A 288,358-nucleotide genomic window follows, 5' to 3' on the forward strand; every position below is an offset into this window, starting at 1 on the left:
AGCTTTGTTTATGTTGTGATCCTATTTCCCTTCCTTTCATCATCATTGTACTTTCCAGAGCAACCAGAGTCTTGTCCACGTTTTTGAAGACTGGCTATAGCAAACTTGCCACTTGACTCAACTGGCGTAAATAATGTCCAGAAATACAGCCAAGCCAGAATCTTGCACACATTCCCCAGAATACATACATGTACAACCTGAAGTCGGCAGCACGGGTTTGAGGGCTCAGCTATCCTCTGGCCGAGAAGTTGCTTAGTCCTCTTGCTGGACAGCTAAGTTCTAGCTGTCTCTCTGGAAGGGAAACATTTTACCAGGTAATAGAATAAATTGGAAACTTTTCATATTCGACAGCTGGACCATCAGCTTTACCTTGCCCTATTTTAGCAATAAGAGTTGTGTTCACAAAAATAAGCACAAGTCACTTAATTGGGACATGATCTTTTTTTTTTTAACATAGATAATGGGAAACTAGCAATAAAGAAGTTGATAATACAGACCCAATACCAGAAGACCCTGGTACTATTGAGACCCTCTGAAATAGAGTTCGCAGTGAGGATTTTCTTGGTGTTTTTGTTTGTTTGTTTGTTTGTTCGTTGGTTGGTTGGTTGGTTGTTTTTGGTTGAGTCCAAAGTATTCTCTAATTCTTGATGTGAAAATAATTTGTAAATGTCAGTGACCCACAACAGCCCTGGGACAGTATTTTGACGGAAAGCAGAAAATAAATCAAATAGTTTCTGTACTATGATCTCTGGCTGATTGACTGATGACCTGTAATAAGTTACAGAATGTATTGTTTTGATAAATGCTTCTTGAACCTGGACGTAACTAACAAGCATGCAGGTCAGTGTATGGGGAAGTGCCAGGAAGTAGGATGGACCCAGTTAGTGGGTGCCTCTTTCAGAGCACAGCTGTGTTGGAAAAGCATGGAATAGACTTGAGTCCTGAACAGCTGGATCCAAATCCGCACATTCTTCCGGGTGCTGCCTTTCAAAGCAGCCCCTTTGGGACACCCACTCCCACGATGCAGCTTTAGAATATACTTGGAATTGCAGAGTGGGGACTCACCTTGCCAATAAACCTCACCAAAAAAGGTTAATAAGTCTCACCAAAAAAAAAAAAGGTCTTATTACCTTGCTTACGGTCAAAAGATTTTTTTTTTTAAGAAAACAAAGAATGGCGTTACCTACTGTGATTATTTCTACACCAAATCTGAGTGACTTAGAACTGTTTTCAAAATGAAGCCCACCCTCAAAGAACAAGGATTTGTCACTTATGAGGAAAATCAAAATCATGCTCCCCCAGCCCTGAGCCGTCCGGGTATGTTTTAGACAGGACTGGGTTGCTGGAGTAAAATGTGAGCCCACTCCTAATGGGACGTCAGTTGCTCCTTTGAGAGCAATGTTTTTTAAGCATGATCCCCATGACCTCAGCTGACACCTGGATGGTATGTGGTCCACAGTGTGAACAGCTTGTTTGCCTGGTGTGGGGTCTCTGCAACCTGATCAAGTGAAGGGCCAAGAGGCCTTCAAATCTGGGAAAGGTACATGGGGACACCACCTTGCCTTAGCAGAGTCACCCTTAGCTGTTATCCCAGGGTCATTTAGACCCATTGTCCCAAGGTCAGATAAAGTCAGTCACTTCAGAGGGTTCCATCTGCTGATCAAGACTTACCCCTGAAGGGCCCAGGTCACAGATGTCTCATTCTGGCCTCTCAGGGAGATTCTTTCAAGTCACTGGAGAGAGAGGCGTGCAGGCGACCCTGGGGAGGGGCCAGAAGGTAGCTGAGCCTGGGTTGCTGCTTGACCCCTCCAGGAGCAGAGACTCAGACACTCAGGCACCCTGGGACTGTGCCTTTCAGAAAGACAGCAGGGGGCGCATCAGAAATCATCTGACTGCTCTGCTTTTTGGCCCATAGTTAGTTCCCATTTGAGATCTGAATCAGAATAGCTATGTATTTACCTAAGAGAACTCTTTTGTAAAACAAACAAACACACGAACAACAACAACATAAACAGAAAATATACACCAACTTTATTAATGTAATAGTATTTTTTGTTTGTTTGTGTTGAGATGGAGTCTTGCTCTGTTGCCCAGGCTGGAGTGCAGTGGCGTGATCTTGGCTCAGTGCAACCTCTGCCTCCCGGGTTCAAGCGATTCTCGTGCCTCAGCCACCCGACTAGCTGGGACTACAGATGCACAAGACCACACCTGGTTAATTTCTGTATTTTTAGTAGAGACGGGGTTTCACCATGTTGGCCAGGCTGGTCTCGAACTCCTGACCTCAAGATCCACTTGATCAAGATCCTCTTGATCTATCTGCCTCAGCCTCCCCAAATGCTGGGATTACAGGCCTAAGCCACCGTGCGGAGCCCCCAATTTTTTTTAAAGGAAAATAATATGAAACCAGCACCACCAGGTAAGTGTTACAAGACTAAATGTCCACATTTCTTGCTTTGATAGCTTCCACACACCAAAGCTTCCTCAAGGACAACTGCCGCCAGAGTTGCCGCAAAAACACGTTTTTCACTGGGTGTAGCGTCACTGTCAACTCCTCAGGCAGAAGACTGAAATATTTCTTTTTAGAAGATCTTAGTTTAGGGAGAACATATCAATATGGAGAACAGAGCTTTGCTTTTTGAATTCAAGAAAAACCATGAACGAATCTATCAGTTTTTCTCCGATACAGTGTACCTGAGTGCTCTGTGAAGAATCCTTTTCCATTTCTCTCATGTGTCTGGGTGAAGGGAGAGGAGGTGTGGCAAGGTGCTGGTATATTAGCACGCACTCCTGGTGATGCCCTGGGCTCCGCTCCCTTTCTACTGGTGGTAGAAGGATTATTTTCTGGCAGCTGCAGCAGCTTAATGTTGAGGAGGAAGGGGCCACCCACCAATCATCTTTTCTTTTCTTTTCTTTTCTTTTCTTTTCTTTTTTTTTTTTTTTTGAGACAGAGTCTCGCTTTGCCACTTGGGCTGGAGTGCAGTGGCACAATCTCGACTCATTGAAGCCTCTGCCTCCCAGGTTCAAACGATTCTCGTGCCTCAGCCCCCTGAGTAGCTGAGATTACAGGCATGTGTCATCACACCCAGCTAATTTTTGTACTTTTAGTAGAGATGGGGTTTTGCCATGTTGGCCAGGCTGGTCTGGAACTCCTGATCTCAGGTGATTCACCCGCCTCAGCCTCCCAAAGTGCTGGGATTACAGGCATGAGCCACCACGCCCCACCCAATTACCTCCTCTTGAAGCCGAATTTTTTGCATTCATGGAAGAGGTCTGTCTTAGAGCTCCCCAAATCGACAATCTTTGGGGAGCCAATTCTATTTTTGACACGGTCTTCTGATGGCCACCACCAGCCTGCTTGCAGCAAAAGATCAAATCAGTATGATGTTTTGCTGTCGCTCCCGGCGTAACCGGCCACTGGGCTACCCATTAAGATAACTCTGAACCCAATGCATAAACACATCTTTTTCCATTTAGAAATCATTCCTTTTCCTTTCACAAATTCACCTCACTTAGAAATAGTTCCTTTGTTCTCGTCGTCTCCAAATCACTCCAGTTTCAGGAACTGACATTTCAGTTGCTTAGCCTTGCCTTCTGATATGGTTCAGACATGCAGGCATTTGGGATTTTAAACTTATTTCAAAACTGAAGAGAGACCTGGTCCCTGGGGACGAGCAGGACAGGGACACGTCAAGTCACTGCTGGTCCTGCTTCATGAGGGGACACCAATAGGAAGCTTCGTAGCAACCCATGTTTCATACCATCTGGTGCACATATCAATATGTTTTCCAAAAGATAATAAAGGGGGAAGAATAAACATCTTCAATCCCTCTCAGAGAAAGGCTATTCATCTTAAGAGTCCACACTCACCAGGCTCAGGATCTCCAATCCCACCTCTGCTCTACACAGGTGAATACCATCTTCTCATTGCACGGATGAGGAAACTGAGACTCAGGTCAAATAGCCACACAGCGGAGGAAGGTCTGTGCTGGATTGGGGCTGAGCTCCAGCTGACCCGAAGCTGCCCTATGTGCCACTTTGACATGTTCACTTCCAGTGAATCATGTATTGGAAAAACATGTTGACTTGTTTATAGTCAGAGACACAGCCTGACTTACTGTGCTCGTTTTTGTTTTTATGCCCCTTGTTGCTGGGTATCTTAAAAAAGGAATAACTCTTCTAATGCATGCCTTAAACAGCACAGAATTGTGAACCAAACCTAACACAAAGATAGTAATTTTTTAAATATTTTAAAGCAAAAAAGTATAAAGAACAACAAATAAAAACAATTGTACCCATAATTTCACTATTTCACCCTATTTTCATATACTCCCTGACATATACGTACATAATTATAATCACAATGTAGATATAATTTTGTTGTTTTGCCTTTCAAAAACGTCGTGTTGTGGCTATCTCCCCCATTTCTAGCATTTACATAATTACTAATTGCTGGATGTCATACTATGCATTTTGCCTATTGACACATACATGCTTTCCAGTTTTTCCGTTGTGTAATCCGCTATAATGAACACTTTCACACATACCGTATTTTTCTTCAGTTATCTTGGGATTAGTTCCCAAGGGGCCATATTAGTGACATAGTATGGAATATTTTTACACATATCACTAAGTTATTACTCTCCCAAACTGATAGAACCAATTTGCAGGGCCACCAGTGCCAGTTTTACCGCAACCTTGCCAGCCCAAGTGGGCAAATCTTCCAAACATCACTGATTTGCCTGATGATTAACTATTCAAAATGTTATGTATTTCCTTACGATTATTGTGGCAAACAATAAAACATCAGAAGAAATAGAAAACTGAATTTAGATGGGATTCTAGTTACAGAATTTTAGAGCTCATAAAGACCTAAGGAAGGGGAGGCTGGGCGTGGTGGCTCACATCTGTAATCCCAGCACGTTGAGAGGCCGAGGCGGGCAGATCCCCTGAGGTTGGGAGTTCGAGATCAGCCTGACCAACATGGAGAAATCCCGTCTCTACTAAAAATACAAAGTTAGCCGGGCATGGTGGCACATGCCTGTAATCCCAGCTACTCGGGAGGCTGAGGCAGGAGAATCGCTTGAACCTGGGAGGTAGAGGTTGCAGTGAGCTGAGATCGAGCCATTGCACTCCAGCCTGGGCAACAAGAATGAAGCTCTGTATCAAAAAATAATAATAATAAAATAAAAAAGTTAAAAAATAAGTTAAAAAAAAAAAAGACCTAAGGAGGGGGAAATGAAGGAACCACTTCAAGTTCAGCCTTTACTCAAACACATGAAGAATCAGAGGCTCATTTGTCTGAAGTCCCAAATCAGGTCATTAAGAAAACGGGATGGACAAATCAATGGGGAGGCGGCTCAACCTCTTTTCCTTCTCAGGCAGAAGCCCCTGAGAAAGCCCGCCACTACCACCCACTGCCCCTGAAAGGACATCTGAACACAGTGATTCTGGTGATGCCATGGCTCCAACCAGCAAGGAGCATTTCAAAAAGAGCTGCAGAGAGTCTGAGCATTCCAACGAGAGCCGTATCCCGAACACCATCCACTTAGCTCTCACTTTCCTCCTTCCTCCTTTCCCTACCCACTTTCTGGTTTTAATTAGGACCTTGGAACTTACTAGTACAGATCCAACTCATTTAAAGACTGACTTTCAAGTTGTTTAAGTCTTTTAAGGAAAATGACTCTTGGTTTCCATCCTCTATCTGTCATTACACCCTCATGCATCTCAGGGAAATTAGCAACCTGATTCTTGCCCCGACTGTCATTTAAAATAAAAAGCTTTCTTATTTGCCATCTAAGAAAAAGTATAGTAAACCGACAGCAGGCGGATAGGGGTAATGAAACATAATTAGCCGTATTCAGCAAGTTCCTGGGATCATATTTACCTGCATCGTCAGGTAACTGGGGGATGATGTGTATTTGCCGTTGTGATGCAGGTGTGTGTGTGGAGTCTGTGCGTGCTGGAGAGAGCAGTGTGTCCCCCTAAGGGCCTCAGGGTCCCAGAGCTGCTCACACTGCTGCCTCACTGGATACACAGAACCAGTAGGTGACATCCACTCAACACAAAGCCTCCAAACACCTCTGCCCCGCCCCCTGCCACGCCCTGGGAAGGTGTCTGGGTCTCCTCACAGGGGCTGTTTGAAAGTAGCCTACTTCTGATGATTAAGGTCCTCTGGCACTTTGCAGGTATTATGTAGTGAACCCTCTCACAACAGCTATGAGAGACTGCTGCACTCCCCAGATGAGCAAACCTAGTCTCCGAGAGCTCGGTAAACCACCCGCAGTCTGTGGGAGAGCTGGGGTCTGAAGCCAGGCCATCAGGCTGCCTCTTCCCAGGGACCCGGGAATGGAGGGCATTGTGGCTTAGCCTCTCAGCCTGCTCAGAATGTCCCTCCAAAGAGCGAGAGGATGCACAGCCTCACTCAGGAGGGAACCCTGCCAACAACATTGAATCTGAACCCAAGCCAATCTTAGACTGAACCTTCAAAGTACAATTAAATGCCATGAGGAAATGGAACATTCGACAAGGTATTAGGTAGCATCTCTTTTTATTTTTATTTATTTATTTATTTATTTATTTATTTATTTATTTATTTTGAGATGGAGTCTGGCTCTGTCGCCCAGGCTGGAGTGCAGTGGTGCAATCTCGGCTCACTGCAACCTCTGCCTCACAGGTTCAATCGATTCTTCTGCCTCAGCCTCTGGAGTAGCTGGGACTGCAGGAGCAAGCCACCAAGCCTGGCTAATTTTTAGTATTTTTAGTAGAGATGGGGTTTCACCGTGTTAGCCAGGATGGTCTCAATCTCCTGACTTCGTGATCCGCCCACTTTCAGCCTCCCAAAATGCTGGGATTACAGGCGTGAGCCATCACACCCGGCCGCATCTCTTTTAAAAAGCCAGTGTTATCTGGGAAAGTGCAAGGGGTGGGGAGTGGGGGGACTGTTTTAGATTAAAAGAAATGAAAGAGATGATGTGCGTCTTCTTAGATGATATTACAGTACCACAGACACTGCAGTTAGATGAGAGTCCAGTATTGTCTGTTTTCTCAAGTGTGATGACTGTGTTGTGTCATGCAGAAAAATATCCTTATTTCTAGGAATTGCATGCTGAGATCTCAGGGAGTAAAGGACCATGATGTCTGCGACTTAATTTAAAATGATTTGACAAGGACAGGTGTACACACAGAGATAAAGCAAATATGGCAGATGTCACCAATTGCTGAATCTATGTGGTGAGTACACAGGTATTTGTTGTATTGTCTTTTCACCATTCCTATATGTTTAAAATCTTTCATAATGTCATTTGGGAGAAGAAAAGCTTATCTGGCTCTACTTATTTGGGAATGTGCTGCCTAAAAGGGGACTAATAAATAAAACCTTAACTTAGAACATAACATTTTAGAGACTGAAGGAACTAGAGACCTTCTAGAGCTCAACTCTCATTTTAAAGATGTGGAAAGTGAACATATTGATTTTATCTTATTTTCTTTTTCTCATTACTTTTTAAATGTTTTTGATTTAACTTTATTTTAAGTTCAGGGGTCCACGTGTAGGTTTGGTACACGGGTAAACTTGTGTCATGGGAGTTTGTTATACACACTAGTTTGTCACCCAGGTATTAAGCCTAGTACCCAATAGTTGTTTTTCCTGATCCTCTCCCTCAACCTACCTTCACCCTCCAATAGACCCCAGTGTGTGTTGTTCCCCTTTGTGTCCATAAGTTCTCATCATTTAGCTCCCACTTATAAGTGAGAACATGTGGTATTTGGTTTTCTGTTCCTGTGTTAGTTTGCTAAGGATAATGGCCTCCAGCTCCATATTGAATAGTTAAAAACTATTTAGGCCAGGCGAGGTGGCTGACGCCTATAATCCCAGCACTTGTGAAGGCTGAGGCAGGTGGATCACCTGAGGTCAGGAGTTCGAGACCAGCCTGGTCAACATGGCAAAACACATCTGTAATAAAAATTCAAAACAATTAGCCAGGCATGGTGGCAGATACCTGTAATCCCAGCTACTTGAGAGGTTGAGCCAGGAGAATCACTTGAACCCAGGAGGTGGAGGTTGCAGTGAGCTGAGATCACACCACTGCACTCCAGCCTGGCAACCAAGCGATACTCCATTGCAAAAAAAAAAAAAAACAAAAAAATTTAAAACAAGTGTTACAAACTAACAGTTTATTTATCCCAGGCACAGAAAGACAAATACTGCATGATCTCACCCATAGGTTAAGAAACAGAGAACTCATGGAAACGTTGAACTCATAGAAACAGAGCAGAATGGAGGTTACCAGGGGCTGGAGTGTGGGGGGTTGGGGTGATGTTGGTCCGAGAGTACAAAAGTTCAGTTAGACAGGAGAAAGTTTATCTTTTAGTGATTTTCATAATTTAGACAAAGTTGAAACAATTGAAACAAATTATCTAAATATTTTAGTAATTATTTTTTAATTGAGCGATTTTAATGAGTCAAAAATATTTATAAGGCAATCATGCATAATACATGTAAATAATTTGAGTGTTCGACCCATATTACAATTCAAAGTAAAGAACAGGCAGATTCTGAGACTTGGGACAGGCAGCATTTGGCACCTGTGGAGACCTGGTTCCACACGTCTGTAGTGGCAGAAAGGCAATATATATTAAAACCTAGGAAAACAGGCCGGGCATGGTGGCTCACACCTGTAATCCTAGCACTTTAGGAGGCCAAGGTGGGCAGATCACCTGAGGTCAGGAGTTCCAGACCAGCCTGGCCAACATGGCGAAACCCCGCCTCTACTAAAAATACAAAAGTTAGCCGGGTGTGGTGGCACATGCCTGTAATCCCACCTACCCGGTAGGCTGAGGCAGGAGAATCGCTTGAACCCAGCAGGCAGAAGTTGCGGTGAGCTGAGATCACACCATTGCACTCCAGCCTGGGCGACAGAGGGAGACTACACACACACACACACACACACACACACACACACAACTTGGAAAACAGGTGAGAGAAGATGGTATCTGATGGTTTTATCAAGTACTTCTACTCTATTTATATGAACTACTCCAAGCTGTGGTAAACAGCTCTGGGAAGCCAGGTCCAATGCAAGTGGGCCAAAGCCCGTATTGGCAGTTATAAACCAGGCATCTCCAGATGACAGCTTTGTGACCTCGGCAATGTTCTCCTAGCTAGACCAGTGCAGTATGTATCAGAAACCAGCAGGGAGTGTGCCCACCTGGAGGACCAGGGTAAAGGTGGGAGGCCAGGACCAGGGATCTGGTAGCTAGCAATAACTCAAAGTACCCAGTTCATGGTTTTCACCCTCCTCCTGAGCCCCCACGTATGCTATCCCCAACCCTCTCCCCTATCCTTCAGGTCCATGACTGCCAGTCACCAGTGAGACCCAGCACTCAACAGCCCTGGTTCCCTAACAGATGGACTCACAAGAACAAGAAAAAATGACTTGGTCATTAGAACTCTCAGTTTCCCACAATTCCTGTCACCAGGATATTTTAAAGTTCTCAGATGTTGCCCCCATTGTTTGTCTGAGAAACTGGCCATGGGCACCTCCTGGAATTGGGAGCAAGAGTGACTCTGGGGGCTTGTTGTGCTCCTTGGAAGAGGTTCTCACTCCTTTAGCATGTTGCTGCCTGGCCCTGGATAGCAAAAACCAGCCCTTTGAGAGTACTTAAGTAAATACATCATCGGATCTGGGAGCTGATCAAAACCTTATTTCATTGCACTCACATGTATGTGTTTCTTAATGCACTTGATCTTGGATAAAATACATCCTAGTGCATTAGATTTTAAGCCATGGATACACATCATAAGTGGAATATCCAGTTATATTAATTTCATTCATGTTAATTGATATAAATATTAATTTATGGTGAACTATAGATTTATTTAACTGATAGAGTAGTGATAGATACATAAAAATTCCTGGAAAGATATGAATTCATATAAGCTGTGTAGGAAAACCTATATTCTTTCAAGCCATCACAGATACCTTATAAAATTATGTACTTCAGGTACGAAATACTACAGTGTCCCCAGCAAATCTGTAGCAATTGGCTTTTGACACTGAAATGTTGGATTCAGTCCTGTTGGGTAATGTTGCTTGTTCGGGCTTTAGAGTTGCCCTTTAGCAATCACTAGAAAGGTTAAACCGGGTGGACTATGTGGATCCTGGAAACTGTTTGGGGTGTTACACTTAGAGGAATGCACAGAGCTTCCATGGCTGACCTTGACCTCGGGAGGTGGCCAGGGACCTGGCAGTCTCTCATACAAGGTTCCACTCAGAGAGCTGAACACTGACCCCACTGAACGCTGTGTTGAAGAGCTAGGGTCCCCCCTCCCCACCCCCAGCTCCCTGCTATGAGCTTTCCCAGTTACTACATGAATCAAATTACGGGCACCTCTGCTGGGTTTCCTGTGAAATAACAGATCTTACTGTAACCAAATATTACCATCTCGGAAAATCCTTATGCAACTAGCGAGGACTCTTCATTCTCAGGCAACAGAGAAAGGCCTCTTTGTTTTGGGGCTGAACACCTGGAACATGTTATCCGGGGCGGCCTCCCCAGGCCCACAGTGGAGAGGGGGCTCATAGGACCCAGTCACGCCCCTGCCTGTGGAGGACCGGCTCGCCCAAAGCTGCCTCTCCCTGGCTCTGTTTAGCCTGGTTTCAGCAGACCCTGGCTCTTGCTGTCAGCCATAGGCAAATGGCAGAGGGTGCCCCGCATCGATAGAGAAGGACTACATTGGCAAGGACCACAAAACTCCCAGGCAACCTTTGACAAGATGAGAAGAGGAAGGGCTAAGGATGCAGAGAGATGGGAGGCCTAAAATCTACCCTCCCTGCCCCCAGACATTGGTGCCCTCCTGAAGCCATCACAGATAAGAATGCTGGCTGTGTGTGCAGTAAAGCAGGCGTTGTGGCATGGGCTCAATCAGGGGACATGTCTGTGGATGGTTGCCCTTGGAAACCAATGAAACCCTGTGATCCCACCTTTCCTTCAGATCACTGACTTTCCAGAAGAAAACCTAATGCTGCTCTTTCATCTTTACGCCATGGCTAATACAGCAGTCACAGAAAAGGACGGCTCTAAGAACCCGACACAGGCCAGGCTAGAGGCAGGAGTCAAGGCCGGCTGCCATAGGGCTCAGGATGTCCATCCGACCATGACCTCAGCTCTCATTGATGAAAGGAGAGCAGGACCACTCCCAGGTGTGGAGAGGCAGGGGGCATTTATGACAAATGGAGATGCAACACCAGTGTAACTTTTTGAAGATAACACACATTTTTACTCACGACTCTTAGTCTTAATGAAATACAAGGTCCTTGCTGGAAGGGAGCAGCTATTACTCATCTCTGGGTCCCTCCTTGTTGGACACCTGAATGTAATGTGTAGCCTTCAACCCTCCAACCCTCTCCACCAACACTCATGGGTATGGCTGTGCCCTGGGGCCTAGGAGAGGCAGATTCTAAGCTGGACATGAGATGAGGTCAAAGATAGCACTTTCCCAGGAGCTCCAGGGAGATGCTAGGGCTATAGCACCTAGGCTCAGTTGAAAAGGGATGGTCCAATGACAGTTATTTCTCTACAGAATAGGCAATTTTCAACATCTAATAAAACACCTTTTTCTTTTTTTTTTTTTTTGAGACAGAGTCTTGCTTTGTCACCCAGGCTGGAGTGCAGTGGCACGATCTCGGCTCACTGCAACCTCCACCTCCCAGGTTCAAGTGATTCTTCTGCCTCAGTCTCCTGAGTAACTGGGATTACAGGTATCTGCCACCACGCCCGGCTAATTGCTTTGTATTTTTAGTAGAGACAGGGTTTCACCATGTTGGCCAGGATGGTCTCCAACTCCTGACCTCAGGTGATCCACCCACCTCGGCCTCCCAAAGCGCTGAGATTACAGATGTGAGCCACCACACCTGGCCAAAATGCCCTTTTTTGACTCTGGTATCTAAGACAGTTATAAAAATATAGCCTCCCCCCAACCCACCAAATAACAACAAAATACAGTTGTATCTGTGTGATAATTCTTGTCCTCATTCCTTCTACCACTTACTTGCATGTGAATATTACCTGTAAATCTCAGCAACTAATCAGCCATGTAGCTCGTGTAGCATCTTAGATGATTATTTGGAAAAATAAAGCCAAGTACACACTTTTGACTCAAAGGAGGAAGCACATTCCTGTTGAGCTATTGCTATTTTAATAATTGGAAATAAATTTTAATAAAGCCATTAATTTTGCTAAATACACAGTTGTGCTTTGAGAGTGATGGAAAACCATTTAAAGCCATGCTTGAGGCTCTGTCCTTGGCACAAACATGATTGAAAGTCTGTGTCTGATTGACCCTTTTAAAATGCCTTCCTTTACTTCTGAACTGTTGATAAAGAGCTCTATTTGTTTGTAGAATTTTTCCTTAAAAATGGGCAACAGAAATTATTTCCTGCTCAGTGTCCTATTTCAAGGAACCTGGTGCGTTTTTACTCATCTAAGCTGATCTCTCTAGCAGGATGCAATCCGGCTGCTTCGTCCTGCTTTAAAGCAAGTTTAATTTACTTGATTAAAAGTATGCCTATGCTCAGCCTGGCTCACAAAGGCAGGGAGAGACATTAATGAAGAGTTTCCCTTTGAAATAAAATATACAGATTTTGTTTCCCAGTGTTTCCACGTCTATCTTCTTTGCTTTCTTAGTTTTCATGTGGTATCCGATGTCACAGAGGCTGGCAGCAGAACAACATGGACATGCTTCTCATGGGGGCCCATTCTCTGGGCTGGAAGGCGTAACATATATTTTACAAGAACAATGAGAAATCATTTAGGGATCCACTTTTCACCATTCTCTTAGAAGAAATGCTCTCTGGGATGGAAGAGGGGGTGGAGGGCAGATGACTGCTACATAAAGCGCTTGACAGGAAAAAAGGCACCCCCTATTTCTTGGGATTTTCTCCCACTACAATCTCTTTGACAAAGTTCCTTTCCCTAGAATGTTCCCAAAAACCGTAAATATTGGTGAAGAAAAAGAACTCCTATTGACCGGAACTCATTACACAATCAGAAAGATGGAGCGTTTTATATTTGTTTTTATATTTATATCTTTCAGGGGGGAAATATACTATGTACATTAATTTTACCACAATGTGCTGAAATTCCTTAAGCAAATATGTAATTAGGCATTTTAAAATATAAAATGTATTTATTTATAGCTTCCAACCACATATTTATTTTTATTTATCTGAAAGATTTAAACGACACTGTCTTGGATTCATTCTTTTTTTGGTTTCTTTGTAAAATATATAATTACGCAAAGTTTGAACATACTTAATAGCCCTGAGGAGACTGGGCAGTGATCTTTCTGAAGCTTTAAAAGTATTGGTAGGAAGCTGTTCTCTTCTTTTCCCCAAGTTCAATAGCTTAGCTATTCGTTTCCTGTTTCTAATAGCCAAGGTAATTAGACCATAATGAAAACTCTTTGCTTGGAAGATGACATCTGAAAGTTGAAACTATTTGCTGCTGCTCAAACCTCAACAGGGCGGGGAGGGGGCAGGGATCGCCTCCTCAGTGGGAGAAAGTTCTACAACTAGAGTGTCACTTTCCCCTAAAATTATTTCTTCCTGGAAAGACTCCAAAGTCCAGGAGGCAAAGTGACATGTACACTGTTTTTTTATGGAATGGTCAATTCTTCATTGTTAAGGAAACATCGCTTAAAATCTCCAAAAAGCCCAGAACATACAGAAAACCTGTTTGCTCCTTATTTTACCTTTCTTTTACTTTCTAAGTATCACACGTGTACAGTGAAGTGCATACATCTGAAAGGCATATCTTGATGAATTTTTCACCTATGTTGCATGTCTGTGTCACCACCACCAATATCAAGAAATAGAACATTTCCTGCCCCTGAAGGCTCTCAGACCCTCAGACCCCTCCCTGTCAAGACCCCCCTGAGGGAGCCACCGTCCTAATTTCTATCCCCCAGAAGGGTTTTGCCTGTCTTTGGATTTTCCGTAACTGGAGCTATGAATGTTATATACACTCTGGCTGGCAGGCTTCTTTCTCTCGAGGGTACGTGGCTGAGGTCCATCTGTGTTGCTCTGTAGAGCTGGGCTCTTACATTTTCACTGCAGTGAGTGTTCCTGTGCGTGAATATTTATTTATCTGTTCTACCTTTTGTGGATATTGGGGTGCTTCCCAGTTATCACTCCCAGGAATAAAGCTACTGTGAACATGCTCTGTAGAGCTGGGCTCTTACATTTTCACTGCAGTGAGTGTTCCTGTGCGTGAATATTTATTTATCTGTTCTACCTTTTGTGGATATTGGGGTGCTTCCCAGTTATCACTCCCAGGAATAAAGCTACTGTGAACATTCTCATCCACACCTCTGGGTGAAAGCACTTTCTTCCTTGGGTGTATAACTAAGAGTGAACTTCCCAGACCATAGAGGATGTGCAGCTTTGGTAGATTCTGCCAAACCATTTCCCATGAGTTGTAGCATTCATCACTCCCACCAGGAGTTCATTCACCACTTTTTGATGGGCAACAAGGGTTCGGTCTCATCATTGAAAGCAAAGTCTCAAGTGTTTGCAAAAGGGGGACATGAAGACTTAGTAGCAGGAAAGATAGGGAAAAAAAAGATGAAAAGGGAAAAAGCTACCCCCAAGAAAGGAACTGGCCCAGGCTGAACAAGCTCTGGTAGACCCTGGGGCATTGCTGGGGTAACTGTTTCCCACCCTTGCTGCCCAGGACAAGGGGCAGTGGCTCTGGTGGGGAAGCTCAGTCCCTCGGGGCTTCCCACCTCATGTGCATGGACAGACAAGGCTTTCCTGGGGTCAGGCCAACTCCAGTACCCTCCAGCCCAGTTCTCAGCCACATAGAGCATCACATGTAGGACAAGACTACTGGCTCCAGTAAGTCCCCCGAACTTTTCTTTAGGCCTCATTCCAGATATTCTCTCTTTCCAATACTTTTTCTAATTATTGACCAAAAAGTAAATAGTAAGGCTATGTCAGGAAATCTGCTGCCTCGTGGCCAGCAAACCTCCCCAGTCCACAGTGGCCCCACTGCACTCTGTGTGCCCGTCCTCTGGGACGGCACTGCCCCAGCCCTCCCCACTTACACGCAGCCCCCCGAGGGTCCCAGAAGGGAGCCTTCATTCACGGAGCTCTCACTAGGCCAGAATTCCAGGAAAGGTGAGAACCCAAAACACCTCCCCTACCCACTCCAGCCATTCTAGAAATACAGGAGATGGAGGTTAACAGAAGACCACCGGCCTTCCTGACAGCTTTTCTAAACAACCAGGGAGGGGTCATTTTCTACATTTGATATTCTCACGGCTCCCTCTCCAAATTAAGGATGCCCCACCGACGTCTGTGTGGGCCATCAAGGGGTGTGTGTGAAAATCTTCCTACCCATCTCAGGCTAGAGCCTCTGGGTCAGGCCTGTGGCCAGGCAAGCCTTGCCCATCTCCCGCCTGGCCTCCCTCACTCAATTCGCCGACTTCCTGCTGGGTTTTCTCTTAGGGCCTTTACTCTGTCCTCTCCATCTCTGGCTCTGATCGTTTCACATTGCTCCCGGGAGTCTCACATGTACCAGGGTGGATAGTAGAGCCTTAGTCCTGAAGTTTCACTCATAACTCAAAGGGATAGGTATATTTTGTTGTAGCACAAAATCGACTCCCATCCCCCGGGAAGCTTGTGTGTTTAGTGTGTACTTAGGTAATGAGGAACCCACCTGCTCACTCACCTTCTGCACAAAGGAGCATTTCTGTCTGCTCAGGCAGAGACCCCCGACTCCAATAGGCCACACCCACCAGTGGTGAAGTGTGTTCAGCCAGGGAGGAAGTTCCTATTGGTAGGAAGATTTTCAAATGCACCTCTTGACAGCCCACACAGATATCAGTGGGTATCCTCAGTTTGCAGAGGGAGCCACAGAATATGAAGGTTTAAAGACGCCAAAGGCTCATGTGCTTCCCTTCCTTCTCTCTCTTTGTCTCTGTTTACCATGAGACTGTTTTGAAAGGTGCTCACTCTCCTCCTCTTACCCTCCTGGGGCTTCTCCTCCTGTCTCAGTTGGAGAGGGACAGGGAAGGATACAGAGGCCCTGGATACAAATGAAGAGCCTGGGCTGAACCAGGACCAGATGGGCCTGTAGCCCTGCATATTGGTCCCAGTATCCGGATAGTCATCTGGGGAACTTGTATAGCTGTGGTGGTTTTAAGATATGACCCCAGATCCTTTGATGCTCGTTTCTTCAAGAGGTGGAGCTTAATTTCCCTCTGCTTAAAATGTAGGCTGGATTTAGTGTCTTGTTTCTCATGCATAAAATAAAGCAGAGGTGATGTGTGTGAGGTCATAAACAGCACTGCAGTTTCCTGCTTGTTCTCCTTCTCTCTCTCTCATATCATTAGCTCTGGGACAAACCAGCTTCTATGTCATGAGTACACTCAGGCAGCTCATTGGAGAGATCCGCATGGTAAAGCAATGAGGCCTCCTGCCAGTAGCCATGTGAGTGGCATCTTGGAGCCAGACCCTCCAGCCTCAGTCAAGCCTTCAGATGCCTGCAGCCCTGGCTGACATTTTAACCATAACTTCATGAGAAATTCTGAGCCAGAACCATCCAGATAAGCTGCTCCCAGATTGCCAGGTAAGAAAAATAAATGGTTATGATTTTAAACCACTTGGTTTTGGAGTAATTTGTTACACACAACAGATAACTAAAACAGGAGGTTATTAGTACTACTCACCAAATATTTATGTTCTAGCTTCCAGAATCACGGTAGGATAACCTCTCTCCCCAGCTTGGAAGTTACGTATATCCACACAACTTTGAAATTGAGCAAGACTGGGGTGTGTCATCCCCATGAGGGCACTTCAGGAGCCAGGGTGCCCTCACAACCTCTTTCTCTCCCTCTATCAAACCAATTGCCAGTGTTGTAAATAATGAGGCCAGGGGTTGGGGTGATGTAGAGCAGAGCTGTTAGCCGACCCACCATGGATATGTAGCAGCAGAAGAAACAAGCCGTGTGGTCTTTAAGCACCCACATTTTGGGTGTTACTGTGGCACAACCTGAACTATACTGACTGATGCAGGTGAGGATACACAGGGATCCTCTGTCCCTCCACCCCCAGTTCTTCATGCTCTTTAGGCCCAAGAAAGCCAGCATCTCCATCAAGGTCAGCAGGATCACACCCTTGATGTGGGCTCCCTGTCCCCTACCCAGGCACTCCACCATGCCCACACCTGGATAAAAAGTGTGGAGCCTGGTTCAGGAGTGGGCTGGGAGCTTGGCCAGGTCATCACAACCTCTCTGTTTAGAACCCAGTGGATGGGAAAGGCTTGCATGGCAGTAAGAGGAGTTTAAGGTGTTAAGTAACAGCCCATGTGATCCAGTTCTGAAGGCCACAAAGTCAACAGTGATTGATCCTTTGCTTTCTTTTCCAGAACCATAGAGAATTTGGGGAAATTACTGTCTGGCCACCCAGAAAACAAAGACCAGTTAGGATTTGTTTTATTTTCTCTTCTTCCCAGATCAATCCACAGTTCTCCAGGGACCCACTGTGGTTTTGTGCTTCCTCTGTGCCTGTTCTGCTCCTCTCCACGCACCCCCTCTTCCCCAGCCCCTCCCAGTCCCCTCAACGGTCTTTCTGGCCAGCCCCACAGCCCCCTCTCCGCCCCACAGTCCTCAGGCTCCAGCCTCCTCGTTAGGAAGTGTTAGAAAGTTGCTGGAGTGAGAAATGAGCCTGTGAAAGCTCGTTGTCCTAATTAAACTTCCACAAGGAGAGTGACAAGAGGCGACGGGGAGGAAACGTTGCCACCACCAAGGTCTCAGCCTGGGCCCAGGTCGAGGAAGGCCTTTGTCCTGCAGAACAAAAGCCACTGTTTGCACGTGTTAAACTTCATCAAACTTCAACAGACCCAGGTGCAAAACCCCACATCCCAAATGCCATCCGGGCTTATGCCACCTTCCCGAGCACGGACCATCCCTAGCCGTCAACCCTAATCAGGGCCATGCCCCACATCAAAGCTGCACTCCCTCCACAGAGAGCTTCTGCTCTAAGATGCATTGTTCTTATGACTTCCTACACTCGGCCTTGTCTGATGAATTAGGGCACGGAGCCCCCCATGGCACAGCTGGGCCCTGCTGGCATTGTTAATGAGGTAGGAAGGGCGCATTTGTCCGAGCCTGAGACTAACATAATCACATAAAGCTGTTGCTTTGGAATAGATGGAGCTGCCCCAGAGTCAATTTTCTTGGAAGCAATGCAAAGCAGAGCTTCCTGGGAGAAGACACAATGCCTCCTATTGTCTCTGTCACTTCCCCTCCAGCCTCCCAGCGTTTCTGCGTCTCCTCGGGAGCCACTGCCCTGTGCAAAAGCTGTTTGCTGATGCCCAGCCGCGGTTTCCAAAACCCCCATGAGAAGTCGTTTCTGTCCATAGTCATTGTTTCCAGAACAGCCAAGCCGACTGGGGAGGAGAGGCCAGGCCCAGGGAGAGCAGGAAGAGACCCAGCTTGCAACACAGGCCCCCGGCGGCTGGAGTCAGCTGGTGGATTGCTGGGGGGCAGCTGGTGCCAGCCCTGCTAGACGTGTCCAGGATCGGGTCAGAGGCCAGAGTGGCTCACATCCACGGGCTCCAGGAGGAGGCTCTCGAGGGCCCAGGTTCCTGGAGGAGGACACAGTGTGGATTATCCAGTGAGTCCTCAGAGTGCTCCCGGGAGATTCTATCCCTAGGCCCTCATCCTACCTAGGACTCAGGCAGCCATCTGGGTCTCTGCTTTCCTAACCACTTCCTCCTTCACCCGACCATCACCTAGTCTCAAGGGCGTAGGCAGCTTCTGGAGGTGGCTGAGACTGGAAGGATGTTGTCACACCTACCAGATATCCCTAGATGTATCTCTACCACCCCCACTACATATTCTGAAGAACCAAGGTGAGCTGGGGGAATCCCCAGGCCAGCAGGACAAGGCCTGGGCAGGAGTGGAGTCAGGAAGTAAGAAGTGGGGATCCTGGGGGTTGGGGGCTGTGGGGCTGGGCTGAGCACTGGGCAGGAGGCGGGAGGTGGCAATGGAAGCGACATCTCCCCATCTTCCCCAGCTCCATATGAGGGGTTCTGCTGCATTCACTGAGTCACCAAAGGACACTGGAAGGCCATCAAGATTTTTGGGTGACCAAGACATGGCTCCCTTCTTACTGTCTATGGGGAGACAGGCATTTGAACACCCAAGTCTAACCCAAGCAGAGTTGACTGAGGGCTAAAGGTTCCACAGAGGCTGAGTGCAGTGGCTCATGCCTGTAATTCCAGCACTTTGTGAGGCCAAGGCAGGTAGATCACTTGAGGTCAGGAGTTCAAGACTAGCCTGGCCAACATGGTGAAACCCCGTCTCTACTAAAAATACAAAAATTAGCCAGGCATGGTGGTGTGCACCTGTAGTCCCAGCTACTCAAGAGGCTGAGGCAGGAGAATCTCTGGAACCCGCGAGGCAGAGATTGCAGTGAGCTGAGATCACGCTACTGCACTCCAGCCTGGGCAACAGAGCAAGACTCCGTCTCAAAAACAAACAAATAAAGAAAGGTTCCAAGGATGGTCTGGAGGACAAACAAAAGAGAAGATTTGGTGCAGGAGTTAGGACAAAGACTCCCGGGAGAGCAGCCCTCACGTGGGGCCACAGTGAGGGAGTGGTCCCCTTTTGTGGAAGGGAAATGGAGGATGTGTGTGGTGAAGGCTTTGCTGAAGCATCTCTTATAAAAGGGGCAAAAGCACTTGCTCTCCTCCCAGCTCTGGCTTAGCCTCTCTCTCTTCAAGTCCCTGGCATCCCTAGAAAACCATGATTTTTCCATTCTGCACCTGGCCCAGGCACCTCCTCCCACCCCCACACACTGCAGTCTGGTGTGTGTGGTGGGCACACATAGAATACTCGCTGGTCTTGAAAATGAAGCCATCCTTTGGGGCCCCTACAAACCAAAGAGACCCACTGAGCCAAGAGATCACTCTTGGACACCAGCAAGGGTGAGATCACTTGATAGGTATTTTGTCGTGTGTTTCTTTTTAACCATATAAAAAACAAAAGGGTGGATGTGCAACCCAACCCAAGAATACCTTGGCTCAGGATCAACTAGATGAAACTTTTACAAATGATTTAATGTTATGTTAGACTGTTGCATATTAAAGCGATGTAGTGCCTTCTAAGAAACGAGAGTCAGATCCTGACTGGGCAAATTTAAGGAGTTATAACTCACTTTTCAAGAGAGCAACATTTTGTCCAATATGTACAGACCTCTAATGACAGTGTGCAAAGACTCTTTCGTTCCCAGATTATGAGGCTGCCACTTTCTCCTCCCCTTCCTGAGCCACACTTTTCTAAACAGCAATTGTGGGGGCAGGGGGAATGGGAAGTTCATGAGAGAAGGAAATATTTGGGACCATGTCGGCCAGTGGAATGGGGCTTGTGGTCACCGTGTTACAAAGTCAAATCACTTCCCAGTAAACACCAGTTTCCGATGGCTCTCTGGCCAGGGTTGGCCGGGGACAGGCAGGGAGTATATGTGTCGGGTACGTTGCGTCACAAGCTGTGCAGCTGTGTAGGCCTCTCTGTCCAGAGGCATTAATGGAAAACGACTGGGCACCCAGCCCACAGCAGATGCGCTAGGGAATCCAGCCAGGGGAAGCCGGGATGCAGCGGGAGAGGGGACACGCAGGGCCTGGCTGAGAAGCCTTGCAAGGTAACCACAGGCGGAAACCTGAAAAAATGAAGACGTTCCCACCAGTTCCAGAAAACAGGGCTAACTTAAAATGCAGCCCCTTTCCTTGAAGTGGGCTTGGCAAGCCCCAGGTGTTGAAAGGCAAAAGAAAAAAAGAAAGAAAGAGAAAGAAAAAGAGAAAGGAAACAACATGTATCTAGCCTGCATTTCTAATTGAGTTCCCTTCAGACCCCCTCACATGCTGAATTGATGTGTGAGATCAGAACAAAAGGAATTTCGAGGAGTCATTGCTATAGACCCCAGAGCTAAGGAGATTGTAATTTCAAAATACTGTTTCATGCACTTACTAGACTAAATCAGCAAACAGATAGCAGCATGCCGGGTCCTCCTGGAAGTTGCCAGAAGTCTCACGGCTGTAGCCTCCCTAGCTGCTGCTTCAGGGAGTCCCCTGGACCCCTCAACCCAGAAGAGGAAGGCAAGGATCCATCTCTCCTTGTTTCAAGAGTTCCCCTTTTCCCCGCTTTACGTCTCAGAGCCCCAGCTCCACCATGTCCCTCATCTGTCAAGTCTGCTCTCAGGGAAAAGTGGAAACTCACTCAGTCCCAAAGGTGAATGGTAACCTCAGCTTCTTCTCACGGTGGGAGGGGAGACTCATGTTTTCCCAGATCCTAAGCTAAAGTAAGCTCCTGCTAAACAGATGAGGGAATTACGTTGAGAGGGAAGAGGTTCACACTGGACTCCTGTGAATTCCTTGAAGGATTCATGAGATTTCTCACCTTTGGGTTTTCTGTGGGGGTTGAGTCTCTGCATCTTAATGCTCTTTATCTAATTGGTTCAAACTTTCTTTCTGTTGAAAAATGTCACTTCTGCGCTTCGGAGTGGTCCCTGGGGTGGAGGATGTCAGTTGTCAAGCAAAACCTTTTCCCCTTTCTTCCTGACTGACAGACCTTTATATTATTGGGGCAGCAATAGGTCCAGCTAAAGCACTACATTTCCCAAGTTTCCAGACATCTGTAGCCAAGTGGGTGTAAGCAGAAGACTTTGAGGGTAGAGGGATGCTTCAGAGAAAGTTATTTGAAAGGGGGATAATTAAACCAGGAGGGGAACTTTCTTCTTTGCCCTTCCCCCATGGAATGTGGCTATGATGGCTGGAGCTCCAGCATCCATCTTGGGACCAATGTGAGGATGGACATTGCAAGCTAAGAGGGCTGAGCAGAAAGAAAGAAGACATCAGACTCTGATGAGTGACTGTGGAGCTGCCTTGTCAGTCCTAGACTGCCCAAGGCTGTATTTCTCTTAGGTGAAAATATACCTGTATCCTCTTTAAGTGATGTTGTTTCTAGTCTTCGTCACTTGCAGCTGAACTAAACCGAAGTAAGCTCTCCCCTTTCTGCACTTCTCCATACCACTACTCACACTTACAGCTTCTCATTCCGTGTCTGTCTTCTCCCCGCCATGTACCAGCTATGAGATCAGTGGTTGGTCTGTAGTGCCGTCTGCAGGAGCCTCAGTGCCTGGCATGGCATCTGGCACATAAGAACAGGCCTGTAAATGTCTGCTGAATGAGATGCCCCTGAATGAGATGCAACATGGCTCTGCCAATGGGCTGGCACGCCTGAAGCCCCCTTCCATGGAGTTAACAAGATTTAAGGATATCGGGGGCTGGGTGCAGTAGCTCATTCCTGTAATCCAAGCCCTTTGGGAGGCCAAGGTGGGCGGATCACTTGAGGTCAGGAGTTCGAGACCAGCCTGGCCAACATGGTGAAACTTCATCTCTATAAAAATACAAAAATTAGCCAGGCGTGGTGGCACGTGCCTGTAATCCCAGCTACTCAGGAGGCTGAGGCAGGAGAATCTCTTGACCCCAGGAGGCAGAGGTTGCAGTGAGCCAAGATTGGGCCACTGTACTCCAGCCTGGGTGACAGAGTTAGACTCCATCTCAATAAAAAATAAAAAATAAAAAAAGATTTAAGGATATCAGGAGCCAGGGCCCATGAGAAGTCAGCGTTTAGACTAATTAGGGCACCACAGAGGGAAAACCACCTGTTTGCATTTATTTATAAGAAAACCAGCTATTTTTGAGCACCCTCCATGTGCCAGGAGCTGCGTTGAGACTTAACGGAAAATCTTTCGGACCTCACTGTGGGGGTGGAGCAGGCAGCTGGCATTCCTCACTTTAGGGTATGCCCATGTCTTGTGATCTATCCCTGCATAGCAAACTGCCCCCAAGCTCAGGGCTTAAAACAACAGGCATTTTTTGAATTTCTCATGATTCTAAGGGTTCATTGGGGCTCAATTAGAGGGTCCCTCTGCTGGTCTGGTTTAGGGTCTCACCCAGCTGCAGTCAGGTGGTGGCAGTGGCTGGACCTCCAATGCAGAGGGTGACTGCATTCACTTCCCTGGAGCTTTGGCAGGAGTGCCTGGGAGGCTGGGCTCAGTCAGGACATTGGGACACCTGGGCCTGTCTCTCCTTGGGGTGCTAGGGCCTCTCCCTCCGCACATGGATTTTCCATGTGGTCTCTCCTGAAGGCTACCTGGACTTCCTACATGGACGCTCAGGCCCCCACAAGTAGAGAGGCAGAAGCTGCCGAGCTTCCCAAGGATCAGGCCTGTAACTGGCCCGCCATGACTCAGCACTCTAGTTCAGGCAGCGGCAGGGCCAACCCAGAGTTAGCATAGCCGGGGACCACACAGAGACATGAACACCAGGAGGCTCCATTCGTGGAGCCCATCACCAGGGACTAGCTGCTGCCCCATGGGTAGGTGTGACTGAATTTTATAGGCGAGGAGGCCAAGAGAGAGGCAAAAGAGCTTGAAGGCCCCATACCATTGAGGGTGAGGATGGAACCCAGAGCAACCCACCTCCCTTGCCTGTCTTCTCTCCTCCTCCATACTCAGCCTCTTGAGCAAAGGAATGCTCCTGAAGGTGCATTTGAGGCCAGAACTCTGCCCAAAGAGCACACTGTCAAGGGCTGCATGCGTAGGGCTGAGGACGGTCTCTAATTCATGTGTTTCATAAGTCGTTTATAGCAGGAGAGGGCCCTGGGAAAATGTCACAAAGATGAAAGGTGACTTAACAGATGGGCTGACACACGGAGGATCAGGGACATCCACACTCCGTACCCACAACCGTGGGCTTCTCTCTGTTCACTCCATCTCATTCTTTGAAAGTCTGTGCATTATTATCTCAGATTAAAACAAGCTCACACCTGTACCTTACCTTCTCCAACCAGAGATTTCTCACCTGAATCTCTGCAGGTGCAACAGGAACCCAGGGTCTCAAGAGCCAAGGTGCTCAGGATAGGGGAGCATGACTCCAGGGCTCGGAAGGAGCCCCTCAGGTAAGGTCCCCTGAAAGTCTGAGAGTTCCCTTTGTCCACAACTCATCCATTTTGCCCAAATATGTTTTTGGACACGCAGTTCCCAGAGAAGAGCAGGCCCAGCCCCCTGGCCTCAGAGCTCAGCCTTCAGGGTAGGGCAGGAGAAAGAATGTAATCAGAGTTATGGCTTAATGAAGTGAACCGTAATAACCATAAACAGACAGTTTGGGATTTGATTTGTTATTTTGTACAAGGCAGTACCTTTCAATAGCAACTGGTGTTAGGGCCAAGCTTAAATATTTTCATCTCACCAACAAAAAAACAGTGATCCCATTGTTACACTACACTTTCCCACCTTAAAATGGGATTGGTTTTGTGGATTGGGAAAGTTACCAAAAATAAGTTTCTTCAATCACAAAGGTTAGCAGAAAGGAAGTTGCTAGATCATTGCTAGATTGCTAGGAAGTTGCTAGATGAGAGGGGCCTCTAGGTAAGTAGTATCTGTTACAGACAATGTGCGCCAGGCCACCTACCTCAAACATTTTTCCTATTTAATCCATGTAATAGATAACAAGTCCTACACCATTTAAGGATAAAAAGTAAGTTTGCTTATGAGTCCCTATATACAAGGTAAAATGGAGATAGTTCTATGGACTAGCTTATGGCTACAAACTACATTTTAAGAAAAGCATAACCAGGCTGGGTGTGGTGGGAGGCCTTTGGGAGGCCAAGGTGGGCAGATCACCTGAGGTCAGGAGTTCGAGACCAGTCTGACCAACACGGAGAAACCCCGTCTCTACTAAAAATACAAAAATTAGCTGGGTGTGGTGGCACATGCCTGTAGCTCCAGTTACTTGGGAGGCTGAGACAGGAGAATCACTTGAACCCAGGAGGCAGAGGTTGCAGTGAGCCAAGATTGTGTCACTGCACTCCAGCCTGGGCAACAGAGCAAGACTCTGTCTCAAAAAACAAAGAAAAAGAAAAAAAGAAAAAAGAAAAAGAAAAGAAAAGCATAACCAAACATGTCTTCCCTCTTGAGACCAACACTCCAAATACAACATGCCCACGTGGTTGTGCCACACAGCCTGACAGTGCAGCTTCCTGAGCACCAACATAAGATGGAGGGAGACAGGTGGGGGTGTGAATGCTCTCCCACCCGCCTCGGGAGGAATTCTACTACCTCAAAAAGATTGGTGGCCTTTATTTTGTGTCCCAACATAGAGGCAGGATACTACCTAGCAACAGCAAAGTCAAGCCTACTTTCAGCATTTTCAGAGTTTGAAGCCATTTGGTGACTCTCTGAGGAGTTGTCCATCTTTAAAGCACACCCTAAAAATACCTTCTGCTGGAGATGCGAGGACTGGGCAGAAATGGCAGAACCACAGGATGATGGGCCACGAGACTCCCAGCCCCAGGGCCCCAGCACAGTCAGCACAGTCTCACCCAGCTGAAAAGCTGGAACTCCCTGGAGTCTTCAGTATGGTGGCACCAATGCTGCCAGCTTTTATTTTGCCAAAATAGAGTGACAACACAGAGGCCCAACCACACGATCTTGGACATTTCCCTCTTTTGAAAAATCTTCCCTATACCCAAGAGGACCATCTCTTACCTCTACTCTTCCCTCTCCAGGATGTCATTAACATCTTGAATTCATTGCTCATTATTCTACCAGACATAGTTATTCTCCCAATTACATTACAGACTCTTTGAGGGATGTCTTATTATTCTGTAGTTATGGTGCCTAGCTCCTAGAATGCTTTGTAACTGAGCAAAAAACCCTTTGGCTTACCAGAAGTCCACCCTGTTCAGGATTAAACATTCTACCTCTTACAAGATACAAACCAAGAGGGTGCTTTGGCACAGGCCTGGTCATGGATTTCTGCATGGCATGAAAGAAGGCATCCCAGGCTGGGAGTCAGGTGGTCTGGGATCCTCCACCCTAGCTAACAGCTAACTCCATAGCCATGGACACACGCTCGTGCCATGGGTGCAGAGTTTCTAAAGATGTAGGTTTTGGAGATCTCTCTGGTCTCCACCAGGGATACAACACTATGCTAAGCACTGACAGGGTTACTTCATCTATAAACGTCCCAGGCATGGGTGGGAAAACAAGCAGAACTTGTTTTTTAATGACACCAACCTAAAGCCTCATTTTAATTTGTTCTGGAAACACTATTAGTCCTGATGCAGTCACTGCAGATCTACTAATAAACTATCCAACTCCCAGTTGGTGAGGGTGCCAATTTTGAGTATTTGGGGGCCCCTTGCAATAGTAGGTACCAAGCTGTCCTGGGTCAAGGACGCCACCTGGTGGCTGGTGTCGGGGTGGGGAGGGTCCCCCGCATTTTCGCTTACGTTCTAGAATCAGGAATCCATCAGCAAACAAAGAGGAAATGTATAATCAGGGCCATAGAGATGACAGAATGGGATGCGGGATGCGGGAGGGGTTTCAGACAGACTGGTCGGGGGAGGCCTCTCTGAGGAGGCAGCATTTAAGCTGAGACTTTCATGAGGAGAGATCAGTCATGCAAAGATCTCAGGAAAAGAGCACTCCAGGCAGGAGCAGTGGTGATCACAAAGGCCCTGAGTTGAAGTGATTCTGTTTTAGCAACAGCGGGCACCCTGGCCAGCCAGCACCGAGGCAGCGTAGGGGGAGACCATGGGAGGCCTTACTGGGTGGGGGCAGCTGATTCAGAGTGGAAGGGTATTGGGAGTGGGCAGAAGAGTGGTGTGGCACTCTTCCTATTCCTTCATTCTCCAGGTCATTCCTCATGCTTTAGTTAGTTCTGCTTCAGAAGGTATTCCTTTGTTCGGGTACCACAGAAAAGTTTATCTTCCCTTAGTCAGTTTTCCATTCCTTTCCATTGGGCCCAATCACAAGCCTAACCTTGGCCAATAAATGCACCGTAGCTGCTCAAACCTCCTTGAGCAGCTGAAGGGTGACCATACACCCAGCCAGCACCAGCACCAGCACCAGCACTCACACCTGGAGAGGTCCATTTCTTTAACATCCCAGCAGAGCGACATCATGCTGTCCCCATAGCTGTGCACTGCCAAGCCACCCACTTTTGCAGAGAAGGAAGCTGAGGATTAGAAACCTCCACCAGGTACCCCAGAGGTTAGAGATGCAAGTGATGGAGCCAGGGAGCCTGGAACTAGCTACTGAATCTCTCTCAGTTCATAACATAAATTGGAGCTTTGTCTAGTAAAGAAGACCGATGTCAAAGAAGAACTACAGAAATAAATACATCATTAAAATTCTGTGTCTACAAAATCATATGTATATAATAAAGTGGCCGTCTCCTGACTTCGAATATGCACAACTCCTGAAGTCAATGCTCTCACGGAAGAGCCTGGGCCACTACTGGGGCGGGGCTGAGTGCCTGAGACAGCCCGCCCGCAGCCTTCATCTCAAACAACTCAGCCTGAGTCAGGGCTGCTGCTCTGAGCCCACGTGGAAGGCCCCACCCTGCCCTTGCCTCACCTCTCCAACCTGAGGCTTGGGGCCGTCTCCCAGTTCTGCCTTCCCATTGCCTGCTTCAACTGTCCACTGTCCACACTCGTCCCTTTGATGTCCCCCTTCAGTCATTCTGGGGAAACACCTTGTCGTGCCCTGTTGCCCCTGGGGCCTCACATCCCAAAGTGGGGTTCTTCGCCTGGTAACATTCATTGCAGCCTCTCCGATGGGCACAGGGCCTAACTTACACTGTGCACAGAGGGTCCCTCCTTCCTCCCCAAAGTATATATCCCATCCCAGTAAGCCTGTCTTCCTCAAGCCCCAGAATTCAAGAGCAGTATAAACAGCAATTTGCACGCAATATAATGAAGGTACAACCTCTTGTTAATAGTGTTGCCCTGGTACTTCTAGACTCTCATCTTATAAAAGTGTGTTGATTAAAGTCCTTCAAAGCCATTTCCTTGGGTATAGCTGTAAGGAGCCTCTAAAGAGTGGGGGCAGTTGGGATCTTGGCTGGGATCAGTATTGGGCTATCCTTGGTCTCATAGTAGAAAGTGATGTCATCTCCACCCTGAAAATAAACAGAGAAAGAAAAAGAAGAGCTTGTTTCAGCCATTCTGACAAGGTGGGCTTTTGGTGGGGCAGGGATTGTTTTTCCTAAGAGGCCAGGTATTAGCCAGACCAGAGCCTGGTGGCCCTTCTCATACCGTGACGTGCATTTGAAGCTCCTGGGTGAGACTTTTGTTAACCTGCAGATTTCAGCTCAATAAGTCTATGGTAGGGCCTGGGAGTCTGCATTTCTATCAAGGTCCCAGTAAATGCTGATGCTGCCAGTCTAGGAAGGATGCTTGTTAGTAGCTTGTTAAATACTTGTTAGTAGCTTGTTAGATACTTGTTAATAGCTTGTTAGAAGGGCAGAACCCTGAGCCCCACATCAGACCTATGAATGCAACCTGCCTGTCAACAAGATCCCTGGTGACTCCTGTGCATGTCACCCTGTGAGAAGGCCAGTTTCTAGGGGTTGCCTGCATCCTGTGCTCACGGCAGACATCACTAATCAATCAGGACATTCTGATGAGAGTCAAGATCCTTGTCTACACAGTGCTGCCAGTGCCCCACCAATGCCTGAGAGGCAGCATGAGGAAGAAAGTAAAAAGACTGGGAAGAATCAGACCTGATACATGGCTAATGAAACAGGAGAGAGAGAAGCAAGTCGGGGCTGAGCTGGGTGTTCAGAAACCCAAAGCCAGATAGATTCCTAGGAGAAGCCCCAAAAGTATCTGCAATGTTGCGGTGAAGCATAAATACAAAAGAAGGGATGGGTGTTGGGGGAATGGAGCCTGGCATCAGCCAGAGAAGAGTCTGGAGCTGCTGAAAGCCACCTGTAGCATAGATCAGAGAGAAGATCAGGAAAAAGGTTCTAGAAGGGTTGAGAAGCTGCCCACCCAGCTGGAGGTTTCTTGGCCAGGGCTGAAAAAGGAGATTGAAGTCCATCCCATCCCCCTAGCAAGAGAGTCTCTCAAGTGACATAAACCAAGCATCCACCATACGCCAGGCAGGGCTGGCCCTGTCACATCAGCGATCTCAGTTGCATTTCTGATCCCATGAAGGAGGTACCATCTTCTACAGACAAGGAATCTGTGACCAAGGGAGATTACAAAATGAGGCTGGCAAATGCCCTGCAGGAATCCTTCCCAGTCTACCTGCCTGCAAGGCTAAACTCCTAGGATCATACACACTTATCCTTTGCCGTTATTTATCCTTTTGCAATTCCTTGACAAATTTCTATTGGAGGGTCCTGGGTTGTCTTGTCTGTGAGAGGGATAGGAAGGGATGGGGATGAAGTGGGCACCCAGGGCCCAAGAGAGCAGCCAGGTCAGGGGCGATGCCTCACAGCCAGCAGGACAAGGTTCTGGGTGGTGCTTTCTGTGAGCTTCATCAAGAGTCAGGCAGCAGTGAGGTCTTGTCTATCTCCTTGCAAATGTACTTGTCGCACCTCCACTCTCACCTACCCCCACAAATCCCTTGCTGAGCAAGAATTATTACTTCCATCTTCAGAAAAAGAAGTAGTGGCTCAAAAAGATTAGGCCCAAGTTCTCCCTGAGCTGAGAACAGCACTCACATCTGTTTGATCTCAAAGCTAGGAACCCATTTTAGGCTTATGGAGAAGCGAGTAGGCTTTTGTGGGCTAGCCTGGGCACTAATCACCAATTCTGGCATCATGTTTCTGTGGTGCAATTGAAGTTTTGGGCGCTGTGCTGTCAACAAGCTCTTGCACTGCCATTTACTGCTAAGTTAGGAAATACCTGCTTCTCGCATAGAACAAACTTCAGTGGCAACTTCCTACTCAACTTGGTCCTGTGACATCTAGTGGCCAACGGGAGAAGTGCAGTGAAATCGCTGGACATTGTAAGCAGGTGCAAAAGCTTAGTACTTCCTGGGATTGAAAAAAAAAATGCGCTGAAATTCATAATAGCTGAAATATCCATGGAATTTAGAAGATGCATATTTGCGTGCATCTTATAAAGTCTATAATCCCATGTTTTGTTCCTAATATTCATGTTTATTTGCTATCACTGGTGGAAAATACACCATATCCAATTCATTGTCTCTTAATTGATAAACTATCTTTGCAAATAATATAATATATAATACAATGTAATGTATAATACAGGGTAATGTAAAGCAATCTCAATGCTTGCAGACATGCTCAATAATAAAGAACATTATAAATATGAAAACACTATAGGTCACTAATTAATCCATTCCCTTGGGGGTGGAGTGTTTTAGAATCACCACAATGCCATATGAAACTAGATGAAAATATACATAAATAGGTTTCCTGTCTGCTACACACATAACAGGCTTCCTGTCTGCCTAAACATATTATAAGACATGATGTGCTTTATAGAAGCTTTCTGATTACAGGGGAACCTCAAGAGTGCTGCCTGAGTAACTCTCATTCCACAAAGACACAACTGCAAGAGGATCCCCAGGCATTCTCATGAGTGCACAGATTCTAACAACCCCTCTATTCCCCACTCTGATCTCCACCCCAAGACTCACATAATGGCAAAAATCCAAGGGAAGATTCTTGGGTAACTAATGCTCCTTTACAGGGGGTCCCGGATGAAGGGCAGGGGGAAAGTCTTGTCACTGTGGGACTAGGATAGAAGAACCCAAGAGTGATTCGCCAAACCTTAACATACTCAAATTATTTTTCAAACATTTTGGGCTTGGCAAAATGTATGTTGCTAAGCCCTCTTTCCTGACAGTGTTATACCCATGTGAATTTCAAGGGAAATTCAATATGTATGTTTCTGATTTTCTTAGGCTTATCTCAGTACAATTATTTAGCAAGAACCACTTTGTGTTCAAGAATCTTCCTGAACCCTTTCTTTTGTAAGCCCCCTGAAACAATTTTCCTTTTAACCAGGAAGTATGTTTTATCTGCAGTAAATTGAACTGAAACCCCAAAAATTGTGGTTCAAAATTCAGAATTCTTGAATTTTGAAGGAGATTGGAAAGTCTGCAAACAACTTCTCACGTCACTGAGAATGGCTGGTGGTGGTATTGAGAGGTGTGAAGTATTATGAGCAAAATTCAGTGATTATATGGAGTGACATTTTGTTTACTTTAAAACAAAGTCTGACTTCTTGCTGCCGGGGTTGAGTGCTGGCCTGACCAAGTATCTTCCAGGTCTGGGTTGCCCAGGGACTTGTACAGTCACTCAATCTCTCTGAGTATTGGTGCCTTCCTCAGTAGATGTGAGGACACAACTATCACCTATGGGCACCAGAGGATGGCAGCTCCACGGGGCTTTTGTACCAAAGAGATTCTCTTCCCTAGTAGGACCTCATCATCCAACCATCCAATTTAGGCAATTAAAGCTGTGAATGAATCAATGAGCTAGCTCCATTTATTCCATCCCAGAGCTCGTTTTTGTTTTTTAATATACTATAAGCCTGAGCACAGCACATCAAGGTTATTTGATTAAGGTCAAAAATAACAGAGATGGTGATAAAATTTTTATATCTGTGCTGCTCTGCTTATACAAAAATGAGATCATTATTCCACGTGAGTTTAAAAGTTTGCTTTTCTTGTCATAGCAATGGCCAACAGCCAGCTATGCTGGTTAGGATTAAGTCGGCCACATATAACAGAAAACCCAAATGGCGGGCTTTAATAATACAGGGATTTTCGTTTTGCTCACATGAAAAAAAAATCCAAGAAAAAATATCCAGGGATGAAAGGCTTGTTCCAGGGCCATCAGGGACCCAGGTTCTTTTTAAGTATTTCTTCCAACTTCCTTACCATGGAATTTGCATTTCAGAATTGCATTATGGTTACATGATGGCTGCTGGAGACCCAGCTCTCATGTCCATGTTCCAGGCAGCAGAAAGGAATAAGAGCTTTTCAGCTGACTCAGTCCCATGTAAAGAGCTTCTTTGGTCCTGAACTCCTGGCCTCAAATGATCCTCCCACTTCCACCTCCCAAAGCGCTGGGGTTACAGGCATGAGCCACCATGCCTAAGAGCTTCTTTGGAAGCCCAAACCAAAAACTTCAGCTTATACTTCTTTAACCACCCATCTGCAAGAGAGGCTGGGAAATAGGTTTTATCAAAGCCAATTGCCACCCTCGATAACATGGGATTCCACTGGCAAGAAAGGAGAGAACTATCGGGTACTCAACTAGCTCTTTCTACCTTACCCTCCATGCTCTCTCCTGGCTGGGCCACAACTCTCATCCACTGGAAGACAGACCAAGGGGAAAGCTCTGGAAGCTGTGAACTGGCGGGGTCTGTGTGTGTGTGTGTGCGTGCACGTGTGCATGCATGTGTATGTGTGTATACGTATATGGTGTGCATGTGTGTGTATGGCTGCACTGAGGCTGACCTGCAAATACCATGATGTGTCCTCTTTGCTTTTATGTAATGAGTTCTCCGTTTGCTTCTGCCTGGTCTAAGACTGATTTGCCTCAGCCTAATATTGTGTGGGGAAGGCTTTCCCCAGGACCAGAAAGGACTGGCAGAGCTGGAGAGAAAGCAGCTGGAGGAGCTGTGTGGTGGGCTGGCAGCTCCTTTCTCTTCACTGTGTTTGGGTGTTATCAGCTCCTCTTTCTCCAACCTGGGGTGCTCCTGCCTCCATATAATCAGTCACTGATGGAAACTCGCAGGGAAAAAGATTTGTTTGTGTGTCCCTTGAGGACAGAACAATATTGTAGTATTTGATGGGTCTTAATTTATAGTAAGCTTGAAAGGTAAGTAGTTGCCTATTCTAGTCAGCTTAAGGCAACACCGAATGACTCACATGAAACATGGAATTGACTTCACTGATACCAGCAGGGAGGTGCTCACAGTGAAGTCAACCTTCCCTCACCACAGGGGCACACGCCACCCTCATTTTATAGCCAAAAAACCTGAAGTTAGGTCACCTCCCTGAGTCACCCAAGAGCTGGCCTGAGAGCTACACAGTGGGGTGACTGGGCTTCCCTACATCAAAAAACTACCCTCAGCCCAGGGGCCTGGCTCTCTAGGAAGGGGTTCAGAATGCACACCCAAGTCCCAGGCCCCTGCCTCAACTCCACGACACTGAGGGAGGTGAGCAGACTGGGTGGGAGAGGCAGTTTTGCAGCTGACCAGAGGCTGTGGGGACACAAGGGATGCTCAGCAGACCTGGGCATCTCTCCACAAGGCTCAGGTACCAGATCTGAAATAACATGAAACACAGCAGGGGGTCCATCAATATCATCATCATTATTCATTACATTTGCTTCAGACCCCAACATCACCCACAAATGATTATGGGTTTAAAAATGAAATGAGGTTGAACTTAGGGGGTGACCACCTGACTTCTGTTTTATCTTAGTCTTTTATTCATGCTTCTTTTTACTAAGTGTTCATCCACAAACAAGCCTGCAACGTGACATGTCCGGGACTCAGCTCATTTGATGCACCAATAAGACAAGCAGCAGACAACAGCAGCACCACGGAGCTGAAAACAAAATGAATAAATACTTTTTCACAATGAAATGAGCAGAGGGACTGTTGACTTGGGGAGCTCCCGCAAGCCAGAGACAAGTGGGGGGAACTTGCTGACTTCTAAGAAGAAAAGCCAGCAAAAAGGAACCAGTCTCCAGGAAGAATACGAAAATGAAGAGCTGGTATGTGATAGCCCTTTAAAGTTTATAAAGCACTTCCTGAGAGCCTTATCTTGCTTGAGCCTCCCCAAACACTGTAAAGTGGGAAGGAGATTATGGAAAAGAAAACTGAAGTTCAGAGAGATCAATATCCAACCCAAGGGTGCATAGCTGCAACTCAGGTCAGGGATGTGATCAGAAGGGGCTCGGCCTCTGCCACCTCCGATGCTCAGGCAACTCACCACCAAACCGAACACCCAGCAACACACTGTGAGCAAAAATAAATCCTCCTTTCCAGCCCCTATGGCCCCTGCCTCTGAGGCCACAGCTAGGAGGTACGATTCCTAGGAAAGGCACAAGGAAGAGGGATACTCCCACCATTTTTGACCTTCAAAGCACTTGGTGTCTTCACTATGTCCTATGCAGCCCCAATGACGTGGGACCGCCCTGGGTCATAGGTGCTCACCTGCCTGAAAGAATAGGACAGAGGAATGTCAGAAAAGCCCCTCCTCCCTGCCGTGCACCACTCACTCTCACACAGTCTGGCTTTAGTTTCTCCCCCGATGGTGATGTCTGGGACAAGTATCTGCACGCCTCTGTTTACTCACCTGTAAAATGGGGAGAAGCACATTTGCCTCCACCCCTCCCGCCGATGGGAGCAAAGGTAGAGCCTGCTTGTCTGGACAAGCCCAGAGCTAAGCCCATCCTCCTGATCTGCTCTCTGTGACAAAATCTATGGCTAAGTGCTCCACTCTGATCTCAGGCTCCCAGGATCACGTGGGTATCAAACGGAGGAGCTGCAGGTGAGCCAGTCGGCATCATTGCAACTGGCTCCTGAGATCACGCCTCGGGTCACAAGGACGTCTGAGTGTGAGGTGAGGTGGCTTTCATTCCTGACTTCATAGCCAACAAAGTGGTGGCTGTCTGTCTTTGACCAAACAGGCTCGACTATCTTCCCTAAAGGAGCAGAGTTCTAAGCTCAATGCCATTTGCCTCCCCCATTAATCCAAAATTATTTAATTAACACAATTTCCTCTATAAATTTTATTTCAGATTTCTTTAAAAAATCCTGGCAGCGACATAATTTCAACCATCCAGGATCCCAGATAAAGTCTCAGAATGGGAGTTCAATTTGTAAAGCATCCCTAGTTGCAGCTTCCTGGGGCCTGGTGCACCCACTGGCCTTGGGCTCCTGGCCTCTATCTATGCAGGAAGGGTTTGTCGATACACCCTGACGGTCCTCTTGGGTTCAGGCACCCAAATGCTAGGGCTCAGCACCCAGCCAGAGGCCCTGGCATGGCACATCTACCCAGATGCTTTCAGGAGACCTAAGTGGGAGCCGTGGGGCCAGTCAAGATGGCAGGGAGGCCAGGATTTGGCAGAAGCAGCTGAGGAAAGAGCTGGCATTGCTCAGACTCACCAGTGTTAGCCAGCCGATATTGGTCAAGGCTGCCCCGTTCGAGGGTCCATTATCCCCTTTTCCCGGCCTCAGCTGTGCACTCCAGGCCATAGCAGCACAAGAACTTTCCACCACCACAGGGTAAGGGACAGATGCGGGGTTTCCAAAAGCTTCAAAACTTACCCCTCTATCCAGAAGGACACCAGGGGACAGAGATGGACACGGAGGCCTCAAAACAGGAGGAGCCTCAGGAAAATAAGAAGACCCCTCTCCATTCTTGATTACTTGGGGTTACTCATACAAAGAGATGGACTGAAGGGCCTGAGCCTATCTGAGGATTAAAGCACAGCTTTTGCCAGGAATTCGTGCCTCCCGTCTTTGTTCCAGCAACCTGAGGAATGGCATGCATCAGAAGCCGCTTCCGTGTCTCAGATGGGGGCTGTGTCAAGTCCTGGGGGTCGATGGAGCATTTCCCAAATGGCAAAAGGAGAGGAGCTAGACTTACCTCCCACTCCTGGGAAGTTATGCCCGACAAGAGTTTCAACTCTTAAAACGATTAGCAGCAAAGATCTCATGTGCTTTCTTTTTAATTATCATTTTTTAATCGAGGTATAACTTATGCATTTAAAAAACCAAATTAATTGCACTCCAGGGCTCTGGGATGGAGGGCGGTGTGCGCCTGTGAAGGTCAGAGTCCCAGCGGCGCCAGGGCTCCACAGCGTAGAGCTGGAATGGTCCAGCGTTTTGCTTTCGCCTTCTGCCCCACTGCGTGTGAAGCCCCAGGGCCGCAGGGAAATTCCAGGCCAGCTGGGCCAGGGTGCGCCAGCCGGCGGTCCCCGCTAGGGCAGGGTGGGGCGCAGCGGGTGTCTGTCCTGCGAGCGGGGATCGGGCCGCTGGACCCAAGACCAGGGCACGTGCGCAGCTACGCGGGGCAGCCCCGCCAGGAGCCCCGACTCCGGCGCGGCGCAGGGCCCAGCGGAGAGCGGGCATTCCGGAGAGCTGCAAGCCGGCCGAAGTTGGGCGAGCGCTCTGTGCGGCGACTGGGAGGGGGCTGCAGGTGCCGCGGGAAGAGCTCGCCCGGCTTCGGGGAGGCAGCTGGGCGCTGGGGCCCCTGCGGCTTAGCTCCCTGCCGGGTCGGGTGTCCCAGCCCTGCGACTTCCGGGGCCCGGCAGCGCTTCGGGGAGCTAGTCCAAAGCCAACCTCCAGGGCGAGAAAGCGCACGGCGCGGTAGCCGGGACGGTCCGCAGCACGCGGGCAGAGCTGCCGGCACTCGGGCTCCTGCAGGGGCGGCGGACGGGGTGGGGTGAAGCGGACCGGCCCCCCTCCCCTTCCCTCTCCTCCCTCCAGCAGCCCGCCCGCCCTTCCTCCAGTCCTGCAGCCAATTAGACGGCCCCCTCGGGAGGGAGGCGTGGGGCGCTGCATAAAGCGGCGGGGAGCTGTCACCCCGGGAGCAGGCTGCGCAGTGCCCAGGCCGAGCCGGTGCGCCGCAGACTAGGGCGCCTCGGGCCAGGGAGCGCGGAGGAGCCATGGCCACCACTAACGGGGCCGTGGAAAACGGGCAGCCGGACAGGAAGCCGCCTGCCCTGCCGCGCCCTATCCGCAACCTGGAGGTCAAGTTCACCAAGGTGAGGTGGGCGCCCCTCCCACCCGACGGCCGCCAGCCTCTGCGCTGGGCAGCCAGCTTCGGGGAGACGTGGGCGAGGGACCAGTAGGCCGAGGGTCCGCCGGGCGCTCCCGAGACCCGAGCCTCCCTGCCGGGGCTCGGCCCTCTCGAAACCGCACCCTTCGCGGGGCATCTTGGGCGGGATCGCCGGCGGCGGGGCTCGGCGCTGTGAGCCTCGAAGGCGGGAAACCGAGGCCGTCTAGCGCCCGCGCGGTGCCAGGCTGCACGCATCCCTGCGAGGCCCCGACGTGTGCCTTCACTGCTTTGATCACGAGTGGAGGTGCGCGCCGCTTTGACTAGGAGCGCGGTGGTCTCCCTCCCCAAAAACCCCTGGGATGATTTCCCGGGTGGACGCGTCTGGCTTTGAGAGGGTCAGAGGTGCCCGAGAACGCCAAGAGAGAGTCCGGGAGCCAGATCGCGGAGCTGCAGTTAGATGACTGGGGAAACAGGTCCTCTGAGCAAAGCGCATCGGGCACCTTCCGTGCTTAGTTTATACCCAGCTCACCAGCAGAATAGAGGGAGTAGGAAGGTGCTCACTTACTGATGAAACCTCCCCGGAGCCCAGAGGTCCCGGTGTTTACAGGCAAGGAGAGCGATTCGGAAGGTCGCAGATCTGGGCCTTTGGGAAGCGGTGGGTAGCAAGGCCGAGCGGCCAGGCTCCGTCGCGCCGCAGAAGGGCACGGTTCTCTGCCTCCTTGCGCTGTGGGCTGGGAGGCTAGAGCGTTGGCAGAACGGTGAGATTACCTGCCTGGGGCAGAAAGGAATAAAAGAAGATGGTAAGGCCTCCGAGGCCTCTGAGCTGGGGCTGAGGAGGGCCAAGAGACCCGGGTGCGGAAGCGCGACCCAATGGAGGACACCCCCAGGCTGTCTGGGGTGCGCTTCTGTCCGTGGGCCGGTGCTGGGGCACTTTAGAGGCACAGGCCAGGCCGAGAGCCATTGCCTTCACTTTCCCCACCTTTGGCTTCTCTTGATTTTTGCTTTTATCCATAGCCCCCAACTCCAGCTGACACCGCACTTAGAGAATTTCCTCATCCGTTTTACTTTAAGAAGTAGCAATTATCTTTCTCAAAGAGTTTTAATCAAGCGGAGAAAGTTACAGGGCACTACGTGTGGCCTTCGGATTTAGGTCTCTTGGCACTTAATTCCCAATGTCGGCTGAGCCTCTGATCACATGACATTTAAATTAAGTGTTTTCAGAAGGCTCTGTAATCAACAAAGACACGTCGCTGTAAACTAAACGCTGAAAATTATTCTTAATGTAGTTTTCTTTGTAATATCAGCTTCAGAGTGAAAATTCCAACACGAATTCTGGGAAGAGTGAAAATGATACCTTAATTTTGTAAGACCCTAGCCCTAGGTGCTTGGCTGCTGCTGCTGCGGGTGGTGAAGTGGGGAGGTTGTTTGTTTTCTTTTGGTTGTACAGGATTTCAAAATACTATATATAGAAACAAGAAAGTAAATGTATTATGGTCCTTTTACTTTTTATGTTTTTGAGTCCTATCAGCAATCTGACCACATACAAAAAGTTTACCTCTTTCTCTATGATTTTTAGGACACTTTTAAAGTGTAAATGTAGCCCTTATGGCGATCTTAGACAATTCACAGAGCAGTAATTGCCTGTCGTCTTGGTGGGTGCGCAACCTTTGCCAGTTAAAGGGAACCAGTGAAGGAGTGAGGTTGAGGGAAGGTGGTCGATGGGCCTGGAGTGCTGGGATCTTGAGGGGTCTCCCAGGCGATGAAGGCCCCAACTGCCTCACACTGGTTGCTCCCTCCCCACCCGTTGGGGGACAGTGCTGCTGCCTGCTCTGTCCTGGCTCCTGGCCCATCTCTGCAGAGACCTCACCATAGCAGTTGTGGACCCAGGCAGCTTACGTGGCTGAGGGTGGCCAGCCAGTGCCCTGGCACAGGCCTCAGGGAGCCTGGACAGGAGAGGCCGCCGAGAGTGAGGCCACCAACAGTGCCTGCCGAGGGAAGGAGCGGGATAAACTGAAATTCAGGACTGAGGCCCAGGGTGGGTGAGTGGCCCGGCAGGTGAGTGGCCTGGCAGGAGAGCAGACGGTGGAGCATGGTAGCCAGCAGTGGTCTGCTATTTTCCAAACCTGACTCACGGTGCTTCTCGATAATGGGGCACACACCAGCGTTGGCCCATCTGAGCCCCAGCCCCAGCAGTGCCATTTCCAGGGTGGTCTAACTTTCAGAAGGATGACTTTGTCAAAGCCCCTTCATTCGTCCTCACATGTTAACATTGCGTTCTCTAGGGTCATGCTGTATGATTCTGGAGAGCTGAGAGCCCCTCCAGGGTCCCCACACAGATCTCAGAGGATGGAAGTCCCTTCTAATTTAGGGGACCTCTTTCCTTCCTTATAAAATTTCTTCCAGTAGCAGAGATTCTTTTCAAAGTTTTCTGATTTTAAAACACCAGTTTTTATTATCTCTCTTATGAAAAATAAAATTCCCCCAAATCTCCTTTTCTGCAAGCATATTCTTTTTGAGTTTAGCTGAGTGGCCTGTTGTCAGATGGAAGTTACTGGAAATTGGCATCAATAGGATTCACTTGCATGACTGCCATCTCACCTCAACCTGAGACACCTTACAGCTCAGTCCTGATTCCATGTCATTCTGTTCCTTTTGTAAAATGTGAACCATGTCTACAGCTCAATGTAGCTTAATGCTATACTTCTATAAGGTTTGTCGTATGCTAATCCACAAATCAAAGACAATGATTCCTTCTAGACCCTTTACTCTGATTTGGAGTTCAGAACAATACAGCCAGCATAATCAGTAGGCCGTATTTATATACCCTTTCCTTATATTTGTGCTTTTGTTTTGTTTTTGTGGAGAGAAAAATCAACAGTAGAAACCACTTACAAGATTACTTACTACTGTAGTGTGGTATAAAGAAAAAGATTTTACAAAATTAAAAACATAGCGATGGGAAAATACGGTTAGAGTCAAATAGTCTGATTTTGTTTTAAGGTTGCTGGTTACAGATCAATGTCATGAACAAACAGTAATTTTTTTTGGAGGAGCGTGCTTGGAGATGAAATACAGCAGACATCCGATCATTGTAATCTGTTTTCAGTCCCCTTATTTATATTCTCTTCTGCCACCTTCTCATTTTCCCTCCCCCTTGGAATTGATACCAGGAAGGACCTAGAATCAGCAATTTTCACTGACAGTCTCTATTATCTAACCCACGAAATTTCATCTTTCTACAAATGGGCCCCTCTTCCTGGCTGCACTTTCCTCCCCGCACTAACTTAACTCTTCTTCCCCAGTTATTAATTTCTCGCTGTTACCAAGTGATGACTTGCTGCATGGCAAAAGTGAACTCTCGGATTTAGTTTCAGCTGGAAGAATAAACCTGTAATTGTAGCCTGACCTTTTCCTGGTGCACTTCCCTGGGGGCCTGGCCTCACGTTGGAGATGCTAAGCTTCCAGAAGCCAGACAGGCACATCCCACTGGTGACAGATGCTCTCAGTCCTGGATTCCAAACTGGGGGGCAGCTGGTCTCTGCTCACCTGCCCAGCCAGAGTCTGCCTCTTGTGCTTGGTCCCCAGAGGACTCAGACCAGGCTTCCTCACGCATGAGCTTCAGAGGTTTTTGTGGTTTTTTTTTTTTTTTTTTTTTTGACATTCTATCAACTTTTAAGTTCTGGGGTACACGCGCAGGTTTGTTACATAAGTAAACATGTGCCATGGTGGTTTGCTGCACAGATCAACCCATCACCCGGGTATTAAGCTCGAGCTGTGGAGTTTATACAGGAAGCTCAATACAGAGAACGTAACCAAGACGCATTCTTAGGAGATGGCTGCCCTCTCTCATCTGTCGTCACTGGGGAGTCAAATATTCCAAATGAATCAATTTCACAATAATTGAAATTAGCCCTTGAGGGACGCAATTCTTCCTTTAAACGATTCACAGAGAAGTAAAGTAAAGCTATGTATATACCATATGCAGATAGAGGTAAAAACGGAACCTGATGAACTAACTCTGTACTCAGAAATTATTGATGGCATTTTACTTGATAGACATGCATGTTAGCCATTTCTGCCACAGAGGTTTTTCTGATGCTGTGATAGGCTGTGATGAGGAAGCCATTCCAAGTTGGTGTAGCAGGAGTTTGTGTGTCTTCTGGCTGGGCAGCCGGGGACCTCCGTGCTGTCAGAATGTGTTTTGTGTATTGTCTGTCATGTCTGTTCCTAGTTCTTCTCCAAAAGCCCTCTCTTTTAATGTGACATTATTAAGATGATTAGAACTTAGTGTAAACTAACAGTAAATAGTACATATGTTTCAGTGCATGAAGTTCGTATGTTCTTCTTAGTCTGCTCATGATATCTTGTTTAAAAAATTTTCATTCTCATCTGCATTCTGGATCACTGAGGTTCCCAGAAAAGTGATTTCTGTGGGTTATATAAACAGTTATTTGTGACATCTCTTAATGTAACCTGGAAAGTTTCTAACCCAGACATTTAACTTTGTATTTCAACACTGGTTTATTGTCAAGCTTCGGAGGTTTTTGTGGGGTTTTTTTTGTTTGTTTGTTTGTTTTGACATTTTATCAACTTTTATTTTAAGTTCTAGGGTACATGTGCAGGATGTGCGGGTCTGTTACATAGGTAAACATGTGCCATGGTGGTTTGCTATGAAATTACACATTTTAAGGGGGATGCTGGGGAGGGACATGCTGATGTGCATTGGTGAAAACTGAAGGGTAATGGTGAGATCCTCCTCAAATTGAGCTCCTTGGTAATCAGTCTTGCTGGGTGTTGCCGCTGAAAGGAGAAAGCGAGTGCTCAGTGTGTCCTTACCCTTCAGGGGCAGGCGGAATGCTTGGGACTTTTATATATATAAACCTATTGATTCTTCTTCCAAAGTCTATGAGGGTATAAGATTCCATTCACAGCCTCTATTTAACCATTTAACTTAGCCATTCCTCTGTGAATCCATGTTATTGCTGAAAAAATAATAATAATTTAGAAAAAATCTCTAACTGACTTTAGTTTTATTTGACCAAAACTTGAATTTCGAGTCTGTCCTGGTTGATCTGTTGGTCATGTGGTCCTGGGACTCTGTGCCCCTCCGGGTCTCATCTATAAAATGTTGAAGGGGAGAGGGAAGCAGCAGGGAGGAAGGTGGACAAGATGGATAAGACGTTACTTAAGGTCCTTAGCATGTTGAAATTATATGATTTTGATCTAAACCTAATTCGTTACACTTCCTTTCCTGGTTAGATATTTATCAACAATGAATGGCATGAATCCAAGAGTGGAAAAAAGTTTGCCACATATAACCCTTCAACTCTGGAGAAAATATGTGAAGTGGAAGAAGGAGATAAGGTAAATACTTTAAAACAAAAACAAAAACAAAACAGTTGCTCTAAGTAATTCAATTATAGATGACCAAAGGATAAGGAAGCAGTTTGGCTTAGCTATAAGATAGAACTGGCCCATCCTAGGGGCAGGGCCTGGGCTAGCTGCATGAATTGGCATGTGGTTCTCAGACATGTGGCACAGAATGGGATCAATTACTGATGATCCTCTGCAGAGAATCATTCTCCTTTGATAGATGTTTCTCCATCTATGAGGATGACCTCACCTATCCTCATCATGTGGCTAAAGGAAGGGTTTTTTGTTTTTTGTTTTTTGTTGTTTTTTCAACTATTTGGACCTGGAGGCATTAAAGAATCTTTCCATAAAGCATTTCCGGCTGGTGTGTTTCAACAAATACAGTATTCTGGCAGGAGACATTTTAGAAAAAAAATAGACTTGAAGGAAAAAAATAGTTGCTACCTGGGTGATGCTGGGATAGTTAACAATGTAACCACCAGATTTCTTTTCTCCTAGAAATTTACATGAGCATGGAAAGCGGTAACCTTTATCACTCTATTTCGAAGTGCAAGGTCTATATCGTAATACGGAAGTTAAGGGACTTCTGAATGTGTCCTTTATACATGGCAAGGCCATTAAATCTATTTTGAATGTTAGCGCAGAGGTAAAGCCCTTCCACTGAGGGCAGGGAGATGTAAATGTTTCCTCAACGGCTGGAGCACTGGACTGATGTTCTTAGTCAGCAAACTGATGAGGTTGGAAGTGGATGGAGTGAAGGGCGTGTGCAGAGTAGGCTTGGATTTTATCCTGCCCATGAGTTTTGTGACAGATGTGCAAATGCACAGCGGCCGCACCTATACAGACCCCCCTCTGTGTGGCACCTCATGACAGTTAGGCTCTGCTAACAAAGAAAGTGGCACAGAGGAGCTCATAGAAAAATGTGAGGGCCTCGGGGGGAAGCCATGACATGGAATGGGGTTTCCACTAGGAGACTCCCAAGCACCTTGTACACGTGCTGGGAGGAGAACGAGACCCTTGCCCTGGGCCTTGATTTCTCCCTTGGTCTGAGTGACTGTTCTGAGCCAGAGGCCACCCCACACTCTGCAGCTGGAGAGGTCCTGGCCTCCACCCCAGAGCCTGGGACAAGGAATCCAGTGTCCCACATCTCCCCTGCCAAGCTTCTGCTCACCCCCAAGCCAGCTCTGGACACATGGAGTCTCGGTAGAGTCACTCCTGCCTGGTGTCTGGCATCCACCCCTTGCTGTACCTTCTAGAAAGAGAGGCACGGAGGAGCCTTTGAGATGAATGTGGCCTGTTTTCCTGAGAAGGAGAAAGAATGACACTACTCTAAATGGCCCTCACTTCTTTCCTTTTAGAAAGAAGGTTCTGTTGTGATTATGCTATCCTTGCACAAACGATCCAGTTCTGCTCCCATGGGGTGAGTGAGGCTGAAGGGAGAAAAAAGGCCTCCATGTTCCTCCCTGTCTGCGAACTGTTCCATGATGGTCAGTTCTGCAATCCAGAAAGGAACGAATTTCCCCATTCTCACTCTTGGACCACCAGTTCCCAGCTGGAATAAAATGCCGGACAGCCATTTCCCACCTGGTCTGTGAACAGCAGGCTTGTGTGTGTTCACGGTGAGCCAGCCAGTGGAAAGTCTTTCCGTCCTTGGGTCCCCCAGAAAAATACTCAGGGTCGGTGACTTTATGAAATATTTTTAAATGCTTTTTATAATCAGAAACAAACGTTTTTTGTTTTTTTGACCACTGTAGAAATATTAAGATGATATTTGACCACTGTAGAAATATTAAGATGTAAAGAAGAAAAAAATCACTTGAATGCTCCCAGCCACTCAAGTGATTGAAAAACTTGCTGCTGCTTGCAGCCTGTCTGCCAGCGGCACAATTCTGCTGTTCTCTGTAACTGACAGCCGCGATCCCAAACTGCAGTCACATCAAAAGATGACACCCTCTCTCTGTTGTTTTGGCCACTCAGCCTGATGTGGACAAGGCTGTGGAGGCTGCACAGGCTGCCTTCCAGAGGGGCTCGCCATGGCGCCGGCTGGATGCCCTGAGTCGTGGGCGGCTGCTGCACCAGCTGGCTGACCTGGTGGAGAGGGACCGCGCCACCTTGGCCGTGAGTACACGCACATGGGGGCCGGTGGGGGATGAGCCAGCCTCAGTGAGGGTCCTGTCCCCCGTGTGGTATGGGAAAAAATACCAGGGTCCTGGTATTGTGTGGTCGTAGGTCTGTTCCGTCCTTTGAGATACAGCTCTCTGGCAATACATGCAGGTGTCGATGCCTCTGGACTGAATCCCTTTCATTTTGAAGTCAGACTTTTGTCCTCTGCAGCTCAGCTTCTTGACCAAGTGGTTGTCTGTAGGAAGTTCAGCTATATCAGTGGTCTCAGACTTGGGGCACTCACAGATTGGTGACTATGAACTGGGCCATATCCTGGTACCACCTGTATGTTTATGTACTTAACTTTTTTCTTTTTTGTATTAACTCCCTTTTATTTTATTTTATTTATTTTTTTGAGACAGTCTCCCTGTCACCCAGGCTGTAGTGCAGTGATACAATCTCGGCTCACTGCAGCCTCTACCTCCCAGGTTAAAATGATTCTCTTGCCTCAGCCTCCTGAGTAGCTGGGACCACAGGTGCCTGCCACCATGCCCGGCTAATTTTTATATTTGTAATAGAGACAGGGTTTTGTCATGTTGGCCAGGTCTTGAACTCCTGGTCTCGAACTCCTGGCCTCAGGTGATCCGCCAGCCTTGGCCTCCCAAAGTGCTGGGATTACAGATGTAAGCCACTGTGCCCACCCTTAACTCTCTTTTAAACTTAAGTTTAACCTCATCCTAAGAAACAATATTCATGAAATCACAGATTTGATGTGCTAATTTTATTTTTCTAATACTTACTAAAATAAATGCCACCACTTAACATAGAAAAAACTGTTCTCATGTGACCTAAAATTATTCCTCAACCACCCCTGAACTGACTAGTAGCAAGCATATGTGGAGTGGTGGTGAGGGCAGGATAGCCTGGTTATAGGAAACCTCAGAGTAGGAAAGACGTAAGTTCAAATCCTCACTCTGCCACTTACTAGCTGTGTGACTTTGGACAACTTGTGAAACCTCTCTGAGATTTATTTCTTTGTGTAAAATGTCACCAATAATGATAACTCAGTGGTGTAAGAATGGTCTATTTAAGATTCTAGGCAGAAAAAAAAATTCTAGGCAGAGTCCCCAGGCATGCAGTAAGCACTAAATAGATGATAACTATTATTAATAATAGCAGTTATCATAATAAGGCCATGTGAAGACCCATTTTCTAACCTCAGCTATATGCACTGCTCGCCAGTAATTTCTAGTTACCTTAGGTGGGGAGATTGATGCAGCATACCCCATGAGGTTGGGCTTCGAAGGCATTCATCAGTTGTAAATCCATTCTTTAGCAGGATCCTCAGACTTTCCTCTGGTCTTGAGGGGGTGATCAGAGGCCACGTTGGACTGTGAGGTCCTTTGCATCCTGTCCTTGCACATCTCAGCCTCTTGTTTTTAAAAGTTGTTCCAAACCTTGAGGCCCGGTTGTAGGGGAGGAAATCTCCTTTTTGGCCTTTGATTTGGAAAAATGGTTTTTCTGATGTCGGGAACAAGCAGTAGGGTAGCCACTGTTTAAAGGAGGGTGTCAGCCAGGACACGGAAATTGCTGTTGCCCCTGAATGTGTTTCTTAGGGTGGAAGAACTCTCAGGCCTTACTCTTGGGTGCATTTCCCTAAGGGTGCATCAACACAGAAACTCAAGCTCTCCTTCCTTCCTTCCTTCCCAGTCAGCCCGGCCAGTCCACATGTTCCCCGGGTGAGGGTAGCAACCTCCCAGGGTAAGCGCTTCTCTCTGAGGAGCCTCTGGTTTCTTCCTGCAACGTAAGCCAGCCTCAACACTCAAGCTGCCAAACTGGCTTTTTCAAAAACATTTCTGTTTTAACCCGGCATGAGCTCATCAGTCAGCAATGTCCGTGTGGACTAATAGCAGGCTAGAGAGGATGTGCCCTGGGCACCCCCACGAACCCTGTCCTTAAGTGTCAGTATCATCTTAGAAGCAGAGGCTGCAAAGCCACCTTCATCTTCAGCCTGCCCCATTGTCCTGGCACGACTGTGTTTTGACAGCAGACAGAGCTTTGGAGGACCTCAGAATGCAAACCCAGCAAATCACTTCTGCCATTGGGACCTCGCTGCCCACAAGAAATAAGATCCAGCTCTTTGCCACAACATGAAAGGGACAAGAGAATTACTGGCAAACACGGTTTTTAAAACTCCGACCACATCACAAGAGAGCGCCCCTTGCTCTCCACCTCGATATGGTTTCTGTACATGTTCATGGAGCATGTTCTCTTGCCGGCTCAGTGGTTTGACAGAGCTGGGTGTTTATTTCTGTGCTCAGTGTCTGGAAACAGATGTGGGGGATCCAGCAGCCCCTGGATGGCTTTCCTTTGCTGGGGCACCCAGGCCCCAGCTCTCCTCTTTGGGTGCTCATTTTGGGAGCTCCCAAACGGAAGCCCTCCCTATCCACTCTCCTTTTCACCCCAAGTGCCATTTCTGGGTCCTCTAGTTGTAAGCCCTGCTGTGCTGTTTTCCTGGCACTTTCCTGTCATTCTTTAGTATCTGAGGGTTATGATGTGTTAATTTCTCAGGGGACACATTTTTCTCTTAAAATGCTAAAGGAAATAAACTTAGGAGTGGCTATGGTTTACTCATGATTGAGCCACAATAACAAGTTGTTTAAAGGATGACTGTTTCAATATGTAGTTAGCACTTATACTCACTCACCTGCAGAATTTTTTTTCTAATAATTTCCCATCTAAACCTAGTCATGACCTGGGTTTTGCTCAGAGAAATTCCATAAAACCAACCTGGTAAATTCATGTTGTCATTCCAGTAAGCAAACTTGCTGAAGTTAATAATAAAAACAAATAGCAATGCTTGTTGAATGCTCGCCATGGATCCGGCTTGTTGTAGCAATGCTTGTTGAATGTTCACTGTCACCCGCTTTGTTGAGCTGTAGGATTTTTTATCTCACTTCAGAGATGAGAAACTGAGGCCCAGAGAGGTTAAATAACCTGTCCTAGGTCACCCAGCCAGGACTGGAGGCAGAATGTTGGCTCCATGTCTTGCACTTACCCTCAGTGCTGGATGTTGAAGTCCTCTCTTTTTCCATCCCAGAAAAGAGCGAAGAATAAACTCCTGGTTCCACTGACAGATATGCAGTTACTGTCTGGCATAGGTCAGTGTTAGAGGCCTTTTGGCACTGTTTGCAATTGCTAGGTTTCCCCTGGAAAACGAAAGTTCACGCTTGAGTGAAATCTATAGGAACCAACAGTAGAGTATACTTGATGTCACACTGGCCTGACTCAGTCCCTGAGCGGCAGCTGCTGGGGGCAGAACACACACCCCTAACCTAGACCAGTCCTGTGGTCTTCAGCAACCCAGTGCCCTGTCTGGGTCCCCAGGTGAGGATCACCAAGCCCTTCTCTGGTGCCTAACGGGAAGATGATGATAATCAGTGTAATCACCAGTGTTCTCATGTGAACACCAATCTAGCACTCACCATGGGCGGGCACTGTGGTTGGTGCTCTGTGTCCACTGACTCCTTTCACTCTAACACTGGCCCTGTGAGGTAGGAACCGTTATTATTCTTATTTACAGATGAGGAAATTGAGGCAGGGAGAGATTCCAGGACTTACCCAAAGCCCATTTACTTAACTAGGGTTCAGCAGATGTGGTTGCCTCCTAATTAGAGGGGGCTTGGTTCATTCCTGAAACAAAGGGGAGCTGGGGTAGCCCAAGCATCTGGAGTGGCTGTCCTGCAGTCTTTCCAGGCACACGTGTCCAGGAGCAGCCTCTAAAGGCCGGTTGCTGTTGTGGCCGGAAGTAGATGCCCCGAATTCAGCTGCTGCCTCACTGGGTGGCCTTGGCCAAGTCACTGGACCGTTAGTGTCTGTGCCTGCACCTTGAAGTGGGAATATAGTCACGAAGCTCAAAGGGTGAGACGTCGGGGAGTACGCTGGGGTTAAAGCCCTGGGCCTGAGGAGGGGCCTGGGTGAGACATTGGGGAGTGTGCTGGGGTTAAGGCCCTGGGCCTGAGGAGGGGCCTGGGTGAGACATTGGGGAGTGTGCTGGGGTTAAGGCCCTGGGCCTGAGGAGGGGCCTCTTCTTCCTTTGTCAATCATCACCTCACTCCACTGACTCTTTCACAAGAATCCAGCCCTGGGCTATGTGTCAGGGCGGCCACTTCCTGCAGAGGCGGATGACTGGCGGTTTCAGCGCTGGGCTCAACTGGGGCCACTTGTCTGAGGGACAAAGGGGTTCTCTTCCACCCAGGCTGGAAATAGAAAAGAATCCCTGCCATTGAGTGGCTGCACACTCACCCTGGGTAATCACCTCCCTCACCAGCAGGACAGTCTGCTCCCTTCCGACTCTGCATCCGACTCTGCATCCGGCCGGACTCTGCAGTGCAGGAGGGAAGGATTGCATCTTTGTGCTGGGGGCGCGACCCTTCTCGGCTCGGTCACTTTCCACAGCCACACTGGCCAGCCTGGCTGAGAAGGAAGAGCCTACATCTTCCCTTTCTCTTTTGTTCGAGGAGGGCAGCTCCCACTACAGCCACCCCAAAGCCAGCTAACCTTCAGAGAGCTTCCTGGGAACACACAGGCACACACGACCGGCCACATGGCAGAGGCCACTGTGCTACAGATGGAAGATCAGATGCCAGTGTGCATTCCTTCCCAGCACGGCTTTAAATCTGCCTTGCCTCCATGCATCCTTCAAAGAGGGTGCATGTCTATGTTCTGGCCCACCACCCCACAGCCCACTTTAGGTGTTTTGAAATAAAAGCAATCCTCACACTCAGGGACAGGCCTCACTTTACATTTGGTGTCATGCTTTCTGAAGAGGTACATCTGACTGTGAGGTCTACAGAGTGATGTCCTAGGACTGTGTTCTCTCCCCAACTTCCATCTTTAACAGCCTGACAGTACAAAAGAAAAGCAAATCATGTCCAAAACAGACATCATCTTGTTATTGCAGGCCTTGGAGACGATGGATACAGGGAAACCATTTCTTCATGCCTTTTTCATCGACCTGGAGGGCTGTATTAGAACCCTCAGATACTTTGCAGGGTGGGCGGACAAAATCCAGGGCAAGACCATCCCCACAGGTGAGCAAGGTGGATTATAGCTTATATTATAGCTTATATTATCGTCCCTTTGAGGCTATATCTTTTCATTAATCCAGAGCCCCTCCTGACTGTTTCCCCAAGTCACCTTTCCCAGCCCCACTCCCTCTCCAAATGGTACTGCCAATTCTTCTTCTAAGAACTTCACTTTTAAAGTTGAGGTCAAATCACTTCTGTGTATAATAGACAAGACTTGAATCTGGCACCCTTGTTGGTTTCTTTCTTGTCTTTTTATTACTTCAAGTTTCTAACCTGGATTAAGTGAGTGTATCCTTTCCCACCATGTAACCCTCCTCCAGATGACAACGTTGTGTGCTTCACCAGGCATGAGCCCATTGGTGTCTGTGGGGCCATCACTCCAGTAAGTATGGCAACTTTTCTCAGTAGATTCTATGTAGATCCCGCCCCACTGCCCTGTGTCCTTTGGACTCAATTTCTGGTGTGTTTTTATCTGATTGCACTAGCATTGAACAAGCATTTTCTTTGTGGCATGGAACTCCATGCTTGAGGGCTGTTGAGATGGATTAGACCCCATTTCTGCTCTCCTAAGGCCAGCTTTAGGCATGCCACAGAAAGCACTGTGCATTCCAGCCAGAGTGGTCAGGAATGGCCAGAATTCCCAGGAAGGTGGTCTCTTAACTGAGCCTTAAAGATAAGAAAGATTTGTTCAACAACAAAAATCATTTTCCAAGGAGTAGGAATGGCCTAGGCAAAAGTGTAGAGGTGTCTGGGCTACTTGGAAGGGAACAGCAGGAAATCTGGTGGGGCTAGAGCTCAGGCAGGAGCAAAAGTGAGGAAGAGGGTGCACACACGTGGCAGGTGGTGTGGGCCAGCTTCCAGCAGCTTTGGCTGCCAAGGAGCCAGGACTTTATTCATTGGGCAGTGGGGATGCTTATAGGTGCCCCAAGAAATGCAACAGTGTTGCCTGTCTGTTTGGGACGCCTCTGGCCATTGCAACAACAGCCAGGCAGGAAGCTGGAGAGCCAGGTGGCAACATGAAGTGAGGGTTGGAAAAGTGTCCATGGCGGCAGGGAGGAGGACACGTCTTCAGCAGACGTTTTAGAGGGGGAGGTAGAACACATACAATAGCATCCTCTTTGCAAAGGTTACCTATTAGTACCACCCAGAATGCAACTTAAGAAGTGTTGTGCAGGAATGCAGTTCTGATCATTGCACACTCCTATGTTACCCCATATACCCCAAATCCAGACCATGAAAAGCAAGTGTCCTCCACAAAGGCATCACTGGGCACATGGGACAGGGTGGGAGGGTGGATCTGGGCCCCCAAAGCCCCTGTGCTCTGTCGCAGTGGAACTTCCCCCTGCTGATGCTGGTGTGGAAGCTGGCACCCGCCCTCTGCTGTGGGAACACCATGGTCCTGAAGCCTGCAGAGCAGACTCCCCTCACCGCCCTTCATCTCGGCTCTCTGATCAAAGAGGTGAGACATCCAGAAAGAAAATATCACGTGTTCTTGGTAACATTCCCACTCCTAGGAACCAGGCCACCATCACGAGATGGGACAGTGGCAGACTGCTGGCAATTGAGTGGGAAGGGAATGACTCCCAATGTTTTGCTTGGCGACTGCACGTTCTTTCTCCTGCTTGTGGCCACTGAGCTGGAGAAACTCCATTCCTCCCAGTGGTCCTAATGAGAATGCTTAACTCTTATTATGGGCTCAAACCTATGGTTGAGGACCCAGTGGTTTGTCTAGAGAATTTGCATGGGGGTCAACCAAGAGGGAGCCAAATATTTGGGAGGTTCTCTGGGATTTGCATTCTCAGTTTATGAAATGGTCTGTTTTTCTCCTGAGGGGTGGCCTTGCCAGCTCCAGCTGGGCGGCTGCAGCTATCTGTTTGCCGGGTCCCTGCTAATCAGTGCCCTCTGCTCTGAATGCAATCTCTTCTCCCTCAGGCAGCCAGAACTTAGGGAAATAGAGGCCCAAAGGGACACCTCCTTCCAGACATACCTTTTGTCATTCCATCCCCAGGTTGTATGGAGCAAAGATTTAGAGAAAGCAACAGAAAGCAAAGAGGGACAGAAGGAAAGATCCTTTCCTTTCTCTTCTTAGTGGGACTGATATGACTGGGAGGCAGGTCCATGGTTGCTTAGAGGCAAGGTGGGAACAGCTGGTGATGAGTCAGTTTCTCGCTTTCCTTTGGTGATGTGGGGCATAATTAAGTCACACTGGTGAGACTTAGGAATTTGAAAATCCCAACTGTTAAGAAACAGTGCCTAAAAATCTAAAGACTCAAGCACCGTGCCTAAAATCTTGACCTTCTGAAATAATGTGTTCTAAGTAAGCCTCAGGACAGGTGGGGAAGAGTGTCCTCCACCTCGTTTGTTTTTCTTGCCTGATAAAGAGCCTTAGTATATGAAAAACACGAGGCATGAACATGAACGAGGTGGCAGTCCCTGCCTTCCAGAAGGGCTTGCTCCAGGTGAGACTTAGGTTGAACAAGCAAAGAACTTTAAGGGAGTGATACCTTGTCACCATTTGGAACAATACCGGATCTGATTAATAAATGAAAACTGGGCTGGGAGCAGTGGCTCATGCCTGTAATCCCAGCACTTTAGGAGGCTGAGGCAGGCGGATCATGAGGTCAGGAGATCGAGACCATCCTGGCTAACACGGTGAAACCCCGTCTTTACTAAAAATACAAAAAATTAGCCAGGCATGGTGGCGGGCACCTGTAGTCCCAGCTACTCAGGAGGCTGAGGCAGGAGAATGGCATGAACCCGGGAGGCGGAGGTTGCAGTGAGCCAAGATCGCAACTGCACTCCAGCCTGGGCGGCAGAGAGAGACTCCATCTCAAAAAAAAAAAAAAAAAAGAAAAGAAAAGAAAAAAAGAAAACTGAAGCTCTGGGCAGATGTTTTGCAGGTGCTTCTGATCCTGGGCAGTGGGTTGTGATCAAGCTGCCCCTCTCCCCTTAACACATACACACACTCTCTCTCACACACACACACCCCCCACCAACATGGAAAGGTGCTATGCTACAGGTGGGCCATGGCCACCTTGCAGCATAATGACACATTTGCACTGCACATCACTTTGGGATGGAGTCCCCCCGGAAAGAGAAGTGGGCATCTCCCCTTGCCCAGCCTGCACACTGGGCTGGCAGTAGGGGGTAAAAAGCCCAGGTCAGCTCCTAGGGTGCCCAAGGGCAACTGCATCTGGGTCCTGGGTAAATCCACCCCGGCCCAGGCTTCCCTGGGGGATGTGACACAGCCACGGCTCTCTCGGCCCAAATGTGGATCCATGGTGGGTGAAGTCCGTTCTTCTTCAAGTGCTATCTTGGTTTCTTCCCAGGCCGGGTTCCCTCCAGGAGTGGTGAACATCGTGCCAGGATTCGGGCCTACAGTGGGAGCAGCAATTTCTTCTCACCCTCAGGTCAACAAGATCGCCTTCACCGGGTCCACAGAGGTAACCCTCCTCATGGGGTGCTGGTGAAAGTGAAAGTGGCGCGTTACTTGACACCCGTGAACTTTTCCTTTGACAGGCTTTAATATGGTTTGTTTTTCTTCTAAATTTGACCATGTTTTAGTATATAACAACCAGTTTTAAAAGTCACTGGCCTGGTTTCCAAAGTAAATAAATATCCAATAGAACTCAGAAGCCTTAGAAGAAAAGATTGAGAGATAAGATAAAGTAAAAATGTAAAATATTCATCTGTCAAACAACACCATAATTAAGATTAAGAGATAAATAACAAGCTCAGAGAAAAATAGTTGTGATGCATGCAGTGCTCCAAGAATTTATATCCATCATATGTAAAGTGCTCCTACAAATCAATGAAAAAAAAAAAAACTGAATGGTAGAAAAATGGGTAGTTCAGAGAATAGAAATACTAAATGCCCAATAAGCTTAAACTAGTTTGCTGGTAATCAGGAAAATGCAAATTCAAACAAAATCGGACTCTCCTTTTGCCTGCCAGTTTGCTAAAAACTGAAATGATACTACTGAGAATATGGGGAAGCAGGCACTCACCGACACTTTCCCTAAGATGACGGTGTTTTGGTAGCACTCATCCAACATTTATAAGTGAAAAACTTTTTGATTCAGAAGCTCCATTTTAAAAAAACAAGCTACTTAAAGAAATTTTCTCATAAGGCTTCAGGGACATATTTTCAAGGATGTTATGTCCATTCTATGAAATGTTTTACAGCCGTTACAACAAGGAAAGCTGTCCATGATCTATTGTTGAAGCACACAACAGCAAACTGTAGAAAATTACCTACAATATGATCCCATTCATAAAAGTGTGTGCTTGTAGAAGTAGAAATTGTCTGGAAGGATTCCCAAGAAATCATTACTGATTGCCACCTATGGGGTGGGCTCAGGGGCAGAGCGGGAGGGAAGCTGAAGGCTTTCTCCCTTTAATTTACATACATCTCTGTGTGGAATTATTTCTAATGAGAAAGTACTTCTTCTGTACTTAAAAAAGAAAAAAACACCGACTGCAATCGGTGTCCCCATCCCCCTCCTCAGTTAGTCCAGCCCTAATGGATGCCGTTACTCTCCTTGGGGACAGACATTGTCCCTGTGGATGGATTCCAGACCTCATTCAGCCATCACCCATGAGCTTGCTGATGTTTAAAATGCACTTACACCTTAGCTTTGGAGAAAACAGTCTCAGACCCGAAAGAGCCCGGGCCACCCCTTGCTAGCTTCTGGCTCTAGGCCTCCGTGTCTGTGCTGGTCTCTGAGGGTCTTCCCAGCTCTGAAGTTCACGGTGCTAGGCTTTACTTGTTGCCCTAGATAAGTCACCAAGTCATGATGGGCCAGCCCACCCCTCCAGGGGTGCGGTGGGCAATGGGAGAGACCCCGTGGGGGCGTTAAGCATGACTGGTGAGTGGCTCTTCTGCTCATAGTGCACCCCTTCACTCCCTGCCTGTCTGCAGCAGCCTCAGTCTTACAGTGTGTTTCCAGAGAATTGGCTCCTTCTCATCCTGAAGGCTGGCTGCCCCCGCTACTTCTCTAACACTTGGAGGTTCCCTCAGATCACACCAAAGAGCCACACAGAACCACCTCCCTATTGGGCTGTTGGAATTTCAGCTGTTTCTAGTGAGGGGTAGAGTCACCCCGTGGTCCCTGAAGCCCTTCACAGACTGGCTGGACCAGTCTTCTGGGCTCAGAAGGACGGGCACCAGGACAGGTGAGCAGGTGGTGGCCCTGTTTTCAGCCAGCTGTGTGGGCTCCTAGAGGCTCCAACTCCCACCTGTAAGTGGAGCAGCTCAGACCAAGGATCCCAGGATGTCGTGGTCTAACATGGGAAGAGATGCTGGCAGATGGGAGGAGATGCTGGCAGCGGCCAGGAGAGTGAAGTGACACCATCGGGGCCTGGAGCGCCTGGGCAGAGAGCGAGATGGTGGCAGTACCACCCAGGCTTGTCCAGAATGTTCGCTGATGTTTGCATCTGGGCCAAGTTCAGCCACATCCAAGGTACATTGTGGTCTGTGTTCTGTCCTGGAGGTTGGAAAACTGGTTAAAGAAGCTGCCTCCCGGAGCAATCTGAAGCGGGTGACGCTGGAGCTGGGAGGGAAGAACCCTTGCATCGTGTGCGCTGATGCTGACTGTGAGTCTCTGCCTCCTGGGCTTTGCTGGGGCTTCGGGGCACCCATCCATCTATCCCCACTTCCTGGCCTGAATTCAAAACCAACTGAGAGTAAGATTCATGCACACACAGTGGGGATACTTCCACCCTGGGCATCCCGCCCACAGTCAGCCAGCCGCAGACAGGCAGGTGGACATCAAAATGCCAGCTTTACTTGTAGTAGAAAGCTGCCTTCTACTGCCAAAATGACATGGCTTGAGTGGCACCCGAGAGGCCGCCTGTTTCTGCGCCTCCACCTTAAGTTTACCCGCCTGTTCCTGCAGAGCTGGGGTCACGAGGAGCAGGTCTGACTTCTCCTCCAGAGCCCCTGGGAGTAGGGGGGAGGGCAAGTGCCGCCCACTCCCAGTCATTCATTCTTCTCACTTCCAAGTCACATTTCCTAGCATATGTTTTAAGATCCCTGAAGAGTGGAGATGCTTTTTCCTTGTGTCTCAGATGTGATAAATCAGAGGAGGGCAGTAGCAACTGATCCTTCAAATTACCCTCTTTGCCTGGTTCTAGGCCTGCACCCCTGCCCTGGGAAGGCAACCTGCCCAGCAGTTTGGGGGCAGCTTGTGTCTTGCCAGAGCCAAATGACACAACATTAAAATATATGCTATTGTTGGTTGCCATGTCCACAAGAGGGAAGAAAGGGCTGGTCGGGCATTCATTCGCCCTGCTGACAGCATCAGCTATCAAAAGGTGTGACTTCCCAAGTGCCTTAAAACACCTTTACCTTAAAGAATAACCTCCCCCACCTGTCCACTGGTGCCAGAAATTCCTGTCATGGAGAACAAAGCCTTTCATTTCACACTCAGATAAGGCTGGAATTGCAAATATCTCTAAGAAAAATGACCCTGGCACAATTTCTTACTAAGGCGTAGATAACTGATATCAGTTCCTTTCTGGCAGCTGGCTTTCACAATGGGAGAAAGGACAGGAGGAGGAAACAGGCTCTCAGGAAGGAAAGGGGAGCTGGGTATGAAGACGGACTGCCCATTTCTTGCTTGGGTTAGTGTTCCAGCAGTTAGTGTGGAAGCACCCGTTAGTGCTATGAAAAGCAAGTGGTTTTTGGAGCCACATGGAGTGTTTCTGGCACTGTGACTCACATTTGGAGTCCCAAACAGCCAAGACTCCTGTTTTGCATTCCTGTGCCACCATATCTGGATACTCCGCCTACACTGAAATTCATCTTCTTCCTCTCGGGAGGAAAACTGCAGCTAAAGCACAGGAGTAATTGTGTTTGGGGCTTGATTTTACTTACAAGGGTCATAAAAACATGCCGTGTAGCCACCTCCTACTCCTCATCAGGGCAGTGCCAGTCCACAAATTACATCCTGACATAACCAGCATCCCAGGCAAGACATCAAGGGTAACAAGCCACCATTCCCCTGCCCCTTCGCCTCACCCCTAGCTCCATCAGGAGCAGGAAATGAGTCTGTTATTTTGGAGGAGGGTCCGTTCCAAGTTGGGACCTGGCCCAGCCAGCTGCAGGGGTCGAGAGTGCAGAGAGGTACCCCCAAACCTTATGGTGCGGTCCTGCTGCCACTGAAACTTGCACAAATGACTCAGCTAGATAGGAGCAGCCTCCTTCTCAAAGCCAAGGGCAAAGTCCCTTGGAGCAGCCCTGATGGAATTGGAATGGATCACCTTTCAATGCCCAGAGCCACTGCCAGCCTCTATGCAAAAGAAAGCTGCATTTCTTAAGCAAGCAGTAGTGCAGGGGGTTGGTGGTGATGAAACCAGCCAAGGGTTGAACACTAGAAACCCCTCTGTAGATGTAAATGACATCCCAATACCATTCTTATCCACTAAGCGTGTCCCCCAAGATCTTATTCTCTAAACGCCCTCTAGCTGGGTTTGAATAACTGGTTTTTAGCTCAATGTCAGCTCTACAACTTAGAGTCAGACCTTTCAAGTCACGCACATAATGTTACCTTACTTAATAAGACCCTTCTTTTACTCAAGGTGGAAAATTTTGGCTTCTTTAGAAGTTTCGCCAGTGGGCCTACATCAATAATTACCAAAGTTTATTCTATAAAACATTAGTCCTCTAGAAAAAGGGGAGGGGAGGGTTACATAGGCAAGTGAAATGAGGAATGCTATGATTCTCTGGACTTATTAGCATATTAAAGGTACTGAGAAGTCCTGCAGTCAGGGAATTGATTTAACCCCAAACTTGGTGGACCCCAAAATCCTTTCTCCCTTCCTCTCTGGGAAAGTCTGCAAACAAAATTAATTTCTGAAATGCAGCCATCCTGGGGCCTGTTTTCTTGTGTAGGCAATTAGAATTGCAGCTGTCGCCAGTCCTGCTTTAACGACTTAATCGCTTCCTCTCACTCCGCCCGCCTCCCTCGCCCCGCCCCCTCCAGTGGACTTGGCAGTGGAGTGTGCCCATCAGGGAGTGTTCTTCAACCAAGGCCAGTGTTGCACAGCAGCCTCCAGGGTGTTCGTGGAGGAGCAGGTCTACTCTGAGTTTGTCAGGCGGAGCGTGGAGTATGCCAGGAAACGGCCCGTGGGAGACCCCTTCGACGTCAAAACAGAACAGGGGCCTCAGGTAATCCCCCTGGTGTGTCTAAACCCATGGTGCTTGTCTAGGGGCTGAAGCAGGCAGTCCCATGGCCACGGCCTACAGGATCCCTCTCCATGGAAGGAACACTGACATGCCCTACCCAGGAGGCTTTCTTTTCTTTAGAAACTGATCAGCAACACAATCCCATCAGGTCCCGGGTCAGGTCCTGGGGACTCATGGAAGGGGGCAGGACACACTGAGGCATGGGAGGAGGGCACTGTTCCCAGGGCAGAAGGCCATCTGCCTGCACCCTCCACTCTCCAGGATGGTCTCCCTACAGAAGAGGGGCTGTAGGCTGGCTGAAGGCAGCAGAGTGCAGGCAGGGTGTGGCCTGGTGTCTCAGTCGCAGCCCAACACCCTCAAGCCCACGTGGGTTACAGGACAAGGTGAACCATCAGAAACCAAACAATACCAGATGGAGAGAGCCTGGGGCATGAGAATGTATCTCCAGGCAGTAGGAGCATGTATCTGGAGGCCGAGTTTGGGAAGCCAAGGACAGGATGAAAATGATCATAACCACGAGATTTAATATCCTCTTTAAAAGGGCACATCCTGTATCACTTTCTTACTAATTATGAAGTGAAGCAGATGGATAAATATTTAAAAGAGGGCAGCCTGACCATCCCATGCATTATTGAAATGGAGCTCAGCAGCCACTCACTTTGCTTTTAGCCAAAGTCCTGCCCCAGCCACGAAATTTCAAGTCACATGTCTGTGACTTCTCCACTTGTGTCTATCCCGGGAGGCTGCCACTTCCCCCACTGTGACAGCGTTGCATGTTTACAGGGGAGGCTGCTGTGGATCTGAGCTCAGATATGGCCCTGGGCTTTATGAAAGTCACAAAAATCCTTCCATGCCTCAGTTTCCTCATCTGGAGAATGAGGAGTAATCAATGAATATTATGAGAATTTCATGGCACCTAGGAAGTATTCAGTTGTGGACAGGTTTTATTTTTAAAGAGGAGGAAGCTTTAAATGACAGGTTCTGCAGTCTAGGTGGCAGTGAGTGTCTGTGCATGACATCAGGCTGTCCTGTGGGGATGCCCTGGCTGGGGAAGAAGGGAGGGCCTCGTGGAGGAGGGGTGGGTTTCTGGTCATTAGTGCCCACCCTCCACTGGCCCCAGCCCACACACTCCGATGCCACGTGACCCTGGCAGAAAGCACTTCTTCCTGTGGCTAACATTCCTTCTCCTCAGTCATTGCCTGCCCAGCCTCTGCCCCAAACCCAGCAGTCAGTGACACAGGTTGTCTAATGGCCTCGGTTGGATTTCAGATCTGAACGCAAACATGACCACAAGTCATTATGGAATCCGCTGTGATTTTTAAAGCTAATCCAGAATCAGTGGGAAATGTGTGAACTGATCCCCATACGGAAGAAACTTTTTTACCCCATCGTTATTTGTAAGTCTCTTTCCGTGGCTCTTTTCGTGGCTTATGCCTGATGTCTCAGTCTTGACTTTTGAGGCCAGATACACCAATTTCTTCCAAGAGAACAGATGGAGGCAGAATGGGTGCTGATTTCATCAGTGCATTTATGCCACCGCTCAAAGTCCTTTTGAAAGCTCACTAAAGCCGTCTAACCTCAGCATATTATTTTAGCATGCTGTTAGCATTTTTTTTTTCTTCCAAAGTGCTTTTTCATCTACGGTAATAAGATTTTACTCTGAGAGGACTTACAGCTGTCTAAATAGTCCTGTCTGCCTCATGCCTGTAAAACAGCTAGCTGACCTAGATCCGGGTCCACGGCCGGGCTAGCGCTCACAGGAATGCTCCAAAATCATTCAGGTTTATTTGGCAACTGAGCAACGAGGCATATAAACATTATGCAGGCCACCTGGCCAGGCAGGATCCGGCAGTGTCCTCCCGGCAGAGAGCTGAGCACAGCCTTGAGCCAGTCCTGTGGGGGCCATATTTCCCTGTTTCTGGTGTTGTGCCCTGCCGCGTCATCTCACTTCCTGGCAGGTCTCTCTTCCTGTACTGTAAGGCACCAGCTGACATTTCATGGAGGATTATTAGATTTAAACAATGTGTTCCTACAGACTCTCCAGGGAGTGTTGAGTTTGGATGTGTAGGGTTTCCACAGGGACCCAGCACTGCCTGCAGGACAAACAGGGTCTTCCAGATGGCATATGCCCAGCAGCCAGGGAGGACCTGCAGTTGGGTGAAGCCCCTGTGGCCCTTTTGGCCCCTCAGGGAGAACAGCAGCTCAGCAACATCTGGAACTGTTAACCTGAGACTTGGTTCACCCAGAAAGAAGTTGAGAGAACCTTGAGCTCTTCTGGGATCTGTTGCAAAGCTGTTTTTGTTACATTTATTTTGTTACTTGTTTTTGTTACTTTTTTTGAGTGGAGTACACATAAGTGGGTCAAATCCCAAAACGCCTAAAAACATCTACAGTGAAAGGGTTCCCGCCCCTCCCGCCCCCATCTTTGTACACCTGGTTCTTAACCCTTCCTCCCATGGGTATCCCCAGTTCTTAGCTCCTCATGTCTCTCTCTAGAATGTTTTCATGTGTATACAAGCAGATATGAATGCAAGTCCTGATTGCCTTTGTTATTTTTACACGAAAGTTACCATGATAGTATATTATCTTGCACTATGTTTATTGTTCCCTAAAAAAAAACTTGAAGAGCTCTTTATACCAGTCCATGGGAACCTGCCTGATTCTTTTTCACATGTGTACAGAATTCTGCTGGATGAAGCCACCAGAATTTCAGTAACGTCTTCTGATTAGCATGTGGGTATGTGCAGTCACACACAAGGCCTCAGAGTATGTAATTTCACACACACACAAGGAGATCCCTGGGACAGCTTCCTCAAACTGGGTTACTAAGTGGGAACACATTTGTAATTTCCTTAAGTGTTGCTGAATTACCTTCCATAGAGGCTGACCCAATGTGTATTCCTACCAATATTCTAGAAGCTTGTCTATTTCTTGACCCTTTCCAACAGAATATGGATTTTTTTCCCATCTGAGAGTTAAAAATGGTATCTTGTTTCATTTTAATATGCATGTACCTCTTACAATAAGCAAGAACATCTATTATATATTTAAAAACCATTTGTATTTCCTTTATTATCAAATGTGCATTTGCTTTGCATATTTTTCTTTCAAAATGTTGGGCATTTTTCTTATCACTTCTAAGACCTCTTTACATACATAGTAGAGAGATTAGCTTTCTATGAATATGACTTGTTAATATTTTTTCCAAGTCAGTTGTTTTGCTCTTTGTTATAATAATTTTGCTGCCCTTCTCGCTTTTTTTTTTTTTTTTTTTTTTTTACATACTCAAAATTATACATCTTTTCTTTTTTGGCTTCTGCATTTTGAGTCATTAGAAGGCACTCCAAGTTCGCAGAAGTCTCCCACATATAAAACATTTATGGTTTTGTTTTTCCTGGTTATGTCTTTGATCTATTTGGAGTTTGGCCTGGTATAAGGTGTGAGGTATGGATCTGAGTTAGTATTTTTAAACTGGGTCCATATTTCACGAGATGATTGGTCAAGTGGCATACATGGTTTATGCCCTCTCTCCTGCTCCTCCAGGACAGACTGTCATACAATCGCACCACTGGATTTGCTTGTTTTTCTGTTTATGATTATTGGAATAAAACCAGTTTTCCTATCTAAAAGTCCCACCTAAAGTAAACCTAGTAAAGCTTTGTCTCTCCTAGCCAAAGAGGAGGGAGACCAGCCACAGATCATGATAAAGGACAGGATTCCCATAGATTTCAGGAAGAAGGCCCAGTGGAGGGGGCAGAAAGAGCGTTTTCCCCCTTGAGCAGTCTCCCAAAAGGGTGTGCTTTTGACAACTGGTCAGTAGCATGTTCACAAGCTGTGTGTCAGGCTGGTGGTATAGGGCAAACTCCAGCCAAGGAGACGTCTAGACAAGATAGCAAAAGGAAGAATCTTTCTCATGAGCTGTTCCCCACTAACCAAGGAGCAGCCCCTCTGTCCCACCTGGAGTTTCATTCTGCTTTGTCCCCAGGGGTGTTGAGTAAGGTGGTTAGCTTTTCTTCTCGCTTCTCTGCATCATAATAGGAGAATTCCAGTAACTATAACCCTGAGTCATGGTGCCAACTGATCAGGGCACAGGGTTGCCAGGTGATACATGGCACCCAGGTAGACATGAATTTCAGATAAACAGTGAATGCACTTTTAGCTTAAGTATATCCCAAATATTGTTTTGGGACATGCTTTATACTAAAAAAAATTATGTGTCATGTTTCTGAAATTCAGATTCACTGGGCATCCTGTATTTTTATTTGCTAAATTTGGCAACCCGAGTAGAATGTAAAGAGTTGGGAGAGGAAAGAATGTGACCATTTCAGACCTGTGTCACTCATGGACTAACTTTGCTGCATGGAAAAGGGAGATAGAAGTGTAAATAAGTCCCAAACCTCCAGAGGACGAGATGAGTCTATCTCCCCATCTCTCCCCTGCTCCAAAGAGTCCAGCTCTGTGCATCAGAGGAATATTTGCCTGCAAGGCACGTTAGTTACATGGATCATGACTTGCCAAGAATGTGCAGAGGAAGGACGGCTGATCATGTTGAAGGCCACTGAAAACATGAGATGGCAGCCACTGCCCAGAAGGAAGCCAGGCTGCGCTTTTTGTTTGTGTTTTGCAGATTGATCAAAAGCAGTTCAACAAAATCTTAGAGCTGATCGAGAGTGGGAAGAAGGAAGGAGCCAAGCTGGAATGTGGGGGCTCAGCCATGGAAGACAAGGGGCTCTTCATCAAACCCACTGTCTTCTCAGAAGTCACAGACAACATGCGGATTGCCAAAGAGGAGGTGCAAGGGGGTTGTGGCAAGACTACGGCCTGCAGGGCCTTTCAAACAGAAGTCCTTCCCTAGGGCCCAGGGATCCCAGAAATCCTTGTGATCTGAGCGTTTTTTTGTTTTTGTTGTTGTTGTTGTTGTTGTTTCTGTGTGGTCTTTCCCCTCTCCTTTGGGGTCCCTAGGGAAGCCGTTTTGTCCCTGCTTCTGGTGAACTCCAAACATGATACAGCAAGTACCTTGTTTGTTCTAGCTAGTTTTCACTCATGGCTCACCCTCTCTGGGGAGCAGCAAGCCCTCTCTGATCTAACACACCGGGTCCCTGAGTCAGTCATGCAACTGCAGGTGGAGAACTGTTGCCACCTGTGGGTTTTGCCAGGGATCAATTCAAGAACCTGTGGATTCAGGGCCCAAAGCCACCTTCAGGGCCCCCCAGACTAAACTTCAAGTGTTCACTCAAGGAACATGTCACAGCTGGAATTCTTATTGACATTTTCCACCACGGATGTCTTGGAAATGAGGGAAATTAAGGAGACTCCCCCACTCCCATAAGAGTGTAAATCTTTGTCTTTCAACCCCGCTTACACTAGATGGGAACTGGTTCCCCCACAGCATTTGTAAGAGGAGAGCTGGATCCCGGGAGGTTAGACCCTGGACATGGTCTTTTGGGGCACATAAAAGGATGAGTCCCTGCCAAGGGATTTCCGGGGCAGGTATTTTAGAGGTGTCTTCCTCGAGATTGTTATGTGCGGTGATGGCATAAAGCTCAGCTCCTTAAACATCCCTGTGACGAGAGTTCCTGGGGAACTCGGAAGGTATTTTAGCAGGCCAGGCACCATCCTGCCAGCTTATAATTACGTCTAATATTGAATCAATTACAAGCTCCCTTCAAAATCACCTTTAAATGTTCAAGCCTTAGTTCTTCCATTTCCTTTTCTCTGCTATATCACAAACTGTGGTGAATATTATGCCATTTCTTTCTCTGGTAATTATTATGGAAATGTTCTAGGGTATCTTCATTGGTTGGAAACACAGCTCCAAGAGGTAGGAGCACAGTCTTACAAAGTGCCTGCAAATATCCTTCAAGACAACTCTCAAAAAAGTTACCTAAAGGTTTTGTCTTCTGTGCATCTATGGGTTACTCCAAGACTCTCTGGCTGGGTTTCTCAGAAACCCTGATGACAACAAGACATCTTAAACACAACATACATTTTTTGTTATTATTTTTTATTTTTGTTTCATTTTAATCCTTCCCTTCAGTCTTCAACGGTAATGCAGCTAAAGAAATGTTTGGACGTTCTTTCTTCTCTAATCATCATTTTTCATGCATGTGTGTGCTCTGGGTATATGAAAAACGTGTAAAGAGAAGGAAATGCTTGCTCACAGCATGCATTTCCATTCAGTCATGCCTCTCATTGCCATTCTTGCAATTAATCATAGATTTTTGGACCAGTGCAACCAATACTGAAGTTCAAAAGTATCGAAGAAGTGATAAAAAGAGCCAATAGCACTGACTATGGACTCACAGCAGCCGTGTTCACAAAAAACCTCGACAAAGCTCTGAAGTTGGCTTCTGCCTTAGAGTCTGGAACGGTCTGGTAAGTTGACTGTGTGTGTATTTCAGCTCTCCTGAGTTGCTTCTTGCTAAGTTCCTTATTTTTCTATTAACTGAGAGTTTCTCATTGTTTACATTGTATATTATGTACCAAGCACTATCTCAGTGCTTCCTTCCATCCTCATGACCACCTGCTGAGGTAGGTGCCATTATGTCTCCATTTCATAGATGAGAAAATTGAGGCACAGAGAGATGAAGTGACTTGCCCAGAGTCACACAGCTAGCAGATGGCCGACAGGGCTCCAGTGCCTGTGCCTGTGACCCCTGTGCTGTACTGCCCCTCCAACTTTGTTTTCCATTCTGATTCTAAGAGCAGTTCATGCCCATCTGCAAAATAGGGATACTAGTCCCTGCCTCATCAGTAATTCTGCAGATGATGTTTTGTGATCCCCGTTTTAAAGATTAATGAATTGAGGCTCAGAGAAGTTGAGCAATAAGCCTGGAATCATATAACCAGGAAGCAGGAGAACTTTAAGGTCAGATCTGTCTCATTTCAAAGCTAATTCTTATTCCTCTACACCCTGATTTTTCTTTCTTTCTTTCTTTTTAATTAGATGGAATCTCGCTCTGTCCCCCAGGCAGGAGTGCAGTGGCACACTCTCAGCTCACTGCAACCTCCACCTCCCAGGTTCAAGCAATTTTCCTGCCTCAGCCTCCTGAGTAGCTGGGACTACAGGCACATGCCACCATGCCCAACTAATTTTTGTATTTTTAGTAGAGATGGGGTTTCACCATGTTGGTCAGGCTGGTCTTGAACTCCTGACCTCAGGTGATCCCTCCATCTCAGCCTCCCAAAGTGCTGGGATTACAGGCATAAGTCTTCATGCCTGATCCTCTCTTCTTTTTTCTCCCCTTATCATTTCATTCCTATCCCAATGAAACACACTCTGTACTTGAGGATTTCCAAATGTTGCTGATGGGAAGAATGAGAAGACAAAAGTTGAGAGCACCCTGTGTTTTCATCATGGAAGCTTTGGCAAAATACTGTTTATTAGTCAATGCCCTGCATTGGGGGCTCAGTGGCTGCAGTGCCAGGAGCCAGGGGGTCTTCTCCAGATGACTCTGAACTTTCTTCCATTATTTTCTAGGATCAACTGCTACAACGCCCTCTACGCACAGGCTCCGTTTGGTGGCTTTAAAATGTCAGGAAATGGCAGAGAACTGTAAGTGTGTCCATCATTCTGAGCCTGCCATGGGCTGAATACAAGATCCACTAGATTTGCAGGCAGTGATTCAGGCTCCAATCTGCTGACCACCCCCCTCCACCGCCATCCTGCTTTGTCTGAGCCAGCTGTGTCACTCTAGGGCTAGTGGGGACCCATCTCTTCCTCTCTCCCACCCACCACCCCCACCCTTCCCACTCACTTCCCCAGCCTGCCCCTCTCCAGGCCTCAGCTTTTGTGTCTGCCCAGCACCCATAATGCTGGGGACGTTCAGTGGATACTTGACAGAAGCTCCCTGATTGGGGACACAGGCAGAACTGAAAAAGTGTACTTTTTACCAGATGTGGGGTGTCATTATTCACACAACTCCCCACTCACAGCAGTGAAGACACGTAAGGCTGACCCAGGTAAGGCTCCTACCTGTTGGGTCCTTTTTTCTGAGCCTAGCAGGGGCCCTTCCCAGCAGGCATATGACAACACCTCCTGCTGGGCTTCTGCAGCCCTCTCAGTACATGCAAGCCCACTGCAAATCCCTCCACATGTGTGTGCAAACCCACTGCAAACCCCTCCACATGTGTTTACAAACCCACTGCAAACCCCTCCACTGCGTGTGCAAACCCACTGCAAACCCCTCCACTGCGTGTGCAAACCCACTGCAAACCCCTCCACTGCGTGTGCAAACCCACTGCAAACCCCTCCACTGCGTGTGCAAACCCACTGCAGACCCCTCCACTGCGTGTGCAAACCCACTGCAAACCCCTCCACTGCGTGTGCAAACCCACTGCAAACCCCTCCACTGCGTGTGCAAACCACTGCAAACCCCTCCACTGCGTGTGCAAACCCACTGCAAACCCCTCCACTGCGTGTGCAAACCCACTGCAAACCCCTCCACTGCGTGTGTAAACCCACTGCAAACCCCTCCACTGCGTGTGTAAACCCACTGCAAACCCCTCCACTGCGTGTGTAAACCCACTGCAAACCCCTCCACTGCGTGTGTAAACCCACTGCAAACCCTTCCACTGCGTGTGTAAACCCACTGCAAACCCCTCCACTGCGTGTGCAAACCCACTGCAAACCTCTCTGCTGTGTGTGCAAACTGATCCACACTTCCTTTTTTGTCCTGCCTGCTGGGAAAATGAGTTCCCTAGGTTTAGATTAATGGGTGGAACTTCTTGTGTCTGGCCCAGGCCCAGAGCATCCAGGGAGTGGAGATGTGTGGTTTCCAGCCGGACACTATCTTCTCTCCCCAGCTCAGGATTTTATTAGCCTGTGTGGACAAACATTTTGTAGGATCAGTGTTCCCAAGGAACCATCTGTGACAACACCCCAGGTTCCTGGGACATCTCTAGGGATCCAAACTCTTCCTTTTATTTCACCAGTGTGTCCTATTTATATACAAATGTACTCCCTTGTACTTGTTTGCACTTCTTCCAGTGGGAACAGACTCTAACGCTTCCCCTCACCTTGGGCCTTGGTTGGGGCCTTTTTGTGGCTTTCTTTTGAGATTCTTAAAGATGCTATGAAGGGATGGGCCTGGCTTCCATCCCTGAACAGATGCTCTTGACCAGTCTATGTGGAATTGGGGTCCTGTCCCCCTCCCACCTCAGTCCTGCTTTGTAGTCCATCCCTGACTCTCGGCAAATACCCCAAGGCGTCTGCACGTGTGAGTGAAGCCTGCCCATTAGCCTCCCCCTTATCCCTATGGCTGGCTTCCTCTTCAGGGGACATCAGTAATTCTTGGCCATGAAACCCCTTTGCAGAAATTGCATTTCCTCCCTCTAGTGGCCTATTTGTGTTTGAGTTCTGTGAGCCCCTGCTTCATCACTTCTTACACCTGCCCCTCCAGGGACAGGCAGCCGGGGCTGGGGTCACCAGTGTCCCCTCTTGGGCCCTCCAACAGCAACAGTACTGGCAACAGCTGGGATTTGCTGAGCACAGACTCTGCTGCAGGCTCTGTTGAGCTCTCTGTGCCTGTTCATACCGTCCTCACACCCATCCATGAGATGGGTCCAGCTGCTTTCAGAAGAGAAAATGGCACAGGAAGCTGGTAAGTGACAGTCAGAAATGAATGCTGGCAGCTTAGTCCTTGGACCCACCGCAGTGCAGGACCTTGCTCAACAGGGGTCACCCTTGTCCACCACCTGTTTGTGAGGCCACCCAGGGCTTGCGTGGTCATTTATCCCCTTTCATCTGCTGCCTTCAACCAGCTGGGTCATTAGGGCTGGAGAACCTAGACCCCACACAGTCCTCCTCCCAGAGGCCAGACAGAGCCTCACCCCACAGCAAGAACTCCAGTCCCCAAAGCAAATGTCCCTGGGTATAGAAGCTGCAGGGCCCCCAATCCCTGGTGTGTACGGCTTTGCACTGGTGATTCGCCCTCATTGCAGCCTCCCCTCTTGCCACCCTGACAGTGCTTTTGGCTCCTTAACACCCCCTCGCCTGGCACAGAGCAGGGCTCGGGGAGGACTCACTGAACACAGCCCATGTATCCTCCTGCCAGTTAGCCACCATCGGGACTTTTTTGAATGTCTGTTTTTTAGACCCTTGGCCTATATTTTCTCAAGGCTTTTGATAAAATATTTAAAAATAATTCACAAGGAGCCTAGAAACTGCCTGGAAAACCAATTTCTGTTTTCAGTTGTCTCTAATTAATGTCTTCATGTTGCAAGAAGTTCCCCTTTTTTAATGCTGGAGCGTCGTGCGGGGGATTCCATGGTTTTCCCCGTCCCCGGCCACCTGGACTGGGCTGGCTTCTGGCCGCCCACCCACGGGTCCCTCCGGGAGCTGTTTCTGTGCGGGTCTCAGGATGGAGCCTGAAATTCCTCTTCCTCCTGGGCGCCTTTCTTCTTAATAAAAATGATACAGTAACCAAAAAATCTACACAATAGAGATATGGAAAGTCAAGGCTTCCCTCCCTGACCTTCAATCCAATTTGTTAGAGGTAAACGTTGTTCCATCATTCATTTGCTCATTCTTTCTTTTATTCGCTTGGCAAATATTTCTTGAGTATCTTTGATTCACCAGGCAGGATGCTAGGCTCTGAGCATATTGCAGTGAACAGCACAGCCACCAGTCCCTGTGCTTCCTGACATTCTGGTGAGGTTTAATAGGAGTAAGGCTGGGCTCACGGATAGCTTTGAACTCCAAAGTGGATGAGACTGGCTGAGAATCCATGTAGGAGATGTTCCACTGGGTTGAATAAGAGCAGCAAGAATTTGAACCAGGACAGCAACTTCAGAAATAGAAAAAATGAGAGGAGCTATGTATTTATTCTTAAAGGAATGCTTTAATACTAATGCATGTGTCAGTTATGTGTTAATTCAATCTGATTTTATCACTTTGTTTTCTTTTCTTTACTAACTTGAGAAATCATTATTGGCTTTGAATTTTTACAATGCGACATTGTATTCTCACTTTTTAAAGTGTATTGTGCATTTTATTTGCATACAATGGATTTATATATGTGTGTTCTTTTCTGTTTTCAAATGAAATGGGAGCAAGCTACATTTTGTTATTGAGACTGGGTTTTGGATATCCTTCCATTCTTTTTATTGATGATCTCCTATGAGGAACTTTTGTGTATTTTCAAGGGGTTTTGCTATTACAAACCATGCTAATGTACTTCCTTGTGTATACATCTTTATGCACTTGTGGGAGATTGTTTTCAGAATAAATTCCTAAAATTGAGTAATCTGCCACATGAAAAATGGGCTTACCACTGTTTTGGTTACATTTCTTTAATCATGATGGTGTTGAGCACCATTTTCACACTTATTGGTAATTCGTATTTCTTTTTCTGCAAACTATTCCTGTCCTTTGTTGATTTTTCCATTTGGTTATTTGTGTTTTTCTTGTTGGTTTGCAAGAGCTCTTTGTATATTAAGGAAAATCACACTCTGATCTTCACACAGTGTTGTAAATCTTTTTTTCTAGTTTGTCATTTGGGAGTTTTGATGGAGTCTCTGCTCTACAAAAGTAGAATTTAGCGTTCTGTTTATGGCTTTTGTATTTTGTGTTATATTTAGAAAAGATTATAAAATAATTCACTTATTTTCATGGGTTCTGCAACTATTTGTTTTAGAAAATGACCTAAAAATCTCAATGGCACCTAACATTCATTTTCTGCCTAACACATAGTAGGTGCTCTATGTGATTATCTGTAATTGTTATGATTACAAGGAGGTGATGGTATTCCCATTTGATAGTTGATGAAGTTGAGGCTCAGGGAAGGCAAAGAACTTACCTAAGCAACATAGTTCTAAGCCAGTGGTTCTCCAACTTGAGTATGCATCAGAATCACTTGGAGAACTTGTTAAAATACAGATGTCTGGGCCCCATCACAGAGTTTCTGATTCAGTACGTTTATTAGTTTTTTATTGCTCCTACAAGAAATTACCATAACATCAGTAGCTTAAATAACATAAATCTATTATCTTATAGTTCTGTAGGATAAAAAACTGACACAGGTCTCCCTGAGCTAAAATCAAGGGCTGCATTCCTTTTTGGAGGTTCTCAGGAAAGAATCTGCTTCCTTGCCTTTTCCATCCCCTAGAGGCTGCTCACATTCCTAGGCTGGTGGCCCCATCCTCCATCTTCAAAGCCAGCACTGCTGCATCTCTGAACCTGTTTCTATAATCTCATTTTGCTCTGCCTCTTCTTCTGCCAGTTTTAGGGACCCTTGTGATTACACTGGGTCTATGCCTGGATGATCCAGGATAGTCTCCCTCTTTTAAAGTCAATTGATTAGTAACTTGAATTCCATCTGCAACATTAATTCTTTACCACGTGGCCTAACGTATTCACAGGCTTGGGGGATCCGATTGTGGATACCTTTGGGGAAATCCTTATTCTGCCTACCATAGTAGAGCTGGGGGAGGCCTGAGAATCTGCATTTCTAGCAAGTTCAGAGATGAGGCTGATGCTGCTGGTCTGGGGACCACACTTTGAGAACCATTGGTCTAAGGGAGGAGATGGGATTCTGTCACAAGTCATTTCAACTCCAGAGACTCCAGTGACCACCTCTAGCTTCATCTCTTCCTAAACAAGCACACATTTTTCTTCACCTGACAGCAGATCAAGCATTTAGAGGGATTTAAATCTCTCCAAAGCTGCCTCTCGGGTCTTGGAAGGGAAGCTACCCTGAAGACAGACCATGGTGCCAGGGAAGGATCACCTGAGCCCTGCAACATTTAAAGAAAGGAACTACATCAAGGATGTGAACCTAAAGGCTGTGGACTCCCCGTGTCCAGTCTGTGCTAATGTCTGCTTTCCTCATGCCCCCTAGGCTGGCCTCACTGTCTGACAACTGGTCCCCAGCTGTGCACTCTGAGGCCAACTTCAGGCCCTTAGTGTTCTTCCCTCTGGTCCTCTGGCCACATCCCCAGCCAATGGCTTTGGGCCTCTGCCTCTTCTGTCTCCTCTTCAAGCAGCTCCCAATTGCCATCTAAAAGTTATAAACCCAGTGTAATTTCTGCTTTTCCCTTGTTCACACTCACCCCTCCGTCCACCAGGCCCTCTCTTTTTGCTCTCTATTGCCATCCCAGGGAATTCACCTCTTTATTTTTTTTTAAATCCCCTTTATTCTCCAAAGGTAAACCATTAGTCCTGGCTATTTCAAAAGCATCACACACAAGAAAACCTTGATATTTACATTTAAGTCACATATGCAGCTATTGGCACTTACTAGTGGTGTTATAGTCCTGGCTATTATTCCATGAAGTCGTCACATTTTGACCTTTTGCATAAGCCTCCAATGGCCTGATGGAATGATGAAGCATCAGAACAGTTTCTACACAAAGGCTAAGGAACGTGCCCATTTTGAATTTTCCTCTTTTCTGTGATCACAGAGGTGAATATGCTTTGGCCGAATACACAGAAGTGAAAACTGTCACCATCAAACTTGGCGACAAGAATCCCTGAAGGAAAGGCGGGGCTCCTTCTTCAAACATCGGACAGGGGAATGTGGCAGATGAAACGTGCTGGAGAAAAAAATGACATGTCTGACCTTCCCCGTACACATTCTTCTGGAGGCTTTACATCTACTGGAGTTGAATGATTGCTGTTTTCCTCTCACTCTCCTGTTAATTCACCAAACTGGGGATGCCCATATGTTGTCTGTGAAATCGCAGTCCTGCCTCGGGAGGGAGCTGTTGGCCATTTCTGTTTTTCACTTTAGTCCAGATCCCGGAGACAGTGAGATACTCAGGGCGTTGTTAACAGGGAGTGATATTTGAAGTATCCAGCCATTGCTTAAAACGCTTTGCCGAATCTGGCTCCAATAAGAATGTGGGAAAACCCCCCTGCGTGTTCTGCAAGCAGGGCTCTTGCACCTGTGGTCTCCTCAGGGTGGACCTGCTCGTAGAGCAAGCCACGCCTCTTTCCGAGGTAAAGGTGGGACCAATCCATGGGAAAGGACTCACAGTACGTTTTGGTTTTTTTTGTTTGTTTGTTTGTTTAAAAAAAAAAAAAAAAAGGATTTCATGGTGAGAAACTTTTGGGAAGTGCATACCGTGGAAGGATATCAGGGTCTTTGTGGATTGCATATTGACATTGACCGTGAGATTCAGCTTCAAACCAATACTGCCTTTGGAATAGGACAGAATCAATAGCCCAGAGAGCTTAGTCAAAAATGATATCATAGTCTACCTTAACCAAGGCACTTTCTTAAGCAGAAAATATTGTTGATATTACCTTTGCTGCTAAAGATCCAATATTCTAACACCACAACAGCATAGCAAATCCTAGGATAATTAACCCCCTCATTTGACAAATCAGAGCCGTAATTCGCTTTAACAAATTATGCATTTCTATCATGTTCACTAATGGCTTACGATAAGTCTATATAGTCTTCTTTTTCTCCAGTTCTGTTACCCATTTTAGATTAGTAAAACATACACAACTGGAAAGACTGCTGTTATAACACAGCCTTGTTATTTTTAAGTCCTATTTTGATGTTAATTTCTGATTAGTTAGTAAATAACACCTGGATTCTATGGAGGACCTGGGTCTTCATCCAAGTGGCCTGAGTATTTCACTGGCAGGTTGTGACTTTTTCTTTTCCTCTTTAGGTATCCAAATGATGATGTGCAATGTCATGTTTTAACTTGGGAAACTGAAAGTGTTCCCATGTAGCTTCAAATACAAAAACAAATGTATTATTCGGATACTTTTATGGTTACTAACTAGTACTTTCCTGATTGGGAAAGTGGTGCTTAAGTTTGCAAATTAAATTGGAGAGGGCAATAACAAAATGAGGCCCCGTATCAGAACCAGTGTGTGTATAAGGAAAACCATGTATAAAATGGGCCTATCACCCTTGTCAGAGATATAAATTACCACATTTACCTTCCCTTCATCAGCTAACACTTATCACTCACACTACCAATAACTTGTTAAATCAGGATTTGACTTCATACACTGAATTTTCAGTATTTTATCTCAAGTAGCTATAGACACTAACCTTGATAGTGGTAGGTTAGAGGGTTCCTATTCTCTCATTGTACAATAATGTCTTTAATATGAAATGCTACATTATTTATAATTGGTATAGTTAATGTATCTTTTTATAGTTGTAAGTACACAGAGGTGGTATATTTAAACCTTCTGTAATATACTGTATTTAGAAATGGAAATATATATAGTGTTAGGTTTCACTTCTTTTAAGGTTTACCCCTGTGGTGTGATTTAAAAATCTATAGGCCTGGGAAGTCTGATCCTAACTGCAGATCGTGTTCCACAATGCAAAAATGATAAAATAAAGTTGGATATTTGGGAAACATTATGCTTTTTCATTTAAAGACCAAACTCATTTGAATTCTATGGCAGGCCTTTCTCTTTCTGAGACCTGTACAAAATGGCTGATATTAAAGCAGGATCAATAATGTAAGCATAAAATTACATTTACTCTGTCAATTGGGCCCAGTGCTTTGCCTGACTCTGAAACCCATTTCTGTGGGCTCGGGTTGACCAAGCAAGGAGCTGGGCCTCAGAGGTTCCACATCATATCTGGCTGAGTTTCAGCTGTCATCTAAGCTGCCTGAGTCTCCGTTTATCATAAAGTGGTAATGATGTCAGTGCGGGAAATGGTGGGGAGGACAGCATGAGGATTGACAGACAGCATTGTGCCCCTGACTGTGAGCACAAGTGTCTGTTTTTGTCACCTTTTCCTCTGAGGATCTAGCGAAAGGATCAATTTGGGTTTCACTGACCTCAAGTTTCTAAAGCTTTTAACCAAGAAGCCTCAATCACCACGTTGGGAGCTGACACTGACACTGGATCAAGATCATTGGTGGTACTGGGGTATGTTCTTGAAGCTCAACCTGTGCATTTGATGTAGAAAGCCCAGATCACTTTGATGTGGGTGGCAAAGCACCACCTCTTTAACAAAAAACTTAAGGGAGGCTGGGATCAGATCTCTCGTAAGATACACCCTTATGTTAAGAGAATTTAGACACATTATTTAGAGACATCCCATTTCTCAATCCAAATGCGAGCAGAAAACTATAGGAGAAGGATATTTTCCCTCATTTGGTGTCCCGGAATGTGACTCCCTGAAGGGAGCCATTCTGGGGACAATTGGAGGGTGTAGTGTGCGTGTGCACACATGCATTTGTGTGCCTGGTGTGCGTGTGGGGGTTGGCACACTCTCTAGAAGTGGACCCTTTGGGATGGCCTAGCTTCTTCTGCTGGTGGATGAAGATTTGCTCCTTGCTCCTAGGCATGAGCTTGAAGGGGGTTCATGAAGGGTGTTTAGGAAGTTGTTCAAGGAAGACTGTCAGAGGAAACTGCGAACTGGGCTGAAGAAAAACAACCAGAAAACACAGAAGGAGCTCTCAGCCACTGTGCCTTCAAAAAGAGAGAAAAGTCAGTTCAGGGAGGTGGCTTCCAGCTGACCTCACCCACCTCAGGAGGGGTCATTCCAACCTAGGGTGCTGAGAATCCGGGTGGGATTACCAACAAAGCTAGAGAACCGTGGGTCAGCGAGCCTTAGGAAGAAGTGGAAAGGAATCTTAACTTATCTGCAATAGCCTTCCTATGAGAAGTTGTGGCTAACACATGCCTAATGGCTAGAATTAAATGCTGGGAATATAACGGGCTCAACACAGGTCATCCGCGTGTCAAATGTTCCTGCTGTTTTCTACATTGGGGACATTTCCTAGCCTATTCCCAAGCTCATTTAGAAGGGAAGCGGAGGTGCCCCGCCTTACTGGGCGGCGTCCCCTCCAGCGGCTGCCCGGGCCCTGGGCCTGCGCTCCCTCGCGGTGGCGCCAGGTGGCGGGGCTGCGCGCCCTGGAGGAGCTGCGCCTCAGTCGCGGGGCTCTCTCAGCACTGAGGACACCACGCCCTGCAAACTGTTGGGAACTTATCTGTAGCAATCACACTGCTGGCTCCTGTAAACTGGTGTGAGGCCCTCAGGGGTGAGAACAGGATTGCAGAACTGCGCTTACCCTTTTGGAAACTCGTCCAGTGGCAGGAGCAGCCTCCCAGGAGCAGAGCAGACCTGCTCGGTGGTCCCCTCGCCAACCAGGGACCCAAGAAGCCGCTCAAGGAAACACGGTCCCGCGGTGTCCGGGAGGTCCTGTAAGAGCCCTGTAGCTGCCCGGGTTCTGTGAAATGTCAGTGAGGGTGGGGGAGATCTGCGCGAAATCCTGGGAATATGCGAGTCATAACACTTCAGGAGAGGAGCCTAGGGTGCTGGTCCTGCAGGGCGTGGAACCCTCTGCTTTTCCTGAGCAGGCCTTTTCCCTGGGTCGACACGTGGAGCTCAGTGTGAGGCCCTCCTGCAGAGTGGACGCGGATCTTTATGGTCTGCGTTTCTATATTAGCCTCAGCAGCCTGATGACACCTTTATGAAAGGTTGAAACACGATAAATTACCAATATTCCATGTTTTATGTATTCCCCCCAAAGCCGACAATTAAACATGATTCACCAAACAGCAAATACTTTGCATACATCCATTATTGAATTAGTAAAATCCATGTGATGGAGGATGTGCAAACTGCAAATCGTTAACGCTTTAGAACTACATATTTCTGTATTGCCCTGGAAAGAACTGTACACAAATGAATATTCCCTGTCTTTTTAATTTTTACGGACGGAGTGTATGGGCCACATGCAAGTTAGGGGCTGATCTGCTGATTTTGCTGCCACTAGAGCAGAGGGATAGTGAAAGCGGGGCTGAGCGCAGCACCGACCAATCTCATCGCCGCGCTTGCCCCGCGTGGAGGGAGCCGAGTGCCCGAACCTGAGGGAGAGACCTGGTACTAGAATGGCCCGCGGACCCCGGCGTCTCCCGGGGCACGGGGGTTGAGCGCGATCGCCCGCGTTTTACGGCTAGGGAAACTGAGGCGGCCACCGAGGGGACGCCTCGAAACCATTCCGGCGAGAGCTGGCGGCGGCCTTGCTCTGCGAGCTCTTCGCGCCACTCGCCCTCCCCGCCCGCCCGCCGGCCTCAGGATTGAGGAAGTGCGTCTGGGCCCGGCCCCGGCGCGCGGCCCGAGGCGCGGGGGGCAGACGGCTGTGGGACGGCCAGGCCCCGGCCCGCCAGTGTCCGCCCAGCCCCGCGTCCCGGAGCGTCCGTACCCGGGCCCCGCCGCCGCCGCAGGTAAGTGCTGTTCCTCTCCGCGCCCCCCAGGGACCTGGTTGCCTCCTGCGGCCGGCCCGGGAATCCGGAGCCCGCGCCCGCGTCCGCGGGGAGCCCTGGCCTCTGCCTGCCGCGGGCCTGCGCTCCAGGCGGCCGCATGGTCGGACATGGGTGGCCGTTGCGCAGGGGCCGCAGCCCGAGGGGCGCGGAGGGCGTGTGGGGTGACCCCCAGTCTCACGTCCCGGCTGCCTCCTGCCACGCCCGTAGCCCAGCCAACCTGTGGTAGGGGGGTGTGCGGGCCCGAGCGGGGAACCCCGAAACCCCGTATGGGACAGGGTCGGGAACGCTGGGAAGCAGAGGCAAGAAACACAAGCAGGCAAATACACCAGGGCGTCCATATATTTCCTCTCCCTTTGGAGAAAACCCCGTCCTTTAACGGGGAGCGGGCGGAGAGTGAGCGCGCGGTTGTGCCTGTGCCAGGGTGTTGACAAGAGACAGTCCAGGAGTCTCTCACTGCTCCAGGGCTTCCTGGTGTTGCGGGGTGGCCCAGCGAGGCTTCACCCTCCTCAATGTCTGGGTTATGCTTCTTGCCCAGGTGTCTTCTGGCTGGTACAGATACAACTGCTATGTCTGCCATGGTCTCTGCAACCTACGCAGGACCTTCCCGGCAGGCAGGGAGGCAGGCGAGGAAGCCTAGTAAGGCCGGGGTCAGCCGGGAGCCGATGGTGGAGAATATAAAGACCCCTGTGGCCATTTCAACCTACCCCTTCACAGTTTGAGGCCACGAAATTTTTCTCCCACAAACACAACCCCTGCAACAGGTAGAGAAACAGGGGCATATAGCTTTTAGCAAACCTCTCACCATGTACACTAATTTTAGAGTTTGCCACTCACTCGCAGGGTATCAAAATGCCCAGACATTAAAGGGACAGCTAGAACATGCACAATTTTGGAAAATGTTAAGTTAAATGTCTTTTATGATTTGATTTTCTTCATCTGTGCCTATGTCCTGAAAGAGAAAATAGTATAACAAACTAACCTCACACCTAATTTGTTCCTAAAGGAGGTTTTGCTGTCAGCCAAACCTTTCCTTCTCCCAAATGTCAATGTCTCAGGGAGTGACCTCACAATCAACTCAGATGCTCAGATCAAAAACATTCAGTCTGTGGATCTACGTCTAAAATGTGTCCTGGTCTGTCCCCTTTTTTCTTATGTCCCCCACCCCTTGTCCCGGGTACCAGCATCTCTTTACTGTAGGATTACAGTTCCCCCTCCCTCCATTCTCTATATAGCAGCGTGTGTGTGTGTGTGTGTGTGTGTGTGTGTGTGTGTGTGTGTGTGTTTAAATGGGTAAATAGGACTATATCAGTCCTCTGTATGGAATCCTTCAGTAGCTTCTCCTTGCCATTGGCATGCGATCCAGGAGACCTCCTTCTCCTTACACCCCCAGCTGATCCAGCCTCTGCTATCTCAGACCACCAGGCCATTGCCCCCAGCCACCCTGACTGAGCTCACTGTCCAGCACTGGGCCCCTGCACTGCTGCCTCCCGACTCTTCACATAGCCTCAGAAAGCCTTCCCTGGTCACCCTCTTAAAACCCACACTCTCTCTCACATCCCTCACTCTGCAGCCTCCCCGCAGTCCCCACTCTGTGCTCCTTTATCTGTTTAATTTCTCCTTAATTACCTTGTGGTCTCCACTGGAGCTCCTGAGGTCAGAGACTGGTCTGTCTTGCTTACTGCCGCGCCCTCATTCCCATAACTGTACGGGGAGTCACCCTCTGCATGGTGGTAGAGTGACTGGACAGAGAATGGACAACCCTAACTAACCTGTGGTTTCAGACTCATGGAGCATTTCTCTCCTCCAGCCTTTTTGTGCTCATCTGGGATTGAGAACAACATATTTCTCTGGCCTGCAGCTCCAAGGTATTTTGATGTCCACAAATCCATTAAACACATTTTGTAGGCAAGCCAATGTTAGTAAGGGATGCAAATAGCACTCAAGAGATTTCTAGACTCATGGGCTAACCATTTTGACCAGGATTTTCATTCAAAAAGGAGCTGGGTGATATGAATGAGCATGTCTAGCATGCTTTGCTTACAAGGGTCTTCTAACTCTTCAATATCGACAGTCCTTCCCAAGCCTCCTAAAATACCTGGGTTTCTCTGCTGTCAGAAACTTTATAGCAATTACTTAGCTGTCTGCTCCCCCACCAGCTTCACAAACTCACGAAGTTCCATCTTCATAGAAAGAACTCAGTAAGACATTTGTAGAATGAATGACAGGTTCCTCTCTTTTCTTTTCTCTAGAGTCTTACTCTATCACCCAGGCTGGAGTGCAGTGGCACAATATTGGCTCACTGCAACTTTCACCTCCCTGAGTTCAAATGATTCTCATGCCTCAGCCTCCCATATAGCTGGGATTACAGGTGCCCACCACCACACCCAGCTAATTTTTGTATTTTCAGTAGAGATAGGTTTTCACTATGTTGGCCAGGCTGATCTCGAACTCCTGACCTCAAGTGATCCACCTGCCTCAGCCTCCCAAAGTACTGGGATTACAAATGTGAGCCACCACGCCTGGCTATTTTCTTTTCCATTAAATATTTAGGTTTGTTCATTTATGCAGGTATAAATAGTTGGCAAAAGGAAATTGATGAGGTTTTGAAAAATCATTTAAACCATCATTACTGCAGAAAACCTGTTGATGCCCTCTTTAGGGTGTATAATGAAAACATGTAATTTGTAACCATCATTTGTTGGCACTGATCTGAACCCAAAAGAAGCAGGAGGAAGTAAAGATCCATTTGAATGCAAAGATTGAGCAAAATTTGAATTACCTCATCTTAAATCTTCTACCTTAGAATATAAGCCAAAATACTAATTAGAATTTTAAAACTGCTCCAGGGGCAAAATCTTCCACTGGTAAAGTGATTTTCAAAAGGAAACTGAAAATAAAAAGGGGAACAAAATGTGCTGGGTGAGGGTTAGCCTGAAATAATTTTAAGATTTTTTTTTAAACTTAAAAACATTGTATGGTAAGACACTTCTGTTTTCAGGAAGAATGTCTAGCATTTGGATTTTTGAAATGCTGTTGGTTATGTGTGGTACTGTTTTGGAGAGGTGTCTGAAAGCAGATGGCAACTGTGCTTCTCAGTTTCTGGATGTGAATGTGTGATTTGGAACCTTTATTTTAAAACAGATTCTGTCTTGCTGGCTCTTCCTCTCTCTGTCACAAATTGATTTTCCAAATCAGGTTTTGCTATTTATAAGGCTTTAATCATCCCCTAAATTTTGCCCAGATTGATTGTTTTTCCTTTCCTCCTTCGACTTTTTAGGCTTCCCAACTTCAAACACGGGTGTTTCCCACACATGGTTTCTCTCGACCATCCCTCTTTGGCTCAGAAACATGTGCAGCATACACAAGGCTGCTGGAGCCTGACTTTTCTAGCTCCGCCTTCCCCTGCCTTGAAGAGTCCAGTCCACCTGGGCCAGGTGCCTGATTTCTAGGCTTTTAGGTGAGAAATTCCCACAACCTTGTCCTGTATCTTACTTTGTGCTCCTACTGCTCACAGCACCTTCTAGAACCTACCCACTGGTGAGGCTGGCATCTGTCCTCCAGCATTGATATTCTGATCTTATTCATTAGGGGAAGGTGAGAGACCCACTGGTCTCCAACTCTGCACACTGATGCTGCAGGTATACCACCCCAGCCCTGTCGTACGGAGAGGCAGCAGAAACTTTACTTTAGCTGAATTCACACAGTAACCCCACCAGCAGGCCAGGGCATAAGGGTAGATGTCTATTTTTAACAGGTGAAAAACTGAGACACACATAAATTTCAGCTGGGGGGTTCACTGCTAACATGTGACAGAGGCAATTCACACCTTTGACATCCACACTGTGCTTTTGCCTTTACAGATTGTCTTAGGCATTATTTTTACATAACCTTGATTTAAAACTATATTTTTGGCTGCACTATCACTCCCCGTTTCAGAGTTGTCTAGGTGAGAGAACACAGACAAGGGGTGCTAATTACCTCATACTTCATTACATATAGGATACGCTACAAGAATATTGATAGGCACACAGGCATTTCTTATGGTAGTACCTCGTGTCAGGCCTGAGCTGGACGTGGGTCTTACCCTCCCTCTGGTCCTTCAATCACGGTACCAGGATGGGCACCCATGCCCATGGGGGGTACTCCAAGCTCAGTGGGGGCCCAGCATAGAAGAGCAGCACCTGGTCTCAGCAGTTTATCATAGTCAGAGATTAGTCAGAGATTAGTCTAACCCCGCTTTGGAACTTTTGGGGCCAGATAATTCTTTGTTGCAAATAACAGTCCTGTGCATTGTAGGATGTTTAGCAGCATCCTTGACCTCTACCCATTAGATGCCTGTAGCACCCTCCCCCAACCAAGTTGTGACAACCAAAAATGTCTCCAGACATTGCCAAATATGCCCTGGGAAAGGGGCAGAATTTTTGAGGCTCATTTCTGCTAACCTCTGTCATTTAGCTTCCTGCTAAAGCTCACACTAACTTGACTTCATAACCAGTAATAACTCCCTGTCTTTGGGACTGTTGCCTGACTGCCCCTTTGGGATGACATACTCACCTCTGGCTTCCAGAAGAACTGGCCCTGGGCAAAAAGAGAGCCTTGTATTGTGACCAACCTTAACTATATCTGCCCTACCCCCATTGGAGTGTGCTTCTGAGGGCAAGAGCCTCCTTTAACCATCTTGGCACCACTGAGCCTCACACAGAGCCTGGCTGCCTTGCAAGTGACAGGGGGTGTGTGTTGACTGAACGATGATTGAGTCAGTTACTAGTATGTGTTTTGCAATTGTCTGGGGTTTCATTGAGACTCTTTTCAAGTAGACAAGACCTGAGCCCAGCATCAAGATGGGATGCGGGAGCTCTGCCTTCCCACTGACCACACCTGATGGGTTTGGCTGGATAGATGGACTACAAAAAGGAATATTGCAGAGGGAAAGCTCAATGAACCCATGCAGATATTTGCAGGGGAGGAGGACAGGAATTATAAAGGCTTTCTGATTTTATTGTTTTTCACCCACCAGAACAAGAAAGCTTTCTGCTCATCCATGGCTATGAGTTCATGCCTTAATGCACCCCACGGCCAGTGACAGTGGCAGTGACAACAGCGGGACCTGCCTTTGAAGACTGGCTGCTGCAAGGGTTGATGGCTGGCATGTCGCAAAGACCACCCAGCATGTACTGGTGTGTGGGGCCGGAGGAGTCAGCTGTGTGTCCAGAACGCGCCATGGAGACGCTTAACGGTAAGGACAGGGCCATGCTTATGCCTCCCTGGGTGTGACCTGCCATGCTCATCCTGCACAGTGTCTAGGCTATGTAAGAACAAGGGGTTCTCAACCAATGGAAATCAGACGTCCATATTTGGTGCTCTTTCATCATAAAATGTATCTTGGGATTCCTAAATTCTAAAAATTGAGGAACCGTGTACAAAATTGATTGCAGACTCACAGATCTTAACAATTGGGACATCACTTCATGTTGGGTTAAAGAACTTTTAAGAATAAAGATTTAGTTTTGTTTTTTCATTATAAAAAGGATACATATTTATTAAGGAAAAATTGAAAAATTGATTTAAAAAAAGGAAGAAGGAAAAAGAATCATCCAGAATCCCGCTATCTGAAACATAAGCACAATGAGCATCTTGACATGTTCTTTCCTAGTCTGCTTCTCTGTGTTTAAGGGACTTTGTTTTGACTTTATTGCACTTATAAGGTGCATGTAATGTTGTATCTTGCTTTTTTCTCTTAACCTTCTATCAGTGACATTTACCGAGGGCACCACCTAGCTCCTATGATCAAGTGAAGCATCATTTCATTTATTTTATTTTTTTTTACAATTTAATAATTTGATCAAAAAATGATTCATAAATTGGGCAGCACTCAGAACCAAAAGAAACATCATCTTCTGCGGGAGTGCTATGTGCAGTTATTGTCCTAATCCTTATTCTCCTGTGGGACATTTGGGTTGCTTCTAGTTATTCACTCCCACCCAAAGCATTTCCTTCCCATTTCTTAATACTTGGTTTCAAGGTTATTTCTGTAATGTAGGTTTACAGAAGTTGAATTATTGGTCTTGAACATCTTTAAGCTCTCGGCACATACTGCCAGATTTTCCACTACAGTTGTATCACTTTTAAGACCAATAGGATATCATTGTTAATAAATATTTGTTAATCCCTTAGTATGTACCAGGCACTACAAAGTTCAGAACTTTACAAAATAATGCCATAAAATCCTCATGACAACCTGGAACATGGTACTTTTATTTCCATTTTATAGCTGAGGAACATGAGGGTAAGAGAAGCCTGGAAACTTCAAGGTCTACAACTCAGAAATCACAGAATTGCCGTCTGAACCCTGTCTTAATGCTGTAACACTCATTCTTAAATGCTAGGCCATACTATGGCAGGTGAAAGTGTCAACATGTTGAGTCTGAGAGGCCCACATTTGTACCCTTAACCGTGTTAAGTAACGATCGGCCACTGTACCTGGCTTGGCAGACACTTTGTTCAGTTGTTTGAGTGTTTTCACTCCATCTGAAATGTCCAGCAGCTGACCAGGGTGATGTTTCTGGAAGGTGTCTTTTCACATCCATCACATTATGAAATGGGAGACGAATTTGCTTCTTGACATTGTCCAGCAATAAATCTTTCCAGAGTGCTCAACTTGTATCTTTGTAAATTTTCTTTTTCTTTGTTTTAGACATATGTCTTTTTTCAGTTGTGTGGTAGAAAGGCCTTGCTCTGTTAGTGTGAGATCGAGGTGACATGGGTGATAGAACACTGTCCCCGATTTGGGGGTAGCACCTCCACATTTCCAGTGCACATGAGGCTCCCTTATCCTCCTGCTGCTCCTCTTGGCAGCCCTGAGGGATGAGGGTGGGGACAGGGACCCTGGGTCTGTTTGGGGCCTGTTGGGTGGGTGACTGTGTCATCTGAAAAAGCCCCACAGGAGGCGCTGCTCCCTCCCCCTCCTGGTCAACAGTTGGTGATCTAAAGGAGTGCTTCTCAACCATGGCCCACAGAGTCACTGGATAGTGACTCAAACCGGCAGGGCTATGGCACCACCTGGACCCACCAGAGCAGCATCTTGGGGCAGGGGGGCAATGAGTGAGCAAGCATGGGTAATTTTTTCTTTTTCTTTTTTTTTTTTTAAAGATAGTGTCTTGCTCTGTCACTCAGGCTGAAGTGCAGTGGCATGACCTCGGCTCACTGCAACTTCCACCTCCCAGGTTCAAGCGATTCTCCTGCCGCAGCCTCCTGAGTAGCTGGTACTACCGGCGTGCAACACCACGCCCAGCTAATTTTTGTACTTTTAGTAGAGACAAAGTTTCACCATGTTGGCCAGGCTGGTCTAGAATTCCTGACCTCAAGTGATCCACCCACCTCGGCCTCCCAAAGGGGTGGGATTACAAGAGTGAACCATGGCGCCTGGCCAGCATGGGTGATTTTTAAAAGTTCCCTAGTGATTCTAATGTGTAGCTAAAGTGGAGAATCAGCCCATCTAAATGGTTTGAGTCCCGTAGAGCAGCACTTCTCAAATTATCATGTGCACATGTCCCCTGGGGATCCTGGTGAAATGCAGAATCTCATTCAGGAGGCCTGAGGCACAGAGAGCCTGCGTTTCTAAGTCCCCAGGGATCCCCCACTGATTCTTACAGGTCCCAGGGACCAGGGCACAATGGGCTTTGGACAAACCCGTCCCCACCTCCAAGCTTGTGGCAGGACAGATAACTAGAAAATGTTAAGGTGCTCTGAGAGACCAAAGTGTGGCTCTCCCCAGCCCCCCGTGATTCTCCCTAAAGGCCTGCATCTGAGCTTGGCACATGTCCTCTCCTGACTGCTCTGATGGAAAACAGCAGGCACAGAAAAGTCTTTTCTGCCCCAGGCCTCTTTCCCCAGTGGGATCTCAGGAATCCCTGCCATTCCTGTTCTGTGTAACCCAAGAGACACACACAAGGGCCAAGGACCCTGATGGGACCGCAGCAGCCTTCACTGTGTACTGTTCAAAGAGCTTGAAGTAGAGACAGGACAGGGAAGTGACACCCTGGGACCCCCTGCGAATGAGGGAGGTGTTTGTGCAGTGACCTAACACAGAAAACCAAGAGTTGAAGAGGAGAGGAAAATAGCCTGACATGCCCCAGAAAGTTCTGTCCCCTATTTAGCATTAAGAAAATTCTATTACATATTAATGGATTACAATAATAACCAAATCCTCATAAGGAATCTTGTGAGAAGCTACTAATTTATACCCATACTCAGAGTTTTAAGGTCCCACAGGTGGTACCAGCAGAACTGAGCCTGTGAGCCCCAGCCCTGGAGCTCACTAACAGAATTTATTAAATCCAGGGATTAAAGCCTACAGTGCCCCCTCTGTAAAGCCCAATTTTAATGCATTGCATGTTGGACTTCATTTTCACAGAATATATTAATAAATATGTACACTAAGGCCACAGCCAAGGAGCAGGTAATGCTCAAAGGGTGGTGTGTGGTCACGTGTGTGTGCTGGGATTGCAGTCACTGTGCTTTGCTCATCTCTGCTGTTTATGTTTCCTACGATATCTACACATTGCTTTTTGTTTTGTTTTGCCTTCTTTTGCGTCCAGAACAATAATATTGCAAGCTATTTTAAGTACTGATGATTCGTGATTAGAATCTAAGCGGTGAACCTCCTGTGCTTACATCCAAAGTTAGATCTGCTTCCACTGGCCTCTTTGCTTTGATGTCTTTCTGGAATAAATGTGGAATACTTGACTTACTATGACTGCAGCTGATCCCCCTGCAGGAATCACCCTCTGAGCCTGTCCCCAGAGCCTAAGCTGGATTTGTCCCATCCCACCTTCTCCCAGACTTCCTGGGATGATAGGGAGTCCTGTTTCCCCTCTCCTACCCCCCAAATCCACCAGCCTCACTCAGGGCAGACTGTTCAGGCCTAATTTCCAGCTCCGGCTAAGAAAAGTTGGCTGCCAGAAGGAAAATTAATGATACTCAAAATTATGTAGGTTCAGTTTTCTCATGCTTTAAAAATCTTTGTTAGATAACGTGTTTGAAAACAATAATGTTCTTAGTATACTTCCGAGTACACTTTAGAAAAAGACCCACACTTTAAAAAACAGTGTCTACTTTTGGATGTTGGGGTAATGGTATTTTAAATTTTTCATTTGTGTACTAGGCTTGCCTTTTCACACCCCCTACCTGTTGTGACCTGCGTGACCTCAGCTCATGTTTGTTTAGAATGGTTAATCCTTTCAAAGTTCCTGGATGTAGGGGGCTTTACCCAGCTGGTATGGGGCTGGGGTCTGTGTGTGTCTGCCCTGCCGTGCGGCCCGCTGTGTGTTTGTGCAACACAATTGTGTCCCAGGAAGGTGTGTCACAATCTCCACCTCATTAGCACCGGCAGCAGTCAGCCCGCCTGTGGTGCAGGAGGAACGGCTGGAAAGTTTTGATGGGCGTAGAGTTTGCCAGCTGACAGAGCAGCTGTCAATGAGATACTGGGCATGGGCTGCAGGGCGCGCACTACTTTGACAAATATGTCATTAGACGTTCATTCTTCTGAGTATGTCTAACACCAGCCAGAGTGGAAAAACCAGTCCTGCCAGCCAAGGAGAGCTGTCCTGGAAAGTAGGGAAGTCAGGAAACTTCCAGATAATTCAGGTGGAGAATACTTGGGGAGACTTCTGGATTGCGGAGGGTGGGTGGAGCTTGATCAGACATCACCCAAGCAGGGGCTCGCACCCCCAGCTCTCTGTGAGTGGCCATCGCTTCGGTCCTGAAAGCCCTGCCACGGTCACACACCTCTCAGAGCCCTGCCCACCACCGGACCCAGCATGGACCAAAGGAGGAGAAGGAACATTCTAGAAGGTCTTCAAATTCCAGGTTGTTTCATGGCTACTTCCAATGTCTTGTTTTTTTCTCCTTTGGCTTTTTCAAATCTGCATTTGAAATACAACTTCTTAATATAGGAGCTAAGAGGTTTGCTCAAGTGGGGGCTCCTCCTGCCTTCCAGAAATAGAAGTAGGAAATAGGTCGAATTAGGAAGAGCCTCTAGGGTGGCAGCCGGCCTTCTTGTCAGGCCATAGCAGGAAAGTCTACAAAGGACAGATCCCCACTGATGAGCCAGCCCACATCTCTGACTTGTTCCTCCTGTTGGTGTCCTGCCTGAACGTGCTGAGCTGTATTCACACCATGGGAGCCACAGGAAACAGGGCAGGCAGGGCCTTGCAGCAAAGGAGATTCCAGCCTGGCTGCAGGAGCAGGCCAGCCCCTCCAGGGAGCACACAGCCACGTCTGGTCAGGAATCTTTTAATGAGTGAGGAGAAGGACAGGGAGGCTGATTGGTGGCCCAGGTGGCGGGCGAGGTGGCTGTGTGTGTCCATCCATGCAGGTGGCAGTTAGCACAGCTGTGCTTCACACTCACAAAGCAGAGCCCAGCTACAGATGCTCCAGGCCTTGATGAGCCTTTGAACATTCGTTTTAACCTGAGGCTTAGATCTTCTCCTAATTACTTGTCCGTAATGTGCTTGCTTACTTGTAGCAATGGGGAACTGACTCCCTAGCAACAATGCCTTTCTGTGGACAGCTCTGGTAGGAAATGGATGCTGTGGGACTCTCCTCATGCCTGGCTTTATTCATTTAGACAGATCGGAATCCCTTAACCCATTTCTTGGAGTCAATAAAAGCAAATGTGTTGCCCTCCCTGCAAATTCCTTTTTAGGCTGAGTAAGCCATCCCACTGACAGGCCGTCAGCAACTTTACATGTTCCACTTAGATATCACAATAGCTTTTTGACTTCTCTGTATGTGGCCTAATTATTCGGCCATACACACCTGGGTCCATGGGGAGAGCTGCCCCTACCTGCCTCCCCACCCTGCCATGGACGAGTTCTCAGGAGTACCCCCACTGATCCACCCCATTCTAGGTGGCCCGAGCCTGAAGGTGGTGGCTCACCGGAGCCCCAGTCCTTACCCCCTGCCCGGCCTCCCCCACTCCACACTTGCTCCTAACTTGGCCTCCTTTATGTGGGGTGTGCAGGGCAGCCCTATCTAGTGGCCTCTGTGCTTGCTAGGGAGCAGCCCAGGCTCACTTGGCATGCATTCAGCCACCAAGAGAGAAGATTTTCTTACCAGCCATCTGCCCTGGCCCCCATAAAGAGGTCAGCAGCCTGACAGCAGGGAGATGTCCGTGTGGGCATCCCTAGGCCCCTGAGCAGAGGGACAAGGATTTTTACCCCTCTTGGTTTGCTTGAGTCAGACTTTGAAGGAGCCATCACTAGGGATTTTTATGAAATTCTTTAGTTCTCTGGGAATGGAGCCCTCCCACCCCACCACTCCCAATGCCATGTAAGTTTAAACTTGAGTGTGTGAATTGCACGCACATTTTTGGAAAGTTTGATGAATGAAAATAAGGAGCTGCTATTATTCTTTGGAAGCCCCAATTCTGAGTCCCTTCACTATTCAGGCCACCCTTGGGCTCAGTTTGTCCAGATTCTACTTAGTAGCCATCTTGCTACTTATTAGGTGACATTTGTCATAAAGAAGAAAAGAAGAAAACCAAACAGAAACACACATCTCAAGCAATAGAATCCTTCCTGAGCTCATCACCCTTATGCTGCACAATGAAGCACACATTAATCAGAACTTATATTTTCAACTGTAAAGAACTTTTGAGGATTGCATTTCCTTTCGCTAATGCTGCTGGGGTTGTGCCTGGCGACATCCTCTCATCCTTCATTCAACATCCAGCACCCAGGGGCCGTGGCATGTTGCCAAATGTTGGCTTAAAATCACCTACCTGGTCGTTTCAGAGAACCAAGAACAAAAATAATTTACATGACACTTTGAACTTTTCAGTGACTTAGAGATATTTAAAGGCAGATAATATTTTAATCAATTATTTTAAAAATGGAACCATGTGATGATGCAAATTTGAGGTTAGAAATTGAATATAAATGGATGAGAATGGCTCTCTGAAGTTCCTGTTGGCAGCTTAGTTTGGACTTGACACAGCCATGTGAACTCGGAGAGATAAGTGGGTGGTCACAGGTGGTTCACACCTGCGGGACCTCACTCTGCTGGATGGGGGAGGCCAGAGCAGGGCTCCTCCAGTCATTTTGCCCCCACCCCAGCTTCCAGGCTTAAATGGCTCCAGTGGGCAGTCACCCCAGTCTCTGTGCAAACATCACAAGCACCCATGGGTTCAAAAATAAGAAGCAAGCGAAGAGCCCCTACCTGACAGTGGACTACGAGCATTCTCCTGGTGCCTGACTCCACCCTGAAGGTTAAGAAAAAAGTTATTTATATGGAATTCCACAATTCGCACAGTGGATTGAAATGATAAGGAGAAAGCCACAGTTATTCTTGGCCCCCTTTCCATCACACCCATGGGTAATCACTGTTAGCTGAGTGTGTTTTCTTTTGTTTGTTTGTTTTGACACGGAGTTTCGTTCTTGTCACCCAGGCTGGAGTGCAATGGCGCAATCTCGGCTCACTGCAACCTCTACCTCCTGGGTTCGAGCAATTCTCCTGCCTCAGCCTCCTGAGTAGCTGGGATTACAGGCGCGTGCCACCATGCCCAGGAAATTTTTCTATTTTTAGCAAGATGGGGTTTCACCATGTTCCCAGGCTGGTCTAGAACTCCTGACCTCAAGTGATCCACTTGCCTCGGCCTCCCAAAGTGCTGGGATTACAGGCATGAGCCACCGTGCCCAGCCTGAGTATGTTTTCTTCCTAACCTCTTCTGAAGCACAAGTATGATTCTTTTTGTGTATATTTCTGGTTTTACATGCATATTCAGCTGTACATATTATTGTGCAACTTTTTTCTCTTGAGTATGTCTTCTTTTCTCTTGAGTATGAGTTCCCTGTATATGCACCACATTTGGTGTGAATACAACCATGTTTCATCAATCTATTATTAAAATGTCTTTAGATCCTTTCTACCTTTTGCTTCCAAGAGTGGAATATTACTTCATATGCCCCAGAAGAATGGCAGGATCACAGAATAAGCACATTAAAAATTACCAAAGGAATGCATACCCCTGCTTAATGAAGGCTGTCAGACAGAAGGGACTATAACATAGGAAAAGCAACAAGGCCCTGTCCCAGTGTCAACTCCCAAAAGAGTTGTTAGTTCCTGTTTCTGGTTTTAGTTCTTCAGGTAATTACCATTTCTCAATATAAAGAAGATGCCTGCACCTCTCTATTGCTGATCTGTTGAAACATGTCTGTTGACTTCCTGCCATGATAAATGAGTATTTCCTTCCCTTTTGCACCCCATCTATCTGCTGCTCCCTCTGCATTTCATTCTTTTGGGGCCGACTCATCCCTAGGTTGCATTTGTGACTTTAAATAATGTGTTCCCTTCGTGATGACAAGTGCCTGGAGACTCAGTATTCTGTGGGGCCCTGAAGACGAGCACCACCCCCACTCCCTGCTACCTCCATCCACCTCCCACCCCCACCCAGGACTCTTACTTTGCACCCTTCGATTTAATTGGAATGCATCAGCAAGAAAATGCCTAAGAAAGAGCTCCTGGGAGGCTCCTGCAAGAGACTCCGCATTCCTGAGGGCATCTTTATTTCGCCTTCTCCTGCAATCTCAATTGGAATCCTCTGCCTTTGGAACCTTCTCCATTGTCCTCTGATGTGGTGTTATTCTCACTGCTCTGTGGTGACCTGGTTTTCCCTTTCAGAAGCTTTTAGAATCTTCCCTGTGTGCTTGGTCTTCCAAAATTTCCCAGGGAAAGACCTGGGTGAGGGTCCTTTTCCATTCCTGCTGCTTGGCACTGGGTAGGCCCAGTATGTATCCTTTTCATGCCTGGGACATTTCTTGTATTTTATTTGATAATATTTTTCTCTTCTGCTTTCGCTATAGTTTTGTTTTGTTTGTTTTTCTGGAACTCCTATTAATTAAGATACAGGTTGCTTATCTTTTCACTCACATTTTCCAACTGTTGTTCTGTTTCTTAATGTTTATAAACTTTTGACAAGTCCCAGTAACTCACGCTGGTAATCCCAGCACTTTGGGAGCCTGAGGTGGGTGGATCACTTGAGGTCAGGAGTTCCAGACCAGCCTGGCCAACGTAGCGAAACCCCGTCTCTACTAAAAATATAAAACTTAGCTGCGCATGGTGGCACACACCTGTAGTCCCAGCTACTCAGGAGGCTGAGGCAGGAGAATCGCTTGAACCTGGGAAGCAGAGGTTGCAGTGAGCCGAGATCATACCACTGCTCTCCAGCCTGGGCAACACAGCCAGACTCCATCTCAAAAAAAAAAAAAAAAAAGATTTGCCTGACTTTATCTTCTAACCTCTCTATTGAGCATTTCATTTTGGAACTCAATCTTAATTTCCAAAACTCTTTCCTGTTCTTGGTTGTTTATTTTCATAGCATTGTGCTCCTGTGTTATGTATGCAGTATTTTCTTGAATTTCCCAAAGGATCCTAATTGCCATTTATTTTATTTTATTTTGGTGTCAGTCTTATCTTCTCAGTTAATTCTTATTTATTTATTTAAAAAGTCAAAATCATGTATTGAAACCAACATTTTACAGTGAATTCCAGACAAATCAATAATTATATGATTCAAAGCATTATTAGGGAAATTTGCAGTCAGCTGACTTTGTAGGCAAAGAATGTCTATAAATTACAAAGAAAGCAATTTCCTAGGATACTAAGTCAGTGAAAACACTGGCAGAAAAATATTTTTCACTGGCACTTATTTTTGAAGTTCTTTTTAATGACCTCTGCATTCTCTATATTTCTTCTAAGCCCCAGCTTTGTGTTTGTCTTTATTAATTCAGCATGATTATTTCAACCATTCTTATGCACCCATTTGTGGAGGACACTGTTCCGGATGCTGGGGACACAGCAGGAGTGTGGCCTCTGCTCTTACAGGGCTTCCAATTGTAGCAGGAAAAGTAGACAGCAGAGAGCAAGAGAGCTGAGCAAGGTAGCTCATGCCTGTAATCCCCGCACTCTGGGAGACCGAGCAAATGGATCGCTTGAGCTCAGGAGTTTGAGACCAGCCTGGGAAACATGGCAAAACTCCGTCTCTACAAAAAAAAAAAAAAAATTAGCCGGTCATGGTGGCACACACCTGTGGTCCCAGCTACTTTGTGGGGGCTGAGGTGGGAGGATTGCTTGAGCCTGGGAGGCAGAGATCTCAGTAAGCAGAGATCACACCACTGCATTTCAGCCTGGGTGACACAGCAAGAAACTGTCTCAAAAAAAAAAAAGGAAGGAAGAAGAAAACCAGAGAGTGATGCTCAATGAAGCATTAGAGTAACATCATGTACAAAAGAGGCACAATGTGGCCATTTTTGTTTGTTATTAGGTAAGGCATTGATGTTGAATCTCAGGTCTGCTCAGTTGACCAGAAGGAGGCAGCCACAGGAAGGCTGGGAAGAAGAGTGTTTATCAAACATACTGAAAATAACAGAGAATGATATGCCCAGCCCTCCCTCCTGTGCCTAGTCTTAGTCATACACTCCAGGCTATGTCAGAGCCTGCTATGGTCAGGGCCCTGGGAAGCCAGGAAAATGTCCTCATGATGCTTCTATTCCAGCGGGGCAAACACAGTAAATAAACCTGCACTCTACTGTCAAGAGCGAACAGGGCCATGACAGAAATCAACCAGGCTGCAGGGATGGAGAGTAACAGGCATAGGGCACTATTGCCTATGATCAGAGATCAGGGAAGGTGTCTGGGGGGAGGTGGCATTTACAGAGAATGAAGTGAATGGAATCAGGAGGTCAGTCCTTCAAAAGAGCTGGGAAATGGTGCTCCTGGCAAGGCATCAGTGAGTGCAAAGGCTGGGCAGTGGGAATGAGATCGGTAGGTTTGAGTGACTGCAAGATGACCTGTGCAGTTGGGGCAGAGTGAGAGAAGCACCAAATGGGGCTGGAGAGGTGAGCCTTCACAGCAGGAGTGTAGATTTTGTTCCAAGGTTGATGGAAATATCTGAGGAGCAGCATGATCTTGTTTAGGGAATTAGAAGGCTATTGCCAGAGCTCTGGAGAGAAGGCACCAAGGGGGCCAGGATGGTGGGGTGGGAGTGGGAAGAAGAGAATGCACTGAGAATAGGTTTCAAAAGAAAGCTATCAGGACTTGTGTGGGTATCCATGCACAAGTATGTAACAAACCACCCTATCACTTGTTGGCTTGAAAGAACAACAAATTATCATTTCCCAGGTTTCTGTGGGTCAGGAATCTAGGCAGGGCCCAGCTGGTGGTTCTTCTTGCAGGAGCAGGCTTTGATATGGGTTAGGTGAGTGAGGAGTAAAGGAAGGAAGAATCAAAGATGTACCCATCACTCAGATTTAGCTAACATTCATATTTTGTCATTTTTGCCTCAAAGAAAATATTTTAAGAAGTCAAACCTTACAGGTACAGCCAGAACCCCTTTGGATCGCTGCCTGATCACTGCTCTCCTTCAACTCCAAGGGTAGCCATTATTCTGAAGTTCGTGTGAATCCCTTATGGCTGTATGTGTGTGTTTGTCTGTAAATACATGGTGTTGTTTCTGCCTTGCCAGGTGAATCCACTCTGGGCTACCACTTACTGTGTGGGGATTGGCATGAACTCCACAATATCATCCACTGAGGTTAGGGAATAGGCTTTATTAAGAGAAAGAAAATCACAAAGCCTGAATCTGCAAGATGGTGTGACATGTGGCCCCCAGCCTCTCCTTTAACAGAAAGCTATTACAGGGCCTCTACTGGATAGGGCTGGATGGGGCGGGGTTCTACTCCAGCCAAGGGTCCAGCCTGGGTCTTCCCTCTCAGAGCCCAGCCTGTCAATAGCATGCTAGCTGTGGGTGCTGGCTGCTTACATGGGGCAACTCGGGGTCTGTGGGATGTGCAGTCCTCTATGATGCAGCCACCAGACCCGTGGGAAACTGAACCTGGGTGCTCTCACTTCAGCTGGGAGAAGGGGACATCTCTCAGCTGGCTCATTGTCCAGCTGTGGTAGGGATGGGGTAACCAGAGTTCTGTTTTGTCAATCCTGCTCCTTTCAGAACAGTTTCCATACAAAAATGTTGGATTAAATATTTTAATACTATACCAATCTTTTTGCAGCTTGCTTTTTCAACCAACATAAGTTTGATAATATAAATACGTGCTATATTTTTCAAGAAGCGGGATATATCACTTTGCCTATAAAACCATACAGGCCTGGTGCTTTTTAATGGGTAGATGTCTCACTATTGATTCTCTGTCTTTAAAGGTTATAGTTTTATTTAAATGTTCTATTTCTTCTTGAGTTATTTTACGCAATACAGTTTTTAGATAGTTATCCATTTAATCTAGATTTTCGAATATTTTAGCATGAAGTTCATAATGGTTCAGGATTTTAAAATATATTTTTAAACTATCTTATTAATTTTTAATAGATGAATTGCACACAATTTACTTACATACAATTTAAAAGTACAAAAGGGAATACAATGAAAAGTACCCATTCCCGCCCCCCACCCAGACTTAGTCTTTCAATTGCCCTCTCTTCCAAAGAATCAGGGTTAATACTTAGTTCCCCTTTTTCTTGGCCTCAGAAACCACAGTTTTTAGGCCTGAATTCAAAATGTCATATTTTTCCCTTTTCATAAGTCTTTAGCTATGTGGAACTTTAAAATGTTATATTTTTATCTTAGATTTCTTTTTTTTTTAAATGTTTATTTATTTATTTACTTATTTATTTACTTAGAGACAGGGTCTCACTCTGTCATCCCAGCAGGAATGAAGTGGCGACCTCTAGGCTCACTACAGCAGCCTTAACAGCCTGGGCTTAAGCGATCCTCCTACCTCATCCCCCTAAGTAGCAGAGACTACAGGCATACACCACCACGCCTGGCTAATTTTTGTTTTTTTACTAGAGATGGGGTTTCACCATGTTTCCCAGGTTGGTCTCAAACTCCTGAGCTCAAGTGATCCACTTGCCTCAGCCTCCCAAAGTGCCGGGATTACAGACGTGAGCCACCGTGCCCGGTCACTTTTTTAAGATTTTTTATTACAGAAACTTTTGAACACAGTATACAAGTAGAGAGAATATTAAAAATGGACCCCTTTTTACCCATTACCCAATTTCAGTAATTATCACACATGGGCAATCTTTTTTTAACCCTCTTGTTTTTAGTTGACATGTAATAATTGTGCTTGTCTATGGGATACAGAGTGATATTTGGATATATGTATATAATATGTAATGATCAAATAAGGATAATTAGCATATCCATCACCTCAAATATTTATCATTTCTTGGTGTTGAGAACATGCAAAAGCCACTCTTCTAGCTTTTTGAAAATAGACCACAAACTATTGTTAACTCAATTCCCCCTCCACTGGAACTTACTCCTCCCATGCAGGTAACCCACCTTCTGCCCTCCTCCCTCCTTCCCCCACATGACCAATCTGCATCCATGTAAATCCCCTTCTATCTCTTTCCAGATGATTTAGAACCCAATTCCATACTTATAGCTTAAGAAGTCTAAAAAAGAAAAAAACATACATTTAACATACATTTAAATGTATGTTTAAAAATGTATGTTAATGTATGCCCACAATAGCATGCTATTGACAGGCTAGGCTTCTGAGAGGGGAGACCCAGGCTGGACCCTTGGCTGGAGAGGGCCGGGCACAGTGGCTCACGCCTGTAATCCCAGGACTTTGGGAGGCTGAGGTGGGTGGATCACCTGAGGTCAGGAGTTTGGGATCAACCCGACTAACATGGAGAAACCTCGTCTCTACTAAAAATACAAAAAATTAGCCAGTTACGGTGGCAGGCACCTGTAATCCCAGCTACTCGGGAGACTGAGACAGGAGAATCGCTTGAACCCAGGAGATGGAGGTTACAGTGAGCCCAGATTGTGCCATTGCACTCCATCCTGGGCAACAAGAGTGAAACTCCATCTCAAAATAAATAAATAAAAATAAATAAATAAGTCAAAATATCAAATATCTAGTCAGTGTTCAAATGTCCTGGATTGTCTCTGTTTTTATCGCTGGTTTGTTTGAGTCAGGTTTGTTAGTCAGTGCCCCTGCATGCTGGGACATGGGACAGTACAGTTCCTAAGTCTCTTAATTTCTATCTTATTCCCTCAATTTCTTTTTCCTTGCAGTTTCATTGTTGATAAAGCCACATTGTTTGTCCTTTGCAATTTTCCACAGTCTGAATTTTGGCAACTGCATTTCTATGTGAGGCCTGACATGTTCCCACATTCCCTATGTTTTTGTAGATCCAGAGGTCTGATTAGATTTAGTAAGTGGTTTGGCAAAAATGCCCAATAGATGGTGTATACTTCCTCTTGCATCACTTAGTCACATAATGTCTAATTGCCTCTCTCTGATGTTTAGAGTTTTTTAATGATTTTCATTGGTGTCAGCACAGTCACTCATTATAAATGTCCTAATGGTTTTTCGACTTTTCACACAATGGTTTTATCAGTCATTGATGGTTGCTTAGATCAATTATTTAATTCAAGGTTGTAAAGTGGTGTTATTTTAAGTCTATCTTTCCTTCTTCATTTATTAGCTGAAAGGCATCTCTAAAGAAGAAATTTCTTCCATCAGCTCTGTGGTACCTTGAGTTACAGTTTGTAAAGCAAAGTCAGGGTAAATCGTTGGGTTTTTTTCTCTTACTTTTCTTATTCATTCTCCTGAAAATAAGTCAATTTCCTAGCACCTTTTGAAGGCCGCCAATGAAGGTGGGTTTTTTTTCCCCTTGGTATCATTATGAACTCATGGATTTTAATTTATTGGATTCTTGATGCTAAAACTCTTCCCCTTTTGCCAGTAGGCTCCCTGAGTAGCTTCCTCTATCTTTTGGCATGACTCCAGGAGTCTTTGATAACTTCCTTGCTTTCTGATGTGACAAGACGTCCAGGGCCAGGTTGTCATATACTGTCCCAGATGCACAATGCACTGTTTCTCCAAGAACCCCTGTGTCCTTTGCTGATGATGCCATGATTTTAAGTTCTTTAATGTAGCTTTATCATTTTGTTCCAGATATTGCTTGTGTGTCCTCACATGTCCTGCTCTCTCTCTCTCATTCTTTTGTTGATCAGTCTTTCCATAAGATTATTTATTTCGCTAGTCCTTTATTATTCTTTTTTCTAAATTTACTCCTCCTTTTTTTCAACTTCTGGACTAGTATCCTGTCACTTCAGAGGATTCATATTTTTGCAACTTGAGAATTATTCTTCTTTATTTAAGTATATGCTTCTGAAATTCTTATTAGACACATTTTGGAAAACTTCAAGAAATATCTTCGATATCTCTCACTCTTTTATCTCTACTCCCAGCCTCCTTATCTTTGGTGCTGCATCCTCCTCTTGGTCTTCCAGATTTCTGATTTGTCCTGTAGCAGTGTCTCTGCTCTGCAGCCCACCTACTGTGCTTCACAGTGCAACTCTTCTCGTATTAATTTTCAAGAGTTTTAGTTGATTCTTGTTTGTGGATGCTGCATCCTCCCGTTTCTCTCCAAGACATTAGTAATATTTATTCTGAGTTCATTCTTGCTCTGCTAACATTAATTCTGCATAGAGAAGGGCCCTGGAGGTGCTGGAAAGCTGGAGCCTGAGATTCTGCTTAGGGAAGCTCCCATGCTAACTCCATCTTTTCCTCCAGGATAAGGATGAACAGTTGCTAATACCAAGCTGTGTTGTGAACCAGGAGAGACCAAAGCTCCCTCATCTTAGTGACTGTGTGATTTGTGTAGGCTTCCCCTGAGCAGTAATGTAAGGATGCAGCAAGACGTGCAGACTCTCTGACCTGGCTAGACCCTGCCTTGCACAGACATTGTCACCATCAGCTGCTCACCTCTTCCTGGGGACTCTGAGGCCCAAGGGGGACAGCGGTGAAATATGACACAGCCTCTCCCCTAGGTGATCAGTCTGCTTCCAATGAGACTGTGCCCTTGGCTACATAAATAGGGAACATAAACCAGCTTATTTTCTTTGTGTGTGTGTGTGTCTCTTTGTGTGTGTGTCTGTGTGTCTGCGTGTCTATGTGTGTGTCTATGTGTGTATCTATGTGTGCATGTGTGTGTCTGTGTGTGTCTGTATGTGTGTCTATGTGTGTGTCTGTGTGTTTGTGTGTGTCTGTGTCTCTGTGTGTGTTCGTGTGTGTCTGTGCCTGTATGAACGTGTCTGTGTCTATGTGTGTCTTTGTGTGTCTGTGTGTGTGCCTGTGTCTGTGTGTGTCTGTGTCTCTGTGTGTGTCTGTGTCTGTATGAGTGTGGCTGTGTGTCTGTGTGTGTCTTTGTGTGTCTGTGTGTGTGCCTGAGTCTGTGTGTGTCTGTGTCTGTATGAGTGTGTCTGTGTGTCTGTGTGTGTCTTTGTGTGTCTGTGTGTGTGCCTGAGTCTGTGTGTGTCTGTGTCTCTGTGTGTGTCTGTGTCTGTGTGTGTCTGTGTCTGTGTGGCTGTGTCTGTGTGTGTGCCTGAGTCTGTGTGTGTCTGTGTCTCTGTGTGTGTGTGTGTCTGTGTGTGTGTGTGTGTCTGTGTGTGTGTGTGTGTCTGTGTGTGCCTGTGTCTCTGTGTGTGTCTGTGTCTGTGTGTGTGCCTGTGTCTGTGTGTGTCTGTGTCTGTGTGGCTGTGTCTGTGTCTGTGTGTGTGTCTGTGTCTGTGTGTGTGCCTGAGTCTGTGTGTGTCTGTGTCTCCGTGTGTGTCTGTGTCTGTGTGTGTCTGTGTCTGTGTGTGTGTCTGTGTCTGTGTGTGTGTCTGTGTCTGCGTGTGTGTGTCTGTGTGCCTGTGTCTGTGTGTGTGTGTCTGTGTGTGTGTGTGTCTGTGTCTGTGTGTGTGTCTGTGTCTGTGTGTGTCTATGTCTCTGTGTGTGTCTGTCTGTGTGTGTGTGTCTGTGTGTGTGTCTGTGTGTGTGTCTGTGTGTGTCTGTCTGTGTCTGTGTGTCTGTGTGTGTGTGTCTGTGTGTCTGTGTCTGTGTGTGTCTATGTCTCTGTGTGTGTGTGTCTGTGTGTCTGTCTGTGTCTGTGTGTGTGTCTGTGTGTGTGTCTGTGTGTGTCTATGTCTCTGTGTGTCTGTGTGTGTCTGTGTCTGTGTGTGTCTATGTGTCTGTGTGTGTGTCTGTGTCTGTGTGTGTCTGTGTGTGTGTGTCTGTGTCTGTGTGTGTCTATGTCTCTGTGTGTGTGTCTGTGTCTGTGTGTGTCTGTGTCTCTGTGTGTGTGTGTGTGTCTGTGTGTCTGTGTCTATGTCTCTGTGTGTGTGTGTGTGTCTGTGTGTGTGTGTGTGTCTATGTGTGTGTGTGTGCGTGTGTGTGTCTATGTCTCTGTGTGTGTGTGTGTGTCTGTGTGTGTGTGTATGTGTGTGTGTGTGTGTATGTGTGTGTGTGTGTGTCTATGTTTGTGTGTGTGTGTGCGTGTGTGTGTCTATGTCTCTGTGTGTGTGTGTGTGTCTGTGTGTGTGTGTGTGTCTGTGTGTGTGTGTCTGTGTGTGTGTGTGTGTGTGTCTGTGTGTGTGTGTCTATGTCTGTGTGTGTGTGCGTGTGTGTGTCTATGTCTCTGTGTGTGTGTGTGTGTCTGTGTGTGTGTGTCTGTGTCTGTGTGTGTGTCTATGTCTCTGTGTGTGTGTGTGTGTGTGTGTGTCTGTGTGTGTGTGTGTGTCTATGTCTGTGTGTGTGTGTGTGTGTGTGTGTGTGTGTGTGTGTGTGTGTAAGGTGGGATGTGTCTTCCTGCTGACCTGCGGCCTGCCTGTGTGCTGACTCGGTTAGTGGAGTTGGTGCTTCTCTTTACGGTGCTGCTCTTCCTCAAATGTGTGTGGGTGCCTGGGTGGATGCTGAGTGTTCTGTTTGGGATTCCCCGTAGCTGTCTGTGAACACAGCATTTGTCACAGTAGCCTGCTAAGAGGAGGGCCAGGGGACTGCAGCAGCCTGCCTTGGGGACATCCAGACCATGTCTTCCGGGTAGTAGGCTCCATGTACCTCCTGGGAGTTGCCCACCACACTTTCTCTTTAGCCCACATCGAGTGTAGACCCATCAGTCCCAGGCTGCCTGGCACAAGCTGGAGAGGGGCCAGATCCACAGGAGTCTGCCCACTATGGCTCCCCACTCCTCCCAGTCGCCTTGCTGGTGACCTGGGGGCCCTCTTGCTTCCCATGTCCCCCAACAGCCTCGGAGCACTCCCAAGCCTTCTCCACCTCATGCACAATGGACTCTGGTCTTCTTAGGTTGCTCCTTCCTTTCCCATGCTAATAAGGCTTGTTGATATTTGGTTTTTTTGTTTTTGTTTTTTTGAGACGGAGTCTCGCTCTGTCGCCCAGGCTGGAATGCAGTGGTCGGATCTCAGCTCACCGCAAGCTCCGCCTCCCGGGTTTACGTCATTCTCCTGCCTCAGCCTCCCGAGTAGCTGGGACTACAGGCGCCCGCCACCTCGCCCGGCTAGTTTTTTGTATTTTTTTTAGTAGAGACGGGGTTTCACCGTGTTAGCCAGGATGGTCTCGATCTCCTGACCTCGTGATCCGCCCGTCTCGGCCTCCCAAAGTGCTGGGATTACAGGCTTGAGCCACTGCGCCCGGCCGGTTTGTTGATATTTGTAATAATTTCTAAGGATTTGGAGCAGGAGGTGGTAGCTACAGCCGGACTCAGCCTGCTGTCTTGATCTCATCTTCCAGCATCTCCTGGGCATCTCCAAGGTGTGCACTTGCAGGAAATACTGAGTGAGAGTGTCAAGAACCTGGGCTCTACAGTCGGAAGGAACTGGGTGCAAATCCTGATGCCTCCACAGCTAGTCCTATCTGTAACAGGGGCATGGTTAGAATCTGTTTGTGGAATGCTTAGCACCAGACTAAGTGCACATGCTAGGTAGACCCTCAAAAAAATGGCCTTTTTTTTTCTCTTTCTCTGTTGGGCAAATTATGTAGCCTCAGCTGGACTCTATTTCTATTAGCGAAAATGATAATAATATTACAATGATAAAAAAGTAGGGTCCTTACAAAATGGGGAGTCTGATTTTATTTGGCTCTAACCTAGAGAAGGCATGGCTTAAAGTGATGGAAGACATGAATTTAAAATGTGGCCAGTCTTCATTTTCAAATGTGTGTACACTGAAATGTGATGACCCTCAAATCCAATCATCAAAATTAAAGCTGTTTAATTAACATTTTAAATAAAAATATTTTAATTAAAGTCCAAATCTTTCCTTGCTTCATCTTCAGAATGCTTTTTTTTCCTTTTTTTCCAAATTACAAAACCTGTATGTCTCACTGAAGAAAACTGGTATGAAGTTTGAAAATTCATGGAGTAAACAGGGCTGACGATGTGGTGCCCAGAGTCCCCCTCTGATTCTGTTGGTAGCAGTCGTGGGTGGTCATGGGGCCTCTCTGCTCACAGTGGGCAGGTGGGGGGGTGCACTCGCCCAGAGACGGCCTCCATGTCCATGCTGGACAATTCCCAGGGTTCTCCATCCGCCAGCGCTTACTGATCAACCTGTAGTGCTGGACATCCCTTTTCAACAAGTCTGGAAGGCGCTTTTTTCCCGGTTTTTGCAGAGTAACTCAGAAGTGCCTTAATAAAAATATGCACAAACTGTCTTGGTATGTTCCAAATTGGGATCTTATATAAAGACTCCTGGGCCTAAGGCAACAGTCTATGTAAAGTGAATCATTTCCCCTTCTTACATCTTCTGACAAGATGGCCTGCCTTTCCTTCAAGTATAATTTTAATCTTTTTGTTTTACTCCAAGGGGGTGTAAAAGCTTGCTGAGTCATTGTTTTCTGCCTTTTTAATAAAAATTAAGTTAGTGGTTTAGAGTGGAAATTCTGCCCCCTCCCTTGGTCAAGTCACTGAATCTCTGGGGACCTCTTTCTTCATCTGTAAACAGAGATTATACTAGTACCTGATGGGGTTAAGTGAATTAACCTAAGTGTTTCCTTTGAATATTTACTCACTGCCTTCACAAAATAATGTTTCTCTTCTCTCTTTCTCCCCCAAATTTCTACAAAACAACACATTTCTATCTTTATTGTTATTGCCATATGATTTCTAAAAATTTAAATAAACAAGCAGTAGATTTAGGAAGTTACAAAGATAGACTATTGGAACCTTACTGAACTGAATCTTAGATAATGTCCCTTTTTATTTGGTTCTTTTTTTTTTAAGCTAAAAATAAGGTTAGTTCCTCCTCAGTTCTTGGCATTTTTGTGATCATTTGTTTGCAAGTGATCGTATCATTTTGTTTTGTTTTGTTTTTTGTTGTTGTTGTTTTTGAGATGAAGTCCTGCTCTTGTCGCCCAGGCTGGAGTGCAATGGTGTGATCTCGGCTCACTTCAACCTTCACCTCCCGGGTTCAAGTGATTCTCCTGCCTCAGCCTTCCAAGTAGCTGGGATTACAGGCACCTGCCAGTATGCCCAGCTAATTTTTGTATTTTTGGTAGAGACAGGATTTCACCAGGTTAGTCAGGCTGCTCTCGAATTCCTGACCTCAGGTAATCTGCCCACCTCGGCCTCCCAAAGTGCTGGGATTACAGGTATGAGCCACCGCGCCCGGTCGTGATCATATCTTTTAAATGTTCAGCCTCCAACTATTCGTAATGAATGCCTTGAACACAGGTCAGAGAAAAATCGTGAAGGGGGGCTGTCAGTGAGGTTTGGGTGGGCATGGGGCGTCACAGTGGGGCCCCATTCTTGGAGTGTTGATGGTTGCTGAGGAATCATGGAATTTCTTGTTTTAATATCAGGATATTGCTCATGAAAAAAAAGGAGGAGACCTATTGTTCAGTCAGAGTTTGTACTAAACGGAGGAAGTTTGCACCATACGCAAGCAGGCTTCTCCATCCAGGAAAAGAGCTGTGAATGCAACAACCACAGCACAGCATTGATCGAACTCAGCTATGCACCAAAAACCCAGCGGCAGAGCAGTGCAGCACCCAGGGAATGTTAACTCTTGCTGCAGACTGAGGATCTTCTCACAGTTTGTATCTTAGGTCAAAGGGGCGGGGTAGGCAGGCTTTCACTTCTGTTCAGAATTATCTTTTACAAGGATGGGTTTGTGGCATTTGCTTTAACCTTTTGGAGGCTACACTGTAGTCACTCACTGGGTTCACCTCAAATCCTCACATGGTATACACTAGCCTAAATTCTATGGGCTACGGAGGACTCCTGATCTTGGCTTTTTTGCTTCTATTTTGTGTGCTTGCTTTTGTGTTTGGAAAGCAGATGGCAGTCCCAGAACTGAGACAACTCAGCTGGAGTCAATTTCTGTTGTTTGAACTTGAGGGTGTATATCTCAGCCTGGAAGACACGCAGAGGAAAAGGAAGAAAACATGACCTCATGTTTTTTCCCTTGCCAATATGTTAAAACTTTAGTTGTCTGAAAATGTCAGACGGTCATATGGTTCAAAAATCATAAGTATCGATCTACAATTCTGAGATTCTTACATCCTTCCAGAGATTTTTTATATGTAAAGAAGCAAAACAAAGATAAAGTCTGACTTTTCCCCTCTTTTACACAAAATGTAGCTGATCACAGATGCTGTTCTTTACCTTGCCTGTTTCTTTCACACATTAAGGGCGTCATTGGCCTTCTTTTAGTCAACTGCATAGTATTTTATGACATGGATGCAACTCAGTTATACAGGCAGTCTCCTCTTCATGGGCATTCGGGTGATTCCTAGTATGTGCTGTAACAAATAATGCTAGATGTCTATTTCCATATATAGAAGCGTATCTATACAATACGTTCCCAAAGTAATGGGTCAAATGGCATATGCTTCTAAAAATCTGACAGATGTTGCTAAGTAACCCTTCAGGAGAGTTTTTACTGTTTATGCCCCTATCCCTGAAAACGTGTGTGCTTGTCTGTTTCCCAGAGGCTGACAAGTATTTACTACCAAATGTTTGCTTTTTCCTAATCTGATATGTGAAAAACGGTGTCCCAGCCTAGTTTGAATATGCACTTCTCTTACGATGAGTGTGGTCAAGCATGTTTTAGCACGTGTAAGAGGTAGTTATATTTACTTTTTAAAAAACTATCTCTTCATATTTTTATTTTATTTTATTTTTTTAGACAGTCTTGCTCTGTCACTCAGGCCAGAGTACAATGGCACAATCTCAGCTCACTCCAACCTCCGCCTCCTGGGTTCAAACAATTATCCTGCCTTAGCCTCCTGAGTAGCTTGGATTAGACACCCACCACCATGCCCGGCTAATTTTTGTATTTTTAGAAGAGAAGGGGTTTCACCATGTTGGCCAGGCTGGTCTCGAACTCCTGATCTCAGGTGATCCACCTGCCTCAGCTTCCCAAAGTGCTGGGATTATAGGCATGAGCCACTGCGCCCAGCCTTCATATTCTTTATTAATCAATTTTTGAGAAACTCTGATTTTCCTTATCAATTTCTAGGTGCTGTTAGTGTCGGCATAGTATCTGGTCGTTGTTAACCCATAATTAGATGCCCTATCAAGATCTATCTAAGAACACAGAAAACTGAAATGAAACTTTGAATATTCAAAGAGGCTATAAAGGAAGTGCTCTGCTTTTTTCTCTTAATTATTAAATGAATATGTTAAATATAAAGTACCTAGAGGAAATAGTGATAAATATATCAGGCCTACCTGAAGAGAACCTTAAACTCTTGACATACAGGATATTTGAGTAAGAAAAATAACGTAACATATCATCTTCTTGTGCAGGAACACTTAATATTGTAAATATATGAATTCTCACAAATTGAGCCTATCATTTAATGCATTCTCAATTAGAATACAAACAGGATTTCTTTTTGGAAGATGAAAAAAGTATAATAAATTTTACCTAGAGAAATAAACCTATGAAAATAGCCAGGAAAGTTCAGGTCGGGGAGGGGATGGGATGAGAGGAGGGGAGGAGATAGTTGCAGCACATGCTAAAATTTATTCCAATGCCACAGTAATGACTGGGATTGGAGACTAGCGAGGGAATGCACAGAGAAAGCAATGGAACAGGAGTGGCAATGTGAAAATAGGCCAAAATGCACATTGATTTTGCCTTGCTAGTTAGAATTAAAATTAGTCCAGGAAAGGTTTATTTGGGAATAGCATAGGGGTAACATATTGCTTTCTCATTCCCACTCCAAAATCAATTTCAGATGGATCAAATCTATGGCATGGATGCAACTCAATTATATAGGCAGTCTCCTTTTCGTGGGCATTTGGGGGATTCCTAATATGTGCTGTAACAAATAACCCTAGATGTCTTAAGCATAAAAATGAACACCACTAAAAGTCTAGGAAAATGATGAAACTAAACAGTTTTGGAGTAAAGGACATTTTTCTAGGCACAGCACAAAACCTAGACATTGTAAATTTAGGAGAAGTTGAATGAATGTTGAACAACATACTAATTAGAACTATTCAGTAGCAAAGTCCTTCTTAAGTGCCAGTCAACAAATAGGTAGAAATTATTTCCATCATAGATTCCAAAGAGCTGTTTTCCTTCATTTGCAAAGAGCATTAACAAATCAATGAGAAAAATAACATTCCAATTATCTTTCTTTCTTTCTTTTTTTTTTTTTTTTTTAGATGGAGTCTTGCTCTGTCACCAGGCTGGAGTGCAGTGGCATGATCTCAGCTCACTGCAACCTCCGCCTCCCAGCTTCAAGTGATTCCCCTGCCTCAGCCTCCCAAGTAGCTGGGATTACAGGCCCGCGCCACCATGCCTGGCTAATTTTTTGTATTTTAGTAGAGATGGGGTTTCACCAAGTTGGCCAAGATGGTCTCCATCTCCTGACCTCGTGATCCGCCCACCTCAGCCTCCCAAAGTGCTGGGATTAAAGGTACGAGCCACCATACCCAGCCTCCAATTTTCAAATCAAACAAAACGCAGGATTAGGCAGTTTAATTTAGTTAATAGAAAAAAAAAGAAACAATTGATAAACATAGAAAACACACTGTGCCCATTCCTATGGAAAGAAATGCAAATGAAAACCAATTATGAGGTATGTTATTCTGTTTTATAGATTGGAAAAATCAGAAAGTTTGGTATTATTTAATGTAGTAAGACTATCGTTTTTGTTCTACTTTATATATATATATTTTATTCTCAATATTCTAACTCAATATTGAAAGAGTTAATAATTGAGGCTATCTTGAAAAGAACTTATTGAACATAAACTGGCAATATTTATAAAAATTAGTACTGAATATATCCTCTGCTCCTTCCACTGCTGGAGATTTTATAGTTGCTATGTGGGCAGAAATGCATATGCATTTCCCAGGATGTTTATGTCAGCATTGCAGAGACTAAGAAAAAACTGGAAATGCCCTAAATGTTCATCCATGAAGACAGGAAGCTATCATGAAGAAGAATGTGCTAGATCTCCATGTACCTATGCAGAAGAACTTTCAAGCAGGAAAAGCGAGATGCAGAACATGATTATCGTATAATCCATTTGTTAAAAAACAAGAGGAGGAGAAGTGAATATTTACGTGAGATCCAGGGAAACGTGAGCTGCTCCATGACCTTTGTCTGCACAGTGATGTATTCAAAAGAAATTCCAGCCTGGAATCTTAAAATCAACAAGCAGCAGAAGTCTTTAAGACAGTTGCTTGACAAGGCATCCACGGGGAATTCCACTGAAAGCCCACAGACACGCTGCTGAACTCCTTTGCCCAGCTCTTCCCCAAAAGCTCACAAAATACAGTCTCTGTCATCAATCTTTAATCTGATTATCTCAAGAAAGGCCCCAGGTGCTACCCCCAAAGCCAGCTTGTCTTGTTATGTATGTATGTTTCTGTCTGTGAGTCTGTCTTCCTCCACGTCTGCCCTTTCCAATGCAGACATCTCAGCCCCTCGGCACCCATTCCCTGCCTGCCCAGCACCAGGAAGGTGCACTTGCACTTGCCTTAGGATACAAGGAGGAGGCAGAGGTGGGGAGATGGGACACCTCCTCATGGGTTTCATCTCCGCCGTTGGAATGTGACTTACGAATGCAGGGAGGTCATGAAAGGGATGTAATTTTGCCAAGTATTGGTAAATTCCCCTCCCTATGGGTTGTACCATTTCGCATTCTCTCCAGCAATTAAAGAGCATGTCTGTTTCATCACATTAACCCTTTGTCTATAAGTTGCAAATATTTTTTTCCAAGTCGCCATTTGTCTTTTTACCTTGTTTCTGTGTTTTGAGATGTAGAGTTGGGGTTTTTATCCTTATATGTTTAAATTTTATGTTTGGCCATAAAATAAGCCTCCATAAATGTAAAATAATGAAAATCATACAAAATATGTTCAGTGACCACAATAGAAAGAAGTTAGAAATCAATAACAGAAAGAAATTTGGGGAATTCACAAATATGTAGAAATTAACACATTATTAAATAACAAACGTGTTAAAGAAGAAATCACAAAAAATTATAAAATACTTTGATATGAATTAAAACAAAAATACATCATGCTAAAACTTAAGGGATACAGCTAAAGCAGTGCTTAGAGTAAAATTTACAGTGGCAGCTACTTATATATAAAAAAGAAGAAAGATCTCAAATCAATAACCTAAACTTACACCTTAAGAAACTAGAAAAAGAATAGACTAAGCCAAAAGCAAGTAGAAAGAAGGAAATAACAAAAATTAGAGTAGAAATAAATAAAATAGAGAATATAAAAGCAGTAGGGAAAATCAGTGAAATCAAAAGTTAGTTCTTTGAAAAAACCAATGATTTTTGTTGACAAACCTTCGGTTATAATGACCTTAAAAATAAAAAGGAGAAGGCTCAAATTACCAAGATCAGGAATGAAAGAGGAACATCGTTGGCAACCTAACAGAAATAAAAAAGATTATAGGAGAATACTGTGAACAATTTTCACCAACAAATTCAATAACCTAGATGAAATGGATAAAATCCTAGAAAGACATAAACTACCTAAACTGATTCAAGAAGAAATAGAAAATCTGAATACACTTAAAACAAGTAGAAAGACTGAATTAGTAATAAATAAACAAATAAATAATTCCCCACAAAGAAAAGCCGAGCCCAGATAGTTTCACTGGTAAAATCCACCAAACATTTAAAGAAGAGTTAACATCAACTTCACAAACTCTTCCAAACAATAAAATATGGAAGAATACTTCCCAATTCAGTCTATGAAACCAGTATTACCCTAAGCCGAAACCAGAAAAAGATGTCACAGGAAAACTACAGACCACTATCTCTTTCAAATATAGATGCAAAATCTCAATAAGACACTAGCAAACCAAATTTAGTAACACATAAAAAAGATTATACACCATGACCAAGTGGAATTTTTCTTAGGATTCCAAGCTTGGTTTAACATCAATCAATATAAAAATCCATATTAATAGAATAAAGGAGAAAAAGCATATGATCATCTCAACAGACACAGAAAAACATTTGACAGTATTCACCAACCTTTGATGAAAAACACTCAATAAACTAGTAATAGAAGGAAACTTCCTCAATCTGATAAACTGCATCTGTTAACAACAAAACAAAGCAAAACAAAACAAAAACCATAATTAACATCATACTTAATAGTGAAAGACTGACTGCTTTCTCCTTAACATCAGGAACAAAACAAGGATGTCCACTCTCACTACTTCTATTCAACACTACACTGGAGGTTCTAGCCAGGGCAAAGGCAAGAAAAAGAAATGAAAGGCATTCAGATTGGAAAGATAAAACTATATTTTCAGATGACATCATACTGTATGTAGAATATTCTAAGCAATACACAAAAGACAATTAGAACTAATAGTTCAGCAAATTTGTAGGATGCAAGATCAAAATGTAAAAATCAATTGTGGTTATATGAATTATCACTTAATCTGAAAATTTAATTAAGAAAACAATTACATTTACAATAGCATCAAAAAGAATAAAACATTTGGGAGTAAATGTAAGAAAAGAAGTGTAAGATTTATACACCAAAAACTGCAAAACATTGTTGAAAGAAGTTAAAGAGAACCTAAATAAATGAAAAAACATTCTGTATTCATGAATTGGAAGACTTAATAATGGTAAGATGGCAATACTCCCCAAATTGACTTATGTATTCAATGCAGTCTCTATCAAAATCCTAGCTGAAATTCTACAAAAATGGCAAGATGATTCTAATATTCAAATAAAATGCGAGAGCATGGCTAAACCTATAAAACTCTTAAAAGAGGATTAAATCGTTATGATCTTGGATTAGACAATAGTTTCTCAGATACTACACCAAAAACACAAGCGACAAAAGGAAAAATAGGTAAGTTGGACTTCATCAGTTAAAAATTTTTGTTCTTCAATAGACATAATCAAGAAAGTGAAAAGAACCTGTGAAATGGGAGAAAATATTTCCAAATTATTTATCTGATAAAGGACTTGTATCTGATTATATAAAGAACTCTCACAATTCAGCAACAAAAAAACAACCCAATTTTAAAAAGAGCAGACCGGGCGCGGTGGCTCATGCCTGTAATCCCAGCACTTTGGGAGGCCGAGGCAGGTGGATCACGAGGTCAGGAGATCGAGACCATCCTGGCTAACACGGTGAAATCCCGTCTCTACTAAAAATACAAAAAATTAGCAGGTGTGGTGGCAGGCACCTGTAGTCCCAGTTACTCGGAGGTTGAGGTAGGAGAATGGCATGAACCCGGGAGGCGGAGGCTGCGGTGAGCCAAGATCGCGCCACTGCACTCCAGCCTGGGCGACAGATCGAGACTCCGTCTCAAAAAAAAAAAAAAAAAAAAAAAAAAAGAGCAAAGGGTCTAAATAGACATTTATCCAAAGAAGATGTGAAAATGGCCAATCAACACATGAAAAGATGCTCAACTTCACTAATCATTATGGAAATACAAAGCAAAACCACAATCAGATACCACTTCACACCCAACAGAACGGATAACAGAAAGACAGACCGAAAATGGCAAGTGGTAGTAAGGATATGAAGAAATTGGAGCCCTCATTCATTGAAGGTGGGACTGGAACATGCTGCAGGCAGTTTGGAAAATGGTTTGGCAGTTTCTCAACATTTTACACATGCAATTACCATATGATCCAGCAATTCTACTCCTAAGTATATACACAAGAGAACTGAGGGCAGATATTCACAGAAAAACTTGCATATAAATGATCACAGTAGCATTATTCCTAATAACCAAAAAGTGAAAAATCCCAAGCACCCATCAGCTGATGAATAAATAAACAAATGTGGTCTATTCATACAGTGGAATATTACGCAGCAATAGCAAGGAAATAATAGCGTTACTAGCAAGTATGAATTAATATTTAATAATTAAATAATAAGGTCGGGCACAGTGGCTCATACCTGTAATCCCAGCACTTTGAGCAGCCGAGGAGGGTGGATCATCTGAGGTCAGGAGTTTGAGACCAGCCTGGCCAACATGATGAAATCCCGTTTCCACTAAAAATACAAATATTAACCAGGTGTGGTGGCACACATCTGTAATCCCAGCTACTTGGGAGTCTGACACAGGAGAATGGTTTGAACCCGGGAGGTGGAGGTTGCAGTGAGCTGAGATCGCACCTTTGCACTCCTGCTTGGGCAACAAGAGTGAAACTCTGTCTCAAAAAATAATAATCATAATCATAATCATAATTAAATAGTAGTATTATTAAGAGTAAGTACTATAATATGCTACAACATGAATAAATCTTGAAAACATACTGAGTGAAAGAACTAAGTCACAAAAACCGTATTGTATTATTCCACGTATGTGACATGTTCAGAAGAGGCAAACTGTAGAGACGAAAAGTAGATTAGTGGTTGGCAGGGACCCGGGAGGAGGAAGTGGGAACTGAGTGGTATAGCATATCTTTCCAGGGTGGTACAAATGTTTTAAAATCAGAAAGTGGTGATAGTTACACAACTCTGTGAATATATTCAAACCCACTGAATTGTACACTTTTAAATGGTGAATTTTATGATATGTGAATTATCTCTCAATAAAGCTGTTATCTTTTAAATGTGGCTGATGTATCCATCTTTTATTACTTCTGGGTTGTGAGCCACAGTTAAAGGGGTTATACACTCCCAGGCTAAAAAGAAATTTACCTGTGTTTTCTTTTAATGCTTATATCATTTTATTTTTTTACATTATATCTCTAATTCATTTGGAATTATCTTGGTGTTTCACGGGAGGAATGGATCTGATCATACATTTTTCTATGTGGCTATCCAGTTGTACAAACACCATTGATTAGCACACTATTCTTTGTGGGGCCCTTCTCACAGGACCTGACTCCTGCCCTGGTTCACTCTTTCCTCTGATGGAGACAGCATTCAATTCTAGCGTACCTTTCCCTGGAAATGCTATCAAATTGCTTGTCAGACTTTCAGTGACATCCACGTTTTATCACAGTAATCATTCCCATCAATGATTTTTATGGTGATTAACCAGACAATTAGCTGCCTCCAGGTTTTAAGTCTGCATCATAAAGCTTATATCTTACTTGGGAATATTATTGGGCATTCCTTATGCTTTTAAGCAAGATCTTTTAACAAAATCTATTAGCCAAAATTAACTCCAAAGCCACTCATTTGAATGTCGGCTAATCTCATTAAGCAGAATTTTAATTTACTTATTTTATAGCTTTATTGAGGTATAATTGATGAATAAAAATTATATATATTTAATGTATACCCTGTGATGATTTGATATACATAAATGTTGCAAAATGATTAGCGTAATCAGCTTAATGAACACATCTACCACTTCACATAATTACCTTTGTGTGCCTGTGTGTATTAACAACACATAAGATCTACTCTTTTAGTAAATTTCAAGTGTACAATTCAGTATTATTAACTACATAGTCAAGAGGCTGTACATTAGATCCCCAGAACTTACTCATCTTATAACTAAAAGTTTGTACCCTTTGACCAACACCTCCCTATTTCTCCTGTGCCCCAGCTCTTGGCAACCACCGTTCACTCTTGGCTTCTTTAATTTGAACTTTTTAAGATTCCACATATAAGTAAGATCATAGAGTATTTGTCTTCTGTGTCTGGCTTATTAATCACTTAGCATAATGTTCTCCAGGTTCACCCATGTTGCAAATGACAGGATTTACTTCCTTTTAAATGATGAATAGTATTCCATTTTTTTGTGTGTGTTTGTATATATGTATGTGTGTGTATATATATATATATATGTATATAAGCCACATTTTCTGTGTCCATTCATCTGTCAAAGGACACAGGTTGTTTCCATATCTTGGCTATTGTGAATAATGCTACATACAGTTAATATGAGATTACAGATATCTCTTCAAGATACTGATTTCCTTTCCTGTGGGTAAATACCCAGTAATGGGATTTCTGGATCATATGGTAGCTCTATTTTTAATTTTTTGAGGAGCCTTCATACTTTTTCCCATAATGGCTGCTACCTTACATTCCCATCAACAGTGTATGAGTGGCCCCTTCTCCTCGTCAACATGTGTTATCCTTGTCTTTTTCATAATAGTCACCCTAACAGGTGTGAGGTAATAACGCATGGGTTTTTTTGTTTGTTTGTTTTGTTGCTGTTGTTGTTGTTTGAGACACAGTCTCGCTCTCTCCTCCAGGCTGGAGTGCAGTGGTGCAATCTCAGCTCACTGCAACCTCCGCGTCCCAGGTTCAAGCAATTTTCTGCCTCAGCCTCCCCAGTACCTGGGTCTACAGGCACATATCACCACACCCAGGTAATTTTTTGTATTTTTAGTAGAGATGGGGTTTCACCATATTGGCCAGGCTGGTCTCAAACTCTTGAGCTCGTGATCTGCCTGCCTCGGCCTCCCAAAGTGCTAGGATTACTGGCGTGAGCCACAGCACCCAGCCTAATCCATGTTTTTAATTTGCATTTCCCTGATGATCAGAGATGCCGACAACCTTTTTCTGTACCTTTGGTTATTTGTATGTCTTCTTTGGAATAATGTTTATTCAGGTCCTTTGCCCATTTTAAAAATCAAGTTACTTAGCTTTTTTGCTATTAAGTCATATGGGTTATTTACATGTTTTGAATATTAACCCCTTATCAGATATATGGTTTGCAAATATTTTCTCTCATTCCACAGGTTGCCTTTTCATTTTGTTGATTGTTTCCTTTGCTGTGGTTTTAGTTTGATGTAATCCCACTTGTTTATTTGCACTTTGGTTGCCTGTACTTTCTGTGTCATATCAGAAAAATCACTGTCAAGACTAATTAATGTCAAGGAGAATTTTTCATACGTTTTCTCCTAGGAGTTTTATCATTTCTTATGTTTTAAGTCTTTAATTTATTTCTAGTTAATTTCTGTGCATGGTATAAGATATGGGTCCAATTTCATTACCTTGCATGTAGATGTCCAGTTTTTTTCAACACTATTTATTGAAAAGACCATTATTTCTCCATTGTGTATTTTAGGTACCATTCTCAAAGATTAGTTATTTGTATATTCATAAATTTATTTCTGGACTCTCCATTCTGTTTCATTGGCCTGTGTCTCTATTTTTACACATAGACCAATGCATAAAATTAGAACCATACTGTTTTGATTATAATTTGTAATATAGTTTGAAATCAGGAAGCGTGATGCTTCTAGCTGTGTTCTTTCTCAAGATTGCTTGGGCTTATTGGGGGTCTTCTGTGGTTCCATATAAATTGTAGGATTTTTTTTCTATTTTTGTGAAAAATGCCATTGGAATTTTGATAGGAATTGCATTGAGTCTATGGATCACTTTGGGTAGTATGGACATTTTAACAGTATTAATGCTTCCAATCCATGGAGATGGGATATCTTCCCATTTATTTGTGTCTTTTTCAATTTCTTTCATCAATGTCTTATAGTTTTTAGCATATAGATCTTTCTGCTCCTTGGTTAAATTTGCTCCTAAGTATTTTCTGTAGCTATTGTAAATGGGATTGTTTTCTTAATTTCTTTTTCTAAAAGCTTATTGTTGGTGCACAGAACTACGATCAATGTTTTGTATGCTGATTTTGTGTCCTGCAACTTTACTGAATTTATTTATTAGTTCTACTCGTTTTCTGGTGGAGTCTTTAGGTTTTCTGCATATAAGATCATGTCATCTGCAAACACAGACCATTTGACTTCTTTTCTTATTTGGATGCCTTTTATTTCTTTTTCTTGCCTAATTTATCTGGCTAGGAGTTCCAGTAGAAGTGGCAAGAGCAGGCATGCTTATCTTGTTCCTGATCTTGGAGAAAATGCTTTCAGGTTTTCACCATTAAATATGATCATAGCTGTAGGCTTGTGATATATGGTTTTTATGATGTTAAAGTACATTCCTTCTATACCTAACTTGTTGAGAATTTTTATTTTGAAAGGATGTTGAATTTTGTCTATGCTTTTTCTGCATTTATTGAGTTTGTTATATGATTTTTATCATTTATTCTGCTAATGTGGTGTATCATGTCTGTTGATTTGCATATGCTGAACCATCTTTGTTTCCCAGGGATAAACTGAACTTAATAACAGTGTATGATCCTTTTAATGTGTTGTTGAAATCAGTTTGCCAGTATTCTCTTGAGGATTTTTGCACCTAAGTTCAGCAGGGATATTGGTCTGTAATTTTCTTTTCTTATGGTGCTTTTATCTGGTTGTGGTAGGAGGTATTGCGAGTCTTGTAAAACAAGTTTGAAAGTCTTTATTCTCTTCAATATTTGGAAGAGTTTAGGAAGGACTGGCATTTATTCTTCTTTAAATGTTTGGTAGAATTCACCTGTGAAGCCATCTATCTGGTTCTGGGCTTTTTATTTTTAGGTTTTTGATTACTTCCTCAGTCTCCTTACTAATTATTGGCCTGTTCAGATTTTCTATTTCTGTATGACTTATTTTTGATAGGTAGTATGTTTCTAGGAATTTATTCATTTCTTCTAGGTTATCTAATTTGTTAGTGTATAATTGCTATAATAGTCTCATAATACTTTATAGTTCTATTATATCAATTGTAATGCTACCTCTTTCATTTATAATTTTATTTGTTTGAGTTCTCTTTCTTTTTTTTCTTAGTCTAGCTAACGATTTGTCAATTTTTTTTTTTCGGAAAAAAAACTCTTTCACTTTTCTTTTTTTTTTTTTTTCTTTTTTTTTCTTTTTGCTTTTGTTTGAGACAGAGTCTCGCTCTGTCATCCCCAGGCTGGAGCGCAGTGGCACAGTCTCAGCTCACTGCAACCTCCACCTCCCGGGTTCAAGCAATTCTCTGCCTCAGCCTCCTGAGTAGCTGGGATTACAGGCGCCCACCTGTAATCCCTGTAATACAAAAAAGGCTGGCTAATTTTTGTATTTTTAGTAGAGACGGGGTTTCACCATCTTGACCAGGCTGGTGCTGACCTCCTGACCTCGTGATCCACCCACCTCAGCCTCCCAAAGTGCTGGGATTGCAGGTGTGAGCCGCCGTGACCAGCCTGATCTTTTCTATTACCTATTTAGTCTCTATTTCGTTTATTTCTGTTCTAATATTTATTTTCTTTCTTCTACCTTTGGGCTTAGTTTGCTCTTTTTCTAGTTCCTTATAGTGTAAAGTTAGTTTGTCTAATTGAGATTTTTTTTTTGCTTAATGTAGGCATTTCTGGCTATCAGCTTTCATCTTAGAACTGCTTTTGCTGTATCCATAAATTTTGGTATGTTGTGTTTCCTTTTCCACTTGTCTCAAGATACTTTCTGATTTCCTTTTTGATTTCTTCTATGACCCATTGGTTGTTCAGGAGTATGTGGTTTAATTCCACATATGTGTGGATTTTTCAATTTTCTTCTTGTTGTTGATTTCTAGTTTTACACCATTATGATCAGAAAAGAAACTTGATACTATTTCCATCATCTTAAATATGTTAAGACTTGTTTTATGGCCCAATATATGACATTTCTTGGGGAATGTTTCATGTGTGCTTGAGAAAAAATTATATTCTCTTGCTGTTGAAGGCATTGTTCTGCAAAAGTCTGTTAGGTCTATTTGGTCTATAGTGCTATTCAAATTCACTCTTTTCTTATGAATTTTCTGTCTGGATGATCTGTCTATTATTGAAAGTGGGGTTTTGAAGTCCCCTACTATTATTATATTGCTATATATTTCTCCTTTCAGTTCTGTTAATATTTGCTTTACATATTTATGTGCTCCAATGTTAGGTACATACATACTTAAAATTAGTACACTCTTTTAATGAATTGACCCCTTTATCATTATATAGTGACCTTCTTTGTCACTTCTGACAGATTTTGACTGAAAGTCTATTTAGTCTGGTATAAGTATAGTCATTCTTTAGCTCTTTTGGTTACCATTTGCATGAAGTATCTTTTTTTATTCCTTCACTTTCCGTCTATGTGTACCTTTAAAGCAAAAGTGAATCTCTTATAGGTAGCATGTTGTTGGTTCTTGGATTTTTAAAATCTATTCAGCTACTGTGTCTTTTGATTGGAAAATTCAATCCATTTATATTTAAAGTAGTTACTGATAAGTAAGGATACACTTTTGCCAATTTGTTAATTCTTTTCTGATTGTTCTGTAGTTGGTTGTTGTTGTTTTTGTTGCTGCCGCTGTTGTTGTTGTTATTGTTGTTGTTGTTGTTGTTGTTGAGACGGATTCTTACTCCGTTGCACAGGCTGGAGTAGAGTGGCGTGATCTCTGCTCACTGCAACCTCCACCTCCTGGGTTCAAGTGATTCTCCTGCCTGAGCCTCCCGAGTAGCTGGGATTACAAGCATGCACCACCACTCCCGGCTAATTTTTGTGTGACAGGGTTTCACCATGTTGGCCAGGCTGGTCTCAAACTCCTGACCTCAAGCGATCTGCCCGCCTCAGCCTCCCAAAGATCTGGGATTACAGACATGAACCCCCACACCCAGCCTGTTCTGTAGTTCTTTTGTTTTGTTCTTTCTCTCTTCGTATCTTCCTTTTTAATTTGTTGTTTTTCTGTCGTGTATTAAGCAGCATTTTTAAATAAGGGAATTATCGGAGTAAACAACTGGGGCCTTTCATTTTGGCACGAACATGTATACTGAATATTTACTGAGCTTCAGCTGTATGCTGGGCAGCATGCAGGGATCTGGCTGTGTCCACTGGCATATACTGTCCTGTCTGGAGTTGATGTTCAGGTGTTTTGGGTACGTCTGTACCTCTGCTCCCCAGCGAGCCCAGCAAGGGTGCTAAAGCAAGGCTTTTGTCTTCCACTTTTTGGCCTCACTAACATTTGACACATAGCTAAGTAAATAAGATTCCAATACCCGCTAACTTATTCATTTGAATACGCATGATTCATCTCAGATGGCTAAGGAATAAGATAGAAACCCCAGACTTCACAGTTTTGAGACAGGGGCCAAATTTCTAACTTAACTTCAAGTAACAATAATAGTAGCTAGCATTTATCTAGAGCCTCTCAGGGTCAGGCAGTGTTCTAAGCACTCCTCGTGTTTTCATCCACTTGATCCTCACAATAACCCCTCTGAAGCAGGTGCCGCCATCCTCTCCACTTCTGCAGCAGAGAAGAGGCAGTGGAGAGGACGGAAATGAGCCGGGGCCTGGAGGTGGGCCCAGCAAGCAGGGCGGGGTCAGCATGGCGGTCACACTTCTCCGTTTCTCTCCCGGGCTCTCTGTGCTCTGGGACTTCCTTCGCTGCCAACGTTTTAGGGTCATGTATTTCTGGGCAGTGTGGATGACTAAGGTCTCAGATGCTTTTATGACTTGGAAAGCCCCCAAATATTATCTTGAAAGAGTTTACATTTTGACCTGATATGAACCCTACAACTGTTGTGCTGAAGTGACCAGACTTTAGGGCAGGGTTGGAGGGGGATGTGGGGCTGAGGGGCCAAAAGAAAATCATTTTTGGAAAGGAAAATGTAGAAGTGCCTGAAGGCATCATTCTCCTCCTCTTTTACTGGGAGAATTCTGTGCCCCTGTGGCCATGCCGTAACTGTAGACGGGCAAAATCATAGACGACCCCCTTATTAATATGCAGAGAGCCCTGGACGGTCAACAAATTGAAGTGGAGAGGCTTTCAATGACACAGCCTAGGTAGGCACCCATGGCAGTGAGTAAGCAGAACCCAGCCTGCGGGCAGCACTGGACAGAGCAGGAGGCTGGCAGACCTACTCTGCGGAGGACAGTCCAGGACCCGGGTCAGACCACATGCAGGCAGAGAAAGGAGAGGCAGCCTGGTGGGAAATTCTCAAGTACTTTCTGGGGTGTACCCCTGTGGTTTGAGAAGCATGGAAGACGTAAGGGCTGCTTCCAGATAAGGCAGACACAGGAACAAAAGCTAAGGGAACCTTGGTCCGTAGAGGAAATGAGAGTACAGTCTGGCAGCCTCATGGGCACCTGGAGTAGGGAGGAAGGGGCCAGGCCTCCTGGAAATCACCCCATTTGTGTACTTGCCGCTTCCATTGTGTATGTATTTTTTTTATTTCTATGCATTGTGCAATATCTTTTGTATGTGCCATTTTCTTTTACAAGAAGACGATAATATTCAGACATCTTAAATACTTGTCAAACACCATGCTACGTCAAATAGCACAGCTGGGACTTGAAACCAAGTCTTCCCACGTACAGAGTACAGTTCTTTCTGTAACTGCGCGTTTTAACACAGTTCTCAGTAGATGACATGATTGGAAAATTTTTGGTGCCTCATCCTAAATGTTCCTTCCAGATTGAGACATCTTCCTTTCTTTCCACCCATTCTTGTTAGGAGGAAGTTAAATTCAGTTAGGAAATATACTTTGTTAACCTGAAAAGCATTGTTTTTTAATATAACAATGTTCTTGTTATAGTAGTAATAGAGAAATAACTGGAAAATAGAGAAAAGTGTTTCGACAAGTTCACCTTGAATTCCACCACGTTAAGAAAAACCGATGTTATCATTTTAGGGGCTTCTTTCTTGTCAGTTTTCCTGTTTGTGTAGTTCTAGTGTCTGTGAATGTTATAATTGTCATAATTACCATTCTTTGCTATACTAAAAACAGTGCTGCAATCAGCATCTTTTTTTTTTTTTTTTTTTTTTTTTTTTTTTTTTTTTGCATAGTGCTTTTTAAATGTGTAGAACTATTCTTTTGGAATCAGTTTCCCAGAAGCACATGGCAATGTCAAAGGGTGTCCTGATCCTCCAGTATTTATAATCACAATCATCTTCCCCAAAATCGGACTAGGACTGACTCTATGTGTGTGAGTGTGTGTCTGTGTGTGTGTGTGTGTGTTTATCTTTAAATTGTACCATTTTCTATAGTATTACTGAGTGATTTTTAATTTTCCAGAAAGATGGTTCTTCTTTTTTTATCAGGTCGGTTTTTGTCTGTTGGCTCTCCCAAGTCCCTCAAGCATCCCCTTTTGGGTAAAAGGCATGGTTTCTGCTGCGGATGTTTGAAAGTAAACTCTGGAAATACTATAGCAGCGCACTTGAGCTCTTCCTGTGTGTCTCAGCAAGCTGTGTCCCCAGGGTCTAGCTCAGCACATAGGAGGTACTAAATATTTGTAGAACGAATGAGCAATAAATAAATGAATTTTTGGAAGAGGAACAAAATCTAGGAAAGAATTCATCTTCAGAGCTTTGTATTTCTGTGTTTCTCTTCTTCTGCAGCAGAAAATTCATGGAGGGACTGGTTTCCATTTCCTCTCTGTTTTTTCCATCTAATGAGACAGGGTCATCTCATGTTTTAGTTTCCACGTTTCTGCCATGCATGTTAAGTGCTGAAAAAGGGTCTCATGTTCGGCTGTTGTCTTAGTTTGTTTTCTGTTGCTATAACTGGATGCTAGAGACTGGGTAATTTATAAAGCAAATGAATTTGTTTCTTACAGTTCTGGAGGCTGGGAAGTCTATGGGTGAGGGGCTGCATCTGGTGAGGGCTTCTTGCTGGTGGGGACTCACCGTAGAGTCCTGAGGTGACGTCAGGCATCACATGGCAAGGGGCCTGAGTGTGCTGGCTCAGGTCTGTCTTCCTATTCTTATAAAGCCACCAGTCTCATTACAGGGTCCCCACCCTGATGACCTTATCTAATCTTGATTATGCCCCAAAGGCCTCAACTCCTAATACCATTACAATGGGGATTAAGTTTCAACATGAATTTTGGAGGGGACATTAAAACCGTAGCAGTTGGGGGCTGGGTGTGGTGGCTTACACCTGTAATCCCAGCACTTTGGGAGGTCGAGGTGGGCAGATCATGAGGTCAAGAGATGGAGACCATACTGGCCAACATGGTGAAACCCCATCTCTACTAAAAATACAAAAATTAGCTGGGCGTGGTGATGCGTGCCTGTAATCCCAGCTACTTGGGAGGCTGAGGCAGAAGAATCCCTTGAATCTGGGAGGCAGAGGTTGCAGTAAGCCAAGATTGCACCACTGCCCTCCAGCCTGACAACAGAACATGACTCCGTTAAAAAAAAAAAAAAAAAAAAAAAAAAAAGCAGTTGGGAACACACAGGCTAGGAAGCAGAGGTTGAGCTTTGATGGCAGTTGTTAGGGGTCCACATCTCAGCTCCGCTGTTGGGAGCTGTCTAGGGGCAGTTTCTCTAACCACCCAGGGCACTGGTTACCTTGTGGTGAGTGATAATGAGAAGCCCAACCTTGTATAGGTGTTGGGAGGAAGTCAAATGCACGCAGGACACTTTCTACAGCATCCGGCAGGACTCAATAAATGGCACCAATGATCAATACATTTGAAATATTATTATAAACCATTTTATTTTATCTTTTAACATCTGGGGACACCTGTGCCAATTATTGTTCAATGAGACTTTCTTACTCTCCATTCTTTTTTCTAGAGCAACTAAGTCAAGATTTGGTAGATTGAGAGCAAAGAGTTGCTTCAGTATAAATAATACCACTGAAGAACGAGTTCACTAAGCCAGGGTGAAACATAGTTAACATTTTGCTGTACATGCTTCATCTTTTAATATTTTTTTTCCTAACTTCAACAGCAATACAAGATCAGTGCAAAAAAAAAAAGATATTGAAAAACACAGAAAAATAAAAATATTTTTAGAACTCCAGGCTGGGCATGGTGGTTCATGCCTGTAATCCCAGCACTTTGGGAGGCCAAGGTGCGTGGATCACTTGAGGTCAGGAGTTTGAGACCAGCCTGGCCAATGTGGTGAAACCCTGTCTCTATTAAAAATACAAAAATCAGCTGGGTGTGGTGGCGGACACCTATAATCCCAGTTACTTGGGAGGCTGAAGCACAAGAATTTATTGAACCTGGGAGGTAGAGGTTGCAGTGAGCCGAGATCACACCACTGCACTCCAGCCTGGGTGACAGGGTGAGACCTTGTCATAAATAAATAAATAAATAAATAAATAAATAAATAAATAAAATTTTTAAACTCCAGTCATTTCATCTGCTGAAGGGGACAGCTGCTGTAATTTTTGTGTGTCCTTCAGATCTGCTTTCTAAACAGAGACAGGGAGAGGGAGGAGAAAAGAGCGTCAGGTTCAGGTTTTACAAACAAAAATAATAGACTCTATGTATTATCTATACTCATAGACTCATTAGGAACCTTTTTTCAAAGAATATTAATCACAAATAATTGGAGAACCTAGAATAAATTCTTTCATTTTGCTATATATATGTATATATATACACACACACATATATGTATGCACACACACACACGTATATATACACACACACATATATATATATATATTTTTTTTTGAGAAAGAGTTTCGCTCTTATTGCCCAGGCTGGGGTGCAATGGCGCGATCTTAGCTCACTGCAACCTCTACCTCCCAGATTCAAGCAATTATCCTGCCTCAGCCTCCCGAGTAACTGGGATTACAGGCAAGCACCATCACATCTGCCTAATTTTGTATTTTCAGTAGAGACAGGGTTTCCCCATGTTGGCCAGGGTGGTCTCGAACTCCTGACCTCAGGTAATCTGCCGGCCTCAGCCTCCCAAAGTGCTGGGATTACAGGCATGAGCCACCACGCCCAGCCCATTTTGCATATTTTTAAATGGTGTCCATCTGTGTTCTGTGTTTTTCCTGTGATTTGTCACGGCCTCTATCCTACGTTCTACTTTTAGCTTGATATCTGGTAAGCATTTTTTCACACTTCTCCTTAGTCTTCATTGTCATAGGTTCTAATGGCTGCATCCTAGCCCCTTATTCTGAAGTACCAGCAGGTACTAACTTAGAAAGCTGAGTAGCAGTGACTCTGTAGGTCCCAGGGTCAGGATTCACTGCTTCCACTCCAGCTGCTCATTACCAGCGCTGTTGTTTTGTGAATCTGTGTCACTGTCTTTGCTTTGTTCCTCTGTAAAATGGCAGCAGAGTCACCTCCTTCCTAGCGCTGCTATGAACGTTCAGTTAAGTGATGTGAGTTCAGTCCCCAGGCCTGTGCTGGCCCTTGGGCACCACCCTGCTCTACACCACACCCTAATTCTTGGCCTGGGCCGATTGTCTGGAGAGCTGCTCTTACCTCGGTTATGGCAGCGACCCCTGCTGAAATCCTGACTCAGGAGTGGTCTTTTAGTGTGTGCCATGTCATTTTTGCAGGGAAATGCCTAGAAGAGAAAATCGTGGGAGAACAGGCTGACCTCCCTCTTTTGTTATATAATACTGTCCCCTTGCTTTCTGAAATGACCATCCGGTTGGCAAGGCCTCCTACGATGGCAAATGGACGAGAGGATGCACCCATTTCCCCACATTCACACCAGCAAGGAATGTTATAATCCTGTCAGTGTTTTACTGTGTCAGGTGGACATTACATAGCATCTTGTGATTAATTATATTTTTATTACTAAAGCAAATAGCACTTTTCCATGCAATTTTCCCCCATGGGACCAACCTGTCTATATGTAAAACCATCCATCTCCCTTTTGTTAAAAATTCCTAGTGATTTGGTGAGGATATCCAGAAAAGAGTAATCTATGCCATGAAGCATTTCTGCAATGAGAAATGCTGGCCTGTGAGCCAGAGTTGTTAGTGAGAGCCTGCAGAGCCCGGCCCTGGCTTTTGCTTTCCTGTCTGATGCAGGTGGAGGGCCTGGGTGATGGGTGCAATGGCCCTGAGCACCCGCCATCTGGAGAGGAATTACCACTGCGGATCACCCTGGGGCTGGGTGACCCTCCCTCCTCTGCACACCCCCAACCTCCACATCTTTCCTGAAGACACCAAGGGTTGGATTTCACCGTAATGTGACCCAGAGATGTAAACAGCTGCTGATGCTAAAACACTAGAGTGATATCTGGCAAAGAAAGAAGCATCCTTCCAGTGGAAGGCTGGCAAAACTAGGGCAACAGAGGGCGAGCCCCCAAAGTGCCAGGAGGATGTCACCTCCCAGGAAGGCCAGCCCTCTTTCCCTGGTGCTTTGGCCACAAGGGGACTCAGTGGCACAAGAAGGTCGTTAAACAACTATGACCAGGTCAGTAGCATCCTAAGCTTCGTTTTGTTTGTTCTGCAGTGAGCTGTGGGCTGGTAGATCATTTTCACTTTTTGCTGCTCTACTGACGGAGGCAAATGCAATAAAAAATGTCATGGATGTGCAAATAAAATGGCAGTGTCTTTTCTAAGATTAACAGAGGATGTCACACACTTTGAATGGACTGAAAGCATTTGCCTTTTATTCTAAGTGTTTTCCTTGGCGGACAGGAGAGAAATACACACACACACACACACACACACACGGCCAACATTTAGAACTTACAGAATTAAAGCCATTTTTTTTTTCATTTCATTTTCTCTATTGTCCTAGATTTGTGGGAAAAAAGACAGTAGAGAGAGAATTTTATTCTAATTATTGGGACAGGAGAGATGGCTTAACAATTATTGTTCTGGAACAAAAGGTAAGACTGTCTCCTTGGAACATAAGGACAGACAGAAGCAGGGATGGACAGACGGGGGCAGTCTCTTTCGAGGTGTGCCTGCAGAACAGTGAGCTGCCGGCCATCAGGGACACGGTTTCCACGGCCAGCATTACTCTGTCATATTCACGGAATTCTGTTTTATTATTCTTTCAGAATACTGAAAAAGAAAAATAATTTCTGTTAGATTTTGTAATTAAAATAATTCGTTTTTTCTGAAACATGAATTATGAAAATGATGTTTAAAGACTGAATTATTGACAGCTAAAATCATTTCTCCTTGAAAGGCTGACTGTGAAACACACAGTATCACTGAAGGTATTTATTTAAAAGTAGTATATTAAATTGAAAGCAATTATCAAGAACTAAATGGTTTTCAGGTCCTACAGGTTTTTAAACATTTTATGTTTTTTCTAACCAAATGCTTCTTTACATAGAAACTTTAACTTACCCTCCGTGGCCAGCACATTGAAATGCCAGTGCACAGTGAAGACTAACACTTACCAGCAACCAGAAATATGTTCACTTACAAGCTGAGAGCTCATTGTAAATGTTTCTTGTCATCTTGAATGGCACCATATGTGCTGATTCCATAACCCTAGCTATTCACTGCATTTATAATTTCGTCTTCCCTTACCAGTTCCTACTTCTAACCACTGCCTTTAAAAATCAAACTAGTAACACCAACCAAACCTGAAAAAACAAATTTCCCTGGTGCTATTCATTTATCCTTCTCCTCCTTTACTTCATTAAATACTTAATTGGAATGTATTAGCTTTGCATTAAAGGCAAGTTAGATGCCTAGAAATTTGGAAATTATCATCACTGTATATGAAAGTAATGACATAAATTATAATTTAGAGAACAAAAAGGATTTTCTAAAATGTGAAACTGCATTATAGCAATGTTCTACTATTATTTCCCTATTTGCTCTAGCTACTTTCTTGGGACATTAATGTGTTATTGAAATAGAATGTTTGCCCCATTTTATTTTCTAATATGAATTTGAAATCTTTATGAGGAAAATATTTAGAACTGAGATATTTTCCTGTATAAAAGAATATAATTATGGACAATAGTTGATGAATAAGCACAAGTAACTGAATAATCTCAAATGGTATAAATGCATTTCCTACATTTTAAGTTTAAATCAAAAGTTGCCAGTTCTCAAATACAAAACAATAGTATTTTGGAGAAAAAAAAAATGACTAAATAAAGATTATCTCTAGGAAAAGGTGCAGAAGTTCTAAATTTTGATGAAGCCTAATTTAGCAATTTTTCCTTTCCTGGTTATTGTTTTCTGTGACGGTGAGGAGGGGCTTTTGCCTTTATATTTATATCTGAACTATTTAATTTTTTTCAGTGAGAATATGTTCTTTTATTACTTTTGTAGTTTCTTTAAAGTTTTGAATGAAGCGGTCATATATTCCCATTATGCAGGTCTTGGGAAATAAAGAAGAAAAATCTTTTCTAGTTCTGTCATGAATTCCCCTGTGGCCAATGCATAATACTCATATAAGGTCAAAGCATTTTGGTCCTTTTTCTTTCCATTTAAATAAATGTTAACCATTCTCTGTATAATTTCAGGAAATTAAATGAGATTGGCAGATTAAATTAAATGCATATATATTAACTGGTATCTTTTCCTAATGTCCTTCCAACAACTTGATTGGTTGGACCAGACCCTCAGCCCACAGGGTCAGTGAGAGTGGATATGGTGTCACCCCTGCAACTTAAGAAAGTCAGAGTCAAAACAGATAAACACCACAACATTTTAATAATGTAAAGAGAACTGAGCAGGTTCCAGATTCTTATTACATCGTTTACTCCACACACAAGGCATGATTGAAAAATCAAGTTAAATCACCCTGTAATCTCACAGGCACCTTATGGCCTACATACGCCCTAAGTTCCACCTTCACAATGTCCGTTAAAAGTTCCACCTTCACAATGTCCCTTAACTTGGGCTTAAAGGTTTAGCTGTTTGTATGTATGTTCCTAACATGGACAGAAGAGGTTACTTTGTACCTGCTTGTGCATTCACACATACACATGCCTGTACATGTCTTTTACTGGATAAGCGGGTATTTGTTTAATTCTGAAAGACAAGCAATGACATAATTAAGTGCTCCCATCTGAGGGATGACTGCAGTTGATTCTACTCCTTCTGGGCCCTGCTAATGGCCTTTCTCCCTCTGGCCTGCTCTCAGATATCTCAGGGGCTCTGCCTGTAAATAATTAATGGTGACTCTTAATGTGTGTTGGGAAGTGAAGCTGCCTTATTCACATGTATAACCGCTTACACACCAAGCCTTTTCCCGATTCCTCTTTTCAAAAGCACACAGCCAAGACACAATAATCTCCACTCAGACACAGCAATTCTGTGTTGGCATCTCAGGGATGATACAGATTGTGTGTGATGGTCATCCATTTACTTGGATTTTCAGAATGATTGCCTTTGAAATGGAGCAAGTCATGGCTTAGCGTGAGTTGTAAAGACCCTGGATTGGTATTAGGGCCTTTGCTCTGTAAGCAGCTTGCCTTTGCCTTTCTACAGAGCAGGATTTTTCAGCTTTGGTGGCAAGACTTTATACCTTGTGTCATATGGTAAGCCTTGCATTTAGAGTATAGACATTAGGACTCACCTTTTCTCTCAACATTTTGTTATGAAAAATTTCAAACATACACTAAAGTTGAAAGAATTGAACCATCTATAGTCATATGCATACCACTCAGGTCGCACCATTAACACTTCCAAAATTTCTCTCTTACCTTTCTATCCAACTGTTCACTCATTTTTAATGCATTTCAAAGCATATTGCAAACATCAGTACACTTCACTCTTAAATACTGTAGCACGCATAGTATGGACTAAGGCAGTATTGTTTGTAGTTTTTTTAGGTAAAATATATATAAAGTAAGATACACATATCTTAAATGGACTGCTTGATAAGTTTTGACAAATACAGCAACTGTGTAATGAAAACTCCAGTGAGATATAGAACCACCAAACTAATGTCCTTATGCCCCATCCACGGTAAAACTCGCTGTCTACCCTGTGCCCACGATCCACTCTTCTGACTTTTTATTCGCTGTACCTTAGAACAGCATATAAATGGAATCATTTTTGTACAAAGTTTCTTTCACTCAGCATCTTTTTTGAGATTGCTATCAGTCTTTTCACACATCAATCGGTCCTTCCTTTTTATTGTTGAATAGTTACTGTACCACAGTTTGTTTATTCATTCTCCTGTGGATGGATACTTGGGCTATTTACAGTTTGGAAATATGAATAAGGCTGCTATGAACATTCTTGGATACCTTTTTTGACATATTTATCTTGGGTAGATAAGAATGGAATTTTGTGTCACAGGGTAGGTATACATTTAGTTTTATAAGAAACCACCAGACCTGTTTCCAAAGTGATTGGACCATTTTGCACTCTAACCAATAAGGTATGAACATTCTGGTTGCTCCATTTCCTCATCAAGTAGTGTTGGTCTTACAATTTTAGCTATTCTGGTGAGAGCATAGTGGTATCTCATCGTGGTTTTAATTTGCATATCCCTGATGACCAATGACATTGAGCTTTTTGAATATTTTTTGCTGTTCAAATCTTTACCCTCTCTCTTTCGTTCTCTCTTTCTCTCTTTCTTTCTCCCTTCCCTTCCCTTGCTCCTTCCTTCCTTCCTTCCTTCTGTTTTGTTTTTTTTTTTGAGGCAGGGTCTTGCTCTGTCACCGAGGCCAGTGGAGTGCAGTGGTGCAATCACAGCTCATTGAAGCCTTGACCTCCTGGGCTTAAGCCATCCTCCCACCTCTCAGCTTCCTGAGTAACTGGGACTACAGGTGTGCACCACCATGCCCAGCTAATTTTTAAAATTTTTCGTTAGAGACAGGGTCTGTATGTTTCCCACACTGGTCTCAAACTCCTAGGCTCAATGGATCCACCACCTTGACCTTCCAAAATGCTGGGATTACTTTGGTGTGAGCCACCATGCCCAGCCTGCTCATTTTCAACTGGATTGTTTGTCTTTTTATTATGGAGTTATGTGAGTTTTTATATTGTAGATACCATTCATTTTCAGATATGTTTTGAAAATATGTTATTGTGGTCTATAATTTGCCTATTTAACTTTAAATGGTATCTTTTGAGGAGCAGAAGTTTTAAATTTTGATGAAGCCTAATTTAGCAATTTTTCCTTTCCTGGTAATTGTTTTCTGTGTCCCATGTAAGAAACCTTTGCTTACCCTCAAGTCATGAAGATAGTCTCCCATATGATTTCCTAGAAGCTTCATAGTTTTAGCCTTTATGTTTAGGTCCATGATTCATCTCAATTATTTTTTCTTTTTTTAAAACTTTTTTTCAAGTTCAGAGGTACACGAGCAGGATGTGCTGGTTTGTTGCATAGGTAAACATGTGCCATGGGGATTTACTGAACAGATCATCCCATCACCCAAGTATTAAGCCCAGCATCCATTAGCCGTTCTTCCTTATGCTCTTTCCCCACCCTCCCTCACCACAGGTGCCCAGTGTGTGTTGTTCCCCTCGTGCATCTATGTGTTCTCATCAATCAGCTCCCACTTATAAGTGAGAACACGTGGTATGTGGTTTTCTGTTCCTGTGTTAGTTTGCTGAGGATAATGGCTTCCAACTTCATCCATGTCCCTGCAAAGAGATAATCTTATTCCTTTTTATGACTGCATAGTATCCTATGCTGTATATGTACCACATTTTCTTTTTCTTTTTTTCTTTTTTTTTGAGACAGAGTTTTGCTCTTGTTGACTAGGCTGGATCACAGTGGTGCTACCTCGGCTCACTGCAACCTCTGCCTCCCAGGTTCAAGCAATTCTCCTGCCTCAGCCTTCGTAACAGCTGAGATTACAGGTGCCCACCATGACGCCGGGCTAATTTTTTGTATTTTTAGTAGAGACGGGGTTTCACCATGTTCGCCTGGCTGGTCTTGAACTCCTGGCCTCAGGTGATCCAACTGCCTTGGCCTCCCAAAGTGCTGGGATTATAGGTGTGAGCCATCACACCCAGCCACCACATTTTCTTTATCCGGTCTATCACTGATGGGCATTTGGGTTGATTCTATGACTTTGCTATTGTAAATAGTGCTGTAATGAACATGTGTATGCCATCTCAAGATAATATTTGTGTATGGTGAAAAGTAGGGGTCATTGCTTTTTATTAAATGAGGGTGTCCAGTTGCTCCAGCACTATTTACTGAAAAGACTTTGCTTTTCCCATTGTACTGCTTTGGCTCCCTTGTCAAAAATCAATTGGATGTACAAGCACAGGTCTATTTTTCAACCCTCTATTCTGTCCCTTGGAGCCATTTGTCTATACCCAGTACCATACTGTCTTGATTATTATAGCTTTGTAGTTTGTTTCTTGGAAGGATAATGGCTTCCAACTCCATCCTGCCAATGTCTTGAAATCAGGTAGTGTACATTCTCCAACTCTCTTCATTTTCAAGGTTGCTTTGGCTATTCTAGGTCTTTCAAATTTCCATATAAACTTAAGAATCAGATTGTCAATTTATTTCCCCAAAAAATGACCCTATTGGAATCATAGTTGGGATTAAATTGAATCTATAGATAAAATCAAAGAGAACTGACATCTTAACAGTACTAAGTCTTCTAATACATGAAGATGGATGTCTTCCCACTTATTTAGGTCTTGTTCAATTTCTCTCAGCAATGTTGTATGTTTTCAGCATACAGATCTTGCCAATCTTTTATTACATTTTTTTTCTAAGAATGTAATTTTATACTATCCTAAACTACTTTTTCAATTTTTCAAATGTTAGCTGCGATTATGTGATTCATTTTTGTGAGGTGTATGTCTGTGAGCCAACCGTGCTATGCATTTACATTTAAAAAGAAAAACAAGGCCAGGCACAGTGGCTCACGCCTGTAATCCCAGCACTTTGAGAGGTTGAGGTGGGTGGATCACTTGAGGTCGAGAGTTTGAGACTAGCCTGGCCAACATGGTGAAACCCTGTCTCTACTAAAAATACAAAAATTAGCCAGACTTGGTGGCTTGCACCTGTAATCCCAGCTACTCAGGAGGTTGAGACGTGAGAATCACTTGAACCCAGGAGGTGGAGATTGCAGTGAGCCGATATCGTGCCACTGCACACCAGTCTGGGAGGCAGAGTGAAACTGTGTCTCAAAAAAAAAAAAAAAGAAAAAAGAAGAAGAAAATCAATCCAAAGCCTGTTTTATTCATCCCTTCAGAGAGGCAGCACAAAGATGGGGTGGGTTTAGCCTGAGAGCTGGGAGACCAAACTTCTGTCCCAGTTTGCCTCTACTGGCTGTGTGAACTTGGCCAAGAATGATTGTGTTGAAGTCAAAATAAAAATATACAGATAAATTTTTATTTTTATTTTTTATTTGTACAAATTTGTGGGGTGTAAGTGACATTTTGTTATGTGTATATAGTGCATAGTGATCCAGTCAGGGCATTTAGGGTGTCTATCACCTGAATACAGTACATTTTTGTTAACTATAGTCACCCTACTCTGCTGTCAAACATTGAATTTATTCCTTCTTACTGTATGCTTGTACCCTTTAACCCACTTTTGTTCATCCTCCCTGCTCCCACACTCACCCTTCCCAGTCTCTGTTATTTGTTTTTCCCATTTTTCCACTCTCTTCCTCCATGTGATCAAATTTTTAGCTCCCACAAATAAGTGAGAACATGCGATATTTGTCTTTTTGTGCCTGCTTATTACACTTAAGATAATGACCTCCGGTTCCATCCATGCTGTTGCAAATGAAAAGAGAATTTTTTTTTTTTTTTTTTTTTTTAGACAGAGTTTCACTCTGTCACCCAGTCTGGAATGCAGTGGTGTGATCTCAGCTCACTGCAACCTCAGGCTCCTGGGTTCAAGTGATCCTCGTGCCTCAGCCACCTAAGTAGCTGGGATTACAGGTGCATGCCACCACGCCCAGCTAATTTTTGTGTTTTTAATAGAGACGGGGTTTCACCATGTTGGCCAGGCTGGTCTCGAACTCTTGACCTCAAGTAATCTGCCTGCCTCAGACTCCCAAAGTACTGGGATTACAGGCGTGAGCCACCATGCCCAGCCTGAAAAGAATTTTAAAATCTAATGTTTTATTGGGATATAAGAATTGTAATTTGTGATATATATATATATATATATATAGAGAGAGAGAGAGAGAGAGAGAGAGAGAGAGAGAGTTGATATGTTTGAAGAATAAAGAGAAAGTTGGCAGTTTTGTAATAGAAAGGAGAAATGTTAGGGGTGTTTTACAAGAAAATGTATTAGTATTAGCAAGATTTTGGAGAGTTGGCAAGTTATGATGGGTGAGTGACAGTTGTGGGTAAAGCTAGTTTTAGAGTCGTTTTAGTAGTTATTAGATAAAACTGGTTTTAGTTGTAGTAGACATTTTTAGTAGTCGGACTTGTAGAGAATTATATTTTTGGAATAATGTTACATGCCCGGAGTGCTTTTTCTTCTTGGCTTCTCAGCTCTGTTTTAGTAGGGTGTAAAAACAATAATCCAATTTGCATGATCACCTTTCACAACAGTATTCTTTACCTATTTCTGCTGTCACTCCACGCAATCAGAATTTAACTCCTCATCCATTGCGGTCTTTTCTGTAATATCTATGGAGAGAAAGCTTTTTACTGTTGTTCCCTAACCTCTTTGGAAATCTGGTAGAAGTTTTGAATTTTGTCCTTGGAAAAATGTACACACACACATCCAGTTTTGTGTACAATTTTAGGATGTTCAGGAAACTTTAGAAGCCTGTTAGCCTTTCGGGGTCCACAGACCCTCACTGTGAACCCCTTCTAGAGTGGAAGCTCAGGGAGGGCAAAAGGCCGCCGTCGTTTCCCTCTGCTCCTTCTGCACCCAGCGAGTGCTCGGCCCATCATGGCCGCTCAGTAAATGACTGTCGCTTTTGTTGAATGGCCCGGGTGCTGGATCGTGGCCTCCCGCAAGGCTGGCCTCTCCTCCCGAGTGGCACCAGGTGCTCAGATGACCTGGAGCAGCCCAGTGCTCTGGTGAACCAGCGCGATCCGAGGCCCAGTGTTTCGGGGGTTGTCCCAGATTGTTACGCAGCGCGTTTGTGCAAGAGCAGGTCTGGAGTGAGGGCTGCTGATTCTAAATCCCACGCCCTTCGTGGGGTTTTCTAGGCTGGCAGGGAAAGCGTCCAGATCTCCACACCCCCAGGAGTTGGCCTGTCTTTCTTCCATCACTAAATACTCTATCCCCTGTGGGCACAGCAGCGGGACAGTTTGGCTGAGACCTCCAGCTCTCTCGCCAAAGCCCCTGCTCCTCCGCTGCTGTCGGTGAGGTCAGCCCGGCTGCTCCCCCGCAGGCAGCTGTCCCCAGTGCCCTGGAAGGGCTCCAGGTGGCAGTCTCACTGCAGAATCCTCCTAGCTGTGCTCGCTGCCCGGTGCCTTCGCAGACAGCCCGCTTCGCACCAGCCCCGGGAGGGCTCTGAGGCAGGGTTGCAGGTCGCGGGGTGGCAAGAGCAGGGAGCATTGCAGGGCCATGCCTTTCTCTTCCTGAAGCCCCCACGATCGTGCAATGGACCGCACATCCCTCTGCTGTGTTCTACGATGATTCTCAAGAGCACGCAGGCAGTTGACGGTGACGCTGTGTGTGCGCTTCCTCCCACGCAGGTGCTGGGGACATGGGCAGCAAACCGTCCACGCCAGGCGGTGACCCTACAGCGCAGTCCCCGAGGACGGAAGGCATTCGCGCCGCGTACAGGCAGGGAGACCGTGGCGGCGCCCGGGACCTGCTCAAGGAGGCCTGCGACCAGTGCACGTCCCAGCTGGAAAAGGTAGGGGGAGTGCCTGCCCCTGCGGCCACCAATGCAGTCCTGGGCTGGAGGAAGGTGACCGCTCAGATGATTTTCTCGTTCTTGTCATAACTGTAATGAGCATTCTTACTGTGTTCTGGAAATGCCTCATTTTGCATATAAACTTGTGGGCGCCTTTCCTTTCCAATTGACTTCTCAGTCTGCTATCACCTAAGCAGGCCCCTGCCACCTTTTCATGGGAGGGCTTTGAGGGACAGGGGTGGGGTCACTTAAATGTAAAGAACAAAATGCCACCCAGAGACTTAACCTACTGTATTCTTTTACGCTTTTTGTCATTATAAAAAGTAGCACATGCTGGAAAAATAAAATGTAGAAAATATATAAAAGTAGGAAAAATGGGACAAAAAAGTAACCAAATTTCTAATACACCCTAAAACCCACTTAGCGGTTTTGCTGTATTTTCTTCCAGCCTGCCGATCTGAGCATACATTGTTGTTGTTGTTGTTGTTGTTGTTGTTTCTAATATAGATGCCACCAGATTGCATATATGGTTATGCAGCTGCTGCTTGTACTTTTATAATATTATTTTAATAATTTTCCAGATGATTAAAAATTCCTTATAGGCGTCTCGTTCAATGGATACATGACATTCCATCTACAGGGAATGTGTTCACCCGGCTATTTATCTTGGTTGGATATGTGGATTGCTTCTCATTTCTTACTAATATAAATGATGCTCTATTGAATGTTTTTGCCGAATTCTTTTCTTATTGTAATGTTATTTTCTTAGCATAGATGTACGGGGATTGAGAATGTGGATATGAGGACTTTTAAAGTTTTGGAGTACATGCCAAGCTGTTTTCCAAAAATCTTCTACAGATTAACCCTGCCAGCAACAATTGGAGTGGGCCCTTACCACGTTTTTTGCCCTTGTGGGAGATTCTTATTGGTTATTATCATGAAAATACCTTAAGGATGTTTTATTTGCATTACTTTGATTAGGACAGGTTTAACATGTTTCCATTTAATTGATAGTTAGAATTCATTCAATTCCTAAAACTCCAACCTGTTCTCAGAAGTGTAAGAGATTGGGAGAGGGGCAGTACTGCATGCTTGGGAATTGTTAAGCATAAGGAAGGCATTTGAAATCCCTCTGATTAGGAATTCATGGTGGATATAGCAAAGGACCATTCTTCTGCACAGGGAGAGCTGCGCTGTGCACATGAGCAGGTCAGAGCTGTGGGCTCTTCGGGTGGACAGCAGTGGCCTCAAGCAGGGAAGAGCTGTGCAGCAAACACAGCCTGGCATCCCTGCCAAGTGGCCAAGCAGACAGAGATAGTAGCTCATTTCAGAGCTGTGCAGATTCAGGGATGTGGCAGCAGCAGGAGATGCTGATGGGGGAAGATGATCACGGAGGGGCCCGAGAGCCAAAGGGGATGTGATTTCATCCTGAGGGTGGAAAAGCTGTTAAAGAGAGTGGCATCATAATTTGGGAAAGGGCACTCTTGCTGATATTTGAATAAAGGAAAACAGAGTCCTGGGTGTGGGTCTCTTCTCTGTAGCATCATGGACAGTGGCAACTCAAAATCAAAAAGGTTCCTAGAAAGCTGCCTCTCTGCTGAATACAACATTGATGAAATCCTAGCTGATTGGACTTTAAGAAGACAGTGAGGAAAAGGATGGATACATCTGTGTTTTCATAAAAATGTAAAATTATAGTTCCAAAAAATACCATAATTAAAAGTCAAGGATTGATGCAAAAGGAGAAGGTATATGGCTAATATCCTTCATTGACAAAGAGCTTTTATAAGTCAATATGAAATAATAATATAACTTTCAAAAGGACAACAGGACATGGAAGCAGCAAAATAAAGGTAAAGAAAGTAGAAGGCATGAAATTGTAAAAATAATTTGAAAGTTTTGAAATAGAAAGCAAAGTAGAAAGAAGTAGAAATGACTACCAAATGAAAAATTGATTCTTTGAAGAGATTAATAAAATGGAAAATCTCTGGTGAGAGTAAAAGATGAAAAAGAAGAAATAGATAAATCAGGAATATAAAAGAGACCTTCACGACAGTTTATACAAGCATTAAAAACATAACAACAGAATGTATTATGAGCAAGTTTATGTTAAAACACTCAAAAATTTAGATGAAATGAACAAATAAAAATAAAAATTTAACTTTGAAAAGAAAGAGAAAGCATGAATAGTCTTTCAACCATGAAGGAAATAAATCAATCATGTAAAACCTTCTGACAAAACAAATTCTAGGTCTACATGGTTTTACTCGTGTGTTCTACCAAATAATAAAATCACTTGTCCAGAAAATAGAAAAAGAGGGTGCACTCCCCTCCCCCGTTCCTTTGATGAAGCTAACACAACCTCAATACCAAGAGTAGGTGAGAACAGTACCTGGAATGAAAATGACTAAGGATATGAATAGGCAAATAGACACACACACACACCTGAACGATATTCAGATGGATGGTACACATATGTAAAGTTATTCAACTTTGTTAAAGCTTATAGAAAGGTAAATTAAACAAAAATGAAACAACATTTTTAAGTTAATCAGATTGACACCTTAAAGTTTGATAAAAATCAGAAGGAAGGCTATGGGAACTTACACACCTTTATTCAATGCTACTAGGAATATACTAGGAATGTGTGCAGCCTCTTTGGAAGGCCATCTGAAAATGCTTATCAAATTTTCAAATTTCATCATCTTTGACCCAGCAAAACTACTGCTAGGAACTTACCCCTACAGATTTACTTGAAAAAAAAATTACCAAGTTGTATGTGTAAGGATGTTCACTCAAGTTGTGTTTAAGATAGCACAACCTTGAAAACCGCCTAACTGTTCCATCCACAGGAGAAGGCTGCTACAGAAATGTCAGTCTGTCCAGGTCCTAGAATACCACACAGCACTCCAAAAGCACAAAATAATCTCTAGCAGCTGTTTTGGAAAGAACTCCAGTGTAACTTAATGTAATAAGCGCAGAACTTCTGCTTCCGGGAAGATGGAGGGAACATGGAGGTTGTTTACTTTGCCCTCTTCTCACTAAGTGCACTAAAGCTCTAGACGTTACATGTAAAACAAACGTAGGATTCTGAAAGGTGGAGAAAAGAAGGCAGACTAGCTGGTGGTCTCAGTACTCAAGGAAATCGCAGTAGTACGTTTTTGGGTTTTACTTTTATCTCATACGTCCCAAACCAGATACTGAGGAAGTTGGCAATCCAGAAACACAAACTGGCACAGAGGAGAAAAAAAAAAAATCCAAGGAAAGCCTGCTCTCTCTAACCAAAGCACCAGGAAAGGCACAGCAAAGCCAGGCAGGAAACTTATAGGCAATCACCAAACCCCCTTCGGCCAAACACTGCAGAAATATGCTTGCAGACCGGCCCTACCTCTCACCAGCAAAGGCCAGGTGGAGAGCCTAGAGTTCCAACCTTGCCAGGCTGTAACAGGCACCTCAATCATCCCCACCCCAGGGTGTCAGAGAAGGCTGTGAGGAGCTGGGGTGCTAATCCCCACCAGGTGGTGACAACATCCCCCCATCACCATCAGTGGACAGCATGTGGGGAGCCTGGACTTCTGTCCCCACCCAGCCTGGCAGTAATGAGACATGTGTTCCCCATATAACTAGGGTAGAATTGAAGCAGGCCTGGAGGAGAATCTCAAGTCCCAACTCTGCCCAGCAATAACAAGGAGCCCCTGCTTACTGGTGGTCAACTGATTATAAGTATAGCCCCCAGATTTCCACCCCACCAGGCAGCATTGAGGGGCCATCCCTGTTTACCCACCAGAGCGGCATCAGAGGAGGCCTGCCAAAACACAAGATTGAAGTAAGATCCAGAGTCTTAAAACATAATGCCCCAAATATCCAGGCCATTAAAAAAATTACTTATAATTACCAAGAACCAGAAAGATCACAAACTCACTGAGACAAGATGACCAAGAGAGGCCAGGAGCAGGATGACTCCAACGTTAGAATTATCTAACAAGGATTTTAAGGTAGTCATCATAAAAATGCTTCTGTGGGCAATTATAAATATACTTGAAACAAATGGAATAATAGAAAGTTTCAGCAAAGAAATAAAAGACACAAGGAGAGCCAAATGAAGATTTTAGAACTTAAAAGTACAATACCTGAAATTAAAAAAAAAAAACAAAACTCGATGAATGGGTTCAACTGTAGAATGGAGAAGAGAGGACAGGGGAAAGAATCAGGGAGAAGGCAGAACAGTAGAAATTACCCACTCTGGAAATAAAGCCAAAACAAAAGAAAATAGACTGAAAAAATGAACAGAGCCTCATGGACATGTGAGGATTTTAACAGAAGATCTAACATTCATGTCATCAGAATCCCGGGAGAGTAGACAGAAGGCAAGACTGAAGGAGAACTCAAAGAGACAATGGCTGAAAACTTCTCAAACTGGCAGAGGACATAAATGCTCAGATTGAAGAAGTTGAAAACAAACAGGACATACCCAGAGAAATCCATTCCAAGTGCATCATAGTCCAGCTTATTAAAACTAAAGACAAAACAAAATAAAACCTTGAAAGTAGTCAAAGAGAAACATTGCCTTTAGGGGAAAAACATCCAAAAGACAAAAATTACCAACATCAGAAGGGAAACACAGAACATCATTGCAGATCCTGCAGATATCAAAAAGATAATAAGGGGACATTATGAATAGCTCTAAACACATACATTGGATAACTTAGATGAAACGGACAAATCCTTGAAAAGTAGAAATTACCACAACTTAATAGGAAATACATAATTTGAATAACCTTTTAACTATGCAGAAAATTCTATTCATAATTTTAAACTTCCCCCAAAAATAAATTTACAGATCCAGATGGCTTCACTGGATAATTCTACCTAACATTTAAAGAATTAATACCAATTCTACATAGTCTCTTCTAGAAAATAGAAGAGGGAACATTTTTTAACACTTTCATCAAGGCTGTATTACCCTAACACCAAAACCAAAGACAGTGTTAAAAAAAGTATGGACCAATGCCCATTATGAATGTGGATGCAAAAATTCTTTACAAAATATTACCAAGTACAATTCTGCTATATGTAAAAGGAATTCTAAGCCATGACCAAGTGGAGTTTATTCCAGAAATGCAAAGTTGGTTCGGTTTCAATCATCAATCAATGTAATCCTCTTTACTAATAAACTAAAAAAGAAAAGTTACCTTATCATATCAATTGATACAGAAAAAAATTGACAAAATTCAATACCATGTTTCTCAAAAACTCTTAGAAAATTAAGAATAGGAGGGAACTTTCTCAATGGGATAAAGAATATTGACAAAAACCTACAACTAACATCATTCTTGATGTTGAAGACTGTTTTCCCCTAAGATCAGGAACGAGGCAAGAATGTCCACTCTCAATATAATGCTGCAAGTTCTACTCAAGAGCAACTATAATATCATTGTATTTAAAAAATACTATTCAATATATTTAATATATTGCTGGAAATTCTAGCCAATGCAAGAAGGCAAGGAAATGAAATAAAAGGCACACAGATATGAAAGAAATAAACTGTCTCTATTTGTAGATCACATGACAATCTATACAGAAAATCCATAAAAGAAATGATTTATGAAAGAAAAATTGGTAAACTGGACCTCACCAAGAGTAAAAACTTTTCTCTGAGAAATATCTAAGACAGTGATTCTAAAAAAAACAAGCTACAGACTGAGAGAAATATTTACAAATCACTTATCTGACAAAGGACTCCATAGCTAGAATATATAAAGAACTCTCAAAACTCAACATTAAAAAGCAAACAATCCAAATAGAAAAGTTATGAGATATGTGAAGAGATATTTCACTGAGGAAGATACACAGATGTCAAATAAGCACATGAAAAGATGTTTAACATCATTAGCCATTAGGAAAATAAAAATTAGAGCAATGATAAGATGTCATTACACAGCTTTATGAACAGCAAAAATAAAAAATATTGACAGTATCAAATTCAGATTGGGATGCAGAGAAGGGGTATCTCTAATGTGTTACCACCAACAATGTAACATGGTACAATCATGCTGGAAAATAGTTTGTCAGTTTCTTTAAAAAACTAAAAATTCACTTATGAACCAGCAATTGAACTCCTGAATATTTAGTCTAGAGAGAGGAAACTTACATGCACACAAAAACTTGCTCACGATGTTTCATACAAACTTTATTTGTAATGACCCAAAACTGGATACAACCAAAGACTCTCAGTAAGTGAATACTTAAACATACATGGAGTACTACTAAGCTATACAAAGGCACTCTCCTGAAACATGCAACAACTCGGATGGATCTCAGGACATTATGCTGAGTTAAAAAAAAAAAAAGCCAATCTCAAAAGATCATCTCTGTGATTCCATTTAAGTAACATTCTCAAAATGACAAAATTATAGAGGTGGAAAGAGATTAGTGTTTGTCAGGGGTTAGAGATGGTGAAGAGGAAGAGGATGAGTGAGACTACCATGGGTACGTGGCATGACAGAGACCTTTGTGGTGATGGAACAGGTTTGTATCTTGATTGTGGTGGTGGCTACTCAAGTCTACACCTGTGACAAAATGCAGAACATATACACACATTGTACTAACATCAAGTATCTTGCTACAATTATGTAAGATGTTGCCATTGGGGGAAACTGGATGAAGGATACTAGGGTCCTCTCAGTACTATCTTTGTAACTTCCCATGAATCTCTGATTATTTCAGAGCAAAAAGTTAAAAAATAACCGAAGTATAAGTCCACTTTTACAGCACTTAAAAACTGGTAATAGTTAATCTACGATGTCAGAAGTCAGTATAGTGGTTCCTCACCATAGGGCAGTGACTAGAAGGAACAAAGGGGGCTTCTGGGCACAGGTGATGTCCTGGTCTTTGGACTGAGGCCAGTTACATGGGTGTATTCAAATGCCTTGCATGAAACTGAACACTTAAAATATTTGCACTTTTCTGCAGGTGTGCAGGTGTGTTATATTGATGATTAAAAGGTCATAATGAATTAAGTGAAAAAAGCATTCAGTTGTATATGAGATTACCTGTGAGTACTATAAATAAATATGTTCTGGAAGGTGTCCTTTGCAGAGGACAATTGGGAGGTAAAGACATAGAGAGATGCCTACTTCTTGCTTTATACTTTTCTGTGCTGTTGGAATTTTTTAAAATACTCACTATGGAGACTCCAGCCAGAAAGCCAGCTTTGACCTTTCCCACTGTCTGGGTCCTCTTGGCCTTGGGCTGGCTCCTATGACATCACTTACCACTGCTAGAGGATGGGGCTTTTAAGCCTCTAACCGACCAAGTCTAGACAGCTGTTAGTTGTGTGCAGTGAAGCATTTAATCAATCACTGTGGCTTTTCTCCATAATGCAAATGCTTTCCTGGAATGACAGGGCTACTGGGCCTCACCCTCGGCAGAGTGGCAGGTGGGTGGGCTTTTCTTTCTGATCGTATTGAATATATGAGTCTACTGTCCTTCACCTGATCCCAGCCCCTTAGACTGTTCCTCTCCTCACTTGCCAGACATAGATCCCACTGCCAGCCCATTCACTCCACTTACAGAACCTGAGCCTTCCTCCAAGTCCCATGTTTCCAGGAAGTCTTGAATGCAACAGACTCTTAGGCTTTAGAGCTAGACACCCCAGTTCAAACCCTGAGCAGTTCTGCTGATGATAAACTCCCTAACCATGGGCAAGCTTTTATTTACTCTTCTGTAACATAGAAATACAGGCACATTCCTGGCATGACTGTTGGGAGGATTGAATGTAGCCATGTGAATAAAGTACTCAGTCCAGAATCTGTCACATGATGAGAGCTTTGATAAATGTCCACTCCCTTTCCTGGGGGCTCCATTTACCCATTCCTACCCAACGCATCTAAAATGATCTCCAAACACACTTGTGTTATAAACTATTCAGCAAGTCAAATGTGCTTGTTGGGGGCTGTTTATGCATACTCCCTCCTCAAATTAATTGTAAATCTGTGGAGACCAGAAATGGCCCCTGACATCCTCAGTGCACCGTCCCACCTCTCACACACAGTAGATCCTCAATAAGTGTTGATGGAGGCACTGGCCATCCCATTCCAATAGGGGCTCCCCATCTACCCGCTTGAACACACTGATGTTCAAGCCCATAGGAGACAACCAGATGCCAAAGGACTTGACATTTCAGAAATGCAATCAAACACTTAACATGCCAATCTAGCAGCCATCTGAGTATCCTTTTCTCAGACCCAGAGAGCTGTTGATAAGTCAAGACCACTTTTACACTGGTCTATGATAGCCACTTACTAGCTATGTGGTGTCGGGCAAGCTCTGAAACCTCTCTGAACCTCCACATTCTTGTTGATGTATTAATACATGGCCTGCCACATAGGACCTTTACATACCGGAAGGACTGGAAATGAGCAGGAACTCAGGTTTGGGTCCAGTTTCCACCATATCCTTTCCTTCCTCTGGGCCACCAAGTCAAGAGTCCCTCTGCATGCTGCTGGAGGATCTTTGTCCCTGGATTCAGATCTGTGAAGTCCCCTAGTCTGTCACATTCCATTTATGAATAAATTGCAGAATGGTTCCTCAGAGAGCCTGGTTGCCTTCCCTCTTCCCAGGACTGACTCAACATGTCCCAAGTGATTACTGAGCTCTGGCTCTATGCCAGAAGGGGCTATGCGCACCATCCCCTTCCTCATGAAGCAGGTAGTCGAGAGCAGCAAATGAGAGCCACATGTATAATATCGTATTTTCTAGTAGCCACATTAAAGCAGTAAACAAGCACACACCTATAATCTCAGGTACTCTGGTTGGAGGATCACTTGAGCTCAGAAGGTCGAGACCAGCCCTAGCAACTTAGCAAGATCTGGTCTCTACAAAAAAAAAAAAAAAAATTAGCCGGTGTGGTGGCACATGCCTGCAGTCCCAGCTACTCAGGAAGCTGAGGCAGGAGGATCACTTTAGTCTGGGAGGTCAAGGCTGCAGTGAACAAGCCTGGGTAACAGAGAGAGACGCTGGCAAAAAAAAAAAAAAAAAAAGAGCAAACAGAAACAAACAAATAAAATGTTAATATTATTTTTATTTAACATGAATATATTAAAATAATTGTTTCAACATGTAATCAACATAAATTATTCATAAGCTAGCTTACCCTTTCTGTACTAGGTCTTTGAATTCACATGTGATTTTATACTCTCCACCTCTCACTTCTGAGGAGCCACATTTCAAGTGCTGCCCAGTCACCCTTGGCAGGTGCTGCCGTTCTGGACAACACAACTCCAGCCCTGCCCCGGGACCTGGTGAAGCATTTAATGTCAGTTCTCTTGGCAGTTCCTAATAGAGCCAATCTCACTGGAGCCCTGTTCTGTTTTGGCCAGGGCCAGCTTCTGAGCATCCCAGCGGCCTATGGGGATCTGGAGATGGTCCGCTATCTACTCAGCGAGAGACTGGTGGAGCTGCCCACTGAGCCCATGGATGACAACCCAGCCGTGGTAGCAGCGTATTTTGGGCACACGGCCATTGTGCAGGAATTGCTTGAGTCCTTACCAGGTAAATCACAGGGCATGAGCTCTTAACCATGTCTCAGGGCACCTCTTCTTAGGCATCACCCCAAAATGTTTACTTCTTCATGCTTTCACCAATAATGAGATCAAGAAATCCAGGGCAGGCCACTGACACCCAAACAAAGTGAAGCTTGCCTGCTAGCCACATCCCACCTCTCACTCCCATGAACTCATAAGAGAAAGTCTCAAACACCATATTTCATAAAGAATGTAATTAACATTGCTTTTTTAAAAAATAATTAATAGACCTTGGTCTTTTTAGAGAAGTTTTAGATTTATGGAAAAAATTGATTGGAGTGTATAGAGTTCCAGAATTAATGATTTGAAGGTATGTTAACAGAAAACAGGTGATCCCTAATTCACTTACACAAGAATGTCTAGGTAAGAGAGACAGAGTAATCATACTAGTAACTTGTATTGAGATGGGGATGCAGCAGTCTTAGGAGGCAGGTGCTATATTTCAGGGCCATGGTTTTAAAATGAGGAAACCAAAGCTCAGAGAAGTGAGCTCCACCGTACTCCCTCCACACGGTTTTCCCTATGACTCTGTTTTGCATTAGTGTGGTACATTTGCGACAATTGATCAACTAATATTGATACCTTCTTATTAACTAAAGTCCATCGCTTACATTGCAATTCATTCTTGCTGTTGTAGATCCCATTGGTTTTGACAAATGGATAATGACACGTATCCATTAGTACAGTATTACACAGAACAGTTTCACTGCCCTAAAAATCCTCTGTGCTCCACCCCTCCCCTGGCCCCATCCCTCCCTCCCTCCCTCCCCTGGCCCCTGGCAACTACTGATCTTTTTTAGTATCTTTGCCTTTTCCAGAACATCGCTTTAGTTGGAATCCCACAGTATGTAGCCATTTCAAACTCACTTCTTTCCCATAGCAATATGCATTTAAGGTTTCTCCATGCCTGTTTGTGACTTGATAGCTGAATAATATTCCATTGTATTTGTGTACCACACTATGTTGCTTTTATGGGAACTAATTTTTTCTTTGGTTAACTCAAGATGTCCTGGTCTCCTGTAATTTCCCGTGGTGGTCTTAGCTCAGAAACACTGCACCAGTCTAGGCAGGCATCGCTACAGTTACAGGTTGAGGCACACCCTAGCAGTGGTCTTTGGGAGTTAGGATTTTGCTTGGGAGCCAGGGCCCACCTCTTGGGTGGGAGAACATGCAGTCGCCCAGGGCCCTGCACCTAGAAGGGCCCACGTTTTGTTTAATACTCTGTACTCACTATCTTAAAATGTTCCATGATTTTTAAACAAGAGGCCCCATTCTTTTCATTCTGCATTGGGCCTCACCCCTTATATAGCAGCCTGTTTGAGAGTTTCCAGCTGTGTGCTTTGGTAGATCTGTGCTCAGAGCTGGTTCCAAGCTGGTGTTCCCCTCATATGTCTGAAGGCAGAATGACATTATGGGCAGAAATCAGGGCAATTTTAGGGCCCATGAGAAGACTAAGACAAGACATAGGAGGGCAGAGAGGAGCTTGGGTGCCCCTAAGGAGCCAAAGGCTGACCTGCCTCTTTTCAGGGAGCCCCAAGATTAGCTCTGTTCTAGCCCTGAAGAGTCTACGCCAGCTGACTCAGTCATCTAATGTTAGCTAATATTTATTGAATACTGCCAAGTGCTGAGCACTTTGTAGAACTTGAGAGACACAGAGAATTTTTTTAAAGATTTTCCCAGCCTTTTAGTACCTCCTGGCCAAGCAGGGGAAATTAAGGCAGAAAGGAGTAACGTTGTGCAATGTAATTATGCTGAGGTTGAAGTATTTTTACACAGAGGTCTGGGAGCACACCAGGGGGCAGGTTTGTCTGGATGCAGGATGGGGTCTCCCAAGGGAGGCTGACATCTGACTTGGGCTTTGCAGAGTGAATAGGAGTTTACTTGGCAGACAAGTGAGGGAAGGACTTGGGCTGCCTGCTTTTGCAGAACAGGAAGCATGGCTGAACCTCATCATGGTTTTCAACTGCTCCCAGGAACATCCTGTCTTCAGCTCAACTCTGAGCAGAGCTGCTGAGGACTGAAGGATTTCAGACCATTGTGGTGGACTTTGCAGAAAGTGCAGAGATGGGAAAAACAGTGTGTACCATCCCTGCACTTCCTGCAAAGGAGTTCCCAAGATGGAAGGGAAGTCAGCCATGGTCAGGAGTAAGTTAAGACAAGAAGACAAACGAGTCAGGCCGGACATGGTGGCTCATGCCTGTAATCCCAACACATTGGGAGGCCAAGGCAAGAAGATCACTTGAGCCCAGGAGTTCATGACCAGCCTGAGTAACATAGTGAGACCCTGTCTCTACAAAAAAAAAAAAAAAAAAATCTAAATTAACCAGGCATGGTGGCACATGCCTATATTCCCAGGTACACGGGAGGCTGAAGTTGGAGAATGACTTGAGCCCAGGAGTCCGAGGCTGCAGTCAGCTATGATAACATTACTATACCCCAGGCTGAGATAGAAGGAGACCCTCTCTCAAACAAAAAGCAAAAACAAGCAGCAGCTAGAGAACAAAGGAGGGTTTGAGAAGAAGAGGGATGAGAGGTTGATGGGATTTATTCTTTGAAGCATGTTGTTAAGTGATTGCTGGTCTCTGAAGCTGAGCAGGGAGGAAGAGGGGCTCCTCTGAGTGTCATTGGCCTTAGGCTGTAGATAATACCTGTAGGGGTTTTGTGTGGTTAAGAGAGCACCCTTTGATTTTAGACAAAGCAAGGTTTAAGTCTTGACCTTGTTATTTACCAACTATGGGACCTTCAGGAAGTTTCCCTGCTGGGTATGTCCCGCAGACCCTGGCTGATGGATGAAATGAGTGCTCAGACACAGGTATACAGTGTAGAGCAGCTGCGTGACTGCCTGGCTCTAGTGGCCAGAGAGCAGCCTGGAGAAGCTAGAGCTGCTTGCTTTTATTCAATGCAGGCACAATGCCGAAAACCTGGAGTGAGCACAACCTGTACGTAATTAACATTTATTGTTCCCCTTTCAGGGAATGGCAAGTCAGCAGATGATCAAAGGTCAGTTCCTGGTCACCATAAGTAAATAAGCCTGTTTAAGCTACATTTCCCTACACTCCTTGCCCTCTGCCTTCAGCTATTTTCCCCCAGGGCTCTGCAGAACCTTCTGAACTTTCAGAAGGTTTGCGTCCTTTCACTGTAGTTTTTCCCACCACTCTGACCAATCTCCTACATTTCCAAACCTCCTCTCTGAGCTTTGGTTTCCTCATCTTAAAATCATGGTCCTGAAATACAATGCCTGCCTCCAAAGACTGACACATCCCCATCTCAACAGAAGTTACTAGCATGGTTACTGTGTTTCTCTTACCTAGATATTCTTGTGTAAGTGAATTAGGGGTCACTTATTTTCTGTTAACATACCTACAAATAATTAATTCTGGTTAACAGTAGAGGGAGAAGAAGGGATATTTATTTGGCACTGGCTCCAGCCTCAGTCCTATGCTACATGGTTTTTTTTTGGTGAATAACAGGGCCGTCCTGACCCTGCTTTCATTCACGTCCTGTCATGAAGGAGAGGGTCACTCTCTCCTCACTTGGGAGCACTTTGATCCCTAAGACTATGTGCCTCTGGAAATGAGACAGTGTTATGATGCATTTGGGAAATGTCCATGCAGAAGATGAGGTCATTTTTCCATGGCAACTAGACCCAGAAGATATTGCACTATTTTGAACTTGAAGATATTGTAACATTTCAGCCCACGCTGTCCCTGTTAACTCAATGTGCTAAGTGTTATTTCATCCTGGAATTAAGTAGGCAGTTCTATTGGAGAGAAATTATCAGTTTTAGGCCTGACAGATCCATTTCTTTCACCAAAGCTTTTATTATTATTATTCATGAAAGTAATATATGTATATTATAGATTATTTTAAAATGTGGGAAAGTGTTAGTACTCTAATAATACAATGACACAACATAATGAGTTAGGATTTATTGATCCAGGCACTTGACACACATTTTGTGATGTAGTCCTCACATTAAACTTGGGAGGATGAGTATTATTATTCCAATTTTACCAACAGCCAAACTAAGAGAGAGATTAAGAAATGTGTCCAAAATTGCATAGCTAAATTATTTTAACTCTAAAATGCCTGTCTCCAAAGTTCATACTCCTGCATGTAATGTTACTCTAGGGGAGGGGTGAGGGCAGGGGAGAGCCCAGAGATAATACCACAACACTGGGGTAGTTCTTTCTAGTCTTATTTCCACACATTCATTTTTTATTTGGCTAAGATCAAGCTGGATATGCCATTTTTAATCCTACATTTCATTGCTTGGCATTTTCTGACAAGCAGGTGGTGGAATGAAGTGTGGAAATGTCATATGCAATTCAGAGGGGCTATTCCAGAAAACACTATCAACTCAACAGAAGCAACTTTCAGCTGGAAACAGGACAGCTGGATTTTTTTTTTTAACTTTTACTTTAGGTTCAGGGGTACGTGTGCAGGTTTGTTACATGGGTAAATTGCATGTTGCTGGGGTTTGGTATGCAGATTATTTTGTCACCTGGGTAATAAGCATAGTACCCAATAGGTAGTTTTTTAATCTTCACCCTTTTTCCTCCTTCTACCCTCAAGTAGTCCCCAGTGTCTGTTGTTCCCTTCTTTGTGTCCATGTTCATTCAATGTTTAGCTTCCCCTTATAAGTGATAACATGCAGTATTTGGTTTTCTGTTCCTGTGTTAGTTCACTTAGGATAATCACCTCCAACTCCATCCATGTTGCTGCAAAGGACATGATCTCATTCTTTTTTATGACTGTATAGTATTCCATGGTGCAAATGTACCACATTTTATTTGACCAGTCCATTGTTACTAATGATCTAAGAGAAGAGCAGAGTGGGAGCAAGTAGCACCCTTCAGTGGTACTTTCCCTTCGTCCTGCCATCTCCTGCCAGGTCCCTGCAGTCCCCAGCGGCTGCTGAACTGGATGCTGGCCTTGGCTTGCCAACAAGGGCACCTGGGGGTTGTGAAGCTCCTGGTACTGACACACGGGGCTGACCCAGAGAGCTACGCTGTCAGGAAGAATGAGTTCCCAGTCATCGTGCGCTTGCCCCTGTATGCGGCCATCAAGTCAGGTAGGTTTCCCCACTACTCTGAGTCAACCCTGACCATGCAAACCATCTCAGCCTCCAGATGTGGGACTGTGTCTTTATTCTCACTCTTGGCTCTCAAATTACCTCTGTGAGGAGACTTTTGCAATTCCTGTTCTGTGTTTCTTTTTCAAAATATCTGCACCCTTCCTCATTTCCCCCTTACTTGCCCCCGCAAGGGAATTTCAGTGACAGAGACTGACTGTGTCTAATGGGACTGTTGTATGAGGCACTCCAAAGGGCAAAGCCCCACAGAAATTCTCCTACTAACGGGAACTTGATGCATCAAGAGAAGTAAATAGAGAAGTCCAACCAGCACAAGTACCTTTTCAGTTTCCATTCCACGTATCAGAGTCTGCCCTTCCAACAACTATGACACTTTCTGTACCTGCATGCCTTTAGCTTTCTGGTTTTGTTCCTTTAGGGAATGAAGACGTTGCAATATTCCTGCTTCGGCATGGGGCCTATTTCTGTTCCTACATCTTACTGGATAGTCCTGACCCCAGCAAACATCTGCTGAGAAAGTATTTCATTGAAGCCAGTGCCTTGCCCAGCAGTTATCCGGGAAAAACAGTGAGTAGTCACTGCCTGTGGAGTGTATTTAGTTCCTTTTGTATTGCTGTAACAGAATCCCACCGACTGGATAATTTATAATAAACAGAAATATATTTGGCTTACAGTTCTGGAGACTGAGAAGTCCAAGAGCATAGTGCTGGTGTCTGGTGAGGGCCTTCATGCTGTGGTATCCCATGGCAAAAGTGCTGGTATCTGGTGAGGGCCTTCATGCAGTCGTATCCCATGACAGAAGGTGAAGAGCAAGAGACCAACAGACTGAGAGGGAAGAACTCACTTTTATACCAACCCACCCTCAAAATAACATAACAACATTAATCCATTTATGACGGTGGGGCCTTCTTGGCCTAATTGCCACTTAATGGTCCCACCCCTTAATATCTTCACAACAGCAATTACATTTCATCATGAGTTTTGAAGGGGACATCTGGGCTTCATTCCCTCCCAAAGTTTTTTGTTTGTTTTTGTTTTTGTTTTCGTGATTTTTTCAAAAATTGATTAAAGATATCATATTTAACATATTTCTTTTTTTTAATTTTTAGGTGTTAAATTTTAAAATTACTAAAGTTATATATGATTGTTATAACAAGTGATCACAATTGAGAGTGGTAATAAAAATTATGAATCTTCTGCCCTTGAAGTAAATAATTTAACAACCTGGTAGGGATCGTTTCACATCCTTCTATATGCAGTGCTATACAAACATTTATAAACCTATATAGGTTTTAGTTTTAATTTCCCATTTTGATAACAAAAATAGTATTGCATTATTTACATTATCTTCAACTTGGCTTTTTAAATGTAGTACTCTATCATAAACTTCCTCTAGATCAGTTAGTGTAGCTACAACTCATTCTTTTAGGTACATTCTTTAAATACATAGAGCTAATGTAGCTTAGTTGACATAGCTCTCCTCCTATTGGTGAACATTTGAATATTTCTTTTTTTTTCCTCTTGCGATATAGCCTTATTTGCTATAGTATGTTTGCCTATGTAGAGCACAGTCCTAAAAGTGGACTGCTTTGGAAACACTGCCCACAAACATTCTGGTGATTCACACTTTCACCAACAATATATGGGATTCTCTGTCTCCACACCTCAGCCAGCATTAGGCATCCTGGAGCCTATTAATTTTCATCAGTGTGATAGGCAAAAATAATATCACCTTATTTTAATTTCCATGTTATAGTATTAATCTGCATTCCCTTTATGTGAACTGCCTGTTAATGTTGGTTGATTATTTTTTCTAAAGGATTGTTTGTCTTTTTTTCTTTCTCACTTTGGAGGGTTTTTTTTTTTTTTTTTTTTTTGAACATTAGAGATTTTTAAGACTTTGTTTATCATAAATGTTGCCAATATTTTTCCCAATCCATTATTTTTCTTTTTTTGTTATCTTTTGTGATAGCAAAGATAAAATAATACATAATTCAATATGTTCATCTTTTCCTTTCTGGTATGTGGTTATGCAAGAAGGCCACTTTCTCTCTAATTTTATTTCAGCATTCTCCTGGAGTTCCTTGTAATGTTTTCATTCATTTAGTTTTTACATTTTAAGCTTTAACCTTTCTGGTATTTATTTGTGTGTATTGTATGAGGGAAGTGGCAGAGGGTGGAGGTGGCTAACTTTTATCTCTTCCAGATAACCAGTTACTCTAGCACAATTTTTAAAATAAAGTTTTCTTTTTCCTGTGAATTGAAATGTCACCACTGGCATTTTCCCCAGTACCTATATCTGTATACATTTTGGGATTCTCAGTACTGGTTCACTGGCCTATTAATCTGTTTCTGGCAAATGTCATATTGTTTTGATTATAGGCACTGCATTTAAGTCTTACAATCTGTTAATGCAAGTTTTCTGTTCATTTGTTTTTTCCAAAGATATCTTGACTGGACTATTATCAGACATTTGTTTTTCTATTTTGCTCATTTCCCATAGTGACTCTATTTTGTAGCTTTTATGTTCTTTAGTGAGATTTTTTTCCTTTCTTCCTAAAAGTCCTGGACCTGTCTTGTCTATTTGTGACTTTTTTATTGTTTTTGCTACCATATTAATGAACTATCTATATATTTATATAAATCTTTTCCATTTCTATTCCAACCTGATATTACTGGTATGGAGAAAAGTTGTTTTGTTTATTTCTATTTTATCCAATTCCTTTTCCATATTCTCTTGTTCACTCTAATGTAGTTTTTAACTAGAATTCCTTAATACTTTTGGATATATGATCACATATTCTGCAATTTCAAAACAAGTTTATCTCTTCTAATATTTATGCAACTTATTATTCCATGTCTTATTGTGTATCTTTAGCAATTTCAAAAGTTGAATAATCGTGATTCTAGCAGTTATATCTATCTTATTCCTGATTTTAAAGGTCTTGGTGTCACCAGTTTATGAGCATTTGCTCTAGACAGTTAGCAAATAGGTTCTTGTTATATTTAGGTAGTTTCCATGTATTCATTTTTGCTTTGAGTTTTTATTAGGAAACATTGCTGAATTTTTCAAATCCCTTTTTGCAGCAATTAGTGTATTCATATAGCTTTTCTACTTTAATTTATTAATTGAATAAATGATTATGATAGATATTGACTCAACCTTGAACTCCTACTATAAATGCTAATTGTCTTTTTTTAACTGCTGGATTTGATCTGTTGATATTTTATTTACAGTTTCTGCATCTGTGTTTACAGGTGAATTGATCTATAATTTTCTATTTTTAATGTTTTTATGTGGTTTTATATAAGACAATGCTAGCTTTACAAAATAACCTGGGAAACTTCCCATCTTATTATTGTCTGGAGAAGTCTCATAGGAATTATTTATTGTTAATGGTTAATTAGATAAAGTAGATCTTTATTTTCTGATTGCTTTTGAAGTCATTTGTCAATTCACACTGTCTGCTTTCCCTTATGTGCAAATCAGGAAATTATATTTTGGTAGAAAATTATCCATTTCCTTTAGGTTTTTTAATTTGCCATCATAATGTTGCATTGACATTTTTCTTATTCTTTTCTTCTATATCTATACTTATATTACTCTTTTCATTTATGCTGTTGAACAATTTTACTTTTTCTCTTTCAAACTTAATCAAATCAGCCAGAGATTTATGTTAAAACACAAGGAACTGTCAAGGAACATGATAGATTTTTTAAATTACTTGCTTTATTTGTTATTTCATTAATTTTCACTTCTGTCTGTATTAAAACCTTCTTCATATGGTTGTTTTGGGGTTTTTTGTTTTTGTTTATTTTTGTTTTTGTTCTTTGAGATGGAGTTTCACTCTTGTCACCCAGGCTGGCGTGCAATGGATGGTCTCAGCTCACTGTAACCTCCGTCTCCCAGGTCCAAGCAATTCCCCTGCCCCATACCTGGCTTCTGGCTTTATGACTCATCGATACCTATTTTGGTCATATCAAATGGCCACCTTAATCCTGTTGATGTCTCTATCCTTGAAATTGAGTTTGTTTTCTCTTCACGTGGCCACTTTGCCCTCTTTTTCTTTGTGTCAACCTTGCATAAGTTTTCCCAGATATTTATGTTCAGGTTTTTGTCTGTCTCTTTACCGTAGGTATATTTCTTGTAAACAGCATTTGGGTTTTAATCTCATCTGAGTGTGTTGCTTTTGAAAGAGGAATCCACCCACTTCATATCTGTGTAGAACCTGTCCTATTAGTATATATTTTTCCATCTCTTTAATTTATTACTATTACCTTTTTGTCCTTCCCTTATTCCTGCTGGTTTCCTAGTTTCTAAAGAATACTGATATTGTACTTTCTGTATATTTCTACCTTTCATTCCTTGGTAGGTTTTCTCAGTTATAAAACAGGGTTAACAATAGTCCTCACCATGGAGGGCAGCTGTGCACTTAGCACAGGCCCTGGCATATAATAAGTGCTCAATAAACATTAGTTATATTGCTCTTAGCCTCACATCACCAAAGGAAATAATGATCATCTAACCCTTACATCTATGTAGTGCTTGTTATTTTTCCAAGCACTTTCTTATCTTATTAGGTCCTCATAAGACCTCAGTAAGAACTGCAGGGAATAGTGTCTGTTTTACAGATGAAATTATTGAGGTACAAAGACATTATGTTATTTGTCCAAGGATGAGTACTGATGCTTAGACTCCCGAACGCAGGGCTTTCCCCAGTTCTCAGCTCCTGAACTATACCGCCTAGGTTTCACATAGACTAATGATTCTCTGCACATCAGAATCCCTGGGAACTTTTAAAAATCTGGATGCTCAGACCACATCCTACACTGATTAAATCCGAATCTGTGGGGTGACACCTGGCATGAGGAGTTTTAAAAATTCTCCAGATGATTCCAATGTGCACCCAAAGTCAAGAGCCAGTGACTCTGATTTTCTTGGTGTAAGGGTAAAAGCAGAAACGGCTGTTGTCTTCTACCTGTGATCTTTTCTGTGAGGTAACTCTTCTTACACATGCCAAGGTTGGCATAGAGCATGGAGGATGTGATTACTGCATTTTGTGAATGAAAAGACAAGGGAAAGGCAATGTTGCTTTTCCTCTCATTGGCTCTGTTGCGTGGAATCAGAAGAGGAAATGAAATTTCAGCACAACCTGAGTCACAAGGACCCCTTGAGCTTCCCCAAAGCAGATGGTATTTTTAGCATTCAAGTGAATTTCAAAAGCAAGTACTTTGGAGTGGGTGTACCTGGCTGCCCCATCATCTCCAACCTGCAACAGCACATTCCTTCTGTGCTGCTTGCAGAAGAGAGGAGAGAGGGGTCCAGGCAGAGGGTTCCAGCAGTCAGGAAGGATGACTCAGGAGCCAGAGGTAAGTGCTCCTACCTTCCTAGGTATCCAGTGGGATTAAACTGAGAGTTTGGGTTGGTTCAGAATATTACACAAGGGTAGGCATTAAAAGGGCGCTTCACTGACATGATACATGGCCTGAAAACTCCTTTGGCACTGCTGGCACTTGTGGCTGTGACCTTGTTGAAGTAACAGTTCTGTCAGGGCACACGTGATGGAGGTTGTTGCTCCAGCCCTGGTACAACAAGCAGTCATGGGCCACACGATGATGTCTTAGGGAGATCATGCATGTGCCGTCGTGTTTTTTGTGTGGTTGAGCTCTGCTTAACCCACCAGCTGGTCAGTATTTTTTAATGTAATTTGCTACCTGCGTGGAAGCCACAGCCGGTTCAGGTACAGCAGCCCCTCTGCATGTTTCTGGGTCAAGCATAGCCCGAATCAACCTCTGCCAGCAAAGGGAGAAAGTGCACAGAAACCCACATTTGTTTTCCATTGGCGGTGGCTGGCTGCGTGGGTTTTGTTGGTGTTTGGTTGAAGAAGGTTCCAGAGGCCACACTGTATGGTCTGGACTGCTGGAACACACTCTTTAAGGAACAAAAGTGAAGTAAAGTCAGATCTGGCCACGCTGTTTGCCTGGCTGGGCAGTGCTCCTTTTAAAGCTGCTGAAGTTTTGCCTGAACGTCTAATAAGATGGCCTGAGTTCGTGGTGAACATCGTGTCAATGTTTAGCTGTGTTGCCATAAGAAATAGCTTAATGCTTTGATGTTGTCACACCCAGAAAGGAAAAAGAAAACTCAGAAATGCCAGGAAAACCTAATCAGATCCCAGAATAACCACGATGTTCGTTCCTGTTCAGCAGTTAGAGAGCCAGGCTGAGGGCTCACTGGGGCTGTTTTAAATGTGGGAAGTAGACCAGACCTGAAATTAACTTTCAAACAACCCAACGGGGAAATTATTAATTTCCTTTTAAAAGTCTCTAATGATTTCAAATCTGGCAGCTAACCTAAAGAGAGAGGGACATTTATTATTACTTTTTGGATCAGTTCCGCCTTATGTAGCTTACAAGTTCCTGGTGCCCCACCCTTCATGTCTGCGTGTCAGTGCCTGAGCGCAAGCAGCCCAGCTGTACATCCTCAGAGTTAAGGCAGGCGCTTTACTGGGGCCATGCAAGCTGCTGATGGAGGCAGCGGAGCTACGGCTGCGTGCTCATGAGAGTGCCTGATGGCCGGGGGCTGGTGGCCTTTCCTGAAGCCTCTGGGGAACATCCCTGTCTTAAGTAGGACCTCACATTTGGTGCAGAGGGTGTTATTCCAGAGTTTTGTGCATTGCAGAGCACTTCCACACACATCACCACTTCCCTGGTGCCACATACCCTCTTCTCAGCAGGCGGTGCTGCTATAGGACCAGATGTGGGCACTGGCATTCCCAGAATTCAGCCTGGCCCAGCAAGGCCCCCATGGTAAGAGCCAGTGCTGGGGCATGGACCCTGACTCCTCTTGGCCTGGCCTTTTCAACAATTGCTTGTGTGAACAGAAGAGGGTGCCCTTTCCCTACCCTCTGAGAATCACGAAAGCAAACCCTGGACTGTTCCCAGCATCCTTCCACCAGTTCCACTTTTCTTGTGCCCTGGTGAGCAGTTCAGTCCATTGTCCCACACATGCCCATTTTCTCTAGGTTCCAAATACTGAAGCTTCCCCTGTCCTCTTCCTCGTCCATATGCTTTCCCTGTGGAACAGGAGACAAATGTAATGCTATCCATGTGTATGTTAGTGCTTCGTAGAACTCGAAAATGGGTAGCCAGGGGTCACATGGCAGAATAGTGAATGGGAACAGCACATGGCTTTTCAGTCCGGTGTTCATGCTGTCCTGCTGGATTTTAAGACATCCTACAAAGCAGCCAGCATATCAATCACTTGTATTTAGATAACAACAGAGAAAAATGATTAAGCTAGACAGGCAGAAACAGAAAAACTATTATTTGAACTTAAGTGACAAACTAGAGGACGTAATGAGAAAAGAATAAGAAAGAGAATAAGAGTAAGAAACATTATCCAAGGCTGTGAGAACTGTTGGATATCAGTACAGAGATTTAGGTTCATTACGATGCAAATGGATTCTAGACAAGTTAACGTTAAGCTTTGAAAACTCATCAGAATATGCATATCTATAGATATGATTATTAATATAATATCTATAGATCTTATATCTATAGATACATATATATTTAAAAGCATGTTTATCCCAGTTTTAAGAGGGAAATGATTGCCTTTCAATTTCTAAACATATATGAAGATATATGATCAGAAATAACATGAACATTAAAGCAAAATTATTTATACTAAAACATAATTTTAAAAAGAAAAGACATGGAAAATAGTTCGGAAAAAATAACTGACAAACAGTTAAATCCAAAGCAGATCACTGATGCAATTCCATGTCAGTTGATGATTGAATTTAATTTAGCCAAAGTTTATAGATCACCTGCTAGATGCTTGGGACTCAGCAGTGATGGCTAGACTCTTGCCCTGGCTTTCACATTGCTCACAGATTCCACTAAGTAAAAATTTGAGAAAAATGAACAGTTAATTTACATGTAAGAAAACACTGGCAGTAAATCGTGGCATGGAAACATATACAACATTACTGGCAATTACAGAAATTCAAATTAAAACAACTTGCAAGTACTGTCACACACCTATTAAACTAGCAAAAATAAATATACACACTGAGTAAGATATTTGGCAGAGCAGTAGAGCAACGGACACACCAATGTCTTGCTGCTGGCACTGTGAATTGGTTCCATATGTGTGGAAAGTAATTGGCATCATGTGGCAAAAGCTATAAACCTCTTTTCTCCCAGTGAACTGTTCTGAATTCAGTATTTCCTTTCTGAAGAATACCTCTAGGACATAATTCAAATGAAATCAATAGTGATTGCCACAAACATGGTCAAAGCACTGCTATTTGTGATAAGAAGACATGGGGGAAAGAAACCAACATGTCTGCTAAGTGTGGTGGCTCATGCCTATAATCCTAGCACATTGGGAGGTCGAGGTGGTGGATCACCTGAGGATAGGAGTTTGAGACCAGCCTGGCCAACATGGTGAAACCCCCATCTCTACTAAAAATACAAACATTAGCTGGGTGTGGTGGTGCATGCCTATAATCCCAGCTACTGTGGGACTGAGACAGGAGAATCACTTGAAACCAGGAGGCAGGGTTGCAGTGAGCTGAGATAGTGCCATTGCACTTCAGCCTGGATGACAGAACAAGACTCTGTCTCAAAATAGAAAGAAAGAAAGAAAGAAAGAAAGAAAGAAAGAAAGAAAGAAAGAAAGAAAGAAAGAAAGAAAGAAAGAAAGAAAGAAAGAAGAAAGAAAGAGAAAAAGAAAGAAAGGAAGCCAACATATCTGGTGGCAGGCAAAGGCTATACCATCCATGCTGTACCCGCAAGCAGACCACGCCTCGTCAGGTAAAAGCGAGCCTGCCTCCTCAGCACTCAGCACACTGCTGCTCCTTGACCCAGGACACCCTGCAGATCCCCACACAATACCCTCAGGAAGGCCTTCCTTAACCCTCAGGCGTAGTCACTCGCCCCAACTCCAGCCTTCTATGTCTCAGAGCTCCCTGTCAGTTTTATTCAAAGCACTAAACAAAGTTTGGGGTTATCTGTTTGGGTGACATTCTTCTTTAATCAATTTCTCCACATGACTGGAAGCCTCCTCAAAGCAGAAACCTTGGCCAATTTTACTCACCCTGTGTTTTCCTCTCGGTGTAGGGCTTGGAACAGAATGGATAGGTGAGTAGGTAGAAAATGCATGGGTGGGTGGGTGTGTGGATGGATGGATAGATGGATAGTTGCATGGATAGATAGATGGGTCAGTGGATGGTTGCATGGATGGATAGGAGGATGGTAGATGGATGAATGGATAGATTGATGGATAGATAGATGGGTGGGTAGATGGGTGGGTTGATGGTTACATGGTTGCATGGATGGATGGATGAATGGATGGATAGATAGATGGGTGGGTAGATGGGTAGGTGGATGATTGCATGGTTGCATGGATGAACAGGTGGATGGGTGGATAGGTGGATGGGTGAATGAATGGGTGGATGGTTGAAATTTTTGTATGCAATATCTTCCCTTCTGTTTACATAGGGCCTCATAGCTTTAAAAAAGTACTTTGCCAAAATATTGTATTTTAATCTCTTATACAGCCTGTGAGGTGGAAGTTTTGTCTTTATTTACAAGTTGAGAAAACTGAGGGTTATCTCAAAAGCAAGTTAAGTATCTTAGTTAACTGCAGACACCATATTTTTATTTCTTGCATTTTTTTCCCCTCTCTCAAATTGCTATTGGCAAAATTCCTAAGTTGGAACTAGTGACAGGAGATTTCTTGTAAGTTTCCTATTTTTAAAAGGAATGACTGAAATAATACAGAAAAACGTACAATGTTGCTTTTTGTTTAAAAAACCTCTGTACCTATTTTTAAAGAATTTTAGCAAAGAAAAAGTGATGCATTTTACTAAACACATCTTTTGGCATTCACTTGCTTAAAAGAGGAGCTCTGTTTCCCTTTCTCTGACAGAGTGTGCTGTGCTTCTCCCTAAATTACTGCGGTGCTGTTGTCTTTGTGTAGACCCTACCTGGTCAGAGAACTTAAATCTCTGAGTTTAGTTGTAGCTGATTAAATATTTTGTTGCAGTTTTGTATCCATGTACCTACATGTAATTGGGCTGGAATTTTAACGGCCCTTGCAAAGTAACTGGTTTTGACTCATAAAATGAAACGAATCCTGTATTAAGGAACCACTTACATAACATAGGCACTATTTGTTATTTGAAATATTTAAGTGGGAAAAAATTATATTGAATTAGGAGCCTTTGGGAGTTGATTCTTTATATTCCTTGTTTGTTTCATACAATGTTCGCTTTTTCTCGGATTGTGTCACTGATAATTTTTATCTGGGTAAGTAAATCTTACATTTCTACTTCCAGATTGTTTGCCTAGAGTCTGGACTTGTAGCCACAGATTGTTACAATGACTGTTTAATACAGATTGTTACATGTTGATTGTTTAATACAGAATGTTACATGTTGACTGTTTAATATATGATCAGAAGTGTATATTGTAAGCTATTTTTGTGCTTAGGTTTCTCACTTATCTGGTTTCTATGGTAATATTTCCTTTCTTTGTTTGAACATATTGGCAGCTAACCACTAATTCTGATATTTACAATATTTTTAATAGACATGCTATTGTCAAAACTGACTTCATTGTTTTCTCTCATTTAGTCTTTTATTTAAGTGGGTAAGCCCCTCTTAGATTAGAAGGAAACTGTCCCCCCATTTTCTTGTCTCTCCTTTCACTACTCCCTGTGGTAGTTACTCTCAAGTCCTTTCTGAAATTTTCCATTTACACCATAGAGTCCTCACAGGCTTTCCCCAAATTTAATGGCTGATTTTTCTGTCATTGTCATTTCCTTTTAAAATTACATTTCTAATCTATTTATCTCAACAGGAATGCTTTTGGCTTTCTAAGAGTCTGATCCTTGCCTTTCCTTTTGTAATCTGTGTGATTGTGACCATAATCTGTGTCAATGGAATGTCCAGACCTCCCCTCTCTTCCCTTCAGATAGGAATTACCATCTGAATTCCTAGACCTGCTGAAACAAAGCACCCAAAACCGGGTGCTTAACACAACAGAAATTTATTCTCTCACACTCCTGGAGGCCAGCAGTTCATGGTCAAGGTGTTGAAAGGGTCAGCTTCTCCTGGAAGCTCTGAGGCAGGGTCTTTCCCTGCCCCTTTCAGCTGCTGGGGACTACTGGTGGTGCCTGACGCTCCTCGGCTTGGGGCCACATCTCTCCAGTCATCTGCTAACTTCTCCCTGTGTCTTCACATCGTCTTCCCATTGTCTGCCTCTATGTTCAAATTTCTCCTTTTTCATAAGAACACCAGTCATATTGGATGATAGCCCCCACAATAACCTCATTTTGGCTAGATGACCTCTGTTTTTGATTAAAGTCACATTCCGTGGTACAGGACTTTAGGACTTCAGTGTATCTTTTTGGAGGGATACACTGCAACCCATCACACCATCCTTGCCGCCTTCACTTCATTGCCCTTGGCCTGGATCCACCTGCCACGGGCCACCTTAGACACCAGGTAGACGGACAGTCAAGGTACAGTGTCCTTCTCATCCTCCCGTTTTAAATGCCTCCTTTCTCCTTAAGAGCTTGTCTCCACCAGAGTGCAGGGACTTGAGAAGTAGGTGTTTAGAAAACCCACAATGAGTATTTCTCCTGGGAGCAGAGATGAGGCACAGTTTGTTTTGGTTCCGTTTTGGCCTTTACATGCACAAGGACGCTGGGACAGAGCTGCTGTCTCCAGTGTTGCCGATTCTCTGTCACTGAATCCCTGTCACTGAGGGCCCCTTCTGATGGTCTGGATTCCCAGAGGACATTTGTAGCCTTGAAATTTACCTTCAGCTTGTGGGCATCAGTCCACAGACCCTCTCTGCAGCCATCATCTCTTCTCTACTATAATCATTGGCGTCATGCAGATAACCTGGGATGAGCCTTCAGATGTCATTTCTGGGCCTGCTGCTCTGAGCATCTTTGTTTTCAGAGCTTCTTTTGGCATGTTCTCCAGGCCTTTGAGTGAGTCTCTTCATTTCCGATTAGGCTCATTGATTTTGCAGCTCCTTTCGTTGTTCAGTTGTTCTTGTTGTTACTTCTGCGTATCAGAATGTGGCTCTTGTCTTACTGGCTGGTTCAACAAGAAGGCACCATCCCAGGAATCTTTGCTTCACTGCAGAAAGAAAGACTTGGGGTTTGTATGGGCCAAGAATTGACAAGTTCAAGAACTTTCTGTGTATTTCCCCCCATTGTAATATGTGTGTCTTCATTGAATAGATACCTATTACTTGCCTTTTACTGTGGCGTGCCCTTTTGTCACTGAGCCATAGTCTGTGCTCTGAAAGGATCTATAGTTTCTAGGGGGGAAGATTCTTACTCATGAGCCAAAAGCAAAATACTGACCAACTGACAGGAACAAGGAGCTGGAGACATGAGAAGAGCTATGGATTCTGCTTTGTGGGTTCAGTGAGACCTAGTAAGTAGCTAACATTACAACTTCAGTCTGGCAAAGCTGCTCTTGACCCCACAGAATCATACAGGGGCACACCTGTGTACATACGTCACCGGGAGCAGGAGTCCTTTTCTGAGTCTGCACTGGGCTGGGGTGCCAGCCACATCTGCTGAGGCTCAAACCAGGCTAAAAGCTTTGTAGATGCCAACTCTTCACTAAACAATTTTTTTCTTCAACTCATAGGTTTGCACTGATATAAAAACATAAGAGATGTCATTGTGGGGCAGTGCTTCATTCACTGTGGCAATTTTATGGCTAACATCTCCAGGAAGCATCATGTAAAGGTATCTAGTACCCTCCTGAATGGCAGCTTCCATCACCGGATGAGGAGGCCCTTGTTACACATCAGTCTAGAATGAACCAGTTGCCCTTAAATACACCTAATCCTTCTTGAAAGCCACCCAAGTCACTGCCACTGCCATGAAGAACAAGTTTCTGAAATCATAGGACTGCGCCTTCTGGAGAAAGTGGTACTTTCTTTTACTTGGACTGAGATTTAAAGGGCTCATGCTTGAAAAACCAACATGAACACATCCTCCCTCTCTCTGTGATAGAGTGGGTGGAGCTTAACCACGGGTGTGTTGAATTGTTGGCTTCTCCTTAACCAGCTGTCATTGATTTTGTAGTTTAGCCTTCATGGATAGGATTATATAATTGCTGGCTTTGCTGTCTCAGAATCTTGTTTATTGTGATTCTGCCCGGACTAAACACAAATAAATAATGAGGACTAATGAGGGCTCCAGGGCTGGAAGAGCTAGGTTTTAATGTCAAGTGTATGAACATCTTTTTATTTATTTATTTTTTATTTTGAGATGGAATCTGGCTCTGTCACCCAGATTGGAGTGCAGTGGTGCAATCTCAGCTCACTGCAACTTCCACCTCCCGGGTTCAAGTGATTCTTCTGCCTCAGCCGCGCAAGCAGCTGGGACTACAGGTGTGCACCACCACACCCAGTTAATTTTTCATATTTTTAGTAGAGACAGGGCTTCACCATGTTGTCCAGGCTGGTCTTGAACTCCTGACCTCAAGTGATCTGCCTGCCTCGGCCTCCCAAAGTGCTAGGATTACAGGCATGAGCCACCGCGCCCAGCCCTGGACATTTTTTCTAACTGTGCATTTTTTCTCATTTCTCTCTGCCACTTTGTGGACACCTGGGCACCCTGTAATGTCTGTGCTTAAAAAAGAAAATAACTTTTGTAAATCAGTTTTCAGACTAGCCCCACACCAGATTTTTCAATGTCCATCCAGCCCAGAAACCATTTCCAAGCGTGTCTATTTTCCAAGTGTCAACATTTTTGCAGACTTCTGCTTTTTACCACTTCCCTCCCAGCTTGAGTTTATCAGATGTCCTGCAGAAACACAGTGGGTATATGCCTAGAAAGAGCTCCGGGAACTGGTGACATATGCTTTCTCCTCTTTCTCATGTTGAGGGGAATCAGTGGTACACACAGCCACTTATTTCTTATTGATGATTTTCTTCTGATAAAGCAATACCGCCAGAGGAAGCACAGGAGGTTTCCCTACAAGTGTTCTTTCTTGGCTGGGTGGTCAGCATCACGTGCTGTTTGACACCATGAAGGTCAGGAAACCTTTGAGTTAGGGCAGCCAGATGGGCACACATACACAACCACAAAGACATGCACACCGCCCCACACACATGTAGACACACCCCTTCCCTCTGAATCATAAGCTACTTGAGTGTCAGTTCTGTCTGCAGCCTCTGCATCTTCATATCCACCCCAGTGCCTGGCAGAATGGTTTACACACAGCAATACTCAAGAAAGTGTTGCTGAACTTATGGACACAAGTTCAAGACAGCATCCCTGTTATAGCATAGTAACATGTGCACTTGTTCAGGGGAGGATGGGGATCCCTGACCTGGGGCTTGCAGCAGGAATGGGATTTGGATGAGAGGGAGGGAACTGTGAATTCCAGGAGAGAGTAAATGGAGTAGGGCGCAGAGGTGGAAAGGGTTGTGTTTCTCCTTCATCATGCTCACAGCACACGGTGTGAACAGAGACCAGCCTCATCTGCAGAATCTCAGCCGCTTTACTGACCTCACACTACTACCACTGCTTTTTACCACTTCCTTCCTGGCTTGAGTTTATTGGATATCAGTCCTGCAGAAACGCGTGGGCATAAGCCTAGAAAGAGCTTTGGGAACAGGCAACATCTGCTTTCTCCAAGAGGAGAAAGGAGGTCCACTCTAAGAGGTGTATGCAAAGACCTTCTGTATTAGTCTGTTTTTACACTGCTGATAAAGACATACTTGAGACTGGGCAATTTATAAAGAAAAAGAGGTTTAATGGACTCACAGTTCCACATGACTGGGGAGGCCTCACAATCATGGCAGAAGGTGAAAGGCACATCTTACATGTCAGCAAGCAAGAGAGAGAATGAGAGCCAAGGGAAAGGAGCTTCCGCTTATAAAACCATCAGATCCCCTGAGACTTGTTCACTATCACGAGAACAGTATGGGGGAAACCACCCCATGATTTAATTATCTTCCACCAGGTGCCCCCCACAACACATAGGAATTATGGGAGCTACCCATAATTCTCTATCTCATTCAAGATGACATTTGGGTGGGGACACAACCAAACCATATCACCCTCTTAGCTCCAGGCCCAGCCCCCCTTGTACTTCCCACGTTGACCTCCCATCTTGGCCCCTTTGGTCACCATGATAACTCACATTCCAATAAGGAGGCAGGGGAGGTCTGCAGCCCCAGAGCACCCCAGCAGCCCCTTGAGCACATGGGCCAGTCAGTTACCAACAGCAAGGCTACACCCTTGTAGCCCCCAAAGCCTTCCTACAAATGTCAATGTTGGGCCTACTTTGTGAGCCCTGCAGTTTATTTATGAACATGCAGTTTCTGCACTTCAATTGGTAACTTTTCCTTGGCCTTGAATTCCCCTGCTCTGGGAGTGTGCCCCCTCCCCTAATTTCTTTTATCTAGAATAAAGTAACCCCACAAATCATTGCCCGCAGGAAGGCAAAGGGCATCACTATAAATCAGAGGCTGCTCTGGGTGGGCAGGGAGAAGCTATGAAAGGTAGGAAGACATAAAGTTGAAAAAGTGGGTTGGAGCCAACTGGGGGGCTGTGAGGCTGCAAAGGAAGGACTTTGGATGTTCTGCTAAAGGCTGAGTGGGCTAGGGAAAGCTGAAAGGTCTTGAGCAGACTGATATTTCAGGATGATTGATCTGGTAAGAAGTGCACAGAGTGGATTGCTTGCAAGTCTTGGTGACTTGAATTTCTTCAGCTCACAAACACTGATTTAGTTTCTGCTGCATAGTGGGTATGAGGTTGAGCTGCAGAGGCAGCCAGGCAGGGCTCTGTACTGTGGAGTGTACAGTCCGGGTTCTGGTTGGCCATGCTGTCTGCCGCAGCAAAAGAAATGTGGGCTGAGTCAGTGCCACACAGATCAGTGGTGAGGTTAACACATGGGATCTCAAGCTGGACAGAGCCTAAGTAAGTGCTCACCTCCACTGCGACTTGCTCAGAGTTCACATGGAGTTAGTTAAGCAGCCTGAGGCCGAGCCGCTGCTCCTTCTGCAGTTCAGGGCTCCAGCCCCAGCTCAGGGGATGTGGAAGAGGTGTTGAGAGGGAGGCTGCCATTGTAAGGACAGCCACACCTAAGCCCTTCCCCAAGGGATTTGTACTGTAATTGGGTCATGTTATAGTAACACTTTGATTATTTCCTGTTGTTTTGTTTATTTTATGATGGTCCTCAGATTTTAATTTAAAGATTTTCAATAGACACTTAAGATGTGTTGTCAAAACCAAAACCATAACCAGCCTCCTCTGCATCTTGCCTTTGGCTGCCATTTCATTTTGGGTACAAACCATTCAATATTGAATGACCATAACGGCCATGCAGAGTGAGTGGAGAGGGTTGGATTGCAATCTTAATACCTTTATTCCATGTTCAGCTGTCTGGCCCTTGCCCCTGAGACCTGGGTATGTCTCTGTGAATCCAGGAAGGAGAAGCATACAGGCCCTGTGGAACCTTTTTTGACTTGGCATTGCAAAGTCCACATGGTGACCTTCCTGTCAGCCTGTTGCTTGGTTGACAGTCATGCTTATCCAAAGACTCCTCATGGAAGGCCACTGTACTTTGCAAGATGACAACCAGAAAATATATTGGGACCAGAATTGACCTAGGCATCATCTAATCCAAGCCACTTATTTAATAGATTAAAACCAATGATAATGGAATGAAGAGTGATACAATCGTGAATTGTGGATTATGGAAAGATTAGGAAAAAAACCCACTTTCCTGTGTTGAATTGGAGGCGTCGGAATGCACTCATGTTAAATACAGAGCTGTGTCCCATCAATGGGCTGAGAAGCAGTGACAGTCCAGCAGTGATGAACACACCTCACACCCAGATCTTGGTTTCTAAATACCAATTTTTGCTAAAGGGAATCAAGGTCTGGGCTTAGAAAGTACAAGAGGAGACTGGAAGATCTTATTTTCCAGGAAGCAAGGAGGTACCCCAAAACTGATAACTATATGTCACAGGAACACAAGGGGCATTCTCTCACCCAAAATGGAGTTCCCCAGACAAATTGGGGATGACTTGGGCATCAAAAAATAATGATACTTGGGAAAAAAAGAATCCATGTGTCCATAGTGATACTTAAAGAGGTGAGGAGGCAATGCTTTTCTGTACAGAAGAATGCCAGGTAATACATGTAGAAGGAAAGGTAGCTTTAGCAAAACTTCCTCTTTGCAACCACCATTGTACTAATTGATTCAGGCCAGGATCAGCAAGGGATGCTAAACCCACTGAGCAAAAGGATGTAGAAACACAGAATAGTCACATAATCTCAGAATATCACCCCACAGATTGTTTACTAATCACAAAGGGTGTAATGTTAACCTTTACAAAGGAGGGACTGACAGACACCACCTTAACCAAGAGACCAAACAGGGCACCACCTGTAGCAGGAATACCTGACATCAGGTGCTCCGGGTGGGATTCGGTGGGAACCACTCAACTGGACTCTAAGGTTGTTGCCCAAAATAGCTAACTTTAATCTAAACTTTGGGAAAAAATTGAGTAAATTCAGATTATGCGATATTCTATAAGACAGGCAGTGAAACACACCAGCATCTGCCCCCTGATGAAGAGGCTAAAAGTTCCAGGACTTAATGCCAGTCAGATGGATGATTCCTTCTAGTCAAATTGTTTTAGTTTTGTTTTGTTTTGATTTATTATTTTAATGCACATTAAAATTTAAGTTTCTATATTTGGAAAATTCTTTAAAAAAAAAGGCACTAAAAGGTGTGGAGACTCTTTTAGATAAAAGAAAAGTAAAGTAACATGACAATGTAACGCAGTGTGGGATTGCAATGTCATGCAATTGTGATGGGATCCCGGATCAGGACACAAAATAGTTATAAACCACATTTCTGGGATAGTTGAGAATATTTGAACATGGGCTGTGAACTTAATATCGTATTGATGTTACACTTATTGAAAATGATAATTATATGGCTGTCATGTATAAAAATATTATTATTATTCAGGGATACAATGCTGAAGTATTTACGGGTGAAGCAGCACGATAATCATTTACTGGCAAATGATTCATCAAAATATAAAAAGCGTGTGTATTTGTGTGGAGAGAGAGAAGCAAAAGCCAATGTGACAGCGTTTTAACAATCAGTGAGTCGAGGTGGAGAGTGCACTGTGACCTAGTGCAACTTTTCTGAAGTTTAAAATTTTTTCAAAATAAAAAAATGTAGGGAGTAAAACAGTAACAATGAAACAGGCCCAGGGCAAGTGAGTGACTTGTCTAAAAAAATCAACTCAGAATCTACTCTCCTGACCTTAGATCCAGTGCTGCCCGTCCGTTTTCATCTATGTGAACAGAGAGAGAGAGAGAGAGTGACAGAGAGAGAGAGAGCGCGCGCGACAGAGAGAGAGAGAGAGAGAGCAACAGAGAGAGAGAAAGAGAGAGAGAGAGAAAGAAAGAGAGAGAGAGAAAGAGAGAGAGAGAGAGAGAGGAGAGAGAGAGAGAGAGAGAGAGAGCGCAAGCGCGACAGAGTCCCTCATTCTCCTGGTTCAAAGACGGGAGCTTTGAGAGGGTGTAGACCCACTCTTTCCAAACTCCTGGAGGTGGCGAAGGGGGATCTAAAGACAGGCGCTCATCGCCATCTAGTGGCCAAATAAGGATGCCTGTCAACTGCCGCCAATTTTTGAGAGGAATTTATCCCACATTGTTGGGACCTTTCCCGCGGCCTCTGCTTGTTACATTTTCCTATTTGCGAAGCAGTAATTTTTGTTTATATTTCTGCTCCTCTAATTTTCCAATACGGATTTCCAGTTGCTTCGAAGAAACAGACCCAAAAGCAGATTTCCTCTCCCCAGAAACCTGACTGAGCCCAATATTCTTCGATAATCAAGAAGAAAGAGAAAAGTCCCGCTCCGATATATTTCACCAGGTCCCTTTGACCATCTCATGCCAGCAAACCGCTGGCCCTTCTGACTCCCTCTTGTGGAAATAAAGGAAGACCAATGAGAAATGAGAGGAGCAAAGGCAATTTATCTAGCAGGACTTCAACAGCAAGGGCGTCAGCCACCATCACTTGCATGTGGCAGAGACCCACAGGCTGGCAGAGGAGTGGGAGCTTTCTAGTGGGACAAAGGGAAGGCCTCGGGTGCGTCCTGCCTGGAGGCTGTTGGCGTGGGGAAGCTGGGGGGCTCGCTGCAGGCTGGGCATCCTATGGGATTAGTAGGCGAGCAAAGTTGGCTCTCTCGGGTTGGTCCTAAATGGAAAGTGAGGACAAAAATTAGAGAATCTGTCAGTTACTAACCAAGTCCTGGCCATTTTAGACTGACTTTTATGGAAATGATGATTTAGCTTCCTGAGTTGTTACTAGAATAAGAAGTGGCTCATGCCTGTAATTGCAGCACTTTGGGAGGCCAAGGTGGGTGGATTGCCTGAGGTCAGGAGTTCGAGACCAGCCTGAGTTTGACCAACATGGTGAAACACTGTCTCTACTAAAAATACAAAAATTAGCCGTGAGTGGTGGTGCATGCCGGTAGTCCCAGCTACTGAGGAGGCTGAGGCAGGAGAATTTCTTGAACCTGGGAAGCAGAGGTTGCAGTGAGCCGAGATCTCACCACTGCACTCCAGTCAGGGCAACAGAACAAGACTCCATCTCAAAAAAAAAAAAAAAAAAAGGAAGAAGCAGCAGCAGCAGCTGGCTTCTTGCACCTCTGTCTTACAGGAGACTGGCTTCCTGGGCTATTTACTATCAATAAAGAGGTTGGTTTCCCAGGCATATCACTGTAGGTTGTGGGTCAGAGTTCTGTTTTTTATATATTGTGTGGCCATCGTCTGTTTGTATATCAGGCTCACTCTGGAAGCAGCCCGTCCACCAAGCACCCTGGCGCGGTGCAGGCAGCTGCAGGCGGCAGCTGCTCCTCTAATCACAGGAAAGGGAACCTTTGTTGGAACCGAACTGTCGATTCCCTCCTGGGCAGGGGTCGCCGCGAAGGATCACCAACACGAGATTCACAGCAGAGAGTTATTTATTACTAGCGCGCTAGGGTCCCAAGCTCTAAGTTGGCCCTGGGACCCTGACTGCTTGTTACAGGCTGTTTATATAGGCAAACACAAGTTCAAACACAGCTTAGGGCGCGAAATTCAAACAAAGCTTTAGGCGCGTGGTAATTGGGTCTGTCTATGGCCTGAGCAAGGTGTCTTGTTCTAATTGGTTAGAGCAGGACCTTATGAGGTTTTTTTCCTGGAGTTGTTGATTCCGGGAACTTCGAGGCAGGGTGGGACCCCATGACGTTGTTTCCCGGAATTGGCAGGGTGGGACCCTATCAGGGTGGGACCCTATCGAGGCAGGGTGGGACCCTATCCAGAGCCACCTGGTGTTAATTTTTTTAAGTTCTTTTTTTATGAGGCCTAGTTTCTAAGTTTTATGCGGCCTAGTTTCATTCCCTCCTCTTTTTGTGTCAGAGGCTCAATCTTGAGCCTCTTCTTCAGTCCTGAGGGTCTGGTATTGTTGGGTCAGAACCATAGCATGTACTATGTTTAATCTATTTTTAATAAGGGTGAGTAAGCGGTTGAGTATGCATGGCCCGAAAGTCAGGATGAGCGTGAGCAGGATGAGGGGTCCTAAGATGGTGGAGATTAGGGTGCTAAGCCAAGGGGATTGGTTGTACCAATTTTTAAACTAACTTTGTTGAGATTTTCTCTCTTTTTTTCTCTTGTCTAATCTTTTTCTTAGTTTTGCCATAGAATCTTTAACTATTCCTGAATGATCTGCATAAAAACAACATTGCTCTTTCAGGGCTGCACAGAGCCCGCCCTCTTTCAGAAAGACAATTTCTAGTCCTTGTCAGTTTTGTAATACAACTTCAGACAGAGAAGTCAAGGACTCTTCAAGTTTTGTGATAGATTGTTCTATGGCTCTAAGGTCTTCATCTATGGCTACTCTAAGTTGTTGCAGATGATGGTTACCATGCACTAGGGCTGCTGTCCCGGTCTCAACTCTAGCCGCTACCTTAATTCCTAACATGTCGGCGAGGGTGAGGGAGATTAAGGGCGGGGAGGTGCTTTGAGGAGCTTTTAGTTGGGGCTTCTCCGATATGGAAACCGGGGGCTTCCTAGCTTCTAATAAAACCTGGTTTGGCCTTACTGCAACAGGGGCAGTGTCTGGATTAACTAATAGTCTGATTTGGAGGGGAATTTTAGGCGGGTTGTGCTGGTATAAATAGAGACCTTATATTAACCTTGTTGTTATCTATCTGTTATCAGATTTTGCCGCATCTTCAAACTTGATGCGAACCAGGTTGCAATTTTCCGAATATTGTGTTGTGGTACAGGGCTGGACAAAGGACATGGTTATATACCAAGGTTTTGTGGCCTATTTTTACTTTCCATTATTAGTAGTCACACAGGACCAGCTTTTGCAATACAAGTGAGTCAGATTTTCACAAGTTTTTCTTATTTGTCCTGTCCTGAATCCGGGACAGGCATAAAACCTGTTCCGGCTGATGGACACCTTTCTAGCCTGTCCTTTCCATTCTTGTCCATCCTGAGGAGTCCTTAATAGGACTCCTGTGGGACCAGTAAACCGGGGGCCTGTGTTTTTTATCTTTCCTGCTATTTTTTTTTTTTTTTAGGTTGAAATAGAGGTCTGGAAACCAAGTCTTTATAGGAGCATTCTTGGAGGTCTTATTTAAGACCTCTTGATTATTAAAATTAATTATCTGTCAGGTCAGGCTAAATGGCCGGTGGGGGTTAGCGTCAAAAACTACACTAGAGACGGCGCAGGGAAGAAGGGCAAACAATAAGCAAGGAATTAGATACGAGAGAGTCTTATCTTGAGCGGGTCCGCGGAGCGTCGGAGTTTCCATGTCTTAAGTGGTGTTGGTCCGGACGTCTCTGGAGCAGCCTTGGCGTGGGATGCGTGGATTTAAGTGGAGATTCCGTCAACCTTTATGGCTGTGGGCGTGGTCAGGAGAACAATGTAGGGTCCTTTCCACCGAGGCTCTAGTCCTTGAGTGCGGTGCCGTCTAACGTAGACAGAGTCTCCCACCTGGAAGGGGTGACTGGTCTGTGGATGTCCTGGTTGGTACAGTTCTGCCAAGGGGGCCCAGATTTGGGCCTGTACTGCTTGGAGTCCTTTTAGCCGAGCCTGTAGGTCAGTTTTAGGATCGGAGGGGGAGAAGGAGTTAAGCAAGGTTGACAAAGGGGGAGGTCCTCCGTAGAGGATTTCATATGGAGTGAGCCTAAAACGGTTAGGTGTATTTCGGGCCCTTAACAGAGCTAAGGATAGGAGGCGTCTCCAATCTTTTAAACCAGTCTCTAAGGTCAATTTAGTAAGGGTCTCTTTTATTGTTCTATTCATTCTTTCTACCTGTCCTGAGCTCTGGGGTCTATAGGCACAATGTAATTTCCAATTAATCCCCAATATCCTGGCGAGCCCCTGACTTACCTGAGAAACGGAGGCCGGCCCGTTATCTGACCTAATTACCTTGGGAAGTCTGAATCTAGGAAAGATTTCTTCCAGAATTTTCTTGGCTACTATGTGTGCTGTTTCTTGCCGGGTGGGGTAGGCTTCTACCCATCCTGAAAAGATATCTATAAACACTAGTAAGTACTTATATCCAGCATAGTGAGGTTTTACTTCAGTGAAGTCTATTTCCCAATAGACTCCTGGGCGATTACCACGAGTTCGTTTCCTTTCTGGCACTCGGGTAGCCCCAGCGTTTACCTGCTGACAGACCTTACAGGCAGATGTCACTTGTTCTACGAGGGTACTTGCCTTTGGGATTAGAAAGTCAGTTTTTTCAATCAGTAATTTTAGCTTTTCGACTACTCAAGTGTGTCCAGGCATGCATCTGCTGGATCATTGCCAGGGCCTCCTTTTGGGGAAGGACTATTTTTCCTCCTTTTTCTCAGTTTTTAGTGTCTTTGTTCTCTATAGCCCCTATGGCTTTTGCTTCTTCCTGGTCTCCCGGGGTTTAAGTATGTTTAATAGTTATGTGGCTGGTTTCGTCAGGTTCTGTGGCTAGGGTTAGTACTTCCGCCATGGCGGCTTGCCTGGCCACTTGGTCGGCCTGTCTGTTTCTTACTGCGACTGGATCTTGTCCTTTTTGATGCCCAGGGCAGTGAATTATAGCCACTTCTTGAGGAAGAAAAAGGGCTTTTAATAAGGCAATTATTTCAACTTTGTTCTTGATTTCCTTTCCTTCTGAGGTTAGGAGACCTCTTCTTTCATAGATACTTCCATGAGTATGAGCCGTTGCAAAGGCATACCGGCTATCAGTATAAATGTTAGCTTTCTTTCCCTTGGACAGCTCTAGGGCCTTGGTTAGTGCTATTAACTCAGCCTTCTGTGCAGACGTGCCAGGAGGTAGTGATTGTGCTTAAATGGTGTTGTGGCCATCTACTACCGCCGCTCCCGCCCTCCGGGTACCTGAGTCAAGGTAACTGCTGCCGTCTGTGCACCAGGTGTGATCCGCGTCTAGGAGTTCTTCGTCTTTAAGGTCTTCCCGTGTTCCATGGGTCTCACCCAGTACTTGCCGACAATCGTGTGGGCTTGGTTGGTCTTCTGGTACCGGCAGCAGCGTAGCAGGGTTTAGGGTGACCGGAGGGCCAAACTGGACGCGGTCCGTGTCCTGTAGGAGGGCCTGGTAGTGGGTTAGGTGTGCGTTGGTTATCCACCGGTCCGGGGGCTGCCCCACTATGGCCTCTAGAGCATGTGGGGTAATAATAGTTAGTGGCTGCCCAAGGGTTAACTTAGCAGAGTCCTTGACCAGCATAGCGGTGGCTGCCATAATGCGAAGACACGGGGGCCAGCCGGCCGCCTCCGCTTCTCTCCCTCTCTCCCTGGTCCTTTTTCTCTCACAACTGCCGCCAGGATTTTTGTTAAATGCTTATCCCTCACTCAGTCCTTACGATCCTCTCGCTCCATCTGTTCCTTCGCTAACCTGGCTTCCCTTTCCTCAGGGGTTTCTCTCTTATTATACACTTTTTTTGCCTCCTTAACCAATTCCTGTAATCCATAGGTTTGGATTCCATCTAGTCTTTGGAGTTTTCCTTTGATATCTAATGCAGCTTGGTCTATGAATGCCATAACTATGGTAGCCTTATGTTCTAGGGCCTCTAGGTCTAATGGGGTATACATTTGGAACCCTTCCAGAAGCCTTTCCATGAAGGCTGCCGGGCTTTCATCCCTTTCCTGGGTTATGGTCCTTACCTTGGCCAAATTTGTGGGGCGCTTTCCTGCCCCTTTGAGACCCGCCAACAGAGCCTGGCGATAGATTTGGAGACTCTCCTTACCTGGTGCCGTTTCATAGTCCCAGTCTGGGCGGGTGAGGGGAAATCCCTCGTCTATTTTATTGGGAAGTTGGGTTGGGAGGCCTCCTGGTCCTGGCACATTTTTCCAGGCCTCCAGGAGGACTTGCTGCCTGTCTTCAGTGGTTAGGAGGACCTGCAAGAGTTGCTGGCAATCATCCCAAGTGGGCTGGTGAGTGAGGAGAATGGATTTTATTAACGAGGTTAGGGCCTGGGGGTCTTGGGAAAAGGAAGGGTTATGGGTTTTCTAGTTGTAGAGGTCAGAGGCAGAGAAGGGCCAGTACTGGACCGTGCGATTGACGGTACGGAGGGGAAAAAGGGAGGATTGCCAAGTGGAAGGGCCATCTGGGTCCTCAGTCCGCCGCAAGCGGAGACGAGGAGGTGTCGGTGGCAGCGTCCGAGGGGTGAGTTTGGGCGGGGCTGGAGAAGGAGACGGGGTGGAGGGAGGGGCCGAGGGAGAAGTTGGAGAAAGGGTAGGGGCCGAGGCGGTAGAGGAAAGAGCTGGGGACAAGACAGGGGGCAAGGGTGAAGCGTAAGGTGGAGGTCTCAGAAGGGGGTTTTGAGGTGGAGGAGGCAGGGGGTCAAGAAGGAGGAGATCCCTCTGGGGTTCATCTGGGAGGACTGGCTTATGCGGGTCCGGTTTCTGATTTTTTTTTTTTGAGGGGGGCTTCTAAGGCAAGAAGGGTAGACTGGGGTGGGGAAGGGGAATGGAGGAAGGGTTTCACCCAAGAGGGAGGGTTTTGGACCAGATCCTCCCAAGTAATTATGTAGGCCACCTGGTCTGGGTGTCCGTGTGGCCCAGGATCCATCACTGTTGCTTTAACCTGTAAGATAATTGGGAGGTCAAATGTTCCGTCCCGGGGCCACCCAACATGGAGGGTAGGCCACTCGGACGAGCAGAATTTTCGCCATCGTCCCTTACGGACTTCTATGGAGAGGTCGTGGGCTCGAGCCCGAACGTCAGGGAAGTGAGTCAGGGTCAGAGACAAAGGAGTCGTCAACGTCTGTCTTATTTCGTCCACGTATAACAAGGACAAAACGAAAGTAACAAAAACAAAGACCAGACAAGTAAGGAGAAGCCGCGCGGCCAGAGAGTGGCGCCACAAGATCATAAAATACTCAGACGGCAGGGGCGACCTGCCTACAGATTTAAGGAGGCTGACTGAGTCGTCAGCCTTCTCCCAGACTACCGCCAGGGTGTCCCCCGGGGCGTAAGTGGGAAGGTGCCGGACACGTCTGTCCCCCTTCCCCACTTAATTCAGAAGGAGTACTCCCCAGAGTTCAGAGTTAGCCGGCAAGACAGACAGAACAAAACGAAAGTACCTGGTAGGTCCGTTCAGTCAGCAGTCCGTGGCCTGGGCCAGATGGGTCTCCGCCGGATGGGTCGGGGGTCCTCGGACGACCCCACTTCCCGGCCAACGCACCAAATGTTGGAACCGAACTGTCGATTCCCTCCTGGGCAGGGGTCGCCGCGAAGGATCACCAACACGAGATTCACAGCAGAGAGTTATTTATTACTAGCGCGCTAGGGTCCCAAGCTCTAAGTTGGCCCTGGGACCCCGACTGCTTGTTACAGGCTGTTTATATAGGCAAACACAAGTTCAAACACAGCTTAGGGCGCGAAATTCAAACAAAGCTTTAGGCGCGTGGTAATTGGGTCTGTCTATGGCCTGAGCAAGGTGTCTTGTTCTAATTGGTTAGAGCAGGACCTTATGAGGTTTTTTTCCTGGAGTTGTTGTTTCCGGGAACTCCGAGGCAGGGTGGGACCCCCAGAATTGGCAGGGTGGGACCCCATGATGTTGTTTCCCGGAATTGGCAGGGTGGGACCCTATCAGGGTGGGACCCTATCGAGGCAGGGTGGGACCCTATCCAGAGCCACCTGGTGTTAATTTTTTTAAGTTCTTTTTTATGAGGCCTAGTTTCTAAGTTTTATGCGGCCTAGTTTCACCTTGAAGGGAGGTCAGAGACTTGAGTTTGGGTGTTCAGCTTTATTCTCCAGTCTCGGGGAGGCGCCTGTTAGCTTCAGTGGTCTCCTCTATACGTGAGCAATTTCTGCTGCGCTTCCTCCCTCCCCGTGAGCCGCCTCTTAAGGGGTGGCACTGAGCCCACGCCCACCAGCTCCCTCTGGAGGTTGGAGGGTGACTTGCAGGAGCTGTGCACAGATTGCCTGTAAGATGCAGGTGCAGATGGGAACAAGTAGCTCTTCTGCGCCCAATACCATGGCAGGTACTGGAGGCCGAGAAGGACATGTGCAGGCCTCTTGGGACCCCGGCTGGAGCAGGCACACAGACGTGCACTTGCATTAACGCTTACTTTATTCCAAGCCCATGTGGGCCCTGAACTCACCCTCCACATGTTCTTTTCCCTTCTCTCCACCACCAGGCGCTCCGTGTGAAATGGTCCCATCTCAGATTGCCCTGGGTAGACCTAGACTGGCTCATAGACATCTCCTGCCAGATCACGGAGCTCGACCTTTCTGCCAACTGCCTGGCGACCCTCCCCTCGGTTATCCCCTGGGGCCTCATCAACCTCCGGAAGCTGAACCTATCGGACAACCACCTGGGGGAGCTGCCTGGCGTGCAGTCATCGGATGAAATAATCTGTTCCAGGTGGCTCCCCGGGGTGTGAACGGAGCCGTGTGTGACCCCACTGTCACCGTTGTGCTCCTGCACATACTCCCGGGTTGTATTTTGCGGTTTGGGGGGAAAAATATTCTGGCTAAAATAGGAGAAGGAGTTTTGCCTGCCCTTCGGCAAGCCTCCTTTTCAGGTTAAAACAGAGGTTTAGAGAGATCATTTGTCTGGCCCAAGTTTACACAGCTCACCTGCGGACGTGCAAATGTTTCCCTGAGATGCTCGTCTCGGTCCTGCCCAGGAATCAGATGAGGGCAGCCAAACCTTCCCATGCTGGTGGATGCAATGGGGCTCTGAGGCACCAGCTTTTACTCTACCTTCCAGGGAAAGTGGGAAGGGCCTCAGAGAACAGGTTAACTCCGCAGGACTCCGGCAGCAGGTGGACAGTGTGGGCAGTCCAGGTTTGCTTCTTCTGGAGGCCTTGAGGGGAGACCTGAGCCTTACCCTTGAGCTTGCACGGAAAGAGGAAGGACCTTAGTTGATATTTTTATTTATTTTATTAATTTTTTTATTTTTTGAGATGGAGTTTCACTCTCTTGCCTGGCTGGAGTGCAGTGGCGCGATCTTGGCTCACTGCAACATCCAACTCCCTGGTTCAAAGGATTCTCCTGTCTCAGCCTCCTGAATAGCTGGGATTACAGGCATACGCCACCACACCCAGCTAGTTTTTGTATTTTTAGCAGAGACGGGGTTTCACCATGTTGGCCAGGATGGTCTCGACCTCCTGACCTCGTGATCCGCCTGCCTCGGCCTCCCAAAGTGCTGAGATTACAGGCATGAGCCACCGCACCCAGCCTACTTTCCTCAGGACACATAACTGCAAGTCCTCATTCCATAAAGGGGTTGAATTGATTTTTAAAACGAAGGCTCTAAGTGAAGTAAGAGTCAAGAATGTTGGAAAGAGCTTGGGGTAGGAAGTAACCCATGGGACTTCCAAGTGAGAACGGGAAGGAAGCCTACACACCAGAACTTAAAGAGCAAGTGCCGTCCAAGTGGGGCCCTTCACCTGGGCCAGATGGACAGGTCCAGAAGGTTAAAAGCCCGGCTCTGTGGTCTCAGCAGCTTTCAGGGAACCCACTCATTTTGCTATTACATGCATGCGAAGGATTAGAATCCCTGTTGGTTAGTGGGGCCAGGGCCCACCAATGAGAGATTTGTCTTTACCTACACAGGACACAGTAAGATTTCTTCAAATGAATTAAAAATCATATGCACTACATTTTCAATGCACACTCTTTAACCTTGCACAGAGAGAAAAAGAAAAAAAAATACATCTCTTGGTTTATAGAAAAATAGGTAAATTTGGTGTTTTCCCTCTTTCTTCTGATGCCTGCCTTCCTTCTTCTCCGTCCCAGACTACTTGAAATTGACATTTCCAGCAACAAGTTGTCCCACCTCCCTCCTGGATTCTTGCACCTCTCAAAACTTCAAAAACTGACAGCTTCAAAAAATTGTTTAGAAAAATTGTTCGAAGAAGAAAATGGTATGTTTTCTCATCAATGACCTGAGTGAATTAGTCATTTTCTTCTTGGTTACGGATATTTTTACCAATTCATACTTTGTGTCTTTTTCTTTTAAGCCACTAACTGGATCGGTTTACGGAAGCTACAGGAACTTGATATATCTGACAATAAATTGACAGAACTCCCTGCCCTGTTCCTTCACTCTTTCAAGTCCCTCAATTCTCTGAATGTCTCCAGAAACAACCTGAAGGTGTTTCCAGATCCCTGGGCCTGCCCTTTGGTGAGTATCACACCAAAAGTCATGAAAGCCATAGTCAACTCTGCATCTCAGCTAGCCTCAGAGAGCCCTCAGGTGCATTACGTCAGTTCATCCCCTCGGCAGCCAAGCCAGGTAGCAGGACCTGGTTCCCACATTGTAGCATTGTCACTCAGCATACAGTGAGGCTAAGTGTCCTAGGCAAGTGACTCACCTGAAAGCCAGACTGCCTGGCTCTGGGTTCCAGAGCCACCCAACAACACCCGCAGAACTTTACCCAGAGACAGCCTGCACCCTGGCACTGGACTAGTCATGCCTGAAAAAGGAGGGTTCAGTTCTTTGGGGACAACTATCACATGAGAGTAAGAAATCAGACTGGGCACGATGACTCACGCCTGTAATCCCAGCACTTTGGGAGGCAGGTGGATCACGAGGTCAGGAGATCAAGACCATCCTGGCCAACACAGTGAAACTCCATCTCTACAAAAATACAAAAAAAAAAAAAAAATTATCTGGGCGTGGTGGCGTGTACCTGTAGTCCTAGCTACTCAGGAGGCTGAGGGAAGGGAATTGCTTGAACCGGGGAGGCAGAGGTTGCAGTGAGCCAAGATTGTACCACTGTACTCCAGTCTGGCGACAGAGCGAGACTCCATCTCAAAAAAAAAAAAAAAAAAAAAAAAGAGTAAGAAATCACCAATCACAGCACTTCTGATTAAATGGTATTTTTGCCTCTGGGGAATTTTGCTTGTTAAAACAGATGGAACAGCATAAAGAGTGTGTGTGTGTGTGTGTGTGTGTGTGTGTGTGTGTGTGTGTTATGGCTGTTGGTTTTAAACCAACAGTAAATGTCATCACTGACATTAACATTCCTAGTTTGGCCATTTGTGTAGGGGAAACCAGCTTCTCACTCCCGTGTGGTCCTGAATTGTTCCATTATTTCCAAGGACAATGGGCCGGATGTTCTGGAATGAAGGAAAAAGACCATGAGCTCCCCCAGGAAACCCCATTCCTGTCCCTTCCTTGGACCAGGGGTGGAAGGACAGGGACAGTGAGGGTGTGCAGCCTTCCGACAACACTCAATCATCTTCATTACAGGACATTATTGTAATGGTCCATTTTTAACATCAGATTTGGAAACAGTCTCACAGGCACCACTGCATTTAAAGAGCTAACTAAGATACTTTTTTTTTTTTTCTCTCGTCAATCTCTTAGAAATGTTGCAAAGCTTCCAGAAATGCCCTGGAATGTCTGCCAGACAAAATGGCTGTCTTTTGGAAAAATCACCTGAAGGATGTGGATTTCTCAGAAAACTCACTCAAAGAAGTTCCCCTGGGACTTTTCCAACTCGATGTAAGCCTAATAGCCCTTTTTTCTCATTTTCAGATTTGAGAAAAAATTGCTCCATGTTGCAGTGAAATGTATGTGTTTTCCCTGAGCTTCTGAGACAAATGTAAGGGGAAAAGGTGAAGAAAAAGTTCAGCTATCAAAAATACACATGGCCATGAACAATGATGAGGGCGGAATATGGACAGCAGAAGCAGCTATGTTAGGTGGTAGTGGGGTTATAGTTCGTATCCCTTGGGACTTTCTTTAAGTCTATGGCCTGCCCATATATGAGGCTGAGTGGACACTGAGAGCTCCAGGAAGGGCCTTTCCACAGAGCCCTGTGTGCCTACCCAGAATAGGGGTGCTTTCTCACTTTAGGTGGTTTTAGGTGGTTGGCTGGTCCTTAGGCAGACAGGCCGTGGATCACACTCATTGCTTGGAGCTCAGGGCCAACCCCAGAAGGGGTCCCATCGGTGCCTGCTAAAGGCACCAGGACAGTCTCACCAGGGCCCTGTGCTGGACCCCCAGGCAGAGTGCCCAGGCCACCCTGCACAGGCTTCAGCCCCTGGTCCTGCCAGGCCACTGCCAGAGCCCGCACGGGCGCTCCTCCAAGGCCTGGTGTGGCGACCACCACAAGGCAGCGAAGGCCCCTTCAGCATGTGTATCCTCAGAGAGGAGGGGCTGTCATGTCCTAGGCTCCTGACAAGCACAGGACAAAGTCAGGGACCCAGGGACGGGAATTTTCACTTCTCAGAAGAAAAGAGTCATGCGGGGGCGCCCTTGGGGGGGTCCCACATCATACTCCTCTCAGGGTATTCCTGGCCTTCAGTCCTTGTCCATAGCCCTTGGACCCCTGTTCTGAGTCTGTCTTCTCGTATTTCACACCAACAACTAACAGGCTTGGTTTTTTGGCTTCCCCCAAAGCCCAGAAGCAGCAAATCAGGAGAGGCAGAGCCTTGTCCAGTGCTTCACCGTGGGCCTGTGGGAATGTGTCTGCTCGAGGTCTTTTTCTCCACACTGGGAAGGGGTGGATGGGTATGTGGGAGACTTGGAGGGCCCTGAGGCCTGGCACATGGCAGGGTCTCCATAGAATTTCAGCAGGTGGGGGCTGGTTGCAGTGGTTCTGATGGTGGGCGGTGGCGTGAGCCCCTTCAACAAGGAAGGAGACAGAAGCACCAGGAGGAGAGAATTTAAGGTGGGGCAGCAAACAGCCTGTGGCCCTCCTGAGGTCACCCTGGTTGTGGGTGGGATGTTGGTGGCTATGGTGATGTCCTCAAGCAGGGAGATAGCATGTCTAAGGTACTCCTGTAAAGTAAAACATGCGCCAGGCATGATGGCTCAGACCTGGGCACGGTGACTCAGACCTGTACTGCCAGCACTTTGGGAGGCCAAAATGGGAGGATTGCTTGAGGCCAGGAGTTTGAGGCTGTAGCAAGCTATGATCACACCGCTGCACTCCAGCGTAAGCAGCAGAGCAAGACCCTATCTCTAAAAAAGTAGATAAATAAAAAGAAATAATAACAAAAAAAGAATAAAACATGTTCAGGTACAAGGTAGCCCCTCATCTCCCTTGGTGACTGGGTTCCCTGTAGGGTCTGTTTGCAGTAGGGCTGAGGGAGGGCTACCCACAAGGGGCACCCCAGACACGCCGATAATCCTGAGGGGCTCAGCTTGGGACTGTGTTGGCTAGCAGAGGGCACGAGGCTAGGGCAGTTACCCTTAGTGGTGCTGCCACCCCTGTCCTCAGACCTGGGCCGGCCCAGGAGGCCACCCACCGGGAGGCGACAGACACCAGCACTGTGCTGTACGCCCCATGCCACCCCCACCAGCTGTGACCCGGTGTCCTCCAAACCATAAGAGTCTGGCACTTTCACCGGAGAGACCCACCAATAATCAGCACTCTTAAGAATCCTTAACACTGACAGCTACTTGGGCTCCTTTCACTCTAGAATAATTGCCTCTCACTGCCCTTGAGGGAAGAGCTCCTGTAGATAGATGGCCCCGTTGCTCTGTTTGATATCATTTCATGAGTTTGAAGAGGCTGCTGGGCCCCACACAACTGGGATCTGCATGAAGGCAAATTGGTTGGAATCGTTTGACTGCACGTGGTCGGGAACTGACTGGCTCTTCAGTCTCCCCTCCCTTCTTGTATCTGATGCCATCTTAGCTTCTCTCTCCCTCCCTCTCTCTCTCAGGCCCTCACATTCTTGAGGTTACAAGGGAACCAGCTGGCAGCACTTCCACCTCAAGAGAAGTGGACCTGCAGGCAGCTCAAAACCCTGGATCTCTCCAGAAACCAACTTGGCAAGTAAGCAGGGGCCTCTCCTCCCCAAAGCATGTATGGGGCCGCGGTCGAGCAGGTCCTCGGAATGGCGGCAAGCGAGTCTGCAAGGGCTGCTGAGCCACCAGCTGGGGGCTTAACAACAGAAATCACTGGCTCACAGCCCTGGGGACTGAAGTCCGAGGTGGCGGCGTGGGCAGGCCTAGCTGGTGTCTCCTGAGGCCCCTCTCCTTAGCTTGCAGATGCCGTCTTCTCCCTGTGTCCTGGCGCGGTCGGGCCTCTGTTTGTGTCTGTGTCCTAATCTCCTCTTCTTATAAGGACTCCAGTCAGATTGGATTAGAGTCCATCCTAATGACCTCATTTTAACTGATTTACCTCTTTAACAGCCCTGTCTCCGAATACAGTCACATTCTGAGGAATTGGAGGTTAGAGCTTTGACATAAGAATTTGGGGGGACGCAGCCCATAATGGTGTCCTTTCATTTCTAATTTTTAGTCTCCTGGAGAATCTTGTCTCTCACTTCAGCCTGAACTGTAATTCTGTTCAGAAGTCTCTGCTGATCACTAACTAAAATGGATGCGTAATTGAATAAAAGCACCCAGCCCCAAAGCCTTCCAATAGGTGGAAAGCCAGGATGAGCCCAGCCAGCCTCTGGAAACCAGCCACTCCCATTCATTTGCAGAAGGCCACTCTGCAGTATCATGGTGGAACTTGCACGCCAAAGAGGACTTCTGCGGGGGGCAGTGTAAAAGGCAGCCGCCACTGCAACGTGCACCCCTGCCAGGCCCTGAAGAGTTGCACCTGAATTTCCCTCTATCTCCGTGGCTTGGCATTATAACATCACAACCAAAAGAGTAATGTTTTTGCCATGCTGTCCTCAAATTTTCTCTTTTTCCTCCGCACAGAAATGAAGATGGACTGAAAACAAAGCGTATTGCCTTTTTTACCACCAGAGGTCGCCAGCGCTCCGGGACTGAGGCAGGTGTGTGTTGGTTGGGAGATGCTGGTGTTCCCAGATGAGACAGCCCGGGTAGCCTGGTTCCTGCTCCACCAAAGAGGGGATCGCCCTTATCTTGAGCCTTCCCCTTCAATGCCCTGTTGCAATGCCACAGATGTCCATGTTCAAATGAGAACCCTGCACATGAGCTACGCCCATTCCTTCTGTCCCATGTGTGACACTCCAGTATCCTCAAGCCCTGCTCTCCTGCGTGGAGGCCAGTGATGCCAGCAGCTAACGTATGCAGCTGATCTACACGCCAAGCAGTGCCCTAGACAGGTTATGTATGTGAGAGTCTCTCATCCTCACAACGTGAAGTATGGGCCACAGTTCCCCATTTTGCACCTGGGGAAACTGAAGCTCCCAGGGTGTCTTAGCTCCGCTGCCATACCAAAATACCATCGACCGAGTGCTTCAACAGCAGACACTTATTTTCTCAAAGTTCTGGAAGCTGGATATCTGACAGGAGGGTGCCGGCACTGTCAGGGGCTAGTGAGGGCCTTCTTCCTGGCGCCCTTCTCTCTGTGTCCTGAGATGGGGGAGAGAGCGAGGACTCTGGTCTTTCTTCCCCTTCTTTTTTTTTTTTTTTCTTTGAGACTAAGTCTCACTCTGTCACCCAGGCTGGAGTGCAGCGGCGCGATCTCGGCTCCCTGCAACCTCCGCCTCCCAGGTTCAAGCTATTCTCCTGCTTCAGCCTCCTGAGTAGCTGGGATTATAGGCATGTGCCACCACACCTGGCTAATTTTTGTATTTTTGGAGATGAGCCACCGCACCCAGCCCCTCTTCTTATAAGAATGTTAATCTCATCATAGGGGCCCCACCCACATGACCTCATCTAAACCTAATTACAGCTCAAATATCCCATCTCCAAATAATAATTTTGTATTTTAATACAATATAGGATGCCAGGAAGAAGGCCCTTCCTAGCCCCTGACAGTGCTGGCGCCCTCCTCTCAGATATCCAGGGCTTCACCATGTTGGCCAGGCTGGTCTTGAACTCCTGACCTCAAGTGATCTGCCTGCCTTGGCCTCCCAAAGTGCTGGGATTACAGGCATGAGCCACCGCTCCTGGCCCCTCTTCTTATAAGAACGTTAATCTTATCATATGGGCCCCACCCTCATGACCTCATCTAAACCTAATTACAGTTCAAATAGCCCATCTCCAAATAGTGTCACATTGGGTATTAGAGCTTTGACATATGAATTTGGTGGCGGGCAGGGGACACAGTTCAATCCTTGGCATAGGGACTGACTGATTTGTCCCAGGTTGTGTGGCTGCTTCTCAGTAGCAAAGCCAGGTTTCATCCCAGGACTGTGGGACTTCAGCCCTGGACCAGCAGCTCAGTGCTGTTAAGTCTCTATTGACACACGATGGCATCTTGCAAAGCCCACATGGATCACGGCCACCTTTGGCCTCACAGGCTGAGGTGAGGCCGAGGTTGCACAGGGGCTTGTGGTCTTCCCCAAAACTCATCAGAGACAGAAATTTTCCTAGTTTTTGTGCTGGTCACACAACAAGGCCAGTTCAGCACAGAGTACATCTAGGGAAACAAGCTCTTTTAGTTCCATTATCTTCTGTGAGACGCAGGGGAAAGTATGGAGCTGTCCCTTTCATTAAACAACCAGCTCTGCTTCTTAACCTCAAAGCTACGACTTCCAAAGCCAGCTCCGTTCACAGAAATATCCCTCAGGATGCTGGCCCAGAAAACCAGAACCCATGTCCAAGTCGTTTTAAACATAATACAGCTTTCTTCTTCAGTTTGATAGATGGCTGTTGGCAAGTACGGATAGTGTGAAGTAGGGATGAGCGACGCCACAGAGGCGAGGACACATTTGCAAGAGGTGAACTAGGGAGTCTGCCACTGCTACGCTCTTGGATGAACTGGTGTGCTTGTGTGTTGAGTATGATACACATAGAGATCTGTCCCATAAGAGCATGTGTGTTTATATGTGACTGAAAAAGGAATATCAGTGGAACAGATAAAAGAGTTCAAAAATAGACCTAAGTAAATATAGAAATATATCAGGAGTCCCCAGCGCCCCCCAGGCAGTGAACCGGTATTGGTCCGTGGCCTGTTAGGAACCAGGCCACACAGCAGGAGGTGAGCGGTGGGCAAGTCAGCATTAGCTCCACTTCCTGTCAGATCAGCGGCAGCGTTAGATTCTCATAGGAGCGCGAACTCTATTGTGAACTACGCGTGTGAGGGATCTAGGTTGTGCCGTCCTTATGAGAATCTAACTAACGCCTGATGATCTGAGGTTGAACAGTTTCATCTCTAAACCATCCCCTTCATCAGTGCTGCAGTCCATGGAAAAATTGTCTTCCGCAAAACCGGTCCCTGGTGCCAAAAAGATTGGGGACTATTATTATATAATATATGACAAAGACAGAATTTCAATTTAGTGTAAAAGGATGCTTGCTTGCTTTAATAAATGGTGTTGGTATTCCTGCCTGGAAGGGGGACAAAACACGACACTAGATTACAAAAATGTCTATGTGGTAGGAGGTTTAAGTATAAAAAAAAGAAAACAATAACATTTAAGGAATATAGGTATAATTTGGCTATCAGGGAGATCTTTAAAATCTAGTTGGAAAATCCATGAATAATTTTTTTAAAAGACTAAAATCGTTGGCTTCATAAACATTCAAAAATTGTGTGCGGTGGGAAGCATCATAAACAAAGTCATAATGCAAACAGACTAAGAAGAAATATTTGCAACACAAATTGTTGCAACACGAATTGGCTTAAGTCCTTAATATACAAAGAATGCTTACAAATTGATTTAAAAAAAAAAAAAGACAACACAATAGGCAAAAAAATGGCCAAGGGATATAAACAATTTGCAGAAAAGGAAGTCCAGAGGGCCAGGAAACAAATGAAAATGTCCTTAACCACATGAATAGGGAAATGCAATTATGAATTTCATAACTGATCCTTTTATAAATGAAGGGCCTTAGGACTTTAGAAATTGAGTCCAGACATAGGGATTTCACTTGGAAGGAAGGGGAAACGAACACCATCTTCTTCATGCCAGACAGGATGATGGGTATGAGAACAGGAGCTAGTGTAGACCTCGTTCACGCAATCCACTTGTGTGGATTAGAAACGTGTCTCCAACTTAGAAATGCCGAATCCTTCCTGGGACCACAGAGGAGTGTGCAAGGAAGTGGGCTCAGCACTCAATGAGACGCCAGAGGGGAAAGTCACGGGCAAGCATGGAAAAGCACCATAGGAGCATGCGCAGTACCAATGTTCCAGAAAATGACAGCTGGCGGCCCGCAGGAGGATGTCTGGGGAGCCACGTGAGGGGGCCGCGCCCCCGGGAGGTTCTCTGGCAGAGGTGAATCTTGGCTTTGGCAGATGACAAAAGCCTCTTGATTCTTTAAACTTCATCTAGAAAGTTGAGGCCCACACCTGAGTGAAAAGAAGGAGGCTGTTTGCAAACCCTTTTCCTCAGTAGGGTTATTCTCTCAGGGCCATGGACCCTTGGGTAAGGAATTATCTATAAAAGACAGCTTGTTTGCAGAAGGACAGTAAAATTCCAAGTAGATTTATGTACATTCAAGTAGTCATATTTGTGCAGTGGCCTCATCCAAAAATAATTTGGATGGCCGTTTTTACGGTAAAAATCAGACCAGCAGTCATAAATAACTTATGAATAAATAATTACAGTTCGTAAATACCCCGAACTGTGTTCTCCCCAGCCCAGTGCCCATCATTTTCGACACCGGGCCGGGAGGTCTGTTACAGGTGTTGCCTCTGCAATCATAGCTCATTATTTCACCCGTCTCTTACCTAAAGAGGCTTCATAAACACCGTAGCGAAACTTTAAAATTGGAAAGCACAGAGGCCAGGTGTTTAGAATGTGTTCTCTGGGGAGAAAGTAAGCCTTTCTCGTTATTGATGTTCTTTCATGAAAATGTGAATTAGGGCAGGCTAATATTGATCATCTTTTTTCACTGAAGAAAAAAAAAAAGGAAGCTTTTTGAACATTTCCTTACCTAACAAGGACTCATACAAAGCCATCTTTAGAAGGCTGGTGCACCTTCATTTCCGCAGGGGCCCCTGCAGTGAGTTCCATTCACAGTGCAGCTAACTGGGCAGATTTTCCAGGCGTTGGTTTTGGTATTCCATTATCGGCTCTCCCCGAATGTTCTTGGAGGCCAGGTTACCCATTACCATTGTTATTGCAGCTACATGTGTGGAGGAAATCCAGAGCCGAGGCAGGGTAGCTATGATCAAGGGCAACCGAGCCTGGTTTCAGCCCAACAAAAGAATCCTGGCTTCTCCATTTTCCGTGTCTGGCAGGGAACCCTATGAGAGGGCTTTGAGGCAGTTGTTTTATCTTGAATTCTCTGAGCTCCCAGGCATGCTGTCCTCCCCACTCTCCAGGCCTTAGTAGAGAGGATAAAGGCACTTCAGAGATTCTGCTGAAATCCAAACCTCTGATTCCCATCAGTGTGCGTTTCCAAGCTCTTTCTCAACTCAAATGCTCTGGTGCCCGTGGAAACAGCACATTTGACATGATTTTCATGGTAATCTCATAGTTAGCCTAATTAATAAAGTCACTTAAACACTAAACAGTTGGCTGGTTTTTCAAAGAATGTCATCTTAAGAAGCATAAAAATAGCCAACTGTGGTATATTTTCATTAACTAGCTTTTTTTCATGGAAAAAGCAATGCATGTATATTTTAAAACACCATTTTTGAACAGTAGCAAAGGGCATGGGGTAAATATTCAGTCCTCTAGTAATTCCTTTCCCCAGAGACAACTATGGAATTCAGTGCATCTCTGGTAACCATTGTGTTCCTGTCTAACAACTGTATGTAACCTATATGCATACACATGTGCAGGTGTGGTGTGTGTGTATATAACATATACATGGTGTGCATGTGTGTGCATGCATGTGTGCAGATATTTTCTGGTACAGTAATAAGCCTTCTAGATATCCGGTTCTGAACTATTTTTTTTTAGACGGAGTCTTGCTCTGTTTCCCAGGCTGGAGTGCAGCAGCACAATCTCGATTCGCTGCAACCTCCTCCTCCCAGGTTCAAGCAATTCTCCTGCCTCAGCCTCCCGAGTTGCTGGGATTACAGGTGCCCACCACCACGCCCAGCTAATTTTTGTAACTTTAGTAGAGATAGAGTTTCACCATCTTGGCCAGCCTGGTCTTGAACTCCTGACTTCGTGATCCCCCTGCCTCGGCCTCCCAAAGTGCTAGGATTACAGGTGTGAGCCACCATGCCTGGAGCACCTTGCCTTTTCAATTGATGGGTAGCTCTTGAGTATCACTTCATACCCCCATACATGTAGACCTGCCCCATGCTTTGTAATAGCTGCAATTATTCTATTACTCATTGAACCAACCCTCTGTGGCTGGACACATAGGTTGTCATAGATTGTCCTCTACCTCTGCCACTGAGTGTCCTCATTCTCACATCTTTGCCACACATGCATGTAAGGCTGTCTGTAGAATGAGAATTGCTAGGTCGATGAGGTAAGCATTTTGTTTTGATAGGTTTGCCAAAATGCCCTCTGGAGGTTGCATCCATTTATACACCCACCTGGTCACCACGGTGTGATGGTCCAAAATTATTTTTAAATGCAGTCTGCTTTGCCCTGTCTTTGCAGCATGTGTGCTGGAATTTCCGGCCTTCCTAAGTGAGTCTTTGGAAGTCCTTTGCCTGAACGACAACCACCTCGATGCAGTCCCTCCCTCGGTTTGCCTACTGAAGAGCTTATCAGAGCTCTACTTGGGAAAGTAAGTACACATCTGGAGGGGCCGTGCTGGCTCTGCTGGCCCAGAGAGGCAGAACACCCATCCCTAAACCAACTGGGACACAGAAAGCCAGGCAGAAAGAAGCCATCTACTTTCCAAGAAGCAGTAGTAGGATTTTCAGAACAGGGCTTGATCAAGGAGGTGGGGAGAGAGGAAGATGGAGTAGCGATGCAATGATACACACTTTTGCTACATCACTCGGGCTGTGATAAGGAGAACCACTCAATCATTTATCCTTTCATTACTGAGCTCCCATTGCATGCCAGCTACTGCCAGGGGTTCTAGGCAGTGTGCAAAGCTTGATGAGAATGTAAAACGTTATATTAATATTAAAGTGACATCGCCTTTTCAAGAAGAGGTAGTGATCATCTTTATGGTGATGTAATTAGTAGCAGAGACAGGAAAGCTGGGGGAGGGGACTCAATTCTAAGCCATGGGGATTTGAAGAAGACAGAGCTGCCCTTTTCACCACTGACGCTCCAGGAGAAAGGCTTTGGAATTAGTGTTGAAATCAGGGCCCAAAGTATGGGGTCTGGGGTGCAGGCTGCAGAGGCTGACAGGGGCCACGTGTGTGTGTGCGTGTGCGTGTGTGTGTATGTGTGTGTATGTATTATCTCGTGGTGAGCACATCTGTCTTCAGCAACCCTGGCCTCCGGGAGCTCCCTCCTGAGCTGGGGCAGCTGAGCAACCTCTGGCAGCTGGACACTGAAGACCTGACCATCAGCAATGTGCCTGCAGAAATCCGAAAAGAAGGTAGGGCTTCCGCAGCCCTGTCCCCTGCCATCACCTGCTTGGAAAGGCAACTCCAGTCCACTTGTTAAGTTCTGGGGGTGGAAATAGTTGGTGACCCATGGAGCCCAGCTCCAGGTTCCAGGTTTGGCAAGATGCTATAAAATTGCCCCTAAAGCAATCGTTACCAGAAGGACCAGGTGATAAAACTGTGACCTCCTAGGCAGCAAGGTCTTTGTCCATAGGTTCTTGCCTTTTAGAGTTGACTTTTGGGGTCATTAGTGTCACGCCTTCCCTCCACCTGATCCAGTAGTCTTCCTTAACTGTCCCCACTAAAACACAAAGAAAGAGTTCCTTCACAACAGGATTTGTGTCCTAAGAGATGTAAGCACGTTCCCACACAGCTACCCTTTCCCCTAATGATTCTGCACAGGCCCCAAAGCAATGCTGTGTTACCTGCGTGCTCAGCTGCGGAAAGCAGAGAAGTGCAAGCTGATGAAGATGATCATCGTGGGCCCCCCGCGCCAGGGCAAGTCCACCCTCCTGGAGATCTTACAGACGGGGAGGGCCCCCCAGGTGGTGCACGGAGAGGCCACCATCAGGACCACCAAGTGGGAGCTCCAGAGGCCGGCTGGCTCGAGAGCCAAGGTCAAGGATGGTCGGCGTGCAGACTCCCTGTGGGTGGGAGGGACACCCCTTGGACTCCTTCTCCCTTCTCCCCAGAGAGCCCAGGATTTTCTTGGCCTAGTGTCCAAAGCTCAGGACCTTTGCAGGAGCCACTGTGTACTGTTCCATACCAGCTTCTGCCAAGGGCAGCGAATCATTTCTTAATGTGACTTGTGGTTTTTTCTTTTTCTTTTCTTTTTTTCTTTTTTTTTTTTTTTTTTTTTTCTTTTTTTTTTTTTTTTTTTTTTTGAGACAGGGTTTCACTCTGTTACTCAGGCTGGATGCATCCTCAACCTCCCCTCAAGTAACGATAACAGGGTGGGAGGATTAAGCGATCCTCCCACCCTGTGTGTTTCTGTTATAGTTACTTGAGGCTCTGGGACAGTGTTTCTTAACCCTGGCTGTCCATTAGATTCCCTTGAGAGGCTTTTAAAGATAGCAATTCCCAGGCCTCACCTCACTGCTCTCTGACCCCAAGGACTCAAGTTCAAGTGGTCTGGGGTAAGGCACCCCCAGGACTGAGAGCTAACCACTGTTGCAGGCAGTGAAACACACCAGCATCTGCCCCCGCCCCCCGCGCGCCCCGAGGAGGCTAAAAGCACTCCGGGACTTACTGCCCTGCCCTCCCTGACACCTGCTTTCACCCCAGATTCTGAAAAGTCCTGTTTCTAAGCCCTACTTAAAATGAATCCATCACTGCTTGAACCCGGGAGGTGGAGGTTGCAGTGAGCCAAGATCATGCCACTGCACTCCAGCCTGGTGACAGAGCAAGACTCTGTTCCAAAAAAAAATTGAATCCATCCATAAACCTCTTAATCATCCTGCTTTCCATTCAGTGCCAGGCAAATGGAAATGAACATTTTCCTGTTCATGAAACAGAGAAAAGAGCCCACAGACTATTGGTGGGAACTCCATCCCTGGAATAGAGCAGGGGCAGTTAGCCCTTTCTCTGAGCTTGGGGAACGAACACACATAGATAAGGCCATCCTCATCAACTGTATTTGGATTTCTGCCACCCTGTGGTTTCTCAGGATCCAAGGAGCAAGGAGGCTGCTTCATTGTGGAAAACTGAGGAGGCTTGAGATCCAGATGTTCCATGATTTTCCCCCAAAGCTCCCATGCTCAGTGCCAGCGTCTTCCTCACACAACCCCTTTCCAAACCTGGTTTGAGAAAGTAGGCATTTAAGCTGTGCATCTATTCTAACATGGACTCAGACGCTGATCCTCTAAAGGATGAAGCACTGCCTGTTGGGGCCAGAACAGTCAAACACGACAATCAATGCCAGGCCAATCCTAGAACATTCCAAGAGCAAATCTAGCTGACTCAGTCTGAAGGTTCTCTCCAGGAACCAGAATCCTCTGCATTCTCTCCTGCTTTGCCTTTTTCTTAACAATTACGCAATCTCATTTCTTGTCTTAGCTTCCTCTAGCTGAGGCCTGAGAGGTGAATTCATGCTTCTATTTTTCCTGACCTTTCAGCCCCCACTTCCTTTCTGTGATGATTAAAGGCCCCCCACGCTTTAGTGGAAGGACGATCCTGTGAAGGCTGAGCCCGAAGCTCTCTGCGTGGCCGGCCTTAGCTTGTTGAGAACAGCTGTTTTCATCTTTATACAAAACCAGGTCAGCACGCTGTGTCTTGGAGGCTGACGCTGCCTCACAGAGATGACTCCTTGCTGTAGAAAACTGCAGCCTTAGCTTCTAGGGCCAGACTCTTACCTCATGCAATGATAGAGAAACCACCGTTTACACAGCCGTTCCCGGCAGCCTGACAGCTCATCTTTTGTTTGATTCCCACAGGGTGGGAGGGAGTTTCCCAGCATCCTTGGTGGGCGCCAACCTCTGACCCCCACAAGTTCAGAGGCCCATCTCCTCCTCTTGCCCTGGCACACAGGGAGGCTGAACCCCAGTGCAAGCCATGACATCAGAGCACAGCTTCCTCCCACAGGGCATCCCCTACCCATCTGCAGGCCAGACGGAGCCAGGCCCTCTGACGTCTGTCCAGGGCCTGGCCTCTGCTCTGCTAGGAGTAGACAGAAGTCCCACTCCCATGCCACTGGGCCCCTGTCCCTCGCCCCGATAACTGCTTCCTAAGAAACTATAGGGTGTCCAGAACTTTTCCACGGTTGTTTTTTTTTCAGACCCCCAAGTACAGCTTCCAGAGTTATCAGTTGTCTCTCTTTGATTGACTGAAGCCTTTGTCTCTAAAATGCCTCCCTGTCACTGCCCTGTTGCTCAAGTAGGTTGAGTCTGTGGAGTTCAACGTCTGGGACATCGGGGGACCGGCCAGCATGGCCACTGTCAACCAGTGCTTCTTCACAGACAAGGCCCTGTATGTGGTGGTCTGGAACCTGGCACTGGGGGAGGAGGCCGTGGCCAACCTCCAGTTCTGGCTGCTCAACATCGAGGTGAGGACACCAGACGCCAGCCCCGCCATTTCAGTTCCCAGAGCTTCGCAGATCCGACTGCTTTTCTCAAGCATCCCCTCTACTGAGAAAAAAAGGAGCTGTGTTCCACGGAGGTCCCCAGAACCGTGGTCCTGCTTGCTTTTCGCAATGAGGCACTTGAAACCTTTCTCTGCTGAGGGCTGGTGGTGCTCTTGTAATTTCCCTGCTTTCCTTAAATTTAGGAACCCCCACCCTTGGATCCAAAGGGGAGCAGGGTTCTCTTCCCGTTATAAAGATGTCCTTGTCTCCCTGCCTCTGATGGCTGCTGTCATGTCTGAAGGGTCGGAAATCCCTTCTCACAAGTCCAACTCAGCACCCTCTGCAGAGGAGGTCCCAGAACACCATAGACACCCCTCAATGCAACGGTCCCTCGGGGTTTACAGAGAATGAGGAGCACAGGTGCTGCCTGGGCTGACATTCCTATAGCAGTCTGTTTTGCATTACTATAAAGGAATGACTGAGACTGAGTAATTTATGAAGAAAAGAGGTTTATTTGGCTCACAGTTCCACAGACTATACAAGCATGGCTTCAGCATCTGCTTGGCTTTTGGTTAGGCCTCAGGAAGTTTTTAGTCATGGCAGAAGAGAAGGAGAGCCAGCATGTTACATGGTGAGAGAGGGAGCAGGAGAGAGAGGAGGAAGAGCCAGGCTCCTTTTCACAATCAGCTCCTCTGTGAACTGACATAGGGTGAATGCATTCATTACTGCAGGAGGGCACCAAGCCATTCATGAGGGATCTACCTCCATGACCCAACCTACCATCAGGCCTCACCTCCAACACTGGGGATCACATTTCAACATAAGATTTGGAGGAGAAAAACATCCAAACCATCTCAAGGCTGCAGATTGGTGGCTGAGCAAGGGCTGTGGCATCCGGGGTCAGCACAGCTGGGAGCTCTGTCCTGTCCCTTGTTCAGTGAACAGAGACGATACTCAGCCGTGGGGTTCTCTGTTGCAGGCCAAGGCCCCAAATGCCGTGGTGCTGGTGGTCGGGACACACCTGGATTTAATTGAAGCCAAGTTCCGTGTGGAAAGGATTGCAACGCTGCGTGCCTATGTGCTGGCGCTCTGCCGCTCCCCCTCCGGCTCCAGGGCCACAGGCTTCCCAGACATCACCTTCAAACACTTACAGTGAGTGCCCAGCCTCTAGCAGCTCCCGCCTTCATGTGGGTGCCAGTCGCTGATCCTTCCTGGGATCTGCTTACAGAGAGCTCCTGAGGCTGGGTGGGGCTAGGCCCCTTCCCTGGCCAAGGGGGGGCAGTCCACAGAGCTGACCCAGCCTTGGAGAGGGTGAAGACCTACCAGACAGCTGGCTGGGTGAGGCCTGGAGATGCCCCCTCTTTGCTTCCTTTCTGCCCTGTCCCCGCCCCAAGGGCCAGTGCTGAAACTGCATGGTGCCCATTGAACCAGGTGACTGAACATGGGCACCACCCATCCAATTGCTGCCCATCTCATTTTTTGATCACTGATCAAGGACAGACCCTGGGGAGGGAGGACCTAGCCCTTGCCTTTGGTCTGAGTGGTCCTGATAGCAGCCTTTGAGTTAAAAAAGGCCAAGAGTTGGGAGGGGCTTTCGGGTGGGCATCACGACGTGTCCATGCAGATAAGTTCAATTGCCCTGGGCTGACCTCCTGTCACTGGTTGTGGGGATTGTTTGCCACCTTGTAGATGAAGAAGCTGAGGTTCAGCAAATTGTGTGCCCTAATGGGAGTAAAATATACTGCACATTGCATTAGCTGCCCTGGCAGCTCTCAGATTCCCTCGCCCGGGGTGGAGCGTCATGGGTATTGGTGCGTGGGTCAGCCTGGGACACATTGGCCTGGCTCGGAATACGGGATGAGGCTGTCAGGAATTATTGCTTTGACCTTGAGAAAGTCCCATAGGGTCTGTGATAAGAGGAGCCCTGGCTCTGGGTCAGAACCTGAGACCAGCCTGCGTGAGCCTGTGCCTGCCCAGCTTGTGCCCTTGGGGGTCTCAATGTACCTCTGCACCTCACTTTCCTTCTCTGTGAAGTGCCATGTTTGGTCTAGGAAGACAGACTAAAGCGACAGTGTGGGGCACCCAGCACAGTGATTTGCACAAAGCAAGGCCTCAGTAAACTTCTTGTGTTGTCTTTCATGAGTTCTCCAGACTTGCCAGCATTCAGGACAAACCTCTTGGGAAAACAGAGAAGCTGCAGCACTTCCTCGGAGTGGGGCACGATGAGTAAAGACGGGTCTTTTTGCACACAGTGAGATTTCCTGCAAGAGCCTGGAAGGCCAGGAAGGGCTGCGGCAGCTGATCTTCCACGTCACGTGCAGCATGAAGGACGTGGGCAGCACCATCGGCTGCCAGCGACTGGCAGGGAGGCTGGTGGGTACCTCGCTCGTCCAGCTTAAACCAGTAGGCCTGCTTCCCATTGTTGGGGATCCTCACTTCCCCTCTCTCCTGTGAAGCCCATGTCCATGTGGCAAGGCTCAGTCGTTCTTGGTGAGGGAGGGTCAGGATGGAAGATAGTGGGTGGAAATGTCCCACCCACTCAGGCCACAGGGGCCAGGCAGGATCTGCCCCAGCTGGCGGGCATGCCTCGGGAATTGCCTCGTCCGTCTGTCCCCCAGATCCCCAGGAGCTACCTGAGTCTGCAGGAGGCCGTGCTGGCAGAGCAGCAGCGCCGCAGCCTGGACGACGACGTGCAGTACCTGACGGACAGGCAGCTGGAGCAGCTGGTGGAGCAGACGCCCGACAATGACATCAAAGACTACGAGGACCTGCAGTCGGGTGGGTGGGGCTGGGGTGGGCGGCAGGGTGCCCGTGAGAAATGGAACTGTCTGTACTTCAGCCTGGCCCTCAGCAATGAATGAGAGACCGATAATCAGCCTGTGTTTCTGTCTTCCATCCCCCTCCCCTTCCTTCTTCCCTCTCACCCTTCTTTCCTTGGAGGTAGAGAACACAAACAGCTACTCTACACCAGCATTGTGTTGGCCACAAGGGCAGACATATAAACTGATGGACTGGTCCATGCCCTCCAGGGCTGACGTTCAGTCAGGGAGACAGAGGTCAAACAGTTACAATCGATTCTCATTAGCCACAGGACTTATGTTCTGTAAAGTCACCATGATCACTGAAATAGCAAATACTAAACCAGTGCTCCTAGGAGAGACGCAGGGTTCAGCTCCTGCAAGCCTCTGGTCAGAACATTCTCATCAGCCCATCAATACAGAACCTTGTTTTATGTGTGTTGCTGCTTAAAGACACTGTACTTAATATATAGTGTTGATTTGTTGGCATTGAACTCATGGTTAACAGTACTGTTGCTCATTCCTGAACAAAACTTATCTAACACACAGGTTTTCTCCATAAGGCACATCGCAGCCTTCTCACGCTTAGGGAACTACACAGCGCTTCAGCACTTCACTTGGGACCATTTTAAACAGTGAAAGCATCAACAAAAAGCACAAAAATTCAAAAAACATGGCACTGACATAGACCACTAAGCAGGCCCCTGTTTTCAGCACGAGAGTTGAGAGTGTTGCCCTGTTCAGCCTCCGCTGGGAATGTGCACATTGGTCAATGCAAACTTTTCACCACTCAGCACATGTCTGCAAATAACCACAGGAGCATTGATTTGGGGGTCGCAGATAAATTTTAGTAAGAAGGCAAATTTGCAAAGGCGGAATCCACAAATAATGAGGATCAACTGTAGTTACCGAGGTGGCCATTAGCCTAGGACTTTGGCAAGAGTTACCAGGGGCCACCAGGGCACCTGTGATCAGGCTGCCAACCCACCTGAAGGGTCCAGCATGTGGGGCATGTTGGTTTCTTCCTAGGAAGAATTTGTGACCTGGGTCCCCTTGGAAAGTAAGGCCACCCCAGAGTCCCTTTCGCTCCTTTGTCTAACTGCTGCTTCCTCCTCTCCTTGCCTGGGGCAGCCATCAGCTTCCTCATAGAAACTGGCACCCTGCTACACTTCCCAGACACCAGCCACGGCCTGAGGAACCTCTACTTCCTCGACCCTATTTGGCTGTCCGAATGTCTGCAGAGGATCTTTAACATTAAGGGCTCCCGGTCAGTGGCCAAGAATGGGGTGATCAGAGCAGAAGACCTCAGGATGCTACTGGTGGGGACTGGCTTCACACAGCAGACGGAAGAGCAGTACTTCCAGTTCCTGGCCAAGTTTGAGATCGCCCTGCCCGTCGCCAATGACAGGTGAGGATACAACTTACCATGCCAGGCTGTGCAGGTTGCTCCCCGAAAGAGGGATTTGGGGTCTGGAGCCACTGGTGGCCTGAACAAGATTTCCAGGGATCAGTGCTGCCACTGCTGCCCCCTAGGGACAGGCCAGCACCTGATGACCTGCTTGCCTGGCCTGGGTCAGCGGGACAGTGAGCACAGCTGGCCACTCCCTCCTGTGCCCCGGGGTTCTCTGTTCAGGGAGTTAAAAGAAATCCACTTATTGAAAAAGTGTAGGAAAACGTGAAAGGATGTCATTAAAAATAATTTGTGGGAATTTCACTTTACAGAGGCTTGATTGCTTGGTTATTTGGTAAATGAGAATGAGTGGCCAGTTAGGTGGCTCACACCTGTAATCCCAACTCTTTGGGAGGCCGAGGCGGCCAGATCAATTGAGGTCAGGAGTTCAAGACCAGCCTGACCAATATGGTGAAACCCCGTTTCTACTAAAAATACAAAAATCAGCCAGGCGTGGCAGTGTGTGCCTGTAATCCTAGCTACTTGGGAGACTGAAGCAGGAGAATTGCTTGAACCCAGGAGGCAGAGGTTGCAGTGAACAGAGATCACACCTCTGCACTCCAGCCTGGGCAACAGAGCGAGACTCCTCAAAAAAAAAAAGAGTGACTGACTAGGATGTACGTGCTAATTACACAGCCTAGTTCAAAATGCAGTCCAACATGATTAAATCATGAGAGCAACATGATCAACTACTCCAGGGTGGATGGTCCGAGGGTCAAATAGAGGCACTCCATATAGTAGCTAATCATCGCCTCTTTCTGTGGACTTCTCCTGGATCTTTAACATACCCAGGCCTCACCAGTCCTAAACTGCAAACAAAACAAATGAGCCTCTCTCCTCCTTTTCCTCCTTTCCTTGCTCCCCAGCATCTGCTGCTCCTCATCACTTTGTGCTGGTGGCCAGGCAGCCCTCTAGGTGCCCCCAGGTACCCCTCCTGTCCTCTGCTGACCCTACCCCAAGTACTGACCCTCCCCTCTGGAGGGCCTTCTCCATGAGGGGACCCTGCCACCCTCCCTTCCAGCCTCCAGTGTCCTCAGCAGGCCCCTCCCCTGCACTTTGCCCAAGCCATCAATTCAGCTGCCTTGGTCCTCCATGCCCCAAAGGAAGAATTCCCAGATTTTCAGCAGGGCCCAGCATCCAGAGGCTCAGGCCTGGGCTTCCAAATTGCTCCCACCTGGAAATCTGGCATGGCGACTGACGCATCACGTCTGAGACACCTGCGTTCTCTCCTCTGCTGTCTGGTCCCACCGATCACCTTCCCCCACCCCCCACCCATGGAACCGTGCTCAGGGAGGGGCACTCTAGGCTCGAAATTCCTCCCTGTATCCGTGACACCCATCCTCACCCCACCTGCCATGATATGGCCCTGTCATCTCCCAGTGAAACAATTCTGTTGACTGGCCCTTTCCTCCTTGTGACACCCACACCTGCTTCTGTTTTTGTTTGTTTGTTTACAGTTTTAGAGACTTTTTTCCATACGTTATTGGGGCACAGTTGGTATTTGGTTACTAAGTCCTTTAGTAGTGATTTGTGAGATTTTGGTGCACCCATCACCTGAGCAGTATACACTACACCCTATTTGTGGTCTTTTATCCCTTGCCCACCTCCCACTCTTCCCCACAAGTTCCCAAAGTCCATTGTATCATTCTTATGTCTTTGCATCCTCACAGCTTAGCTCCCACATATCAGTGAGAACATATGATGTTTGGTTTTCCATTCCTGAGTTACTTCACTTAGAAGAGTCTCCAATTTCATCCAGGTCACTGCAAATGCTGTTAATTCATTCCTTTTTATGGCTGAGTAGTGTTCCGTCATAGGTGAAGTTTACTTACAGTGAAATGCCCAGATCGCTAGTATTCAAAACAATGACTTTTGACAAATGCATACAACTGTGCAACCAGCACCTGCCTGAAGATACAGAATGTTCCTGTCATACTGGAAGTCCCCCCACACTCCCTTCCAGTCATTTCCCATCCATATCAGCACCAGCACTCTGATTTCTAGCATCAGAGCCTAGTGTTTCCTGTTCTTGAACTTCTCAACTGCACAGAGTCACACGATATGGTCTCTAATTGGCTTCTCCCACTAAACATCATGCATTTGAGATCCATCCATGCAGTTGTGTGTATCAGGGGTTTTTCTTTCTGTTACTGAGTAGCATTCCATTGTATGGCTTTACCACAATTTGTTTATCCACTCACCTGTTGATAGACATTTGGATGGTTTCCAGCTTTGGGCTATTATGAATAACACTGCTGTAAACTGTCTTAAGTCTTTTTGTAGACACAGTTTTCATTTCTCTTGGGTCAAAACTAGGAGCAGAATTGCTGGGTCATAGAGTGTAAGTTTAATTTTATGAGAAATCACCAGGCTGTCCCCCAAGAGATTGTATGCTCCTCCAAGAGACTGTACACTCCATTTCCTCCCCAATATTTGTTGTCTGTAGCTTTTTCTGATTTTAGCTATTCCAGTGGATGTGAACTTGTACTTGACTGTGGCTTTACATTTTCTTCATGATTAATGAGGTCAAACACCTTTCATGAGCTTATTGGCCATTGGCATATCTTCTTTTGTGTAGTGTCTATTCAAGTTTTATGCCTATTTTAGGATTAGAATGTTTTCCTTTTTGGTACTGATATGTACTTCTTTATATCTTCTGGATACAAGTTATTTCTCAGATATACGATTTGCAGATATTTTCTCCCAGTCTATGACTTGCTTTTTTTATATTAATGAAGTCTAACTTTTTAATTTTGTGATTATTGCTTTTTGTTTCATCTTTAAGAAATATTTGCTTATACTATGATCTTGACAATCTTTCTATATTTTTCTTCTAGAAGGTTTGTAGTTTAGCTTTTACTTCCAGGTCTATAATCTATGTCAAATTAATTTCTGTATATGGGGTGAAGTAGGGGTCGAGGTCCATTTTTTCCTATATGTTATCCCGTTGTTCCAGAACCATTTGTTGAAAAGACTTTCCTTTCCCCCATTGAATTACCTTGATTTCTTTATCAAAAATCAGTTGTGTGGGCTTATTTCAGGACTGTATTTCGTTCCACTAATATATGTGCCTATCCTTATGCCAGTGCCAAACTCTACTGATTATTGTAGCTTTAGAGTAAGAACTCGAAATCAGGTTGCATGAACCTTTTGTATTAGTTTCCTGTGATTGCTGTAAGATACCATGAATGTGGCATCTTAAAACAACACACATATTTTCCCTTACAGTTCTGGTGGCCAGAAGTCCAAAATAAGTTTCCCTGGTCCAAAGTCAAGGGGTCAGCAGGATCATGCTGCCTTTGGAGGCTCTAGAAGAAAATCCATTTTCTTATCTTTTCCAGTCTCTAGAGCTGCATTTCTTAGCTCACATTTCTTTTATCGATATGTAATATTTTACATATTTATGGGGTACATGTGAGTTGTTTTTACATGCATAGAATGTGGAATGATCAAGTATTTGATCATTTGGGGTATTTGGGGTATTCATCACCTTGAGTATTTATCCTTTCTATGTGTTGGTATCATTTCAAGACCTGGCTGCTAAATACTTTGAAATATACAATATATTCTTGCTAACTATAGTCACCCTAGTCTGCTATTGGCCATTAGAACTTACTTCTAACTGTATGTCTGCACCCATTCACCAACCTCTCTTCATCTCTCCCTCCCACTGTCACACCCTTCCTAGCTTCTGGTATCTGTCATTCTGTTTTCTATCTTCATGAGATCAGGCTTTTTAGCTCCCACATACGAGTGGCAGCATGCAGCATTTGTCTTTCTTTGCCTGGTTTATTTCATTTAATGTAATGACTTCCAGTTTCATCCATGTTGCTGCAAATGACATGATTTCATTCTTTTTTATGGCCAAGTAGTATTCCATTGTGTATATGGATCTTTCTTTATCCATTTGTCCAATGGACACTTAGGTTGGTTCCTTATCTTTGCTATTGTGAATAGTGCTGCAATAGATAAGGGAATCCAGGTATCCCTTTTATACCTCATTTCTTTTCCTTTGTATAAATATCCACTACTGGGATGGCTGGATTTTATGGTAGTTCTATTTTTAGTTTTTTGAGAAATGACCATACTGTTTTTCACAGTGGCTGTACTAATTTACATTATAGCCAATAGCATATAAGAGTTTTCTTTTCTCTGCATCCTCACCAGCATCTGTTATTTTTTGGTTTTCTAATAGTAGCCATTCAACTGGGGTTATATGATATCTCATTATGCTTTTGATTTGCATTTCCCTGATGATTTGTGGTGTTGAGCATTTTTCATATACCTGTTGGCCATTCATATGTCTTCTTTTGAAAAACATCTATTCATATTCTTTGCCCTCTTTTAATGAGATTATTTGGGTTTTATTGAGTTGTTTGAATTTCTTGTAAATTGTGGATATTAGTTCCTTGTTGGATGAATACTTTGCAAATATTTTCTCTCATTCAATAGGTCTCTTCATTCTGCTCATTGTTTCCTATGCAGTGAAGAAGCCATTTCGTTTAACATAGTACCATTTGTCTATTTTTGTTTTAGTCGTTTGTGTTTTCGAGGTCTTAGCCATAAAACCTTTGCCTAGACCAATGTCCTAAAGTGCTTTCCCTGTTTTCTTCTAGTACTTTATAGTTTTGGGTCTTAAATTTAAGTCTTTAATCCGTTTTGAGTTAATTTTTGTATGTGGTGAGAGATAGCGGTCTAGTTCCATTCTTCTCCTTATGGATATCCAATTTTCCCAGCACCATTTATTAAAGAGGGTATATTTTCCCCACTGTATGTTTTTGGCACCTTTGTTGAGAATCAGTTGACTGTAAATATGTGGATTTATTTCTGGGTTCTCTATTTTGTTCCATGAGTCTATGTGTCTATTTTTATACTGATATCATGCTGTTTCGGTTACTATAGCTTTGCAGTATATTTTGAAGTCAGATAGTATGATTCCTCCAGCTTTGTTCTTTTTGCTCAGGATTGCTTTAGCTATTCAATCTCTTGTTTGGTTCCATATGAATTTTAGAATCCATTATTGATCTGTTTAGGTTTACTTTTTATTCCTGATTCAGTTTGGGTAAATTTTTATGTTTCTAGGAATTTGCCATTGTTTTTTTTTTTTCCTAGGATTTCCAGTTTGTTAACATACAATTCTTCATAATAGTCTCTGATTATCTTTTGTATTTCTGTGGTATCAGTTATAATGTCTCCTTTTTCATTACCAATTTTGGTTATTTGGGTCTTTTCTCTTCTTGGTTACTCTAGCTAGTGATTTATCAATTTTGTTTATCTTTTTGAAGAATCGACTTTTCATTTCATTGATCCTTTGTATTGTTTTTTAAGTCTGTATTCCATTTTATTTCTCCTCCGACCCTTATTTATTATGTGATCTCTTTCCTTCTGCTGATTTTAGCTTTGGTTTGTAAATGTCTGTAAGGTCCTTTTGGTCTCAAGTCATTTAAATCCAACTTTTTTTGATGAGTTTCTGTCTAGATGATCTGTCTAATGCTGAGAGTGGTGTGTTTAAGTGCCATAATATTATAGCATTGGAATCTATCTCTCTCTTTAGATCTAGTAATATTTGCTTTATGAATCTGGGTGCTCCAGTGTTGGGTGCATATATACTGATATTGTTATATTCTCTTGTTGGATTGATCCCTTTGTCATTATATAATGACCTTCTTTGTCTTTTTACTGTTTTTGACTTAAAGTCTGTTTTGTCTGATATAAGTATAGTGATGTCTGCTTGCATTTGGCAACCATTTGCATGGAACATCTTTTTGCAATGCTTTACCTTCGGTCTGTATGTGTCTTTACAGGTAAAGTGAGTTTCTTATTGGTAGCATATAATCGAATTATGTTTTTTAATCCATTCAGCCAGTGTACACCTTTTAAGTGGAGAATTTATCCATTTACATTCAAGGTAATTATTAATATATGAGGTTTTGTTCTTGTCCTATTGTTAATTATTTTCTGGTTGTTTTTATGTATTCTTTATTCCTTTATTTGTCTCTTATTGCTTATCACTGTGGTTTGGTCGTTTTCTGTGGTAGTACCATTTGAGTCCTTTCTCTTCCTCATTTGTGTGTTTGCTTTACCAGTGATTTTTATACTTTTGTATGTTTTCATGATGTTAAATGTCATTTTTCTTTTTGCTTCCAGGTTAAGGATCCCTTGAGCAGTTCTTGTAGGGCCAGTCTATTAGTGATATAAGGTTTCTGCTGAGAAATCTGCGATTAGTCTAATGGAGTCTCTTAGGTGACTAGATTCTTTTCTATTGCTGTTTTTAGAATTCTCTTTTTGACTTTAGACAGTTTGACTGTAATGTGCCATGGAGAAGAACTTTTTGCATTATCTCTGTTTGGGGATCTCAGAGCCTCCTGTATCTGGATGTGTAAATACCCTGCTAGACTTAGGAAGTTTTCATCTCTTATTTTGTTAAACAGGTTTTCCTAACCCTTTCATTCTTTCTTCACCTTCTGGGACTCCAGTAATTTAAACACTTGGTTGCTTTATGGTGTCCCATATATCACAAAGGCTTTACTCATTATTTTCTTCATTTTTCTTTATTTTTGTCTAACTCTGTTATTTCATAAGACCTGTCTTCAAGTTCTGAGATTATGATTCTGCTAGATCTAGCCTATTATCAAAGCTTTTGAATGTATTTTATATTTCACTCAATGAATTCTTCAGTCCCAGAATTTCCATTTGGTTTTTTAAAATGATATTAATATCTATCTCTTTGGTAAATTTTTCATTTGCATCCTGCATTGTTTTTCTGATTTCTTTGTATTATTTTTCAGAATTCTTTTCTATCTCACTGAGCTCCTTTAGTATCAGAATTTTTAATTATTTTTCCAGGATTTTATAAATTTGTTCTTGATTGAGTTGTATGGCTGGAGAATTATTGTGTTCCTTTGGAAGTGTTGTATGTCCTTGCTTTTTCATGTTTCCTGTGTCCTTACATTGATGACTGTGCATCTGGTGTAAGAGTTACTTCTTCCAGTATTTGAATTTGCTTTCATAGGGGAGAACTTTCTCCCGAAGATGCATCTATGGTGTTGGTTCAGTAGGGCACTTTGACTTTCATTCTACATAGATGCAGTAGTGTAATCTGTATGATTTCTTTGGCTATAAACAATGTCAGTGGTATCTGTGATTTCCTCAGTGATTTACGGTGCCATTGTTAGTGGAGCTTGTGGGGAAGTTTTGCTGGGGACAGGGATGCAGTTGGGTCAGTCTTTGGGCCCCAGTGGTGGCAGCAGGCATGCCTGTCTTTGGACCCCAGGGTGGTACACACTGGCACCAGTGTTAGAGGGTCCAGGCAGGCCTATTCTTGGGCTTCCAGGAGGCTTACTTGGATGTTGGTAGTGGTATCAGTGAGCCAGTAGGTGGGTGGATTCTTGGGTCCCTAGGCAGCTGGCATGATGTGGGTAATGGCAGTGGGAGTGGCTGGAAAACCCTGTAGGTCCCAAGCAGTGCACACTTGTATGGGCAGTGGCTGCAATGGGCTGGTTGGGCTTGTGCATAGGGCCATGGGTGACACGTGCAAGTAGGTACCAGCTGTAGTGGTAAGAGCAGAGTTGGTAGGCCCAACCTTTGGCCCTCAGGAGAAGTGTTCAGGTACCACTGATGGTGGACTGAGTTGGGCAGTCCCTCAGCCCTAGTCCATGTGCTCTGGCACAGGGGCCAGGGGACATGAAGCCAGGCCAGGTGGGCTTGTTTTCAGGCCCCTCAATGGTGTGTACAGGTACCAGCCATGGTAGGCAGGAGTGGAGTGATCCCCAGACCAGCAATGGAATGCTCAGGCTGGGGACATCAGTGGTCACACTGCTGCCCTGCCACTGGGGAGGGTGGGCCACCTTCAGTGGCAACAGATTAGGCCGGTGGGTGGGGAATACATGTCACCACACTTTGGCCTTAAGGTGGTAGCCTATGCTTCACTCACACCTCAGCCCCAGGGGTAGCAGCCCACATTTCCCTTGCACCTCAGCCCCAGCACCTCTGGGCTCCAGGACAGTACACAGTCAGTTGGGGACAGGGCTGTAAAATGGCTCCTTGTAGTCCAGGTGCGGTGGCTCATGCCTGTAATCCCAGCATTTTGGTAGGCTGAGGCAGGCAGATCACAAGGTCAGGAGATTGAGACCATCCTAGCTAACACAGTGAAACCCCATCTCTACTAAAAATGCAAAAAATTAGCCGGGCGTGGTGGTGGGCACCTATAGTCCCAGCTACTCAGGAGGCTGAGGCAGGAGAATGGCGTGAACCCGGGAGGTGGAGTTTGCAGTGAGCCGAGATCACGCCACTACACTCCAGCCTGGGTGACAGAGCGAGACTCCATCTCAAAATAAAATAAAATAAAATAAACAATAACAACAACAACAACAAAAAAGGCTCCTTATAGATTTCTTAAAGAACTAAAAGTAGATTACCATTTGATCCAGGAATCTCACTACTGGCTATCTACCCAGAGGAAAAGAAGTCATTATGCAAAAAGATACTTGCACACATATGTTTATAACAGCACAATTCATAATTGCAAAAATATGGAACCAGCCCAAATGTGCATCAATCAACAATTGGATCAAAAAAATTGTGGTATATATATACCATAGAATACTACTCAGCCATATAAAGGAATAAAATAATGGCAATTACAGCAACCTGGATGAATTAGAGACCATTATTCTAAGTGAAGTAACTCAGGAATGGAAAACTAAACATTGTATGTTCTAAGTTATAAGTGGGAATTAAGCTATGAGGATGCAAAGGCATAAGAATAATACAATAGACTTCGGGGACTTGGGGGAAAGGGTGGGAGGGGATGAGAGATAAAAAAACTATACATTGGGTACAGTGTACACTGCTCGGGTGATGGGAGCCCCAAAATCTAAGAAATCACCGCTAAAGAACTTTATCATGTAACTAAACACCACCTGTTCCCCAAAGCCCTATTGAAATTAAAAATTAAAATGTAAATAAAATGCCTCCTTAGTGTGGCTGCTCAGGTCTCAGAGAGTGTGAGACTTAGAGCGAGCACCCTCAGAGCAGTGCCATTGCACAATCTCCCATCAGTTAGCTTCAGGGCCCACAAAGGGCGAGGGGCTCTCCTGTGCCTTGGATTTTAGGAGTCCAGAGTAGGAATGTGGACCACTGGGGATCTCTCACTTACCTTTTCCCCACATTGGGGAATCTCTCTCAGCTCTCAGCCTAGCAGGCTGCCTTGCTTCCTTCTCCTTCTTTGCCTTAGGTATTTCCTGTCACTTTTCTGTCAAATTCCAGTGTTCCCTCTTGGATGATCTATTCAACGTGCGATTATCTACTCACTATTTTGCCTCTTCTCAGTGTCGGAGGCAAGTCTGAAATGCCTCTAGTCAGCCATCTTGAAGCCGTCCCTCCCAGCAGCATGGCACCCTGCTCCAGTGACCATCTTGCCTTCTTCTGTGCAAATCTCTTTCTTCCCCCTATCCTTTAAGGACACTTGTGGCTGCACTTAAGGCCCACCCAGATAATCTGGGATCTCTCCCCCATTTCAAAGTCCATAACTTAATCACATCGACAAAGTCTCTATTTCCATGTAAGGTAACAATCACAGTTCTAGGGTTTAGAACCTGGATATTTTGGGGCTCATTATTCAGCACATGACACCCTCCAATTTTGTTCTTCTGTTTCAAGATTATTTTGGATTATTCTAGATCCTTTGCATTTTCATTTAAGTTTAGAATCAGCTTGTCTGTTTCTACCACAAAAAAAAAAACTGTTGTGATTTTTATGGAGATTACATTGAATCTATAGATCAAAGAGAGCTGACATCTTAGGAATATTGGATCTTCCAATATGAACATGGTATATCTCTTCATTTATTTTGGTTTTTAAAAAGTTTCTCTCAATAATTGTTTGTTTTCAGCATTCAGATTTTCTGCGTCTTTTGTTAAATTTGTGTCTACATAATTTATGTTCTCCGAGATGGGTAAATGACATATCTTCTAATTTGATTTCCTTTTTTGTTGTTGTTGTTGCTGGTATACAGAAATATAATTTATTTTTAAATATTTACCTTATATCCAAAAACCTTGCTAAATTCACCTATTAGCTCCAGTAGATTTTTCAGGATTTTCTAAGTATGCTTCTTTTTTGAAAAAAAAGACAGTTTTACTTTTTTCATTCTAATCTTTGCATGTTTTTTTGCTCTTTTTGCCTGGTTTCATTGGCTTGGATCTCTAGCGAAGGCTTAAATAGAAGGGATGAGAGAAGACATCATTATGTGTGATCTCAGGGGAAAGCATTCAGTCTTTCAAGTGTGGTGTTTTCTACAGAACTTTGTTATCCGTGGAAACTTTATCACATTGAGGAAGTTCCCTTTTATTCCCAGTTTGCTGAAAGTTTTTATCATAAATGGACCCTGAATTTTGTCCCCCAAAAATGCTTGTTCTGCCTCCGTTGAGCTAATTTTTTTCTTCAGTTATTTTTCTGTTACATGAATATGTTGACTGATTTTCAAATGTTAAACCAACCTTGTGTTCCCAAGATTCATACCAAAAACATCACGGAGCACCTCTTCTGTGTGCCACCGCACGTCATGCTGGGGTGCCTGGGGACAGAGAATGCTCCCCGCCCTCTCTAAGCACACTCCAACAAGGAGAGCAGCAGGAAAGCCATGGGGCACTGCCACTGTAAGAGGGCCGTGTGAGAGACCCAGGATGCATGAGATGAAGTAGAAAAAGCAGAAAGAAACAGCAGGCATGGCCCGGGGCCTCCTGTATGGGGAACAAACACTGAGCAGATAGAGAAGCAAGGAATGTTCAGATGTGAAGGACACTCTGATGAAGAGGCATCTAGCGAGAGGTTGGGAATGTCCTTTCACCCAAGACCTGCAAGGCTGAAAAGCCCTCCTGCTTCACCACCTGTGTCTGCCGCATCATCTGCACAGCCCCTGTCTACCTTCACCAGCCCTGCCAAGAGGGGATCCTTTCTCCTCCCATTGTATACCCATGTGTCAGAGCGTGTATGTCAGAGCTGAGACTTGCGCCCCTATGCTTGGGCCATGGGCTGTCATTGAATTTTCTTATAGTTTAGGGAGTCTCTTCCAGAAAGTTCTAAGGACATTTATTGTACCGAAATCGGTTTATTTTAAGATTAGAAGAACTGAAGGCAAAACCTTTACTGGGAAAGAGTCCAGCATCTGCACACCCAGGGGGCCGTCCTGTGCCTGTCTAGTGCCTGCCCCCGCAGCCCCACAGCATGCAGCTATTGCTGGTTTTCTGGCACACTTTTGGAGGGACCTCCCAGGTTTCAGCTGTTTTAAGATGACGACAGACGTGAAGGCCTTGCTGACACAATAATGCAGCATTTTTATGATGACCAAGAATGTTCTCATAAAACATCCCTCTTTCGCACAAATCAGGCTCATTCTAGCTTTTAAGACAATTACGTCGTGTCAACTGGCCAAGAGCAATAAATAGCTTTGAAGGCCAAAAATGTTACTCTGACCCTAATATCTGCATTGTCCTTGAAACCTTGCAGCTGTATTTGTTTTTCCTTCATCAACCAAAGTTAATGTTAAGTGATTCCCCAACTGCAACCCCATTTATAGAGAATTGAGTCCCATTTGCTGTCTGACATTTTTAGGACCACAGATGTTTTCATGTCTTCCCTTAGCCTTATTCTAGTCTCTATCTTAGAAACCATAGTAGACATATTAATGTGACCAGTCTTCATTTTCCCTTGGAGTATTTATTCTCAGCATATAAACCACCCTTCTCTTACTAATAACAGAATTCCAAAGGCCCTGGGAGGAAGGAACCCAGCAGCCTGAGGTGTTTCAGCACAGCCTGTCCCCAGACCAGGCCATCTGCTGGGGTCGGGGCACTGCAGTGGAGCTTGGGCCCCGCTGTTCACTAGTCCTCCTTGGTGTGTTTCAGCTACCTCCTGCCCCATCTCCTTCCATCTAAACCTGGCCTGGACACCCACGGCATGCGGCACCCCGCAGCCAACACCATTCAAAGGGTATTCAAGATGAGCTTCGTTCCTGTTGGCTTCTGGCAAAGGTTTATAGCACGGATGCTGATCAGTCTGGCGGAGATGGACTTGCAGGTATTATAGCTGCGGTTTCTGCATAGCAGATGCCCGAGAGGCACCTACAGTTGTACCCTTGGGGGAGGGGAATGCCCTTTGCTGGGGGGCCCTGCCTGGAGACCCTTCTCCCAGAGCCATGCCACCAATGTAGTGCCAGGGGGCAGGTGTGGCGTGGGCTGCTGGCCAACACATTTAAGCCATCCTGTGAGTTCCAAATCAGCACCCTCCTTAGACAGAACACACCCTTTATAAACAGTGGTTCTAAATGTTAGCCCACCTCAAAACCACCTGGAGTTTGTTAGAACAGGGTTTGGTGGGCCCCACCCAAGAGGTTCTGATTCAGTAGGTGTGGACTGAGGCCAAGAATTTGCATTTCTATCCATTCCCCGAGGTGATGCCACTGGCCCAGCAGCCACACTTGGAGAACCGTGAGTTAGAAGCACAGTTTTGGCATCTTGGCTGCACACTAGGCTCACGTGGAGTAAATTCTAAAAGACACAGACCACACTCCAGACCGAGCGAATCAGAATCTGAGTGTGGCATTGTTTGAAAAAGTGATTCCTCTTTGGTATCTTTAAGGCTCCCAGGTGAGTTCCCTGTGCAGTCCAGTTTGAGAACCACTTGTGCAGAACTTTACATGACTCCGGTAACATTGGAGACCCAGCCCAAGGAGTTAGCTTCTGTGGGTCTACCTGGGGTTATGGGAAGGAGTCCCAGCTGTCAGGCAACATTCATTTCATGCAAGGCGGGAACATGGAAGCAATGTTTGCTACAGTGGTGTTTTTCAAAGTGGGGTTCCTATACCAGCAAAATCAGCCTCACCTGGGAATATGTGAGGAATTCAAGTTCTCAGGCCCCACCTCAAACCCGCTGCATGAGAAACTCCAGAGGGAACCCCACACTGGTTTTCACAACCCCTCCCGGGGATTCTGACACACTTTTGGTTTTGCAAACCTCTGGCATAATCCCTGACTGTCAAATCCTTGACATTAAACTCCGTATGAGTTTAGTGTTGCTACATTCTAATTAGAAAGCCCTTATTGAATTATAAGTTCTTAGCTCTATAAAAGTGTTCTTTGATCTCCCCATTTTCACTGAAATGGTAAGAAAGATCAATGCAAAATCCTTAAAGTCCATCGTGACAGTAGCAGCCTGTGTTAGCGCGGAGGGAGACTGGTTTATAGTGCCAGAAGGGTGCGCTGATTGAAGGAGTGGGCGCAGGCGCTGGTGCTCCTACTTCTCCATTCCTCTGCCCTCCCTTTGAACTCTGTGTCCCGCTGTGTTCTCAGGGGAGGGTCATGGAGCACTAGCGTCGTGGGAGGCTGAGCTCACAAGCGGGGCCCAGCTGGACCTGGAGGCCTGGGCGCCCTTCCGGGCAGCAGCATCCCTCACTTGAAGTTAGGAAAGAAGTCCTATTGAAATTCAGATGGGTGACAGGACAAAAGTTCAGTCTCATCACTCATCAAAGGCATGCAAATTCAAGCAGCAGTGAGATGCCACTTTTCATCCATCACATTAGCAAAGAGCTGAGCCGTAATCCCCAGCCCCGGGGCACGAAGCTGCCCCGTGCACACTGGTAGTCCGTGCACAGGACAGTCTCGTCATTCAAAAAGCGATTCCTCAGGATGCATCCAGAACTTTAAAATATTCAGACCCTTCGACCGATAATCCGACTGGTAAACATCTAAACTAAGGATACCATTTTCAATGAGAGAAAGCTCTGTGCCTTTCTCATGTAACTCACGGTGGTTTTGAAGGAGCAAAAGATTGGCACCAACTTACACTTCCAGAAGAGAGTGGTTCAGGAAATTACTATGCTTAATAGAATATTAAACTTTAGAAAAATGAATTTTATGTGTGTTTTTAATGACATAGGAAAAGTGAGGTTTTTTAATGTATATGAAATTAGAAATCCAATATGGCTTCAGCTGTTTTTTACACATATATGGAGATAGAAAAAAAAATCCTGGAATAACATATACCAAAATCTGAATGATCTCTCTGCTTGGTGTTAAATGGGTGTTTTGTTCGCCCTCTTACATTTTTCTGTATTTTCTGCATTTTCTAATATGAATATTTGCTTGTAAAGTCAGAAAGAGAAAAATTTTTAAAGGAAAGCCTATTTTTCAATTCTCTGGAAAAAACCGTTTCCAGAATACCCTAGAAACCCTGTCAGATAATGTAACGTTCAATTTGGCAGCAGGGATGAGCAGCGTGGGAGGAGAGGGTGGGAAAGATGCGGGTCATTTATCAAGATGGGGCCCAGCCCGGCCTCCGCAGAGCTCTGCCCAGGACCAGCGAGGAGCCCGGAATACTTAAGCAGGGTCTTTTCTCTGTCTTTCAGCTTTTTGAAAACAAGAAGAATACTAAAAGCAGGAACAGGAAAGTCGCCATTTACAGTTTTACAGGAAACCAGAGAAATCGCTGTAGCACATTCAGAGTGAAAAGAAATCAGACCATCTATTGGCAGGAAGGGCTCCTGGTCACTTTTGATGGGGGCTACCTCAGGTAGGAACACCTGGAAGCTCACCTACCGGGCCAGCAGGTGCCACAGCAGCCACCCCGGGGCCACGTCAGCAGGATGCTTCATCCTCTTGGTGTCCAGAATTTTGCTCGTGAGAGCGGCTTGCCATGGCAGCTTGCTAGAAATGTGAGGCCCTCCCATGAGTGTCCCAGAGGCTCGGGGCTCCTCACCCCTGCTGAGTCCCCCTTGCAGGATGGGAAAGGCAAAGGCAGATGTGGCGGCCACAGCTCAGGACTTGAGGGACGTGGTGGCCATTGAGTTCAGGAGAGCCTCAGGCACCTCCCACAGTTATTCAGGTCACCATGTGACCTTGCAGCCATCCTGCCCGTCCCCCTTGTTCTGTGAGAAGCCAGGCTGGGGGCAGGGGGCACTGAGACTCCTCAGCCTCCCTCTGCACTGCCCATAACCAGACATGGAACTCAGCTCCCTGTGCCATTTATTCTTTTTTTTTTTTTTTTTTTTTTTTTGAGAGCAGTAGACCTAAAGTCAGCTCAGCAGGTTTAACGAATGATAAACACCCAAGATTATTTTAATATTTACAATGAACTTTGCAAAATAGTCTTCAGCTCTGTGAGAGGAGAAGAAGGGAAAAGGCGAGGCAACTTTACAGAGGGCTTGATTGGGACCTGCCGCCTCCACAGAGATGTTCACACTTAAAGCCCACGGTTGCTGCTGGACAGATGAGAACACTGAGGTTCAGGGAGGTCCGGTAACTTCCTGAGGGCCTCACCCGAGGGTCAGCTCCCAGACTGAGCATCCCTGACGGCAATCTTCCTTGTGTCTCCTTCACCAGGCCAAGTCCGGGGCAAGAGCAAGGCAGGGCCACACACACGTACATACGGGGAGGAGTCCCCCATCAGTCCTGCAGGGCACAGAGTCTCTCCAGGTTCCCAGGGGTTGCATCCTGTCCCTAGGGGCAGGGATATCATCCCAGGGTCCCCCAGAGCCAGATCGCAATGGGCTCCTTTTGGTTTCTGGGTTGCAGTGTGGAATCTTCCGATGTGAACTGGAAAAAGAAGAAAAGTGGAGGAATAAAAATCATTTGTCAATCAGAAATGAGGGACTTCTCAGCCATGGCTTTCATCACAGATCATGTCAATTCCTTGATTGATCAGTGGTTTCCTGGTAAGAGAAGATTCTGGAAACAAGCCCTTGTTCATGCTAATATTTATTTATAAATCAGGGTGGGGCTGCTTCTTTTGGGGAGGACAAAAATCCCACTGGGATTCGGCCCAAGCAAACTAGGGGGTCTTAACCGTCCTTTGGTGGGAGTCCTGGCCCCCGAGAAGTCCAGCTCTGTCATGGGGGGGGAGTACCGTGGGGAGGATGGGGCTCAAACCCCACTGGGATTGTGCAGGGAAGCGGCCTACCAGCTGCCCACAGGCATGGCAAGAAAGATGACACTGGTACCACGAATGGTCCACGGAGATGCTCAGTGTGAGCTCACACATGTCTTGTTTTCACAGTGAGGACGGTGTGGCTGAAACTGGGGGGGAGTCGGCAAATGGAAATTTATCCTCTGTGCAGGGGCAGGGATGGAGGGGAGCTGTGGCCACCAAGGGGCTTTGCTCTCCTTCCCTGCCGCCCCACCCATCCTGGCGGTGATCAAACCACTAACACAGCCCTTCTCAGTCCCTTTGGATCTGTTTCTTCATTGATAGTTCACCCAAAAAAAGTACTCTTTGAGTGAAGTTGCTGAGGCTCCCTGTTTGTTTTGCTCCTGCGGTGGAGACAACTCCCAGAGCAACCTGCAGGGGGAAGGCCATCTGGGGCTTAATGGGGCAAGCAGCTGTGGAAATGGCTGCCCTGAGAGCCTCAGCCCCTGAACGCTGGAGGCCAAGCAAGTGACTGGAGAGCGGGTTTGGAATTCCAGTGCTGCCCCTGCAAGCCTCGGCAGGTCCCCAGGCCTCCTCGGCCGGCCTCACCTGCATGCAATGCCTGCATCCCAGAGAGCGTCAGGGAAGGTGGCTAAGGAGCAGTGGCAGCATACACTCAGGATACACATTCCAGATCCCAGGGTCTGGTCTCTGTCAGGGTTGGGTCCTTCACGCTGTTGGCAGGAAGGGTGACCTACAAGGAAAAAAGGCTTAGAAAGGAGCCCTCGGAGAAGGCAGTTGGGTGTGTGTGTCATGGTGATTTGTGAGGCACTTGGCCATCTAAGGGGGCCCCTTAGGCCCATGTAAACCTTTCTGGGCACTTTGCAGCTCCCCACCAGCCAGTGTTCCCCCCACAGCAGGTGCTGGGCAGTTTGACAGGTGGATCCCTTAGACAGTCACCTGAGATGGAAAGGGCTCTGGTGAGCACCTGAGACAGGCTGCCTGGAGCTGGCATCCCCAGCCAGGGGCCCCTCCCAACGGGATGCCTTACACATGGACCTACAGATATCAGATGTGCCTGGAAAGTTCTAGGCATCCACTTCCTACCCTGCATGAAGCAGGCAGTTGGCCTGCCCTGAGGGCACCTCCACAGGGCACCTTGGAGGGTGTTTCTCTGCACCTCCTATCAGAGGCGTGGGAGGGAACCCATGTCCACTGACTCAGTTTTGTCTGTGATAATTTGCACTCATTTCTCCCCCTGCATTGCCTTTCATAGACATTGCAAACCTGATGTTTCTAATTGTAGGAAGAGTGGTTTCCACACTGCTGTGATTGTTGGAGGATAGCTCAGACCTAGTCTGTAATGACCTGTTAGGGCCCAGTCATGCAGGAGGGATCCCCACCCTCCTCTCAGGCCCCCCAGCCAGCCTGCTCAGGGTCCCGACCACTGGGCAGTTCTCAGAAGCATCCTGAACCCTCCCTAGACGCATCTTTCAGGACAAACAATTGCGCTCTCCAAAAAGGCACCTGAATGTGGCAATGGGTTTCGGCCTGTCTCTCGGGTACAGGCCAGGACAGGCAACTCCCCTGCTGTGAAGGCCTCAGGGCCTGGGGTACAGAGTGCTGCTCAGGGGCCCTCCTGCACCTCCTTCTTGTGAAGCTGTCTCTTGCTCTGTCCTTATTTAGCCCTGACGGCCACAGAGAGTGACGGGACTCCACTCATGGAGCAGTATGTGCCCTGCCCAGTCTGCGAGACAGCCTGGGCCCAGCACACAGACCCCAGTGAGAAATCAGAGGGTGTGCAATACTTCGACATGGAAGACTGCGTCCTCACAGCCATCGAACGGGACTTCATCTCCTGCCCCAGACACCCGGACCTCCCCGTGCCGCTCCAGGAGCTGGTCCCTGAACTGTTCATGACCGACTTCCCGGCCAGGTATGCCCCGAAGGCCCCTCCCAGAACACAGTGCAGGTCACAGGGGGCGCTCCTCGTTGTGCAGTTGCCAAGTGATCTCCAGGAAGACCCCTCCGGAGCTGGCAGATGCTCCAGCCATCACTTCCCACCAATCTCAGTAGCTTTTTAGTTTCCCATCCTCGGCTGCCTGAAGGGTACAGGCTGCTGGCTTTCCATTTTGGAGGCCTTGGTAGGCCCAGCTGGGAAAAGCGCTTTGCAAGTGCAGCCATCCTGCCTCCCCATATGCCTCCCCCTTCCCCTCGTAGCCAGAGCTGCTCTCTCCTGAGCTGCCTCTCCTTTCCAGTCCTACCTCCCCACCAGCTCCTGGGCCAGCAGATAAGCACAGCCGGCACTCCTCGGGCATTCAGGAAGGGGAGAGCTCCCACCCAGAGCCTTGTTTACCTCCTTTGTCAAATGCTGACTCCTATCTGTAACCCTAGTGCTCAGCATTGGACCCCTCAAATCTGTTCTTAGAGTTTATTCTACCTATGCTAACCCAAGATGATAACTAGGGCGAGAATTGGGGAGGAAATAGGAAACGTCACCTTTCAGAAGAAAACTTCCAAAGGGATCCTTTCTCTATGGCCACCACTTCCGTGGACTTCACCCTGTACCAGCCATCATCACCTCTGAGGACCTGTTCGGGTCCTGAGCCCACTTTACAGAGGAGACTGAGGCTTAGCAAGCCTCCATAACCCACCCAGGTGTGCCCACCCGCAAGTGGCAGGGCCGGGGTGGCCCAGATCTGTCCAGCCTCACAGATGGCTTTGAACCATGACTCTCGGCCATGGGGACAAATGACCCAGCCCAGGACCCACCTGCGTCAGGGCCGGGGCGATGTGGCTGATGCCAAGTGTGTGTGGCAGGCTCTTCCTGGAGAACAGCAAGCTGGAGCACAGCGAGGACGAGGGCAGCGTCCTGGGCCAGGGTGGCAGTGGCACCGTCATCTACCGGGCCCGGTACCAGGGCCAGCCCGTAGCTGTCAAGCGCTTCCACATCAAAAAATTCAAGAACTTTGCTAACGTCCCGGCAGGTAAGCGGGTCCCAGGTTGGTGCTGTTTTTCTCAGACATATGCTGCCCGGGTCTAAGCTCTGTGCCACCTTAGAGAGGCCTGAGGCTGCAGGCACCCCGTGTCCTGCTGGCTGACACTGCGCTTTCCACGGCAGACACCATGCTGAGGCACCTGCGGGCCACGGACGCCATGAAGAACTTCTCTGAGTTCCGGCAGGAGGCCAGCATGCTGCACGCGCTGCAGCACCCCTGCATTGTGGCGCTTATCGGCATCAGCATCCACCCGCTCTGCTTCGCCCTGGAGCTCGCGCCGCTCAGCAGCCTCAACACCGTGCTGTCCGAGAACGCCAGAGGTACCGCGGTGCGCCGCCCCACCCAGCTCCTGAGACCAACAGAGCCCCAGGCGCCTCCTGCCTGGCACAGGGGTAGAGCCTCAGGTGGCCTTGGCAAGCCCACGGCACACCCAACCCATGGTTCGTGTGACCATCCCCTGGGTGTGAGGCCAGGCACCTCGCCAGGTCCAGTCACTGGGCAGAGCCTTGGCGAGGACAGCAGAGGGCACGCTGTGGAGTCGGCTAAGACCAGGCTCTGCCACGGTCCAGGAAGCTGCTGAGTTTATTTGCCTATAAAAGGAGGATGATAACATCCTCTCTGGGAGGGCACCAAGCACATGAGCTGCATTAAATCACTTTCTTAACTGCACATGCACACCACTGCTGAGACTCAGATCCTAGGATCAGTGGGACCATACTATATTTTAAAATAAAACGTTAAAGTAATTTACGTTGAGAAATGAGCAACTAAACTCCAGAGTTGCCAGAGGGTGACTAGGGAAGAAGAAATGCTATTAAAATGAATCACTTCTGCCTCAATGGAAGATAATTTTTTAAACAAAATTCTTTATTTTATTTTATTTTTTTCATACAGGATCTTGCTTTGTTGGCCAGGCTGGAGTACAGTGGTGCAATCTCAGCTCACTGCAGCCTTGACCTTCTGAACTCAAGCAATCCTCCTACCTCAACTTTCCCAGTAGCTACAAGCATATGCCACCACACCCAGCTAATTTGTTGTTTTGTTTTTTGTAGAGATGGCCTTTCGCCCTGTTGCCCAGGTCGTTCTCGAACTGTGAGCTCAATCGATCCCCCCACTTTAGCCTCCCAAAGTGCTGGAATTACCAGCATGAGCCACCACACCCAGCCAAACAAAATTCTTCTACTTGCAACTGACCCCTTTACGTAGGACAGCCTTGACCTGAGATGAACTCTAGAGATTTCGAATCCTTGCTCATTCAGCAAAACTGCCAGCAATTCCAGGAATAAGGTATCATGAATGAAGCTATAGTGATGAGCACTTCTATCCTAAATACTATTTCACTTAACCAGGCCATTCTCTGCCCCTTCTGGCAGTCTGGTGAATAGTGAGAATGTGTCAATAGAATATAAAGTATCTAGGGGCCAGGTGCAGTGGCTCACATGTGCAATCCCAACACTTTGGGAGGCCCAGACGGGCAGGTCACTTAAAGCCAGGAATTCAAGACCAGCCTGGCCAACATGGTGAAACCCCATGTCTACTAAAAATACAAAAGTTAGCCAGGCATGGTGTCATGTGCCTGTAGTCCTAGCTACTCAACTTGGGAGGCTGAGGCATGAGAATTGCTTGAACCCTGGAGGCAGGGGTTGCAGTGAGCTGAGATCATGCCACTGCACACCAGGCTGGGTGACAGAGGGAGACTCTGTCTCAAAAAAAGAAAAAAGAAAAAAAGAATATATAGTATCTAGGGAGATAGGAAGACAAAAAGACAGTTGCTATCATGATAATTTGATTCTATCAAAACTGAAATTTTGATACATTTGAAAATTATTTTTCTTTGCAAGATTCTTCCTTCATACCGCTGGGACACATGCTCACCCAAAAAATAGCCTACCAGATTGCCTCGGGCCTGGCCTACCTGCACAAGAAAAACATCATCTTCTGCGACCTGAAGTCGGACAACATTCTGGTGTGGTCCCTTGACGTCAAGGAGCACATCAACATCAAGCTATCTGACTACGGGATTTCGAGGCAGTCATTCCATGAGGGTGCTCTAGGCGTGGAGGGCACTCCTGGCTACCAGGCCCCAGAGATCAGGCCTCGAATTGTATATGATGAGAAGGTATCTGCCTGGATCCCCTGGCCCAGCCCCACAATGCAGGAGCCCAGCCCTGAGGCTAGCCAGGCATTCCTGGAGGCACCTGCAGCTTCGGGGCTCAGCATCCCCAAAAGCACATTTTTCTCCCTCTCCCTTGCTCCATGAGGGAGGTTCTGGCTTGAACCAGAAGGGAGCAGGGGCCTATGTCTGTCTGCTTGTAGCAAGATTGACTTCTCCTTAGCCTCAGAGTTCTCAAACCTTGATTCACAAACATTGTAGAGGCTGTAAACAGCAGATGAAGAGTCCAAGACAGAAACACGTCTGGATTTGGGCTCCAACTCACATTTAGATGTGCACAATGAGGACACAGGACCAACCTTGCAGGGCACTCAGGAGGAGTAGACAGAATAAGGACGGTAAAGACCCCTGTCCTTAAGTCCTGGTCACAGGGTGCTGGCCAAGTTGAATGCCGAACCAGGAGAAGAGTGAAAGGACAAGCTGGCATCCCCAGGCAACTGCGCTGCCAGCCTCAGTTGAGACAATGACTAAATATTGATCTTCTAATAACATTTATCCCTGATGGCTATTTGGTAGATGCAGGCCCACAGACAACTTAAAGTCATCTTACCATGCATGTATTGCATCTAGTACCAGCCTTGTTAATGAATCACCCAGCATTAAAATTCTCTTGTCTATAATTTCTTATTATTTGGTGATTTTTCAGATGGTCATTGACTAATTGCTGTAGGAATGACCTGTGCATGTGTGGATTAGCTCAGCACCTGTGGCTGTTGCCCAAGATAGAAAAGGCAAATCAAAGCAACAAAAATAAGAGCTTCACAATAGTAGGTGACTTCAATAAGGAGGTCACCTTGAAACTCAGATTATCATGGAAACATTCACATTTGAAATTCTCAAGTCTATTTCAGCCATTCTCCTGCTAAAATATTATTTCTTGACCCTTATAGGGGTCTGTATAAATTTTCCTTGCTGGACCTTTTTATGATTATGAAAATTAGAGAAGGCAACATGTTGTGATCCAGGAGACACTCCTTTTTTTATGAGTTGCATACACAGCACTTTTAGTACCAAGCACATCAAGCTGAGGGTATGTGTTTTCCTGCCTTGTCTTGCTACTCACGGATAAGGACCATGACCTCCTTGGAGTCCTTAATCAGTGACTAACAGCAAGTTCTCAGTATGTTTTATTGGACGGAAGGAAGGATGGATGGATGGATGGATGGATGGATGGATGGATGGATGGATGGATGGGACAATGGGCAAATGGACAATATGGTGGGAAGTCAGATGGATGGGTGGATGGAAAAGAGGAAGGATAGGAAGATAGATGGATAAATGTGCAGGACAGGTGGTCAGATGGATGGACAGATGAGAAGAATGGATAAATGTACAGGAAGACAAGCAAATGGATGGATGGATGGATGGAAAGAAGAAAGGGTAAGAAAATGGAGAGATAAATGGATAGAAGAGAAAGTGGTCAGATGGGTGGATGGATGGGTAGTTGGGAGGATGGATGGATAAATGGACAGAGGGACATGGTCAGGTGGTTGGTTGAATGTTTGTTTTCCTTGTCTAATTGTCAACCCCAGGGCCAACTAGTGAAGGCCACTGGGCCCAGGCAGGGACCTGACTTGGCTTATTCTGTGCCCAGGTAGATATGTTCTCCTATGGAATGGTGCTCTACGAGTTGCTGTCAGGACAGCGACCTGCACTGGGCCACCACCAGCTCCAGATTGCCAAGAAACTGTCCAAGGGCATCCGCCCAGTTCTGGGGCAGCCGGAGGAAGTGCAGTTCCATCGATTGCAGGCACTCATGATGGAGTGCTGGGACACTAAGCCAGAGAAGGTACTTGGGAGCACAGAGCCCAGGGCCCTGGGACCTCCTGCCATGTGGCAGAAGCTGTGGGTCCCCAGAGTATGTGTGTGTGGCTGCCCACCCGTCACAATTGGTGACCCTTCTCTGCTCATTTCTTCTAGAGGGTGATATTTGCTGCTCCTAACATATCTACTTTCATTTTCTTTGTGTGTGCATGTCACTCTTAGGAAACAAACTTCCTTTTCCTCCCCAACTTTTGTGTTACTTCACCATGCAAACAAAGTATATCAACCCCTTTATAACAATACAGTCCCTGTGCAAGAACAGAGAGAATGTGGGTATCTCTTTCTAAAGTAACGGGGAAAAGGTTTGGTTGTGAGAATCAGAGATCATATTATAGTGTTAAGGCTAGTTTTTTGTTGGTGGTGTTTTTGTGTTTTTGGAAGAGGCTAGTGGTTTCAAGGTTAAAACTCATTTATTAAATCAAACGAGCTAGTTTAATGTATTGAGAGTAAACAGGATATTCTTTAGAAGAATGCATGTCTTTATCTGGGCATGGTGACATGGACTTATAGTCCCAGCCACTGGGGAGGCTGAGGCAGGAGGATCACTTGAGCCCAGGAGTTCAAGGCTGTGGTGCACTATGATTGCACCTGTGAGTAGGTTCTGCACTCCAGCTTGGGCAATATAGTGAGATGAAGAGTGTATGTCCTTGGCCTGGGTTGGAATACCTGGGGTTCAGCTAACCTGACCAGATGAGTTTAAATTGCCATAGCCAAGGGTGACCCAGATATCTGGATGGGTTTGCTCCTGACATCTGAAGCTGTTTTAGCCTCTTGTTTGGATCCAATCTGAACGAACAGAATCCCTCATTTCTCCCTGGTTGAAGCTGGCTGACCTCATGGGCAGAATTGGCACCAATCTGGTTGTAAGTGACCTTGCTCCCTTCTGGTGGCTCCTCTCCCTCAGCGACCGCTGGCCCTGTCGGTTGTGAGCCAGATGAAGGACCCGACCTTTGCCATCTTCATGTATGAGCTGCACTGTGGAAAGCAGACAGCTTTCTTCTCGTCCCAGGGCCAGGAGTACACCGTGGTGTTTTGGGACGGAAAAGAGGAGTCCAGGTAAGCTCCTATGGCCTGCCCTGCCCTCTTTGAATTTGGGGTGGGAGGCCACTGTGGAATTTGGGAACAGAGTCCATGTTGACCACAATGAGAATTATTTAGCAGACAGTAGGGTCCAGAACCTGGTTAGACTGCACTCAAGAAAGAGCAGGGAGAGCAGAAGAAAGTCCACACAAACAGACGTGCATGTATGGTTTTGTGGTTAAGAGACACCAGAAATGAGTAGTATCTGCCAGGGTGTCTGGGGACATGAGGGCACTGTGGCATGTGCCTACAGTCCTAGCCACTCAAGAGGCTGAGGCAGGAGAATCCCCTGAGCCCAGGAGTTCAAGTTTAGCCTGAATGACATAGCAAGACCCCATCTTTTAAAAAATTAGAAAATTTAAAAACATTTTTTAAAAGGAAATGAGACCTGTCAGCCTGGTTATGTGACTTTCTCAAGAATGTTCTGCTGCCCCAGATTGCAGAAGGGGCAACAGGGTGGGTTTAAACAAAGTTGGGGTTTTGCCAGGAGGGAGAGAGGGGCAGGGGCGGGGTGTTTTCAAGGGAGTGATACAGAGATGGACCAAGGCACCTACGTGAGGCCATAAATTCAGGGAGCACAACGGAAAGTACCAAAGGATCCTAGGTATTGCTAGAGTTAAAAACAAATTTTTTTTAAACCTCAAGAGTTATGGTATTAGGTGGGGTGAGCTGAAAAAGTAGGAGGTGGCTGTCAGAAAAGACATGCTTGCCATGGGGTGGGTGGGAGGCACCCAGTCAGTAGTAAAGACAGCATCTGGAGTATGACCTTTGCAGAGGGTGCCTGGGGTAGAGTGGGGGAATATCACTGAGCTTGAGACATAATAAGATAAATGGAACAGACTTTGCAGTTTCTCTTAGGTCAGTCTTCGTGAGTTTGCATCAGATTTTATGCCATTAGGACTGAGTGTTGTGACACAGATGCACTCTAAGAAATGATGGTGTAAAAAAGTTTTTCTGACCAGGCCTTGTGGCTCATGCCTGTAACCCCAGCACTTTAGGAGGCCGAGGCAGGTGGATCATTTGAGTTCAGGAGTTTGAGACTGGTCTAGGAAACATGGTGAAACCTTGTCTCTACAAAAATAAATAAATAAATAAAAACCTAACAAAACTTAGCTGGGAATGGTGGCGAGCACTTGTAGTCCCAGCTACTCAGGAGGCTGAAGCAGAAGGATTGCTTGAACCCAGGAGTCTGACAAGCAGAAGGATTGCTTGAACCCAGTGGGTGGTGATTGTGCCACTGCACTCCAGCCTGGGTGACAGAGTGAGACCCTGCCTCAGAAAAAAGAGAAGTTATTCTAAAACACAGCAATGGAGCATGCCTTCCTGATGGGATGTACTCTAAGGACAAAACAAAAAGCAAACATATTAATTAAACAGGTTTCAGTAATTATATTGTTGGTAGTACTGTTGTGATTGTTATTCTAAGATGCTGCTTGTGGTTGTGGAGTAAGTTAATGAGTAATTATATTGCTGTTGCTGGAAACCATGATTTTCAGCATGGGCTAAAAGAGAAAGAGTTGTAAAGTAGGGTAAGTAAAAGCTTGCAGTTCTGAATTGATTGGATGGACTCGTGATATAGTTGAAAAAAAAATAAACACAAATTTCTCAGCTCTGCTCACTGGAAAGGCCTAAAAACAAGGACCAACCAAATGCCAGTGTGCATCCCTAGGACCTAGACTGTGCTCTCTAAGTACCAAAGTGAACCAGGGCTCATCAGAATCATGGCAGAGTCCAGGTCTGGGGCAGGAAGTGCGCCGGGAACATCTGCCACCCTAGAAGCAAGGACACTGTCAGACACTTCTGAGGGTGAATTGGAGGACCTGGAGCCAGACTGGCCCTGGGAGGCTGGGCCAGACCCTGCTCTGCTGGCCTAGAGACACACACGTGGCAGGTACCTGCGACAGTTCTGCTCAGGCCTCTGAAGACTTCCCAAAGGGAAGAGAGAGGTCTTTTCCTGTGACCTGTGAAGGTTCTTTAAAACTCACCGCTGGCCTGAAGAGAGGCTCACTCACAGGAAGGGAGGAGGGAGCTGGCCCAGAGCACACGGGCAGCCAAGCAGGGTGGAGCTGGACTTGAGATCTGTCTGAGAATTAAGGAAGGAAAGGAGGCGAGAGAGGCAGGGCAGCTGAGCAGGTAAATAGGATTCACATAGGACACAATTCCAGTTGCGGGGCCTAGGGGCAATTATTCTTTATGACTCTCTCTATTTTTAACTGTTTTCAAAGTAAAAGCTATTAGAATATCTTAGTTTTGTTTTTCTGTTGCATAAAAAAATGATGGGAAAAGGAGACAAATATACCTGAAGGAAGTTTTTGTTTGCTGTATTTTCTACCATTTCTATCATCTGCAAATACATTATCAGTCAACAGTGGTGAAGCTTTTTAAAATTTGGTAGTAGGAGAAACTTTATATTGAGAATGCTATTCGTGAGCTTAACGTACTCTCTTGAGTTTGAGGGACAGAGCTATGTGATGTGGGGTTTGTAACTTCCCAGTCGCATCAGCTTCAGCCTCCTCTTCCATGCAGTGGGTGCCCGGGATGCCTGCCACGGGCCGAGGGGAGGCAGCGATGCCGGGGACAGCGGCCTGGTGAGCCAAGGCTCTCGCAAACGACAAGCCATTAGTTCTCAGAGCACTCGTGCTGGGAGCACATTTTGAGTGCCCCCCACCCCAACCCAATCTCCTTTGGAATTCTCCCAACTTGTCTTTAACCCTGACTTTGTCTACTCTGCAGTGAGGGGCTCCCCACGTAACACGGGTGGGAAGGATATGGCTGGTGGGAGGGCCCCTCCTTCCTACTGGGAGCAACCGTCTCAACCCTCAGGGGTCACAGAAAGAGAACAGCCTTTCTTCCATGGGGAATGCCCTCCCTGCGGGTGATGGTCAAGCATTACCCTTCAGACAGAACCCAGCTCTGCCCTCTCAGAACGCAGCAGGATGCAACCCTGGGTGGGAGCAGGGGAGGTAAATGAGGCTCGCGGCTGGCCCAGGCCAGGCCTGGGGAAAGGAGGCAGCCCCTGGCCCCCAGGCACTGACCGCACAGTTGCTGCCACTTACAGGAACTACACGGTGGTGAACACAGAGAAGGGTCTCATGGAGGTGCAGAGGATGAGCTGCCCCGGGATGAAGGTGAGCTGCCAGCTCCAGGTCCAGAGATCCCTGTGGACAGCCACTGAGGTAAGCACTGCCCACAGGCCTGCCCACCGAGGTAATCACTGCCCACTGGGTGCAGCCCCTGGGTGGGGGCCACATTCATAACAATACAGGACACCAGGTCAAGTGAACTTTCAGATAACCCCCAGTGCATCCCCGTGCAATCCCAGAGTAATGCCATGAACCCTGTGAAGTAGCAGCCTGTAACCAAGGGCAGCTCAACCCTGCCTGCTGCTGGCTGGCGGCCGGGATTTGGGATGGTGAGGACCAGATGTAGACCCTCAGCAGGAGGAGAGACCCAGGAAGCTAGGGACATGCCTGGGTTTCCCATAACACTGCCGAGTCACTCAGCTCCGAAGGCCTCTTGCTTTCACATCAGGGAAATCAGGGAAGTCACTAGAAGGCCTAAGGAGGGGTGTTCTGAGAAATCCCGAGAGAACTGGCCAAACACAAATGTTCTGAGGCAGGCTGGGCACAGTGGCTCACGCCTGTAATCCCAGCACTTTGGGGTAGGCTGAGATAGGCAGATCACAAGGTCAAGAGATTGAGACCATCCTGGCCAACATGGTGAAACCCTGTCTCCGCTAAAAAATACAAAAATTAGCTGGGCATGATGGTGCACAAGTGTTCCCAGCTACTCAAGAGGCTGAGGCAGGAGAATCGCTTGAACCCGGGAGGTGGAGGTTGCACGGAGCCAAGATCGCACCATCGCACTCCAGCCTTGCAACAGAGTGAGACACCGTCTCCAAAAAAAAAAAAATTGTTCTGAGGCTGTGGGTGTGGGGATAGATTGGTGCAACTTTTCCTCGGGGCAGTTTGGAAGTGTGTTCACGTATGCATCAGAAATCTCAAAAGCATGCTTACCACTTAAGCCTCGGAAATCTCAGTGTTAGGAAACATCTGACAACACCAGCCAAAGTAGGTGCACCCCAGTCCCAGGCAGCCAAGAGATGCTCCCACATCATTTCCTGCTAGAATGAGTGAGAGCAAGGGCTCTGCCTACAGCGTGCTGTCACATGGAAAGAACAGTGAGAAGATAGCATTGCAGCATGAGTCCACTTTGCCGGTACCAGGTGCACATACAAATACCACAGAGAACCTCTGAGAGGCTGTGGCCCCAAATTCCAATGGTGGTTTTCTCTGGGGAATAGATTATGGGCTATTTTCTGTTTCCTCTTTAGACTATTCTGTCTTTTTCAACGTTTCTACAAAGAACAGAAATACATAAACAACCCACCAGAACGTGTCAATCCATGTAGCTTTCCAAGACCCACAGGGGATCCCCAAGGCTGAGTGCATCCTCATGGGAATGCCTCGGGAAATGCCAGACACTTTCCAGCCTGGGTCTCACAGTGGACCTGTCTGCCTCTGCAGGACCAGAAAATCTACATCTACACCCTCAAGGGCATGTGTCCCTTAAACACACCCCAACGGGCCTTGGACACTCCAGCTGTCGTCACCTGCTTCTTGGCCGTGCCTGTTATTAAAAAGGTGAGGTCAGGGCAAAGACGGGTATGCAGGTGTCTGATGTGCTTCCATGCCTGGGAGGCGTCTCCTAGCTGGGAACAGCCCAAAGCTGTGTCAGGGTGGGGACTGCAGAGCCACACCTTCTAGTACCACCTGGCCTAGGACACAGCCTTAGAGACAGTGGGAGGAAAGATATCAGATCTGGTCCATCATTAGTGCCTTCTGGTTTGCAAAAACCTAAGTCCTCAGCCAGACTGAGGGCCGAGTGAAAACCCCCTTTCACATGCAAATGCCCTGACTCAGGTGGAATGACTGTTGGTGCAAATGGCACAGTGAGTAGTCATGTGTGTGCCCTTCCCCTTCAGAGGGCAGTGGCATCCGGAGCCTCTTTCCCACCTGCCCAGGCCAGAGCCACCCCACAGCCACTTGGTCACCAGGTCCTGGAGGTCCTGATCTTCTTCCCTCCATCTCTGCCTCCCACCAAGTACTCACCATCTACACCAAACACAGTTTCTCCTTGTCCAGCATGGCCCTGCAGACTCATCTCTTTAACTTCCTAGCCCTGGCCTTTCTAAATGAGACCCCAAGGGGCACTCTCCCCAATAAAGGGCCCAGCCAGCTGTGCTACACCTTGGGATTAGCCCCAGCCTCTGTGAGGCTGTCCTCCGGACCCTGCCGGCCCTAGCACCCTCCCCACAAAGCACCCGACTCTTGTGCTGGGCCCTTCACATCCCAGCACCTCTTCCCAGACCGCCTCCGATTCAGCTCTCAAGACCAAAGGCCTTGGCCCCTCCTTTGAGAAGATGCCCCTCAGTGGGAGGCAGCTCCCTAGCTTTTCCAGGCTCCTCCGCCCACAGGATTCAGGCACGGCTCAGGCAGTTCTGGTTTCATCCACCCTGAGGGGCCTGTCTGTGCAGTAGGCACCCTCGGTAAATGCACAAGAAGCCTTTACTGGTGTTGCTTTGTTAAAATGTGGTGACTGTCATCATCCAATTCCAGTTTGCCCATCTACAAAATAGGTATAAGAAGAGACAGAGAGAAGGCCTAGCATACCCAAAGGTCTAGGCCGGTGCACTTGGTAAAAGAGCATTATTATTACTTCTGGATGGAAGCAAAATACATGAACTCTTCTCTTCACCCTTCTTCAGTTTCATTTCTTTAAAAAAAAAAAAAAGTATGAAATAAACCTTAGAGTCATTTATGACCACGGCCCCACAGCAGGGCTAGGCAGCTTGGGACCCGGCCCGCACCAGAGCACAGGAGAACACGACACAAAGTGTTATTGAGGCCACCGCTGGCCAGAGCCCCCAGCCAGGGCACCACCTCCTGCACGACCAGAGGGAATAAAGCGTGCTCTGTGCAGGGCCTCCTGTGCAGGGTGTCTGCCCCCTCCGAGGCTGCCAGAGCAGAGCCTGCATTCTTGCACGCGCACGCACGTTCACACCCAGCCGGAACGTGGTGCTCACCGCCCTGGCCGGGGCCTGAGCCAGGACTCCAGATACAGACCTGGAGCCTATTTGCCTTGGCTGTCTTCTTTCCCTAAAATCCTGGGGATGGATTTCGATACGCTTTCTTACAGCATGTTGTCCTGGACAGTGAGCTACGGGTCTCCATTCCATTTCCCTGCACAGCCAGCCTCCTGAGCTCCCCAGCTCCCCACAAGGAGGCTTTCTGCCCTGCCCCCTCACTGGCATGAGGCCCAGCTCCCTGCTCTGCCCTGACTCCAGCTTTGTTCTGTAGACCTCTTCCCACCCCCACCACAGCCGACGTGGTGTCTAGGCTGCGAAGCTGCACTGTATTCCTGGCTCTGCCCTGGGAGGTGCCCTGGGGTGGTCTGGGGTGGGCCCAGCATTCAGCATGGTCCCTGCAACTTTGGCCTCTGCCCAGTGACCTCTGGCGGGTGTAGAAGAGCTCATGCTTCATTGAGAGGGTGGGGGGCACCCTGAGGACCCTGTCAATGTCAGCTGAACCACAGGCATCTCAGATAGATGTAAGCTGGGATGAGGGCTTAGCAGGCTGAGACAGGCCTCCACGAGAGGGTTGAGTAGGAAGCAATTTCTTCCAGAACTAGTTCAGCAAACACATGTCCACCTGGAGCAGGAGCCAGGTGGAGTCACAGGGCCACCAAGATGAAGGAGACTGAGCCCTTCCCTGTGCCAGGCCAGTGCCACGGGGATGCTGGTAGGCTGGGAGCCCGTCCTTATGGAACACTCCAGCTGGTAGGGGGTGGCAGGCAGGGGGCAGTGCACAGACACTCGCCATGCCCACACTGCCGTCACATTAAGCACACCCAGAAAAGGGCGGGCACCAGGTCCTGCCTCTGAAGGAGGCCTTGGTGGCCTCAAGGAGAAGGCAGCTCCCTGCTGCTCGCCCTGCAAGAAGCTGGCACAAGCAGAGGCGGCCCATGTGGTCCAGGTGACACGCGGTCTCACTTGGTGCCACAGGCCCTGCCTCTCGCTGGCATATTCCTTTCTTTGCTGCAGGGATGGTAGACATGGCTCTGCTGAGTCAGAGCTCACTTCCTTAGGAGCAGCCCCAGCCTTTCTAAGAGCTTGGCTGCCCTGAAGCGTGTTGGTGGAACGTGTGAAATGGAAGGATGTGACCCATCCCTGTCTCCTTCCTGCAGAATTCCTACCTGGTCTTAGCGGGCCTTGCCGATGGGCTTGTGGCTGTGTTTCCCGTGGTGCGGGGCGCCCCAAAGGACAGCTGCTCCTACCTGTGCTCACACACAGCCAACAGGTCCAAGTTCAGCATCGCAGACGAAGACGCACGGCAGAACCCCTACCCAGTGAAGGCCATGGAGGTGGTCAACAGTGGCTCTGAGGTCTGGTACAGCAATGGGCCGGGCCTCCTTGTCATTGACTGTGCCTCCCTGGAGATCTGCAGGCGGCTGGAGCCCTACGCGGCCCCCTCCGTGGTTACGTCGGTCGTGTGCAGTTCTGAGGGCAGAGGGGAGGAGGTCGTCTGGTGCCTGGATGACAAGGCCAACTCCTTGGTGATGTACCACTCCACCACCTACCAGCTGTGTGCCCGGTACTTCTGTGGGGACCCCAGCCCCCTCAGGGACATGTTTCCCGTGCGGCCCTTGGACATGGAACCCCTGGCAGCCAGCCACACTGCCAACCCAAAGGTGCCCGAGGGGGACTCCATCGCGGACGTGAGCATCATGTACAGTGAGGAGCTGGGCACACAGATCCTGACCCACCAGGAGTCACTCACCGACTACTGCTCCATGTCCTCCTACTCCTCATCCCCACCCCGCCAGGCTGCCAGGTCCCCCTCCAGCCTCCCCAGCTCCCCGGCAAGTTCTTCCAGCGTGCCTTTCTCCCCCGACTGCGAGGACTCAGACAGGCTACACGAGCCCAGTGCTGCCTCTGACAGGTCTGAGCATGACCTGACCCCCATGGACGGGGAGACCTTCAGCCAGCACCTGCAGGCCGTGAAGATCCTCGCCGTCAGAGACCTCATTTGGGTCCCCAGGTAAGTCTCCCGAGGTGAGGGCACCATCGAGGGCATGCCCACAGAGCAAGGAGACCCCCTGGGAGCCAGGGAGACCCGCTGGCTTCCTTAATGGTCATGTGGGGACCCAGCAGGTGCTGTGCTTCCAAGAAGGTTGGTTCCCTCCATTGGGAATGGGAGTGATATCTTTAGCAAGTCTAAGAGTGGTTGCACCGAAGCTTATTGCCTGCCAGAGAGCTTAAGGTGCCACACAAGGAAAGCCACAATCAACTGTGATTCAGCTTCCACTGGGAAACTTCTCCTCTGCTTTGGGGTCTGTGCCCTCCCCATAACTTAATCCCTTAGCAGAAACTGCATGTCCGTTGCCTCCCTCCCGCACCCTTCTGCACACCGGCTTCATTCCCCCGAGAGCACGGCTACCGACAAAAACGCTTCCCCTTCTGGGTTTTGGTTGCTTAGGCGCGGTGGAGATGTTATCGTCATTGGCCTGGAGAAGGATTCTGGCGCCCAGCGGGGCCGAGTCATCGCCGTCTTAAAAGCCCGAGAGCTGACTCCACATGGGTAAGACTGAGTGGCAGCTCCTTTAGGACCCAGGCAGCAGCATGAGCACAGAAGGCCCCATAGCCAGGTCTTGCACAGTGACTTTGCTGCCCCTCCATTCTCCCAAATAGCGTATCCACCAACTTGGCTATAAGGCAAAGTGGAAACAAGATGGGGCCCCGCAGACAGCTCCTAGGGGCTCCACACTGGCCATGGCTCCCTGTTTCTGGAGTACCCAGTGCACCTGTAGATCAAGTACCCTACCTAACGAATGCCTCCAGGGCCAGAATTCAGCTGCAGTTGACATGCAGATGCATCCAGGTGATTGATTCACTGTTCTTCCTGCCAAGCAGGAAACCCTACCCGAGGTGTCCACCTGCCCACACAGCACCCTATGGGGACACATGACATAGGCACACCTTGTCATCTCCAAGCCTGGGGTCTCAGCTCCTGCCCTTCCTGGGCTGAGGCATGGTTCAGTAACTGTCTGTGGGTGAGTCCCCCCAGGATTATGCCAGTCTCCTCTGCGAGGGTATGCTGGGCAGGGTGGCCTATCCCGAACATGGTCTACATGGCTGGAGTGATATGAGGCTGGTACCAGCTGCAGCTCCCCACAGTGTTTACACCCCTCACTTTGACTACCGAGCCCCACATGGTAAATCTCCCTTATGAAAAGTCCTCAATTCAAATTGTGTGTGTGTGTGTGTGTGTGTGTGTGTGTGTACTTTGGAGCTCTTCCACTTCACACTAGGCCTGTTTTCCTGTAGCGTGAGTTATCCCCCATCCCTGGGCAAGTGGGTTTTTATTTCACCTGGAGCATAAGAGGGTGGAGAAACCCCAGTCAGCTTGTTTCTCCCAGAGCAGGACAATGACCAAGGAGGCATCCATGGCAGTCTCACTCCCTTGCCTGCCAGCTTTGAACTTTGGCAGTGAATCCCGGGCCAGTGAGCCTTGCTCTGTTAGTGGTTCTGGAAGCAAGATCTGGATCTGCTCCCGAGCTCTGCCAGAGTCTGTGGCTGGAAGCCTTGAACTGACGGAGTTCCCAGCTTGCAGGTTGGCCTTCTGGAGGAAATGGGTGTGCAGCACCCAGGTTGGGACCTTGGCATACCTGCCGTTAGTGTCCTAATGTTTAGTTGTTGTTGTTTTTCCTATCCATCCCCTAAAGCCAGATTTTACCTCTTTCTCGCTATAGGGAGAAAGAGGCCCCAGCAGTCAGCCTAAGGGGAGGCCCTGGCAAGGCCATGCGGAGTCAGAGGTCCCTGGACATCCCAGTTTGCAGGAGCACCTCAGTGCCACGCAGGCTGCACACACGGGGCACAGAGGGAGGAAAGGAAGGCAGTTAGTATGTGCTCGGGGTGGGGCAGCAGCAGGACAGGGAGGCTGCACTGCGGCCCAAAAGGAAACTTGTAGCGCACCCACCAATCCTGCAGAACTGTCCACAGTTTCAAAAAATGTATATAGTGATGACTTTGGGGCAGTAGGTTTTCCATTTAATATATGAGCCTGTATTTCCTAAGCATGTAGAAACAGAATGAGAGAAGAATCCTATTGAGCTTAGTGGCAAGGGAGTTGAGTTAAACTCGGTCATGAGCCATTCACAAGCAGAAATTTGGTTCATTGGTGTTTTCTGGACGCTTTGAAGTTAAGTCACGGATGCCTGATCTGATTGCTTCTGTGGCTTTCCAGGGAGTCGGACTCTTACAGACAAAGCCCATGGAAGTGAACTCATGCCCACAGCCCATGTTTGGACTTTATAAAGCCTAAGCCCGCAGGCTGGGCCACCGGGGAGAAGTGGTGCATCTGAGCACACCCCAGAGAGGGCTGGCAAGCAGACATACTCCCCTCCCCTTAGCCAGCTCTGCCTTCCTCAGAAGGCCCAGGGTGAGGGTCCCAACCCCACCCAAGTGGGGACCCTGTGAGTTTCCTCAGACCCCTTCTCTCTGCAGGGTGCTGGTGGATGCTGCTGTGGTGGCAAAGGACACTGTTGTGTGCAGCTTTGAAAACGAAAACACAGAGTGGTGCCTGGCTGTCTGGAGGGGCTGGGGCGCCAGGGAGTTTGACATTTTCTACCAGTCCTACGAGGAGCTGGGCCGGCTGGAGGCTTGCACACGCAAGAGAAGGTAATTCCTGTGGAATGACAGTCACACATGCAAAGCTGGCTGGTCCCAGGTTGCAGCCTGACCCCTCTGCCATCAGCCTCTAGTTCTCCAAGGACCTAGAAGACAGATGGAGCTCTCCCCTGAACTCCTTGACTCCTTGCTGCTAAGAAGTGCTGAGAAGTTACCCGCCTAGGGGTGGCTCCAGGGTTCTCTGGTTCTCCGGAGCAGAGTTATCTGAATACCCCATCCCCCAACTGCTGATTTCACAGGCCCAGGGAAGACAGTGGTATCAGGCCGGGCAGGGCCTCCGCTGGCCTCCTCCATCAGTTTCCAGGAGCAGGGGTGGAGGATCCCGTTCTGAGCTGGGTCAAACAAAGTAGGGCCGGGCCTTCCTGCCATCCCCGGGTCTCAGATGGAATTACACTAGAGGCCCTGGGTTGGGAAGCAGTTGAGGTAGAGCAGGAGGGGGGCTGTAACCCCTGCCCTTTCCCCACCGGAGACCTCAGGCTCTCAGCACATTCCACAGGCTCCTGAGTCCCTGAGGCCTCGGCCAGCTTGGGCAAGCCAAGATCAGATGTCTCTGAGTTCGGGAAGGTCTCCGTGTGGGAAAGCCCTCGGAGGACGCTGGGTGAGGAGCGTTGCCCCATCCGGAGAATGAATGAGTTCCTTTAAGTGTCGCAGCCAGAAAGCCCAGAGGCGCATAGTGCGAGTGCACCAGCTTAGCCTTTACATTCCTCTCCACCGACAAAAGGAAGGGGAAACTCAATCAGCAGGACTTCAGAAAGGGCCTTGTGTTTATAGCTTTGTCAAGTAAATTTGGACGCAGCTGGAGCACAAGCCCTGTTTGTTTGCACATAAAAATCTTGTTTATCACTTTTAAAAATTCAGTAATATCTCAGCGGTCAGGCTTCTGGTTGTGAAATCACATTGTATGGGATTTATACCAAATTATGTATTTGCTAAACTTTCGCTCCACACGTGTACAGCAGAGTACAAAAAGGAAAATTGTCCATAGGGGGCTTATGGATACAACAGCAAACATTGTATAAATTATGCACATGTATGTATTACACACATGCACACATATATGCACACACATGTGCAAACATAGCCACATTTTTGTCAAGGGTTACCCTTTGTGGCTCCTTAAACCAGAATGGGAGTTTGAAAGAGAGATCATACTCCAGCTGAAGTTTGTTGACCCTTTTCTAAAATTAAAAAGATCAAATTTAGTATTTGCGGGATATGCAGGGGGATGAGACTCTTTTAATCTCAAAATAAACAGATTCTTTCAAGAATGAAGCTGTGGCCTCTGTCTTTCGAGTGCTTATGACCACAGCACAGACTCAGTCCCTCCCAGACCCACTGGCTGTCTGGGGGTAACGGGCAGCCCCTCCTTGCCCACTGTACCAACATGCAGGTGGCCCCTGAGCAGCTTCCAAGGGTGGAGACACTGCTCTGTCAGTCACAGGTTGGAAAAAGCGAGTTCCCCTACTTTTTTTTGTGTGCCAGCCTGGGCACCAAGTCCCAGGGGGTTGAGGGTCTGTGCTTCCTGTCCACCTTCCTGCCATTCTCTCACCCTCATCCCACAGCAGGGCCTCAGGAGTCCCACTCTCCCTCTCCTTTCATTCCAGTGCACCACAGCTGCCCAGTTAACCTCCAGATACAAACCAGAGTCTGTCTGCCCCAGGTCCCAAGCTTTTGCTTTGGCATCACCTGAGGCCAGGCTGCTTTGCAGGCATCAGGCACCAAACTCACCCTTTCCTACTCCTGGAAAAGCCCAGCCCCAGGCCTCACAGAGCCCGGGGAGGGGATCTCTTCACACCACAGTTAGAAATCGTATAGGCCTGAAGTCCCAGCTACCCAGGAGCCAAGGCAGGAGGATCCCTTGAGCCCGGGAGTTGGAGGTTACAGTGAGCTATGATCACACCAGCTTTCTAGCCTGGGTGACAGAACAAGACCCAACTCTTCATAAAAAAAAAAAAAAAAAAAAATACAGGAAATGACTAATGCACTTGACTCCATGAAATTGAAACGTACATGGAAAATTAGTCCAAAGCCTAAAAGTAGACTATCAACTGAGAAAAAAAATTGCAATACAAATGAGAGACAAAGACCTGACTTATCTTCATTACAGAGAGTTCGTGATATCAATAAGAAACAGAAAACCTGAAAGGTAAACAGGTTAAGGGCATGGGCAGCAATCAAATTACAAAGAAACAGACAGACCCTTAAACATCAATGCTTGACCTCACCCAACAGCAAGGAAACAGTCCCGACGACAGTAAAGTGTCACTTACCACCCTCATGTTGGCAGAGGGTGCATCTCCTTCTTGAACACCTACTAAGTGTCAGGCACTGTCACCGGAGACACAGTCAAGAATTTCTGTGTTTTGTGTGTGTGTGTTTTTGTTTTGTTTTCTTTTTGTTTTTTGAGACGGAGTCTTGCTCTGTCGCCCAGGCTGGAGTACAATGGCGCGATCTCGGCTCACTGCAACCTCCACCTCCCAGGTTCAAGCAATTCTCCTGCCTCAGCCTCCCAGGTAGCTGGGATTGCAGGCATGCACCACTGCACCACAACACCCAGCTAACTTTTGTATTTTTAGTAGAGACGGGGTTTCACCGTGTTGACCAGGCTGGTCTTGAACTCCTGACCTCAGGTGATCCACCTACCTCAGCCTCCCAAAGAGCTGGGATTACAGGTGTGAGCCACCTGGGCTGGCTGAATCTCTGCTTTTAGGAGCTCACTCCTCATAGGTAGAGTTGACAATGAGCACACAAACAAGTGAGATAGTAGAGCAGCTGGACCACCCAGTTGGGCAATTGGTGGCTTGGCCTAGGGCTGTTATATTTAACTGAGGCTGCGGAGGCCTGCAGCCTGCACCAGGAGGTACAGTGTGAGACTGAGGAATGGGAAGAAGGCATTCCGTGGAGCTCTGAAGACACTAGGTGCAAGGGCCTTGCACATGCAAAGGCCCTGTTGTGGGATCAAGCCACTGTGTGGGAGGGACACAAAAACCTGGCGTGGCTGGAGCCTTGAAGGAGGGGACTGGGCACACAGAATTGCAAGTGTGGGTCACTGCTGAAGCTCCTGGCAGTTTTAAGCAGGATTATTAGATGATTTAGTCATCTTTACAAATCACTTTGCTGAATGTAGGATGGATTAATGAGGGGGTAGTTGGAGGCTACCCCTTGGAGGGCATTTTGGCCTTATCTACCAAAATTTCAAATGCACATACCCTCTGACCCAGCAGTTCCACTTAAGCATTTGGTCCTGAAATATTCGTAAAAGTGCCCAAAGATACAGAACAAGGATGTGCATTGTAGCATCTCTTAGAATATGGCCCCAAACAGGAAGCAACCCGAACCTCTATCAGGAGGGAGGTCATAAAATTCCTGCACATGCAACAATGCGATCCTCTGCAGCCTGTCAACGAGGCAGGCAGCACTAACTGTGCAGGACTGGAATGTTCTCCAAGATATAATAAATGCATTTATTTGAAAGCAGCTTGCAGCACAGTGTGTATTGAGTTACCATGTGTGTAAAAAACCTTATAGAGCTCCGCGTGTATGCACAGGGAAAATATCCCGAAGGACACCCAAGGACGTGGTAGACACTGGTTGCCTCTGGGGAGAACTGAGGGCTGGCATAGAGGAGTGAACGTTTATTTTTATTGCACACCTTCCTCTCTGCACCCCGAATTGTGTGCATGCCCTATTATGGAGGTAATTAGGCTGGGAAGGGCCTCTTCCCTGAGCCCAATAGGTGGCTCCTGGCCTTGGTCTCTAGAGGTAATGGAGAGGAGTCCCCCTTTCTCCCCTCTCCTCTGTGGGTGTCTTACTCCATCGTGTCTTACTCCATCGAGGGCAGGTCCTGGGGCAGGGCTACGTCCTGTCCCTCTAACTTCATGGTCCTGGCTGAACCAGAACCTCCTTGGCTATCTTTGGGATGCAGGCACAGAGCCCCAGGTGAGGTGGATGGCTACAGCACGGGGACAGGTATGAGGGGCTGGGCACAGGGGGCCAAGGTCAATTGGCTCTGACCCTGGTCCACCTTTGCCCTGGAATGAGGAGGGTGTGCAGCCCAGGTGCAGGGTCAAGGCCCCCCACTCCCCAGTAGATGGCACCCAGGCCTCCTCCCGCCCACCACACTGCACCTGGGAAAGCATTGGCCTGATGACTAGTCACTGGCTGAGCCATCACCACCTTCCAGGGCCACTGATTTCTCAGACCTGCAGGGTCTTTGCAAAGAGCCTGCCAGAGCCCTTCTCCCTCACAGGCCTCCAGGGCTGGAGCATGGGCGGGCTTCTCTGGCGGAAAGCACTGGGGAAGCCCCAAAGGGGATATAGTAACACAGAAACTCCTCCAACGCTCAGAAAAACCTGAAACACACTGAGAGGCAAACAGCAGGCTGCTGCCCTAGAAGGAGCCACATTTTCCAGCATGTCAGGGCCTGAGGCCTCAAAGTCTCTGCAGGAACAGGGAGTGGGGCAAAGGGTGGGTGGCTGGGGAATGGAGAATGGAGTCAGGGTATGCGGGTAAGTTAGTTATAATAGCACTTTAACAATCACTGTGGCAGAAACTGCTAGTTGCAGCCCCTTCTGCTTAGTATCAGACCCTGATTTTGTTGGTGCATCCTTCCCCAGCCACCTTTGCAGGTGGGGTGGTCCTGGGACTGAGCTGCAGCCAGGGGTGACTTGGATGTCGTCAAGTAGGGCTTCAGGGAACTCCATCAAAGGGGGCTGAGTCAGTGGAGGCCCCTTTGACCCTGCCCCTGCCTCCTCTTTCCTTGTGGGACGGAGGGCCCCAGGAGGGCCTGGGACAGTGATGGGGGACAGTTCGCCAGCTCTGGCTGCTAACTTTCAGGCTTCATGTGACCTATGGAAAAGGAACCCACTTCCTTGCTTAAGCCAGCATTTTTCAGCTTTCCATAACTAGCAGCCAAATGCAGTTCCTAATGATCAGATACATTTTCCATTAGCCCCACCAGAGCACTAAGAGTCAGCAAGTGAGCTGGTTGTAACCAACTTCTGTTTAAGTCTAGTCAGGGGGACCTAAGAACCGTGGATTGGAGCGCCGTGTGCCAGGCGCGCCCCTGCTCACCTGTGCATCGTGAGAGCTGCGTGTGGTGTAGCCCACAGTTCTTCCCAAGGCAACAAGCAGTCATTTTGCACCAAATCACAGTCACAGAGAGGGTCCAGGGTTTCATCCAAGTCACCCAAAGGCCAAAACTTAAGGTGTGGTGACTTTGATGTCCTGCAAGTTTAAATTCCACCCTGGACAGGCTACCCCAGCTCTGCAGCCCTGTTTTCTCCTCTGTCATCAACAATTCCTGATGGGATTGGCACAGGGACTAGGAGAGCCCCCACCAGGGCCAGGACTCCCATCTTTGGCCGTGAGACCCGTCTTTCCTGCCTGGGAAGGGCGCCCTGGGGGAAGCACACAATCCTCCTTGAGAACCACTTAGGGGAAACACAAGCAGTCCTGTTGCTGTCAACTATTCCAGGGTTCACAATAAATCACCTCTCTGTTTTTTCTGAAATAATCAGGAAGACTTTTATGAACATCTTTACTTGAGAACTGAGTTAAGGTGTAACACATAGAAGAATAAATGGATGCTGATGGATGAGTGTAATAAGATCACGGGGATGTTTAAGAGTCCCAATTTGGAACATATGGGTTTTGTTGTTGTTGTTGTTGTTGTTGTTGTTTCTTAGATGGAGTCTGGCTCCCGTGGTGCAGGCTGGAGTGCAGTGGCACGACCTTGGCTCACTGCAACCTCCACCTCCCGGGTTCAAGCGACTCTCCTTCTTCAGCCTCTCAAGTAGCTGGGATTACAGGGGTGCGCCACCACGCCCGGCTGATTTTTGTATTTTTAGTAGAGATGTGGTTTTCCCATGTTGGCCAGGCTGGTCTCGAACTCCTGACCTCAGGTGACCCACCCACCTCAGCCTCCCAAAGTGCTAGGATTAGAGGCGTGAGCCACTGCACCCGGCCTGTAAAATATGTTTTTTTTTAAAATGAACTAATAATAATGATGGACACACAAATAAAATAAAATTAATTTCCACTTTGCCATCAATGGTCTCTGCCACCCCCAGGGCTGTCACCAGGCTCCCTGCTCTTCTGGGCCTATGGTTGGGCTGCGTTCCTTGGCCCACTGAGGTCTGTTGGTGGGTCCTAGGGGAGAGGGACTAGTTAGTGCTGGTAAATACGTGCTGAGTGCAAGGGCACTGTCACCTCTCTCGCCGTCCACAGGCAAGAGCCCTGCACTTCCTGCATGAGATCACCCTGTCAGGGCACTCCTTCCCTCCACCCTGGGCCCTGCAGCATTCGCTGGTGGTTGCTCAGTCAGCCTGGGTGCAGGAGAGATGACCTGGAGTGCCCAGGCAGCTCGCCACGGACACGTATGAAGAACAAGAAGCAAAGCCTGTGGTTGGGGCCACTGGGAGCTGGGGGTTTGGTGACCTGAGCTCACCCAGCCCATTCTGATTGATCTGTGGCCCTGACACACTGCCAGCACTCATGCCCAGACCACCCAGCATGCTCACACACAGACTCGCACCCCTGGCACCAACTCCATGGAGCTGTCCTCTGCTCCGTAAGAAGAAACAGCCCAGCTCTGCCTCCCCAGCCTGGGAACTTCTCAAGGGAAGGTACAGAGAGGTGAAGTCTTAACAGGCAAAGGAGTCCCATCCAAAAAGAAGGTGGGGGTGGCCAGGGGACAGCAACCTAACATGTGAAATTGGAAACATCCACATGAACTCATGACCTTTAATTGTAGAAAGAAGTCAAAATATGGAAGCAGTGGTTGCCTCTGGGGAAGGAATCAGATGGCTAGGCGGGACCGTTCTTAACATGACTCTTACTTATTTTTAAAGCAAGTGGAAATGAATACACATCATCAAAAATATTTTCTAGCTCTGTCATGAAGAGTGATCCAGGGAGAAGCACTTTCTTGCATTCAAAAACACGTACACACACACCGCACACATATATATACATAGACATACACACCACACACCTACACATGCATACACTCATATACACATACAGGCACATATGCACATGGCATACACACTTATACACACATATATACATATACCACGTTCAGAGATACATACACGTGACACATGAGTCCTCATGCACACACACCACACACACATACATGCATAGAGACACACACCACACACCTACACATGCATACACTTGTATACACATACAGGCACATTTACACATGACACACACATTCATGTGCACATACACACACATCACACACACGTACACATACATGCATATACAAATATACATATGACACATAAATGCTCATACACACCACACACACATATATACAGCTATACACACACACTCATATACACATACATGCACACTTACACATGACACACATGCTTATGCACACATACACACAGCGTGCACACATATGCATATATGCAGATATATATATACAAACGACACACGTGTATGTGCACACACATATGCCACACACACCATACACACACACACAACACACACACGCACATGCATATACACACATAGACATGCACACGCATGATTTACAATGGGCCTGGGACAGGCTGCATACCCAGGGATTTCAGGGCAGTGTCCACTGAAGTGGACAGTGACTTGTTAACTGGTTCATTGAAATAATGCCAGTTGTCAAAAGTTGCAATGATACCAATGCAGTTACTAGAAAGCATATAAATTGTAGTGATAATGGAAAAGGTTAGAGCTCATTGTACATGTATGTATGTATGTGTATCCTTATCTTGGAAGGAGTATAGGAGCTGTCACTCTGGTGGCTGCACAGATGACCAGCAAGAAAGAGGTCCAGCAGGGAGGGACCCACAGAAGCGGGACAGCCATTTGTCCTGAGGTAGCCTTGAGACAGTGAGCCACCTGCGCACACTCACCCCTCCCGCCTGAGAAAGACTCTCAAACCAGCCAGTCTAGCACATGCTAACAAGATGTGCTTGCCTGGTCCTAGTGAAGCAGGCCGCAGAGACATATCTCGTTAGCGTGTACACGTCCCATCAGCATATCATAAGAGTGGGACAAACGAAAGTTACAGGGTACTTTGCTTCAGGAGGTGGACATCAGGCTGCCAAAAAATGCAAAGCTTCACGAAAAGTTTGAGCTTCCAATGTCCTACAGATGCAATAAGGGAACTTGTCCTACAGAAAGGACACAGCCTAATGCCTGAGCTCAGGTTCCAGTCACCTCGGGAGGAACAGTTGGGAGCACTGCCCCAAAGGAGCCATCGACACCCTGGCCCCTGTGTCCTCAGCCCTTAACTGGTCCCACCCTGAAGCCTGGTCTCTTTTCCTGGGGTCGCTGCAACCCTAGGACAGCTCAGAACCCCTGGGAAGAGCTATGAGCACTGGTAAGAAGACGGGGAGTAGGGTGAGGACGGGAGGTGGGAAGCAGGCTTCAGCATTGGTCAGTTCCAGAGAGAGCAGAGCGCTTTGTTGTGTAACCAATACAGCATTTTAGGCGTGTTTTGACTGTTTGGGTGTTTGAAGCACTAGAGATAGTATAACATTTTAGACTTTAAACATTTACAAGTGAGATCCAATAAAAATGTTAAATCAGTGTTTCACTGGAGGAATTGCCAAAACTCAGGAGTTGTGCGTTAGACGTACAAGTGGTGTGTTGCTGTTTGGAAAGCGTTGAAGGTTTCATGTTTAACAGATGCGTGAGCCTGATAAATTGGGCATCAACAGTGCACAGGCGGCAATGGGTAAGCCCAGCAGTGCCCTCAAGCCTGGCACCCAACCTGGCTCCCAGGAAATGCTCACATGGGTTGAAGGCAGAGGGAGATGGCCATGGAGACGCTTCAGGTTTGCTGGCCGAAAGTGCTGGGATGACTCCATCTCTCTGACATAAGAGCAGAAAGATCTGGAAGAGAGTGGCATCCTTTTCCCAAGGGCACATTCACCCCACTCCAGGCTAGATATCCCTACCTCCCCTGCACCCTACAGTGTTGAACTCAGCCAGAAGCCCAGAGAGCCCAGGAGAGGTGTGAGCAATGGAAGAAAGATCAGCACAGGTGCCTTGCCAGGCACACCCATGTCACTCAGCAGTGGGGCAGGGACATCTTTCAGGGAGTGGGACATATTATTTATACTCTGGGAGGCTGGGAACAAACAGCCCTACAGCATCCCACAAGTCTCAGGCTCTAGGGTTCCCCTTCCCCATCCACCAGGGCTGCAGATCAAAGACACTGACCGGAAGCCCACAGCTCACGGCATGGTGTTCCATTATTTATCACTGGACGATCTTGCGCCTTTCTGAGGTGACAGTGGTGGGGAGGGAAGTCATCTCTGACATTGCTGTGGTTCAGATGTCTGTTACTTCTCTCTTGCCAACAGAAACCTTGACCCCTGGAAATTCCCCTGCAGTTGCCCTAGGCCAGCCTCCCCATTCCGCAAACCCCTTTCCCAGGCATGGGGGGAGGGCACATCCGGGGAGGGAAGGGCTGCTTGGGCCATAGTGCTGCCCAGGTGGAAGCTGGTTCCCAGCTGCCCAAGCTCCACGCTGCAGTGCGTCAGGACACCTGCTCAGAATTACTTCTGCTCCTCAGTAGGAGGAGTCTGCGCTCTGGAGGCTGGAAGTCCAAGATCAAGGTGTTGGCAGGGTTGGTTTCTGCCACGGCCTCTCTCATTGGCTTGGGGATGACCACACTTCTTGCTGTCCTCACATGGTCATCCCTCTGTGTGTGTCTGTGTCCTCATCTCCTCTTCTTACAAGGACACCAGTCCTATTGGATTATGGCCTACCCTAATCACCTCTTTAAAGCCCCTGCCTCCAAATACACTCACACACTGAGGTACTGGGGGTTAAGACTGCAACACATGAATTTGAGGGGCCCCATTTGAGCCTATAACACCCTCTGTGTTCTGAAGGCTCTATGGGGAGTTCCACGGAGCATAAGGACAGCCAGAGAACATGGCCTACAGTGAGGGTGAATGGAGGCTCTGGGAGGAGGACAGTGAAAGGCAAGGAAAGGTACCTGCAATCCACTGAGTGAAACAGGGAGATCACGTTTATAAAAAAATTGTAGAGTATTATATAAATGTATAAATGACAAGGCTGGAAGGACATAGACAAAAATATTAGTGGTGGTTATTCCTCGCTGCTGGAATGGCCACTTTTATTCCTTTTCTTTTGGGTTGTTCGTATGTAGAATTTCTTTTGCAATAAGAAAAAAAATCAAAGTTACGATTTTTTTTTGAGACAGGGTCTCACTCCATCGCCCAGGCTTGGAGTGCAGTGGTGTGATCTTGGCTCATTGCAGCCTTGACTTCTGGGCTGAGGTGATTCTCCCACCTCAGCCTCCTGAGTAGCTGGGACTACAGGTGCACACCACCACGCCTGGCTAATTTTTTTTTTATTATTTTTTGTAAAGATGGGGTTTCACTATGTTGCCCAGGCTGGTCTCAAATTTCTGGGCTCAAGGGATCTTTCCACCTCATCTTCCCAAAGTGCTGGGATTACAGGTGTGAGCCACTGTGCCCAACTAAAATATTCATTCTTAATTACTATAAAATTACTATGGAGCCAAAGAGTGCACATCCTTCTTGTGATTGGTCCCCTTTGGGACTCCAAGCATCCTGGCAGCAACACCGAAAAGGCACCGTTGTCAGTTACCCAATTCCTAGAATCCAGAAGCAACCCATTTATTCAAGTGGTAGGCAAGTGCCTGGCTCCTCCAAGGTGGACAGGAATCTCATTTTCCCCAGGAGGGTGGGACACACGGAGGGCCTTCTGCAGTGTTGTCTCTTTTAACTGCCTTAGACGAGGGGGACGAGGAGGCCGCTCCCACCCAATCACTGCCCAGGTGAGTGCTGGCCCTTGAAGGCCAAAAGAACGGGTTCCTGGTCTCAGAAGAACCCCAAGGTACTGGCATACCTAGTGTACCCAGCCTCCTAGACCCCCTCCTGGAGCCGAGTTTCTGAATGAGAGGGAGGCTGGGTGCCGGGAGGGCCTGAGGGCCCACCCTCTGATGAGCACAGTTGGCATCCTCTCCGGGAGTGGCGAGGGGCAGCGGTTTCTCTCAGCACTGGAGGCTGGCCCTGAAGCTGGGCCTCCAGTGACCTCACTGCTTCTACGGAGAGGTGAGTTTTGGATCACTGCCATCCGGAAGCCCCCTCTCCCTCTGCCATTTACAAAGGACTAAGGGACAGAGCCCCAGATTCTCAGTTGCCCCTCCCTCCACACAGGCGTCTGTCTCCTTCCCAATTGAGCACTTTCTGGAGGCGCTGGGTAAATTCTGGTGGTCAAATGCATTCTGCTGGATCTGCTGCCTGGACTTATGGTTGTCATCGAAATCCCCCTTGACACGCGTCCCCACATGCTCTTCAGCCCCCGACTTCTGAGTCCTGACACGTTGCCTGGAGGCGCCATCAGACCTGGGATTCACCAACCCCCCACAGGCCTCTCCCCAGGGCCCCGGCTTTGCCAGTGGGACCAGAGCAGTCTCAGGCTGTGCTGAGGACCCCATCCCCAGACAAGGCTGGGCTGGCTCCACCAGCATTCCACCACCATCTTCTTGCCGTGTCTCTGATAATGGACACTTTTTTTTTTGAGACAGAGTTTCACTCTTGTTGCCCAGGCTTGAGGGCAATGGCGCTATCTCAACTCACCTCAACCTCTGCCTCCCAGGTTCAAGTGATTCTCCTGCCTCAGCCTCCCTAGTAGCTGGGATTACAGGCATGTGCCACGACACCCGGCTAATTTTGTACTTTTAGTAGAGACAGGTTTCCTCTGTGTTGGTCAGGCTGGTCTTGAACTCCTGACCTCAGGTGATCCGCCTGTCTCGGCCTCCCAAAGTGCAGGGATTATAGGCGTGAGCCACCGTGCCTGGCTGATAATGGACACTCTTTCGCAGGATCAGTGCACAGCAGGCCGCTGTGGCCAAGACCTGAGGCCCCACACCCATTCAGCTCCATCTGGCGTGTGCCGTATCCTTCACTGCAACCCCCACCTCAGCCACTACTGTACAGCTCTCAGATCACAGCTTCCTCATCTGTAAAACCAAGGAATGAAACAAAGGACCTGCGTCCAGGACTTAGCACAGTGGGGTGTTCAGCAAGACTCTCAGGCAACAGTCACCTCTTCCCTAGTTCCCCCTGCAGCTACGTCACCTCCCAAGCCCTCAAGCGCCTGTGCAGCAGTGGTTCCACCGTTTCATCGCATGCTTGACAACACTGAGGCCCCGAGAATGAGGATCTGCTGTCGCTCAGTCGGGAGCCAGCTCAGAAACATGTTTCTGCTGACTCGGATGGCGACTGCCGTTTTGGATCCTGCATTCATTCCTCCCGGGCTCTGGCTTGGCCCCCTCGTTGGTGTCATCTAGGAGCTGCCCAATGATGGTTTCATTTCTGTGAGTGTGACAGGCTGGGCATGTGCAGAATCTCCAGGAGGCACTTTTCTGCACACTCTGGAGAGCCTGCCTGGCCCCGTCCTCTGAGCACACACCAGTCCCTACGCAGATCCTAAAAGCCTCTGCAAGGTGGTTGTGGCTTCCACTGCATAAGCACCAGGAGCTGCCCTCTTCCCTTCCTCCAAAGTGGCCTCTAGGATGTGCCGTGTGCTGTGTGCCAGGTGACATCTCTCCCACTGCCACTCAATCCTCCATCTCCAAGTCCAGCCAAGGCAGCCACATCAACCCTGCCCTCCAAGCAGCACAACTTCTACCCAAGTCTGGAGACAGAGGAGAAAGGAGGGGAGGAAGAGGGTGGGGGTTAGCGGGAGCTTCAGCAGACAATGAGGTGGAAGGAACTAGAAAACATCTCCACCTCTGAAATAGCAGCATCAGGTCACCAAAGCCTCAAATCAAGTGCAGCTGGAGAAGTGGAAGTGAATGAACTCTTTATCTGGACTTTCTTTATCAAAAAGGTTTAAATTGGATCTAAGGCACACTAGGTGTTTTTGCCCTCGGTGCAAGGTTTCTGCTCCTCAATGGAGCTACGGAGCAGATAACGGCTGGAGCCCAGCCCGCCCATCAGTGGGGCCTGCTGGGCGGGGGCCCAAGGCCTGCACAAGGCTGAGGCAATCTCAGGAATCAGGGCTGGACCCCTTCCAGCTACTGGTCTGCCCAACCCAGAGGCCCCTGTTCTTTGAGTTTCCCATTATTGGTTTCCCTTTCATTCACTTTTATGTTCAGAGGTCAGACCTGAGAGAACAGAGACACACTGGGTAGTGCAATATGAAGCGGGGCAGCTGGGGCCAGGGTCAGAAAACGGGGCCCACATTCCCTCCAGCACCTCCTGGCTGGGTGACCCACAGCCACCTCCTCTCTCCTGGGACCTGCGGCTCCTCCACACCCTGCCTTCTTGGTTGATGAAGAACCAATGGCTATGTTCCCCAAACTACCAGGTTCCATCACAATGGAGGCCATGGGGGCCTCAAGACCAAAGACCACAAGACCCCTGAATACAAGGAGGGGCGGCCAGGAATTGGGTCTCTGCTGGGCCCTGGAAACCCCAAAAGCCAAAGGCCCAGGGCTTTGCCCCACACCTCTCCCTCGAGAACACACTGAAGACTAAAGAAATTGCCAGAGCTCAGCCTCAAGGGACTGTTCTTCAATGTGGTGATGAGGGTGGGATTTGGAAACACAGGCCCAGGTTCAAATCCTGCTTCTGTCAATTGCCAGCTGCCAGACCCAGGGCAAGTCTCTATGCCTCTTAGATCCTTGTTTCCTCATTGACAGAGATGGAAAATAACCAGGGATGACAGTCTGGAACAGCAAGTTGTAAGGGTGTATGCACAGACAGATCCCCACTGCGGAGAGAACGCATCAGGGAAGACGCTGCAGCCCCTACCCTGGCTCTCGAAGGTGCACAGGGCCTCCAGGTCTCTCCTGTCAATGTTCTTAGGGACTATCCATGGCGCCCCACCAACCCCACCCTCCTGACCGTGGCATGCTCAGGGCCAGTGTAACGTCTTTCATGCTGTCTAGTTCTTTTCAAGTCAGGGAGGAGACCCTGAACCTCAGGCTTGGCCTTGAAAATTCTCTTCAGCTGCACACAACTGTCCCCAGCACAGGGACAGGGACAGGAACCAGCAGCGAAGGGCCTGGCATTCCCCAAGTGACAAGGCCCTACAGAGGAACTCCCATCGCTCAAGGCAGGGCACTTACCCCTCTCAGTCCTCAGGGAGGGATTGCATCAAAGTCAGGGGCTGGGCTGGGAGAACTTACTTGCTAAAGGGAGACAGGCAGGTGGACACGAACGTGAGGGTCTGGGTGCAGAGGCTTCCTTGTCGCCCCAGAAAATGTGACACTCCTCATTGCAGCCCCTCTCCCAAAAACCAATCCTCCCCAGTCATCACTAACTCCCAGGCAGTGACTGGGAAGTGGGGGCAGCGGGAGCCTTGGGCAAAGCTGGAGGCTGGGCCCTGTTTCTCCCACAGCAGAGAAAGAACTCGGTCAACCATGGTGGCTAGAAACTGGGGGCTTGGAATAAAAGGTCTGCTGTTTGCCAAAATGTAACAGCTCCTCTCCCTCGCTGAAGCCCAGGAGAGGAGGGAGCCGTGCCAGCCTCTCCAGCCTATTCCTTAGGGCACCTGCCCCCATGCAACCGGCAGGCAGGAGCAGTTCCCTCGCCCGCCTCCAGGGGGCGCCCCTCTCCGAGCAGCCGGACCCTGTCCTCCCGCTGGCTTGGGGTGGCCCCGCCGCGACGGGGGAACAGCCCGCCGAGAAATGGCTGCCCCTGGGCTCCTGGGCCCTCTGAGAAGAGTTTGTGGGCTTGATGAGTTTACTTTACCAAGTATTCCCAAGTATGATGCCATGTGGGGAAAAAGGAACCCTTGTGGCGGGTGTGGACGAATGTAAATACAGACACCCCAGGCGGGCAGGCAGAGGCCCAAACGAGCGGGCCTGCCTGGGGGCCGGCTGCGGGGTGGACTTTCTTCTCCCAACATTCTAGTCGGCATCTTGTATTTCTTGTGCAATAGAAATTTTTTTTAAATGTAACTTGGATTTTTTGCATGTGCTACAGGCTCATGAATAGTCTGTTCTTTGTGTGCACGCACATGTGTGTTTGTGTATGTGCATGTGTGTGTTTCTGTGTGTGTGTGTGTGTATGTGTGTATGTGTTTGTATGTGTTTGTATATGTGTGTGTATGTGTGTGTGTGTGTTTGTGTGTGTGTGCACTTGTGTGTGTGTGCACACACATGCTTTAATGTCTCCAGCGTCTGACCCCGTGGCCAGGCGCTGGCCTGGTGGCAGAGTAGGGCTCTGTGTCCACACTAGGGAATTTGGGGGGTCTGCGGGCCAGGGGTACATTGGGAATAGGGGAAAGAGTAGAAAAGGGTCTGGAAATCCAGAGAACATTTTTCCTCAGAGAGTCTCTTGACAAAAGCAGCTTCTACAACTACAACGGTCCCGCAGCTCTCACAGCTGAGACCTACTAACCCTTGCACTGTTCTCAGTAAAACTCAGAACTCAGCCACCAAAGGCAAGTCCGCAGTTCACACTTGTGTCAGCCACACAGAAATTGTATTCCACCAAGAACAGCCTGCCCCTAATACAAATAGGGCAGGGGATGGCAAAAGGTTCTGTCCCAAGGCCCCTAAACTGCAGCCACAGAGGGGAGACCATCCACAGAGGAAGCTCTGGGCTCCCAGGGGGCTCTCAGGACCCCCACTGATGGTTCCCGGGTGAGGCTTTGCCTGGCTCCCCTCATTCCAGAACCACAAACTCTCAAGCCAAGAGACACAAGACCAAAAGCCACATGAACAGCCCACGGATAGTGAGGGAGGCAGGCCAGGCCCGGGACAGCCTGGGGCCCTCCATCAAACTGAGTTACTCTGTGGACTCCAGTTAACCCTGAGCTTGCCCCTTTCCCCAGCCATGGTGAAAAAGCCAGAAATGGAGGGGCCTCCCCCATGCCTCAGTGGCCCAGCTCACTATTGGGCCTGTGGAGGACCTGCCCAGCAGCTGTTAGGAAGAGAAGAAGGTACTGGAAGGGCCTGGTCAAGGCTGTCTGTGCAGCTGGACCGTGGCTGGGGCAGAGTGGGAAGGAAAGTCAGGAGGGTGGCATGTCCGATTATGTTCTCCAAAGATGGCCACAACAGTACCTCCCATCCCGTCACTCCTCCCATCAAGAAGTGGAGTCTTGGCAGGAGCTCGTGACTTGCTTGGTACAAATAGAATGTGGTGGAAATGATGCAGCATAACTTTCAAAGCTCAGTGGGAAAGGCAATGAAACGGACACTCACCTCTGGAGCCCTGAACCTGTAGTCAAGAAGTTTGACTGTGATGAGGCCACCCTGCTCTGAGGAAGCCCAAGCCACATGCAGAGGCTGTTGTGGCCAACAGGCTGGGCTGAGGTCCCACCAACAGTCAGCATCATGTGGGGGAAACATGAGACATGACATCTTCAGATGGCTCCAGCTGTTGAGTCCTCTCAGCTGTGAAGTCTTTGCAGTGGAGGCCTTTACAAGATGGAAGCAAGGCAGCCCTCCTGTGCTCTGTCCAACGTCCAGATCTGCAGAGCCACGAGCATGGGAGATGGCTGTGGTATGGTGCTAAGTTTTGGAGTGCTTTGTTAGAAAACAGCAGTAGCTGGCACAGATGGCCCAGGGAGAGGTTCGGAAAACTGTGCCAACCAATCTTCTGCTTATTTCACTTTCACGGATGCTGCCGGGACCCGTTAGGCCGCAGGTCTTTGGAAGAGCTGTCCCCTCTGTAGCAGGTAATAACTCAGGCTCAGGGGATGTGGGAGCTACCTCTGGCAGGGCAGCCCCCTCTGCCTGGGGTGCAGGGAACCAAAGTTTGCAGCTTGTGCCAGGCAAACCTGGCCTCTTCTTCTCAGGCCTGAGGAAGGTGCTGGTGGCCAAGACTGACTGTCCACGCTGGCTGAGCTCTGGGCTGGATTGGCCAGGCCTGCTGGTATTTCCAGGCCTGGTGGATGAACCAGGCCTCCAGAGTCATGGGTAATTACAGCAACAACTCCTTGTCAGGCCCAAACTGCTGTGGCCTATGACCTCAGAGAGGAGATACACCTTGCCTTTGCCACTTGTTTCTGGCCTGGGGTCTGCACTCCTCTCCATTGGCTACTCTGACTCATCGAGAGTGGACAAAGGGACAGAAGTTTCCAGGAAAAGGGAAAGAGACTGCAGGCAGGTCCTGTGGCTGTGGAAGTGGGTCTGGGGAGCCTCAGCAAGGCCCCCAGCTCCAGGGGCCCATATGGCCAGCAGTAGCCAGGCCACAGGCAATCAGCAGCTGCCATCATTGCCTATCAGACTATCTGTTTCCAAGGAAGAGGCCCCAGGAAGCCGCAACACAGATGCCTTTATTCTTTCTGCTGAGATGCCAGCCAGGGACTAAAGGGCAGAATAGAGGCCCCCGAGGTGTGGGTTTGCCTCCCAGAATGTGAAGCCGGAAATGACCTTGACCTTCTCCCATCCCCGTTGTGCACATGGGAAACAAAGGCCCAGGGAAGCGGCCGACCCAAAGTGTGTCGTTGCCAGGGCAACCCGGCCACAGCGCTTGCAAGCCTGGGAAAAAGTTGTTGTTCATCACGGGGGTGGATGTTTGTCTTGTTTTGATTTTTCAAAAGCCTGAACCAAATCAGCTTTTTAACATGCTGCTCCAGGACGTGGTGCTACTTGCAGACAGCCTGAGGAGCAGATGCAGGCAGAGCTGATGATGTTCAGACACTCTCGCCGGTTCCAAAACATCCCTGCTCGGCTTCTGCCTCACTTCTCGGCAGACAGCCCTGTCCTGTCTGTACCCGAGACTCAAGGGTCAGGCCGGTCCCTATCAATTTCCCTCGATCAGCAACTTTTGTGTAGGAATGAAGTTAAAAGATCCGAGTTCACTGTCCACAATATGATGCAGTTGCCCTATTTTCTCTTCCCTGAAAAGTGAGGAAACTTGACATTAAGGAAGTCGTTCGTCATGATTTCACATTGTCACACATGTTTAACCACTGTCACATCAGATCAAAAGGCAGCACTAATCCAGCTGTGTGTGGCATGACTCCAGACTTCTTAGTGAGGAATGGAGATCCTTACGGCAGAATTCGAACTTCCCTTGTTGCAAGAGAAAGCAAATTCACCCTCCGGAGAGGCCCTCTCAGCATCGGCCCCAGCTGGAGGCTCTGTCCATTTAACTCCTAAGCAACTCACTGGGGCATTGGGTGAGATGAGCAGGGACCACAGCCTTCTCCTAACTCCCCAGTCTCCATTGTGGGGACCAGGCCTAGGTGGTTCCCAGGCCCTAATTCAGCTTCACAGGGCTGCAGTGCCCTCCTCAAGCCCCACTGCTTCACCCAGCCTGACTAGCACAGCCTCCAAATCCCCCTGTGCTTGTCCCTTCTCTCAGGCACCTCCAATGTGAAGGACGGTGGGGCAGCTCCCCAGTGTGCATCTGCAGGAGGACTCAGTGAGAGAAGGGAGACAGGGCAGCCAGGCACTGCTGTGCTGTGCCCACCCTGCCTCCTGGACAGGCGGAGGGCAGGCCATGGGGACCGATGCTCAGGTTTGAAGAAGAGAGAGATCATTCAGAGTGGACTGAGCCATTCCCACCGGCCATTCTACATCGGCTCCCGAGAGGCAGTGGCTCTTGCGTGTGGAGGAGCACACATGAGAACTCCCTGGAGCACTCCCCACTGTAGATCACAGTAGTCGCAGAGAACCTTAGGAGGCAGGGGGTTTACAGAGCTGGCAGGGGACCCTCGGGGTCCATGACTGTCGCTGTGACTGGGCCCCGCTTCCAGGCTGGGTCCGACAAGGCCAGGAAGGCAGCTTCCACCTCAACCTACACCGTGCACGCTGGCCCCAGGGGGTTTCTGTGTGGAGCACCAGCTGAGTACATGAGGATGAGATGGCATGAACTGCAAGATAGAGTAGCGGGGAATAATACAAATTAATAAGCCATGAGGTGAGATCACCTCAGGATGCCTGGTGAGGGTAAGCTTTGGCTCCATGATCCTGTCCCTAAGTTCTTAAGAAATGCAGAAAAGGTGTTTAAGAAAATAAGTTAATTCCTGGCAGTGCTGGGGAAAGGTAGTTGCGGCAGATTGCATTTTTCCAAGATGGCTACAAGACCTTCCATCCCACATGGCTTTTCTACCAAGGGGCTTAGACCCTCCTCCTATCCAGAGTTGGGGTCTCTCCTTCCTCTCCTGGAACTCTGGTGGGCCAGTGACTACAGCAAAAGTGACGCCATGTGACTAGCTGGGTCAGAAAGGCCGATTCCATTTCTGTCTGGCCCTCTGGGCAAGCTTGTTGACACCCAGACTCCATGCTGTGAGGAAGCCCAAGCCACATGGAGGCGACACAGGTGGGTGTTCCATCTGATGCCCGGATAATCATCGCCCAACCACAGTCTGACTGCAGGCCCATGAGAGGAGGGCCTCGGAACAGGACCTGCCCAGCCAAACCCATCAACTCTCAGAGCCGTGAGAAATGAGAATAAAATGTTTGTTTGAAGCCATTATGTTTGAGAGTGATTCGTTACTCAGCAACAGATAACCAGAACAGAGATACTTTCAGTGGGTCAGAAGTTATGAAGCAGCTGGGATTAGTGAGAATGAGGAAACCATAGCTCCAAATTCTGGAAATGGTGGCTGCTTCCAGTTCAGTGGGAGCAGGTATAAGGGAGAGAACAGGGCTGCAAGTGACTGTCAGGTGCTAAGTGCCTGCATCCAGGAGACCACCCACTGGCCCACCCCAGCTGTCGACGCATTCTTGCCTCTCACCTGCAATTGCTGAGGGTAAATAGATACACCACTTACAGATGTGTCAACAGGAAACCTCCCCTTCTAAGATGAGCACTTAATAAAGACACTACAAACAGTTGAGGAAAACCCACTGTGAGAGAGAGTCACCAAACTCAACAGCTAAACTACCTAAAGAAAGTGAGTTCTTATTACAAAGAAATGGAGATTTTAAAAGAAGTAGGCCGGGTGCGGTGGCTCATGCCTGTAATCCCAGCACTTTGGGAAGCTGACGTGGGCAGATCATTAGGTCAGGAGTTCGAGACCAGCCTGCCCAACATGGTGAAACCCTGTCTCTACTAAAAATACAAAAATTAGCCCGATGTGGTGACACACACCTGTAATCTCAGCTACTCAGGAGGCTGAGGCAGGAGAATCACTTGAACCCGGGAGGGGTAGGTTGCAGTGAGCCGAGATTGCATCACTGCACTCCAGCCTGGGCAACAGAGTGAGACTTCATCTCAAAAAAAAAAAAAGAAGTATGTTGGTTGGGCATGGTGGCTCACCCCTGGAATCCCAGCACTTTGGGAGGCCAAGGTGGGTAGATCACTTGAGGCCAGGAATTCGAGACCAGCCTGGCCAACATGGTGAAACCCTGCCTCCACTAAAAATACCAAATTTAGCCAGGCTTGGTGGGGACACCTGTACTCCTAGCTACTCGGGAGGCTGAGGCATGAGAATCACTTGAACCTGGCAGGCGGAGGTTGCAGTGAGCTGAGATTGCACCACTGTATTCTCTGGGCAACAGAGTGAGACCTTATCTCAAAAAAAAAAATAATAATAATAAGTCTTTTTATATATTTAGAGAAATAAAGATTAGGCCACTGTTAAAAAAAAAAAAAAAAAAAAAAAAGAACCAACTAAAGACCTTAACATATGATTGTTAAAAGGAAAACTCAAGAAAGCCAAGGAGAAAAGTGGAGCCCCCTGAATAGCCAGTTTCTGCAGTTTGAAGCCAAAGTCCTGTTCAGAACATAGCACAAAAGGAAAACAGCATGAAAACTATGAAGGAAATATGAAGATGCATGGAGGATAGATGCAGAAGGTGCAAAACCATCTAATAGAAATTCCAAAAAGAATGGGTTAGAATTAGAAAACACTAAGAGAAACAGTAGACAAGAAATGTATTGAAACCTATTCACCAAAGGCTTAAAAAGAGATAGAAACCTTGGATGGTTCAACAGCCAAAGAATTTGGATAGACAATAAAAGACTAGAAGACTGAGCATCATTTTTTTAAATGCCTGGGCCCAGCCGTTTTTATAGACTTTTTTTATTTTTATTTTTTTTGAGATGGAGTCTTGCTCTGTCACCCAGGCTGGAGTACAGTGGAACGATCTTGGCTCACTGCAACCTCCACCTCCTGGGTTCAAGCAATTCTCTGCCTCAGTCTCCCAAGTAGCTGGGATTACAGGCACCTGCCACCAAGCCTGGCTAATTTTTTTGTATTTTTAGTACAAACGGGGTTTCACCATCTTGATCAGCCTGGTCTTAAACTCCTGGCCTCATGATCCACCGGCCTCAGCCTCCCAAAGTGCTGAGATTGCAGGCATGAGCCACCGCACCTGGCTGACACTTTTTCCTTAACCTTCAAAAATAGGTAATTATCATGTTAGATAAACTACTTTGGAGCATATAGCAATCTAGAAAGTGAATTAAAATATTTTGTTGAATAATATAAGGTTAATTCCAAAACGAAAGGAGAGCACACTAATGATCATCTATGCAAACATTTTAATATATTAGCAAATCAAATCAGGTAGCATAGTAAAGGAATAACCCATCATGACCAAGTAGCATTTAATCCCAGATAAGCAAGACTTGCTTGACAGTAAGACTCACTATGTTAGCTTACTAGAGTAGGAAAAACTAGATGAGCCAAACCTCTCAATAGATAGAGGAGGAGGAGGTGGAGAGAACATTTTAGCTGTTGTTTCCTTGACATGATTAGGGCATTTTCTACAGACCCACAGCAAAGATCCTATCTACCGATGAAGCCTAAGAAACCTAGTTATAAAAGGCACCACTTTTTGCCCACCTGATTGTGAATATTTTGAAAGACTGATAATATCAAATGCTAGTAAGGGTGTACAGAAATTTCACCTCTCATGCACTGCCAAAGGAAGGGTAGGTAGATAGGAAAGTCACCTTATTGAGCAGTTTGATAAAGAAAAAAAAAAAAGAATGAAATTCTGTCATGAATGAGCCTGGAGGACAATATGCAAAGTGAAATAAGGCAGGCACAGAAAGACAAATACCACACGGTCTCGCTCACGTGTGTAAGCTAAAACAGTGGGTCTCATGGAAGAAGAAAACGGAAAAGTGGTTACCAGAGGCTGGGAAGGGTAGGAAGAGAGGGAGGATGGGGAGAAGTTGGTTAATGGAGGCAAAATTATAGCTGGCTAAGAGACATAAGTTCTAGTGTGCTAGAGCAGCCATCCTCAGCCTTTTTTGACACCAGGGACTGGTTTTGTGGAAGACCATTTTCCACATACCCCAGAGTTGGGGGTATAGTTTAGGGATGATTCAAGCATGTTGCATTTATTGTGCACTTTATTTCTATCATTATTACATTGCAATATATGATGAAATAATTAGACAACTCATCATACTGTAGAATCAGTGGGAGTCCTGAACTTGTTTTCCTGCAACTAGACAGTCCCATCTGGGGGTGATGGGAGACAGTGACAGATCATCAGGCATTAGATTCTCATAAGGAGGGCACAACCTAGATCCCTCGCCTGCGCGGTTCACCATAGGGTTTGTGCTCCTATGAGAATCTAACACCGCGCTGATCTGACAGGAGGCGGAGCTCAGGTGGTCATATAAGTGATGGGGAGCAGCTGTAAGTACAGATGAAGCTTTGCTCGCTCCACTCCTCTCACCTTGTGCTGTGCAGCCCGGCACCTAACAGGCCACAGACCAGGACCAGTCTACGGCCGGGGGGTTGGGGACCCCGTTCTATAGTACTATAGGATGACGACAGGTAACAATCTCTTTTATTATATATTTTCAAATGGCTAGAAGAGAGGAATTTAAATGTTTCCAACACAAGGAAATGGTAAGTGTTCAAGGTGATAGATATACTAATTACCCAAATTTGATCACCACACATTGTATACATGTATCAGAATATCATACCATACCCTACAAATACATACAATTACCATGTGTCAATTATAAATAATTTTAAAAGGCCAGGTGCGGTGGCTCACACCTGTAATCCCAGCACTTTGAGAGGCCGAGGCAGGTGGATCACTTGAGGGCAGGAGTTTGAGACCAGCCTGGCTAATATGGCAAAACCGCATCTCTACTGAGAATACAAAAATTAGCCGGGCGTGGTGGTGCCTGCCTGTAATCCCAGCTACTCGGGAGGCTGAGCCAGGAGAATCGCTTGAACCCAGGAGGCAGAAGTTGCAGTGAGCCAAGATCATACCATTGCACTCCAGTCTGGGTGACAGAGCAAGACTCCATCTCAAAATAATAATAATAATTAAAACAAAAAAATTAAAAAGAATAAATAAGTTAGAATAGGACAAATAGTATTTTTACATTGGAAATAAAACTTTTAAACAGTTAAGAGACATAAAACTACAATGAGATACCATTTCACATGCTTTAGGATGATCATTATTAAAAAAAAAAAAACGTAAAGGGAAACAGGTATTGGCAAGAATGTGGAGACCTTTGAGACCCTTGTTGCTACTGGCAGAATGTAAAATGATTCAACCACTGAGAAAAACAGTATGGTGATTCTTCAGAAAGTTAAACATAAAATTGTCACATGATCTCTCAATTCCACTTCTGGGCATATACCCTAAACAATTGAAAGCAGGGACTCAAACAGGTATTTGTAGACCCATGTTCATAGCAGCATTGTTTGCAAGAGTTAAAAGATGGAGGCTGGACGCCGTGGCTCATGCCTGTAATCCCAGCACTTTGGGAAGCCGAGGCGGGCGGTTCAAGAGGTCAGGAGTTTGAGACCAGCCTGGCCAACATAGTAAAATCCCGTCTCTACTAAAAATATAAAAACTAGCCAGGCATGGTGGCACACACCTATAGTCCCAGTTACTTGGGAGACTGAGGCAGGATAATTGCTTGAACCCAGGAAGCAGAGGTTGCAGTGAGCCTAGATCATGCCATTGCACTCCAGCCTGGGTGACAGAGTGAGACTCCGTCTCAAAAAATAAATAAATAAAAAATTTTTAAAAAGATGGAAACAATCCAAATATCCATTCAACAGATGAATGGATACACAAATTGTGCTCTATCCACACGATGGGGTATTATTCAGCCTTCTAAAATAAATAAATTTTGACATGCTGAAACACGGATGAACCTTGACAACTTTATGCTAAATGAAATAAGCCGATCAGAAGAGGACAAAAACTATGATCCTACTTATGTGAGGTACCCAGAGCAGTCAAATTCATAGTCAGAAAGTGGAATGGTGGTAAACAGGGGCCGCGGGGAGGGAGAATGGGGAGGTATTATTTAATGGATACAGAGTTTCTGCCTGAGATGATGAAAAAAGTTCTGGAAATGAATGGCTGTGCAACACTGTGAATGTACTCATTGGGAATTACTGCCATGGAATTGTATACTTAAAAATGGTTAAAATGGTAGAATGTGTGTTATGTATATTTTACCATAATAAAAGAAGACTTTAAAGTTATAAAGCATTCTTACTTCTGTAAATAAGTTTTCTGGGAAACCAAGAGAAAGTCAAAACAAGACAGTGTGGTTTTGCAACACAGCATCCCCAGGGCCGCCAGGCTGAGGGGCCGCAGACAGGCCCGGGTTTCTGTGGCTGCCACCCAGGCTGGCCGAGATTGAGGCAGAAGCTAGCTGAGGTGGAGGGGTCTTCAGGCCCTCCATGGAATGCTCTGGCCCTGGGTCCTTCCTCCCAGGAGCCTCTCCACTGTGGGAGAAGTGGGCCTTCCACCAGCACCTCCTGCAGATGAGGCTGGGCCTCCATCAATTCCCTGCAAAACCGCAGTTCTACCCTGTAACCGCCATGGCCTGCCAGCCACATAGACCCCAGGCCATGGATGGGCTTTCCTAAATGATATCTGTTGGCAGTCCAGTGGAATGCAAGAGCACGGGCTGAGGCATCAGACCCAGATCCAAATCCTGCCCGCCACTCTTCTTCTGTGCTGACTGACCCCGGCAAGGCCTCGGTTTCCTCAACATTCTCACCTGTGAAATGGGAAAACTAGTATCTCACAGGACTATGGTGATGGTTCACTAGGAAAATGTATATAAATCACCTGGCCCAGAGGAGGTTTTTTCAATAAGATATTAGTTATTTGCTCTTGTTGGTTCACAAGTCATGCAAATTTAATTTCAGAAGTGAAACCCAGCTGGGCGCAGTGGCTCACTCCTGTAATCCCAGCACTTTGGGAAGCCAAGGCACACGGATCACAAGATCAGGAGATTGAGACCATCCTGGCTAACACAGGTAAAACCCCGTCTCTACTAAAAATACAAAAAATTAACTGGGCGTGGTGGCAAGCGCCTGTAGTCCCAGCCACTCGGGAGGCTGAGGCAGGAGAATCACTTGAACCCAAGAGGCGGAGGTTGCAGTAAGCTGAGATCGCACCACTGCACTCCAGCCTGGACAACAGAGCAAGACTTCGTTTGGAAAGAAAAAAAAAAAACAAGAAGTGAAACCCAGGCGTTCCTCCCTCCCAGTTAGTGTCCATCCATGCTGCATCTAATGGAGAACCTTCCATGTGGTAGTCAGAGCCGAGCCCTGGGAACGGAAAGAGCCATCTCTGAAGCTGCGGGGAGCTGAGGGTTTTGCAATAGAATAAAGAGAATAAGTCAGTGTGGGGCCAGCCCAGGGGCCCCCAGCATAGTAGATACCTGTGTGGCAGCCATGGCGCTGGTGAACATTGAATGCCAGGGGCGAGAGAGTCGCAGCTGCAGAGCTGGGAATCTAGCAGCTGCTCAATATTGGTTGCCTGTGGCCCATTTTGTCGATAAGAAAATTGAAGCTCAGAGGCTAACAGGCTCGCCTGGGACCAAACAGTAAGCACAGGCTCCAAATCCAGGCCTCTCTCCAAATTCCTCTGGAAGAGAATCCACATGAGAACAGGAATCCTACACTCAGGGCTGGGGGCAAACGGTCTCTCTCGGGACTCAGTGAAGGGCATCAAGTCTGATCTGGCTGAACTTCTGAGCAGAAAGCTGGCCTCTGCCTCCCAGTCATGCTGGTCCCTGGCTGGGAGAAGCCCCTTTCTAAGTGGAAGGCATCAGAATCTGCAGGCTGCCCCGTGGCTGGGTCTTGGCACAGCTTCCTCTGCCAGCAGAGGGGGCAACCTGGCAAGGGGAGTTGGAAGCCTGCTTAGCTACTGTCGAGGGTTTGGGAGGTCCTGTTCCCTCAGCCTAAATGGTCACTCTTGTCAGGAGGACAGTCAGGGTTCACTGACCTCACACCAAGGATGACACAGGCTCCAGGGCAATGGTGACCATCACAGCCTCACCTCACCAGGGAAGCTGTCAGGCATAGGCTCTATGGCTCCCTGCTTGGCCAGATCCCACAAACAATGCTCGCTCCGGAGAGCCCCTCCACCATGATGGCTGGGGCCCTCGGTGCCAAAGGAAGTGAGACGGATGCAAACCTCTGGTCCTCAGGCCCGGCGGGAGATGAGTATTAATTATCCCAAGGCAGGCCGGGGGAAGCTCATTCATTCCCAGCAGGTTTCAAGACCTGGGGTAAGCAGGATCCCTCTGAGGAATACAGGTGGAAAGGAAGGATGGGAAGAGTCCTGGGGTCTCCCTCCTGTCCCCAGACTACCCCAGACTGACCTGCTCAGGACGGAACAGCTGTGTGCCCGGGGGGGTGCCGGAATCGCTGAGAGCCTGGTGCCGGCGCACTCTGTGGGAGTTTCCTCGAAAGCAGCCCCACAAGGGATTCCACATTCCAGGCTGGGACCCCGCAGCCTCCCAACCTCCTCACCCGCAGCGGGGAAATAAAGCTTCAGGGGTTGTTGGGGAAGAGGAGAGGATTTTAGGGAAGAGCTCTAGATGCCCCACATTGAAGGAGAGCAGATAGAACTTCCCTCCCCCATCCCCAATCGCATTAACAGGGTTCTGTGAGGATCCTCACTATTGCTCCCCTGCAGGGCTGGACACACCATGGATCCACCCCTCCTGAGGATGCCCAGTGGGCTGGCACACTTCTGGTGAGAAGTGGACTTCCTAGGTCGAGTGGGGACTTGGAGAACTTTTCTGTCCTACAAGAGAATTGTAAAACGCACCATCAGCGCTCTGTAACTAGCAAGAGGATTGTAAAATGCACCAATCAGTGCTCTGTAAAATGCACCAATCAGCACTCTGTAGCTAGCAAGAGGATTGTAAGATGCACCAATCAGCACTCTGTAAAATGCACCAATCAGTGCTCTATAACTAGCAAGAGGATTATAAAATGCACCAATCCGCGTGCTGTAAAACACACCAATCAGCGGGATCCCAAAAGTAGCCAATCTCAGGGAGGATTGAAAAAAGGGCATTCTCATAGGATAAAAATGGAACATGAGAGGGGACAAATAAGGGAATAAAAGCTGGCCACCCCCAACAAAGCTGGCCACCACCAGCGAGCACTAGGATGGCAGAGTGAAGGCAAGACTAGGAGCATCTCCAAAGTCAAACCAAAAGTTGAGTGCTGTGGGCCACACACCCTGGACAGCTGGAGGGGGGCCCGAGGACCCAGCTAGAGGGAGGCTTGAGGCACCAGCCCTTAAGGAAATGAGTTCACCAGATCAAAGACACTCAGCATGACCATCCCCAGGGAGTGTGGAGTGGGGCACCTCCTGGAGATCTCAGTGCCCAGAAACAAGGATCATTTGGAAGCAGCCTATTGGGTCTCGGGGATCCCACGCCGGATCACCATGAGGGCAGTGGTCAGGTCGCATCCTCCCAGCTGTATCCCCTCCTTTCCTAGCTGCCCCTTCACTAGGGATCAGACCTGAGCAAGAGAAGGATGAGAGAAAAGAGAAGATGGCAACACCACCCCTTCCCCAACCCTGGGCTCCTTGTGAACATCACTGGTGGCTGAACAGGTGCGGGCTGAACAGGAGGATGCCCCCGCCCCCAGCAGCCATGAGGTGCCTCCACAGAGGATGGTGACTTTGAGGCGGGTTCAAAGAAGTAGGCTTTGCTCTAGATTGGGTGCTCTCAGGGAGGGGGCACAGGCCTCTGATGGGGCACCCCTATACACCTTATCAGCAGGGAGGGCAGCCCACAGGAGGGAAGGAAACAGCGTCACTCAGTTTAACCCAGAGAGGACATCTGCTGCTGTTGGCTTGAACTGTGACCTGGCCTTTGTCTGTGCTTAGACACGCCTGCGGGGTGGCCTTGTTCTGTTGCACTTCCGAACCGTTGCGGGGACCTTGTTGGTGCTCTGTGAGGACACCAGGGTGGGGCTGGGAGTGCCAGGACAGCTCCTAACAACATTAGGCCCAGCTCTAGGGGCCCAGCCATCTCCCAGACACCAGGGGCTGCTTTTCTCCTTCTCAGTGATGCCCGCGATCCTCAGTGTGACCTGCAAGGCCCTGTCTGGTCTGATGTCTTAGCGCTCAAAACTCATAGGCTGGTCAGGCGCGGTGGCTCACGCCTGTAATTCCAGCACTTTGGGAGGCTGAAGCGGGCGGATAACCTGAGGTCAGGAGTTTAAGACCAGCCTGGCCAACATGGCGAAACCCCATCTCTACTAAAAATACAAAAATTAGCGGGGTGTGGTGGAACATGCCTGTAACCCCAGCTACTCAGGAGGCTGAAGCAGGAGAATTGCTTGAACCCAGGAGGCGGAGGTTGCAGTGAACCAAGATCACGCCATTGCACTCCAGCCTAGGCAACAGAGTGAGACTCTGTCTCAAAAAAAAGAAAAAAGAAGAAGAAGAAGCCCTGTAGGCCAGCTGTGCCACAGCCACATTGGACAATTCTCTTGCTCCCTGCTGCCAGGCACCCCTTCCGAAACTCCCACCCACACTCCCCACCCCCACCACCCTCCAGAACCCAACTGTCTTTCCTCTCAATGTCCCCAGAATAAGTTCTCCCAGTAGCGTGCCTGCTCTTCCTCTGGCATAATTGTACATTTGTTCCTGTGGTCCCCTTGCCACATCAGCCCCTCGTAGACTATAAACACCACCAGAGCCGAGGCTTTTTCTCTTTTGGCTCGCCATTGTATTCCCAGCACCACTTCAGTGCCTACTTCATAATTGTTGAATAATAAGCCCAGAGAGGCAAACAGGCCACAAGAGTCACTGGGAGCGCTGCCTGAAGCAAGTGTTGAGAAGGATGTGGGTTGGGGAAGAGATGCTGTGATTGGCTGGTGATGTCTGCCATGGATGTGGAGTGGGAGGAGGTGACATAGGCACCACTGCTGGAGTCATGACCTTCAAACCACAAAGCCCAGAACACTCTCCCAAGTGGGACACAGAGGACTCTAGAGTGACAGTCCCCATCCCCACAAATTGCATTTAAATTGATAAATTTAAAGCACGCATTTTCATTACTCTCCAAAATGGTTAGAAATGGGAGAAGACATCCAGGCTGATTAGGCCTTCTCCTCCAGGACAGGAGATTTTTGCTTGGAAAGGGCTATTATCTACTTTAAACATTAATTAGAATACAGACTTTTTGCCAACATTAGAGAATTTCTTAGCTCCCTTCAAGGCCCCACGCCCTAACAGGAACTGAGTAGGCATCCACATCAGTTCCAAATGAAAGGCAACTTCACTTTCCAGTGCATTTTGGAGCCGCCAACCAATTCAAAGTCAGATTAGCAAGTGGCAACACGGCAGCTGCCCCGTCCCACAGATGGCCCAGGGCTGCAGTCAGGTTTTAGGCAACAAATGTTGATTGCACTTGTCATAATGATAGGAAAGAATGTGCAGCTATCCCAATCTTTCTTAAGCACTTTTTTTTTCCTGTCATAATCTGGAAACAAGTCAGCCTTGGCTCACCCATCTACACTCCGGCTTTCCTTACAGAATTGGTGCCTACAGCGTATCCTTGTGTGCAAGCACAGGACTCACCCCCTCATCACCCAGAACCAAGTGACACTCTCCACAATGGCATGGCAAGTGCCTCCTTAACACCCAGTCTTGGGATGAGACTAGCAGGGGTCCAAATTCAAAAAGAAATCCTCCACTAAGTAGTGTCCCAAACCACACAAACCCTTCATGAGTCGGATGTCACCACCGTTGGCACTCACTGGTGTGGCCCTTCCAGAAGGTGAGCTGACTGTTCCACCTTCCACAGGCCACAGCCTGGCAGGGGTTTACCTGAAGCCAGATGGTTTGTATCGAAATATCCCCACTCTTTTTTAAAGAGATGGAGTCTCACTCTGCTGCCCAAGCTGGAGTGCAAGGGCGCAAATCATAGCTCAGTGCAGCCTCGTACTTCTGGGTTCAAGCAATCTTCCCTCCTCAGCCACCCAAGTAACTAGAACTACAGGCACACACCTCCATACCCAGCTAATTTTTTTTCCTTTTGTGGATACAGGGTCGAGCTATGTTGCCTAGGCTGGTTTTGAACTCCTAGCCTCAAGTGATCCTACTGCCTTGGCTTCCCAAGTAGCTGGAACTATAGTCATGAGCCACGTTGCCCAGCTCAAAATGTCCTACTCTTGACAAACTAATACTGATGCTTATGCTGTTTATCATCTGATGTCACCCTGATGAGAAATGACAAGGGACGGTGATGATCTGGGTTTTCACCAGGAAGCCCCAGGCTGGCATTTCACAAGCAAATATCCTATGGCTCTTGGAAGACTTGGGCAACCTGACTCATGTGATTAAACTCACAGCAGACTTAAGTGTTGAAACAGAACTGCCAAATTGTTAATTTACTTTGAGAGGTGCCTTTTCAAGGAGTTAAATGAATGGATTCCCCCAGAAGGATTTCTGCCTGGAATTTCCAGAAAGCTGAGTCATTGGAATGGCACCTGATGGGCCTCAGAGGGGAGCCCAGAGGTTGAGGAGTTTTGGGGACTACAGCCTTCAGACAAGGGGGGACCCCATGAAGGTTAGGGCCTAATCTAGCCTCATCCCCTTGGACCTGATGGATAAATCCAGACAGCCACTAACTGCCTGGACTTCCTCTTTCCATGCTGGTGGGTTTTTAAGTTTACATTTAATGGTGATCCCCCCCACCTTTATGATACATATTGCTAATCTATAAAATAGACCAAAGCAGTAGTTTATGGGTATAAATGGATCTCATGTATTCAACTGTAAAACCATGATGGGACAGGGTTAAAATTATTAAAAAGAGGAGTTGTACAGCTGCCATGCTCCCCTGCTCTCAAAGGACAAAAGCCAAAGAGGTCAATTTTCTTTTTCTCTCTTCAAAGGGAAAGAAAATAATGAGAGTGGGGGCAGGGTATATTCCATAGAGAATGCCACCTACCAGGTTCCCCTGGGATTTCAGTGTTAAAAAATAGGAACACACTTGGAGATTTTAGTAAAAATATCTGGAGACCAAATATTTTAGCTGTTTTGGAAAGGTATAAATAACATTGGAATTACTATCTGGGCTGTGTTTCTTTAAGTATGATATGTATTCGAGTCCAAATCATAGCAGGGGTAACATGAAACATTGAAGTTTATGGTGGGTGGATTTACATCAGCCTTGTTTCCAGTTTATTTTTGCATTTTTTTTCTAGTTATAGAAAATTAAGGAAATTTTGATGCGCAAAGACATCTAGCTGTCAATGGTAACAATCGTTAACAGTTTTGTCACAGGGATGAAAAGAGCTTTATTCTAAGGTTTGCACTAAATCGAGTTAACTAGCATCAAAGTCAAATATTTAAGCTCCAATTTATAAGTAGTTGGTCACCCTGAATGTGTGTGAGTAGGTGTGAGAGTGAGACTAAGAGAGAAAGAATGAGGCCAGGCGCGGTGGCTCACACCTGTAATCCCAACACTTTGGGAGGCCGAGGCAGGCGGATCACGAGGTCAGGAGATCGAGACCATCCTGGCTAACACAGTGAAACCCTGTCTCTACTGAAAATACAAAAAATTAGCCAGGTGTGGTGGTGGGCGCCTATAGTCCCAGCTACTCGGGAGGCTGAGGCAGGAGAATGGCGTGAATCCGGGATGCAGAGCTTGCAGTGAGCCGAGATAGCGCTACTGCACTCCAGCCTGGGGGACAGAGCAAGACTCCATCTCAATCTCAAAACAAACAAACAAACAAAGAGAAAGAGAAAGAATGAGAGGGGTGAGAGAGAGAGTGTGTGTGTGTGAAAGAGTGTGTGTGTGTGAGAGAGAGAGAGAGAAAGGAGCATGTGTGTGTACCTGCCTTCATGTGGCTCAGGACATTTGCAAATAGTTAGAAATATATGATAAATGAAAAATGAAAATGAACAAAACATTTGGGGACTCTCCCACAAAACCTCCCGATTCTGCAGCCCGCCTCTGCAGGCTAATGCCCCTCTCTGCACCAAACCTTCTCCTCCTGCTGACTCAACATCCTCTTCCCATCCTGCCTCACTGGATGGAAGCGCTGGCTGACCTCAACCCGACAGGCAATCCCAGAGTTCAGTTCCATTGAATCATCCATGCTTTCTTCAAATATTTTAATGATTTAACTTTCGGGGGCTGTATTAGTTTCTGGGGGCTGCCACAATAAATCACCACAAACTTGGTGACTTAAAACAATTATGGAGCCAGAAGTTCCAGCTTGAGGGGTCGCAGGGCCTTGCTCCCCTCCAGAGGCACTGGGGGAGAGTTGGCCTGTGCGTCTTCAGCATCTGGTGGCTCCAGGTGTTCCCTGTGGCTGCATTGCCCCGGTCTCTGCCTCTGTGGTTGCATGGCCTTCTCCTCTGTGTGTCTGTCTCTCTTCTCTTACGGAGACACTCGTCATTGGGTTTAGGGCCCACCCCGGTAACCCAGAATGGTCTCGTCTCAAGATCTTTCACTTGATTACATCTACGAAGACCCTTTTTTCAACCAAGGTCACATTCCCAGGTTTCTAGGGATATGGATGTGGACACACCTTTATGGGAGCCACCATCCAACACTTGGCACAGGCCAATCTTTCTCCCCATCATGACCATACATATGAGAAGCAATTCGCACCTTTCCTGGCAGACAGTGAGGGTGTGACCAAAGGCAGCCGATATCATTCCCCCCACCCCCGGTCCCCTAGGCCCGGGGACTTTATCTTCTATTACAGACTGAATTGTCTCCCTCCAAAATTCACGTGTTGAAATCTTAACCTCCAGAACCCCAGAATGTAACGATATCTGGTTGATACAGTCTTTAAAGAGATAATTAAGATAAAACAAGGTCACAAAGGTAGGCCCTAATCCAATATGACTGCTGTCCTTATAAGAAGAGATTAGGACACAGACACTCACAGAGGGAAGACCATGTGGGGACACAGAGGAAGACAGTCATCTCCCAGCCAATGAGAGGATCCTGAGAAGCGACTGCCCCTGCCAGCACCTTGATCTCTAGGTGAACTCCTTGATTTCTTCTAGCCTTCAGGATTGTGGGAAAATGAATTTCTCTGCTGTTTGAGCCAGCCAGCGTGTGGTATTTTGTTCTGGCTGTCTGCTATGGACTAAATGTTTGTGTCTTTCCCAAATTCATACATTGACACCCTAATCCCCAGTGGCATGGGCATAGGAAGTGGGGCCCTTGGGAGGTGATGAGGTCACAAGGGTGGAGCCCCTCATGGTGGGATTAGTGCCCTTATCAGAAGAGACACCAGGGAGCTTGCTTCATCTCTCCCTTTGCTATGTGAGGACAGAGAGAAAGCAGCCATCTGTGAACCTGAAGTGGGCCCCCACCAGATGCCAGATCTGCTGGCACTTTGATCTCAGACTTCCCAGCCTCTGCTATGAGAAATGAGGGGTTTTTGTGTAAGTCCCCCAGTCTACTGCAGTTTGTTAGAGCCACCCGTGCTGATAGTCTCATGACGCAGGCCTCCACAATCAGTTAATCCTTTTCCCCTTCCGAGGAGGGGTCTGGACGCCTGGAGCTGCTGGAGGGGCAGGCCTTCCCAAGAGTGTGACCCACGCAGGGGCCTGCCGATAGCCTTCAGGCCCCGACTCCAACAGTGCTGGCACTGCACCAGAGCTTTTCAGTGATGTGAGGCACCAAATTGCCCCTTCCTCTTAAGCTGGTGTGGGCTGGGCTTCTTATCATCGATGGTAAATGATTTCTGCCACTTACTGCCAATGAGACTCTGAAGAGACCAGGGGCTCTTTGGTCTGAGGATTCATCAGAAGCTCCACACCTAGCCTCCAATGCTAGGAATGGAGCCCCTAGCAGGTCCAGCTCAGCAGCAGAAGCCAGTCTGCTCCTGGGGTTCTCCCCATAGCCACTGTGTGTCAGTTGCCTCATCTCCCTGTGAGGTGGCATCCTTTCTGGCCCCCACCTCCTGATCCCCATGGGGCTACTGATGGGCCTTGGTCCCTGAGTGTCCACATACCTGTCTACCCCTGCTCTGCATCCACACTGGCTGCCCATAGCTGCTCTGGACACCCACGTTACTCCTGTTCATTAAAGAAATAATTACAAAGATCACAACAAAGAAAAACAAAATGGAAACAGTTGCCTGGGGATGCTGGTATTGTGACTGCCTTTCTTCTTCTTCTGTTATTTACTGCACACACATTATGACAACAATGACAGCCAGGCACAGTGGCTCATGCCTGTAATCCTAGCAATTTGGGAGGCCAAGGTGGGTGGATCACCTGAGGTCAGGAGTTCAAGACCAGCCTGGCTAACATGGTGAGACCCTATCTCTACTAAAAATACAGAATTAGCCAGGTGTGGTGGTGCACACCTGTAGTCCCAGCTATTCAGGAGGCTGAGATAGGAGAATCGCTGGAACCTGGGAGGTGGATGTTACAGTGAACTGAGATGGCGCCACTGCACTCCAGCCTGGGAGAGAGAGCGAAACTCTGTCTCAAAACACACACACACACACACACTCTATAACAACAATTACAGAAATAGTTTTTTTGTTTGCTTGTTTGTTTGTTTTTGAGACAGAGTCTCACTCAGTTGCCCAGGCTGGAATGCAGTGGCACGACCTTGGCTCACTGCAACCTCCTTTTCCCAGGTCCAAGCAATTCTCCTGCCTCAGCCTCCCAAGTAGCTGAGATTACAGGTGTGTGCCACCACACCTGGCTAACTTTTATATTTTTGGTAGAGATGGGTTTCACCGTACTGGCCAGGCTGGTCTTGAACTCCTGACCTCAGGTGATCTGCCCACCTCCGCCTCCCAGAGTGCTGGGATTACAGGTGTGAGCCACTGCGCCCAGCAAACAGAGATGTTTAAGTCACTTATTGTCTTCATGACGCATGGTGACATTGTTTATGCAATTTTTTAAAATTGCTGAGGTGGGAGGATCACCTGAGCCTGGGGAGATAGAGGCAGCAGTGAACCATGACCACACTACTGCACATCAACCTGGGTGACAGAGCAAGATCTTGTCTCAGAAAAAAAAAATACTGCTGTACTTCCAGCCCAGGGAAGTCAGGATTCAAGGCATGAGTGGCTGTAGTCCACGAAAATAGTACTGATGGTAATGTGTTTAGATGTGTGTCCCCTCCAAATTCCATGTTGGAATGTGGTCCCTGGTGCTGGATTCCCAGTGCTGGAGCCTGGTGGGAAGTGTTGGGATCACGGGGATGGATCCCTCATGAATGGCTGAGCACCATCCCTTGGTGATGAGTGAGTTCTCATTCACTCATTCGATTCATTCATTTGATAAGGGGTTGTTTAAAACAGCCTGGCATCTCTCTTGTTCGTCTCTCCCCATGTGACACACCCGCTTCCCCTTTGCCTTCCATCATGACTGTAAGCTTCCTGAGGCCTCACCAGAAGCTGAGCAGATGCTGGTGCCCTGCTTGTACAGTCTACGGAGCCATGAGCCAAAATAAACTTCTTTGCTTTATGAATTATCCAGTCTGAGGTATCCTTTTATAGCAATGCAAAACGGACTAACACGGATGGTAACCACGAGGGAACTGATTGCTTTATTAACTAGCACGAAGAGCCCACCCACAAGTAGGCCATCTCAGGGAAGACCCATAGGCCAGCAATGGGTAACTCGGCTCTCCTGAGGGGGCCTCAGGCAGGTGGGTCCCCCTTGCTGCAGCCAGGCCCACCCTAGCTCCCCTGCCCCTCCTCAGGGTGTCCTGCACATGCAGCGCTGGCTGGGCTGGAGAATCTCCTGCAATTGTCTCCAAGACTTGGAGACAATTTTTAGCTTTAGTTATTTACTTATTTACGCCCAGGACTTTTCAAAATTCCTCTCCCAAAAATGATCCATTGCATTGCTAAATATCTTGAAAAGCGAGGCCCTTGAATGCAAGGCCCTTATCTCTATCACCACGGAATTATTCCCTCTCTAGATGACCTCATGTGCAATTCATGAAGCAGCCTTTCACCACAGCCTGGAGGGCCCCCAACTTTGAGGAGCCACCTCCTTTTTGGCCAGGTGTGGGGTCCCAGGAACGAAGGCCCAACACCCATTGCTGTGTGGTCCAGGCTGGCCAGGTGCTGTGGTCCCAGGGATGCGTGTTCGGTGGCTGGTTTATCCTCCGTCCTGGCTGAGATCACTGAAGGATAGCCAGGGAGGCAGGAACAGCTTGGAAATATCTGGACTGTGAGGGAGGTGCCAGGGCTCAGTAGCAGCTGCTCGAGGCCCCCACAGCTCCCAGGGGACCAGCTCACCCCACAGGATGCTGGGAGAGATGACCCATTCACAAAGCTTGCCGATCATGGCCTTTTCCAGCCTTCCGGACATCAAACGCCCCCTGACGGTGGCCTTTTCCAACCTTCCAGACATTTTTGGGTCCCAGCCTCAGAGGAACTGAGCCACTTCTTCTATGCTTTACCTGAAGCCTAGGATTCAGCTCCCTAATGTGCATTCAGGCTCCGCTCGGCGTGGCTTGCCTCTCCTGGTGCTTCTCCCCCGGACCCCATCTGTCTCTGACTCCTCCCTCTTTGGCAGCCTCTTCACCCCTGCCTAGAGTGCACCCTGCTCCTCCTTCCATTGGGGCCCTGCTCACTCCTCACCAGGCCCAGGCCCCACGTGCCTCCATCATGAACCCCCAACGCCTGCCTCGGCTGCCCTCCTCGGGATCCCTCCTTCCTTCTCCCAGCTCACAGCCCTGACCTTTACCGAGGATCACAGACACCTCGACTTTCCCAGGACCATCCCGGTCTCAAAAGCTCCCTCCTGGTATCCCTGTGTGTCATCAAATTGTCCTGGGTATTATGTGGCTTTGCTGGCTACAAGCAGAACCACCAACAGGAATGAGCAGAGGCTTGAGCAGGTGTCTCGGTTCCTCGGGGAAAAGCTTGTTCTGTGGCCTGTTGGGTGACACCAAAGGCCAGGCGTCACCACAGAGACTCTGACTTGTTGATGGGGACCTGGACACGAGGCTTTGAAAAGCTCACTAGGGCTCCAATGCACAGGTTTGGGGACCTTCAGGGGTTGAGGGTTGCAGGTGATTCTCTGGCCCAGCCAGCCCTGCATGTGCAGGACACCCTGAGGAGGGGCAGGGGAGCTAGGGTGGGCCTGGCCACAGCAAGGGGGACCCACCTGCCTGAGGCCCCCTCAGGATAGCCAAGTTACCCATTGCTGGCAAGCAGCTCTCTGCGTGTGTGAGTCCCTGGGTTGCCATCTCCAAATGGAGGTGAGTGCGGCTCAGTCACCAAACACACTGGGGCCACCCCCTACCACAGCTGCAGAGGTGCAACTTAAAGAGCGAAGTGTAAAGTATTCAGTTTGGGTGGTTCTGACTGTCCCAAGGGATGTGTGCATCAGACCTGCTCAGTCCACCCCAGAGGTGACAAGCCTGGGTCAGTTTTAGGGTCTAGGGTGGGCACCACATCCCAGATCCCCAGGGCCCAGCCCAGGCTGAGCTGGACACTAGTCTGGAGCCTGCCAGCCCCTCCCCATCCTGGACAGGGCTCGTGCACTCAGCAGGGCTTTCTTCCCAGGGGTTTTCTGCTCAGCCCCCTGGACTGAGGGTTTCCTAGAACTAGCTTAGTCACTGGGGTCTCGGCTTATCAACCTCAAGTCACACATGACATCAGCACCCAGAGGTGTGAGCCCATCCCCATTCATTCATTTCCTCCACACACATGCTTTCCAGGAGCCAGGCATTGTGTTAGACCCAGGGACACCACAACAGATGCCACAGATAAGGTCCCCCCTGCCATGGACGTCCGTTCAGGTGGGTAAGACTGACATGAATAAGCACACGGATAAATGAGCCAGTCCATGCCAGGTCATGACAGGCAGGGGGAAGAGCACAAGGCCCACAGGGACGCCTGGAGCAAGGCGTCCAACATCAAGCTGGGTGGTCGGGAAGCTGGAGGAGGTGGCATAAGCCCAGCGGGTTTCCTGGAAAAGTAAACACACTCAGGGACTTCACTCTGAGCAGGCACCCCAGATCCAGGGAGAATATCCAGTAGGGCCAAGACTCAGGCAGGCCAGGCTCACCGCCTTCAAAATGCACCCAGCCAGGGCCTCTGCTTCCTCCACTCTTCGCTCTCCCAGGCAAGTTGGGGCTGGAAAGCGGGGCAGGAAGCTTACAGCCTGCCTGGCCTCGAGGCTGATGACGTCCTTTGGAACTGTAATTTTCAACCCAGCTGCCAGAGAAGGCTCCGGGGAACCCCAAGAACCCCTGACATCCAGGCCATACTCCAGCCAGTAGATGAGAATCTCAGGGGCTGGGGTCCAGACATGAGCATTTTTAAAGCTCCCTGGGGCATGCTCCTGGGCCACCGAGGGGAGCTTCAAGGGAGGCACCCGGGGAAGGCCGCAGAGCTCCAGAAACCACAGTTCAGGGTCCTCTTTGCTCACATCACTTTACATGAAAGCAGCAATTTCTGTGATAATGAAAAGGCCACGGCAGGGCTGCAGGTAGAGTGGGTCAGGGCTTTAGGGTCAAGCAGGTCTGCATTTCAATCCACACTCACAACTTACGTAGCCTCTCTGACCTTCAGTTTCTCATCTGCAAAATGGGTCGATACCCACACATGGTGTTAGGATTGAACAAGGTATCATAGGTAAGTGCAGGGCATAGCGCCTGCCCCTAGGATGCGGTGTGAAATGTAAGTGCCCCTCTCCCGTCCAATACCGAGTGGCAAAGAGCAGAGTGGAGTCATCAGACCCAGAAATGGTCCCAATCCTAACCTCTACTGGCTTTGTGAACCTCAGTTTCCCTATCTGTAAAGTGGGGAGAATCTCTATTGGTGCTGTAGGACCTTGGCAGCATGGTGCCCTCCCAGGGTGGACCTACCAGAGTCAGCAGCATCTGGGGACAGACAGCCCAGGGCTGCAGAGATGACCTGCAACCCCGCCGTGGCCTTTTCATTATCACAGAAATGGCTGCTTTCATGTAAAATGATATGAGCAAAGAGGACCCTGAACTGTGGTTTCAGCAGATTGCTTCTTGCCTGCACAGATCTTCTCCAGGGGCCCTGATGTCTCAACTCCCTGGGCCAATGTTTATCAGTGAATTCAGTGACCAGCAGCAAGGGCAACAGAGAGGCTACCGAGGGAGGCAAGCCTGGGCCCCCAGGATTCACCTCCAGTCCGATAGTCCTCTGCCCTGGGTGGGACCTCAGCATCCACCTTCACCTAAGCCTGGCCTCTGCTCTGCGATTCCCCAAGATCAATGCTCTGGAATGATTTTGGAGGCAGGCAGGGAGCCCCTCCCAGGCTCTCCTTCTCCCTCTGGTTTCCATGAAGCTCACACAGGAGCCACCTCACATTCCCTCTCTTCCTTTCTTCTCTCCCTTTTCTCCAAGCATCTCACCACGGAGGGCCACATCTCTCTGAGGCTAGGAGGGTGAAGACTTCATGGTTTTTGGAAGTCCCTCCTCCCCCCACCATCAGTTCCCTGCCCTGCCCCAACATCATCATCCCAAACCTGCAGAAATGCATCGCTAGTCTCCCAAATGAAGGTCTTGCTCCCAGCAAAGGAGGGTCAGGTGTCCCCCACTCTCCTTCCAGTGGCCCACCCCTCTTGGTGGATGGTGAAGAGCTCCTGTGGCAGGCATAGGCAGCTGGGACATACCACTTCCCCCAGCCCAAACCCAACTTCCCAGGCTTCCTTGGGAATGGAGCTGGAATGAAAGCTGGGAGGTCGTGGGCCCTGAGTCTGGTGGCCAGGCCTGCAGGGTTTCCATCAGGGAGAGAGAAGAGACCGGTCCTCCCAGCGTGGGACTTGCCAGAGCCTCTGGCCTCCCACATCATGTTGCATCTGGGGATGGATAGCCCAGAGCTGCAGAGGTGACCTGCAATCCCACTGATGGTCTCTTCGCTATTGCAGGAATAGCTGCTTTCATTAAAATGATGGCTCCCAGGGCAGCCAAGGCCAGGGCTGCTGCCTCAAGGACCCTCAACCAGGCATAGGTCCCAGGACAGCTTTGTGGCTAAGGAAGCCAGTGCATATGCGCTCACCAAGGACCCGTATGGGCCCGTTGTGTCCAGGGGACATGATGTTGGCAACCCAGAGCCCTGGCATTCTCCCTGCTTGGGGCTACCATGATGAGAAGAGCCACAGACAGCTGAGGGTGGAGGCCCTGTCTGCTCCATGTTTCCTATAGGATGCTGGGATTGAGCCTTCAAGCTCATCCAGGCCAGGCTATTGCAATTTTTTTGTTTTTCCTTTTAGAGATGGGGTCTCACTGTCACCCAGGCTGGAGTGCTATAGCAGGATCACAACTCACTGCATCCTCAAACTCCTGGGCTCAAGCCATCCTCTTGCCTCAGCCTCCCAAGTAGCAGGGACTACAAGCACACACCACCAAGTCCAGATTTTTTTTTTTTTTTTTTTTTTTTTTGAGACGGAGTCTCGCTCTGTCGCCCAGGCTGGAGTGCAGTGGCGTGATCTCGGCTCACTGCAAGCTCCGCCTCCCAGGTTCACGCCATTCTCCTGCCTCAGCCTCCTGAGTAGCTGGGACTACAGGCGCCCGCCACCGCGCCCGGCTAATTTTTTGTATTTTTAATAGAGACGGGGTTTCACCGTGGTCTTGATCTCCTGACCTTGTGATCCACCCACCTCGGCCTCCCAAAGTGCTGGGATTACAGGCGTGAGCCACCGCACCCAGCCCATGTCCAGATAATTTTTAAAACTTTTTTTAGAGATGGAGTTTCACTATGTCGCCCAGGGTGGTCTTGAGCTCCCGGCTTCAAGCCATCCCCCTGCCTCAGCCTCCCAAAGTGCTGGGATTACAGACATGAGCCACGGCACCCAGGTAGGCTTTTACTAATTTTTGTTTATAAAAACCTTTTCCTTAAACAAAATCTGACCTGGACATTCCGTCAGTCAAGCCTTCAGAAGGGCAGGAGTGGGGATGGGTGTCCCTCAGTCTTGCCCACTCTTTTCTGAGAGCATCGGCAGGGCCCCACGGCTCCAAAGAGCTGAATGAAATCCTCTGGTTTAGTCCAGTGTGCGGATGCCCATTCTACAGGTGAGGAAACTGAGGCTGTGGAGACAGGGTGTGCCCGGGCAGACGTGAGCGGCTCCTGCTGCCCCTGTCCCTGGCACTCCTACCCTATCTTTCACTGGAAATCATTCACATGGCTTCTGCAGCCTGCAGACCACACTCTGGCCGGCTCCCGCCGGAACCCTGATGCGTACCATATTTCTGGTCTGACAGCCAGCCGTTGTAAAACTGAACCTCCTCCTTGTAATCGCCAATAAGTTTCCCCTTAGAGGAGCTGACTTTGAACTTGCAGAGAACAAAGACCCCATTGTGGTTTGCTTTTGGGAAGAGAGGTGGAGGGAGAACTGCATAAATAATATGAGAAGCAGCAACCCCAATTATATTTTGTTACCTTCTCTTGTGAATATGAAATAAAAACCACTTTATTTTGAAAGCTGCAGGGGAGCCAAATTTCTCCGGCTTGGACGTGGAGGCCAGGGGCCCAGGGCCGGGCCAGCAGGACAGTCACTGTGGTTTCGGGGGCAGCCAGGCCAGCTGTGAGCACATCAGGCTGTACTGGCCCCGCCTGGCCCAGGCGAGGCATCATAAAACATGGCATGAGTCGATTTCTTTCCAGCTGCAGGAAGTCTAATTTGTGCAGGAGGAGGGTCATTTCTTTACCATTTGGGGCTGGAAAGAAAACGGCTTTCTCCCCTCCTTCCCCCACCACTGTTCTCAGCCATGCGTGCCTTCCTGAGTTTCCCTCCAGCCTCTTCCTGCCAACACTCCACGCAGCAGGGCCAGCCTGGGGCCCCTGCAGGACTGGGGTGGGGGCTGCAGCTGTCGTCCCACCACTCCACCCTCCCCCAGCACAGGGAAGTCTGGCCCGGCTCACTGCCTGCGGTTTCTTCATGCACTCCATGTCCTGACAGCCTCATGGCCTGTGCCCACACTTTCTCCTCTCTTTGGCAAGCCCCATTCTTCTCTTGAGTTAAAGTGTTGCCTCCTCCAGGAAGCCCTCCCTTAGTCTCTTCCCACCCACCCTTCCGATATTCAGCACAGGGCAGCGTGGCTTTGTCTCAGTGACCCTTCGGTGGACTGAGGTCCTAATTGAGGACATAATTCATCCCTGGGCCCCCAGCACACATCACAGGGCCTGACTCAAGAGCAGCCTGTGGGTAGATAGTTGAGCAAGCCCACATTCTTCTTACTCCATGCGTCCTGGTGCTTAGAGTGGGCAAGGCTCTGTCAACCACAAGCCACCTTCTGTAGGAAAAAAAGGAGAAGGGGCTTGTAGGTTAATATAACTGAGGCGTCTGAGTAGGTGGCTTCAGGCATGGCTCTATCCAGGGCCTCTCTATCTCTTCTTATCACAGGTAGACCTCCCCACAGGAAAGGAGCTAGAAGGATGCATCCTACTAGCTCAGCAACCCTGTAACCCTGTAAAGGTACAGTCCCTCTGTTCCCATAGCTTGGCAAGGTAAATGCTCTGTCCCCAACCAGGCCAGGAGGTCTGGAGGCAGAATCTCTTCTGGGAAAGCGAATGCTCTGGCAATGTTTTGTGAAGCAGACACCCAAAGAGGGAGGTTCAGGGGACATCAGAGACTTCCCTGCCACTCACTGTGCTATCCAGGATGGCTCTGGGCCTGAAAATTCAAATTATAACATTGTATAACTCCTCAATTAAGAATTTATACATCATCTACTTCCAAAAGAGATCCAGGCCACGATATAACTTTGGCCTTGCTTGTAATTCTTCCAAAGAGCTTTCATGGAGCCGTAGCTTCCATGGAGAGAGAAGTGGAGTGATGGGCCAGAGGCCATCGGCAAGCGTGGCCTTCTGATTGGGGCACACCTAAACCAAGATTTGCCTTCTAAATCTGAAGACTTGCTTTCTTTCCCACTCTCCCAGAGGAAACTAAGAAAAAAAATGTAAGCACTGCTGCCGAAGCTGCCTTTGCCTCACAACCGCCATCTCGCCCCAGCTCATACCTCACGGGGTCAGATAGCTTCAGTCTTCCCACAAGAGAAGTCCTGGTGTTCCAGGCACCTGGGGAGAAGCTCACAGTTACTGTGGCTATCGTCGCTGTTGGGTTTAACTTTCTAATAAAACTGTATCTGTGGCCAGGCGCAGTGGCTCACGCCAGTAATCCCAGCACTTTGGGAGGCTGAGGCAGGCAGATCACTTGAGGTCAGGAGTTTGAGACTGGCTTGGCCAACATGGTGAAACCCTGTCTCTACTAAAAATACAAAAATTAGCTGGCTGTGCTGGCAGGCGCCTGCGATTCCAGCTATTAAGGAGGCTGAGGCAGAAGAATCGCTTGAACCTGGAAGGCGGAGGTTGCAGTGAGCTGAGATTGCGCCACTGCACTCCAGCCTGGGCGACAGAGGAAGACTTCATCAGAAGAAAAATAACTGTATCTGCATATATGTGTGTGTGTGTGTGTGTGTGTGTGTGTGTGAATATATATATATATATATATATATATATATATATATATATATATATATGAATGTGTCCCCCAAGATTCACGTCTTGAAATTTAATGGCCAATGTGGTAGTATTAAGAGGTAGGGCCTTTAGGAGGTGACTACGTCATGAGGCAGAGCCCTCACATATATATATATATATATATATATATATATATATGCACATATGTACATACGTAGAGATACATATGTACATACGTAGAGATACATATGTGGAAGCCAGCTAGAACCCAATGCAGAAGGTCCATATTACCTCATGGAATTCACACATAGGACCCATTACACAGTGGGTGTAATGGGTCCAGAGAGGGTGTCTGGACCCACCACCTCTCTGGTGTCCAGACAGGGTGTCCTAGTCTATTCAGTCTGCCATAACAAAATACCTAAGCCTGAGTTATTTATAAAGAACAGAGTATTATCTCACAGTTCTGGAGGCTGGAAAGTTCAAGGTCAAGGCAGCGGCAGGTTCTGGGTCTGGTGAGGGCCCAGTCTCTGATTCTAAGACGGCGCCTGTTGCTGTGCCCTCCAGAGGGATGAATGCTGCATCCTTCCTCACGTGGTGGAAGGGACCGAAGCGGATGAACCCACTCCCTCAAGCCCTTTTCTAAAGGCTCTAATCCCATCCATAAGGGCTCTGCCTCATGACCCAGTCACCTCCTACCTCTTAATACTACCACATTGGCCATTAGATTTCAAGACATGAATCTTGGGGGACACATTCAGATATAGTACAGGGCAATTGACAACACCAAGGACAATCCACAGGTAGGTGGAGAGGCGCCAAACAGGCCTGAAAGACAAAGGGCCTCACACTTCTTGGCCACCCCGTTCAATCCACAAGACACTGAGAGAAGGCTGGATGGGGCCATGGAGAACAGGGACAGAAGCGCTGTCTTTCGCAGATGCAGGCATTCAGCTCTGTCAGTCGGTCCCAGGAGGCGGGGTTAGTGTGCCCACCTATCAGTCATTCTCAGGCTTGTGGGGAGCCCCCTTCCTTCTCTGATTGTCCTTCCTTGGAGCCTGGCTGCCCAACTGCCGTGACCTTAATTGTCAGGGACTCAGGGAGCAGTCAGGGGCAGTGAGGGCCCACAGGACCTTCAAGGCCGGTAGCAGCCAGTGGCACAATTGGCTCAGGCTCTCTGGGGGATCCAGGCCAGGTAAGCAGCCTGCAGGGGGACCTGCGGGACAGGGTTCGAGGGCTGCCCTTCCAAGGGCAAACCTCTTCCCTGGGACAAAGGACAGGGATGTCATTCTGCTTTCATTCACTCATATGTAGCTGGAGGTTGGAGGCCGTGAGATTTTCCTGCCACCTTCTCTCTGGGCAAAAGATTTACTTGCGTGTGCCTCCTGGCCTCTCCCCTGCTCTGAGCCCACAACTCCCCACCCCATGCCGGGCCCTGCTGTCCCTTTTATCCAGTCCCGCCCCAACTAAGATGCCACACCTTTGGGGCTCTGCTCAGCAACCAGCATGCAGGCACAGCACAAACAAGACACGGACCCCAACTTCACTCCACAGTGTTTTATCCTGTGACTGGCATCTGAGTGGGGGAACACGCTGCTGTCCTATCCAAGCCAAGGGCCAGTGGTACAACATGTGTTGTGCAAACAAGCAGTTGTCATAGTTCAAGTAAAGACAATGGAGAGAGACCCACATCCCCATTGGGCTGAGCCCGAGGGAGCTGGCACTGAAGTAGACACGGTCGTGCAGCAAACATTGTCACACCTCATTAAGTTAATATTGTTCATTTGTGGGGGTTTTTTTGTTTTTTGTTTGTTTGTTTGTTTGTTTGAGACAGAGTCCTGCTCTGTCACCCAGGCTGGAGTGCAGTGGCGCGATCTTGGCTCACTGCAACCTCTCCTCCCAGATTCAAGCAATTCTGTCTCAGCCTCCTGAGTTGCTGGGACTACGGGTGCATGCCACCACACCCGGCTAATTTTTTCGTATTTTTAGTAGCAACAGGGTTTCACCATATCGGACAGGCTGGTCTCTAACTCCTGACCAAGGGTGAGCCACCCACCTTGGCCTCCCAAAGCGCTGGGATTACAGGCCTGAGCCACTGCGCCCGGCCTCATTTGTGTTGTTTTTGTTTTTGTTTTTTTGTTTGTTTGTTCATTTGCTTTGAGACAGAGTCTAACTCGGTCACCCAGGCTGGAGTGCAGTGGCACAATCTTGGCTTGCTGCAACCTCCACCTCCCCGGTTCAAGTGATCCTCCTGCCTCAGCCTCCCAAGTAGCTGGGATTACAGGCACATACGATAAAGCCCGGATAATTTTTGTATTTTTAGTAGAGATACGGTTTCACCATGTTGGCCAGGCCTAGTCTTGAACTCCTGACCTCAGGCAATCTGCCCGCCTCAGCCTCCCAAAGTGTTGGGATTACAGGTGTGAGCCATGGTGCCTGGCGTAATTCTGTTCATTTGAATGCCATTCCTCTTTTCACGCCGTTTGTATTTAACTTGCAAATGGCGCTTGGTGGTATGATTCTATCACAGCTGTAAGTGTAAGAGGGTTATGCCTGCTTGCAGGTGTTTATGTACTTAAGTAGCAGTATAATAAAAATCATTTAAACTAACATCAGGGGACCAAGAGAATCTTTCCCCCTAAGATGAGGGTGGAAAGGTTGTCCTCCATTATTTGAGTTTGAGAATCGCTGTGATAAAACAATCAACTTTGATGTGTCAGTAGCCATGAAGTGACTTAATGAGGAGGTGGCACGGAAGAGGATTGAAAGCACGGGCTGCTGGGGCTGCTCGGTGTGAGCCCACGCTCCTCTATGAGCTCTGACCTGAGGAAAGGGACTTGGCCTCTCTGAGCCAGGTTTCACACCTGAAAACTGGGGTCAGGGCCTCTGTCCGCGCCGGCTGTCACTCATGTGTCTGCGGCAGAAGCCTGGTAAGTGGTGGGTGGTCCCTCTCCTCAGGGGTTACTCAGTCCAGGCAGGCCTGCTTCACCCAGGCTCCTCTGACAGGCACAGCCTTGACCCATGAAAAGCCCTTCTCCAGGGGGATGCCAGGCCCCGTATCACACAGGACAGAAGAAGTTTGGTTGGAGGGCCTAGGGAAGCAGCCCCCAAGGCCCTCCAGGGCTGATCCTGTTCGGCTGTGGGGCAAGAATTCCAGCACCCAACAGTCTCAAATCCAAGCCAAAGCATGGCCTCAGATCCACCACGTCCTCAACACTACCACAGGGGGGCTTGCTCGCCCCTCAATCCAGGGCCAGCTCAGGTGGGGACAAGGAGAAGGTGACCAGCAGGTGTAGCCTGAGAGCCAAGGCTAGCAGGAGGTGCAGACGGAGTTTGAAAGCGTCAGAGCCCATCTGGCTGATGGAGTCACATGTGCATCTCAGAGAGCCCCAGGCCTCCTGACCTGAGCAGGGGTCAGCAGGTGCCCATGCCAGACCCAGGTCCTCTGGTCCTGGCCGCCATGCCTGGCAGCCGCAGATGAACCCAGCGTGAGGTCGGTGAGCTGGGCCAGGCAGAGAGGCGGTGGGGGCCAGGCGGGCAGTCTGGGAGAGGCGGGCTTCGGGCTTCTCTGTGAGGAGCTGTGGTTGCAGACTGGCCTGGCTCCCAGTGTAGCCCCCCAAATCACGGGCCTCCCCGGTCACCCTGGACACTGGGACACCGGGCCCAGAGTCCACCCAGCAGGGCCCAGGAGGATTTACTGACAAGGCGAAGGTCTGATTTATTTTTACTTTTCAGGGTTGCCCCCACCAAAATGAAGGCTGCTATTAAACCAGCAGCCACTAAAAATAAATATTTAAACGCCACATCTGTGCAGCTGCGCCAGGCTGGGCGCGCCCTACAGGCATGCCATTTCCCTCGGGTGGCTGGGACAATGACACCCTCGCATGTCCGGGAGCCGCAGCCCCTAAGGGGCCCCGCCTCTGCCCAGTGAGAGGACAAATTCTGCTGTCCAAGAACATCTTTATTCCCCAGTGTCTGGGGAAAGCAGCAACTGACTAGAGAAGGGGACAGAAGGAGACCGAGAAAGGAAAAGCCTCTCCGGAGAGTCCTCCCCTCACGAGGGCGCGAGCAGCCCGGAGACGCCCCACTGCCCTGCCCCCGGCATGGCTGCCTCACTCCAGCTGTGCGGGTCCTGCCGAGACACAAGACAACACCGCCCTGGACGCAGCGAGGTCAGAAACCACACGCGGCAGCGACGCCGCGGGCAGGGAAGGCCGGGCCCTCCAGCTGGGAGAGGGTTGCCTGGAGAGAAGGAAGTCCCCAGGCCGCCGGCGACCTGCTGCTCTTTCCCCAGCCCAAGATTTCCCAAAGCAGCTTTTCTCATCCAGAGGCTGCGGTATAGGGCCCATGACGGCTCCGCTTTGGCGCCTGGGATGAAAGAGAGGGAGAAAGGGCTGGGAGAGAAACAGAAACAGAAAGAAAGAAACAGAAGACAGAGAGACACAGCGAGAGGAAAGAGACAGAGAGAGAAAGAGACAGACACAGAGAGAGAGGCCCGGGGAGAAGAGACACAGAGAGAGAGAGAAAAGAAATAAATGGTGGGGGGTGGAGTGGGGCGCTTAGCGACAGAGGAAGAGGAAAGAGGAGGAGAAAGAGACCTTGCTCACAGGGCACCGGGGTAGTCAGGGAGTGAGAGTGACGCGCAGCCCCTGCCCGGACCCCTGGGCCCCTGAGCCTCCCCGTGCAGAGCAGCCTCCCTTACCCATGTGGGAATGGAGCCCCCAGCCACCAAGGGCGCTGGTGGACCAGACGTGCTCTGGTTGAGGACATTCTGGGTGACCAGAGTCACCCAGACCTTCTAGGTGGGACTGAAAGAAGCTGCTGCTCGCCAGGGACCTGTAACTTGGGGTGCACTTGGAAATAAGGTTTTCAATATTTTGTGAATAGCACAAATGTTCTCCCCTGTATTTTCATTAAAGCACTATCAGTTAAATGTGCACCTCAATGCTTGTCATCCTGTTTTATCTGTCTCTGGTTTTCTTTTTTAATATACTGAAAAGCTCAAAAACCAAAAGTGGCCGGGACCCCCTCCACCTGCGGCTCACTGGATAGGCTGGTGTGGCTCTCTAAGTGCCCTGGCTAAGTGCTCTCTGACCCAAACAGATCCCAGGTCCCAGAGCAGCCTATGGGCAAGCCCTGCACCTCACAATGTTGACACCTTTGAACTCTGTTGCCTCTTAAAAGTCACTGGAACCTGGGACCCTGAACACCAGGGGGCCAGGGGAGTCAACCGGTGGCAGCCCCGGCAGCCCATGGCAAGGCCACCAAGCTGGGGCTGGGCAGCTGGGAAGGAGGGGCACTGAGGCAGGTGCTCAGCCCACCTGGGAAGGCTGGCAGAGGTTCCTGAGGTAGCACCAGCTTTGGGCAGCAAAAGCCGGTAGCACTGAGACACTCAGGGAGACATGTATCCCCGAGGCCCATCCTGCCCCTGACCTAGCTGGGTGTTATTATGGAAGGTACCTCCTTTTCTGTCCTCTTCCGCCCTCTGAAAATATCTTCAGAGAATCAGAATGAAGAGAAATAGTTCCCCTCACTATTCCATAATACAGCCCTTTACATATTTTATCCCATCGATGTTCACAACAGCCCCACCCTCACTCCCATCGCGTGGGTCTCTGTGCTGCTCCTCAAACACCACAAATCCTTTTCTGCCCCAGGACCTTTGCACGTGCTCTTCCTCTTGATATGAATACTCTCCCCCATGTCGCATTCCCTCTCTTCATTCAGGCCTCTATTAAATGTCCTCTCCTCTGAAGATGCTTACTTTACAACCGTGTGTGACTATCCAGGAAAATTCTCCTGTTCTTAGGAAATACTCTGGCATGTTCAGAGATCGCAGTGAATGAAAACGCCAGAGATTCTTTGCAGATTCTTTCCAGCTTCTCCTATCAAGAGGCACAGGCCAGCTCCCCACCCCTCTAATCTGGCCAAGCCTTGCGACTTGCTGTGACTCAGAGAGAGTGGCACAAGAGACACCAAGTGACTCCAAGTAGGGCCTCAAGGGGCCTTCCAGCTTCTGCTCTCATCCTTCCGGAACTCAGGTCCCTGTGAGAAGCCCGAGCCAGCCTGCTGGGGGGCACATGGAGGAGAACCAAGGCCCTACAGGCCAATTGCCCCAGCTAACTGCTGGGGATGTGAGGAGGACACTTGGGGCCAGTCACAAAGTTTAGGGTGACTTTTTAGGAAGGAATGTCGAACTGTAACAAGAGGGAAAAACAAAAGCCTGCCACTTAAATTTTTTAAAATAAGAAGTTGAGGGAAAACAGAAATAAAACTTCAAGTAGCTACATCTATGGTTAATTGATTTGCAAGAAGGGTGTCAAGATAAGTTGATGAAGGAAGAATCATCTTTTCAAAAGATAGTGCTGAGACAAAAGGATGAATTTGGACTACTATCTCACACCACATTAAAAATTTTACTCAAAATGGGTCAAAGAGTTAAATGTAAGACCTAAAACTTAAAAACATCTCAGAAGCAAACAGACATCAATCTCCTTGACCTTGGATTAGGCAATGGTTTCTTTAGAATTAGATACTATCAACAACAAAAGAAAGCGAACCATCCAGAAAGTGAAAGAACAATACAAATAATGAGATAAAATACTTGCAAGTAATGTATCTGATAAAGACTTCTTTCTAATATGTATAAAGAATTCTTAAACTCAGTAATAAAAAGACAAAATAACCCAATTCAAAAATGACGGAAGGATTTGAATAGACATTTCTCCAAAGAAGACCCCAAAAAAATGGCCAATAATCACATCAAAAGTCATTGGAAAGGCAAATCAAAACCACAGTAAGGCTGGGTGCAGTGGTTCACACCTGTAATCCCAGCACTTTGGGAGGCCGAGGCAAGCAGATCACTTGAGGTCAGGAGTTCAAGACCAGCCTGGCCAACATGGCAAGAGCCCATCTCTACTAAAAATACAAAAAAAAAAAAAAAAATAGTTGAATGTGGTGGCGCGTGCCTGTAGTCCCAGCTACTCAGGAGGTTGAGGCAGGAGAATCGCTTGAACCCAGGAGTGGGGGATTGCAGTGAGCCGAGATTGCACCACTGCATGCCAGCCTGGGTGACAGAGTGGAACTCTGTCTCAAAAAAAAAAAAAAAAAAGAACCACAGTGAGACACCATTTCACACCTACTAGAATGACTGTAATTTTTAAAGGGCAGCTAAGTATTAGTGAGGATGTGGAGAAATTGATTGCTGGGACTGGATATACACTCACAAAAGGACGAATCCCTTGGTGGTTGCTGAAAACGTTAAACACAGTTTCCATATGACCAGCAATTCCACTCCTAGCTCTATACCCAGGAAAAATGAAAACATCCATTCACACAAAACCTTCGACATGAATCTTCATGGGAGCATGATTCACAATGGCCAAAAGGTGAAAACAACCCAAATGCCTAGCAGCTGATGAATGGAGAAGAAAATCTGATATAGCCATATAAGGGAATATTATTCAGGAAGGAAAGCAAAAGGAAGGGAATTCTGACATGCTACAATATGGAAGAACCTTGAAAACATTATGCTAAGGGAAAGAAACCAAACGCAGAAAGTCACCTATTATATGATTTCACTTCTGTTAAATTCTGAGAATAGGCAAATCCATGAAGACATAGATTAGTGGCTGCCCAGGGCTCAGGGAAGTGAAGAGTGACTGTTCGTGGTATGGGGTTTCTTTTGCAGGTGACGAAGATATTCTAGAATTAGATAGCAGTGATAGCTGCACAACCTGTGAGTACAGTTAAAGAAAAAAAACACTGAATTGTATACTTTAAAACAGTGAATTTTATAGTATATGAATTATATTTCAGTAAATGAGCCAAAACATCTGCAAAAGATAAAACATGGGCACCTACTATATTTTCTCCAGTATTTAATTTTCTTGATTTGTTCCTTAGTTTTAAATTAATAATTTAAAAAGAACATGTTTCCAATTTTAAATATATCATTCCAATGTAGTAAAACATTTCATCTATGAACTAAAATGTCCCCTCACCTTGTAGTTCATGCTCTTATACTGTTTTGGGGGGTTGTTTGTTTGTTTGTTTTGAGACTGAGTTTCCACTGTCACCCAGCCTGGAGTGCAGTGGCGTAATCTTGGCTCACTGCAACCTCTGCCTCCCAGGTTCAAGGGATTCTCCTGCCTCAGACTCCCAAGCAGCTGGGATTACAGGCGGCCGCCACCACGCCCGGCTAATTTTTTGTATTTTTAGTAGAGATGGGGTTTCACCATGCTGGTCTGGCTGGTCTTGAACTCCTGACCTCGTGATCCGCCCACTTCGGCCTCCCAAAGTGCTGGGATTACAGGCAGGCATGAGCCACCACTTCCGGCCTCTTATACTGTTTTAAATGTTAAACACAAACAAGACTTAAGCGGCCACATAGAATGACAGAATCGAAGTCACTCAAGTTCCAAATCTTCCTCTTTCCAATCACTGTGCTATTGTTGCTTTGCCAAATCTGCTGTTTAAATGTGGGAATTCACAGTACCCTGGGGCACTCGAGACATGAATTATGTCCAAAGTGGCTTCAGAGTGCCCACAACTTACTTTCAAAAAGCATATTTCTGGACCAACTTTATACCTGGGAGTTCTGAAATTAACTTTCACTTAGAATACAAAGCTTATTAAAGGATAATAAATAAAATCAAGTTGATTTGTGTGTATACATATAAACCCTCACAATTGTTTAGAATTTAGATCAACAAAATATTTTCCCTGGCAGGAGTATTTAATCATGCCTGGTGATTAAAAAACAAAAAAACAAAACAACAACAAAACAAACAGTAATCTAAGTAGATTTTATTACTGTCACTTCAGTGATAGTGCGTCACCTCCTTGCCTGAACCCAGGCACACAGCTCCCACTACCCCACTCTCACTTTCTATTTCCCTAGTGCTTTGAAGATTCCACTTTACCCACTGCAGGAGAACATTATGAGGCTAGGTAGTATAATCCCCACTTGACAGATGAGAAGGCAGGGGCCCCAGAGAGGTGAGAGGCTTATCCAAGGGCCAGCAGGAGGGGACAGACCTGGAAGCCAGTTCTGCAGGGCTCAGCTCCCACGTCTCAGGGCCTGGTCCCCACTAGCCCCTCTTATTAGTGACATGGGTGGGTCTACTCCCCACAGTTCTGGCTGTCAGACTTACCCAGGCTGTGCCTCATCCTCGCAGTACCTGCTCTCAGCTTGGAAAGAATCTGGAAATTCATTCACAACCAGGTGCTGAGAGCTGCTAATAGGCTCCTTTCCAAAGAGGTAATTGCCTTTATCAAAGAGGGTGCTCTTTAATTAGCTGAAAGATGCCTCTGCAAGTGTGATGTCGGGCCTCCTCCCTAGGCTGCTGGGATCACATCTGTCCTCCCCCACCTCACCTCAGGAGTAGTTTGCTCCCCAGAGAGGAGCCCTGTCTGAGAGTAAATCCAAAGAGATGTCCCACAGTGAACTCAGCCTCAAAATGCATTTGGAGTTGCAAATTAAATGACATAGTCTCATGACCTGTGTCTGATTCTGTGGAACTAAGAAAATCCAGTTTCTCCCGAACTAACACGAGTATCCTACAGCCTAGCCTTTGCCTGGTGAACACAGACAGCCTCTCCGGGGCCTGGGGGAAGGCGCTGTAAGAGGACAGGGCCTCACAAACTCTAGAAGGAGCTCTAAGAAGATGGGGCCTCACAAACCCTAGAAGTGTGTCTCGCCCTTCTCAGCTCACTCAGATGCTTTGTCTCCAGAATTCTCACATTTACAAAGCTTAATGAGTGCCAATTTACTCATCGTTGTCCTCCCAGGCCTCACGATGCATTAAAATCCTTCTGCACAGACAGATTAGGAGACAAGCCTAAGGAAAATGTACATCTGCTTTTAAAAAAAAAAAAATACAGTTTCAGGTTCCACTTTACATCAGCCAGGGTTTAGTTACAGGAAACAGAAACCACGCTAACAATTTTAAGCAAAAAGGGGTTTAGACAGGAAATTAGGGGCTTACCATTTTATTGAGAGGCATGGGCCGGGCCTATTGGAGTGGTGCCCAGAAAAAGGCCTGGGGACCAGCCGGCTGGGCTCTGCTAGCTTGGCTCCACTCAGCCAGGTGGGGGTCGGGAGGCTACCAGTACTGTAGCATACCTGCCTCTTGACCCCAAAAAGGGACTGAATGGACCCTGCAACGCTGCCACAGGAAAACAACCACCACAACTTTGCTTGCCAGCAGAAACGGCCAAAAGCAGCAGAAGGAGAGTCTTGGCCTCTGAATCATAGTGGCGTGCAAAGAATTGGCAGGACTAGGGATGTGCTGGAGCTGGCTCAGCCTAGTGACAGCCAGCGGCGCACAGCAATTCCAATTCCGGGTCCAGGGACACCACAGGATAGCAAGATTGAAATTGACCACAGTGGATATATTTACACCATGGAAATCAGCAAGCACTAACAGCCAGGTTGCCTTTTTAAAATTTAATTTAATTTAATTTTTTCTTTTTTTTGAGAGCTGGTTGTTAAACATTCACCACTGGGCATAACCCATTTCACATTTAGAACTCTAGCGGCAAGGGAAGCGGGAAAAGCAGTGGTTCACCTTCCAGCCTTTGAAAGAACAGAGAGAAGAGCATACCAAATACTAGCTGCCAAGCCATCTTCCATTACACATACTCCTAGGAATGTATCCTGCAGTAAACTTGCACATGTGTGAGGTGATGAATGGCTGCTGATGCTGCACTTTGCTGGTAATTGCGTGGAAACAACATTTCTTAACACAATTGCTCTTGAGCATATGTGAAGTTTATTAACCCTGGAGCTAAGGAATTGGCAAGGTGACAGAATAGTGGGTTGGTTCAAAGATGGCTTGGAAATTGTTGATTTGTATCTACGGGGGGTGGGGGGAAGAATGCTTGCATAAGCAGCTAATTAAGGAGAGGCAGCTAATAAGGTCAAGCATACAGTTTCATTTAACATGATTGTTAAGACGTAATTTCCTTATCAGCTGGAACAAGTGAGGTTTGAGGCACAGTAATCTTGGGGGTGATTTCCAGAGAGGCCAACTGTTCATCAGAAATAATAAGAAACACATTCAAGGTGCACTTTATCTGTGGCTCTTAATTAAACAAAGTTACAAGATTTTATGCCCCAGCTGATCTGGAGAGAGCCCATCAGCTCCAAGGCAGCAAGCATGTCAAGCAGAGGTTACAGCAAAGCACCTGGCAAGCAGGATCTGCACTGGCCTCTGGGATGCTCAAGCTTCTGGTTCTAAGGGGCTGAATGTGCAGGTCACCTAGCCCTCTGTGTTGTTTTTATTTGACAATAGCCAAATATGGCAATAAGTTGCTATGCACTGAATTGTGTCCTCTCTAAATCCGTATGTTGAAGCCTGAACCCTACAGTGTGACAGTATTTGGAGACAGGGCCATTAGGAGGCAATCAGGGTTAGAAGAGGTCAGAAGGAGGTAGCCCTGATTCTCTAGGGCTGGTGTCCTCTTAAAAACAGGAGAGATGCTGGGTGCAGTGGCTCACACTTGTAATCCCAGCACTTTGGGAGGCCTAGGAGGGTAGATCCCAAGGTCAAGAGATCGAGACCATCCTGGCCAACATGGTGAAACCCCATCTTTACTAACAAAAATTAGCCAGGTGTGGTGGCACACACCTGTATAGTCCCAGCTACTTGGGAAGCTGAGGCAGGAGAATCACTTGAACCTGGGAGGCAGGGTTGCAGTGAGCCGAGATCCCACCATTGCACTCCAGCCTGTGACAGAGCCAGACTGTCTCGAAAAAAAAAAAATCATAGAGACAGAAAAAGTAGGGAGAGACAGTGTTCTCTGTCTGCCTTTGAGGATACAGCAAGAAGGCAGCCACCTGTGAGCCAGAAAGAGAGCTCTCACCAGGAAGCAGCTCTGATGGCACCTTGATCTTGGACTTCCAACCTCCAGAACTGTGAGAAAATAAATGTCTGTTGTTTAAGCGCCCCAGGTGGTGGTATTTGTTACAGCAGCTGGAGCTGACTAGCATACAAGCTAAATGTCCATTAATAGGGAACTAGTTGCAGTAAAGGGACAAATCACAGAATGGAAGAAAATTTTGTAAATAATATATCTGATATGGGATTAATATCCAGGATATATGGAGAACTCCTAAAACTCGACAATAACAACAAACAACAAAACCCAATTTGAAAATGGGCAAAGGACTTGAATAGATGTTTCCCCAAAGAAGATGGCCAACAAGCACATGAAAAGATGCTCAACTCACCAATCATTAGGGAAATGCAAATCAAAACTATGAGATACCACTGCATACCCATTATCATGGCTACTATTTTAAAAAAAAACAGACAATAGCAAGTGTTGGCAAGGATGTGAAGAAATTGGAATTCTTGTGATGTCGGGAATGTAAAATTTTGCAGCTGTGTGGAAAATAGTATGGCAGTTCCTTAGAAAGTTAAAAATTGAATTACAATATGATCTAACAATTTCACCTCTGTGTACATAGCCAAAAGAATTGAAAGCAGCATCTCAAAGAGAAACTTGTACACCAATGTTCATAGAAACATTATTCACAATAGCTGAAATGTGGAAGCAAGCTGAGCATGCATGGATGAATGAATGGATAAACAACATGATGAATACAGACAACGAATATTACTCAGCCTTCAAAAGGAACAAAAGTCTGAGACATACTGCAGGAGGCATGAACCTTGAAGACATAATGCTAAGTGAAATGAGAAAGGACTGTGTGATTCCACTTGTATGAGATAACTGGAGGAGTCAAAATCATAGAGACAGAAAGAATGGTGGTTGCCAGAGGCTGGGCAAGGGACAAGTGGTATGGGGAGTTAGTATTTAATGCTTACAGAGTTTTTGGTTTTATAAGATGAGAGTTCTGTGGATGAATAGTGGTGATGGTTGCACGACAATGGGAATATACTTAATATCACTGAACTGCACACCTAAAAATGGTTGATATGTGTTATAGTTTGGCTTTGCGTCCCCACGCAAATCTCATGTTGAATTGTTATCCCCAGTGTTTGAGGAGGGTCCTGGTGGAAGGTGATTGCATCACGGGGGTGGATTTCCCCCTTGCTGTTCTTGTGACAGTAAATGAGTTCTCACAAGACCTGGTTGTTTAAAAGTGTGTGACACCTCCACCTTCACTCTCTTCCTCCTGCTCCAGCCATGTAAGACATGCCTCCTTCCTCTTTACCTTCTGCCATGATTGATTGTAAGTTTCCTGAGGTCTCTCCAGCCATGCTTCCTGTACAGCCTGCAGAACCATGAGCCAATTAAACCTCTTTTCTTTATAAATTACCCAGTCTCAGATATTTCTTTATAGCAATGTGAAAATGTACTAATACAATATGGTAAATTTTATGCTGTGTATATTTTACCACAGTAAAAATTTTTTAATAGACAGCTGGTTAAATATAGTGCATCTATCCAGTGCCTCATTGAATACCATGTGAAAGGTACTGCCTAGAGTTGTGCAAACAGCCATATTGACTCCGATGATGAAATACCATGCCACCATTAACACAAGAGGTAGCACTATATGCATAACGAATGAGCTCCATAACATGTTAAGTCAAAAGAAAAGAAAGGAAGAAATCATATATATAGTATGCTGCCATTCAGGTTAAAAGTGGTAAAAGAAGTCTATAAATGTATTTGCCTGACTAAGCAAAAATATCTCTAGAAAGATACTCAAGAAAATGACCCCACTGGTTGTCTCCAGAGAAGAGTAGCTAGACGCAGGAGTAGAAAAGGAGATTTTTACCAGATGCTTTTTGGTTCATTTTTAATTTTGTACTAATTTACAACTATTGCCAACTCAAAAATATTTAATTTTAAAAAATGGTTGCAGGAGTGAAAATACACCAGCCATTGAAGCATGCTATGTGGCCCTGGAAACCATGGGTTGGAGTGGATGCCTTAGGTATCTGCTTTGGGGCAGGGACTAACACTGGACTTCAGGGCTTGCAGGGGGCTGGAGTCCTGGGTCTTACCTTGAGTGAGTCAATGACCCCTTTGGCCTCCCCTCTGCCCTCAAGGTCCTCATCTGTGGCCACCCTGCGACAGGAATAGACATAGCCTATGCGTCTACAAATCTAGGCATGAGGTGGGCTTCTCCTCCTAGGCAAGGCAGGGGCTCAGGTGCTCGCTGCAGCATAGCCCAGGTCTGCTTCCAAAGCCAATACATCTGCCAGTCTCCACTAAGGCACCCCAGGAAGAGCTAGCTCCATCCTCACATGGAGAGCAGTCTGGTCAGGGACGCCAACTGGTCCTTGGGCTCCGGAGGCACAGCCTGGCTGGAGTCCTGGAGTCATTGCGTCCCTGAGTCCTCACCATCAGTGGCCATGTCGGCTCCTGGCCCAAGGGACAAGCCTGGTGCACTCTGAGTGACACTGTGGGGATTGGAGAGGGTGTGGCCTGTGGGGCCAGTGGCACAGGACTTTGCAGAGGCTCAGAGATGCTGACCTGTGCTCTTTCCTGAGGCCTAGCTCCAGCCCAGAGAGGCCACCAGAACTGCTTCATGAAGGCGGTTCAAAGAAACAGCTGGCTCAGCAGTTAGACGTGGGCAAGGTCTCCGCAGAGCATGTGTACGTGCTCAGCTGTCCCTGCTCGGCCCAGAGGCGAGGACTGCTGTGCTGCAGCCCTCTCTGGCCCCCTCTTCCCTTCCTCCCATCCTTCCCCACCAGGAGGCTTCCCTTCCCCCACAGGCCTCCACTCCACACTCGAGGGGAGCACCTTTGCTCACGCCTTCTGTAGCTGTCTGCGGAGTGGAGGGGGTGAATGTGCTGGGAGCAGGAGGAAAGGGACTGCCATGTGCTCGTTGTCGCCTGTTCGAGGAGATGCGTCCACTCTGGCCCTTCCCCTGCACTGGGCATGTCACTGTCACCTAACCACTGCCCCTCTTGTGGAGGGACTTGTGAGGTCCATTGTCCCGGGGAGCAGGGTCTCAGAGGCAGAGCCCAGCACCCCGCCTCTCTCATCAAGCACCTTCTCCTCAAACTCCCCTTGAGATGGGGTGAAGGGATGAGGTCACAGCTTCCGGGATCTGGCTGACTGAATGACCCCCTCCACAGCACGAAGCGAGGGGGCCGTGGTTCCTCACCTGCACCATGCACCAGGCCTGCCAGCTCCTCTCCCACCTCACCTAGCCCCCACCCCATGAGGTGAACAATAAGGACACAGAGACTCAGGGACATGAGTCCAAGTGACATGAGGACCACAGACCCCCACACCTGGAGCTGACATAGGGAGTGACCATTCACATTCCAGAATCCCAGAAACCCCAAACTTGGTCACTGTCACCTAGGAAAAGGCTCTGGTCAGCCCCACAGGCCTCTTCAGGGCCAGGCCAGCCATGGGCAGCTGTGTGAGGAAGCGGCTGGTCAGCCTCTGCCCATGCCTTCCTGGTTGGCCAGCAGCAACTCTTCTGTACATGAAAGAGTCTCCATCCGCTCTTGAAAAAGTCTCCCTGTCACCCACCTTTCCCCTCCTGACCTCTGACCCTCCTGCACCCCAGTCCCACGCTCCTTTGCCAGGCCCCAGATGCTTAAGAGGACCCCAGGGTCTGAGGACCTGGGTCTGGCCAGGGCACAGCTGCCAGGTACCTCTGACACCTCCCATCTGTCAGGGCCACTCTCAGTCATATGTTCCTAATTCCCTGACACTCAGTTCCATATGAGCGGTGAAGTGGGAGGGGCGGCTCCACTGCTGAACAACTGCAGCCCCCCAGGCGCCTTGGCTGGAACCACGAGGGGCTGCAGCTCAGGCATGGCCTTGCCCCAGGAAGTTCCTGCCAGGTGGCCCAGAGCCAACCAGGAGCCAGGAATGGCCAGCAGGGCTGGGACTGAAAGCCTTTCTGTAGGCTTGATGTTTCTGGAACCTGTCCTTGAAAGGTTTCAGCAGAATCCCTCCTCAGAGATTGTACTGCCTAAGACCCCTTTAAGCGAATCAAGAAGACAAAGCCATTTCCTGGAGAACCAGGGGGGTGGAGCTAGGCCCAGTGTCTCAGCCTTTAAACCAGGCTTCTCTGTGGGGGCAATCATTTCCTTCCCGTCTCTCACCTGCAGCCACCTGCTGTCCAGGATATTTGTGCCAAAGATGGCTATTGGATGGCATGGCCTAAGGTGTGATCAAGGGGTGAGGTGCATCCCTTTGGGCTGAATTATTTTTTAATCAAATTTATTGCTATAATTTGTATGCAGTTAATTTCACCCTTTTTGGGTATGCAATGTGATGAATTTTGACAAATGTATACTTTCATGTAAGCACCACCATCAAGATAAAGAATATTCCCACCACCTCAAAAGGTTTCCCCATGTCCCTTTTGGTCAATATCCATCCGTCACCCCAAGACCTGGCAACTACTGATCTCTTGTCCATAGGGATATGGTTTTGCTTTTTCCAGATTGTCATATAATTGAAATCATATATGTAGGCTTTTGGGTCTGGTTTTTGTGACTTGAGTTTCATCCATGTTGTTGAATAAATCAGGCATTCATTCCATGTATTGCTCAGTAATATTCCATAGCATGGATGTTCCACAGTCTGCTTATCCATTCCCTAGTTAATGGGCATTTGGGTTGTTTTTATTTTTCAACTGTTATGAATAGTGCTGCTATCGACACTCATGTACAAGGTTTTATGTAGACACATGTTTTCATTTCTCTTGGATAAATACCTAGGAGTGGGATTGCTGGTTATATGGTAGGTATAGTTTAACTTTGTGAAAAGAAACAGCCAAACTGTTTTCTAAATGCTCATACCATTTTACATCACACCACAATGTATGGTAGGTCCTCTCCAGCATAGTAGTTCCTCTCCAGCACTTAGTGTTGTCAGTCTTTTTAATTTTAGCTTTTATGTATTTTATTTTATTTTTTTTTTTTTAGTAGGTGTTTCACACTTGATGCCCAGGCTGGAGTGCGATGGCATGATCTTGGCTCACTGCAACCTCCATCTCCTGGGTTCAAGTAGTTCTACTGCCTCAGCCTCCGAAGTAGCTAGGATTACAGGCATGTGCCACCATGCCCAGCTAATTTTGTATTTTTAGTAGAGATGGGGTTTCACCATGTTGGTCAGGCTGGTCTCGAACTCCTGACCTCATGTGAGCCACCTGCCTCGGCCTCCCAAAGTGCT

At 46.8% G+C, this 288,358-nt stretch overlaps 2 protein-coding genes and 2 long non-coding RNA genes across 17 annotated transcripts; 3 read left to right on the plus strand and 1 right to left on the minus strand.

Annotated features, from left to right (window-relative positions):
• Positions 1 to 18,211: 18,211 nt before the first annotated feature.
• On the plus strand, positions 18,212 to 18,681 carry GCAWKR (gastric cancer associated WDR5 and KAT2A binding lncRNA). Its single transcript, XR_006699452.2, has one exon. It is a non-coding gene; the product is annotated as a gastric cancer associated WDR5 and KAT2A binding lncRNA (long non-coding RNA).
• A 17,765-nt stretch (positions 18,682 to 36,446) lies between these two features.
• Positions 36,447 to 72,722, plus strand: ALDH1A3 (aldehyde dehydrogenase 1 family member A3). Its single transcript, XM_005560617.4, has 13 exons — positions 36,447 to 36,624; positions 41,898 to 42,002; positions 43,989 to 44,129; positions 49,078 to 49,207; positions 49,525 to 49,586; positions 50,535 to 50,663; positions 52,534 to 52,647; positions 54,697 to 54,799; positions 57,190 to 57,374; positions 62,020 to 62,184; positions 63,610 to 63,767; positions 64,873 to 64,947; positions 70,794 to 72,722. Exons 1-13 carry the CDS (start codon positions 36,526 to 36,528, stop codon positions 70,864 to 70,866), a joined length of 1,539 nt encoding a protein of 512 aa, XP_005560674.1. The 5' UTR covers positions 36,447 to 36,525; the 3' UTR covers positions 70,867 to 72,722.
• Positions 72,723 to 74,338: 1,616 nt separating this feature from the next.
• LRRK1 (leucine rich repeat kinase 1) lies at positions 74,339 to 228,912 on the plus strand. Of its 14 annotated transcripts, none has more exons than XM_065548549.1 (36): positions 74,339 to 74,526; positions 77,399 to 77,456; positions 80,609 to 80,827; positions 111,081 to 111,197; positions 130,937 to 131,100; positions 140,481 to 140,652; positions 145,579 to 145,758; positions 146,198 to 146,346; positions 172,496 to 172,722; positions 174,102 to 174,229; positions 174,326 to 174,489; positions 175,678 to 175,815; positions 177,987 to 178,099; positions 178,978 to 179,054; positions 184,704 to 184,833; positions 185,492 to 185,604; positions 186,014 to 186,228; positions 188,487 to 188,651; positions 189,649 to 189,821; positions 190,922 to 191,042; positions 191,288 to 191,447; positions 192,599 to 192,875; positions 204,824 to 204,995; positions 207,322 to 207,485; positions 208,487 to 208,626; positions 210,504 to 210,753; positions 211,638 to 211,804; positions 211,939 to 212,136; positions 213,658 to 213,935; positions 215,584 to 215,778; positions 216,718 to 216,869; positions 219,952 to 220,069; positions 221,420 to 221,536; positions 224,139 to 224,992; positions 225,431 to 225,532; positions 227,458 to 228,912. In XM_065548549.1, the coding sequence occupies exons 3-36, from the start codon at positions 80,731 to 80,733 to the stop codon at positions 227,633 to 227,635; spliced, it is 6,165 nt and encodes a 2,054-aa protein (XP_065404621.1). In that variant the 5' UTR covers positions 74,339 to 74,526; positions 77,399 to 77,456; positions 80,609 to 80,730; the 3' UTR covers positions 227,636 to 228,912. The 14 variants fall into 14 exon arrangements, 13 of the variants coding, with proteins under 13 accessions (XP_065404621.1, XP_073852952.1, XP_065404620.1 ...); XM_065548547.1 differs by lacking the exon at positions 74,339 to 74,526 and adding an exon at positions 75,144 to 75,552; XM_073996853.1 differs by lacking the exons at positions 74,339 to 74,526; positions 111,081 to 111,197 and adding exons at positions 75,434 to 75,552; positions 78,869 to 79,048.
• Positions 166,184 to 171,535, minus strand: LOC135971923 (uncharacterized). The gene is made up of 3 exons (XR_010588336.2): positions 171,437 to 171,535; positions 170,099 to 170,282; positions 166,184 to 167,948 (listed from the first exon to the last, which is right to left on the minus strand). It is a non-coding gene; the product is annotated as an uncharacterized lncRNA (long non-coding RNA).
• Positions 228,913 to 288,358: the final 59,446 nt, after the last annotated feature.

The sequence above is a fragment of the Macaca fascicularis genome, chromosome 7 (assembly GCF_037993035.2).
Source record: "Macaca fascicularis isolate 582-1 chromosome 7, T2T-MFA8v1.1".
Taxonomy (NCBI): Eukaryota; Metazoa; Chordata; class Mammalia; order Primates; family Cercopithecidae; genus Macaca; species Macaca fascicularis.

Bases quoted from the DNA above. Each gene is read 5' to 3' on its own strand.
- ALDH1A3 (XM_005560617.4), top strand. From the start codon at position 36,526: ATGGCCACCACTAACGGGGCCGTGGAAAACGGGCAGCCGGACAGGAAG. The intron at 54,800-57,189 runs GTGAGTCTCTGC...CGCCCCCTCCAG, and splicing joins CGTGTGCGCTGATGCTGACT to TGGACTTGGCAGTGGAGTGT. The intron at 62,185-63,609 runs GTGCAAGGGGGT...AATTAATCATAG, and splicing joins TGCGGATTGCCAAAGAGGAG to ATTTTTGGACCAGTGCAACC.
- LRRK1 (XM_065548549.1), top strand. From the start codon at position 80,731: ATGGCTGGCATGTCGCAAAGACCACCCAGCATGTACTGGTGTGTGGGG. The intron at 192,876-204,823 runs GTGAGGATACAA...GGTGTGTTTCAG, and splicing joins CTGCCCGTCGCCAATGACAG to CTACCTCCTGCCCCATCTCC. The intron at 204,996-207,321 runs GTATTATAGCTG...TCTGTCTTTCAG, and splicing joins TGGCGGAGATGGACTTGCAG to CTTTTTGAAAACAAGAAGAA.